Consider the following 256,497-nt stretch of genomic DNA (forward strand, 5'->3'; position numbering starts at 1 on the left):
AATCAAATTTGAATAAATTCTCAATGATAAGTAGCAATTAGTGTCTTATTAAGTGACTGAGTGATTACGGCCAACCGACATTTTGTTGTAGAATTCATTCGAATGGCGAACAGTAGTGCAATTACAAACTAACAGGGGAGCGTTATAGGGCTTCAGGTGGTCTAAGAGCGGAAAAAGGTTAAGTATAATTGGTTTCTGTTTCTTTTACATTAGTAGTAATTTGTTCTTTATGCTTTTGAGCCGGTTTTGATCGCGGGAGTTCAAGTTGGTGTGTGTTTGTGTGGGCAAGACTAGTGTGTGTGTATGAGTGTGATACTGATATCCTTCTGTTTTGGTAGTCACATAATCTGCATAAACCGTGAAGTAGTGTGATTTGAAAATTGCCAGAAGCAATAAAGTGAATACACACGCCTTCATCAGTAGCCTACTCTCATCATCTTATTTCTTCTCCTTTTTCTATCTTCCCTTCTTCTTCCTCTTCTTCTTCTTCTTATCTTCTTCTTCTTCTTCTTCTTCTTCTTCTTCTTCTTCTTCTTCTCTTCTTCTTCTTCTCCTCCTCCTCCTCCTCCTCCTCCTCTTTTCACACTCCACTAACCATATCAACTCCTCTTGCTCCTGTTCAGTTCTAATTTTATTTTCCTTTTTCTTTTTGTCCTTTTGTCTATTCTTCTACATCTTCAATAATCATTTACTTCTCTTTGGCTCCTCCTTTTCCATCACTATTCAATTTATCTACTTTTTTTTCGTTTATCTCAGTTTCACTCTGCTTCACTTCTTTTTCTCCCTCCTACTTTATCCCTCATTCTCAATTCTCTTCAGATTCCTCCTCCTCCTTCTGTTTTTTCCTTATGCTCTTCTTCAAATTTCTATCTTGGATCTATCATCTTCTTTTTCTCCTTCCTCCTCTTTTTTCACCTTGTCTTCTTCTACTACAATCACTTCCTACAACACCAATTTTAACAAAAATATTTATTTATTTATTTATACATTGTTAGATACAATATCAATCTCAACTATGAATGATTGGGAATGGAACAACAGGCTTAAAGCTCAAAACTGTTCCTTCCCCAAATTTGGATAGAAATTTCCCAAAAATAGGTTATGTTTACCTCTTCATAACTTTTGTCCAATTTTGAGTCCAAACTACATAGGAATTTAGAATTTAGATCAGTTGAAAACCAAATTGAATAACTAATCACGTCAGTTTTCTTCTATTCCTTCAACTTCTTTTTTTTCTCTTTCTTCTTTTTCAGTTACTCGTCTTTCGACTTTCAATCTCCTTCTCATTCCCATTCTTCTTGATCTCATTTTCTGTCTCTCACCGTTTCTTCTTTTTCTCTTTCCCTTCCCCATCTCATTCACTCACACCCCTTTCATTCATCCTCAATCCTCATCCTCCCTTTCCTTTCCTAACAGCTACTCCACATCCTCCTGTTCCTCCTTATGCTCTTTATCTTCCTCATACTCTCCCTCATCACCCTCCTCCCAACCACTCCATCTTACCCCATCATTTTGCTAATCATTATCGTCCTCTCCCTTCTAGTCTCATTCTCATTCTTCTCCTACCACACCTCTTCTTCCCTTCTACTATTTCCCTCTCTCTATTCTCTTCCTTCTCTTCTACTATTTATTCTCTCTACTCTCCTTCTAGTCTCTTCTTCTACTATTTCCTTTTTTCTCTACTAGAACCTGCCGATGTGGATCCACTACCAGCTACTACTACGCCGCGCCGACAATGCTTGTTACAGAACCAGTTCTCTACTTTTTAGCAGTGTGTCAAGCTTCAGATTCAGATGTTTGTCATGTTGTAGAATATTTTTAATAGCCACTCGCCATTTCTCAGAAGCCATGTCCTCACCAAACTAGATTTATTTTATAGGGTCGGCGGCTCCCCGGGTGATCTCTCTTCTCAAAATTATTATTTTTCACTAGAATATTCAACTTGGCACCTTGTACTGCGCAGTAGCTTTTATCAACTGTCAAGTGAGCTTTCACTTGATATTGATTCACTTATATTCATTTATTTATTTATTTATATTTTTTTACAGAGAAGCACTGATTGGAGAGAAAAACTAAGGATACTCCTTGTACTATTTCTTTCCCAAATTTAGATAACACTTTTAAAGTCCAAAATAGGGTTATTATTTCACTTTACTAAAATTAAGTCCATTTTCACTCAAAAAACAACGAAAACTAAGATTTTAAATTTTGACGGTTGAAAAACCAAAAACTCAAAAATACTCAAATCACCATTAATTGGGAAATTTTTGAGTAATTTTATAAAATTTAAAGCCAGAAAAAACACAACTCACTATTCAGCACAGCTGATTATATTGAGTATATTATACTCATTGTATTGGTACAACGTATATTATATATCCGTTGAGCGTCACCTTGATTCAAGATCTTCTTTCATTCATGGTTTAAGCATTAATTGGTTCATTCCTTGGATAATTCGATTCTCAAAAACTCTCATGACGTGAACAAGTTTTAGCGATCTCTCACTTTTGACTTACTGAAGGCCAAAGTCGTTGTCCGTCTGTTTGTATGTTTTACAATAACTTAAGAAAGAATTGATCAGATTATTTATCAGCTGAATTGATAAATCAGCTGATATTTATCAGCTTATTTGATTATTATCATTTTATTTTCATTTATAAGCTTAATTGATCAGCTCATTTATCAGCTTCAAATGCTGAACACGTATACTTCGTACCCTTTTAAAGGTCAAGTTTGTTGGACAACGAAATTGACTCACTCTTTCTTTCTTTTTAAGGATGTAAAAATAACATTGAAAGTGCATGAGAGAAAAATTTGATGCGATTTAGTCAGCTGAAGAACTCATTGCATGCAATATTACTACATTTTTTTCATTAATTCATTCATAACATAAGCTGAGGCTATTTGGGAGCTATCACAGATTTCATGCGAAATCATTAATCACATTACATGACCACTTTCTCATTTCGAATAATGAATTTGGATTCATATGAGAGTCACAGAGTACTTTTTTATTCCAAATAGGATCCTCAATGAAACCTAATGTCAAATTATTCTTCTTAGAGAAATATTTACCTATTTCCATGATTCTCATCAACTCTGTATAATTAAAAGTTTCTGGTTTCAAAGATCACAATGCAGCAGTTCTTGAGCGAGTTCTTCAACCCAGGGGTCATTAGTTGTATTGGATCATGCATGGTGTTTATCATACACAAATCATGCTAATAAAGGATCAGGTAACTAAGATAGTCGAATATCCTAATGTTGCGTTTGTTGTGTAGATTAATAGCTAAAATTCTTATGTGATTTAAGCACCACAACACTGTAGAAGTACAATAATTCTCTCATTTTTTTACTTTCCTTGCCCTATTACCATAGGTAAGGGAAGTATTGCTTTCCGAAAAAATTAAGGTACCCCAATTTCTAAATTTCTATAAGTTTCAAGGTCCCCTGAGTCCAAAAAAGTGGTTTTTGGGTATTGGTCTGCATGTGTGTGTGCGTGTGTGTGTGTGTGTGTGTGTGTGTGTGTGGTGTGTGTGTGTGTGTGTGTGTGTGTGGTGTTGTGTGTGTGTGTGTGTGGTGTGTGTGTGTGTGTGTGTGGTGTGTGTGTGTGTGTGTGTGTGTGTGTGTGTGTGTGTGTGTGTGTGGTGTGTGTGTGTGTGTGTATGAGTGTATGAGTGTATGTGCGTCTGTGTACACGATATCTCATCTCCCAATTAACGGAATGACTTGAAATTTGGAACTTAAGGTCCCTACACTATATGGATCCGACACGAACAATTTCGATCAAATGCTATTCAAGATGGCGGCTAAAATGGCGAAAATGCTGTCAAAAACAGGGTTTTTAGCGATTTTCTCGAAAATGGCTGCAACGATTTTGATCAGATTCATACCTAAAATAGCCATTGATAAGCTATATCAACTGCCACTAGTTCCATATCTGTAAAAATTTCAGAAGCTCCGCTCCATCTATGTCAAGTTTGATTTTAGATTTCCAATTATCAGGTCTCAGATATAATTTAAACGAAAAATTTCGAGTGGAAAAGATTGAGCATGAAAATCTCTTCAATTAATGTCTAGTAACATTTTCACCAAAAATTGAAAATAAGTTTGAAATTTGAGAAAATGTGATTGCAAACTGTTGGCAACTGTTGATTCTATTAAATCATTCACTATGAAGAGATAGCAGATCTCGTGTGTCTCCAGCGTTATTGTCCTGTCACCAGCTGGCTCAAATCTTTGTTTATAAGTAGACTTGAGATGCGCGGTAACACTAGCGTCAGGTGATCAATTTTCATAACGGCAAGGAAAGTTGTGTGAGTGCGCCACACCAGATTTTTTATACTGTCCACTCTGGATTAGTGAGTGCAGTGAGCTCGTTCAATTCGCCTCCATTGTATTTGAGTGGTCAGACTCATGAAGCGTTAACATGGCGGCAATAATCTATTTAGACACGGCTGAAGCCTGTATACGTGTAGACATGTTTCCTGATCATGATACATCTCATGTTAACATTTATGAGGAAGGTTGTATAAGAAGGAAACCTTGTAAGACCTTCGACGTCATAGAAATCATATTTTCTTTTTCCCAACAGAGATTTTCAACACTTTCTTGGACCTTGGACACTGTATTTTTTTCCTAAAATTCTTGGTTGTATGTTATCCTTTCACTTTATAGTGTTTAAAGACACCAGTAAGTGGAAATTATGTTCTGAAAAAAGTATCATAATATAGAAGAGAATAGAATACAATAGAATTTTATTGATACACAATGTAAGTATTTTATTGATACAGTATTTGTACACAATGTGATGAATAAATAAATAATTATTACAAGGCTATCGCCTATTATAAGAAAAAGCTTACAAACCATTTCTGATTTAAAGATTAAAATTAGAAAAATATATACAAACAGATCTATTAATTCACTAGTTAAACTAAATTATTAGATATTCAGGCATGAAAATAAGCATGTGAAAAAATGATACAAGTGAGATATATAACATAAATATGGTAGATGATAGTAGCAGAGAAAACTACCATATTGTCATGAACCATGGGCTCTGACAGCTCCTCAAGCACACAAAATTTAAATTTATTTTCCTTTTTAATTTTCAATAATAAAATCAGGATCACTAGGAAGCCAAATTGCGCTGACTGAATGAAAAATCGCAGAGCTTCAGAGTGGTGGAACTTTCCAGTCTCCCCAACAGCCGGCATTTTCATATTAGATTTTCTCACTTTTTCCTCTTTTCCGAGTCAGTCTCTTTTTGTGCGGCTTCTCGCGAACCTCCAAAGACTCTGATTAGCCAGGACCTGAACCTTCCTCTAGACCTCACCTTCCAGCCAAAGTTGACGAGATTGTCATCATAAAGGGGATTGGTATCGTACTCAATTAATTATTCATCATTCTATTAGTTATAATGTCATGTTGTTTTCCTTTCTTATAGGAATTTAAAAATAATGAATAAAATGTAGAGAACTCAAACCAAGAGGAAGAATCTCAAAATTTCAAATACGTAAATAGTTTTAAAAAAATAATCAAATTGAAATAAATAGAAACTCATTTTTATATTATATAAGATAATTAAGACTTGTTCGGTAATAATCTGTTTTCCTTTTCTTCATAGCCTAAATTATATAACTTTTAACTTATACATTTCAAATTATTTCTTTTTTAAAATATTGTAAACCAATAAATTTTGTATTTCCTAGAATGATTTCTTCTTTTTATTTTTTTAAAATATCTGCTCTACCATCTTCAGCTATGTATCTCCTTTGTATTTCTTCTTCCCATCTGGTAAATGGTGGACCCCCAAAATTTTTCAAAAAAATTACAACATTGGTTACAAATGGTGATACATATTAATTGTTTTCTTTTAACGTAATGAAAGTGTAAAAGCTTACTACTTCCCGATGCGTCACAATATTCTAACTAAACTACTGTATTCTGTGATAGTAGGTAATATGGTACTATATACTATTCTTGGGTAATATGGTAGATAAATGTCTATATTTGAACCTGTACTGATTAAAAATAATGAAATCCTCATCCTCGGCTAAAGAAAATTAGCCTATAATATCAATTCACAAACATAGGACTAAATAGATTACAGCTAAATTGATTATTTTCATCAAATCTACAGGAATATATACTACTTATTCTATATTATTAGTCACTGCTTGAAACATTGGTTTCATTCCTAGGATACCGGATTGATATTACCGCAACTCACATTAATTTAGTCCATTTCAGTGCCCATTATTTCATTTCTTTTGTATGCTCGGAATGAACAATACATTCTCTTTTGGGCTCTTGCCCTTAGTTTTTGATCAAACTAAATTCATTCTTACTATTGTATTTTCATAACTTTATAACGTTATCAAAATACAATATTAGTGAAAACAAGATGGATAACCAAAAACGAATAAATCCATTTCTCCATATACAAATATTACAGATGGAATTAAATAGAGAATGCATTTATTTAAATGCTAATTGATATATAATTATTATTTAACGAAAATCCTAAATAAATGCTTTAAATCACCCCGAAGACTTCTGCTACTGCAGCTTGTCAAGCTGTTAACCCTGTTGTCAATGTCTGCAGTAGCAGAAGTCTTCGGGGTGATTTATAGCATATATTTAGGATTCTCGTTAAATAATAATTATATACAAATATTATTCTTTACTTGGTCACTCGTAAACTATTTCCCCCTGGTTTTCTTGTATTCAGTGCAAAAATAGTGTAGCTTTATCTATATAATTCCTGTAATAAAAGAGAAACACTTGATTTAGAATTAAATAAGAACCAAAATCTATCAATTTTCCGTAATCAATTTTCACATAGTCAATTTTTGATTATCGAATCCACACCTACTTATTTTCTCTACTCATTCTCCTTCGATTTTCCATTTAATTTTGTCTTTTTACCCAGCAATATCATATTCGACTGAAATGTTGCAGTGTTTGCGTTGTGGCTACTGTTATCCAACCATTGGAAAGCACCGCATGTCAAATGGTGGTTGGTGTGAATTGTGCCTGTGGTGTTTGTGGTGGAATGCATATGCATGTCAACTTGCATTCATCCATCACATCTCCTAGGATCGATTTACATCCATTCTGCGGTTTGCCTCGCCGTATTCATTACATTCGCGTTGCTGCAATCGTTTTATTCTGTATCATATCGCGATACATATTGTATCATATCGCGATACATATTGTATCATATCGCGTGCTCAGGTTTGCCATTGCAGACTTCTGGAATTTTCTGGCTTGTTTGTTTTCTGTTTTTAAATTGATCTTTAAACTGTCTGACTGTACGGGAGGATAGGAGATATAGGTTTACTATAGTCAGATTCAAGAATAGTATATACATAGAGAAAGGATAAGCGTACTACTTGTCTATGGTAGCTATATACTATCCTTGAGTCAGATTCAGATTATAAAGTTAGCATCTGATAGAGATTGGTTTGCAGTCCTTGTCTGTCGAAGAAGATAGTTCTATCCTTTCAGGTTATAAAGTCAGTATCTGATTAAGACTGGTTTGCAGTCCTTGTCTGTTATTGGCCGAAGCAGATAGTTCTATCCTTTTCCAACGCCGGACCGTTGCCGAATTGTTGTGTAGTCTATGTAGAAATATGGTGAATTTCAAAATATTTCATCTCAATCAAGGAAATTTATGATTGAGTCATGAAAAATATATTTTATTCGAATAAAATATATTATTCGAGGTAGAAATGATTATTAGTAAAAATAATCGATTATTAATATGAGATGAGATTCACTGAGATAACTTAAATCATAGTCATCTACTATAGAAGAAAGCGGTTGATAAGGAAAAGTGGCAATAATGCCTTCCTATCATGTTCACTGACCTTTAAAACGTTAAACTCAGCATTTCATTGGAAATGAGTAATATACGTGGATCCTTATGAGTATCAAGCAAATTATCAGTTTAGACCATAATAATTAGTCATGGCTAGCTCTCGAATAAAACTAATTCAAACAGTCTCAAGATAACATACAAAGGATTAGCGAAATGAAAGTCATTACAACAGAGCTAATAGAAGTTGCGAAGGAGAGAATTCAACTAATCTCAAGCCAACCAATAGCAGAGCAACGATTGGAAGCAACACCTAATGATAGTCAAGTAGAGGGGAGAAATTGAACCGATCACAAGCTGACCAATAAGAGTTGGTAGGGGAGAACTCAACCAATCGGAAACCAACCAATGACAGAGCAGTAATTTCTTCGTTATGACAACAGCCAATTTGATTACGGGAATATTCTAACACGATTCAACCAATGAACGTGTAGCAATTTAATGATCACAATTCAAATACAGATCAAAAACATTCCAATGTACTTGAACAATTATCATCAGTTTAATAGTTGCATTGAGCTCATAATTCATGGAAAATGTTATGTATTTAATGTGAATATGTGATCTTTAATGTGAATATATAGTGTACAAAGTACGTAAGAGTTTTGATTCAAGTAAACAAGAATATTTGCAAGATCCCAAATTAGTGATGATCAAACCAGCACCATCTCACCCAATTACTGCCAACACATTTTACTCCCTCTACTAATAATTGTGGTAATGAAATTTGGCAAAAATTCAGTTTGGCTGCAATTTCTTCCGGCGAATTTGAGATTTGCAATCATGTTATTCTCTGCAATTCTTGTTGATTCCGTGAGTGTTGAGCGGCATGCTTTGAGATCAGCATGTGTGTGTGTTTGTGATGCTATTTGTGATGTTAATTCAAACTGGGTCGAGCCATTTTCTCTCTCTTTCTTTCCCCATCTCTCTGTGGAGATTGACTCGCGTTCCGCTCTCGTAAAAGGCGGCAATGTTTATTTACAAAAATGAAAATAGCACACGGGGTTAGTCCCTGCGCTTCATTTTTTCCTGCTTCTAAAAACACAAACGCTCCATTTTTCCTTTCTTTCTTTCTCTCTCTCTGTTGCTCCGCTGGCGGCAGATGTGTGGCCGGTTGTTTTTGTCTCGCTTGCTCCCCTTGCTGCAGATGTGTTGTAAAGTCAAAGTTTATCACCGGAAAAGGCATTCTATGTTTCACCCTTTCCGAGACCAATCTCAGAGTTAGTTTGTTATGCATTATTATTTTTTCGCTTCTTTTCAATGTGTTCCTTCCTTGGAGTTTCATGTAGTTTTTAGTAGTTAGACGTTGGAAGACTCGTTGAATAATCAATTATTTGTTTTCCATGTTCATTATATTGTAAATGTTCTTAAATTTATTAAATTTATAACTAGGCAAAGTTTTTCTGAATGATGTTAATGGAGCTTTTCACTTGTTGGTGGGTGATATGGGTGATATGATTTGATATTAGAGGGTATGAGATTGTAATGACACTGAAGATAGAACAAATATTATTCCTTATTTATTTATTCCTTCTTATTTCTGTGGTTATGATGACATGAACTATGCGCTTCGTGGAATTTGATTTCCTCTCTTTCTTAATTTCAGGCCATCAAAGTACAATAAAATAGAAGGATATAAGAAATTGTATTATTAATTTCAATTATCTATTTCTTTGGTTCTATTCATCTATTCTCATAAATTATGTTATATAAGGCGATTTTCAAAATAATGGCAATTGAAATTGAAATTATCTTCATTCTTCTTCTCCTGTATGTATATACAATATACTTATACAAAACTTTAAGAAAGTTCCTCACATGGGCAAAGCCTGTGAGCGAGGAACGAGTTCTCTACAATTCCATATACTTAGATATACAATGATAGATATGACAATGATACAATACAATATTGAAGAAACAAAACAATTTCAACAAATAATAAGCACCAAACCATAACATATTATCAAAATAAAAGAAACAGAGCACTAATTATTGTTAATTACAAGATATATTACTAACAAACGTGAAATGATAATGGTATTAGGATACAACAAGAAATTAAACCTAAAAGAGACATTCCTAACACACTCAAAATCCCTCAACACACCGCACACATCAAGTTTCGTATAAATTCATTGGAACTACCCTATTTATATGTTTTATTTTTATTCATATTCATTATTAATTTTAATATTATTTTATATTTGTGATCTTATCACTCTACTCGACCACTATCGATCAGAATAAATTGATACTATATAATTTTCCATTTCCTCACGATTCACACTAAGTATCCATTTTTTGACTAATTGCTTGAAATGGCTTATTTCATTATTTCCGGGATTCTTTATAAATTCTGGTAGCTTAGGGGAAAACATATTGATTTTATAATGCGAGGATGTAGTTGTGAATGTTTTAAGCAGTCTAGGACTACCTATACTTGTGTTCAGAGCAGTTCTTGTTTGGTAATTGTGGCGGATATTAGTGAATAAAGAATCAATTAATCTATTGTTCTCCATGTTCATTTTTGATGTGTTGTTCAATTGTATGAAATGTTCTTATTATTATTAATATCAGTTCAATTGTCGTATGATAATAATTTTAATATTTCTTTTTTCCAGGTGAGTTTACCCTAGAACAGTTTAAGGCTAGGGAATAACTGATATTGGTAAGTAAAACTACTGATTCAATACATTGAAATGTGGCTTTACCTGATTCCTTCACCAAAATGATGTAGACGGACACATTTTCAAATCGGATTTGGCCAATAGGTATTTTTCATCTTATACATTAATTAATTTCAATCAAAAGTAGGATACCCATCTAGACATTCCACTCCAATCAGATTAAAAAAGCAGAATTCAGAAATTAAATAAAATATACAATTTCAATAATAGATGTATGATAACACACGTGAAATACGGTATAATAATCAACCAGGGATTCTCTCAAGTTATAAGTTTGGAGATTCTTCAACTGTGATGCCAGCAGGATGTAAGTTACAGCAAACACAAAACAAAAATAACGTTACGGAAACTATTAACGGAAATTACGCACGTAATTAACTGAAATTATTAACGGCTCATTTCCAATAATAATTCTACGTGTCTCGAGAAGTTTAATCTCCCCCTAGCATTATGGAGCTTTTTCCAACTTTCATAACAGCGACGTTGAAAGTGGTGGGATATTTTTTATCACAAAATACAGTCTTCAAGATTCTCTCGTAAGCGGTTGTGACATGCTGGATTCCCGACATACCTCCTCTTTTATATTAGGCGTGTAATCTACGGAACACGTGAGATATTACCAGATAGGAAAAAATTAATGTTGCCGGTTGCCGCACACACCTTTTTACGTGTACTGCGCATCCATCTCATTCAAATTTCTTCTTGTCTTGTTTCCGACGATTTTTTGCCCAGATAAACGCCCGTCGGACCTCGCATCTCGGATTTCTCTGCTTTTTTGGATGTCTTGATTTATCTCTCGGACACTATTCAACTGCATTCTTGTCTCTTCTTCTTCCTACATTTTATCTAATCTTCTCTCCCGTTTTTCAACACTCCTCACATGTGATTAAGTCGGTTTCTTATAACTCTTTCATTCTGCAGATATGTTATTTTGCTAAACTGACACTCGCAGAACTGATGTACCAGCTACTTAATGGTCTTCTGTAATTGAATATGACCAAAAACAATAGTAGCTTATTTTGTGCATAGGTAACACTTGTATAGTATCTGTAATTTCAAAATGATATTTCACTAAGGTACGTACAGTTTATGATTTACTGTGTAACTCATTATTAGTTCTTTGTGCACCCAATCACGTAAATAACTCATGCAAACGATATAAAATCGCCATAAGAAAACGTTTTTATGCTACAATACAAACTCAACTAAATAAACGGTATTCTTGTCCTAGGTATGAAAGCGATAATTGAACTTTCATAAACAAACTGTATTGGTGAATACTTGGTGATTCATTTCAAACATTAGTATTTGTTCCGGCGGCTGAAGAATTTTGATTTCAGGTGATTCTAAACTCTTGAAGTCTTCTGAGTAATAGACTAATATTGTAGTTTTTCTTCGAAGACGATGCAACAAGCTTTGATAAATTGTGAACCAGTGAGATTGATAATCTCCATTCGTTTGATTGCAACTAGAGAATATTTAACCATAGCCTAGCTTGAAATACTTCAAGGAAGTCTTCCGGAATACGTCGTCGTATTCATTATGTAGAATCTACGCTTAGCCGATTTGAAATGAACAGATAGTTTAATAAATAAATTAATAAATGTTTATTTCCCAAGAAAAAACTAAAACTACAACATCAATTACACAAAATATTAGATAAATTACAATTACATACAGTAGTTGGTTACAAAAATTCTTATAATGTGTCCTCTACTTGTTTAGTTTTTTCTGTGTGGAAATTGACCTACTCCACTATGGCAAACCATGTTCTAGAGTAGAATTCGTTTGTTTTTTTGTGCGTATAATTAATATTAGGAGATTCGTCAGCTACGTCTTTCAAATTACGTATTTCTAGCTACGCTACGGCGGTGTGAAATCAGCAATAATTTTATTTGTTCTATAGAAATTGATTCATACCCTACCTTGTTAATCTAGGCTATTACAGCTAAGATTCAAAATGCTTTAAATACTGCTTGTTCTTCTCACAACAAACTGAACAGAAATTTCTGAAGTCATAAAATATTTGAATTCAATGAGTTAATGCTTTGAAAACTATTACTATAAGTCCCACTACTTACTTGGGTTAGTTTCTTTCTACTTTTTGACTCAACTGCTTCAAATTGCCTACTTCTTCCACAAAACACCAAACTGCTCATTAAGTATTAGAAGCCTAGCTAAGAGGAAGTAGTTTGGGAAACAGGCTTGAAACAATGGCAAGCTCTCAACAAACACAGCTTCCATTATCTAGAGTTGCAGCCTATATCGAATCTGTTCAGCTACTACCCATAGATGGCAGTGAGTGTGGCAAACATCAACTGGTAGGAGCATGTGTAGTTGATATATATGGTTGCAAATATAGTTATAGTGGGTGGTGCTTTCACCCGGTTCTATTATCGAGCAACTTTCCTTCTATTTGCTTGCTTTGGAGTTGACTGCATGTGCGCCTTGTGCAGGATTGGAGGAATTTGTGTGTAGGTATTTGTACGATCGATTTTTTTACAAAGCCTGCAGCGAGAGGCCGGCTATAGTTCACCAAATCTGAGCTGAACTCTCACATAACTTATATCAGAGTGAGTGTCCGATCCTGGTTAGTCTTATGAGTGCTAGTAATCTTGAGCGGGAATACCTTGCCGTGAGCATGCAAGTATGCAGTGGAAAAATATTTTCACTGAATCAAACATGGACTTTGATACTGATATGAGAATCCAGCTTTTAACTTGGAATTTAAAAATATAATATTATGTCCAGTTGCACTAAACTATTAGTATGTATATAAGTATGTATTTAACTTTGAATGTTGACTCGAGTCATGACTCGATATAGGACTCTAGAAGACAGTATGGTTTTAGTAAACTCCGAACTCGACTGAATCTGCGACAAACCCCTCCCCACTCCCCGTCCACCCGACAACCGCGGGACCAACCTTTTCACGTCGAAGGCAAAGTCGTACGCTAGTTAATTAGTCACGCTCCTGCCGAGTTGGGTCACGACCGATTTCGAAACGTGGAATTCAATGTTGGTAGATCACGCGGTATATGCAGTGCAGTACGGTGCACATTCAGCCTCTCTGGCACTGAGATTCTGCAGTATCCAGTGATGGTTGGGGGGGGGGTTTAGGGGGTTTAGTGCGGCAACGAGGAAATTAGGAAGTGGAGGAGGAAGAGGAAAGGTTGCCGCTGTTCTCATTTGTTTCCCATTCGGGTTGTTGATAACGTGTTCATTGAATATAACGATTGTTTCAATTTAGTTTGGGATGATTTGGTGCGGGCTAATTTCTAAATGAATTACAAGATAAGAGTGTGAGAAAGGCAGGAAGGCACCGAGCAGATGATAATAATTGGGTTGATTCGGTATTGCGAGAGTTAATTGGAAAACGATAATACTCATTGGAAATCAAATTTAACACAATTGCTGAAGAGGTGATGCCCGCACATACGCTCGAGACTTATGCATGATTATTGGGAAGGTGCTGAGAAATTGAGAGGACCTACAGTTTTGAGTGAATTTTGAACTACAGGGAAGCGATGTTTTACTTTATATTCATTCTCGTATTATTTAAATTATATTCTTATGATATTGACTTATTTATTGAATATTTGTAACATAATATCATGATATGGGGAAGTTTTAAACAGTTCTACAAACAAAATAGTTAAAATTCATTTAAATTGATTAGAATTATTTGAATTAGAATGAGAAAAAGAATCAATCTTCTGCTGTCTGCTATAAATGAAAAAACGGAAACAACATCTAAAAATTTATTCAGATCTTCCACGACTCAATTTAGCTAAAATCGTAGTCGAGGCTGGAGTTTACGTCAATAACAACAAATGCGGTCCAGTTCTACTTCTTAACAGGACTGCATTGCAGGAATAATAATGAAATTTCGCTCGCTAGAATTCGCTGAACCTGACCTAGATAGTTGTATTTATTTTAATATTGACAAGATTAGAAACTCAAGGCTGCTGCTCTACTTGGAGACAGTGCCATTCCATCTCCTAAAATGAAAATCTTCAATAAAGTTTTCAACTTTACTGCGAGGATATACATAAAGTTCATTTGGAATTACAGTAACCTATTTGAGTGGAATGACTAAATCGCATGTAGAAATGAAGAAGTTTTTGCAATTATCCAGTCTAGAATGTTGATTCTCCAGCTTATTCTTGAAGTTTCATCTCAATATTAGTCTGAATAGTCTCATTTAGTAGTACCATAGAGAAAATATAGTCTACCGTTAGGTTCAAACAAACATTATAGGTATATGGTGGTACTCATAGTGGTCTTTATCGTATTTTTCTTTAGGGCTACTTTTGATATGAATAAAAATATAAATCTCAGTACCCTTTCAAATTATTATTATTATTTTTTAATAATTTAAAAGGGTACTGAGATTTATATTTTTATTTGGTCGTATTTAGTTGATATTACAAGCTGTAACCCTTTAATAATATTGTGTAATATTTTTCTCGACCGATATATTCGATGTACGTAGAACATCATCGAAGAAAAATAGAAAACCATAGGTACAAATAGAATACAGAATACACTATTATAATAAAAAAACTGTCTTGTAAAAGTAAGCCACTTATTCTTCTAAAGCTACTTGAATATGGTATGAAACTCTACTTCTAAAGTCGAACTTCAAGTCAAGATGGCTCAAACTATTTTTCATGAGAATGATAATTTTTCCAGTTTTTTTATCTTCAATTTATTGGATTTGGTTAGAAGAATAGATTATAGTAAGACCAATATGGGAAGAGACGTGGACAGGAACTATAAAAAATAGTAAAATGACTAAATGAAATGCAAAAGGAAGAAACTATGAATAATAGGAAAGAAAATAGGTACTTGAACGTTCAATGATCCATTCTACAACTGAACTATAAACTCCGAATTGTCTTTTTAACCTATTCATGAGCTTTTGTCATTTGTCAATCAATAGGAACCAGCAAGTTCTAAAACGGAAGACACCGCACTCGTCAGCTCATCAATATTGATGAGACGTCTTCTTCTTTGCCTACTGTTTCTCTGTTCGTACTTCGCTTTTGGTGTCAATTGCTTTTTGCATACGATTATCGGATAGCTTCTGGTCTTATCTCTCATGTCCTACCATTGGCATGTTGTGTTTTCAAGTCGAATCAATAAGTCGATGTATTGCTGGAAAGAACATCCACGTCTAGTCTATCCAATTCGTTTGTCACTGTGTTGTTGAATGATTTTCACATAAAATCTGTTCAACAAGTAGCTTACAAACTAATAAAATGTGATTATCTTTTGGAAATTATATGTAATTGTTATATGATTTTAATAGATCTATACAATATTTATCATTTTACAAATAAAAATAAAATGTTAACAAATAATAATACATTCAAATTAATCTGACTTTACCTTTCCAATGATCTATCTGATGATGTTTATTATACTCAATTTATAATACTCGAAGAAGCCTTATTATAAAGTTTTGTTGAAATATTCGCATTATCATTTTACCATTCACCTCCGGTAAATTTAGTGAGTGTACTGACAGCCTTCAACCAATTACAGGTCTGAGGTTTGCAAACCCTGCTGGTCTATCGAATTTGAATTTCTTTAAAAAAAAAATGGGGGTATTCATAATCCATTGTACAGTAAAGATTTCTTCCTATTAATTTCTGATAATCTCGAACATTCATTATAATTATTTGGAGGTAAACTCTCAAAGTTTTCTTTGAAACTTTGGAAAGTTCAATTTCAATAAATCTTAGCGTTTTGGAAGACTTTGAAGGTACCTAACTATGTTGTCCTGATACTGATTGCAGTATCCTGTTTATTCTGGTGATTTTATGCTTAGAAGCAGTACATTATCCAAGCTTCACAGGTAGCTAATTTCAAAGAATTTCCACTGCACCAACTTGAACCAATATTTAATACATACTTCAATATAATATAATATTAATTTGATACATAGGCCTATCTTTTAAAATACTTTAATATCAATACAATATCTTATGAAAACTTCAAAAGAAATCAAGCACAGTGAAAAGATTGGGAACATGACTGTCTTCCAAGATCCTATAATAAATTACAAAGAATTGACTTTGAAGTCCATCCGGCTCTAATCTGATACCTCCAACCGTCCATATTGAAAGACCGCTTGAGGGCAACAATCACTTGAACGAATTGTTGTTTCGCGCGGTATTGAGTCCGTTAATTTGGCAACACTGTCTCTAGCTGTAGGTGGCTCTGTTCGAACCGAATCCAGAGTCTCTCTCACTTTTTTCTCTCTCTCACTCGCGTTCAACAGATTGCTCTTTCTCTCTCTCCAAGTGACGACCTTCCGGAATCTGCCGCACGGTCGCGCGGCGGTGATCTTCTCTCTGTCAGTCAGTCAGTCATCCACGCGACTCCGAGCGCGCAACAAATTTTAGGTTATGTTTGTCCGTTGGTACCTAACTGGTTTTTGTTTTTAAAGCAGTCACACATCTCCATATCCAACGCAATAAATTCAACACAATCATGTTGTGCATTGGCTAAATAACCTGTGTTAACAAGTGTGTATGTGTTGTAGTTGTAGTTCTCTCAATTATTTCTTTGTCGAGATAAGCGCAATGTGATAAGTACGTGTGACAATGGATGAAGAATACTACAACAGCCTTGTCCAGGTAAATAATAGTTGGATGTAGCTACGTTAGTTGATGATTTACATGCAAATCGTGCAGTGCTCTACGTTTTCAAGCAAAGATAGCGCAGATAACGTCATTTGCAAGGTTTGAAGTATGGTACGGTTCAAGAGTTTGAAGATGTAGTTGCCTTATTAGTGTTTTGAACGACTCTCTTCGAATTACCGGTTCTTCGGATTGATAAATTTAACATTAAAATATCAATTTGAATGGAAGTAGAATAATCACAATTCTGCTCTTCTGATGTATCATATTCAAACGTTTCAAATATTGGTTTGAGATAGCTTAGATTCACACGACTGTAATGTAGTACCTAGCTACATTGAGGTTTCAATATTGGATGGAATTCTCAGATCATCATACAATAATTATGCCATTATATCATTAGACATACTATCCCAACGAAATTTGTGATAATATTAATTTCAGATCGAAACAAATTTATATGTTAGATGGTTTAACTCTTTTCTTGAACATTCAAGCACAAATCCCAAATAATTTATCGGAGGAAATACAGAAGCAACCCTGTTCACACATAATTGAAATCTTCATTGAACTATTAAAGCAAATTTTGGCGACAATATTTCGATTGCAATCTTCTTTTAGGAAAGAGTTTCTTTTAGAAGGCCTACGCCTATCTATTGGGTATCTTTAATATCTGAAAAGTTGGTTTTGTTACGTATATAGTGGGTATTGATTGAATGGAAGTTACTTATTCTATCAACATACATAGAAATCCCAATTCCCAACAACGTTCGAGAAGCTCTCAAGTCTCAAGAGTGATCATGTAATATTGATTTATTTGTTGAATCTGTTCTCCCTCATAAAAATAACTCAGAGTTCTGTGAATATCATTTCATAAATATCATGATAAGTTTTAAGGATCTAGCTATTGCAAGATCCTCTATTAATAGCATCCATGCAAGCTCCTAATGGCTTTGAAGGTCATCGATTGCATAAAAACGCTCTCTTCAATTAGCATCTCTTGTTTACAGTTCATAGAGCTCTCCACTCAACTGTCCTTCCATTAATTCATGTCAAGCTATTAGCAAATTTGTATGGACACCATTATGAACAATGATATCAAACATGTGATCACCAATAACTATTCTTGAAGCAGCCAATTGCTTTCAATTTTTTAATAATTTGCATAATTGTTGGTTGCTGGGACGGATCACTAATTACTGCTGTTGTGTTGATGAATGGGTACCCAGTAATTTTAGTCTTGTTTGGTTCCATGGAAGTCCATTGAAGTTGGGAGGAACTAAATGAAGATTGTATCATGTTATGGTTGGATCTGAGATGGAAAGTAGAGCATATTCCATATTAGCATTGTAGAGAGGAAATACAATTAGCCTATTGATAAAATATTGTTGATACTTTTAAGCTGCGTTTACACCAAAGTTAATAACAAAATGTTAATCCTTGATCCTTAAATGTTAAACTTAATCCTTATAGATTATATTAGATTGAACATATCTTATCATATACATGATGAACATATATGTTTGTCAAGTCTGGTTCAATCTAATAGAATCTATACGGATTAAGTTATTAACATTTTGCTAAAAACTTTGGTGTGAACCCAGCTTTAGTGATATTCTCTTCACCTTCAATTAATTTCGCATATTTCACTCACCTTTTCTAGTAGAGAATTTAATTTCATGAATTAATAACACAAAACTAACACCTATCCCCATCATCCAATGTAGTATATCTTGAAAAGATGTTCCCCTTGAGATTTGGAACATTGTTCAGTTGGCGTTGGTTGCATGTGGATGCTGGAATAATTTACGGATGAATGATGCAGAACAATAAATAATTTATCGATGATGTACCTGAGTTCCATCTCAAGTGGTTGCTTCATTCTATTATCTTGGCTAATATTCCAATCCTATCACAGACATCAGACACGCATAAAATTGTAATGATCATCTTGAGGTTGAACAATACATAGTTTCGATCATTGTTAGAAGATGACAACTCTTCCTAGTGAGATTTAAATTCATTCATGTTTCAATATTTTAAGTACGTTTCTGATAAATTCAAATCAAATCTAATAATTTATTTGCCATACAATAAATACATATTCAGAACATAATAGAAGAAAATACATGATTTTATAATCAAAAGTATGAAATAATAATAATAAATATAAATTCTATCTACATTTTCCAATTCGTCCTGAATTTATTTGAAAGGATTATTTTTCCTCAGACTTTAGAACTCCGTTACAGGAGTCTGTTTGATTTGATTACATGGGCCTAATTCTATTCTTGGCTACTGAAAATCTATTAATCGAAAGATACGTCTATTTTACCGCAAAAAAGACGAGAACCTCAGTGTAGGCCTAATAATCTGCGTTATTCTATAGGAATTGGTTTCAACCACTATCATTCAATATTCAGTTATCGGGACTATGAAAGCGGTTATCATATTGTGGCTAAGATTCCTTTTTTGTAACAAAATATCATGATATAGCTTGAATTTGCTACTGTTTGTCACTGTAAATTCGTTATCCTCTTCACACAAGTTCACGGAAAGTTCACAATATCACGGAATAACAAAATTATCACGGAAAGTGTAACTAATTTTCCAATTTGACACTCCCATCAAAATATTCAACTGAACTTTTAATTTTTTTCAGAATTTCCCAAACACAAAATTGCCCCTGAATAATTCCATAGTAATTATTCGAAACAGGAATATAGGCTAAATCAGTAGATGATGTTATTCAAAACAAGCAAATCAGTATGCCTACTTGAGCGAAAAAGCATATCAATTCAAATTAGTAATTGGGAAACATTTTGACTATCATTCCCTGCATAAAAAATGAGACAGTAACTCTATAGATTGGTAGGTTATTCATTGTCTTAGTTTAACCGAGATGTGATGAGAAATTACTCATAATCTAATTGAAGGGGCTGTTATGCAACCAGTCATACACTCAATTAACGTTCATTTTTATTTTCTCTTGCTACCTTTGTTACTTTGACATTCGCATTTTTCATGAAAGCTGATCACTGATAGCACGGATAGTTCGTTCCTTTATCATTTTTCTTCTGGTAAATTCAATTGATTTAAATTGAACACTCGTTAATTTTGCCTTTTAAAAAAGAATGAGATTCTCATTCGTAGTTCTAGATTTTTATTTCTGTCAATGCCCAATATTTCACGAATTATTTCCTTTCGAAGTACTGTATATGGATTCCAAACCAATTTTCAACACAGTTCTATATTGAGTTGAACACTACGTCCCTCATAAAATGTGGATCAGTAGACTGGGACTGGAACGCTTCATATTTTGTTACATAAATAGACCGGCATTATTGACATATGCTCCTTGAAAGGTCTTGAAGCATATCTGGGTGCTATGTTTGGACTGAACATTCGGTTTCCTTTTCAAGTTCTTTCTTCTTCATATCGGTCTTCCTGCACCCCCACCCCCCAACCTTCCTGTTAATATCCTGACCACCTTGATTCCTTTACCACCCCAGTCTTCACTCCAACACCCTCTGCTAGTATTGCCTTCTCTATACCGATAAAGACGGCAATATTCTTTCTAGTAGTGGGTGTAGGGTTGTTTTTGTTGCACTCTCACACGCACACACATGCACTTTAGGCGCCAACTGTTGATAGGACTTGCCTGTGGACATCTCTGGGGCATCCAAGTCGAGCATCCCACATGAATCAATGTAGATTCTGGTGTTCAAGTGGTTTGTACAGGTTTGAAGATGCTTTCACGTGTATTCCGCCCACGAGAGATTGGACCACACTAGGCTGTCTCTAGTCAGATTGAGATTCACTAAAAACTGTCAGCATTTCTTAGGAATAACATCGACACTTCTCATTCGATAATGCTGAAAATTGTAAGTGAAATTTACTAAATGATGTGTGTGCTCTAGTATACTCGGGTTCCTTTTCTCTCGTCCGAAACCTCTCTCACTTTCTCTCGACTATTGACTATTTTTTGTCTTTATAACACTCTTTTCTCGTTATTCTTTTATTTCTTCAAGGATGTCTTTCCAGTGTATCTCTATAAAAGTATGCAAGGTATTAGGTTAGGTCTCCAACCTTCTATAGTATGGAAGGCTACTTCCACATTTCTCTACACTTTTCCGTTCTAATTCGTGTACATATTTTTTATAGTTATTTATCTCAATCATTCAACAAAAATTTACTAATAATCTTTCTCACTCAATTATTCCATACTTTGTAACATCTTAAATCTGGGTAGATGAAAAGCCCTAACAGAAATAATAATAGGTCTAAAAATAAAGTAATTGGCTAATATCGCCAAGCAGATAATAATCAAGATAAGATAGCATCAGCTTGTTCTGGCTAAATGGTACAAGAACTTAAAAAGGATTTGAAGAAAGTTTACTACTCATAAATATATTATTTATAAAATATTTGAAGATTGAGGTTAGATAGATGTATTCACAGATCGGTGACCTAGAGATCGATCAAACCGAAGAACGTAGAATCTGACCACAACCCCTTGGCAGAGCTTTATTGCAATCAGACGGTGTGCAATGTGAGAAAACACCCGTCCACGTGGCTAATTATTAAGTAGCATGGAATTAATATTAATATATAAAATATTAACTAGCATGCAAAGGGCATAAATAAAAAACCAAATAAAAATAATTTAATGTATTCAGGAAATAAGAGTTACCAGGCGCATGAATACCTAATAAAATTTGCATGCACCAATAGTAAAACGGCAGTTAATAGGCGGCAACTGTAGGCCAATTCAAAAATATTTATATATATTTATATAATTGTAGTAGATTTCGTGTAAAAATTTGTGTAATCTACGTTATCAATATGGCTCGAATGCAAAGAAATTGTTAATCATATAATCTAAGCAATATTTTGGCATTCTTTGTAAGATCTATTTGAATTAAATGGCGGAGGATTGAGATATTTAAATTTTATGCTAATTTGAAAGTCGGAAAGAGGATCTGTAAAACTTGAGAAGGAAGAACCAGCACTCGCCAGCCAGATGCCACCATAAGAGGACCCCAAATATTTTAGAGCGAAGTACCTTATTAATAATTTTGTAAAAATTTAAAGTTAAAGTAAATTATTAAATTTCTTAAAAGACTTCGTGATGCTATTGTGAAGCAGAAGTCATTTTCATTTTGAATTAAATTTATAACCCCTTGGAGGAGACGATTCCGGCTACCATATTCCCGGACCACATGGAGTTGGATCGACATCGGCGGCTTACAAGAAGATTTTCGACACGTGAGTGATTAAAATTTGAATTTAGTGATGGGCGCCCTAGTGCTTCGAAATAATCTGATGATCAAAGCTAGCTCGCCGAAAGGGTTATTATAAATTAAGAAATTAATAAGAGTAATACTTGCGCAAGTAAAAATTAGTATTAAAGGTATCTAATTGAAAGAAAAATATATAGATCAATATTTTAGAAATTTCTGTTTAATCAAAGAAGTACGAAATCTAGGCTATTAAAACATATGCATCAATATTCAATTTTTTGCAATACAATTTGCGATAATTTATCATAGTTCTAATTCACTAGATGAATGGCTCTACCTATTCCGTCAGGTGCCGAATCTTGCACCCTGAGATAAAAGTATATATTCGATACAAATAAATCTACTAAATACTAGAGATTTTAATATATAGATATATTTGGATTATTAGTGGCTAATTTATCAAGCTGATCTTAGAGCACATATTTATGATTGAATTATCCAAGCAGACAAGTATTAGCAAGTACATGTCACAGCTACATGCCAAAGAATGCATATGATTTCAAGATAAAGGCACATGGTAATGATTCGTGCCATAAATCTAGAATATAAAGTTAGCCTGTGATATTTTTATTGATTTCAAATATTGTTCTATTTTTTATATTATATTTTTTTTTATCGCTCTATATATATTTTTTGCCTCGACTGATCTTTGCATTATTTATGTAATATATGTGTAAAATTTTCATGGTGTGCAATTTATTTTATATTCCTCATCTCTATAGTATAAGTATCATTTATATATATATTTATTATTATTGAATTACAAGAGTTATTGGAGAAGCCCATATCTAGGCCTATCAAGATCTTTTAAGACGGAATACTATTAGAAAACCACGCCCTAATTATATAAAATCTCATGCTTTACCGACTGATGCCAAGCAGGAGGCTAATCGTTATTTTTATATAAAGAATAACGTGACAGAAAGACATGTCGCCCAACGTGATAGGCCACGGATACGGCAGAAAGACATGTCGTGCCAACGTGGGACTGATGATGAGAGCCAAGCTCATTGAATAATTACTTGAAATTAGGTCAATAACCATAGTGAAAATTATAGATAACTTATACGAGTTGTGAGGAAAACTGGCGAAGGAATATTTGTATTACTTTTTGGGGAAACCAGAGCTTTAAGTAGAGAGAAATTATATGTTTTAAAGAAAATTTTATATTATTAGTACTGTAGAAAATATATTTTATAGAGAGAGCTATTATATTTTATGGGCCTAAACTGCTAGTCAGAAATCAATGAATAGTATTATTATATTGTAAGAGCTTAAGTAATAAATAGGTTACCTGGCTTGTAATGTCCATAGGCCTATCCTCATTTGTGTCCTTATTAATGCCTTGTTGGCCAAAACTTTCACTTTTTTAACAAACACTTGACACTTAATCCATTTTTTAAATATGAGTCTCTTTTCGTCCACGCAAAGTAAGGTAGCAGACACACTGCAGACGGCGATAGTAGCGGAGATCGACGCTGAGGGGGGCGCGATGGAGTCCAACGCCCAGATATCTTCAATCACCGCCAAGAATCCTGTGAACAGTAATAAACCGTTAAATGTCTCCCAAGAAGCAATAAGGAGGGTTATAGTAGAGGGGATGATCAAGTCATTTTCTAATAGTTTAGAAAAACAATGACCATGGTAATGAAGGACTTGAAGGCGGAAATGAAGGAAATGCGGGAATCATTGAAGGATATATCGGTAAGAACGGGTAAGGAAACTGCGGACACAATATCAGCATCTACCGCTGAAAATCAAGAACTAATTACAACCGATTTAACAGCAAAAATAGATACTGTCACTTGTGAGTTAAACGAAAGAATAGATAACCTACCAGCACAAAACACTTCGCAAATTCATGAAATAGCTCACCAAATTCTGATATAAATCAAAACATAATACAACTTAATTCATTGGAGACAGCCGTTGGAGAACAGCAATTATTTTCATCTGAATTAAATGCCGAAGTAGTAGATAATGAAACAGAAGCTTCTAGTCATTGGAAACAGGCCCAAGAGAAGTTGGTACAACTTGAAAGTCAAATACATCAATTTCCGCACGAGAATATAGAGCCTATTCCCATAGCAACGTTTGATTCACTACACAGTTTCAATGAATTAGGCCGTTTTGACAATACAGACCGCTATCTCCAACCTAAAGAATTTATAGATCAGATAAAACTAGTTCAATCATTAACACCCACCTCTTGGAATTTTTGGCGTCTTCGTTTGACTAGTTTATTGATTGGCGAACCCCTGATGTTCTTTCGGAGTAGAGTCCATGAATTTACATCATTGGATGAGTTTGTAGCTGTCTTCCTGGAACAGTATTGGAGCAGAAGTAAACAGTTGGACGTGCTAGCGGACATTATATCATGCGATTTCAACCTAACTTAGACGGTGCATGTACCACTTTCGTCACTGCCCTACAGTTTAAAAATTCTCAATTGAGCGAGCCCATTAATGAATCGGCATTAGCAAGTATTATTTTAAAGAAGCTACCGTATCAAGTTAGAATGGCACTCGCCACACAACCCATTACTGATTGTAAGCAGCTGATAAATCATTTATATGGCATACAGTCTGCAATGGCAATATCAAACCACCGTTCAGACCAGAGATACGCACCAAATCAACATAACTCAAAATTTAATCAGTATAACAGCCAAAAATATGAATCAGTACCATATGATTGCTCACGATCTACCCCTCAATTTAAACGCCGCTATAATCATAATCAAAATAACAGCTGGAATAATAGAAGTTTTCAGAATCGTCAAACAAACCATTATCCACAGCAAACCTATGAAAGAAATTATTATTATGGCCGTGATCGATTAAACTCACATAATAATCACACACAAAACAATTACAACCGAAATTATAAACCGCCACCTCAACAAATAAGTACAAACTACACATTAGAGCATGCGTCCAGATCAAATCACCAAAAAACACAGAACCCAACACCCAACAACCCGCCACCAGATACACAGAAAGCTACAGCTAATAAACCAGGACTATATGATACCCCCGATATAACACCTACAAGCTCCAATGAAACAAACAAAGAAAATCCAGATATTTTAACATCATACACCACCTTTAGAAATGATCCACCGAAAATATTATTAGGAGAACAAAAGCCAACACCAGATAAACCACCACCAAAAACCGCCGCCTACATGCAATTAAAACCAGCCGCAAGCAACAACCCATTTTAAGTATATTGTTTCCCGCCGAAGACCCATCACCGCAGGAAGAGCAGCCCGCACATCAAGGGACACCACCGAAACAGACAGAGGACCCCAAGATAGAGGACGACACCAGGGAGGACGGACTACCGGATAAGAGGAGCGATCACCGTAAGGCCCGGAGACGGAGGCGCCCGAGGACACCCGACCGGCATCAGGACGAGGAGAACGGACTACATGACCGTAAGAACATGCATCGTAAGGCCCGTAGGCGGAAGAAGCGACGAAGGAGGAACCGCGCGCGCGCATACCGGCCGCATGCACGCTTCAAGAGGCAAAGGAGGATACCGGACCGGGACCAGGTTGGAGAACAAACCACCGACGTCATGCATCCGCGGCACATACGCTTTAAAGGCTACAATCAGCGATGTGACCGGCAAAATGGATCGAATGAATGGGATAAAAACGGAGCTACTACTATGACTACTACTGATTCATGCCTGGATAAAAATAAAGTGGACTATTTATGGAGGTTGATAAAGGATAGAAAGCTAATGAGATTGGAAGAATTAAAAAATAACATTAATAAAATGGAAGTACCTGGGTATTATGCTATTGAAAAGATGATAAATGTTTGGATATGGTGTTTAATGTTTGTTATGATTGCTGTGATATGGATAAAAGACTGTGTTGTGGATAAGACGAAAAATATTGTATTGTTGTTGTTAAATGGATTTATTATTGATGATTGGAAATTTAATATTATAAAAATGTTTATTGTTGTAAGCCTAATGAGTTATAATGAGCCGAAATCAAGGATATTAGATGAAAATAAGAGGAAAGGTGAATTAAAATTACAGGATGAATCGGAAAAGAATGGATTAAAAGAAACTAGTATAAATGAAGCTAGGAATTGTTTTAAAAGATACACCAGATACAAGGGCTTTAAATTTGAGAAAGATAAATTAATAACAGGACAGCCTCAACAATCAACAGCAGATAACCGAACGGCCTACAGCAGTATAGCCTAGCTACAAGCAAAAAGCCAAGATACGGGAAAACCACAACAATTCTACATGAAATATCATCGAATTTAAAATAAATATGATAAGAAGTCAAAGGAAAACAACACTATCAAGCCAATTACTAACCTTCCTTAATAAATTTAAAATTGGTATAGGACCTCGTGGCAACAATCCAATGTTTTAATTCCTTCCAGCCGTTAGAAGCCTGCAATAAGGAAAAGAACAATTTTTAAATATGTAATTAAATTATATACATCAGATAAAAAAGGACACAAGCGGGGATAATAAAATTAAAATTTGTTAATTACCTTTTTAAGAGAAAAAATTGAGCAGTTAGGTTAGTTATGAAAGTCGATAGCAAATTCTGCTGTAACATGTAACACTATGAATTGTAGAACAGCGAACAGCTGACCAAAGCCACCCAAATCAAATGAATGTAATATCTGTTGAACATATGTTTATAAAAAGAAGTACTGTACCCAAAGAGTTATTTATTATTGTTATTTATTATATTTATTAATGTCGATATATTTATTTATATGTTTTTATATTTATTACTTTTAATTATGCCACGTTTGTTACCTGAAAAGATTTAAAGTGAATACCAGTTACCAAAACCAAAGAGCCATTAGCAAAAGAAAGTATTGTACCTGATGTATAGAAAATTATTTATATTAAGACCTAAGAAATACTATAAGATATAAGCCCAGAAGTTTATGAATCGAAATTATTGTCTAAAAGGAATCATTTATGAGAATTATGAAATGTGTGTAGTTAAGTTGGCAGCCCTGCAAGCGGCGAATTCAAAATTACTGTGTTGTAAATGGTGTCAGGAGGAGTACGTTTAGAAGTTTATATTTATGATATTTTTATGTGTGTTGAAGAGGAGAATTTGTTATTGTTTTTGATAAAGGTATAAAGGAGATGCAGCAAATATGTCTGCGAAATGTGATAGAAGTAGGAGAGTATAATTTATAAATAAAGTATAGTGTATATCAATGTATTTGAAGGGTGGGTTTTCATTAAAAACATTGTGATTCTCAAATATTTTGAATTCAAACCCAGGGGCGTGTGTAACATCTTAAATCTGGGTAGATGAAAAGCCCTAACAGAAATAGTAATAGGTCTAAAAATAAAGTAATTGGCTAATATCGCCAAGCAGATAATAATCAAGATAAGATAGCATCAGCTTGTTCTGGCTAAATGGTACAAGAACTTAAAAAGGATTTGAAGAAAGTTTACTACTCATAAATATATTATTTATAAAATATTTGAAGATTGAGGTTAGATAGATGTATTCACAGATCGGTGACCTAGAGATCGATCAAACCGAAGAACGTAGAATCTGACCAAAACCCCTTGGCAGAGCTTTATTGCAATCAGACGGTGTGCAATGTGAAAAACACCCGTCCACGTGGCTAATTATTAAGTAGCATGGAATTAATATTAATATATAAAATATTAACTAGCATGCAAAGGGCATAAATAAAAAACCAAATAAAAATAATTTAATGTATTCAGGAAATAAGAGTTACCAGGCGCATGAATACCTAATAAAATTTGCATGCACCAATAGTAAAACGGCAGTTAATAGGCGGCAACTGTAGGCCAATTCAAAAATATTTATATATATTTATATAATTGTAGTAGATTTCGTGTAAAAATTTGTGTAATCTATGTTATCAATATGGCTCGAATGCAAAGAAATTGTTAATCATATAATCTAAGCAATATTTTGGCATTCTTTGTAAGATCTATTTGAATTAAATGGCGGAGGATTGAGATATTTAAATTTTATGCTAATTTGAAAGTCGGAAAGAGGATCTGTAAAACTTGAGAAGGAAGAACCAGCACTCGCCAGCCAGATGCCACCATAAGAGGACCCCAAATATTTTAGAGCGAAGTACCTTATTAATAATTTTGTAAAAATTTAAAGTTAAAGTAAATTATTAAATTTCTTAAAAGACTTCGTGATGCTATTGTGAAGCAGAAGTCATTTTCATTTTGAATTAAATTTATAACCCCTTGGAGGAGACGATTCCGGCTACCATATTCCCGGACCACATGGAGTTGGATCGACATCGGCGGCTTACAAGAAGATTTTCGACACGTGAGTGATTAAAATTTGAATTTAGTGATGGGCGCCCTAGTGCTTCGAATAATCTGATGATCAAAGCTAGCTCGCCGAAAGGGTTATTATAAATTAAGAAATTAATAAGAGTAATACTTGCGCAAGTAAAAATTAGTATTAAAGGTATCTAATTGAAAGAAAAATATATAGATCAATATTTTAGAAATTTCTGTTTAATCAAAGAAGTACGAAATCTAGGCTATTAAAACATATGCATCAATATTCAATTTTTTGCAATACAATTTGCGATAATTTATCATAGTTCTAATTCACTAGATGAATGGCTCTACCTATTCCGTCAGGTGCCGAATCTTGCACCCTGAGATGAAAATATATATTCGATACAAATAAATCTACTAAATACTAGAGATTTTAATATATAGATATATTTGGATTATTAGTGGCTAATTTATCAAGCTGATCTTAGAGCACATATTTATGATTGAATTATCCAAGCAGACAAGTATTAGCAAGTACATGTCACAGCTACATGCCAAAGAATGCATATGATTTCAAGATAAAGGCACATGGTAATGATTCGTGCCATAAATAGACCGGCATTATTGACATATGCTCCTTGAAAGGTCTTGAAGCATATCTGGGTGCTATGTTTGGACTGAGCATTCGGTTTCCTTTTCGAGTTCTTTCTTCTTCATATCGGTCTTCCTGCACCCCCACCCCCCAACCTTCCTGTTAATATCCTGACCACCTTGATTCCTTACCACCCCAGTCTTCACTCCAACACCCTCTGCTAGTATTGCCTTCTCTATACCGATATAGACGGCAATATTCTTTCTAGTAGTGGGTGTAGGGTTGTTTTTGTTGCACTCTCACACGCACACACATGCACTTTAGGCGCCAACTGTTGATAGGACTTGCCTGTGGACATCTCTGGGGCATCCAAGTCGAGCATCCCACATGAATCAATGTAGATTCTGGTGTTCAAGTGGTTTGTACAGGTTTGAAGATGCGACGATGCTTTCACGTGTATTCCGCCCACCAGAGATTGGACCACACTAGGCTGTCTCTAGTGAGATTGAGATTCACTTAAAACTGTCAGCATTCCATACGAATGTCATAGACGCTTCTCATTCGATAATACTGACAATTGTGAGTGAATTTTACTAAATGATGTGTGTGCTCTAGTATACTCGGGTTCCTTTTCTCTCGTCCCAAACCTCTCTCACTTTCTCTCGACTATTGACTATTTTTTTGTCTTTATAACACTCTTTTCTCGTTATTCTTTTATTTCTTCAAGGATGTCTTTCCAGTGTATCTCTATAAAATTATGCAAGGTATTAGGTTAGGTCTCCAACCTTCTATAGTATGGAGGTTTACTTCCACATTTCTCTACACATTTCCGTTCTCTTTCGTGTACATATCTTATAGTTATTTCTCTCACTCATTTAAAAAAATCACTACTAATCTTTCCCACTCAATTATTCCATACTTATTTCCTATACTGATTCGACACTCATAATATTATTCATAAATTTTTCTTCTCTTGTGACACTTATCACTCTTCTATATTTCTCTCTTTCTCTCCCTTTATATTTTTTAATAGTTATTTATCTCAATCATTCAACAAAAATTTACTACTAATCTTTCCTACTCACTTATTCGATTCTAATTTCCTTTACTGATTCGACACTCATAATTATTCATAAATTTTTCTTCTCTTGTGACACATATCACTCTTCTAAATTTCTCTCTTTCTCCCATTGTGGTCTTATGCAGGTCTATCGATGGAAATAAATTAGAAATTTCATTTGCTCAAATGCTAATAAATGAATAATTATTATTAAACGAGAATTATTTGCAACATTTCATTGGGATTTTCGTTTAATATTATTCTTATGTAGGCTCTCAATCTTCTCGTTTCATCATCAATTATTCTCTCTTCTCTCTTCTCTATTGAGAATTGTTAATTTTATACTATAAATTGTTATATTTGAATGTATTCCAGTCCAAAATAAGGTTTGAATTCACACTGTATTATTTACATTCTCATCTTCTATTACCCCTTTTCTCTTTATATCCTCTCTTGATATGACCGTCTCCTTCAACCTACTCTCTTCAATTTTATCTGATAATTTATCCTTAGCTCTTTACTTTTCGAATTCTCAATTTTTTGCATTTTCACCTACATCTTCCTTCTCCTCTCCGGTTCTTCATCCCTTCATCTTCGTTACCCGTTTCTCAATTATTTTCTCTCTTACTCACTCCTTTGCAAATTAGACTTTCTCACATTTGCGGTAATATTTTTCAACTATTTTTTACATCTCGTTTTTCTGTTATCTAGTCCATCATTCATCCTCTATGAGCAAAATGCTCTTATCTCAATCTATTCACTTTCCTTCTCTTCAATTATCCACCAAACTTCTCACTACCTTCCCTCTTCCTCTGTTTCTCTTTCCTTTTCCTCTGTTTTTTCTGCTCCCCCACTCTCTTTCTTGCACTCTCTCTATCTCTTTGTAGTTCGTTCCCTTTCCTCCTTTCATTTCTTGCTCTTCATCTCACATTCTCTCTCTCATTTCTTCTCAGTCACTTCTCATTTCTTCCTCCGACTCACTCTCTCCCTCTACCTCCAACTATAATCATTCCTTCTCCTAAGGACTTGGTCGTGTTTTATATTCAAATACCTGAATAATGAGAAGTGCTTGAACGAGCCCATTCATAATGGGGTCTACTCGAACTGAGCTGGCCGACCGTCTTGTTCCTCTCTATTATCTAATGGATGTGAGTTATTGTTTTTCGAAGCGAGGGTGATCTATGAATGTGTTTTGTTCCATTGCCCTATGCACAGAAGCTGTTCGATTGGTTTTGTATGGAATTTATCTTGGAGATATCATAGTTTGTCATTATTGGCTTGTCGTGTCATTATTCAATGTCATCAATACTCAAGCTCAACATGTCCCTGTTGCACCAATCTATTTTAGATGCTCTTGTTTAGGGTTAGGTCAAGGGTTTTTGAACTCTAGAATTGAAGGATTTCAAAACATGTTTTGTGAAGGATAACATGTCGTATATATCATTGTAAAATATGTGTTTGATGTTGAAAAAATCTTCTGTGATTAAATCGATGTGGGTCGACTTTATTATAAACGTTAAATCGTAAAATGTATAATCAAAATATTAAATATTGAAATTTTCAAATCGATTCACGCTTCGGTTGCCTATTCAACAGCAGAACAACAGCAAAAAAAATGAAACCAAACTCATCGAATATATGAGCAAAATTCCAGGATTTGATTGATTGTTTCAGAATTGTTAGTTCTGATTGGAGGTTTTAACTAGGAAAAGTCTTAAACTATCATAAATACAATTCTAAATGTGAATAAAATTCACATTGGGATATTTTAAAGAATATTAGTTTCCAATCAAATGAGGAATATTCGTTTCTTGGAAGTAGTTTATTTGTACTCTTGACATACTAATAATATTATTTGGCATGCAAATAATATTTCCAGTTTTATTTAATTGCAGTTTTGTTTGAAAGCTTCTCAACTCTCAAACTAGTTGATATGAATTGTGTTGAGCGATTCCACGTGTTCAGTAGCTTTCGTTTAATTTTCAAATACATTTGCCTATCTTATCTGCTTAATGGTACACTTTGCTAATAACCTACTAATCTAGAAGGTGAAGTATTGTTCTCGACATTGAAAGCGACAACTTAACGTGAATTTGCGTTCAACTTAGCATAGATTCAATTTCCATTCTTTTGTTCGTGAGCCATCTCTCAAGTATTCAGTTATTTGTTGGAAATGATATAAAATTCATGCTGTACTTCGATTCCAAATCCTATTTCCATTGAAAGATGAAATATCTCAAATACTTCAAAAATAAAAACTTCTATAATAATAATTTCCTTGAGACCGTTATAGATGAATAAATTCATGAAAAGGGTGACTTGAGAGGATAAGAAATAAATATTTGAGCAATAATAAAAACTTCCTTGAGACTTTGGTAGATGAATAAATTCATAAAAAAGTTTGAGTTGAGTGGAGTTTCCCTTTTCTACTTTATTCAAAATCATTGGGGAAATCTTCTGCGTTTAACATATAAATAGTTGAGTTTCCTAGAAACTTAACAAAATTTATTGACTCGTAATAGATCAATTAAAATCGATGTTATTAGATGGATTCCATACATTGAAGATTCGTTTGTAAATTGTGCAAAGAAAATGTCTCTGCTTTAATTAATTAGATCAAATCAAATAAAATAATTCAGTGACCAAAATCAAAAAATGTTACATAACCTACAATATTCATCCGAAAATTCCGGTTAACAATTACATATTGAAAAAAATAGTGTAGCCTTTAAAACTAATGGACATTAGAAGATAATTCAGTTTCTGATGCAATATCAAGGGTTCAATTACTACTTGCTAATAATCCTGAATATTCTTCATTTGATACTGATGATAGAATGCATATATTATGCATTCTAATAATCTATAATAATATTCTAACATTCTAATTATGCATTCTTTAGAATGCATATATTATGCATTCTACTGATGTATCATCTGAATTTCATAAGATAACATATTTATCTATTTTCATTTGCATAACTCAGTTTATTAAAATATTTTTGATCTGATAATATTGTTTATTTTAATTCATTTTAGCACTATCATTTCCATATCAATTTGTAACAATGAGATAACTAGAACAAATTTTTATAGTTTTCATCCTTTTCAAATTTCACATCAGCATAAACTACGACATTAACCTAGTTACTTCACCCTATCAAACTGACTGATATGTGATAAGGTGCTACTTTTTATAGCGTAGATAAAAGTTTATAGTTACCATACATTTGATCAGGTCATAAATTCAATTAAGTCACGTTGGAAGAGTCTTGAAGTTGGCAATGTCTTATCGTACCTTCCCGGAAATAATGTAACTTGTTTCGAAAGAAAACTTGGAGCACTGCATGATTTACGTAATTATTATGTTTCTAAATTATCCTCCGTTACATAGAATTAACTACAAAAGATAAGAATATAAAAAGTCAAATTGCATTGTACTCTCATAAATTAGAGGTTGAGTTTTAAATTGATAATTGTATTTTTCACATGATTCCTCTACTCTGCATTATCTAAAATCATCCTGGTTTCTTGGAATTCGTTTCCTTGAATGTAATTTATTTGTTATTTATAAATTTATGTTAATTTTTTTATTTTTGGTTTTGAATCAAAGTTTTGAGTCGATTATTTTGAACCTTCTGCTTCTTTTCACGAGATTTTCTGATAGCATCACAACCTCTTCATTAGTTATTGAAATTCAGTTATTGTTGACTATATACAATGCTAGACAAAAGGTTTGTCACAAATTATTTGAATAATAATAGGTCGATAACGATTTGACATTATAATAAGTAATGTATCTGATGATAAAGTATTTCAATAGGACTACTAGAAATTGTTAATTGATTGTTTTTCGGAAAAAAACTATGCTTGAAAGCTGAAACTAGTTGTTGTGTTCTGTATAAGTGTTTAAAGTTTTGGTAAAAACAGGGTACTATGAAATTATTTCTTTATTGATTAATATATCTGATATTTGAATAATCTCAGACAAATTCAATAGCTGGAATCATCACAAATAATATTGAAGCTTAGCTGATCATCACTGTATTATGATTATCGTATCTCTACTCTTAGAAAGAATCTATTTTAGCCAAACCCAAAGATTAGGTCATGCATGAAGCGGAACTCCTCCCTAAACGGGATTCGAATCTGATACTTGTATGTTTGTCAAGTGGTGGCGAAAGGGGCGTGATTCGCGAACACAATCGAATATTAATTTTGTTCCGTTTGCAAAACAGTAATCGTGGCGTTTTTAGCCGGCAATTTGCACTGGGATCACGGACTAGAATAGAGTTCCTTCTCTGAAATATTACGTCACAACCTGAAGAAAGTCTGGCATCATTTGAATGCGGGTGTTGTACGCCTCATTGGCATGAGGGAGAGGAAGATTATTGGAAAGAGATGGTGTATGCGAGTAGTGAGGTTAGAAGAGGAGAGTTTGGGAGTAAAGAAAATTGATTGGAGAAACAGTGAGAGAGAGAGAGAGATATTGAGTGAGTGTGAGGCAGGGTTTACGAAGCTATGAGAGAGACATAATCATACAATGACGTCATTATGGAATTGAAATAATAATTGCGTCGTAATATCGTAATGCCTAGTTGTGTGTAAATTATAATCTGAGTGGTTAAAGCGTTTTATTCAGTTTGAACTGGCATCTAAGGATTTGAGTGAATTTCAAATTTTGTATTTTATTTGCCGTAGACAACGAAGAGTGATACTAATCACCGACTAACATAGAATATGAATAATTGAATGTATTACAGGAAATATGACTGAAAATGATACATTTTCAGCCCTCTCATCACAAGGTGCCACAACTCTATCGAGAAATACTTGAAAACCAGCCAGAAAAATGTCCAGATCTTTCAGAAATAATATTTTCTAAATCTCCTTTGATCGATGAGCCGAATCAGCCAATTACCTGAAAAGGTATGTTTATGTGGGAGTAATACTGTTATTGAAGTGGTTAATTGAGAGAGTGTGAGAGGGTAAGAGTGGATAGGGAAGGAGAGTGTGTGAGAGAAGGAGAGAATCCAAATAACCTGTCCATCGCCGCGGCCTCCTTGATTGAGCCGATTATTGCTGAGTGCTTGTTTCCTTGGAATTATTAATGCTGATCCCTCAGCCTAATCACTGCAGCCTTCTCAAGAATGCCGCCAAATTATTTCAATTTTTTTCTAGCGGCCGTAATCTGCGTAACTTGATTTTTTTATTCTATTTATTTTGATTAAACGAGTACGTTCCAAACTGGTTTCAAGTTCAAGAGTATTTAACAACTGATTAATATCCATGTCAAGCCCCTGGCTTATCAATGAAGCCATCGTTGAAATATTTCATATCAAGTTTTTCTGAGTTACTTCTACTCACAAGTTACAGCCGGTTTGGTTTATGCTTCACAATCTGTTTGGAAACATTATCCAAGCATCTTCAAATCGATTAGGTGTGGTTTTGATGAGCTTGATTTGTTTCGTTGGATTACTACTGTTTTCTCTCAACAGAACGGAATATGTGTTTTTGTAGGTTAAAATGAGTGATAGTATTGAGGAGGAGAATTGCTCGGTTTGTTTGTCCATAAATTTTCAAAAATGAAATTTACATTGTAGTCATCGTAACTGTTTGCAAGATAGTGATGCATCTCGAAGCTACAGCTCTTTGAAATATTCAAATATTTAAAAATATACTTTTGGGTATCTCTACAATATTTTGAATTTGTTTGTAACAGGATTTTGCGTGTTTCTCTGTTGGTAATCCTTAATAATTGTATTAATCACTTTTAGTTTTGAAAATTGTTACTTTGTTGCCGGTTTGTAACTGATCGGGTTGAAATGACTGAAGCATTGAAAGTATTCAGCAATTTCTATGTTATATATAACACAGATAACGTTTAGTAGGCTAATCAATGTTATTATTCACCATAATAAATTACTGATTCATCTCTTTCCTGTATAGGGCTACTTGTAATATAAATATAAAGAAAATAAATAAAAATCTCAGTACCCTTTTTTTAAAATATTTTATCACGACATGTTTCGGTCATTTATGCCATTTTCAAGTGATATGAATTCAAAAAAGGGTACTGAGATTTTTATTTATTTTCTTTATATTTATATTACTGATTCATTTTATCATTCTTTATTCTAGTCTTCAGCCTAACACATCTTGCATTCGGTTATTCCGCAAATATCAAAATTCATTGGAATTTCATCTACTCTATGAGAACGAGAACACTTTCTACAAAAATTCCAAATCAAATGACACTTCCGTTGGAAATGTAAAATTTCATCTACTATATTATGAGAACGGGAACTCTTACTTCAAAATTTCAAGAATTACATTTGTAAAATTTGAATGTTTCCTGATAACAAGCGTAGCTTTTCACATTTCTGAAAGTTTTTTCACATTACTGCGGAACTACGAGTAGTTAATAGTTTCAAATTCTGTCTGTAATCACGCAATGAGTTTAGTAGCTGTCAAAATTAGATTTAACGTCTGGCAGACATATTGTGCAATTGAATAGGGGCTTGAAAAGCATTCAAGGAAAGTTTGGTAACTGTTTGGCGGACTGCAGATGACAGCTTGCTGACAGCTGCTACATCATGACGAACAAATTGAGAAGAGAGAGAAAGTGAAAAATCCATTGGTTCAAACCTTTCTTGGAATTGGAAAATTATTTGAATAACACCAAAAAAAAGGTCAAGTCATTTGAATTCGCACTTCGATTGTTTTCTTTCAGGAAAACGAATTTTGGAGACAAAGTTCTCAATAGTGTACCAGAAAATGGGTGCTGAGAAGTTAGCTTTCAAATACTGTGTAACATCTTTGATCGACCATGTTTCTTCTACATTCAGTTCAATATTCCACCAATAACTGATTTTTAACTATTCTCAAGTTTTGAAAATACTATAGATTTTTCAAAAAATTTAGTCATCTGTCGACTCATTAACAGTGGAAATAATTATTCTAAAATTGAAGAGTGAATGTGCAAAGTTCAAGAAACACGATATTGGATTTAGCAATTCATCTAATTATTATTCCTCCTAGTGAAATTTTGGATACTCGCTTGCAAATTTATCAGTGACTAAATAGAACATCAATTAACAAGCCGACATTTCTATTTTCAAGAATCAATAATAATTATTAGATAATGATTTATGTTTTCAATCACAGCAATAATTCAATTCGCAGTAAATGATAATTGTGATAAATCTAATAAGGCAATGATAGGGCTGTAAGCGATTGATCATTATTATCGGTTTCGAATTGAATGAAAAATATGGACCATACAATTTGATTTAATAGTTTCTTGGAAACGTTTGTTTCCTAACTAATAACTCTTTCATTTTAATCAATGTTATTGTTTTTCTTTTCAATTTGTATGGATTCAATGTTTTCAATTATGATTAAATTCTTGGAAGGGTATGGAAATAAGAATGTGCTCGGCTATAAAAGTGGGGCACACTATATTACCATTGTTAGGCGAAGAGAAATGATAAAGTATAGATGAGTATAGTAAGAATATGAACTTCGTCTTGATAAGTAGGCTATACTATGAACATAATTCAAATTAAAGATTGTGAAAAACTACGAAATTCAATACGAAAAACTCTATATATGCAATAAACTATATTGGAAAGCTTCAAACTGGTCTAACATGAACTGGAGAAGAAGAATACATGAATAAATCATACTAACTAAATTAAAATATGGAGGTTAAGTTATGTAAAAATATTGTAAAATTCTTACTAGCAGTCTATCAGATTCATTGCTCTATTATAAAGCATTGGTTAAGTTGGAATCATTAGTGTGATCATTTTTCATGTTTGAGCTTCGGTTGAAGGTGCGATTTTGAATTTGGATTGCTGTTAAAACTATGTTTGAAATGAAAAATGAAATGGAAAAAATCTATACCAGGCGGAGTTAGAACTATTTTTACTTTCCTTGTCCTATTACCATTGTGTGTGTGTGTGTGTGTGTGTGTGTGGTGTGTGTGTGTGTGTGTGTGTGTGTGTGTGTGTGTGTCTGTGTACACGATATCTCATCTCCCAATCAACGGAATGACTTGAAATTTGGAACTTAAAGTCCTCACACTATAAGGATCCGACACGAACAATTTCGATCAAATGCAATCCAAGATGGCGGCTAAAATGGCGAAAATGTTGTAAAAAACAGGGTTTTTCGCGATTTTCTCAAAAACGGCTCCAACGATTTTGATCAAATTCATACCTAAAAAAGTCATTGATAAGCTCTATTGACTGCCACAAGTCCCATATCTGTAAAAATTTCAGGAGCACCGCCCCACCTATGCAAAGTTTGATTTTAGATTCTCAATTATCAGGCTTCAGATACAATTTAAACAAAAAAATTTCAGTGGAAAAGATTCAGCATGAATATCTCTACAATTCATGTTCAGTAACATTTTCACCTAAAATTGAAAATAAGCTCGAAATGCGAGAAAATTAGATGATTTAATTGCAAACTGTTGGCAATACTGTTGATTCTATTAAAATCATTCACTATGAAGAGATAGCAGACTCCGTGTGTCTGGAGCGCTATTGTCCTGTCACGAGCTGTCTCAGATCTTAGAATAGTAGATTTGATATGCGCAGGAACACTAGCGTCAGTTGATCAATTTTCATAACGGCAAGGAAAATTGTGTGAGTGCGCCACACCAGATTTTTAATATTTAGATGAAAGAGAGTCATTCTAAACCGGGATGATTGAGAGTTTTAGAATAGGTCGGATGGTGATGATGAGTATGATGAGTTAATGGAATCATCAATTTTTGTAATACGATTCAATTTTATTCAATTCAAGAGACATATACAATTAAATTAATACAAAACAATACAATCAAAATGCAAATTTCAAAAATACAAAAAACTTTCTCCAAAATTTTTCTCTGGATTGAAAACATTTGGGTTTGCTGTGCCCTAGTGAGTAGATTAAAGAGAAGCAAAAAGAAAAGACCCGATTGAAGAATGAAGAATGACAAGAGCAAAAATAACTCGATGGATGAAGATGGAGAATGAGTGAAAGGGAACCAATTGAGAGTTGTAGATTATTATCGTTTGCATGTGGAAACGTTTTACAGCGTTCTGCCAAAACAATGGCTGTAATCTAGATGGTCGAAACCAGCCAAAACTATTCCTAGTTTTGCTGGTGAACAATGTTGCGTACCACACTTGCTGACCCACATTTCACAGCTGAAACATTACGATAATTATTATTCCCACTGCAAATGTTGAACAATTTAAATGCAATGTTGACAATACTTGGTACAGGCGCTCCTCTTTTGGCTGGCTCTGCTCTCTAGTGTGTGTGGTCACTTCTATTTCCAGAAATACATTTGTGAACAGAATTTATTGAGATCATTTCTTATTCTGGCTTTAATTTTGAGAAATTCGTTTGTTGAAATTTACTTGAGATAGTTTCTCATTGAGAGTTTATCGATTTTGAACTTGCTCCAAGTACTGACCTCAATTACAACAATGTTTCTCGAACTAATTGTTACTTATGAAACTCTTAACTTATTTCCAAGATTGAAAGATGGAAGAATAATGTTGCTGTTAGAATATGTAAGAATATTGGGCTAGCAGTTTGCTCACAAGAATAATGGCATGGCTGTTCCAATTGCGTTAACAAAATGGCTTCCATAACACTACCGTCTCGCATCAACCAATGGAAATGCTTTGTGGGAGTTGACTGCGAAGCGAGTGAACGCATCTCATTGGTTGACGAAAATGACTTTCGATTCGGCTCTACCAATAGGAGTAGAGGGGCGTTCCGTATCTTGTAACATGGTGTTTGCTTCTTCCTGATTACTATTACTATACTAACTAAGTCCTGATTTCTTCCTCACTCTATTTTCATGTCTGTCTCCATGTAGTTTCATAAATCATTAAAATAGTGTTAATACATCGCAGTTCGGAATGTATCAAGAAATCATTCTTTTCTGTTATTGAATTTACTAAAGTTGGAGCTTTTCACAGAAGTAATTTTTTTCAGTAATCTTTTCTACTCGACAACATTTTGAATTCCGAATCAACTAGTTAAACCCAGATGGTATATAAGGTATGAAAGATACTTTCAGAGAGTATAAGGTTATAAAGGGTTAAAAGTTGCCGTCAAAACTCTCTGGTCCAACATTGTCCACTTTGATATCATTTTTCCTGAAATGTCAAACGGACAGCTATTTTTGTTATTTGATATTTCAAATTATATGTCTATTCATCGTAATTACATTACTCTTTCAACAGAGATATCTCTCTTTTCTAGCTACTGATGTAACTTACTGCCACTTGATCACCAGTACGTTCTTGGTATATGCGTGGGTTGAAGGGATGATAATTATACTCGTACAATGTATTCCAGATATTTATTTTTGAAGTGAAAATTGTTGTGAGGTGAACTCAACCCTACTTTGAACATTTTATTGGACAAAATTTAGGAACAGAAAAAGTTTTGGGCTAGCGCCTGTTTTTTCATTTAAATATTGTAAGTTTCATCCAATAAATAAATATATGAGAGAGAAATATTGACCTACGGACGTAGGTGGTATTGAACCCCTGGGAAGCAATTTGAAAATTTATAGCTCTCTCTTATCAGAGCTGATCTTCCCTGAACCAAGAGAACAACCGTCAATCATTTGATTCATTGAAACTGTCAAAATTCTTGTGAATATAAACTTTCAAATTACTTCTGTACATCATCACACTTTGCCTCTTTGAATTATAATAATATCTATTTTAGTTGATGAATTCTTGTGCATTTGCTAGCTCGTGGGCTCACATACATCCCACACTGAGAAATAAATAAAAGTCACCTCTGAACAGTGTTTGGAAAGCACCTTTACTTCCATCTCAAGCGCCCAGTGATCAAGCTAACCCACATTCTATAGTCACATTCACCTCATTCTGTCAGCATTTCTCGTATTATAACATCATTACTTCCCATTCGAGCAACGCTGTCAGTGTCAAGTGATTCTCACTCTAGTTCTCGGATTGTAAACGAATTGCAAGTTTCCAAACGTGTCGTTGATCGTCTCCTTACATGGGTGCATCACCATTAACAAGTCCTCTTTCTCTGCTCAAAGCTATATCCGAAAATTATTGATGTGTCCGCGGCTCGATGAGTTGAGTTATGCTGTGCAGTGCATATTATAATGGCTCCCGACTTACCTGATTTGGATGTTGGCGTATGGTTTGGTGATATGTAAACATTGTAATGGTGTAACCAGGCTACTGGGTCTTTATGGGAGCTGGTTTGTGTTTTACGCGAGAGCAGACAGAGCAAGGTACATGAAATACAGGCTACAGAGCAATAAATTCTATTGTTTTTATAATATGCGAAATGAATAAGTGTTAACTTCGAGGCTTTTGAATATTATAAATAGTGGATATATGCATTCCATGAATGTATTATTGTTGTATGCAACTTGGTTCTTTTCATGAATGTTTTTTGTTGTATGCAACAAGATTGATTCTTGGAATATTCCAGTATATTCCATTTTATGTTGTGGAATTGTTGAAGCAGCCTGGCATAACAATTCTAGTATCGCCTTTAGTTTATAATGAATATGTAAAACTAAAAAAAGATAAAATAAAGAATAAAGAAAGCTCGTAAAGGCCTAGGGCTGGTGCAATCCATTTACAATAAAAAAATGCTTGTCTCTTCACACTAAAATTAGACATTATAATACAGTAATAAAGCCATCAATGCTATATGCCAGTGAGACCCTAAATCTCAACAGGAAAGCTGATCTAGAAAATTTGAAGAAAGAAGAAAGGAAAATAATTAGAAGAATTCTAGGTCCGAGATTAACTGAGAATGGTTATAGATTACAGAAAAATAGCAGAGTTGAGCAACATTCAAATATTGTAACAGACATGAAAAAAAGGCGTCTATAATTCTATGGTCATATCATGAGGCTCCCTGACCATAGAATCACAAAAAAATAGTAAAATATGTAGCTTCGCTTGCCTATGGAGGAGAATGGATTAGGAATGTTGAGAAAGATCTAGTTTTGGCAGGAATTACTGATGATGAAATTAAAAATAGAAATAATTTCAAAACAAAAGTGAACAAATGGGAAATTATTCCAGAGATAAAAGCACCAAGAGTTGGCACAAGATGGAGTGAAGAAAGAAAAGCTGCATTTTCTCAGAGAATGAAAAGCTGGTGAGCGAACAAGAAAACCGTCAAGTCTAATAAAAATCGATGATCATGATTTTACTCAGCGTCTTCCACTTCGGGAGCTCTACGACTAATAATAATAATATGTAAAACTGATAATGGTGTTGTGGAACCTCTTCTTGATTAGAATCATTTGGAAGTTATCGAATTTGCTAAGCTTATCAATCCATTTCAATGATGTAGACTACGAGTACGTGCTATTAAAATTTTGGTTAGAACTTATTAATTTTGTGTCATTTATGAGGATTCATGACTTCGTGTTATTCAATGATTTTTTTAATTACTAAGTTATGATATTTTTTGAATTTTCTCAATTTAGATACTTGGAGACAATCGATCCTATTTAGATTTATGATTCAGAACCTTCTTTGTTTCTTAGCAGTATCATTTGTTTCTTAACGATATTTCTCTGAAAATACAGTATAAATCTGACAACAGAACAGTTAATGAAAATGTATACAAGAACAAGTTTATATAATGTCAAAAAACTCAAATTTCTACCCAAGAAAAACAGATTTTCTCAAGAGATTAAGCGGAAGCTGTAGGAGCCAACTTACTTCTCATTTCCGCTCTCTGGTAGATTTTGTAACAATCAGCATACAGTAGTATAGCAGAGGTTCTCAAGTGTATTGACTTCATCCACAGCCTCCAACTCAGAAATCATCTCTTTTGACTGTAATCACTATATTTCTCAAAAGTACTTCAAACCGAGCAAAATAAAGTCTCTCGCGATATCTTCCAGGGATTTGATTCTCCATCATTCTTGTTCATCACAGAACAGCTTCAATATGAGATCATGATAATTATTTATAAAGGAAGTCATTGTTTGGATGCTCTGAATGCGCTTCTTCCCCCTCATACAAGAATAAAAATTAATCCCTGTTATGCAATAAGACAAATGGAGGTAATGTTTGTGAGTGGAGAGACCTGCTCGAGATTAAATACGAAATTATTCATTTGAAAGTACTCGAGTGGAAGTGAAATGTGGCCGGCTACCGCATGTAGGTTTGGCTTTGACGGTTTCTGCCTGGCCGCCCTACAACCTGGTCAGAATATTCATCTCAGATGCTCTCTTTTTCAGCCGCTGAGTAGGTAGATTAACCGGGCTTCATTAAAATATAATTTCCGGCGTCTGTCAAGGTGTATGAGTGTGTACTTTCTGGTTCAACCAGTTGATGCTTTTGCGTAGGAGTGCTGGATGCTGGATGGTATCCAAATTTAATTTCTCGCCTCTTATTCTCCGCTGCTTCTTGTTGTTTGGAATGTTCCAAAATGGCTTTGATACTGTTTACAGTACAATAAAGCAGTGCCATTAACCTAGATTTAATAGATAGACATGTTCAGTTTACATTCATTCCGGATGGTTTTCTATCATCATATCATAAACTAACTGGACCCTGGCGGTGTATAAGTTGATTTGAAAGTGTTGTGTCTGGTAAAGCACTGGGTGACTTTGAATGAAACCTTTTTAGCAAGTGTAAACTTGGCACTTTTTGAATTAAACTTTTGAGAATCGTCCTCTCGATCTTTTGAAAATCCCCCCTCTCGTTTGAGCTCGTCAGTTGATTAATTGTTGAGCAGGAAGTACAGAAAAAAATCAGAATAATGAATAACTTCTTGTTAATGACAATCCTTGTAAGAAATAAGTTTATGAAGATGACACACATGTGGAACTAGCACTGATACTCGAAGATATTTGTGCATACCAGTTTTGATCTGAATTTGTGTCAGTGTATTAAGTTGGGATGAAATAGTTGAATCTGTATTGAAATTATTCGAAATTGCTTCTCATTCAAATATCAAGTTCATCTATCTCGAATTGAAATTATTGAAAAGTTATGTTTTTCGCTTGAAACCAATTCAAATAAAGTGTGAAAAGTGATTTGAAAACCTTGATTCTTACTTGAAAAAATTGGAGTAATGCAGGTTTGAGTGAAGAGAGTTTAACCACTGGTTGAACGTTGAAAATAACTAACTCATTTGATCTCATTCAAACTTTTTTATAAAACAAACTTATTTTCAAACTTTTTCAAAACTTATCCAGTCGATGTTCTTAACTGCCTCATTCAAGTTCCATTCTGAAGTATGGATTACTTTTCATCTGTTGTTGGTTGGTGTGAAGTAAGAGCTTTCCGGAGAGAGGGATTATTCACTTTCTAGAGCGTGGATAAATCTTCACTAGGATCGAGATGACCTCTTCCAATCAAGCCTCCTATCTGTCTCTCTCTTTCATTGTAATTGCTTATCTGACACCTTATATGGATTGTAGATGGGTAATATAACAGCTTTTCGAGTTGCTATCGATAAGAATTTTAATGCTCACTCTAATGCTAGAACACTGGTCCTTAATGATGTACCACTTATTTTGTTGAACATCCATTTTGAGATTTGTGTAACCAGAGGCTATTATTGCTTTCTCTGTTGAGCTCCTGTGGGTGTTACAACTTTTTTGAATACAAACGTGGGTTGTATCTTTTGAAGAAGACCCATTGTTTTTTCTGTTATGGTGAGAAAACGAATCATGCTTATTCCCATGTTCTTTTATTGAGGAGTGGTATCAGTGCTTTGTATGTGGTTTCATGAAATACTCTTCTCAAGTACCGCTATTATATACTTTCAATATTTGTTGTTATATCGCGAATCATGAATCTAGCGTGAAAGTAAAAGTTGAAAGTGAACTATAGTTATTATGCTATCCATATTGTTAACATCACCCGGAATATAGGACAAAATACTACGTACTTTTCTATCTTTCCAATATTCTAAAATTGATCAATGTTATAAGTGATAGATTTCTTTCAATATCATGCAAATAACATAGTACAGAACATAACCTGGATTTGGAAAATTGTATGGATTAGAATGGGAACACTTTGGGCTTGAGCCTGTGATGCTATTTCAAAAATTTAAGCAGTACAACTAATATGAAATAAATGAATAAATTATATTGCTACAAATAAGTTTACTAGTTCTCTCATGAAATTTATTCATACATAGACATTATAAAGGCATCCTCTTCCCCTTCTAAATCCTGCTTGGGTTTCAGGTATGAGGTTGAGGCTCTCTGCCCACAATTCAATTCTACTTGATAATGTCATTGTACCATTATACCATTGATGTGTTCTATCACAGATGACTCCTTTTATTTCATTATGGGTATGATTATTCACTTCCTCACATTTTGTGAAGTGCCCCTGGAATTTATTCAACTGCTAAGGAGCCAAATATATAATAATATATAAGCGTATGGTGTCGCAGTGGTTAGGGCAACAAAAGTCAAGTGTAAAAAAAAAATAGAGCCTACCAATTTGGATTTGTCATAATATAAAATATGAATTAATATACATGAAACTTACAACTAACAATCAGTTTTTTTCGGATTAACATCAAATACCGGTTCAACTCCCTCCAGAAGCCATATAATTGGATGGGATTGTCTAATGAATAGATTGTTCAAATTCATCTATTAGAATGTGGAGGAATTCAGTTTTTCTTTTAGAGGAGTTTCAGCTTTAGATGATGAACTCATGGAACTGCCTCCTAACAACTTCACAAAAACTTGTGCTGGTGAAAAAATTATATCCACAGTGAGTCGCAAAATATTTTTGTAATAAGGATTTCCTATGAAATTATTGATTAATGAATATTGCAGTAGAAGTTGATAATAAAATAAAACTCCAACAAGTTCCCAGTTATGAAGATGGATAATCATTACGAACTTGTCGAAACCCTCTTCTATTAAACGTGCTTTAAGTTCTACATGAACGTTGTATGAATAAACTTATCAAGTTGTCTTACTGGAAACATTTGTCACACAGTTCACTCGATAGTTGGGATATCCAATGAATGTCACATATGACCTACCATTCAAGGTAGATGAGAAATCGGCATAATGAGTTGCATTACCATTATTATATGCAGGTGTGTCCATTGTATGATGCAAATCATAATGATTGGTACACGAACTATAAAACACATACATTCCTATTAGTATGCAAATGCAAACACATTAGTTAAACACAATTTCAGAAAGGATTTATGGACTTGTTGTGTGGTTAATGAAAAGCTTGAAAAAATCCTGTGATAGCTACATTACACAAGGATTTAGCACTCTATCACACCCGTATTTTTAATGCGGTAAGGGACAAAATTATATTTTTTTATATGCTGGTACACAGTAGATGTAGCTATTAAATTGTGGTGGTAGAGTAATAAAAAACACGTTATTCTCTTGTAATAGGAAAAAACAGCGAAGAATGAAGACTTGAAACTGATAGAACAATAAAAAACCGTGGTCCACCTTACTTTGACTGAAGAGGTGCTATTAAAAACGCGTGTCTGTCGCTATAAAAATGAGAATAAATGATGCGGAGAGAATGAATAGGTAGGAGAGAGAGGTAGTTGACAAGAATGGGTGGAAGAAGGACAGGTGATGGGAGAGTGCACCGGCATTATATCATACGAATACTGACTGTCCGTCTCTCAAATTTATAACGAACGAGAGTTGGTTTAGAAAAAATAAACGAGTCAAACCTTCGAAGATTTTCTTCGACACGCGTGTAACAAATCAGATACAGAAACTTATGAAGAGTGCCGACCCGGCGGTCCCATAAAATAGTCTGTAAAACGTGCGACGAAATTCTGGAAAGAGTGGAAATCCAAGAGGTGTTGGAACGAATCTTCCAAGTTGCCTTCTGTGCTTCTATTTGTGTGATGGTGAATTGTGTGTGGGAAACAAAATTCGAGAGATTGGAAACAAAGAACAGAGATTGACAAGATATGTAGTTTATAAGGATTTAGACTATAAAAACCACATTTCGTTGGATACAATGATTCTGAGGAGGCGCAGCTTCAATATTTTATTCGAAATCTGGTAAACTAATTATATAGAAATGATTGATACAACCAGAACTATCACAGAGTGCTATCGCAAATGTCTTGTTATGAATTTATAGAGATTCAAAATTACCACAATAAAAATAACTACAAATCAAATAGTATTAAGTGAATTAATTCATAATATAAGTTGCAATTAAAAAAAAAATAATCATTTTTTTCAATATTGAAAGACCCGGTTAGGATCCGGATAGTATAACGTGGTTGGGAGAAGAAGTGTGGGCAGACCCCGCAAAAGATGGATGTGATTGGCAATTTGAAGTCGGAACAGGCAAATAGCCCAACCCTTGTAGGAAGACGACGACGAATATTGATAGACAATATCAACGAAATAATAATCTTGAGTCTAGATATATTCTGAATGGTGACATTCCTGTGTTATCACGTCAATGAGGAAGAATAACTCAACAATTATTACAAATTGGCTATTAGTCAACTGAAATTTGTTGAGTAATTTTGGTGAGGAAGAAAAAAACGATACTCCTAAAACAACGCTGGTGTAAAAATATCATTTGATTGACAGTGGAAGATAGCGGTTAGAGCACGCCCTAATAATTTTTTCAATATCTGTGAATCAGCAGCTGTCACTTTGCTGTTGAATTATTAATAATGGAAACTGATGAAGCCTCCCACTAAAATATCTCACTTCATTATTTAAATTGAACAGGAAATCAACCTTTAAATTTAATGGAGAAATATAGAAAATCCAAGTATAATAATAATATCGAGTGACCTGGCTGGCTCAGGTCTGGTGTCAGAGTTTTCTGGTCGCAACTGATCAATTTCAGGGCCTCTGACATGACTCAACGACTGATTTTTAGGCAGCCGGGACCGAAGAATTCAACGAGTCCATCGGAAACACTAAGTACTGTAGTATTGGAAGTGATAATATTGTGATCGATTGTACTGAATTCAAGTATTTATAATTTCAAGTATTTTTTTGCTATATTTATAACTTCAAGCTGTTGCAAATACTTTTTTCATTGAAAACTCGGAATGCTAGTTTTGGTAGTTACGGCATTATCAATCTCAGTGAAACTACACTGTAGTTTACAATAATGTAATGATATTCTTCATGTGAGAAATTGGAGGGCGGAGGCAAGGGATCGATATAGTTGGAGAGGCAAGATTGAGGAGGCCAGGGCTCGATTTGGGCTGTAGGGCAATCGAAGAAGAAGAAGTTTACAATAATGTAAGTTAGTTTCACCAGATACAAATCATAAAAGTATCTTTAAACGGTATCTTTACTCTATGGCTTTACTGAGATCGAGAATGATTACGATTATTCATTTAAAACCTCGATTTTTCAAGTAAGTAGTTTTGACTTGATATGATTTATGAAAATTAATTTTCAAAGTGTCAGTAATACAAATTAAACCCGCATTGAAACGCTAAACCGGAAAAAACTTCCATACTTAAGATTATCTATTCTGAGGGTGAACTTAATTCCTATCTCTGAGGTTCTCTGGAACCAGGAAACTTCTACTCAATTTTTCTTCCATAGCATTCACACCACAACCATTGGCTCAATCTCCTTCATGGTTAATTCATTATGCACTGCTCTAAGTTCACACGTGCTTGATGGGACTTGGGTGCTAAGTACTCAGTGCTTGATCGATGATTGTGCAATGAGGTGGCTCCATTTTATTGAAGCGGCAGAATGGAAGCAGCAGCATCATTAATCGGGTACTCAACCCTAAAACCCGGGAGTGTTTAGTCTGGGCGGGACTCGAACCCCGGACCGCCAGCCACAGCTACTGCAATTTTGCACGGCCAAGGTCAAGGCTAGAACTGTTTAATATAGGTATAATGAAACCTCTCTAAAATACAGGTATAGTGTAATACCGTCTATAGATCGATACGTGCTTACGTTCGTGGCATGGATTTTATTTTTGCGACAGTCTGCTGTGGAATCCATTCTTTTCACTCGTAAATAAATTTATATTTCGTTTTCTTTCTTCTGGAGAGATTTTTACGATTTCAAGGTTTTCGACTTGACAAGGTTTTATAGATCCCCGCTATTGTTTCCTTGATTTTTTCCTGCTTTGAATTTCGTGGCTGAGCGTCTGAGGTTATCGGGAATATGAGGAAAATTGTTGAGGAATGATCAGACAATATTTTTTGATAGTTACTTTGGTGTTATAAGCACTATGTAATTTCGTTATTATACGTAAATTGTTTGCTCTATCCAATTGATGAATGAATAAAGGAGGAAGCAGGGAGTTACTTATGATCAGAACTAGAAGCCTGAAGAAAATCAAGAAGCAATTACGAGCTACCCTTCCATCCATTTCTCCATGCAATAATTATTATAGTTTTTGGTTAAAGAGAAGTAAGCACTGGGTCATGTTTCTTGTTTATTACATGAACTTTTTTGTAGTATTTCCACATCTGAATAATTCTTGTCATCCGCCGTATTATGCAATTATTATTGATTGGAAAATTGTTTGGTTATCTCAGGGATTCTAGTGCATTTTATGAATTCTCTTGATAGCATTAATTAAGGTTGTATATCATATACTAGATCACAATACTATTGTTCCAAATCATTGGAAAGATTATAATGTCTTCTCTTTTAATTCTCAAATTAGTATATCAGCTAAATGTTGTAACTGGATATTCCAATGTAAATCCTTCCAATAGTTGATATACCTGCAAACCCCAATTTTATTAAAAGCACGACTACAAAGCAATCTATATCTAATATCTAAGGCAAATTAACTAGAATAATTCAATTATTTGGTAATCACATAGGTGACCGTTAACACAAAAATGTATGAATTGGTAGGCTATAGGAGTTTGATGGAACTCTTCCCTCCCAAGTATAAAGCATACATTTTGCAACCTCCCAACTTTTAAAAAAGCACTTTTTAACAACAAATGATCCAAACTCGCGTTAAAAGAAGCAAGAGGTTCAATTTCGGCAGCAAAGAGCTGTGTTTAAAGTGAAGTGTATCTATTGAAATACAGGATGTGGCCACAAGGTACCACGACACCAGTGTGATCATTCACAAGCAGTTGAAGTCTCAGATCAAGGGCCAAAACTCGTTAACAGTTGATCGACGCAGTGTCTCCAGAGATGACTCGATTTCACCCTCCCATTATTCCTCGTTGGTCAATTATACGGTAAGATTTCACCTCATTAATTTATGGCTCACTAAACGCTTCAACTCACTGCGATTCTCCAAAAAATCATTAATAATGTTAATAAATTATTATACGTTTTTCTAAACATTTATTAATCCGTTTTCAAGTTTTTGTACTTATTCGAAATTTTAGAGCCCATCGATAACCACCAATAACAGACAGTTCATATTAAATGAGAATGATTATGTTGGTTTTCAAACATGTGACAGCAACCCAGGAAAGTAATTGAACTGGCAATTAATCTGGTGATAGTTATGTGATGAATCTAAAAAGAATGATTTTGATAGAATGAGGAAGAGTCAAGGAATATTGAGGGATCCTGACCTACATCTACAAAGGAACCTATCACCAGAGAAAACTACTTTAATGGCTGTCTTCTGTGCTGAATCTATAGAGTTGAAATATTCGCTGACTTCCTAAAAGTATAGAATGTAACATAGACAACATGTAAAGCATAGACATGTAAATAAAAATAAAATTCCAAGTATCCTTTTCAAAATTGTTTACTTTCAAGAGTACCCTCGAAAAAAAGACAACATAGACATGTAAAATAATATAGACATAAATGTTACATTTATTCATATAGAATGTTACATTCAGCATACAGCATAGACATGTAAATAAAAGTAAAATTCAATTCTATGTTTAAAAACATAGAAGACATGTAATTAAAAATGAAATTCCAAGTATCCTTTTCAAAATTGTTTACTTTCAAGAGTACCCACGAAGAAAAGACAACATAGACATAAATGTTACATTTATTCATATAGAATGTTACATTCAGCATACAGCATAGACATGTAAATAAAAGTAAAATTCAATTCTATGTTTAAAAACATAGAAGACATGTAAATAGAAATAAAATTCCAAGTATCCTTTTCAAAATTGTTTACTTTCAAGAGTACCCACGAAAAAAAGACAACATAGACATGTAATATAATATAGACATAAATGTTACATTTATTCATATAGAATGTTACATTCAGCATACAGCATAGACATGTAAATAAAAGTAAAATTCAATTCTATGTTTAAAAACATAGACAGTAATATAATATAGACATAAATGTCACATTTATTCATATAGAATGTTACATTCAACATACAGCATAGACATGCAAATAAAAATAAAATTCCAAGTACCCTTTTTAAAATTGTTTACTTTCAAGAGTAACCTAACGAAAAAAAAGACAACATAGACATGGAATATAATATAGACATGAATGTTACATATTCATATAGAATGTTACATTCTATGCTTTGTTTACTTTGAGGTGATTGCTTCTAAATTTAAGAACAATAAGGTTATCGAATCCTCATTATAACGAAACTTCAAATGTACTAAAATTACTCTCATATTAAGCCGATTTGGGAATATCCTATTCTTTTCTTGAAACAATGTCTGTTCATGAAATTCCATTATTGAGGCACTATGTATGAATTTTGGTATGATTTATCACAGTTGCAGTGAAAACCTTAGATTACAGTCAGTGAGTATAGAACTAAATATTATTCTTTGTATTAGTCTTATTCTATACTCACTGATTACAGTATCCATCATTTCAACAACTCAATTTATTTGTTGCTGACCTTTCACTTTCAAACTTAACAGTGTTTACATTCCAGCGCTAACAAATAGCTACCAAACCCACACATTTATTTTTCTCTAACAGAACAACTATATAGCATTACTTTTTGGCAGTAATTCTCATTCTCGTATGCAAATTGTACAAATTATGTGGGCAATGGCATTAGTAACGTTAGTTGCACCTCTAATAAATAACCTGCATTCTATTCCTGCTCCCAGGGTTTAGACAGATGACCTTGAGCGCCCTCCCACTTGCACTTTGCAAATCACTGTCTCACTTATTTGTCTGTGGGCGGTGCATCAAGGTGTTTGCCACTTTACTCCTATATTTATGCACATTTCATTCTATAAATTTGATAGATGAAATCTGATACGTGTAACGGAAATTGCGTAAGAATTTGTTTTATGTTAAAATTTGTTATTTCTCATTAAAATGGGATTCATTTCTAGATATTGTCGAAAGTGGCACTGGGAGTATTGGTGAGAGTGACATAAGGAGAATCTCAATATTACAGCACATTTAACATGAACCGCATATTACTGAGAGTGGCACAGTTGGTATTGAGAATCTCTTGCCACATTTGAAAACTTCAATAGAATCTCTAGAATGATTTTCAATTACACATATTCTCATGATTTGAGAAGAAAAAAAAAATTTTTTTTGTATCTCTCCAGGCCCCGGGCTTAGGTGAGTGGCGCCCTGGGCAAATGTTCTACTGGCGCCCCCTTATAACTATAATGTAAAAGCAAATAATCTATGTCACTTATATCTTATGAAGTGAATAACAAGAGATAACAAGATCACGTCTTTCAAACACAAAACTGTGGGCCTCTTGACATTCTTCAGGCGATTCAAAGCGGAAAATCTTCTCTCTGCAGAACAGTTGGTGACCGCTCTGCTTAGAAAAAGATTCTAACAGCTACTCCAAGATTTCTCTGCTTAGAAAAAGATTCTAACAGCTACTTCAAGATTTGAGAAAGTGAATAAATAAATAGATTTTATTGTCCTAGACCAATAAGAAGTAAACTTCAATTCATGTTCTATAATTTATTCAAACACCTCATGGATACCATCAAGTTCTTCCTGTTCTTCATACATTTTGAAGTGCAGACTTCCATTTTCAAATTCATTTCTTATGTGATTAGGGTAGGAGGCATAAAATTTGTTCGTAGCTTGTGGTGTGGCCTCTTTCTGTAATTCTTATTGAACAAGAGCAGAGAGTATCGTATACTATTAAACGAGAAATTTCTGTTTATATGTTTAGATGTTTAGATGTTCAGATGTTTAGATGTTCGGATGTTTAGATGTTTATATGTTTGTATTTCACCGGATATCGAAAACGGCTCTAACGATTCTCACGAAATTCAGAACATAGTAGGTTCATAATATAAAGATTCGATTGCACTAGGTCTCATCCCTGAGAAAACTCGCTGAAGGACATTAAAAGGATAACTATTATTCTTCCTTGGAAAAACAGCTGATAATAATTATTTCGTCGTCTGTTGATGATGGAAGTGAGTGAGCGAGTTCATGTGTGTGGGACTGTGTCAAAATTTTGACTCAGCTCTTGAACTTTTGTAATTTTCAATCCTGATAAATTCCAGTAGATCCATCTTTTTGAAATGGTCTTCTCTGATTTGGTTCACGTGAAATTAATCAGGATTAAAATTTAACCGGATTTTGTGCAACCGGGCCCTTGTGAGGGAAATTTTTGCATTCCTCTGGGAATTAATCTCAATTTACTGTGATTAGATAGAACATTTCTTTATGAACTATGAATGTTATTATAATTTATTCTTTCGAAATACGGTAAATGTTTTATGCTTTTGTACTGCTTCAGTACAAAAGAAGCAGTATTAACTTCAAAGCAATAAGTTTTATGCTTTTTTGTGCTTCAGAGCAAAGCACGGTCCCGATATTGGTATTTAAATCTTATCAGATGAATTTTCAAAATAGATATCAGCTTATATTATTCTCATGTTTCATATTTACATTTTACATTTCCGGTATCCTGTATTATATTCACATGTTCTGTTCTATGTATTTTTGAAAATCTTGTGTCAGATATTTCCAGTGGATATTTCGATTCTCTAAATTACTTTCATCATCTCTTATTAGCACCCTCAAAAATTTGGCGCCCTGGCCAAATGCCCAGTCTGCTCATTTATAGCCCGACTGAGGCCCTGTGAGGCCCTCACTCTTTTCTCTCCTGGAACATTGTCTGCCTAGAAATTTTTTTTTCTAAATTTTTGCCAAACAAAATTTTAATTTTAAGTCATCACATGAAACTAATTTTTCTTTCTTTTCATTCCAGGTGAGTGCAGCAAGTTGCAGATATGGTTTGGTGAGCCAATCAACTTCATTACTTTTCTGTTATTGTAAATATTTCCCAGTAAATTCAAGGATATCAGTAGGGTACATTCAACCAATATAGTATCAAGTAGTGTTAGCCTACTGATTTGTCAAATTATTATTATTACTAGAGTATGGCTTTCAATGTTGGGAAGACCCAAGGGTAGTTCCATTTCGCCGTATATAGTCCAAAATTCCCTAATGGGAAACATTTGGAAACCGGACACTAAGGCTATAGTGAGCACAATACTTCAAATTCACGCTTTTCACTTCAAAATAAAGCTATTTTTGATATTAAAAAGTACAAACATATACAAAACAAACACAAAACCACTCAGTCAAATTTAGAAAATATTAAATTTAGACAATAAATTTAGGGCTGAAAATTAATAACACTTAACAATTTTGCAACCATGTTTAATATATTGAAGAGGATACCTCTTTTCAGCTGTAGCCTAAATAACAAATGAATAGTAAGTAGGTTTTTGATTTTGTATTAAATTTTTTCAAATAAGTGCAATATTTCTAAAGTTTTTAATTTATTGTGATACATTCTGTGATTCATTTAGATTATAAAATCAACTTTCAAAATTCAAAATTTTAAATCATCATTCCTGGACCGAAAATCAAGTAACGAAGCAGTGTGTGATTACATAACCTTATCTTTTGGACAACATTAATATTTTATCAAAATTTTTGGAGAGAAATAGTACTGGCTCAGCTTAGTTTTTCCTCGAATGTCATAATTGTATTATGATTATGGTATTTTATACAATAAATGAATTATATTAATTATAATTAATAATACAAATTATATAATCAGATATTGAATATACTATACAGTATTCAATTGGTATGAATACAGTATATATTCAATTTAAAGTACATAAATCGAAGTGATTGGTGATAATATCGATAGTGAACCTTGTGAATGTAATTTCCTATTTTTACGGAGTTATTCCTGCATTCCACTATCTCACTATATTGGGGCATGAAGATTGAAATCCAAGTACTGTACAGTGAGTGGAGAGTACACCAGCAGAGCTCTAGCACTCGCACAGAGAGTTTATCGCACCGCGGCGTACAGCAATGTCTGTTCTCTGTCAGTGAGTGCCATATGCCATATGCCCCAGCCAGATCTGCTAACTGATTAAATACAAACACTGCAGCCTCCATGGATAAGAACGCCTAAAAAACGCCTGATGAGCATTCACGAGGTAGCTTCCCAGCTTATTTTTGTACATTGTATAAAGATGAGTTTGAAGGATACAAGTATTCAATGTAATGTATACAAGTAGTTTCAAGTCTTTTTGAGGCACGTTTGGTGTCCTCTCTCAAGAGAATCTTCTTTACCAGAGAAACGTATTTGAGAATCTCCAGGGGAAACAGGAAATTATTTTCTCTATAGTTTTCTCACGCTGTGTTACCAGATATCCAGATAGCAGATATGTCAGCGATCACGGAACATACAAGGGTGTACATAGTAAACATGTAGTACTAGTGGTTATACTGTACTCTTGAATTCCTCACGCATGTCCTGTATAAAATGATGGCGAATCCAACTTCCTATTTCAAAATGCTTTCAAAGCTCTGTGAGCTTTGAATTAGTGAGGTTACATTGTAATTTTCTATCAATCTATGATGATGTTAATTCCTCATTCATTGTTTCGTAATAGTAGAAGGATGTAATAATATAACGTTAATAAATACACCGTGATTCAAAAAGAATACTACAACTTTGAAAATTGATAACTCTGCAAAGGATAAACGGAGAGTAGAGCACTACCAGTCATCGATTAGAGGAATCTCTGAAGCTTTCTCAGTTCCTTATTAAGTCCCATTGGCACTCATCTGTCCGTGCCTATTTATTTATTATTATTAGTTCTTACAAAAAGTACATATCCAAAATTATAGGGAGAGAAAAGAATAAGGTATCCTTGTGCTATTCCTCCCCCAAATTTAGATAAGGTTACACATAGTCTAAAATAGGTTAAGTCTTGTAGGTAGTTGTTCACTTCACAAAATTTTCAGTCTTTAATTATTTTCACAATGTAGATTTTTAAATTTAGATGTTTCAAAACCAAACATAGGAAGATATTTCACATTATTATCACTCAATATATACCATCATCATCATAATTGAAGTTCATCTCAGCAACACATGTATACTATAAAAGAAATCATTATTCTCCAATATCATGGAGCTTAAGTTCAAGAAAAATAATTTTGAAAGATGAAAGAAATTTGGATGAAAACTATCCGATGCAATAGATCGGCTGCTAAGCAGCTCGAGACAGAGCACTTCATCACTGGCCTCCAAGAAGCCCTGAGCTCACCCCCTCCGATTTTCTTTTGTGGGGGTACGTTAAAGATATAGTGTATCGACCTCCTCTACCAGCTAACATTGAGGAGCTCAAACAAGAAATAACAGCAGCTATACAAACTGTTACGCCCGATATGCTACTGAGATTGTGGAACGAGTTCAAGTATCATTTTGATATCACTCGAGTTTCTGGAGGGGTTTTACATTGAACGTTTGTGAACTTGTTTTCTAGTGGGGAAAAACGTATTTTAATACTCTTCATTCTGATTTATAACCCAAGTTTCTATTATGTTTCCTTGATTAAATACAGATTTTCAAAGTTGTGGTATTCTTTTTGAATCACGGTGTATAACGATAAAAACGATGCGATACTCGATTGATCATTGATAGAAATAATACTTTTTTGGATAATATTACAGTGAATTATTATAGAGAACTATAAACAATGACATAAAATGTGAAATCCAATGAAATCACATTGTTCATTGACTGACAATATTTTAGATTTCAATGTGAAGTGATATTAAGGTACTGTATGCGATAACTAGTGGTCACTTTCGTATGAAATAAATGTCAAGTACCATACATTTTACATTTCTTAAGAGCTTCCAATCAACTTTGAGAAGTTTTTTAAAAAGTTTTTCCTAATTAATTATTGGTAGGAACAGTGTAATTGGTAAGGCATGTAGAGTTGATTATTAGGTGCTATTCATGTTTCATGTGGACTAAACTGTAGTTGAATTCAATATTCATTTCTCAGAAATGAATTTAGTAATCTCTCCCTTGTTGAAAACAATTCTTAGTTGGAGCTTCTGTGACTCTCTATTTTAGTTGCCTTATATTGTTTTTTAATGTCTATGTACCCAGCTGTGTGGTGAATAATACTGTAAATTTGTTTTGCATGCTCATTCATTTGCTTTCAATGAGCTTTAATGAACCATCATCATTAGCAAGTGTCTTCATCTTCTACTTGGGATCATTACCCTATGTGGACCTTCACTATCTTTTGAGTTGGTCACACTCATTTATATTAATATTCATGCAGCAGCGAATTGAGATCTTCGATTTTTGTGTGCCTCTTCACTGCACTTCACCACAGCAAATGCCTCAACTTTTGCTGAGAATAATGGAATATTATGTAAATGAGAATACGTACTTGTTGCCCTGTAGGTTGTGGGTTGTCTATAGAATGATAGAACATAGAAGGTGTATGAGCTAAAGCTGATTTCCTTTTAAAATGTTAGATGGAAATACCCTCTTAGAGTAGGTACTTCTCATTTTCAATCAAAAATGCAGGCACTTCTAAACATAATATGTTCATATTTTCAGTGTCGATATTTTCTCCTACAATAGTCTTTCCAATTTTTTTTTCAATATATGCAATTCCAATTGCGATCCTTCCATTGGGGGAGCTATAAAAGTATCTTGTAATCTTTGATTGCTTGCTAGAGAAATGTAGTATTTCCATTCATTAGTAATAGTTATTCAGTAGTTTATTGTGTGTTGTATGGAATTAAATTTTATTGTGATAGCATGTAAGTGTATTATATGATAGTCTTGTTTCATTGAAACCTATTCAATATGTTGTCACTATAAAATCTTGTTAATGGTTCTGTAGCAGACGTAACTCAAATACATTATTCCAATCATTGAGTCGTACGGTATTCATATTTCCTTTCATCCGTCCAACAAACATGAAAATAAAATGTCTTTCAATTTATTGATTATTTTTGAGAGAGAGTACCGGATCCTCACATATCAGTATAAAGCTCGGGACACATATAACCGCACCAAGCCCGTGCCGAGGTATGGCCGAGCTACGTCCGTGACACGGTGATGATGGTAGGAGAACACACATATCCGTGCGACAGCCGAGACGGCAGCAGTGTCTCAGTTCTGTAGTGCTACTGTGATCTGATTTCTGAATGTGTTAAAATATTGTTAATAATATAACACTATTAAAGCTTGTTACATCCGATATAAATTTATATTTTTCAATCTTTAACAAATTACCGGTAGATGATGAGAATCATAGTGCTGGTATATATAGTATCAGCTGTGCTAATAGTGAAGTTGTGTTTCTTTTCTGGCTCAAAATTTTGCAAAATTACTCAAAAATTTCTAATTTGTAAAGATTTGAGTGAAATATTTTTGTTTTTAATCAGTTTTTAAACATCAAAATTCAAAATTTTTAGTTTAGTCATTAGTTTTGAAGTGGAAATTGGACTTTTTAAAGTAAAAGTGAAATCTTAACCTTATTCTTTTTTGAAACTTTTATTTGTAAAAATTTGGGAGAAGACAGTTTTGGGCTATGCCTGTTGTCTTCTCCCAATCATATTATTATATGTATTATAATTATGATCTGTAATTGCCAATGAAATAAATAAATAAATATATTTCGGTGCATAACAATACCACAATCAGTCATGTATCGGAAATATATATCAGCAATAAAATTGTTATCTTCTGCCTAATGTATCTAAACGTAATTAGTTTTAAATTTAGAATTTAAGACAGTCACGGGTTCCTTCTTTTATAATTTCTGTTAAGTATACTTAACTTTTTTTACTTAATTCCTTATCTCATCAATAAGTTTTTCTATCATACTTTGGCTTGATTATTTGGTTATACTTTTACTTTTGGTTTAACTTATTTTCCGTTCAACCATATTTCTCATCACTGTGATCTTATGAAACTGGAAAATTCCGTATCTCATCAATAAGTTTTTCACTCTCTATGTTAAACTAGCCCGCACCGTCTCCGTCAAAAAGTAAACTGAACTAGTCGGTGACGGCGCGGGCACGGCTCGGGCAACAAACACGGTGACGGTGCTGTAGTATGTGTCCCTACACGTTTGAAAGCATTTGTTTTCTCACTCGCCGTAGTACGTCCGTCACACTGCCGTGCCGCGGCGCGGGCTCGGTGCGGATATGTGTGTCCCGGCCATAAGTGTCCGCGTCTGGTTCAATGCAAATATTTCTTCCATCAGTTATAATTCGACTATTCTTACTCAGCTCGACCGAGCAAATATGAAAAATCCCATTTGAACTTATGGGAGGAATATTTCAGTTGATCCGGACACGGAGTCATACTGATACTGATATGTATACGGACTTATACTGACTGCTATATGGAAATCCATTTTCAGTAAATTCCTAGTAAATTCTATATCTGGAATAATTAGATATTCTATATCTCACATTCATCATGGTCTGTTGCTTATACTACAATAATTATAATAGAGTGGGAAATCAAAATTTAGAATTAAAAAAAAGTATTTATTGTGTGCAACAAAGTATTCCATATTCATCGACTGAACTTATTACTAAGAGCGTGCTTTCAGTTATGTGTGTGTTTTGTTTTTTATTGCAATAGAAAATGCTATTTATTTATCGCAGTTGAGCAATCTGCACGCATGGGCACGAGCAGGCACTCCCTTGCCTTCAGGCTCAAAATATGACCATATCAGCATAACTCATCCAATGTGAGCAAAATATCGAGACGCTGATTGAGAATTATTGCTTGGAAGTTGATTTCTTCCTAGAAAATCAAGTTCTGTTCGCGAGAGAATTTGAGACCTTGGGTCGTCACTATTCTTGATGCTGACGAATCTCTCCACAGGCACGAACTTGACTGCAAATTCATGTTAATTGACATTTGTTAATTTTGTAGCAACTAGCTGTATTTTGATTCAATGAGTTTCAACTCTGAAGAGTTCCATCTTTGTACTTAATGGTTAGATAATTGGCAACACTATAAAAAAGATAAATAATTTTTGTTCCAGACTCCCTCATTTTTCATTCAACACTTCAGTCTTCAATATTTTTTTTATAAAAATGTAATTGGAATGCTTAGTTTAATATTGTTCCTTTCATTTGATAGTTCGATTGAGTCATTTCAATTTCTAGATAATAGTAAAATAAATCATCCTTCACTCTATTTTCTGCCAGTGGTATATAATCGCTTCACAATTTATTGTCCTACATTTTGGCCTACATTAATTATTTTTATAGAATTTAACTCAGTGATTTGACAATCAGTAAATTTCTGTAGTATATTTGGTTTTCTATCCATTGGGTTCTATGTGATGAATTTATTCTAAACAACAAGAGGAGTCTCCAAAAACATACCAATGAACCTGAAAAACAAAATGGGAATAAGCTAAGTAAAGAACAAGCGTATCAAGATTCTTCCTGGAGTCTTTAAGCAAGAGCTGCCATCTGTCGTGATTTTGAGAAACTAGATGAGTTGCGCGCCAACTTACTCCAGACTTTGAGAAGAAGAAACCACTAAATTTCTGCATTTATCAGAACAGATTCTTTTTCACTAGAATTTAGGTGTCTTCTAAGCTGTCCGCTGTCTACACAAATTACATTCTCGAGAAAGGTCATCCCTTCCCACCCTCTCCACAAACTACATCCCTTATAAATAATTTTCAATTTAGCTTTCTCCCTTGACGGCGTCTGTAGAACACACCAGGTAGCCGCTATGATGGTGAAGGGGGGTGGTGAGAGGGATGACGTTTGTCCCCTTAATTTGAATTTATTGCCCCTATGTGCCTCTACGCTCAGATTTCTTGGCTGGGACCTGGAAATGTATTCTCCTTTGTATGGAGCATAATAGTGGCGCTCTTTCTCACACACACTTCTGGGCCATTCTGATTTGTTGTACATACAGTTTCTTTATTGTTGTGTCAGGGGAAATAGAATGTTTGTTGTGTGTTGCTTGCCATAATTCAAAGCAAGACAGAGAGCTACTAATATTGGATGAAGGCGCTGACTGTGAACAATAATGATGTTTTTGAATATAGAATAGATAGGTATTGAGGATATAGGGAATGGATCTGTAATAGGATCGATTTTATGTGGTATACATAGTCCAAACAGATGAATATGGGATGTCATCTAAATGGATGAAACGTACATTATTCAATCAATTTGATTTCCTGGTTGAGAATCACACTTCTACAAGAAATTGCAAGGAAATTTACAAAAAAATTGAAATGGGAATTGGATAGAAGGTGAAACGAGGATAAAGTTATTCAATAGAATAAAGTTTGGAGAATTTTCGCAATACTGAAGAATGACAGCTGATGAAATAGATAGAGTATTGGAGTATATCTATATAAATTTATCCATCTCATTCTTTAGTTCTTTCCTTTTTCGGTCTATTATCCTTACACATGAGACTTATGAGTCTCATAAAATGAAATATGATAACATAACAATAGATAAAATATGACAACTTCAAGCATGCTTAAAAAACTCAGAGACTGTTTAGATTGGATGAGGCATGATCAATAACTTGTTCTCTAGTTGGTGTTGAATGAGGTATACAATTAATATAATTTCTTGAATCTCTATACTCATCTATTGAAAATCAACTGATCACTATTTAATCTATCTGATCTCTCGAATTGGAAAACTCCAACCAGCTAGAATCTGTCAATTTTGAATAATTGAACAATATCATTGTTCATCTCTCTTCAATAACTGCTTTACGACAAAAATAAGAATTTGATTTGTATGAATGGGCGCTTAGTAATCATTTTCTGGCTGCAGTGAAATCATCGACCGAAATAATCGGTCTGTCATGTACTTCGAGAATGAAGTTCACGGGTGACCGGATTACATGTTTCGGATCACTGAGATTTCATTTAATCGAATTTTCTGTTGTGAAACACGTGCGCATAGGTTCGATTGTGTGGGCCCTGTTTCCAAGAATGCATGTTAATTGGAATTTCTATGACATAATACACGACTTTTTATATCTAAATTGAATTTTGTTTATGGAAGCTCAATGGATGCACTTGAAATCTGGAAAGTTATTTTGAAATTGTTGATAAGGTGGTTTATAATATCTAATTTTATAGTTTTTTGTGATCTCCTAATGAGGGGGATTACTAGATAAGTTCTAGAGTTTAGTGTGGTAGTAAAGGGTAGTTTCAAGTTGTGATAAAATAATTCAAAAGGCTACTGAGATTTATATTTGTATTTTATTTCTTGTGGATTTCTCGATCTGTATATCAAGAAGTTAGTGTGTTCTAATACTAGACTATTTAGTAAGTGATAGTAGTAAGGTAGGCCTAGCATGAGGATGAGAGATGAATGTACACTCCCAGGTTTCTGAAACGATATTACTGAATTAGTTGCTTGACAAACTCAATCGATTGATTGATTCATACAATAAGTGCATCATCAAAATGATAGGGAGAGAAAAAATAAGGTAACCTTGTGCTATTCCTCTCCCAAATTTATATAAGGTTATACATAGTCCGAAATAGGTTAAGTCTTGTTCAAAAAATTTTCAGTCCTCAATCATCACACATGTGGTCCAAATACCACACTATTTTTTGTGATTAGAACTATACGAAATAGTGAACCAAATTCATTAGTTTATTTCATCCATCTACAATTCTAACCTCTAACTCTGGAAGGGTTTGTTTGGGATCAGTGTGAATTGGTGGTTAATCATGCTGTTTATAGATTTTTAGATATAAAGTGGAACCACAGTAATAACACAACACCTAACATGAAGAGACTTCTTTTAAGAATCAGTGCAAATTTTCGAGTTATTATTATTCGTTCATAGTGTTATTTAGCTACTATCATAAATTATATATGACTATGATATTACTTTTTGTGTAGTTGAGAAGTTGATATTGTGGTAATTATTCATATTGAATGAAAAAGACTAAGAAATTGTCAAAAATTCACTGATTTATTTATAATTAGAAAGACCGGTTTCGGTTATTACACCATTGTCAATCTCTGATAAACTCTGACAATGGTGTAATAACCGAAACTGGTCTTTCTAATTATCAATAAATCAGTGGTTTTTTTGACAATTTCTTAGTCTTTTTCATGCACTATGATATTACATTCTTTTGTTAGTATTCGTGTGATACATTTTGATACACACTCACAGCAAATAATTTTATTGATTTGTCTGGCTGAATTTCATCTGGTCTATTCATCTATTTTTCTATCCATGACGCACTGCGAGTTAATAATTAGTTTTTTTTTTAACGAACTTTATTGAGTTCTTTGTCCAGTTAAACTGGAGTTGTAGCTTATTATCTTTGAGCTCATTATAGAATATAATAGTACTAATATTTTCTATTGGCTGAATAGAAGAACGAATGAAGCAGCACTGCATGAAACATCTTATACAAAGCAGATTAGAAGGGGTTTGAATTATTCCTTAATCTTGTGTTTATTTAGGTTCTCAGAGTTCATATTAGAATGTGGGATTGCACATTTTACTAGACTTATGTCACATTGGAATGATATGATTAATTTTGGACCATGGTTTTACAGTTTTATGTAATGTGATTATAAATCATCCTATAATTCGAAGATGGGGATCCTATAACGTCTTAGCAAAATTGAATTTTCAAGTCTTTCTTGTATAATTTTCACTTCAAACTGAGTAACGTTGTATCTTGTCATATCATACTGTTGTACAATATAAAAAATTTTTCATCTTTTTCATGATGTCCCATTACTTATGTTGAGAAGCTCTTCCAAGTCCCGAGCGTCTTTTGTCAATTCTTCCATCGGTGCTTCTGGAAACCGAAGTATACTGGTGTTATCACGAAATTTCCAAAGATTGAATCACTCATTCCCCTCCTGATCAAATTCTCTAGAGGTCAAATCCCATTTAAAAAGAAGAATTAGTAATTTATTAAGAACTCTAAAGGTGCGTACAGATATACGCGCCGCGAACATGAGCAATTCACTTTTAATCAGCTGACTATATCTGTATTTTTACAGAAACGGTAAACGATACAGATATAAAAAGCTTGGCATCAGCTGATTAAAAGTGAATTGCTCATGTTCGCGGCGCGTATATCTGTACGCACCTTTAGATTCCATTTGTGTACTCTGAAGCTGAGTCGAACAACGTTGAAATTGTTCATCATTCTTTCGATAGATTTGATTCAAAGATGGGAAACCAGCTGGCAGATGAAAATTTGAAATACTAATTTTAGAAGAGTTATTATTTGGTCTTTTGCTGTCTTGAATGGAAGAAAAATGAAATTATTTTCTTTGAAGTCAATAATTTTCAAGGTTGAGTGGTAGAAAAAACTTTTAAGAAGAAGAGACTAAAACTTCTAGTCTAGTAGAAGACTAGAGAAGAGTTTTAACTTAGCCTAATGAAGTGTATGTTCGTTTTCATTTTCATTTATAATGATAATATAGGTCTTCTTTCTTAATATCTTCTCTTTGATTTCCAAAGAGTAATTTTTGGAAGTAGTTATTATCATAAAGAAAGAGCATAAGCAATATTTTCTCTATGTTATTGTTTTAGCCGGCCGGCGAGTCATTTGCCTATGTAGTTGGGTTTCCGCACGCTTACGTAGCTCGTAGCTGCTACTGACGCATTAGACCGCGTGTTCATGGTGCAGTAGTGGCACTAGTATCGACCCCATACAATGGGCGGGGTCGTCGGGCCCCCTTTACCCCCCAAATGCCCCTCAAACCCAAATTCGAAACTCTGCTGTAGCTGACCGCTACTGCTTGTATTCTACGTGTGGAAACACCAATGTAGCCGGTTGTAAAACAGTAATGTACTGCAATGGTTTCAAATTTGTCACCCCACTAAAGTTTATATGAGTATTTTATTTTGTACCCCATTAATTTTTGTATGAGTATTTTCAATGTTTTGTTACAAGTTTTGACTGGGTCACGCGACGTTTTTGATATGTTTCTAAATGTTAGAAATGTTTCATGTGGACTTCTAATTAGTAGCCAAAGGGCTTGTAATTATCTCCATGTTCCCATGATCTCTAAATTTTCACATTCCTTGCCCTTCTCTCATATAATTTTAAAAATTTCAACTCACCCTACCAGCATCTGAATGCGTGTTATAAGTCAGACTGTCCATTAGAGAGGCCTAATTATCTTCTTTTCCCCAAGTTTCACTTCTTTTGTCCTACTACCGAACAATTTCTACAACATGATTAAGAGCATTCTTTTGATTTCTATTCGTTTCAAGGCTCTAAAAAGTTTTTTTATGTATTTGACTCATTACTTGCTAATGGTAATGATTACTTACTAATAATAATCCTTGTCTTCAAAATTTTGAAACTACTCCAGGAATCTAACTTGAATTAATGCCCGTTGAATAATTTTGATATTGAAGCTGTAGTTTCTCATACAATATTAAATCTATTTGCTATTCTGTTGTCTCCAATCATCTTAATATTTTCATTTTCCTCTTTGTCATTTCCTTTTTTTTCGTTGAAAAGTATAAGTGATCATCGTCATGAGTCTAGCATGATCAGGCTAATTGCATCAAATTCGTAACATATATTAGCTGAATGATTAGTGATTTTTGTCATCCATGTCACTTTATTTTCACCGATTCAATCTTTCATTCTTCCTGAATCTTTTTTCCGACTTGGCTCTATTTTCCACCGAATAGAATTTTTATAAGTGGACTCTTGAATCAGGGAATACACTCGAGACTAATTTCTTTATTGTTCTTTTGATTTGATACACTTTAGTCCAACAGATTGACCGAAATGTTGCTGTATGGTATATCAATGACTCAGTGAGCAGTATGATAATATGCGACGTTTATAGATTGAGTTGCCAAAGTGGAAATGTGTGTTCGTGCTTTATTGCGATCAATAAACAGAGTCATATCTGCACTGAATTGATGGACTTTTGGTGTAGTCCAAAAGAGTAGCATAAAGAAGTTCTCTACATGAATACCAAATCATAAAATATTATTGCACTTTTTCATCTCAGTATCAGAGAGTCATAAAGTTGAGAAATCTTCATGATACCTCGGATTTGAATCTGCTGAGTATTAGATAATATACCATGGAGAAACTAAGCTCGAAGATAGAAGCTACAGTCCTACTGTATATACGGTACTCGGAATATCTATTCTTTTTCATCTCAGTATCAGAGTCACAAGTTGAGAAATCTTCATAATACCTTGGATTTGAATCTGCTGAGTAGATAATATACCATAGAGAAACTATACTCCAAGATAGAAGCTACAGTCCTATTTTATATACGGAATAGTTCTTCTTTTTTTTCTTTTCTATGGTATAATATTAGCGGAATAGTTATTTTATGGTAATACGAAATGAAAAACATATAGGCATCTCTATTCTTCTTCTATGGCAATACTACGATAATGTAGTAATCTATGTAATTTATTGTAAAGTTGATCAATTCATCCATGACATCAATAGATCAGTAACACTTTGGCACAAACTGAAAAAATATAGCCTACTTTGCAGTGTCCAAACATTGAAAATTTACCACTGTACTTGGAAAATATCAAGCCTTCTTTTCGTGTTTCATTGATGAAAATATAAAAAATGCACTGAATAGTGAACTCATATTAAACTGTGGTGTCATCATCCCTTATAATTCAATTAAACTTCCCATCAAACCAGTGCAGGAAGATTAAAGTGAATCTCAGTATAGTGTAGTATAGTAGAGTATTTGGCATCTATAGGATATTTACATTTAGCGCAGGCAGTTGGTCCTATATTGTATAGTATATTTCGTTATGAAGTATATAGTATCATAGAGAAACAATAGCGTAAGTAGATATCCCATGGTATAGGGAATTTATGTCGCAACTTTTGTTGTTATCTCAAGCCGATTACTGTCGATTATTGTCAGTTTTTACTGTTTTGTTGGGGTGAGAGTGTAGGAACGACACAATTTGAGAGACTACCAGCGTCACACAGCTGCATGGGAAGAATTACGTGAACTATCAGTTTGGGATAACAGTAAAAGTCGCGACATAAACGCCTTATACCATGGGATATCTACTTACGCTATTGTTTCTCTATGATAGTATCTTCTCAGAATGTATGAATTCAAGGCTACTTTCTTTCATCTATAAAATAGAATACAGTACCCTTTGAAATTAATATTATAATAGGTTAAGAATACAAATTATAATAACTACTTTCAGTGTGATTAAACACCATCGTCAGGTTAAAAAAATAAATTAGTATATAAAATAAGTTTATATAGTGAGGTCCACGTTATAATGGCAGTGGAGAAAGATAAGAGAACAACGTTGCCGAACCTCTGTCTTGTCAATACCTTCTATAGACGGTAGCTGATATAGGTTTATTGATGTAATATCAACTGTTCATTCTCGTTTAAAATGATCAATTATCCTATTATAATTAAGCGAGTAATCTTTGTATATCTGTTTATATTTTTATATATGGTTATTTTCATATTTTTATAAGTATCTGGTTATCTGGTTATTTGTTTTCAACGGATCTCGAAAACGGTTCTAACGATTTTCACGAAATTTGGAACATAGTAGGTTTATGATAAAAAATTCGATTGCACTAGGTCTCATCCTTGGGGAAACACTCTGAACGACATTAAAAGGATAATTCATCTCGGCTTAAACAGCTGAGACTTTCGTCGTCTGTGGATAGTAAAAAATGAGCGAGTGATACTGTGGAAAATCAAAATATCGCATCCCCGAAATTCATAAGCTGACGTATAGCCAGCTGTGAAATATAAACACGATCATTTGAGAGAATTGTGTTCTGTCATGGCTTACTCTATCTATAGTAGGCTTCGGTTCTGTTTATCAATAAATAAAAACAACGAGCGAAGCTTGTTGCCCCGATATTAAGCAAGGAATTATATTTTTAATAATTTCATAATCAAGATGAAATATTTACTTAATTAATTATCAATTCTACATTTTTAAAAGACGATCTGGCAACAGAGCAAAGCGATAAAGAGATAGCGCTATCCGCTTTGTTGAATGATATACAAGGATAGCAATACCATTATAACGTGGACCCCACTATAGTAATAGCACTCGAATTTTAATGGATCAGTTCTGTTCTTCAAGTACTCTCTAAACCTTTTACTATATAGGTGTTCTATAGAATGGGATAAAGAAGTGCTCTTATCAACCTTTTACTATATAGATGTTCAATAGAATGGAATAAAGAAGTGCTCTTATCAATATCACAAAATAAATCTATCATTTAGTGTAGCTACATTAATAGGAAAATGTAATGGAGTAATCTGATGACGACCTTGACTAAATTCGCGAGGTGGACGCTGAGTTATAGCAGTGGCGCTTCAATTGGAATTGGAGCAGGGATGCCGTTATCGACCAGTGATAACTCTGTGTGACCGTGAACTTGTCCGCTGTTTCACTGTCACTACGCCCCTTACTCCCCCACTTCACTCAACCCGTCAGCATTGTTATTCAAGCGTCGTTGTCCTACCGATTTCATCAACCGACTCGTTTCTCGAAATTCTTTGAATAGTGTTGCTGAAGTAGTATTTTCATTTACTTGGATTTTCAATTTTGTAAAGAGTATCTGATTTCATATTTGATTTTACTTTCACTCTCAGCCGTCCACCTCTTTTCTTATTCAAACTCCATTGTCGTACCGATTTCATGAACCAATTTCGTTTCTTCAAATTCTTTCTATGATGTTGCTTTTAATTTCAAAAGATTTTCAACTTCGAAGAAAGCACAATTGATTTGATATTATATTTTGAATTTCGTTTTCACGTTTTCCTCTACTTTACTTCTCCACCATTTTCCATCGTTCTTATTCAATCTACGTATCGATTTCATGAACTGATTCGTTGAAAATCCTTCGGAAAAGTTCCTTGAAAGTATTTTGATTGTGTTGCTGGAATTTTATTTTCATTAGCATCTTCGATTTCTCACTTCGGAGAGAAAACATAAGATTTTATATTAATGGTATATTTTGTTTCATCCTAATTAAAACGTGGTAGATTGGTTCAGATATTTCAGCTCCTACTCAATTTCCCACAATTCCTCTAATTTACAAGCATTTCTTCATTTATTATGTTGTCTTTTCTCGTTAAGTACAATAAATTACATAAGTATTGATAATGGAAGTTGGGAAGGATGAACTTCACCAAAAAACCAGTCATTCTACAGATGGGAATAAATGAGAAATTGCAGTTGTTCAAATAATAAAGAATAGAAATTATTAAACGAAAGTTCTTTGCTGTTCACCCTTTTGTAATATTTGCAGTAACAGAGGTCTTCGGGGGTGGTTTTCAGCATTTAATCGGATTCTCGTTTAATAATTATTTAACCATCCATTCTTTGGGATAATTCTGATAGTAATATTGTACTGTAATCAACATATTATGTGACTTAAGCTATGTGTTTTTGATTTTTTCCTAGATATCTTCTCCAGAACTGCAATATCCTATGAGTTAGCTTTTCATTAGGAACTTCAGTTCTCGTATTGGCTGAAATTTGTTTTCCCTCACTAGTTTATCTTTGTTGAAAATTTCAGTAGTTCACTAATATCGTACTAACTAATATACAGCTTACTTTTTTCAATATTATTCTCCACCACCTAGTAGTCTATATTCAGGACATATTGTCAGGGTTCTGCTTCTGACTAAGAGTTGAATTCCTGATATCCATCCCAATAATAGAACCCTCCATGAAGTTCTGGTACACTTGTCCTTGTCTACACGGTTCGACATTATTACTTTTATCTCACTCTCATTCCCCTCATTTTGCTGCATTCTCACTTCTATTATTCGCTATTCGCTTCCCCATCTCCTACTTTTGTCTTAGAAATTACCCCTATTGAACTTTAGTGCCTCAATCTCCCCCAAAATATATAATTGTGTGTTCCAAGTGGGTGGGGAACCTATTGAGTGTTGACAGTGAAGCTATTCCTTTTCATACATATTTATGGAAGGGTCGCATCATATTGAAAGCTACTTACTTATTCACCCTTCCAACTTGAGTTGATCTTTTGGTAACCAATCCCCTATATCATTATCATATATATGATGGAATTTCGAATTTGCTGATCCGTGGATGACGTTTAGTAATAAAAAAAAACTTGACTATTCGATAATATACAGTCCACCTGTCTGATCTTGAAAAAAAATTGCCGAATCAGGAATCTGGTGAATAATATTATTATTAATCTTCGTTCTATAGTTCTATTGCACTTTTATCTTTATTCTTTGACCTTTATTCTCTATTCTTTATTCTTCATTGATTTATCAGAATGATAGGGAGAGAAAAAATTATACAAAATTATGCTATTCCTCTACCAAATTTAGATAAGGTTACACATAGACCGAAATAGGTTGAGTCTTGTATTTGTTCACTTCAATTCACTTATTATCTTCGTAGTTCTAAGTTCGAGAGCCCTACGATTCCCAGAGAAGGAAAAGGTTATTCTATCTGAGCACGAATTCAATTAGGCCTAGTTATCAGTTCTATGAGGATTTTCAAATGTGAGGAGGAAGATTGCTCTAAATTGGTAATAGAATTCAATTTTATCATTTTATCACTATTATTTTTCTTTCACTTCCACTTATTATTTGATTAAGGAATCCTTCTGTTTGTGAAATGGGTTTCAAAATAACTTTTGATGAACATTAGTTATTATTACAATATGACGTATTTTTCAGATTGTTGTTGGTTCGCCTGCTGTCAAACAATCTTGAAATGTGTTAAAAAAATGTATACATGATAAAAACCATCACACTTATCTACTAACTGGAATTATATTATTCAAATTGATCTTAGGTAGACTTTCAACTGATGAACTCAAAACATTCAACGGTTATTTAAAGACAATCAATCGAATTGTGCCTAGTGACAGAATTGGTGGAGAGTGTAAATAAAATGCTGATAGAAGGACCCTCATTATAGATTGATCTTTCTTCGACTGTTTGAATTATGAAGTAACACTTCAACGCTAATACTAAACATTTATATGATAAACTAGTCTATTTGCAAAAATAAATCATATTCTAAATATTGGTGTTTCTCCTGGAACCTCCAATCTTTGTACTCGTGTGATAAGTAGATACGATCGTAGAATCATTACTATCATAAATACCACGCAAGGAAAGTGTAATTTTTCAAAAATAAATACGATCACTACTACTACGACCATTATATACAACGCAGAGGGAGAGTGACGAACATATAATTAACTAGAAAACTAATAAACGTTACTTGAAAACTACTCAACTACTTAGAAAGTACTAAACTACTAGAAAACATATATATTATTCACACTATACTTTATAATTCAAACTATATAACTCAAACTCTCTGAAAACGTATTATCATCCGACGTGTGAGTGCGCGTATTATTTCACCTTATACCTCCTATATGATCGGAGCTTTTGTGATCATTATCACCCAACGAGTGAGTAAGACATGCATAGTAACGTGAGTTCAACTCTCTGAAAAACCTATCATCTGTGCGCGCAGTTTACTTTATACTCAAACTGTGATCAGAAGAGTGTAGTTTTAGGACAATTATTATTATCACCCAACGAGTTTATTAGACATGGGTACATAAGTACAATTCTCTGAAAAACCTATTATCTGTGCGGACAGTTTGCATTATTCTCAAACTGTAATCGGAAGAGTGAAACTTCTGGGATAATTATCATGGGTACCGACAACAACCAACGTCTGTCACGTATGGTGAGCAGTCAGCAGCAATCAGTGGGCAGCTGCGGCTGCAGCGAGGAAGGCTCACCTGGTGCAGCTCCTGTCATCCCCATCTTCCTCGACGAGGTCATCCTGCATCTGCACAGGATTGCATTCACCGTCTGGCACACGGCGCTGCATCTCCAACAGGAGCACGCCAGGCAGACGGCATGCGTTGACTACTGCGACGGATATCGATATGTTAGTAGCTCACTGAATAGTAATTAATAGGTTGATTTACTGGTTACTTGTTTAAGCTACTAGGGGAAGTTAGTAGCTCAAATTACTAGAAGCACTACTTGTACTAGGACTAGTAGCGATTCCACTATTAGTAGCCTTAAAAAGTATTCTCTTGGAAAGCGTTTTGAAATTGTATTCATCATCTTATGCATTATGAATACCCCTTTTGTGAAAAGCTGTATTTCTGAAACCACGAATCGTAGAATCCTGCCACTCAATGTATTGAAAGCTTTATTATCTTCAACCTGAAGAGCGTGTGACCAAAAAATGCCTATTTGAGAGTTGTCTATGAACAGGTGAAATAAATTTTTATCCAAATACATTCACATCACATATTTCCATATTGAGAAAGCATATTAAGAGAAGATTATACTAATCAATTCTTTTCATCATCTTATGCATTATGAAATCCCCTTTTGTGAAAATCTGTGTCTGAAACCATAAATCGTGAAATCCTGCCAATCAATATATTGATTATTTCATTTTATCCAATCTGAAGAGATTGTGACCAAAAAATGTCAATTCGAGGGTTTAGTCTATTAACAGGTCAAATTAACTTTTATCTAGAAACATTTAAATTTCATATTTTCATATTGAGTAAGCATATCAAAAGAAGATTATAATAATCAATTGAAACTTAATGACGTTGATCAAGAATAAGAAAACATTTGACGATTTCTAAAGTTTACTGAATATTGAATTCAACAAGGCAATCTACAGTTGCAAAATGAACGAATTTAATATCACCTACTACATCACTTATAGGCAACTATCACATGTTTTGAAAAGAGGGTTTCAACTGCGCTGTGCCGTGAATATCGCAATATTATTTAATAACAGTGCATATCTTCTATGAAAAATGTCAAGGTTTTGAAAAAATGTTCACTGCAAACGCAAACCCAGCCCCAAAAGCGATTATTTGTGAACAGGGAGGTATTGGATTTTTATTTCCAGAACAGTTGAGTAATTGGCTTAATCGGTAACCCTTGAAAGAACACTATCTAGATGTTGATATTTGCATCAATCGAATTTTCCAGTCGATTTCCAAACATATATTTTCCAGCAGTTTAGTTTGATGGTAAAAGTAATAATGTATTTTTCTCGATTTGTTACAGCATGCGAACGATACTCCGAGCCGAACCCCCGTGAAGCAAAGATCGGTAAGTCTGCCTTTGGTTATTGAGTAATTTAGATCTTTATTGACGTATATTTATCATATTTGCGTTAGTTCAACCTTGAAACAACGTTCGTATCGTATAATTTCGTATGCAAATTGTAATAAATTGCAACCATTGATAACATACAGGGAACTTGCAGAATTGCCCTTGAAAAATCTAACTTATTCAGAACGAGAAATTTCTAAGCCTAGTTCATGAAGTTGTAAAATTTATCGCAAAATCTTGTACTCAGGTTCTGCTAAAATAATGATCACAAGTCAGTAAATTATCACAAGGTACAAGTAAATAATAAATGGAAAAAATTGAATTAGATTTATAATATGATTTATAATATTATTTATGAAAAATTCAATTCGATATATTGGTAATATGATTGGGAATAATCAATTTGTTGATTTCTTACCCTATTACCATTAGCTGGATAAATTTCTTATTTTTTAGATAATTGCTGAATTTAGAGGTTTTTCAAGGCTCAAAACTTATACACTCCTGCACTCATAACATAACATTTTCTTCCAATCTCACATATCATGTTACACCTCATTCAAAGACAAATAGCCCATCTTACATGACCTTGACCTTGATATCAGCTGTTTTAACGGAAGTTACATTATGATTCAATAATAGATGCACCAACTGACCTCCTGACCCTCTCTCATAACGCTACTCCTTCCATTGTTAACTCAATTTAACTTTGGTGAACGCTTAAAATCATATTGATGCATTACTATTCTGATTTAATACGATTGTGTATTGCACATCCGAAATGATATATAGTTACCGAAATCAATATTTAAGCTGAACTCTGTTGAGTATTTGGATAAGTTGGTTGTTCTCATAACTTACTCTGCCCTCTATCATCATTGGGTTTAGCTCAAGTTCTTAAATTGAGTGAAGTCACATTCGGATTAATAAAACTTTTGTTTTGAAATTGCATACTAGACTAAAACTTCTTGAACGGTTTCTTTAGTTCCATTATTCCGAGACCAATATTGAGAAACACCACTAATTTGATTGTAAATTTTCTCAATTATTGGGGAGCCCGATCTCACTAGGCGTCAAATCTGCAAAAACGTAGAAACCAATACGAGAAAACAAAACAATTTCAACTTACAGGATAAATAAATAACTTAGGTTCCAGAATAATTGAGGAATTTATTATCTGCATCTTACTGGTATTTGTGGTACAGTGTGAAACGTGCTATATTAATCAAGACTTTTTGATTCTGGGAACAATTTGTATTTTTAATTCTGGGATCAATTTGTAATTTTTGATTCTGGGATCAATTTGTATTTTTGATTCTGGGATCAATTTGTAATTTTTGATTCTGGGATCAATTTGTATTTTTGAATCTGGGATCAATTTGTACTTTTGATTCCGGGATCAATTTGTATTTTTGATTCTGGGATCGATTTGTATTTACAACAGTAATACTCAGAATAGATTGAAGCATGGAGCTGATAGATTACGTGACTCGCAGAACCTATCACAATAAACCAAACCCTAGGAATGTGGAAACCAATACTGAAGTGCTATTGAAATGTCGTTATAGGTCTTCTTCTATCGTATTAATCGACCTTCAGAGTATGTCCAATCATTTGCTGCCATGAAAAGCTTTTCTCTCCATTTCTTGAAGATTAAATCGATCCCTGCTCAAAGTTATTGTGTATTTCTCATCAAATGATGGATTCAATAAAGGCCAATGTTCCTCTTTCCTACAACATCCTCCATCTCTTCTTTTCTGCTCATCATCAGAGAGAAACTATGGCAGAGTCGTTCTGATCTTGGAAAACAATTGAAGCCAAAGGTTAATCATTTTGTATGCGCGAGGCATGACCACGTTTGGTCCGTGACAAAGGTTCATTGTGCGATTTGATCTCCAATCACGAGATAATCCCGGTTTATGTTGTAGGAGAGGCTGGCTTATTCCACGTAACGATGGAATTACTGTTACTTTAATTATCGAGAGGATTAATAGTCCGAGCTTACATGATACCTTACCTGATTCAGTAGCAAAAACTAATAATGGTAATGGAGTTTATTACCGTCAGGCTACAATGTAGCAGAAGGAATTGTCTGATATTCTGATTCTAAAAAAGTAGGGTTCAATGTTGAAATGAAACATTTCATATTATGAGTATCATAAGCCATACATTCGGACATTGAACTATTCATGCTATCTTTCTCTTCATTGAGCTATGTAACATAATGTTTTCGCCACACTTGGATGTAATGAGCTGGTTTACGTGCGTCATATGGAGGCCGAAAGTGATTGTTTTCCGACCAGGCCGGTAAAACTTTACGGCCCTAGGGCTGTAAAATGACCTTGAATAACAGCTGATCGTGTCCGATCTCACAAAAATCATAGAGAGATAATCTCATAATGACTGTAATAATCTATATAATTATGTATCGTGAATCGCGGTATTATGTCTATAATAATATATTTTATAATTACTGTTTCATAATTTAATATTTATTATTGTGTTTTTGATATCAAACAATAGAATACGATGATATATCTCCATAGCCTCAACAATATAATGTTGGCTACATTGTCCATTGTCAGAAAGGTACGTATCGCAAGTATTTAAAAGTGAAGAATCGAATTTGAATTCAAAGTACAATAATTGTATCAATATTTAAAAGTGAGGTAGAGTACCTAATAATTGTTTCTTTTTTATTATCGAATTCCACTTCTTAATGCAATACAATCAACAATAATAATAAGCAAATACAGCACAGATCTGAAGTTTAAGGTAAGCCTACTGGTAAAACTCAGCCTTGACTGAAAAATTCCTAGTAATTTTTCCGTAATTCATTATTAAAACTTTTAGATAATTTTTCTTCAATATTAACCATATAGAGAAAACATTAGGCCCACTCAAGATTGAATCTTCGAATGTTTTCTCTATGATTTACCTAACTATTTTCAGAGCAATATTTTGTTGTGAAAATGCCAGCAAACCGGCTTCAAATTTGCGCTATACTCTATTATTATAGTAGCCTACATAGCCTACGTTATCTGACTTAATTAAGAGTGGAAATTTTATTGTGAGACAGATAATAATATTAATTTTAATAATATAAGTCATGAGCCAAAGTCTGTTGTACGGTACGCTTTTTAGAAGTGAAGTAAACTTTTTTAGAAGTCTAGTATTACAGTATTACGTGTATGCTAAGGGTTATCAGTCAGGCAACAACGTTCAACAGTACGGAATGGCCGAGAGCATAAAGGCGTAACACATCAGTCAGAACTCAAATCTCAGTGAATAACAAACATTGATCTAGGTTCGAATCTCGGTCAATGACTTTTTTTTTGTCGATGAATTTCGACTTTTATTACCTATTTTTTATATTAGTTACCGTAATTTAAATTTCAATCAATTTTTTAGATATATTTTGAGACAAACTGTGAAATATGCAATTATATTAATTTTTTCATCACATTATTTCAAAATAGTAATGAAAATTCTATTCATCCATCTATCCATGATATTGCACCGGGCGCAAAGCTCGCGCCTAATATTAATAGTATAAAAATATGGTCATTATTGTAAATTATTTATTAGTAATATTGAAATTAATTGACAGTAAAAGTTGTCATAACCAAGATTCAAACTATCAAAATAGGCTGTTTGAATTTTATTTATTTTTTAATTTCTTATATATTGGGAAGTTTTTTTTGGGTGTGGCGAAAAATAGCGTTCGCACCATGGGCAAAAATGTATTTCCGGCTCTCAATCTTTTCTAGTCCTCGGCCTACGGCCTCGGACTTAAAAACCGATTTCGAGCCGGAAATATCTCATTTTCGGCCCTAGGTGCGAAATATACTATTACAGGATGGCGAAGAATAATATTCAAATCATGAATGAATAAAATGACCTTATTCTCTGTTAACTTCAAGCTATTCAACAATACCCAAGCACGAGGTTATTTTCTTGTGATTGTTTTGTAATTATAAAATTGAAGTAGCTTAATCCATCAATCGAACTTCCAGTATTGAATTGGAATTTTTGTTGTAATATACGATAGTAATAATTCAACCTATTAGTAAACAACCCAATTAGTAAGCACCTTTTTATAGATTTTAATTAAATTTATGATGTGTCGAAATCTTCTATAATTGCCTAAATATTTTAATAAGGAGTAAATATTCTACTAATAATTTTCATCTGAGTTTTCGTATGAGAACACTTATATTGGAACACCTAATAATATTCAACTAATGTCATTTACTATATCGTCATATTCATGATTCGTCAATAAGTTGAAAAATATATGAATATAATACATAAAATTTGAGGTAAATTGTAGGTTAGATTTCGTTAGAGATCTAGCTCTTCCACAAATAATCATCCACAAATTAAAAACTATCGAGATGCAAAGAATTTTGCACATTGCTGACAGCTTTTTCGCATTCTCCTTCAATTTAAATGTTCCCAATCAAAAACGTTCCTATGAAATAATATATATGATAGGGGGATTCGAATTCTGGGTGTCTTATAGCTTTACATTAGACTTCCCACTGTATATTTTTGGAGGATCTTCGCATGTAAATCTGATAAAGATTGATTTTTGATACTGCCAGCTTTATTTGAAAGATATAAGTTGCACCAGTAAAACATGGAGACTATTGAATTTGAGCTTATGTCCTCTACGTTTCAACAAAAGGAGTAAATAAGCAGCCAAATCGACCAGTTATTTGCAACTCACCCCTACTGAAGCAACAGATTACCTCACTGTGGGCGTTCCAAGTTTAACTGTTGTATACCGGTAACCGGAAATCTTTAGGTTGCTTGTCATCAGCTGTACACTGTACTACCTCCCTCGTTTATATTTATTGAATTCTGTGATGGTGCAACATGCACCGTGCTTGGCTAGGTCCTGCTTGCTATCTTCTTCAATCTGCCCAACTCATTCCAGACATGTGTTCAGTAATTCAGCAGTCTCTAAACATTCTCGTGAACGTCAGAGGAGTGCTTGGCTGGTAGGGTGTGTTGTTTACTTCACCTGACACAACAGGAGCGATCTAATGAAGTTTCCTTCACAAAAATGTGTTTCTTCTCAACTCAGTAGCTTGAATGCTTGCTCAAACCAATACAGAGCTAGTCGAGAATGTTGATATTGATTTGTTGGTGATGGTGGAGCTTAACCGCAGCACTGAGTTCTATTTATTTACTCGAAAATATTTGTTGTAAATCAATAGTCTGAGGCTTTGGACAGCTATTACTAGACCGACTTCTGAATTGGAATATATTGTATTCCCTACTTTATAAGTGTCCACCAAACAGGAAGTTACATCAAATGAAGTGAAATAGTTTTTGAAAACATATAGTAAAGAAAACTAGAATCGATTTACAGTTGTATTTTCTTGTATTTGTCAGTTGTATTCTTGACTTGTATAGTCAAGTTATGTGGATAAATTGATATCCTACAACTTTTATATAACTTGGACTACTGATTTCTCTTATTAATCGACAATTGGATTTTACAGTATCTTTCAAATTTTCATTGACAATGGTAATAAATCAGATTTAAGTAGCGTACGTTCTAGGAAATATTGGTTCGATTATAATTACTAATTATATTAACAAAAATAACCAGCAGTGTAAAGAGATATTAAGCAGTATAGGATGTAGAGCCAATCCTTATCTAAGACATATTTCTCATTATAGGTACTTGGTTGAATAGGTAATAGGTTACAGGTTAATAATAACTTTTGACAACCGTAGGCCTATTGGATTCTCGTTATCCTATTAGCCTTGAGGGTCAGTTTCACTATTAAACTGATATCCATCTCACATATCCTAGAATTTACTTCTTCCCGCTCCTTCTTATATTGGTACCGGTACTTTAGGAACATACGAGGAAAGATTTGCAGCATATATTTACTCATAGCTTTTCTCCTATATTGGTACTATTTTGTAATAGCACAGATAAAACAAGAGTTTGGCTAGTTTATGGTAATAGTAAGGCTAGATAAGGATCATAGCGCCCATAATTTGGCTTCAATAAATATGTTATTCAGGATTGGGAGTGTATGATACCCTGAGCAATATTCGATATTATCATTTGTAGCCCATATTTTAAGCTTATTTAGGCAGGACACCCGCATATAAACAAACAAATCGGTACCTATCGACTTTCACCCGGTATAAAAGTTCTTATCTCAGTAGTAATAATTCAATTGGGAAAGGTAACAGTTGCTGTAATAATAGAGACATTAATTCAGGCGCATGTAAATTGTTAGCGCTACCTTCCTGACAGATTAATAACGGCCTGTTGAATTGCGTGCCACCAATGCTGAATGAAGGAAGGAGTGTTTTGTTTGGAATTATGTACACTGATGAGGGCCCGCACTACACTCAAGCACTAAACAAGCATTGTGGCCGCCGCTCTGTCATTATGGCTACACATCAACGTGAAGATCCTTCAATGGTCATTCACCATTCATAGGCTGTCCACTTGAGTAAAAGTATTCGAAACATGTCAAATCATAAATGAAAAAAGAAGAATTGATAACTAGGAGCTTTCTAAAATTTCCCATAGTGAAGCCTTCACGAATACCGTATTTGTTGAAGAATTATCAAATTGGGAAATTCAAAATTGTTAAAAGATCTGCTGGTTTACAACATGCACACGCCTTCTTTATGCAGACGTACAGTCTCTATCACTACACCAGGTGTGCCCACATGCCTACGGGGGGAGGCTTTGGACGCGGATTGCGTATTTTAAATTCCTGTGGTGGGGGGGGGGAGGGGGCTCAGAATCAAATTCTCTTGGGGGGTCCCATCAAAAAGTCAGCAGTGTTAGAATGACTACTGACGATTTTTTTGTATTGAGGGGGGCTGAATTTTTTCTAAATTGAGCTCATGGACGCAGGTGTGTGGAGGGGTATGCTTCCCTGACTACATCTTTTCATTCAACGTATCATTTGTTATTCAACAAAAATGTTGTTTTGTTCCTTGATATAGTGTCATCTCATTGTACTTGTTTTCTGTTTTATAAATTTCGAATACTCTACAAATTATCTTGTACATTGTGTTATTATAATTTCTCTCAATATCATTTTTTAAGAATACAATTAATACAGCGAAACTTCATCTGGTTTTTCAAAGAAAATTATATTTATCCTTCAAAATGAACAAACACTAAAACTCTTATGTTAAAAAACTGTATCCTTACAAACTCTTGTGAATCACTTGCAATTTCCGTGTGAAAGCCGCTCATCATTTTCATGTTACACAAAATAGTCGTCCACAATTACATGACTCACACGGTGTCTGCTCTACCGAACTGGTCAACTACCAGGGCAATTATTCTAGCTGAATTGATTATTTCCGAGCTGGTTGCTCCTGGTCTGTCATTGACATGCCACCAGGTAAAATACTCGCGAGATGACACAAAAGTTATTACTGTTGAGCCGCCGGGGCCCCAGTTTCCATCGCATGTCCCCTGATGAACAGTTTCAATTCATTCATTCCGTTGATTGCGTAATGGCTTTAATTATTATCGTTGTTGTCTCTCTGTCCTGCCGTCGGATACAGTTTAATTGGAATATGACAGATGACCTAATGCAACAGCCAACAATAATTAAAGTGCTTCCGCTAGGTTCTTTATCTTCCATTTTATGATGTGCTTACATAAACCTTGATACGGATATGTTGACCTTCATATGTTGACAATATTTGAGAATGATTTTCATTAAAGTTTTGTTCTGGTTAGTCTTCAGTATAATATTTGTAAGCTTGATTAGAGCTGGAATACATTGAGGTGTCAACGAATCTTTCTTACAATTAAATTATCCAACTTACTTTCATATACTTTCGGGCCAATCTTGTGCTTCGGATGTTCAGTGACACGTTGAAACCTCGGTCCTGACTTCCTGAGAAAAAGTCGTTAAGTCACGTTACGACTTTTGAAGCCTCAAAATCGATGATGTGTTCCATGAAACCTATGACACTAGACCTCATATTATAATTTTTTCATCAATGATATGATCTTCACTATTATATTACTTTCATAGAATTAACCGTTTACTCATTTGATTGTTTTGCTCTTTTCTTTGAAACTGTTGGTCGTTTTTTAACTTCCTTTTGCAGTACTAATCAATATTGTTTTTCATTCACTAGATTTTCTCAGTTTAAATAAGGTAGATGGTAAGCTTACCACTGGGTTTTACATAACATGTTCCAGAATTCAAACTGAAATAATGCTTCCCAGTACAGAGCCTACTCCGTCATAAAATACTAATTACTACCATATTGTAATTTCTCTAATATTTTTTCGACATCTACAGTACTTATCAATTTGACAGTTTATTACAGTACTCCTTTGCAAATTGATCAGCACTCAAGTTGAGCTGATCTTTGCCAAAAAGAATTACTGTATTTATCAATGTATAAATAAATAAAGCTGAATTAATCTTTTCAGATTGAAACATTCTATGAATTCTGGACTCATGAATTTATGGATTCAATTTCTATCTACTGTTCTTTCATTATTATTATCAAGTGGTGTACGTATTATCGATATTGTAATTATCATATTTATAGCTATCCATTACTTTAATCAATATCTAATGTTGGTTGAATAATTTTATTGATTGATTGTTGATTGATTGTGGTGTTGATTGCAGAGTCCTGGCAGCGTGTGTTCGTCGCGACGCAGCCGGTCGCGGGACTCAGGCGGCATGGACCTGAGCTATGTGACAGAGCGCATCATCGCCCTCTGGTTCCCACCCGACCTCAGCGCCAATGCATTCAGGCAAGGTCAACAGCAGGCCGCTCACATGCTGCATAGCAAGCATGCCAACAGTTACATGGTTAGTGCTAGCATAGATAAATAGAAACTTGAGAAAATTGAGTATTAATTTATTATCCTCTTTGGTGGTAGCCTACTAGCTAATAGTAAGATATAGTAGGCTGATAAGTCATCGGTATTGACTTTACTAGTGTATATATTATTTTATTTTCATTGTTGTATATTGTATATTACCAACGTTAGGTGATATTTTTTTATTGAAAAAATCAATCGGCATCAAAAAATGTTCAAGCAACGTAACATCTTTGCTCCAATTCAATAACGTTCAAAGTGTAGTACTATACAGATAGTATATAAAATTCATTGAATCAAATGCTTCCTCAGTAACATGAGAATAATAATGGCACATATCAATTATGTCATAAATAAAAATTAGAAATCCAAGTACCCTTTTTGAAATTGTTTAACCACAATGTGATTTCACCAATTTCAACAATGTTTTAAAGGGTAAGTCACTTAGATCTCTAAATTTATTTATTTTCAAGAGTAACCCTAAAAAAACGTTATTTCAATTTAACAACAATATATTTCAACGACGATTTGATAAAGATTAGTTTTTCAAACAATTTCCTTCATATTTGCAAAGTCTTGATTTAGATACAAGATTTATCTCCTGTATCAAATTCTCCAAATAACATATTTTTCTATCTGAATTCAGGATTGACCATTTCTTTACTGCCGCAAACATTCATATTGCATTACAAATACAGGATAAGCATCCTTATCCTTATGTGAATTATTTGTAATAATAATGTAGGCTATACAGCAGTTGATAAATGTTCAATCTTGAATTTGGATCAAAGTGATATGTAATTATTTGGAAATGTGATAGTGTTGAATTCTTGAATCTAGTCTAAAATGAAGGTGAGTTTATTTCTTCTGTTTGTTTTAACAATTAAAACATTATTGAAATTTCTCTTGATCAATGAATACTCACTTTATTCATTTCTATCCTTATTGCAGATTTGACTACTAAGAATCCTTAAAATACTTTCTGTGTTATTGTGAAGATGAATTGGTAGTAAAACTGTGCATTTCGAATAGAAAATACTTGATATTGTCAAACAAAACCAATGATCTTTTAAAACAACTACTAGTATTTCAAAAACTGTTCAGATAAAAACATCAGGTTTTGACAATATCACGTCGTTTTTATTCAAGCCTTCAAGAATTGATAAATTCAATTAATTAATAAATTCAAGTAATCAATAAATTCAAGCCTAAGAGATATCAGGCGAATGGATGGTTATCATCTCAAAATGTATGAATTCTGGGGTACTTTCTTGTATTTATAAAATAAAAATAATGTTTTTTATTTTTATTCTATTATTCTATTATTTTCGAAGGATGGTTATCAATTTGTACTCGATACTAAGTCTATCTTAGACTAGGTACTAACTCTATCCAATCTTACATTGATCCTGTATGACCAATTCCATTCCATACCTTTTACTCAAATAATAATGTTTTTGCAGGTGTTCAACTTGTCGGAACCGCGACGCGCGACACGGAGCCAGCACGAGCGCGTGCGTGAGTTGGGGTGGCCGGCCGACTTGGCTCCTCCCCTCGAGCGACTCTGCAGCGTCTGCAAGGAGATAGATGATTGGCTCAGTGGCGACAAGCAGCGAATCGCTGTGCTACATGCTAGGTAAAACACTAATTCATTACAATAACAATAAAAAATTGAATTATTTTCAATACTTTATAACGACATAGCAGTCTGAATTTTGGGTAAATAATAGTGAAAACCACCACTGACCATGTGGAGCGTTTTCGAACGTGAAATCTAATCTTCAATACTATATATTACAGCAAACGTTTCCAAAGTGACTCATTAACTATAGTCCTTGCAAACCTTAGTTTGCAGCACGGGACTTTATGGCCAATGTTATTCCAATATAACATAGGATATAATACTCGTATAATACAATACAAAAAAGTACACTGGTGCTATTTTCATGCTTATACTATCGAAAAGTCCTACGATTTCTTTTCTCGCTCTTCCTCTCACTCAATTACATGCTCTCTGAATTTTGTGAAATCTGGCAGCACTGTACTCAGGGGTGCCCATCCCCCCATGGTTCATGTCGCAAAATCCCCCCCCCAAATTTGGCATTCATTTAGGTTCTTAAATTCCTGGGAAGTCAGTGGAAAACTGTTTATTGAGAAAGTCCCCCCCAGTTTTCCTATTTTTTCTATAAAAATCCCCCCAAAATTCAGCCTCATGTCGCAACTTGCGACATCAAAACATGCTGTGGGCACCCCTGACTGTACTTCATAAGAGAAATGCTGCAAGGTTTCAACATTGCTCGTAGTGGAGAGTGATGTAATTGAAGAATATATCTCCAATCATTGAATTAGTGGAATACTTTCAATTATATTATAATATTTATAGTTAGGCTTCCTCATTTTATTTATTGACAATATACTTAATATACACCTTTATAGTAGTGTAGTCTGAATGTTTAGTGAGTAATGGTTAGAACCACCAGTCACCATGTGGAGCGTTGATTCACTTTCAACTGTTAGCATTGGGTGAATGGGTAGAATTTATAATGTTTCTATAAGGTATGTTGATAGTAGTTGAGAGTGAATCTCTCTGTAACAGTCATTGACTTCTAAAGAAGAATTGAAATTTTCAAAGCTACTCTCGTATTTTACGTTACTTGAAGTAACTATGATTAACCTATCTCCTATCAATTCGTGTCTCTAATATAAGCTTTATTTCCTTAATTTCTTAGAATTATAAAATTTGGAAGTGTTGAACTTTAATAATTGTAATCTCATCAAACATAGGAAATTTGAAACAAGGGCACAAATCCTTGAAAGAATCAATTCTCCATCATCCCAGTGTTTGTCAAAACATTTATTCGAATATCATAGCATCTATCTCTCTCTGATCCTATAATTCCCATCTAACAGAATCTAACTCGAATAGGATTCTGGAGCCCAATTTTTCAGACCCTTTTTCTTCCTAAAAAAAGCACAGCAGTGGAGAAAAATGGACGTGTCAAATGATTTGTTTGGCCCAAAAAGCATTTATACAGTCGTGGAGCAGTAATGCACCAATAGACACACACTCACACTCATGCGTGCTTTATCCTTTTCTGATCCTTGCTCGGGTCCCTCTGACGCCTTTGTACTGTTATTAATGGTTGCTACCCGAAAACACTTCCATTATTCCTTATCTCTCTCTCCAGTCTTCCACTATTTATTGTCCGTGCAACAATTTATCATTTTGTGTCTTGTTGAATGAATGCAAGATGAGTTTACATTTCTTCATATTTTCAGAGAAAGACACTTAGTCGGGAGTATTAGTAAGTTAGAGAATGAACTGGGGTTCAGCAATGTTTTTTCACTAACAAATGTATTCGTCCAGCTATGAGTTGGAATGATATTGTTACATTGAAAGAACTTAAAAAATAAACTATTCAACCTGAATATAATCAGGATAGAATCAAACCGTTAACTGCATGTACAAAAACTTGATGGAATAATATCAAATCTTACAAATATGAGAACATTTCTAAACAGTTTTGTGTTCTTGGTTGTTGAAAAACGTTTAACTTGTATGTAATAGGTTAATACTGATTTAATTATCATTGAAACGTTTTTTAATGTGATTAAGATTCAATGATTCAATCATGCTTTATTGACACTTCCGGATGTATAATATTGCATTTACTTGTCTGTCTTATTGTTATTCAGAAGAAATAGCATGACTAACGATTGTCAGCTCTGAATGAGTATTCATTTGAATGGTGAAGATCAATTATTTCTTCAACTTCTCATACATGTTTCTATCTGATCACGGCTTGAAAGGATAGATATAAAAATTTGATGGATTCGTGTACGGTACTTGAGGAGTTATAAATTTTGCAATATAAATAATATTCCAGTCACTTGTGAAATGACTATACTTTATACTGATTTTAAATTATTATTCTCCACAACTCCTCAATAATATCTGATGTTTACAAAATGATTATGGTACCAAGTCATCAAACTAGGAAGATTCTTAAGAACTTGTAGAGAGACTCTCATAGTCCTGAATATGGATGAGGAAATATCTCTAAACCAAACATGTTACCTGTTGATCTTATTGAATTTCATTTCGTCATACATTCTCAATTTTTATCAGCATATGCAATAGTATAGTATAATAATTATGTAATTAATATAGGAAAATTTCTCTCTGCGAGATTGTAAAGCTCATATCATTATGAAGATGTCTGAATTCATCAGCTCATAGAAATTCAACTGAATTTAATTTATTTGGTGTTTTTGCAGGGGCCAGAAAGAACGTATTGGAGTGGTGGTGGCTGCCTACATGCATTACTCGAACATCTGTGGCAGTGCCGACCAGGCTCTCGATCGATTCGCCATGAAACGATTCCTCGATGACAAAATTGGAGATTTCGAGCAGCCATCACACCGAAGGTATCATATGGCTCTGATTCATGAATTACAGAGATAGGGTTAATTTATTTTCTAAAAATACTGATCTTGGTCAAGGGAATGCTGAAAAGATTGAGGATTGAGGAACATCTCAAACAACAATAATAATTGATAATTGATTGTTGAGAAACCATCGAACGATTGTTAGCAGCATATGTTAGGGGCTAGAAGAACATTACTGAATATTATTCCAGCCTCCAAACCTTTAGATTTAGAAAACGTAGTCCTAGTTTCTAGTTTAGGCCATAATCAACATTGATTTGGAACTAGTAAACTAAATAACTCTTCCAGTTTAAAGAACTCTAGTCTTGCTTTCCAATAAATTTATGCTTCGTTCAGCTAAAAGAAAATGTAGTCTTTCTAGCCAATGACTAAATAGAACAATAACATAGAGTTATAAAAATGAATATTATGGGGAATAGTACCATTAGAACTTATGCTAATAATCTCACTATACCATACACTCACAATAGTTAAATATGTAAGTACTAATATTAAAGTGTTAGTACTATTAGTTAAATATGTGAGTTAAATATGTGATACTGGAAATCCGGGATCCGCCTTAATACGCCCCACCTGGTAGAACCTGTCAATCAAATAGAAACTGAAAAAGTATAATTTGTGTATTATGTTCAATTTCCCACATTAGAGTTCACAATAGAGGTGAACAATATAGATGGTACTCATATAAGTATCATTGCTTAAGCCATGTCCACACTGAACAAATGTTCGACATACATGTTCGGCACACATGTTTGTTGAGGAGCTCTGGGACAAACATTTTGAAAATTTTGGACAATCATTGTTTTTCAAACAAAAAATTACTGTTTTTCCAAACATTTTCATTTTTGACAGCTGTAAAAAATAAAACCTGTTCTCCCCCGTCCACACTGGCCACGGGCAAACATTGTTTGTCAAACATAATAAAATTTGCCCAAAACTGTACCAACAAACATGTTTGTCGAACATTTGTTCAGTGTGAACACGGCTTTAGAGTAACTATTCGAACAACTATTTAATAAAACAAGTATTCCAATGGAAATGGTTATTTCTTGTACCGGTATTTCATTATAATTATCCTAGTTCAGTCACAACAGCTAAGGTAAGGTGTATTAGGGAAGGCAGCTGAGAGTATTCAAGAGATGCATGTATTCAAATGTCTTCGCTTCCTTCCACCACGGAGTGAAATACAATATTACTTGTTCTGTGCTACACTCTACACTCTACTTCCGTCGCTCCAATATATGTTCTGACACATTTGAATACATGCGTTATTCTTAACACTCTCAGCTACCTTCTCTGATACTGTCTACCTTCGCCGCCCCTCTATATTTGACCCTAAGGTTCCACTCGTACTCTTCAAAACCTCCACTTTCGCCTTTACAACTAACTATGTTTTGACCCTATTCTTGCAGTCATACTTTTCAACATCCTACTCACTTTCCTGATTGATGTTTGCAGATACATAGACTACTTCTCGGGCCTGCTGTCGGGCAACATCCGGATCAACTCGGCGCCTCTCTATCTGACACACGTGACGGTGCTGGGGGCGCCGGCCTTCGATGGGGGTGGTGGCTCAGCGGGTGGATGCCGCGCCTTTGTCAAGGTGTACGAGGGGCTGGTGCCTGTCTACACGTCAGGCGTCCACTCGGTGTCCGGCGACACGCGTCAGTTCACCGTCAACGTGGCCGGTGAACGGCGGCGCGGTCTCCAGCTCAGAGGCGACATTCTACTCAAGTGTTACCATAGGTCAGTTCACAGGGAAAGTGAGGGCCATAACACTACGTTCACTTGTAGAAACGAGTCTCTCCTTTCCTGTTAACCCTCACTTTTTACTTTGATATCCCCTCATCACCAAGCCACACTCTGTCACTATTTCAACTCCACCATGTTGCATTTATCATAATGTGTTTAATCTGAATCTTAGTTTTGTAATTTTAATCACACATATTGTAATTTATAGGTAGTAAATAAAACTACCGAATAATACTGCTTGCAGGAACTGTCCCCCAATCTCAGACGCATAGTCTTACTGGGGGAATTCTACTCAATCAATATATCCTTTCTACTGTTTTTTTGTGAAAATGTGATTCTTATTTTGTTAAATATCAAATATAAATATGTACATGTATTGTATGCCAAGTGGAAATAAACGAATTGAATAGGATTGAATAATGGGTTTAAACAAACAGCTGACATTTCTCCGTTAAACCGAGTATTTGTATTCAGGCTTTAGTTATCAATTAATTCAGAAGAAGTGAAAACAAATAATTACCCTAGCGGTTGATTGTTACCATAGGCATAGAGGAGAGATAGCATAAGAAGATATCCTATAGTATAGGTAGTATACCGATATTTGGTTGAATCGAGCCGACTACTGTCGACTCTTGTCCATTATTACTGCTTTGGCCGGGTGAGATTGTAAGAACGACACAGTATGAGAGACTGCCAGTGTATCATAGTTTCTCGAAAAAGTGTAGTAGTAGTAGTCCCAGACTACTGGGACTATCGGCTTGCGTTAGCATGGACATTTGTAACATAAACGCCCTACACCATGAGACATCCCGTATGTTATATTTTCTTCATGCCATAGGTGAGTTCACAGGCCAAGTAAGTAGGTGTAAATCGATTTATTCAGAAGAAGGGAAAACAAGTTCTGAACCTGATGGGCAATTGTTACCGTAGGTCAGCTATAGGATAAGTAAATAAGTAAGTAGGTTTCAATCGATTAAATCAGAAGGAATAGAAAATTGGTTGATAGCCTGACGATCAAAGTGTTACCATAAAATAAATAAATAAATGTTTTATTGTAGCAGCAAAAGAGAACATCAAATGCATTACAACGTCAAATGGTAACAAAAGTAGACACATAAAAAATAAATAGAACTATTAAATAATATAAGTCACAATCGCACACAGGTAAATCATTATAACCAATTCTACACCAAGAAATTTTTCTCTGATCTCAATGTAACAATCAAGTAATAAGGCTATTCCACTTCAAGATTTATTTCGAAAAATTCATCTATTTTATAAATACAATTTTCTGACAAAATTGCTTTCAATTTGTTTTTAAATTTTTCAATCTCTAGGTTCCTGATTGAAGGAGGTAAAAAATTATACAATTTTATCGCTGTATAGATGAATGTTTTTTGAGTCCTGGTGTAATTGAACCTGATTAAACTCAAAGTAGCCCTATTCCTTGTTCCATATGAGTGATATGAACCCAAAGCATCATATAAATGGATATTTTCTTTTATATATAGTAGGCTTTGAAAGATAAACAGTGCAGGAACCGTCATCACACCAAGACGAACAAACCCCTCTCTACAATGAGCTCGGGAAGGGAGTCCACAAATTAGTCTAATGCATGTTTTTTGCATCCTCAGTAGCCTTACACTAGAAAATTTATGACCCCAGAGTAAGGTACCTCGACTCAAATGACTTTGGATGAATGCAAAATAGACCGTTCTCAGTACCTTAGAACTTACACACAGTCTCAATCTGCGTATCAGGAATATGCCTTTACTGATTTTCGACTCAATATTCATAATGTTTTTCTCCCAATCCAGATTCTCATCAATCATAAATCCTAGAAAATTCACAGAATGACTTACAGCTTCTGTGGTATTTCTTGTCATATAATCTAATTCTAAATCTTGTATTTTGCCTTCATTAATGCATAAACTATTAGCAGTACACCAATCTTGTATAGTTTCTGAAATATTTTTTAATTTTTTTCTCAATACTTCATGTGAATTAGACCTGAGACAGATATTAATGTCATCAGCAAAGAGAAAGCTCTGTACTGATGGATTCGATAAAACATTAGGCAGATCATTCATGTAAATGATGAACAGTATTGGACCAAGAATTGATCCCTGAGGAACACCATGCTTCACAGGTAGATATCCTGACTCTTTTCCATCACAAAAAACCTTTTGAAATCGACCACATAAATACGACTTCATTATAGTGACACAGCCTCCTCCTTGAATCCATAAAACTGTAACTTTTTCAATAGAAGAGCATGAGAGACAGTATCGAATGCTTTTGATAAATCATATAGTCTCACATTGACACATGCTTTATTATCTAGACCAAAAATACAATTACTGATAAAAGAAACAGCATAGGCTAGTTCACAGGATAAGTAGGTTTCAATCGATTAACTTGAAAGAAGGAGAAAACAAGTTATCAGCCTTGTTGTCAAGTATTACCGTAGGTAAGTTCACAGGATAAATAAGTTCTAATCAATCAATTGAGAGGAAATGGAAACAAGTTAGTAGTCTAACGGTCAAGTGTTACCATAGGTCAGTTCACAGACTAAGTACGTAGGTTTGATTCGATTGATTTAGAAGAAATGGGAAATAAGTTACTAGCCTGGCGGTCAATTGTTACCATAGGTGAGCTCACAGGCTAAGTTTCAAGCTGGATTCCCACATAATTATCAGTATCAGTGTTAGAATCTGGTACAGTGAAAATATTTCCGTGTGTTGAAATCAGGGGAATAAAAATATTTTCACTGTTCCGGAAACGTATCTTGGGACTGATATGTGGGAATCCAGCTTAAATCAATTGATTTAGAAGGAATGGTTAAAATTAAGCTATTAGCCTGCTGGTAGAGTGTTGTAATAGGTGAGTGATGATGGTGGCTATAATGAGTGAGATTCATTTAAAACTTGAAACGGAATTGTCTGAATGAGAAGCATTGATGTTATTTTCATGAAATGCTCTTAGTTTGGAATGAATATCTCTATAGTTTGAAGAAGAAGCTTTGGTCTGAAGCAGTTTGTGGTTTCTCAATATTTGCATTTAAAAGATAACACGAATGGAATCGAATTCATTCAGGCAATTTATTCAAGTTCTCTGAAACAATTGCATACATGGAATCATGCAAGTTCCTTACAATCATATAATAGAATGAATATTCAATACGGATTATAATATCCCTCGATTTATAAACATTGTAAAGTACAGATTATGACAATATCTCTCAATGAACTTGAACGTGATTAAGATGATCTGATGATGAAAACTTGATATTAAATAGAACAATATATATATATATATACCCAATGAGAAAGTCCATGAGAAAATTAATAAATCCAATCATTAGTCCTTGATAATGAATTAAAAATTTCATGTGGAGTTACTAGAAAATTATTTATTGGCAGACTCTGTGAATCATATCTCATTTTATTAATGTATTTGTTCATTTTGAATGACTTTTTGTCATTATAATGATAATGTTACGTGTTGCAGGCATTATTTTAGAGACTCGGACATATGTGACAGCCCCAGTCGAAGCATAACACCTCAGAGTAGTGCTTTCAGCGACTGTCAACTGCCACAGAGGGAACTGATATTCGCCTGTCAGTTTCATACCTGTGCTGTTGCTGACTACACGCTCAGTTTCACTCGACAGGAATTGGACGCTGCATGTAATGGTGCGTATTTATTATACGTTTGTTTGAATACAAATAGAACCAAAATGAAGGAAGTGATTTCATAAAATTTCTTGTTTTTGGATGATTTTAATCTAGGAGCCATCACTAGTATAGGCTGCTATAGTGAGGTCCACGTTATAATGGCAGTGATTGAAGATAGGAGAACAGCGTTGCCGATTCTCTGGCTTAATTAAGTATATTTCTGCATTGTTACAAACGGATCTGATAACGTTGTGGAGCTAGAAAAGGATAGCGCTATGAGCTTTGTCGAATGATAGACAAGGATTGCAATACAATTGCTAATCATACACTGCCATTATTACGTGGACCTCACTATTGTTATAATAACATAATTCTCACAAAAACATTTTTTTGAGTCGAATAAAATGTCACCTTATGCCTCGGAACCTCTATCATTGTGCCTTCAATGTATATGAAGGTTTCATCAAATCCTGTAACTGATAAAGTAAATTCGTATGGCTTTTGTTGGTGGGGAGTCCCTTGCGGGAAGGTCCCACCGCCTGAATATATAATTTAAGCCGTCAATGGGCCTTACGACTGTCATACTTCAGCCGGGACCGACAGTTAACGTGCCCATCCGATAACACGGGAGTGATCTGGTTAAAAAACTTTTGGTATTGAGAGGGTTTGAACCCGGGATCTCTGTGCTGCTACGCAAGCACTCTATCCACTAGACCACGGATCACTCCCCTGTAACTGATAATCTATGAGAAGAATAATATCGGTCAGTAAATTCTTGTTTATTGAATGAATGTGAACTTTTTCAATGATGTAAAAGTCTAATTTCATGTAAATAATAACATTGTCACATGGTTGAGCCGTGGAGCGCTTTCGAATGCTATGTCCTTCTATCTTTCACAGTGATTCTACCTATCGATAGTTAAACCTAGGGTCAAAACATAATGGAACGAAATGAAGCAATGAAGGTAGCTTCAAGCTTGAGATTTTTGAATATAATGTATTGAATGTAATGTAATGAATTTTGAATGTAATGTATTCAAATGATGGCGTACATAGTTGAGCGCCACCATTGAATAGACGCGTTTCATGTTCTGGCCCATTTGAATACATGCATCACATTCAACACTCTCAAGCGTCAGTTACCTTCGCTGTTTTACTATTTTTCACCCTTAGTTTTAGTATTGTTGTTAGTTTAATAGACTATATAGTGTATAATCTACTTAACAGACATGTCGTTGAAAAAGTGTTAGAATTGATTCTACTTACAGAAAGATGTCTTTATTCTGTTGGAGAATTTTTTGAATAGCTTCAGTGTTCATCTGTTTAACTGTAACAGCTTTGTTGTGACTTGTGTTGGATCCCGTTTTAATACCTGCTATTTATCAATTGCTGCTGTTTATTACTATTTGCCAATTTTGTTGTAAATTTTTTTACAAAAATACTACTTTGACTATATTATTATTATTTTAAAAATATTTTGACTGTTTTTAATCTTATTGTATTTTGACGTTTGTTACAACACTTTGTGTTTTATGACAATAAAGGATTATTATTCATTTGCCTCTTTTCAAATAATATGAATAATGATTCATTATGAAGAAAAAACAAAATACTTTGATTTGAAATTGAAAGAAGTAGAGTGAAGGTTTTTATGTATAAATGTATATAACAATACTTAAATTCACCACGAGCTCCCATGAACTGACTGACGTACCGGTAATAAGAAAAAACCTTGTATCTAATAATAAAATTATTCAATTCAGTATCCCCATTGAGATGATGTCTCAAACTTCTTTATTATATCATTTATATACCATAATTATTCTTCATCCAACCACAAATTACTCACTTCATTCTTCAATCATGTTGACAAACTATCCACTTATGACAAATTATTGAATTTGGACCAGTTTTCATTTTTTAACATTTTTTCTTACCAACTGGAAGATTATTTCCTAGAGGCTATTCCTTACACAGGCATTTTAAACATTTTCATGCCGATAATCTATAATTATGAATTACAATATAGCTGTCAGGGATGATTTATTCTTGAATTTACTATCTTGAACTAGTATGATTGATGGCTTCTAGATACTAGAATATATTATTGCTAGCAACCGTCTGCAAAAGGCCAGAGGCATTTTCCACGGTATGGCTTATCCACTTATCTCGGGTTTCAAATTAAATTGTTTCAATAACTTATTCTTGTTGTCTTATCTTTTTTTTAGTGTTATAAATCATTGCAGCACTAGTTTGACATTTCAATTTTCCCTCAGTAAATGGCATACGGTATATCCTTCTTTGTAGTATAACCCATCAACATTTTTGTGTAGGTTTTTCAAATTTTCTATTTTCAATTGCTTCAAGGAAATGAACAATACGTTAATGTCAACTGTTCCAACATTTTAAAAATTATCAGTCTCCTGGCTCAATTTTTCAATTTTAGCCTCACTTATTGGAACCCTACATGGCTAATGACTGTTAATGCAATACCCAATCGCATTTCATGATTCCTTCAAAAGTTACCTATCAGCAATGCGATTCATCAGCTAAATGCAATTTACTCAGATAAAAGTATTCTACAAAATGATCATGTTGACTTCATACTTCCCAATTTTGTATTTTATTTTACGAAAAAATACAATATGGAATAAACACATTCAAATAGTACAGAACTTCTTCTATTCCTGGGTGTAGTCACATTCAAATAAACTTGACATTCAAGTTTCATATTCAAATTCCTGTTCATACAGGAATTCCTGTTCAAATAGTAGTAGCCTAAGTTATCGATTTTAAATTGATGAAGGGTAATTTTTATTTTTAACTTTGACTATTGTAGGAACAATTAATACAGTATATGAATCTATGAAAGTGTTGAATATTGGAAAACTTCTCTTTTCCAAATCAATATTTTCTGAAATCTTCTCTGGTATTTGCTTGACCTTCTTTATGTCAGCCTTCAAAATTTTAACTGTACTCAGTTGTTGGTTCATGGAGTAGAGTCATCGTTAATGGTCATAACCCCAATTTACCCTAGAAACAGATCTGAAACTTGAGAACTGTGAGTGCTTGCATTGGTATGCATGAATTCTGTAATACTTCCCCTGACTTCTACTTCTATTTCTGTGATACTAATCAATAATGTTTATCTGCTTGTAATTGGTATGAATAAATTCAATTAATGGGAAGCTGTATAAATATAATCTGTGATACTTCTGAATTATCTATACTTCTACTTCATATGTGATACTTTATTATCAATAATGTTTATGTGCTTGCAATTATTGGTATGAGACTTAATTCAATCTATGAATAGATGGATGACTATAATATGTGATACTTCTGACTTCTACTTCATCCGTGATACTTCTTGCTTCTACATCTATTTCTGTGATACTTATTATTAATGTTTATGTAGATGCCAGCTTACATACAATGCTTTCCATATAACGTTCATGATGAGGCATTGATTTCATTTTTGTACTTCAGACCTACGCTTCCCGCTGGACGGCGCAGTCGAGCTGCACTTCTCGCCAACCCCGGAGGGAGTGAGACAGCCGACACCCGCCCCCACCCCTGCCGTGCCCGTCGACCTCACCTGCGACCCCGTCACCCGCTGGGACAGCTACGAGAACCTTCTCCAAGACACTGACACCGAGGATACCAATGGTATGTTTCCATTCATGTCGATAGCTCTCTTTTTAATAATTATTAACAACGTAAACTAGGTTATAGCTTAGAGTAACAATAGCATAAAAAGATATCCCATGGTATAGGGCGTTTGTGTCGCAACTTTTACTGTTATCTCAAGCCGATAGTCCACGTAGTTCTTTCCCGTGAAGATATGTGACGCTGGTAGTCTCTCATATAGTTGCATAATTCTGAATGATTGAATAAATAAATATTGTGCCGTTCATACACTCTCACCCGGCCAAAACAGTAGAAATCGACAATAATCGATAGTAATCGACAATAATCGGCTTGAGATAACAGTAAAAGTTGCGACATAACCGCCCTATACCATGGGATATCTACTTACGCTATTGTTTCTATATGGTTATAGTGGGGTCCACGTTGTAAAGGGAGTGGAGAAAGATAGGAGAAAAGCGTTGCCGATTTTCTGCCTTACCACTGCCATCGATAGCTGATTCTGGTGTATCTGATGTGATATGAACTGTTCTTTCTTGTTAAAATAAATTGATCAATTATATTTTATTCTTCAAGAAAATATATATTTTTAAATGAGTTGATAATAAATTTTCATAATCGAGATTAAATTTTCTGTTAGTTATACTACAACATTGTGAAAAACTGATCAGGCAATGTTGCGGAGCTAGAAAAGGATAGCGCCATCTACTTTGTTGAATTATAGACAAGGATAGCAACACCAATGATAATCAAATACTGTCATTATAACATGGACTTCACTATAGTAGTTGCACACACATCGATGTTTGGGGGTAAGATTTTTTGCTGTCCTCATAGTCTAATAAATTCTATAAAATAATAAATAAATATGGCCTTATAAATTCTATTAGATTGAACATGATTTTTCAATCAGATGATGTGTTTGCAACGTTCCATTTAATCCGGTAGATTTCATAAGGACGGGAAAAAATCGAACGTACAAAAAAATATGTGAGTGTAACTGGTTGTAATATAATTAGGTCCACGTTATAATGGCAGTGTTTGATTAGAATTGGTGTATCCATTGTATTAGCAAGGTATTGCTATCCTTGTCTATCATTCAAAAAGCGGATAGCGCTATCTCTTTCTCGGTTTGCTCTGTTGAAAGATAGTCTTTTAACAATGTAGAAATAATAATTAACAAAATATATCATCTTAATTATGAAATTATTAAAAAATATAACTCCTTGCTCAATAGAATATAATTGATTATTTTAAACAAGAATGAACAGTTAATATTACATCAATAAACCTGTATCAGCTACAGTCTATAGAAGGCATTGACAAGACAGAGGATCGGCAACGTTGATCTCATATCTTTCTCCACTACCATTATAACGTGGACCTCACTGAAGAGTGGTCCACTAATTTGTTATTTTAATCGAGAGTTGAATAAGGCTTTATAATAATTAAATTCTGTGTTTTAATATGTATTTGCATCATCCACCAATTGATTCAAATTTATAGATAAGAGATTCAAATTCAGCATAAATTATCGACACTTTACTCAGACCTTAGCAACATAAATAATGCTCTTTCTTGCAATAATAATGTATGACTTACCTGCAATAACAATTAATTCAGAACTAGAGTCGACTATTTCAAAACTCTAGGAAGGAAGAGAACAGGAACTACAGAAGGAAGTAACAATCTTCTCAGTTTATTTTTGAAACGGACCTACAAATCTCTCATCATTCGCAATATGTCTCTGTTGGTCCCTAATGATGGGAGAGGTAAATTCAACAACAAGTCTGAAAGATTTACGAATTGCTAGACCCTTTGGTCAAGACACCAGTTTTAGTGATTCTTCATTCTATAGCTTCCATCTCACAAGATTTCATTCTAGACTATTCTCTATGTGAACTTATTGTGTTTTTTATATTCATAAACTATTAACTTACACAATATAATATTATTGCTTGAACCAGTAATCATAAAATTTTCAGTACATCTTATTGAAAAAGTATTCATTGATTTGAATAATCTTTGTCATTTATCAAAAAAAGACTTTGGGGTTAATAGGTAATAGTGGAATGGTGCTATTACTACGCCAATAAATAAACATTTCAAAATTGGGAGAAGAAATGGAAAATTGATATAAATTATTTGGAAAAAATTAATGTAAAATAACAAATCAAAAACACAAATTAAAATAACTACTAGTTTCAATTTTTTACATCATCTTCAGATTTTAAAAATAAATTTTAAATAAACGTTTATTTGAAATTTATTTTTAAACCCTTAAGATGACGTGAAACATTGAATCTTGTTGTTTCAATTTGTGTTTTTAATCTGTTATTTTATATAAAAACTTTTCAAAAAAGGGTACTATGATGTTATTTTATAAATAAAAATAAGTGGCCCTGAATACTTACATTTTAATTATCAATAATAGGCCTATATTGCAACATTCCAACATTGATCAAAAGAACTTAGTTTTCTAAATTCCAACTGTAGCTTGGATAATGGAAGAATATTTAGAAGAAAAATTGAATAGTTGGTTGAAAAGGAAGTAGGGTCGCCAGCTTTAGGTAGGGTAGATTTTTGCAACTTCCGTCACTAATCATTCACGTCCTTCCACCCTTCTCTTCTTCCTTCTCCTTCTTCACCCTATCCTCCTCCTCCTCTTTCACCCCACCTTCTCCTCCCACCCACACGTGTCGCCACTTTCGTGGGCCACGTGGTGTTGGGCCAAATTTAGAACGGGTGACTGGCGAGACATCTCAACTACAGACAACATGATACTGAGCGGGTAAAGACCGGCTTCTATTAGTGTCCTCTGCTCTGCTCTGCTCTGCTCTGCCACACTCATTTGTGGAGATTCCCCTCGATTATGTATTGAGACGTGGACAGCGATGACACTTCTCACATAAACATCGCTGGCCATTTCATTGATACAAATTTATTATCCTGTTCACATTCTTGCTGTGGGTGCTTGAAATTTACTATCATGAGTTGAAAACTGTTTTATGTTTCATATTGCGTTCATTGTTGGCAGTATATTCAGTTGAACGGCTTATCAGTCAATATTAATCAATTTTAAATACAATTGATTTGTATTTGAATACATATTTATGTTTCATATTGCGTTCATTGTTGGCAGTATATTCAGTTGAACGGCTTATCAGTCAATATTAGTCAATTTTAAATACAATTGATTTGTATTTAAATAAATATTTATGTTTCATATTGCGTTCATTGTTGGCAGTATATTCAGTTGAACGGCTTATCAGTCAATATTAGTCAATTATAAATACAATTAATTTGTTGAACATGTTTCTTGATTGAATTGGCAAATTATGCAAATGATTGATAAGCTTTTACAAAAATTATTATGCAAAAGAATGATAATAGTCACATTTTTGACAGGTTATTTCCAATAATAAATCTATAATTTGACAGGTTTTGCCGAGGTTATTCAATGCCACAATGCTAGTTTACTATCAATCTGATGGTAAGCATTTTAATTTTTCCAAAGAGTTTTCTAGAATTGGAAAATTGTATCCTTTATCAACAGTAGCAGCCTTTATACTCTATAGCCTGTATATCATAATCCAAAAGTTTTTTAGCGTAACAGATATACCTTGTTTACTTTAAAAGTATGATCTTTTGTCAGTTTTCCAAATCAAAATCATATTGAACTTGAATAAGTGGAAGCGAAATAACACTATTCACAGTATTATTATTTCTCATGGAATGGAAGAAGTTATCTAAGGTAGATGAAATTGATGTATGAATTGTAATAATAAATTTTTGTGTAGTTGAGAAGTTGATATTGTGGTAATTATTCATATTGAATGAAAAAGACTAAGAAATTGTCAAAAAACCACTGATTTGTTGATAATATTAGAAAGACCGGTTTCGGTTATTACACCATTGTCAATCTCTGATAAACAGAGTGTTATTATCTCTGAGTTTATCAGAGATTGACAATGGTGTAATAACCGAGACCGGTCTTTCTAATTATCAATAAATCAGTGGTTTTTTGACAATTTCTTAGTCTTTTTCATTCAAGTAATAATAAATTTTATTCAATTGCTATGGTAGTCGATTGAATTGTAACTTATACTCAAGTCTTGAAAAAGAATGCTAAAAATCATATATATCACAAGATTTGATAAATATTGAATAGATAGACCCCAAACTGTTCCAGTATCTTCATAGCATTCACCAATAAAACAATATTGGGTGTAAACATATTAGTTGAGGCATAGAGAGCCACAACCACTTGCAACTGCATGACTGCAGCCATGAATTCGGCCGGTTCTACTAAAGTTATCCAGCTATTTTATAGTTTAGCAAGACTACCAGTTGGAAAAACAATATGTAGTTGTATATCATTATTCTAACATCATAAGTCATCAATAATATAAAATACCTATTGTGAATATTCTCCAGTACAAAATTGAATCACCAGTTCAATAGGGTAGTCTTTGAATCGAATCGCCTCTACTCTGATATTTTCAAACCCCAGTCATGCAGCCATCCTCAATGAGCCAATGCCGATCAATCATCCCAGACTGAAGTGTGTTAAAAACTGTTGAAACATAATCTAGGCTGGCGCTATTTTCGTGGACGATTTTTGGTATTGGCAAATCTCCTGTAGGCCTAAATTAACTTGTTTTCAGAGATGTTACAACCTACACACAATAAATATCCCAAGAATAGAGGACGGTTCTAATTTTGTTGATGTCAGGTTTTGATAATATTGCTCTAAACGCCATTCTTCGTGGGCTGTTTATTTTTCCGCCTCTTTTATTATCTTTTTGAAAAGCTGAAAGTTTTGAGCTGAAAGGATCCCACGTTGGTTTTTTCAAATAGGCTAATCAAGTGTCACAAATTTTGTCTGCAAGGCTTTTATGGTTGGCTGTTATGAAGTCTTTCAGCCGCTTCATAATATATGGGGTGATACCAGTACTTGGCATAATTTCATCATTAATTTTAATATCTCAAATAATATTTAAGGGCAATAATAGCAGTGATTTATTGATAAATGATTGGGATGAAGTTTGATGAAGTTCTCATAAATATTTGCTGTATACCTCCTGTGTTGAATTTGAATGAAGTTGATTATAATTTTAGTTGAAGTTGAAAATTACAAGTTATTCAATTATTGAGTTAAAATTATAAGTTGAGTATAAGTTGACCTCATTGAATTTTCTACTTGAATAATTGTCTTCACCAAATATCAATAGATATGACTCTCTCTACCAATAGAAATAAGGCTCTCTTGTGGCACTATGATCAATTCAAATACATGCAGTGATGGAATATATTGGAGTATATGGAATATTATATTAACAGAAAATCAAATGCATTTTCAGATTAATGACATTAAAGAAATAAACTGAGATCTCTTCTGATGAAGAGTAGTCTATTGTTTCTAATAATATACAATCTTCAACAGCAACACATATAAATGTATGTATGGAACACTATGATTAGTGTGTGAATAAATTCACTCCCTCAAATTAGTTTCTTATATGGTTAGATTATCAACTGACTTTCAACTTTTTTTATAGCCTACTCATGAGAACACTCCCAATTTTCTGAATTTCTGTACATCACTAATTAGAAACATAAAGCTATTTGCATACTTTATTCACATTTTATGACTCTCCAAACATTCGACAATACAAGAGAAGTACTTTGTGCTGTTCACTGTATGATGTTAATTCTCGTATTTATGACCGATCATAAAAATGTGGCCTACCACTAGCAGTGCTTTTTATTTGAGCTGCATTTGCTGGTTTTCGCCTGAGGAGAATCAATATTAACACAGAAATAACGTCTAGATTTCTCCTCTTTCTTTTTCGGTTTGTGTTCGTTTTACACGCTAATATTGTTTTCATTTCTAACTTTGTGAATGAGGCCAATTTTCTTTCTGGACCGTCTCCAGTCGTCTACCGAGTCTCAGTATTTTATGATTGATGGTAATGTGCGTGAAAAGCCTAACACCTTGTGATTTGAAATTTAGTCTCAGATCTTCCAAATGGTTTGTCGAAACAAAATTTTTCGCTTCTTTTGTTAATTAATTTTATTGAAACATTATAAGGCAAGGGTTACTCGATATAGTACCTGATAAGGACAAATAATATTATTAAATAAAACATCAATCATATAAATTATTCGTCTAGGTCGAATTAAAGCAAAATCGTTGGTATAAGTTTTGCTGTGACATCATTTGTTCAGAATTTACATTCGAAAATTGCACTTAGAAATAATCATTCTGAATCTTTATGTAAATTTGTAAGAACTGGAAAGATTAACTCATTTGAAGTAATAATTTGATTGCATGGGATGAAATGTTGTAGTGATTCTCCATAGTTGAAAGAATAAGACGTTGCATAGTGTTAAATGGATTCTATTGCATAGTGGTATTGACAACATCAACGTTTTATTCTGTCATTTGAACTATATTACTTTTATTAGCCTAATTTTAGAAAATTGGAAGTGAAACAGTTCTTAGTTGAGCCTATAATGATTCGTTTAATATTGACTTGATTCTAGTACGCATCAATGGATGGAATAGAATAAATGGGATGGAATAAATTGAATACATTACACGCATTAATTTGTCTGTACTTCCTTGGATTTGAAAGTAGAATGAGGGAAATATTAAAAAAAATGAAGATGGATCTTGAATGCTTACTTTCGCATTATCTACAATCTTAGGGTATTTTATCTAACTAATAAAATCCTTATAGTCTTCTGTTGATTTTTGTCAGATAGGTGTTCAGCTAAAATGCAAGAAAGTAAACATAGCCAGTATTACTCAGGATCTTGTCTGTTGTTTTCAAAGTTTGCTAATAAAAGATTTGAGATGAATTCCCTATTTTCTATGAACATTTATACTGGAGAGTAAGCAATTACTGGGGAAAATTTAGAGTGATAAATTTACGATGGAAATATATTGCCCTTTTTATATACTGTTGAATTTAACATATTAGTTATTATCAAAATGGAATCTGATGATCGCATATTTATAATTTGTCATAGATTCCCAATTTTTTTAGATTAATTAGATTAAAGAAATAAACTGAGATCTCTTCTGATGAAGAGTAGTCTATTGTTTCTAATAATATACAATCTTCAACAGCAACACATATAAATGTATGTATGGAACACTATGATTAGTGTGTGAATAAATTCACTCCCTCAAATTAGTTTCTTATATGGTTAGATTATCAACTGACTTTCAACTTTTTTTATAGCCTACTCATGAGAACACTCCCAATTTTCTGAATTTCTGTACATCACTAATTAGAAACATAAAGCTATTTGCATACTTTATTCACATTTTATGACTCTCCAAACATTCGACAATACAAGAGAAGTACTTTGTGCTGTTCACTGTATGATGTTAATTCTCGTATTTATGACCGATCATAAAAATGTGGCCTACCATACCACTAGCAGTGCTTTTTATTTGAGCTGCATTTGCTGGGTTTCGCCTGAGGAGAATCAATATTAACACAGAAATAACGTCTAGATTTCTCCTCTTTCTTTTTCGGTTTGTGTTCGTTTTACACGCTAATATTGTTTTCATTTCTAACTTTGTGAATGAGGCCAATTTTCTTTCTGGACCGTCTCCAGTCGTCTACCGAGTCTCAGTATTTTATGATTGATGGTAATGTGTGTGAAAAGCCTAACACCTTGTGATTTGAAATTTAGTCTCAGATCTTTCAAATGGTTTTTCGAAACAAAATTTTTCGCTTCTTTTGTTAATTAATTTTATTGAAACATTATAAGACAAGGGTTACTCGATATAGTACCTGATAAGGACAAATAATTATTAAATAAAAGATCAATCATATAAATTATTCGTCTAGGTCGAATTAAAGCAGCATTGTCAAAATCGTTGGTATAAGTTTTGCTGTGACATCATTTGTTCAGAATTTACATTCGAAAATTGCACTTAGAAATAATCATTCTGAATCTTTATGTAAATTTGTAAGAACTGGAAAGATTAACTCATTTGAAGTAATAATTTGATTGCATGGGATGAAATGTTGTAGTGATTCTCCATAGTTGAAAGAATAAGACGTTGCATAGTGTTAAATTGATTCTATTGCATAGTGGTATTGACAACATCAACGTTTTATTCTGTCATTTGAACTATATTACTTTTATTAGCCTAATTTTAGAAAATTGGAAGTGAAACAGTTCTTAGTTGAGCCTATAATGATTCGTTTAATATTGACTTGATTCTAGTACGCATCAATGGATGGAATAGAATAAATGGGATGGAATAAATTGAATACATTACACGCATTAATTTGTCTGTACTTCCTTGGATTTGAAAGTAGAATGAGGGAAATATTAAAAAAAATGAAGATGGATCTTGAATGCTTACTTTCGCATTATTTACAATCTTAGGGTATTTTATCTAACTAATAAAATCCTTATAGTCTTCTGTTGATTTTTGTCAGATAGGTGTTCAGCTAAAATGCAAGAAAGTAAACATAGCCAGTATTACTCAGGATCTTGTCTGTTGTTTTCAAAGTTTGCTAATAAAAGATTTGAGATGAATTCCCTATTTTCTATGAACATTTATACTGGAGAGTAAGCAATTACTGGGGAAAATTTAGAGTGATAAATTTACGATGGAAATATATTGCCCTTTTTATATACTGTTGAATTTAACATATTAGTTATTATCAAAATGGAATCTGATGATCGCATATTTATAATTTGTCATAGATTCCCAATTTTTTTAGATTAATTAGATTAGTCTAAATATTATTATTCGTTTTGTTTTATTCTAAATTGTTTTGATTACTAGGTTAATATAACATAAGAGAAATAATTTTGATGATGATACAAGTTATGTTTTTGAACAAGTGATATGTCAGAATTAATGTTCCCTAACGATAGTTTGCAGTTTGTTGGTACTGTAGATTATCTACTGTTACTGATCCTTGTTTCTTTTACTTTCATGAAAAAAACTGTTGAATATCTTTCCCTTATGAACTCTAGGTTCATTTGGGTTCAGATTTTTTTATCATCACCTTTTCCATCAGAATTCACTGTATCAAGTTTTATTACTGACCTTTCGATAACAGCTTGTAATTTCAGTTAGTTATAACAAGCATGTTTGTTCTCAGCTTAGCAAAAACAATATCAGATTTCTTATCATGGAATTAATTATCTTTTGATCATGGGTGGCTACTTATTCAGTTTCCTCTTGCCAAAAAACTCCAATTAATTTCTCAGTTCCACAGTTCCAGATAGTTGAAATTTGTTTTATCAATGATTTATGTTGCATTCAAAATACCAAAAATGTTTCAGTGTTGAGATTTCTAATCTCTTAATTGATATATTGAGATGATCACCTAGGTAGCTAATTTCCAAAACAATCTTCTAAATGTTATCTCACTCAAGAGTAATAAAATACCTGTATAAGATACCTGTATCAACATCCTTATAAAGTTTTAAAAAGTAATTAAATATTTTCTGGAAAAAAAGTATCGTGGAATGACATTATATAGCTTCTCTCATTGGTAAGATAGGAAGTCAATTCCTCCCAAATTAAACTTCGAAATCGATTCCTAGTTTTTCATTCTTTTTCAATAGCTCTTCAGTTTGATTAGGCCACATAGCCAAGTTGACTAAGGCGTTGCACTCTTCAGTCTGCTAGTGCTACCTGGTCGTGGGTTCGAATCCCGCCGAATCCCATCGTTTAGGCATGGACGTTTGATCATCTCATAAATCACCCTTGCACTTCTCATTACCCACGCACAAGTAAAACGCTCATGTGGGCATCATCCGCAATAAATAAATAAATATAATTTATTCAATAAATAGTTACCGTATCTATTATCATCAGTTATTATGAATCAGTGTTTAAAACAGTACCTATTTTTTTAATTAGAATAAAGAAATATTATCCAATCGAATCTAATCAGCGATGGGGCATACCATCATTCCAATCATTCTCGAACAAGCCTAGAGTTCAGTTTGTGCTACAGCAAAACAAAAACAAAAAAAAACTCCGATTCTTCATTCATGTCATATTTTGAAGAATCAATAGATTCTTTCGTAAATTCTGTAGGATTGGTAGGTATATCGGGAAAATAGATCTTTGAAGAATTTTGATAACCTATGAATAGATTCTTCTTTCTCACCAATATAATCACGAATTCAAATGCTGATATGAGTTGTTAGTCATTAAATAGCCTACGATAAATGTTAATAGTGTTGGTAGTAAATCACTCATGTCAATATCAACAGTTTGATCGGCTTTTCCACTATGAAAGTTCCGGTTCTAGAGCATGCAGCATGGCGCCTTTTCCGAAAATGATTAATGTTTTCTATCTGTGGCGTTGAATTATTGATTATTTCAGTTGTATTGATGCCAATTCGTATGATAGAGGTTGTTTGGTGTGGTGGTGGGGCAATTTAATGCAGGTTGAATGCGTTTGGAATAAAGTTTGGCCGTCACTCGGTTCCAGCCGGCAAAGTTCATTGAAGTTGGGCGTGAGCCAATTGCATACAACATCGTGTTTAAATTTAATGCCGTCTCAATAGGTACTTAGGGTATTACAAAGCGTTTTGTGTAGGTTGATCGTCAAATCTGGCTTTTGGGAAAGAATTTGTACGATATGTTCAATGCTGTATCAAAAAGAGAGAAGAGACTTTCTGCATTATATTTATATGGTTCATAAAACAAAATAAATCTATAGCATCCTTTATTCTTTAAAAAACATTAAAATAGTTGAACAACTAGTTTCGGTTTACACCATCTTCAGTTTCTAACCAAAACTAGTTGTTTAACTATTTTAATGTTTTTTAAAGAATGAAGGGTGCTATAAGATTTATTTTGTTTTATTAATTTAAAAGCAGCCATGTCAACAAGTGTTTTATATGGTTTATTATGGGTCCATATATGGTTCAAAATGGGTCTGTTTACATGCACGAAGCGACTTTTCATCCAAATGTGTCGATTCTGTGACAGTAATTTTTCCATAGCAATCAATCAAATGTCTCAATAATATCAATATATCGTACTCATCAATAAAAGAGACGATAATCTTTCAATAGCATTCAAATAAATGGATCAATAATATCGAAAATATTGTACTTTTTAAAATCCTATGCTGCTTGGAAAAAAGCTTGAGAGACTGAAAAAATTTTTCAAATAAATTCTTATCAAATTCTGCAACATTCGACAAGTATTATCAGTGTATATTAATACATGTTAATAATATGCTGTGATGAAAAAATACAGTCTAATTACTAAGCTTGAGCTAAGCTAGTACATTACTTAGATTTTTTTCCTTTTTACATAAACACGCTTTACCAAGAAAGTTAATGTTATTTAGTATATTTTTCAATTTTAACATTCTTTATACATTTCAGAAAGGAAAAATACTAATAATTTGTTCCCAAGTTCTTCACGAATTGAATTTGTGTAGCCTGATTGATGAAAAAAGACGATCTCACCAATGTCACTGTGTCCAATCGGTTCGAAATAAAATGCTATAAACTTATCACTGACCGTGAACAGAATGATGTTTGATACTATTTGGATTCAACCTATTTTTGAATCGAGGTGGCAGGTACCTATTCCTGATTTAACCTCTGCCATTGGTCCAAATCTTCAACCTCCAGCTTCGGACCCAATACAAATCTCGCTTGCAAAATACATCCCAGCGACTACAGCTTAGTAAAAGCTTGATTTTATTTCTGTTTAATTTTCTTCTCTCGACTTTCGACTTGTTTACACATACTTACAAAATTCGTGTTTAAACAGTTTGTAGCTGTCAGACAGAGTATGCTTTCGATTGAAAAACGCTAAAAATAGGGCTTTGTTTACTCTGGTCAGTTTTACTCGACTGCATGCGAGTTGTTAGATCTTTAAACATTCAAATTTGCTGAATCGTTGCGTGTGGAGATTTAGGAAACGTTTTACGATTTCATGTTCTCTGACTTGTTCATGAGTCATGAATATTTTTGATTGCTCGCTTGTATAATGCCCATTTATAGCGCCTCTATAAAAGTTCTGCTCCTATCATTCACTGAAATGAATAATTATAAGAATTAGCATACAACAGAATACACAAACTTCACATATATGCATCATTATATCGAGATTCTTGGTAACTGATTGTTTACTTTTGTTTATTGTCAAATATTCAATGATTATCGTTTTTTTCGAAATAGTAACGTAAATAATGATGTGTATAATTCATTAACTCAATCACCTATCATAATATCGTAATTAACTATCTATATCTAATTCACCTTTTCTGAACTTTTCATTTTAGATGTATCCAATTATTGAATGTAGTTAAACATACAATATGTATGTTTTTTCGATAATTTAACATAATTAGGGTACACTTCCAATTTGAATTCCTTTCTGATCCATACTATTGTTCACAATCTAGACATAATTATTGATATTCGTAATCTCTGTTTTTCACAACCTAATCAAAATGAACATTTCTCAGATGCAGTTTATAAACAGCAGCAATTCAGAAATGGATTTTTATAAACTTGAACATAAACAGTAGTTGCCAAAAAATGTTATAGTTTACGATTTTCAATTATTCAGGTGATGATTCGGAGTGCGAATTTCATTGTAGTCATCATCATAGTCAACATAGTGTTGACCTTGAACATGATGAAGCTCAAGAGAACTGTGCCAGCTGAAATTTGGAGTTCTTTCTACGTCGGCGTAAAGGTGCTTTTCTTGAATAATGAAGAGGCTTCTCAAAGCACCAAGCTTTTTTCATCACTATACAGTATTACTTCTATCGGATTGATTACTGATTGGAAAGTTCAGTCATAAAATGCAAAATATCAATAAATGTTGATTGCTTCTCAACATGTGCACGCTTCAATATTGGGCATAATACTTGGCAGAAAATTAAAAACATTTCTAGCTTTGTTTGAAGACTTTTTAGGCTCACCATCAAGCGAAAATAAAATTAATATTTCAATTTATTTCGCAGCAGTAAATTGAAGCTTAGAAAAATGATTCTTGAATTTTTCCGCTTCAGCACGTATTGAATCTACAGAACAAACATTTTTCTACTTTTGTGTATGGCGCTTACACATTCAGATGTCGTGCACGAGCATTTAAACGTATTTTTGACACACTGATGGTAGTTTGGATTTATAGGACTACAACCAATTGATCTATAAAAATGTATTCAATTTATTAAATGTATTTAGAGACAATTTTAAATTCTTGTTAAGAACATGTTAAGCACCATTTTCGACAAAAAGGTTCAATTCTGTATTTTCTGTTCCATGTGTGATTGAAATTTTTAGATTTTCACAATCTGAGATTAACGTTGTTCTGTAATTTATATTAAAATTTACGTTGTTATATTAAACATATCATTATATTAAAATAACGTTGTTCTGTATTCATTGAGAAAATTTATACTCAATGAACGGATATTTCCAATCTCGTTTTTTAACATTTTCTAATCTTATATACATTTTCTATGATTCCCAAGTGAAGGAAGAAACTTACTCAAGAGACTTGCTCATGTTTCCCCAAAGAAGAAGAAACTTGCTCATTTAAAAAATATATATACTAGTGACCGTTGTGACCCGCCTCATTAGTCCATGAATCTGGAGAAACAGATCTAATGAGCTCATAATATTCCTCTGGAACATGGAAAACTCATAAAACCTGGTGCAATATCACCAAACTAATTTGTGATAGTAGTAATTGATATATGTTGGACGTATTAGGCCCTTCAGCTCTGGTAAGCGCATTTTCACGCACTCGCCTTGAAAGACTTTACTAAGAAAGTTCAGTGCTTTTCTGGCCTATCTAAAGTTTTCTCTGACAGTTGTTGCTTTCCGATTCCGGTTTTTTAATTCCATCTGCCATTTCTGTCTCTGTCTGTAATACAGTTGTTGACTTTGAGTAGAGAGCAAAAATTAAAATCTAATCAAATCTCTAGAATGAACTTGCCTCGCTGTATTCCGCCCCACAACAGGTGTACCGTTATTATTCCAATGCGAATTTGTTATGATGCGCGTTCTGATGGAATTTGAAGTGATTACTGGTTTGATATTCCCGTTTAATCGTGATGTTTTCAAAGCTTGCGACCAGCTAATTATCACAGAACGCAGCTTAATTTCAAGTAGAGTTTTGCTTTTTAAGTTACATTCCTCGAAAAAATCCAGCGGATAGTAGACTTGTCAATGTCACTTTATTACTTCTTGACAAGTTGAATTGACTGACATTGGTCAAGTGGATTCAACCGAGGACAAGTGGAATCGAAATTGGCAATAATATTCAGGTTTATGATAACTAACTCAGCCACTGGTGCAAAATTAAAGAAAAGTCCAGCTCTGTAGTTTATAGTATCTTTTAACTAAATTCATCATTATACAGTTTGATATAAATTCTTAATCGAATCACTCCTCACTTGAATGAATGCCACTTAAACATCTAATATGTAATGCATGGTTTGCTGAATGTATCATTACCTCAATACTGAAATATTTAAATTTGTGCCAATTGAACGCAAATTAGGGTCAATTTGTGTTGAAAATGATAGAGAATTTGAATAATTTCTGCGTGAAATTCCATTTCAATATATGTTCAGTTCTTTCTCTCAAAAAGTGATTCACTCGTTAAAGCTTGCATTCGTTTTATAATAGTTGATTATTTTGTATTCTATTAATTTATTTCAAATTTGTTTCTCTGATTGTTCCAGGTGAGTGTTACTTGATCAACAAATTTCTACCAAGAACTCATCAAACAGGTCAGGTCTTTTTAATACTTTACTATTTTTTGATCTAGTTTATTGTATCATGTTCATGTAACCGCCAATAAACATCCAGATAAGATAATGATAACTTCGTGTAGAATAGAACGAATATCAAACTATTGCATGTCGAGATAGAAACTGGAAAACTTTTTCTCTTCTATTTTGATACTAGTTCATCTATGATTTGAGAAGTACCTCTCTATTATTATTATTAGGTATTGCATGTTACACTTCTTAGGTGTGGCTAAGACAGGAAAAAATTATCTTAAAACGTGAAATTACTAGTGATGTTTTCCTGCTACAGGTACAATAGACACAGTAGATGAGTAGATTTAGAAGGGTGCTCAAGAACATATGATACATTTTTTTATTCCTGTATAATATGTAGAAATCTATCCATTCTTAAACAATGCACGAGAACTTCGGACATAGGTATCATTCCTTCCAGTTTATGCTGCTGTCTCAGAAGCAGCATGAAAGATCCACTCATTTCAGACGATTTAAGAAAAATCAGGAACAGAAACAAGTATTCTGGAACCAAATACTCAATTCAAATGTTAATTCTTGATCTTTCATAAAATACTATTCGAGAGCACAAATCCATGTAGATAATGAATACCTCCTTCTCATTCGTATTGATTTATTACTTATTTTATCTTTACAAAATATTATTAAAAATATTTTTATTTTCAATCAAGTGGTAGTTTGTGATCCAACAACTGCTGCCCTCTAATGGCAGAATGAAGAGTTACATCTTTCTTTAAATGTCGACCAATCAGGAGAAAGCAGAGTCGAGTCTAGAGAAAATTTACCATCCTACAAGTGCAGCCACCTATAGTGGCAGAATTCCAAGTTAGATACATTCAAGCTATCGACCAATCAGGAGAGAGAGTAGGCGGAGTCTAGAGGTGTGACAATTTCTAATGTCAGTCTCTAGTCTTAAACTCGCTTTCATTGGATTATTCTTCCTTCCATCGAAATTGATGCTTTTAAAGAAGAAGAAGAAGAAGAAGAAGAAGAAGAGAAGAAGAAGAAGAAGAAGAAGAAGAAAACTTTTAAATACTCCATTAAAACTAGATAGGCTTAGAATACCGTAGCTATTCAATGATTTATTTCAATTTATCAGTGATGAAATCCTATATCCATAAAAATTCTTCATGATTGTTGTAATCTGGAGTTATGTTCTATTTCTCCATTTTTAACTTACTGATGAACACATAATTAACATTGAAACTAGAATCAGGAAATAAATACGTTGAAATAGCCACACTTTGGCAACAGAAATCGGTATGAGATAAACATTTGAATGAGATTAGTCAACAGTAAGTAGATGCTATTAGCTGGCCCTTGGCAGATACCAGATAGTGTCACTCAGTCTTCTTTGAAGAGAAGCCAAGAAGAAAATTTAATAGTTATTGTTGTTTTCAGTCCTAGCTTTTTATTTCATTTTCCTCCTCTTACTCTCATAAAAATCATTATGCTGATGGAAATCACCAATTTGAAAGCAATCGGAATTGATACTTTTCAGTTTTTTTTATACAAACATCATCATTCTAATGGAAATTGGCAATTTGAGAGCAATCTGGTTGATGGAAATTCACATTTTTGATTAGTTATCCATTAATGAAATTTCTCATGGTCATCTAGGACAGCCGTAGGTGTGTTCCAAATGTGATTTTATGTTTCAGAATGAATAAAGATTGAATGATTGGTCATGAGGATTTCTTCAACACTATTCTTATTATTGGCTCATAAACCTTGAATCTTGAGTGAAACTCTGTCTAAGTTAGACCTACAGGTCTCCTTAATTTTCAGTAATCGACCTTATCAATTCTTTTTAATTTTTTTTTGTTTTTTCATCACATAGATATATCATATTTCGGGCAAGATCTCGAGCCACTCCCGTGTTTCGGATGGACACGATAAGCCGTCGGTCCCGGCTGCCTAAAAAGCAGTCGTTAGGTCATGTCAGAGGCCCTGAAATTGATCAGTTGCGACCTGAAAACTCTGACACCAGACCTGAGCCAGCCAGGTCACTCGATATTATTATTATTATTATCATATTTTAATTATTGCTATAGCTTTTCTTGTTGAAAAAAAATAATTTCGAATGTTGCAAATCATGCTCGAAACTTTGACACATTTTCAAATGTCAAACAAGCGAGTGTTTTTCTCGTCTATTTTGGTATAGTAATTCAAAATGATTTATAAACCAATGATTTAAACTGATTATGCACACTTTATGCCTCAAATTGCACCTCCAAAAATACGAATATTTCCGATTTTGGCAGAGATATCATTCTGTATCACTCCTAAGATCAACTTTACTGTTAAAATGACAAGTTTTTTTTTAAATTCTCCAATTTTATCACCAGTTTTCCAACTTGATTTCAATCATACCCAACCAAACATCACATTTGGATAATTGCTGAACCATAAAAACAGTTTCTCAATCTGTCACAAGATTAAGGGAAATTAATTCAGAAACATCTACCTAACCATTGCTCTTACCCTCAGAGCATGCTGAGGGTATCACTCCAAAGCCTTCAAAGCATCACTCCAAAGCCTTCCTCAGATTTCCTGGGAAGGTGTCGATAGCTGATCTTTATCAATCCTTCTACAAAGAACATTGTTCATATTCAAAATTATTTGTTTTGTTCTAATATCAGTCAATAGTGACAAGTGCTAATTATTACAAGGGTTTGACATCTGACATGTGGGCTGATAATTAATTCACATTAATTACATTGTCGTCGGCACCTTCTCACTTGGAAACAGGTGAGGAAGCGGGAGAGTGAATCGAGAATGATGGAGAAAAAACAAGAGCTTTTATCTTGTATCGCCACTATTATAGATTGGTCCATTGTCAGAACAGAATCCATTTTATTGTTATTGGTTCTTCTATTGGCACCTGTGCTCCAATCTCGTTGATTGCTGTTTTGAATCAAAACCGGATACGTGTATACATCAGTACTTAGTACTTTAACATAACTATATATACCAAATACATTGAACGGACACAAACAGATTGACTGTGAAGCATAATTACTACGCTTCAGAATTTTCGAACATCAGTGATTTGTTGCACAAATTTTTTTACGCTCTTGGACCTTATCATGGACATCTAAGTACATATTATAAATAATAAAATCACGCACGCAAAAGCGCGTGGAAATTGGGTCATGTATCTCGCAATGAATTCTGATGCTAACTTCTTTATTACGCAGGTTGTTACAATTTCACGGTTTTATGGGCCCATTAATGAACTTCCGCATTGCACGCAAGGTCGAAGATATTAACTGAGATAAAAACTTTATTGCTTTATGTTTTGTTGTGGTATTGAAATCTATTGTTGTTGCTTTCCAAATCATGGAAGCAGGGTAACCATTTTTGTGAGATTTTTGAAAAATGATACACTAATGATTAATATATTATCATCAAGAAATTAGTATTTGTTGTATGTTCATGAGCTCAGAGACGCCTACCCAAACAACTTAATAGTTTAATTCTCTTATGTTTCCTTCCATTAGTGCTCAGAAATGATGGTTGGTTAGAGGTGTGAGAATTCCACCTCATCGGATATTTATCACCTTTTTTTTATGACACCCATTCCGAGTTCCACCCCTGGATCAGTTCTCGTAGGTGTTTAGTTGCTTGGGAAAAAGTCGAACCTTATGTTCCGACCTCCCTGATAGCCCTAACTAAGCACTGAGGTTGTGACGAAAAATTACACCTACTATTGTTTTCCGATGATATAATTAAGATACGGACTTCAAAGGGAGCTGGCATCGCCGCCCGTGGTTCATTACGTGATGGGCGTGTCCGCAGACTGTACGCAGACCTGTCTGTGATGAGTGCTATTTGCTGTATGGAAATGTGGAGAAATCAGCTGATCACTGGAGCGTAACAGGAGCTTAACACACCCAATCTCTTGTCTGGTAATCGCTCTTTCAATAATGATAAACAACGTTTATCCTCTCTGTGTTTGAGGACGTTCTCTAGGAACTAGGAAGTAATAATTGATTTATCATCAGAATTCGATTATCTATGATGAGTAATGAGGATACAGGAGAGGTAAACTTTGAAGGATATTATCGAAATTTAGAAATTTCGCTGGCAGTACCTCCCCCCCTCACCACTAATATTATCTAAGAAAGGAACTGATGCATTTACCTGAATGATGGGGAACGAGCATCAAATCAAGAATTTATTCTCATTTGATAATATTCTCTCCCCAAGGAGAATCAAATTACAACTGTGATCTATCGTGTAAGCTCAAATTCATCATCTTCTTGATAGTGGATTTTATTCAGATTAACATCAGTTTGAAGGATATTCATTTCTTTGTTGTATGAAAATGAGAAGGTTTGTTCTGTTATATTGAGAGATTTCGAAATATTCTTCATTTTTTCTCTATCTCTCCCCAGCGTACTACTGAAGCTACCAGTAAATAGATATTTTTCAACAAGTGATAACAGAAAAAAACAATGGAAGTTGGATCTCAATATTTGAAAGCTTTTATTTTCAGAGATTATTAAAGCTCAGTTCATTGACACCTTGATTTCCACAGGACTTTAGCTTGTAATGGAAATGCGAATCTTAATGGAGGATCATCATGTTTTAAAAATTGTTTATTGATGTCTTGGAAATGGCAGCGAAATTCGTTTATTGGTGTCTTGGTTGATTTGCTTTTAGCGCTGAAATCAGTCTTGGAAATTGCCGGAAAATAAGCCAAAGGAGGTCAATTTTTATTGTCTTTCAGTTGATTATTATTGCTGGTCCCGTATATCAACCCAAAATCTTGGCATGATAACACTACAATAAAAACATCGTCCTTTGGATTTTTTTAAGTCCTGATTTGGATTAGTAACAATGTCTCACCGAGAAAACACAGCTGAATTTAACCCCTGTAATAATTTGAAGAAGGTTTCAACAGAAACCTTTTTCCGCTATTAGATCTCATTTTGAAATAACCAATGAAACAAAAACACTTGAATATAAAAATGTCTAAATCGATTATCAGTTTGATTCTAGCATACAAATTATCGACACGTGACCAAACCCATAGGACCCATTCCTAAAACCATTCTTAACATTATGATTTGAAAAATAATTTCAAAAATCAATTCTGAAAGTCGCAAGTCTTTAAGCTCTACAATTGTTTTCAATCTGGAATCATTATGATTGGTGTAGAATCTATACTATTAGCATGTAAAATTAATAAAAAGTACCCACTTAGAACGGCACAGTATGAGGAGACTACCAGTGTCATATAGCTTCACGAAAAACAACTGCTTGGACTATCAGCTTAAGTTGAAAGTTGTTAGAGCCAACATGTAACGTCTGGCGTGAACAACAGTGAAATTCGCAACATAAACGCCCTATACCATGGGATATCTTCTTGGGCTATTTTTTCTATGCTATTATATTGGAGATTTCAAGTTTTCGAAAACAATAATTCATTATTGATTCCTATCAAACCATTTCAAATAGATGTACAAATAAATTTGTGATGACTGATAAATTTATGTCTTAATTCTCTATCTAGTTTCATTGCTGTAATCTACAACTGCTGTGACTTAAACTGTCTATATTCTTGCCTAGAGTCTAGTCTACGAGTCTGTTTATTCACTACGGCTCCTAGATACTACTTTCATTATTATAAAAAAAGTAGGAATTCAAAGAATCAGTGTGACAAAATCGTAATGCAAGCATACTTCTATTTATGTTGACCGTTATTCCATCGACTTTCCCTCGCTCTGATCCAGATCTGTCAACGAAATACTGTTGTGACGTCTGTAACCGAAAACGGAATGAACTAAAACATGTTCCAACCGATTTCATGTTATTTTACTGGATTTCGCTTTTTAATAATTCCTCAGACTGAAATGCTCTGTGTTCTCTTGCACGCGAAGGCCTATATTTTACGGCTTATTCCAAAAATGAGCCTGTTCTAGTCGTCTATCATTACCTAACAAATTACGAATTACTCCATTGGCGTATAAAAATAGAGAATCTTGCACCATTTGTAATAGGCCTAATACCACTATCACTTTCTAATCAAATGCTGTTGATGATCACTTTAATCAGGACTTCCTATATAGGTAGTATAGGAGGTCCTGCTTTAATCTATACATCTCAATAGTATTCCAAAACACTGTGTATCTCGATTCATTCTAAATTATTTCTATGATTCACCTCAATTTGTATTTTTACTTTGAATGTAGTTTTGTTGTTCCTGTCTTTATTGATATACCAATAAAAGTTGAATTTATTTCTATCACAATGAACTCCCAATTGGAACCATTGGGGAGATTTTCTGAGGATTTGAAACTGTCTACTGTCGCCGCTTTATAGTTCCCATTAATTGATTACCCATTCACTGAGAGTACCAAACGCCTGTCATAAGTGTGATTGGAAACCATGCCAATCGCCGGACAAATCATTTTAATCTTCTTTATAATTTTTATCAATTATTCGGCTATTCCTGCTTCTCTTTCTTCTGTCACCAGTCCCCTTCACTTTTACTTATCTCTTTCTCTTCTTCTTTTTGATTTTCTCATATTTTCTTCTCTTCTTCTCCTTTTTCTTCTTCTTCTTCTTCTTCTTCTTATTATTATTATTATTATTATTATTTCTTCTCCTTTTCTCTTTCTTTTTGAACCTTACCCTGTTTCCTCTAATCGTTCTCTCCCTCAGAACTCAGTTATGCCCTTCGTCATGTTTCTATGTCTCTTCCCTCTCTGTTTTCTTCTTCTTCCTCTACCTCTTCCACTATAAATCTTCTCCCTACTCTTTTTATTTTTCTTCCTTTACCTCTTCCTCTCTATTTTCTCCTTACTGGAAGTACATTCTATTCCTCCCTGACCTTCAAAGCCCTTTCGCGCCACAACCCAATGTCCAACTGATCCAAATAGCTGCGCCATCAAATAAACTCAACCCAAAAAGACGAACTCATATTTGCATAGAACAATCATTTCGCTGTAGTGAACAGGACCTGTACCTTTTTCTACCTGCGCTCGTCCTATACCTTATCAGCGGTCGGTCGGTCCATATAGTGCCCCAACCAGAATAAAGAGCAGTGGAGGGGGAAGAGGTAGCCCTTCCCCTCCTTCAGTCTCCGCTATTTTGGTCCGGCAGCTGTGAGCTGCACGAGGAGGGCGGGGAGGGGTGAGTTGCTCAGCTTCAGAGTCCTTGCTTCAGTCAGTGTTGGCCAGTGATTGTGAGTGAGTGCGCGGTCTCGTGGGTGTTATGTGTGGTTGGTGTACCCTGTACCTGTACCGGTCCGCCCAACAGAAAAGCGGACTGCTAACTGAGATATGAGCTGCTGCTTCTGTCCAAACAGCTCAACAGGATGAATAATCGGGCATGACCACTACCTGTTAGCCGATCCAAGTTTGCGTAGGTGAGCCAATTTTCGCCAGCATCTAAATTTCAGCCGCATCGTCGTCTACTACCTTGCAATTCTGTTTTTTGTTTGTTTTCGTTTCGTTTTTGGATTCTGATCTCGTTCTGGTTGATTTTCTTCGTCAGGTGTTGCACTCGGATACTTTTCCTCAATGTATCAATCTTGTGTTTTTAGCTTTATGTATTTCTCTGGCATCTCTCTCAGATTATCTCCATGTTTGGCAAATAATCAAATGAAAATACTGTTACCAAATTGCTTCACAAATTATTCCCATATTTGGTGAATAATCATTTCCCATGCTACTGTTCCCCATTCCTTTCTGTATGATTTATGGTTGACAAATCATGTCCTGTTTCACTTTGGATGTTTGCTAATGCTGCTTCCTCAAAAAAATAGGATTGCAGAAATTTTCTATTCTTCATTCAATCACCCAATTTTTAGTTTTTTCTTCATTTTTTTCACTCTAATATCAGTCTTTCCTTATTATCCTGGTTCTACATTCCTCCAACAACCAGTCTCATCTTCACTACCACAATATCAAATTAGTAATCGGGTCAGATCCTCTTATCTGATACAGGATAACTCATATTCTAACGATCACCGTTGAAATCAACTTGAATTTCAATTTTCTATTAAAAATCTATTACTCACCATATTTCTACCAATCTTTTCTCTCGTGCGGTATCCAAATCAGTGATCAACGTCATCTCTTCACTTCTTCCTCCATATTTTATCAGATCTTTGTTGTTACCTTATCCTTCATTTTCCCCCATTTCGTTCCTTCCTCCTTCTTCATCTCTGTTCTTTTCATTCAACTTAATTCTCTCCCACGTTTCCCGAACTCCACTTTTGTTTGCCTCCCCGTAGTTCGACTATCTTCAACGTCCATTCTTTCCTTGAATTTCTGTTACTTTCTCTCTCCTTTCTCCTTCATTATGAATTCTCTCTCTCCTTATTTTTCCTTTTTTTGCTTCATAATGATCTTCCACTCCTTCTTCTTCCTCCAACTTCTTTCTGAAGCATATATTTCACCTGTCCACTTATTATATTATTGAATCCCACGTAGGAGGTGATATCCAACAACCTGAGATCATGTCTTGTCTGTCTACTGTATGTGGGAGTTGCGCTTTCAACTCGGCTGCTCTGCAGACTGTACGCAGACGTCTGCAACAGCCGCCGGTCTCGGAATTCCGTCGTAAATCATGCGGCGGCCGCGTATTATTTTCAAATAATGAAATTGAGATGGCGTCTCAGCTCGCTCCACCCTTCCCACACGTGTGTGCGGAAATTAGCCAATTTTACGAGCGAAATAAATCAGTTGTTTCCGGTGATGAATATTGCAGAGTCAGTCTTGCGGGTCTCACTGTATTTGCGTTAGTGGTAGTCTAATTATTTTTGTCTACAAATTCCATCTACGTGTCCAATTCTATGAATATCCAGGATTTGCCTCGAATGAGGAAATATGTTAGATATTGAATAAATAATACTCTTCATATCAAACAACCATCTTTATTTTAATACATTCAAGACTAGACTGTTATTAACGTTCTGGTAACTAATGTATTGAAATCATATGATAATAATAAATATCATCTATATGCAATCAAGTGAAATGTAGTGAACAGATGTTTGGCCTAGTTCTTGAAATCAATGGATTGTTCTAAGCTGGATAAATTTTAATTCCGGATCAGGGATCAGTAAAATGAGAAGTTGGTATTTTTTAGAGAAATTCATTCTTGTAGAAATTTCACTCTGATTCTGGGTTGTAGCAACAGAACGGCACAGTATGATAGACTACCAGTGCTACATACCTACTACGCATCACGAAAAATAACTACTAGGACTATAATAGGCTTGAGTTAACAGCGAAATTTTGAACATAAACGCCCTATACCATGGGATATCTTCTTATAGCCTACTATTTTTTCTCTGTGATAATATAGTAGGTGCTCCGCGCTCCACAAACGGTTTGTGAAGTACCTACACAGAAAGAGATGACAGATGGAAATGAAAAATAAGAAATTATCCTCCATTTGTTAAAATGCAAATGAATATTCAATCATTCCAATATATTGACAGCATTATTTGATTTGAATTTTCGTTTCATAAAAATTATTACGAATAGATGATGACAACATCAATCTCTAGAATGAGTGTAACTTTTCAGCTCCTTCAGATACTCCAAACTCTCTGGTCTCATCAGCTATTAAGGATAAACTGAAATAATTTAAGTTTTTCATGGAACAAGCCACATGGCCTCATGCCACATGGCTGCTCATTCATGTAACCATGTAGATCACGTAATAAGTTGAATGTTTATCTCAACATTATTATCACATCTTGCAAATTACCCACAGAACATAGTCGATACAAGCCTGATAGACCTACTTACATAGATTAGGAAAGATAATGTTTGGATCGAGTACCAAGTACTTGTAATTAATGCTTGAACAGCCTCAAAATGAAACTGAAAACCACGTTGAATTCCGCTAGGCGCCAAAGATTTTTTATTTGTAACACTGATCGTGGTGTCAACGAAAGGGATCATTTACACTTTCGATTAGAATACTTCTCACTTTCATTCTCGATAGAATCTTGAATAGATTACTGCAGTAATATTTTCTCAGTTACGTGAGTTGGAACCAAGTTTACAGATCAGTGCTATAACCCACTTTCCGGGTTGAAAAATGATAGGTTAGAGTCCTTGGAGCCGCCGCAACTGAGTGTAATAATAGCAATTGAATTGGATGCATTTTAATTGCAGCGAGGACTAGACAGGGCAGTTGTTGTTTGTGCCAAGTGTAGGAAATGGCCGTTTTCAGTTGGATTTCCTGTCAGATTCGCCCAGGGCGCGGTTGGTGCTTCACTAATTGTTTAATGATCAAGTCCTCACTGAACTTTGCGCCAATTGTAATGGATTCGCGTGACGTGTCATGTGATGTTGAATCATGGATGGTCTTTGTAGTTTTGACACGAAATGTGAGCTAGATGAGAGAGCAAATTTGTTACTAACTGATTTATTTGGAACAGTCGAGCTCCCAATGTGCAAATGTCCACACTCTTGTATGGTAAATTGATGTTATAATAATAGTAATTCTCTATTCTCCTATTGCATGTCTCCATCTTCGATTGAGAAGCGGTTAATCTATGCTTTATTTATGATACAAATGACACTGATTTATAATGTTTGTTTATAATAACATTGGCAGATCCTCGTGCTATTTTCTTTCAAAAATTTAGGTAATGCCACAGTCCAAAATAAGTTTAGTTTTTCACGTACAATTCCTATACAATTTCAGTACAAAATAAACATGGAAACTACAAGTTTATATACTTGAGAGAGAATGAAATACAGTATTTAAATATTTTGAATAAGTTGAAAATTTCGGGAAAGAGTTTTCGTCCCTTAATGGGTGGAATGGGTGGAACTGATCACATCTGACGACTGATTACACTCACAAAGAAATTGGAGAACTAGTACTGATTGATGATTCAGTTGAGTAATAAAGTTCTAGAATGTATAGAATGTAAGAATGTATAGATCGATCATAAATATGGATTTAATAGAATAATCTATTTAATAGGTGTAAAATGTCGATTAACCTTGTGTGATAGTAAGAGAGGAAGAATGAGAGTTTGTCTCGATCTCAGACTTTGGAGAATGTTTTAGTGAAGGGTAATGAGTGTGATTAGTCGAGTCATAATCAGCAGGTAAAGTAGTAGTTGCTCATATTTCTCAAGTTACCTGCTTATCCAAATACGTTGTTTACCCTGTAGGCACAAAAACCCATTCACTTTAACGGTCAAACATGAAAATAAACTTTTCCCCTTATTATTTGAGCTGAAATTTATTCAAATTCTTTCCTTCAGCCTCCAGCTCAGCATCTTCACAGACGTTTACAATACCGTGATCATATTTTAGAAAAGATTATTCATTATCATCCTGTTCTGATGCTGGAAGTGTGGATTCCCCAATCAATGATGACATTGTTTCGACATTATAAAAAATATCTGAATACATTCTCCGACCTTTGACTTGCCATATTGGTGCAAACGGCTCGTGAATCACTTTTCAATCGGTTTGTTCCTTTTGGGTGAGATCGCGTGAAAGCAGGTGTGACTAGATTACCTTGACACATTTGAGTCTCCCATTTCCTTATTATTTCATTCCTCTCTAATAAATTTTCATTTTTCCCTTTTTTTAATTAATTCTGTATCAAAATCTGATGTATATTTCTTATTTTATTTTTTCATTTTGTTTTCTTTCAATTTTTACTTAAAATCTTTGAAGTGTAATATTTATTTTGTCTAAGTTTATTTATCTTTTGTAACTCATTTTTTTCCTGTAACTGGGCACCCGCCGAAAAACCTTTGGGTTTGGCAGGACCCTCAACTGTTTGTATGGTGAATAAAAATTTTGATTTGATTTGATTTGATTTGAACAGTCGAGCTCCCAATGTTCAAATGTCCACACTCTTGTATGGAAAATTGATATTATAATAATAGTAATTATTCTCTATTCTCCTATTGCATGTCTCCATCTTCGATTGAGAAGCGGTTAATCTATGCTTTATTTATTTATGATACAAATGACACTGATTTATAATGTTTGTTTATAATAACATTGGCAGATAAAATAATAAGGCAATCCTCGTGCTATTTTCTTTCAAAAATTTAGGTAATGCCACAGTCAAAATTAAGATTAGTTTTTACGTTCAATTCCTATACAATATCAGTACAAAATAAACATGGAAACTACAAGTTTATATACTTGAGAGAGAATGAAATACAGTATTTAGAATATTTTGAATAAGTTGAAAATTTCGGGAAAGAGTTTTACTGACTCTACTCGATATGATAGGCTATCGTTGGCCTAGAAGGGCATGAATGGTATTTAGTTATAAAATATAATGGATGAGTGAGTGTTCAGGAACTCTTTTCAAATTTGTTTGTGATTATCCAAATTTCCATGAATGCTGGGTTCCATTTGATTATTTTCATCCTTTATCATTGATTCCCGCAAGGGACACCCCACCAACAAAAGCCATACGAATTTACTTTTATCATTGATATTTGCATCAGTGATGAGCTTGATTATAAGTCAATCAATATTAACTGGTTTTGAAAATCATGTACCGGTATAGTTATCGTCCCTTAATGGGTGGAATGGGTGGAACTGATCACATCTGACGACTGATTACACTCACAAAGAAATTGGAGAACTAGTACTGATGATTCAGTTGAGTAATAAAGTTCTAGAATGTATAGAATGCAAGAATGTATAGATCGATCATAAATATGGATTTAATAGAATAATCTATTCAATAGGTGTAAAATGTCGATTAACCTTGTGTGATAGTAAGAGAGGAAGAATGAGAGTTTGTCTCGATCTCAGACTTTGGAGAATGTTTTAGTGAAGGGTAATGAGTGTGATTAGTCAAGTCATAATCAGCAGGTAAAGTAGTAGTTGCTCATATTTCTCAAGTTACCTGCTTATCCAAATACGTTGTTTACCCTGTAGGCACAAAAACCCATTCACTTTAACGGTCAAACATGAAAATAAACTTTTCCCCTTATTATTTGAGCTGAAATTTATTCAAATTCTTTCCTTCAGCCTCCAGCTTAGCATCTTCACAGACGTTCACAATACCGTGATCATATTTTAGAAAAGATTATTCATTATCATCCTGTTCTGATGCTGGAAGTGTGGATTCCCCAATCAATGATGACATTGTTTCGACATGATAAGAAAAATCTGAATACATTCTCCGACCTTTGACTTGCCATATTGGTGCAAACGGCTCGTGAATCACTTTTCAATCGGTTTGTTCCTTTTGGGTGAGATCGCGTGAAAGCAGGTGTGACTAGATTACCTTGACACATTTGAGTCTCCCATTTTGATCTTCATGTTTCCATGAGATGGAAATATTCGGGCACGAAATCATCCTTTACTAGAATATAGTTCTATCTCTGATTTGTACGATGTTTTTTCCTATCTTTGATTCTGAGCGAGATTAGAGACACGCTTGAGTAAACTGGCTTGTTGGGAATCGAAGTAGTTTTTTCTCAACAAGGAAACTAAAGAAAGGGAGAGGGAGAAATAGAGTTTGATTGTGAGAGAGAGCAGGGAAATAGAAGAGTGTGAGAACACTTAAGTGATGGAAAGAGGAAAAAGAAAAGAAAAAAATTGAGGAAAAGCGTTTCAGATAGAAAGATTTGAAAACAGATTGAGAAATTCCACTGATTCTATTTCTTTTAATTTAGTTTATGGTGGTCAAGTTCAGTCATGCATTTGATAGCATAGGACTTTGAACTCTTGTTCATTTCTTTGAAATTTTCTGATGAAAGGATTTTACTATGTTCCAACGTTCACTCGCCGTCTGCCATCCCGACAAAAATTAATTTTGGCAAATAAATCTCCTTCCTTCTTGCTCTTATTGTTTTCAATAGAGCAGAAGTCTTTAGGGTAGTTGTCAGAAATTAATTCGGATTTCAGTTCAAGAATCATAATTTATATGTTTATAATAACATTTGTACAATTACAAAATGTAATGGTCGAGTAGGTGAAAGAATTGTGACGGTGAAAAAATTGAAGATGACTTCATATTTATATGCATCTACAATTGAATTACATCAAGAATCGTATCAACGTTCTCTAAAGTAGTTCAAAACTGTACTTCATTTTTCAAACTGATTCATCAATTTCAATCCAAAGAATTATCTTTGGAATAACCTCATTCTTTTTAAACGATGTATTGGGATCCAAATCGAGCTCTTACATAGCTTATCCAAGATTGATCCTTGATTGTTGATTCGCTTCAGTTCTCGAAACAGCCTATCAAACTCCCACACAAAAATACTACATTATTTATCATAAGTTCTCAGAACTGTTTGCTCGTGTAGCTAGTATCCAAATAAATTCACGACTTCAAAAACCCTGTGAATACAAATTAGTTCACGTTTTTCATTGTAGGAGCTGGTTTCAATTTAGTGACATCACTTTCGTGTGAAATTCTAAAACAGTGATTCATGTGCCAAAATTTCGAGTGATTTCCGAGTCTGGTAGAGAACTCACTGCTTCTTGGAAGTTGTACCTACACCTGGTCAGTATGTTTAAGTTCCACTCAACTTAAAAAACGGTTACAACTTGACAATTTAGCTTTGCCATCTTTATTGAAAGTTCAAATCACTTATATCACTAAGGGCTGTTTGCACAGTCAAAGCTTAAACTGAATTTGATCAGTTGGTGACTTGAACTCAAAATGAACCACATTATAACGAACAAGAAAGGCTTGATATGAATTCAATCTAGTTCAAAATGAAATTTAGTTTAAACTGAAATCATGCAAATGGCACCAAGCATCAGTAGATTATCAGTAAGCGTGACCGGCTTAGTGAAAAAAATATAATTTTTATCATGAGTTCTACTTAATTGGACTATTCCTATTCAGCGTGTATGTATAGTCCCATTAGAACTTATTATGGAATAATATTCTCACTGTACGGAACACGTTCAATGATACTGATACTGGGAATATACAGCATAAAACTGTTTTACAGTCTTAATCGTTTAACTCAGATTATCAGTTTATAATACATACTTGATAAATCATGATTATACTCTCATTCATCGAAGTCTTCATTGATAAGAGTGTTTATTTCAAATGTTGTATGAAGACAGTTTAAGGAGAATCTCTGCTACTCAGTAGGCCTACTGGAGTTTCATTGCCACTTATGATACCATTCATGACATAAATAATTAATGACTAATAACGTAGAAAGTTGAATGAGAATGCATGTAGTAAGACTGCAAAGTTCAATGCAGACGGGCACATTGAACATTTTTAACAAGACAAATTAAGCCAATAAAATTTTTATTTTGCATTGATAAATCGTCCTAACGGTCTCTAAAATCGATTATGTACTTGTATCTAAGCTGACAAACACTGAAGATGTTACCGTACTTGTTACTGATGTTGATTGTAACTCTAGAATTATGTGGTGTCTCCAAAACAAAATGTTATCCGTAGACAACACATCATCTAGACCGTGAAAACTATCAGGTGTACGATACGTTTCAGCCAAATCTGCGATGCATGTAATATCTTTCAGTTCTAAGGAGAGAGAAGGCAGGGAGGCTGTAAAGCACAACAGAAACTGCATAGTAAAGTGTTGTACTACAGTTTCACGGAGGTAGGCACCACACTTTCCGCATGGCGATTCCTTATTTGGCGATGTGTGACGTCACTACTGGAAGTCCGCGCGCTTGTGTGTGTGTGGGGTGACCTTGCTGGACCGGAGCTGGGCTGTTCCCTCTGGAGAAGAAGAGGAAGAAGATGATGAAGAAGAAGAAGAAGAAGAAGAAGGAGGAGGAGAAGAAGAACGAGGAGGAGGAGATAGGTATAAAGGCAGGTTAAGGTACTCAGCACTGCACGGATCACACACGGGCAGACTTTGTTGGTACTAGGTCAGCGAAGTGTCCTCGTCTTTCCATATCAGTCGCAATTTCTCTCGGCCGTCGATTTGCAATCTGGGAAATGCCTTCTGTATCGCAGCACTGCGCGGTGATTGTTATACATTTCGATTTGCAGCCGGAACCGAATGTTTTGTTCAGCAATCTGGCTCGAATGTGGAGAAATCTGAAGGTTGAGATCGGTGGGATGAGTCAGTCGAGATTTATGTAGAAAATTACATATGATATTATATGAATTATATAAAATACAATTAGAAAAAAAGTATTATTTATTTATTCAAGAGAAACAAAAACACATAATCATAAAATGATTGAAAATGAAAAAATAGGCTTATAGACCTCACTATTCCATTCCAGAATTTTGATTGAAAATTTGTTCAAAAGAGGTTATATTGCAATAATACAATAATTATGAAATCACTATATGAAATAGCAATTGAATACGTTTAAACGATTTAGAAATGGAGAGCGATTATTAATGGTTATCCAATCAGATTCAAATTGATTGTTTTTATGATGAAATGTTCAAGTACTGTAATGTGGAATTTCTCCTTTGATCTTTTTTCTCGTTTCCCGAAAAACAACTTTAAAGGCTTGGTTTAAATGAGCGCTGAACGGCTCATATGCTTAGTTCATATGAACAAATTGTGTTCCATAAAAAAACGCTAGAAATTTCATAGATGATTTCATATTTCGGAAGTCTACGTATTGAAAATACTTCTGATCCAACTTTCATAGAAGTACAAAGTAATATTTGACATTCAATCATTACGAGATAAACTTACGATTATTCTGTTCCTTGAGCAATAACATACTCCTACCCAATGCATATGCTCATTTATTCTTTTCAAATTTTACTTAAATTCTACCTCAAATGGACATTCGATATTATCACAATTATTAGCTTCATGAAATACTAGATATGGCTTTTTTAAATAATGTGAGATCATGCTGCTTTGTTTTTCACATTCACGCCATGTTGCATATTCAACGCCGTTTTCAAGCTTTTCCGAAAAACTACCTCAAACCTGCTTATAAAATACGGTTAAAATATTATATGAAGCTACTAAGGTCCTTATTACGCTCAGTGTCAAAAATTCAAAATTAAGATAATTCAATGATTTTGAAAAGTTTTGTAGGCTTTTTGAGATTCAACTTTGAAATGAATCATTTAGAGCTAAGGTTTTGATCGTGAATTTGATTATGTTTCTTTCCCCTCTTGTTATTTATTATTTTACAATGGCGACTTTCTAGAAGTATTTTAAGCCTAGGAGATGATTATGGGATGAATGAAAATACAATGAAGGTAGAGTTATGAATGAATAAAAATTATAGGTTATGCTATCCAATTGAATTGATTTGAGTCCACTTTCCAGTCCAGAAATAAGTAAACTATAAATTGAACTGTTGAACTGTTGAATCATTAGAATTTGACGAAGCAACCTCCATTAAAATTTGTTTTCTTATTTCTGATTTTCTGAAATTTCTTAATTTTTGATTTCACTGAATAACTGTTAGAAACAGTTACATCCAAAGAAATCACTCTTGATGTTAAGATGCTTATAATGGATTTTGTTTCTTGTTGGACCTTGATGTGGACATTCATTTGGATTGTGAGTTGTTAGGAAGACATATTCATTGAAATGAGTTCTGATTTCACCTTCTTGTACCGGGAACTTCTTTATGAAATCATGAAGGTGAATCAACCTTCAGATTGGCAAGTTGCTGGTATCAAATGGATTAGTGCTTCTGCGACATCATTAACAATGCAAAATATTGACAGTGAACCATGACCTGAAAACGGGTTCCAGTGAAGTTCAATGCAACACCTTCATATGGGAGTGGAATATTCTTGAGAGGAATAAGTCAACGATTCATAGTTTATATGTGGGGCGAAATAATACCGCTGGATGTCGTCTAACTTCAATCATCTAATCAGCAATTTGTTCATGAAAATAAATGCTATGATTATCTTCAGATTCAGATTCCTCTATTCATATGTGTTTAACAAAACAAAATTTTTTGTTTCAACTTAGGTTCGTTCAACTAACCATTTACTTTGAACTTATCATTTACTATCACTTGCTTTGTCATTCAACTTACGTTCTAGCGTGGAAAATAATTTCCAGTAAGATTAAAATAACATGATGAGTCATATACAGACTAAAGATTTTTACAATAATATTGAACAAAGAAATATTATAAAATATGCGAATATTGAGGTATTACTGTGATGTTTTCACATGGAACGGTGAAATTTGGACCTTTAGATGTCCATTCTCAGAAAGGGTATCGAGGATACCCTTCCCTTCAGGACTTGATCATTAGAGATCGAAAGAGAACAAAATTGATGAACTGAATAGATTTCTCAATATAGACTATGTTACAATCATATTCCTTATCTCTGCCTCAAAGTATTCGGAAGTGAACAACAACAACATGAAATTATGTTTCATTTGATGTTTTCTTATTCGAGTCCTACAGTGTTTCTTTATAATGATAGACAAATTTTATTCATAATTTTGTGAACTTTTCTTAGTTGTTTGTGTATAGTATTTTTGGGCAGAGCGATTTGTGGTTTGCTGGTCTATGTGAGAATTCACATATTCTACCAAACAAATATAATCAATGTTATCGACTATTAAAACTTGCCACACTGACTATACTATAATAGTTTTACTATACTATTAATAGCATGGACTATCCTTCAAATAGTGAGTTATTCATCAATGAAATGAACATAGAATGATTGGAAATGGAAAACAGACAGGCTATCTCTTATTCCTCACTATATAAGCCAGTAAAAATGAAACGGAAGAAATGTGTCTTGTCCTACATTTAATGACACAAGATTTAAACTGCTGACTACTCCCTGTCGAACCAATTCCATTTGTAATTTGAATGTAAATTTGGTGAATACATTACTCCCTCATCTTAAACGACTGTTTGTTCCACTTCATCAACAATCGGAATAGTCATTCAAATTTTGGACGCTTGTTGTAGGAATTGAACGAGCAAATTCATTTTCTCATAGTCTGACAGTCAGAATCCGAATGAGAAGTGAGTTTTCTGTGCTGATGTAGTGGAGAGTAATTTAAATATTAGATTTTTTCTTCCTGGGAATTTTACTGAAGAAATTCTTTATTGAACCTGAAGGAGCTTTGCGTGTTCTACAATGAAACAATATCGTCCAGCGTTATTCTATGTCAAACATTTATTAAAATTATTGATAATTTGAATTGGCAATTATATTATTAATAAAATGTTCTATTCTCATCTCATCTTGGAGTCGAAGACAAAATGTGGGATTGTATTCAGATTATCGAGGCTTTTGTTTGTTACACTGGTTTTTTAACGGGTAAAACCACTGATTTTCGATCAAAATTTGAAACCAGCAACAAATCAATTTTCAATGTTTATCATTCAACCATTAACGTGCCAAAATTCCGAAGATGTATTGGTGATGCCAGGCTCTGACAGTATAGTTATGCATGTATAGAGTTTAGTAAAGTAAAGAATACAGTATAGTATTCTGAAAGTACTGGAAGGTGTGTATAGCCTTACTATATAGTAATGTAAACTGGGGAATATTGCTCAAAGCGAAAACAGTGAAAATGCAAATTATTCTGGAACCGTTTCATCATTTATAATCTATTTCTCATCCTCTCTGCCAAACTTGGAGTAATGAATATTTTTTAATCCAGTGTGCTGTATTTGCTAGTCGGTATTTTCACATTAAGTTCCAGAAACTCTTGGTTACTTTGATGTTTACTCTCTGTATAGATTTTCCAGTACTCTTTGATATAATACATCAATACTGTGCTCTCTTATTCATGTTATTCGCTCATTTGAATAACACGCAACCAATTCCCTTGGCATGTGAATGTGTGGATCAGAATCTTTTGAAGTTACATTGTCTCTTGAATGGAGCATATCATTATCAAAATATATCGTGCTTTGATCCTCCACCTCTCTCCTTCTCCTCATCTCGATAGGAACCGATCCAGTTGATAATTTGAATCCCAATTTCGTTGGCTCGTGGCTACAAAATGTTCTTACACGTCTCTCAAGAGTTGAGAGTCATTCTTGATTGATATTCGTGTGATCGTAGACCACGATACCATTGTTTGCAAATCGATTAGATGCACATCTTTGTTATTTGAATCAAGCTGTAAATGGATTAGATGGTCCAAACAAAATGGTGGCTGTCTTGTTATACCTGACACAAGTCACTACTGTTTGTATTGTCCAATTGTATTCTGTTTTGTTTTCTTTCTGCATCAAGTTATTAGCTCTTGAAGTACAAGATTTAAAGCAATTCTACAGATTTGGGGCTACTCCATGTTACTAATCCGCATTACCACGTATCAGTATACAAAATTACAGAAAAAAGTTGTATTCTTTTCGACCAAATATATTATTGAACTTGTTCTTATGAGATGTATGCAGAGATACAGATACCAGATAACTGAATATCCAAAGATAATAGTATATGAGAGATATCGAATACCAAATCTCTGAGAGCAGAAATTATTGTAGGCCCTATCACAGACCAATACCTGTTTACTACTCAACACTGTTGTCTTTGTGCTTATAATTAGTGATAACCGTCGATTCTATTTGATAATATGGATTCATGTGAAATTCTCAGAGTCAACAATAATATACAATCACAAACAACACATTATCAACAATCAAAATACAATTCAAGTTAAAATTACAATAGAAATGTATTCAGTCACATGGTCACATCATAGAAGCACCCTATTTATTACTCATGGATTTATACACTCTATATTGCCGTTTGCACTTTGCTAGTTCTTACGGGATCCCAGTTAAAACTTAATGAATGTGTTTAGTCTTTACTGGATGATTGTATTTAGTTTGTACTGGACCAATGTATTTTAAATCCATATATAGAGTCTCCTTTGTTATAATGTGGCTCATTCGAGTTTGAGACACCAGCTGATCCATTTTATTCAATTCATTTTCAGCATTCACTGTGCAATCGCCCTACGTGTTTCCTCGGCGCTCGTCCTAATATACAATATAGACCTATACTCTGATATAACAATGTTTCGCTGTACCCTTGAGATATCGTTGTTCAGTTGTATTAGTTCATAAATAATTAAAAAATTCAGAATCAGAACATCCACATCGTCTTCCTGTAATCTAGCTACTATTTCCATTGTGGATGACATCTATTGCTGTTCTGCTGAACTGCAACATCCTAATGAAGAATTCGACTATTTGCTGACTAAAATTGTCACTCTATTAATAAAAAGTTACCATATTCATTGTTGATGACATCTAATGCTGTTCTTGAAGAACATGACTGTAATAATGAATTCTACAAAATAATATTATGTTATTCTCATTCATATTTGTTTGAATCGTATTACTGATGGCGTGATTTGTTTTATTTGTTTCAGACGGGGAAGGCGTATCGCACACGTACGGGCCGCTGGACGGCTCGCTCTACGCGACGGTCAGCAAGAAGCAGCTGGAGGCGGCAGTAGCTGCGGCCGGGGGTGGTGGGGGCCGTGCCCAGGTGGGGCGGGGGCCGTAATGAGCAGTGTGCACACAGTGTCAATGGACTCGGGCATCTCGAGTGCAGGCAATGGGTTGTTACATCACAATCAGCAGTCGCAATCAGCTGATCACCACCGCGCCCTTGATGAACTACTGAACGACATGTTGTTGACTGTGGAGAACATCCCCGATCTGAAGCAGGTGGGTGGCCTTGAAGAGGAGGTCCCCCACCAGGAGGATATTCCCTACCACGCGCGCACAGACTCCCAACCCTTCACCTATGGCAGTGTGCCCGCCAGTCTCACAAACGGAGTCAATAGTGGCGGTATCACCAACGGAGGAGCAGTCAATAGTAATAGTGGAGCAGGCAACAGCAGCATGATTGCTCTGTCCAGTCCCAGTTTGGTGCGCAAGGCCTCCTTCGGCAAGGGTAGCAGCAACAACCACCCCCTCCCCCATTCACCCGCCACCAATGGACACCGCAACTACCACCACAACACCCTCCCCACGGCCAGGTCGCCCGACTTCCATGAGGGGTAAGTGGCAATTAATCATTCATATTTCTCTTGAGGAAATTTGCTTCGTTATCATTGATTCATATTGTTTATATGGAAAATGTATTTGTAAATTAATGAGAAACTGCATTTATTTGAATGCTAATCAATGAATAATTATTATTAATCGAAAATCCAATTATTAATAATTATTCGTTGATGAGCATTCAAATAAATGCAATTTCCAAGTACATTTTCCATACAAACAATATGAATGAATGATAACGAATCAAATGCTAGCTGCCAACCATGCTGAATTTCCATCTAGCTGTTAACCCTGTTGTCAATATTTGCAGTAGCAGAAGTCTTCAGAGTGATTTACAGCATTTAGTTTGAATTTTCGTTCAATAATAATTAGTAATATATTCATATCGTTTATAGGATGGAAGATTGATCCATAACTACATTCCTTCTGTCACATCTCGCTCCTAACTGTTTATTGTTGGTTTTCGGCACACTGACGCTTGAATGTCAAGTTTTACTGACAAGTGTGACTGACACTTCTGTCAATGGTCAAATTTTTCTTTTAGTTTACACTTTGATTAGTTCACTTATCTTTTGCGAAATTCGACACCTTCAAAGTAGTGTCACAGATCTCACCTAATTCAGTTAGTCCATGGTAGATATCAATTCATTATCATACATTCATATGTTTTCTATATGAAAAATGTATTTTTGTTCATTTATAAGGAGGTTTGATTCATTGACTGCTACATTGACATTGGTTCATATCTTTCATTCATAACAACTAGTGTGTTTGAATCAATATGGCAAATTGATTAATTGGTTGATATACAAACACGGTCCCTATACGTTGTTATCAGAAGGACTGGTTGTTCAGTTCATTCATTCATTCTTTTAATTTGCAAAGTCTTGAAAACCCGATCACTTTCTATAGAATATAAAATATTATGTCAATAATCTTTAAATTTTTAAAAACTTGAAAAACTCATCAAAGCGATTTCCTTTTCTTCAAAAAACAATAAGTAATATTGTAAATTACATAAGAGTTACACGCAGAGAGTATAGAATGTTACATTCCATCCTCACTGGTTACAAGTCATAGTTTTCCTCGCTTCAGGTCTTTTTCTCAAAAATAAAGGTCTGATTTTCCTCGATTAGTATTGGAAAAATGTGATTACTAGAGTACAATATAAGAGAATGAAATGAATTTTCGAGTGACGTGGAATAGAGAATGAAAATTGTTACGCTATAGGCTAAAGCAATGACGATGTGTACGGATTTTATTGACTGTTTATCATCTGGGAACCATTTCAAATAGTTAAAAATTGTATTATAACTTATGTTGACATTGGAATGGAAACAATCATGTTCAAGATAGTAGTGTGAGATATCTAGAAACATAACAAAGCTCAAATAATAGAGTTATATGATCGGTATCATGGAAAACCGATGAATAAAGAATTTCTTATTCTCGTGTAGATAAAGGATCAGTAGTAGTAACAGTAGAACAGTAATAGTAAGAGACAGTAAAAGTAGGAAAGTACAAACTTGCTGCAGAGATTGAATCTCTATCCACTCTCATAATGGATGAATCTTGAATTTTTATCACACTGCTTCATATCAGACGTAGTAATCGTTTAAAATTTGAATGGATGTATGGAACCTGTCTCTTGGCGGGAGAATTATGAGCGAAAGAAAATATTTAGATATTCGGTTGACGCACATTGAAATATACATCGTATCAAATTTGTTTACTTTTGATTTTTTTCGGTGAGAACTAAGTTTTCTGGCAATGCTTGAATCTGGTGGGCTAAAATTAATTCTCCACAAAAAATTGAAAACTAAATTTAGTTTAGGCGAAGGACTTCACTTTCTGCTTCAGTCGTTCTCGTGGACTTGCCGTGTGTACAGGTTGCTTGTGAAAATCGCGAAGTTGCAGATTTTATTTTCTGTTCGGTGTTTTTACATAGGATAAAGTGTTCAGTGTTCAGCATTATAGCCAGGTAATATCGTTATCCTCAAATGTGATCAATACTATTTGCTACATAAGTAGAGTAATACTATATAATTATGCTTGAATCTGGTGAGATAAAATTAATTTGCCACACTAAATTTAGTTTACGCATTGGATATTGCTTTATTATATTCACAAATTGAAAAAAATACAATATTTGGTACAAAATGTGTGTGTACTTAGTGTACTTGTGACAAAATAATAAATTCCATTTTCAGTTAGATAATCTTAACTAACCCATCCAAATCACATTTTGTCTTCCTGACAGTTTCGTATCAACCGATACAATGAAATGAAAGTGTACGACGGCTACTGAGCTACTTGTCTGTGATTGGTTAGAATATTGTTGCGTCATTCAAAATGGCGGCTTACTTAGTTTGGTGATTGGTATCCATCTCCACCAATGGAAAGAGAAAGGAGTTTTCAATGACGTCCACTCGTTCCTTATTGGCTGATTGGTTAACCGACTTGAAAAGCTTCTAAAAGTGTAACCCTCATCAGAAGTTCTTGTAAAAATCCATTGCTTTTTTGGGTGGTATTTATTTATGTTGAACTTAGTACAATGGATGATTGTATTTCAGCTGTATTGTCTTCGGTTGTACAACACTCGTATATGAGCATTCCTAGTAGACATAGGAAATAATATTTCAGTTTTGTTGTAGTGGGGTAGAGCCAGATATGATTTCAGTTGCATGATGAAAAATATGTGAACACTACTTACCAATAATCAATGAAACTTTAAAGTTTGTTAGTTGAATCAATTCGTGCACAGTATGAAATATATTCTATCTCTTATGGTTAAATACAACCATACACTACTCCTTCGTGTTTTTTGCTGAACTCTTTCTTCCTCTAATATGACTGTCACGTTTTTCCAGTTCATGACTATATAAAATTATTGCTTCAAATATAATCAAGATTGATTGAATCGGAACAGCTCAAACCCTGATTCTAAATTGGTCGGCAATAATGATAGTGTCATGATGAGTTGTGATAGGATATGTTCAAATTTTATTACTGCTTGCTTCATTGATCAGACAGTAACGTTTATTATGTTTTCCCATCAAATAAGTCTGCAGCTTCTTTTACTACCAAGTTTTGATTGACAAAATTGCCTGATCTCAATTTGCCTCTTATTTCAGTTTATTGATCACAATAAGCCTCTTTGAAAATTGAAGTCAATAGTTATCGATGGAGATAATAGTTTTTGATGTTGCAATCGAATTGCTTCCAAGAATTACTTGGAAACTGAGAGTATTAATTTCTGATTGAGTTGCAAGGTCTTCAATTTTCAGGATAATTATTGGGTCTTCAATTATTAGGATAATCATTAGGTCTTCAAATATAGGATAACCGTGAGGTATATGGTTTATCCATATAGGATGAATCCGCGTAGGTAACTTATATCCATATTCAGTTTACCATATCCATATGGTAACTTATATCCATATGAATGGATGATATCTAGAATATTTATGCCATATCTTGTGATAAATTGAAGGTGCTTTGTTATGTATTTTATATACTTCTGTGTTGTGTCATTCCACAATCCTTCTTTTTTGGTTTGATTGGTAGTGCTACAGCTCAGCTACAACAGCTTATTTAATAAACCTCTAACCGTGTTTCCATAAAAGTACATTTTAAATACTGGATAATAGCACTGATGCTTGATAACAAGAAGTGATGTAAGTTTGAGTTGTGTGAGAGCAGTCGAGCTGTCAATAAATGGAACACTATTAACATGTTTTTGTCTGTTTGTTTGCTGTCATATTTCTTTGAAGTGTCTTGTCAATTATTTCCTTGATTAAAGGATAAATAAGAAAATAAGACAGAATATCTCTGGTCCCTAAATATGCTCATAACATATAAAATATCACTGTCTACGATAAAATTCAATTCAATTATCCAAGTTCATGTCATTTATAGATACAGTAGTGGAATGAAATGAGAATTCTCATTAAAAATACTAAAACTGAAATGGAATGAGTATTCTCATTAAAAATACTAAAATTAATACTTGAATAATTATACAAAATACTAGAATAAATAATGAAAATATTAGGTGGAATTATGACTTTTTAGTCCTCTCTACCACTCAATCTTTCAGTATTAGTACAGTTCACTTTATAATTTTTAAAGCTCATAAATAACCTCACAATAGGTTGGAATTTGATATTCTGTTCGATATGATTTACAGTTTTGGATAAAATAACTCCAAATTGTGACAAGAATAATTGAATACAAATGAGTATGATCGACAGCTTTCATTTTGATCATAAAATTCCATCATCGAGCATGACTACAATGACAAAATAAGCTACTCAATACGTTTGAGTGTAATCCATTATCCATCAATAAAAAATGCGTGAATGGAGAACATCAATCAATTGAACAGCTATTGTCCGCCAATCTTGAATGAAAGCTGAGTGGGCGTGAGGTGAGAAAGAGTAGATGATAATTATTACTAATTTAGTTGAAAGTGTTCGGCCGCCGTGAAGATTCGAAGCGCGGAATCCGAACTGACAACATGAATGACCACGTTCTTTCTCTACCCTCTCACTCACTCTATCAATCTTCCTCGTCGTATTCCTCTTCTCACTCACTCTTCTGCCGACACAGTCGGTCTGTTTCAGTGGAATAATTCACGGCGCGACCTTGAATTGCTTTTTTCTTGAGCATTGCGACGCTGCGACGAGGGGGGCATTATTGCGGGCACCATATGCTCAGCATTCCGGTGCCTGGGGGCGTGAAAGGGGGGCCCACGGGTTAGGGGTTCTCCAAAAACCACCCCCCAACCGGGAACACATGCGATAGTTGGGTTATTACATTCAGGAAACGACCTATAACCCGTAATAAGGGAGGTGACCAACCAGCTGTGATATAACCTACATTCCAGGTCTTCCCCTCAGGACTTACCGTTGCCCTCCTCCTCTCTCTCCTCCTCCTTCTTCTTTTTCTTCTTCTTTGTCCTTCCCGACACCGTTGTGTGCCACTGCAGAGATGAGCATGATGTGATGAACGTTCGATTAGGGCAATTATGACATGTATTGTCGTTACCACAGACACTCAGTAGTCGTTCTATTATTTCTAGTGCCTAGTCATTGTGCTCTTTTCCATTTTCTCCTCCCTTGTTCCAAATTATCATACTAATCATGAGTGATCTTGTGCATTTCTTCATCCGTTCTCTCTACAAATGATATTTAATGAATTATCATCAAGCTCTACTCATCAGTTCTCTCGTCTCTCTTCCGAAACTATTCAATTTCTAATGGTAAATCGTTAGTCTTGTTTTTCAATCAATCATGATTCATTTTCAGTAGTGACCACAAACTTTCAGAAGAAATACAATCACTCAATCTTATTTGTATAATTCTGATGATAATTAGTATATTGATATTTTCGATAGTTTGCTCAATTAATTAACTTGTTAGTTTTAAACATTGGTTAGAACTAATAATTCAATACCATCCTATTTCAATTTGAAATGATTATCTTGTTGAGAATTTAAACGTTTCATGGAGACCAGTTAGTTCGTAAAATAGAGTTTTGGAACCATTTTGTCACAAAGAAAGTGTTTCTATTGGAATTTGAAGAGTACAACACTTGTTATCTCGAGTTCCCCAGTATGAACTTGGATATATAAAAACTTATTATTCATATTAAATCTGGCATCAAGTGTAAATATTCATTTATTCGTAAATTTTACAAAGGAGCACTGATCGGGAGAGAAAAACTAAAGATACCCCTTATACCATAAAAGTGATTTAACTGATAAAATTGAATAAAATCAGTATATAGTATCAATTTTAAACTAAATATAAACAGGAACATTACTGCAAGATACACGAACTGTATTAACTAAAAAAAAGCTTATGTACTCATTTGTTTAGTTCTTCAATCAACAAAGCAAGTAGAAAACTCTCACCAAATGAGTATTCTTCATCCAAAACCTCATGGATTTTGTAACTGGTCTTCGACCCTTCAACTACGGTAAATTACACACCTCCAACTATACTACTTCACACCTGGTCTGACAGCTTCTCCTCTCATTTATCTATTATTATTTTCATAATTATAATTCTGTCTCGCCTTTCCATTCTTTTCTCCCCATATTCGCCTCCTTCTTCACACATCCTTCCCATCCAGTTGCCACTCACTTTTTAAGATGTGTGCATTCTTTTCATCAGTGAAAGGTGACATCTAACAACGGTACGTTACTAGGGAATTAGTCCGCCTACTAGAGTTTTTTCAGGTTTTGACAGCTCCTCTCATAATCCTTTCTTTCATTTTTCTTACAAAATTGAAGTTTCCGGAAGTTGTTCAAATAACGGACATCTGTGTTAAGTTATTCCCATTCGCATGAATCAAACTTGGGTATGTTGATAATATGAATTCTCCAAGTGTCCAAGTAAACCACGCAAATCCGATGTTAGAAAATTTTCGTGTAATCAGAAATAAAATTCAAATCAACAGAACAATTGATTTCTTTGAGAACCAGATAACTCCCTGAGATGAGCCTGAACTTGACCTGATATGAGAAAAATTCCACCATAGTGAGGTCCACGTTATAATGACAGTATTTGATCAACTTTGGTTTTGCTACACTTGTCTATCATTCGACAAAGCCGGTGGTACTGTCCTTTTCTAGGTTCACAACGATGCCAATTATGTTTTTGACAGTGTAGAAATATAATTAATTGATGCAGAGAATCGGTATCGCTATTCTCCTATCTTTATCTACTGCTATTATAGAGTGGACCTCACTATATAGCATAGTGAATCTATATAGAGCATCACCGCTTGTTTCTTTCATATGAAAGAGCAAATAAATTATTATCATGTCCGAGTATGACGATCTCCAGTCATAGATTGGCATATTTTATTGGCATGAAACGCTCAGATTATAAATTCAAATAATATAATCAAATAATTTGATTCGAAATTATAACTTCTAGTTTTCACGACAATGACTGATCTTATTGGGAACAGACCGGATAGCTGAATCAATGAATAAAAAACAAAATAAAGAAATTCATTGTATTACAATAAAAATAAATAACGTAATTGAAGAAATCGAAGTCTTTTCCAGCTCAATCTCTGATTAGTTTGTTTTCTTAATCCTGTAATCTTTGTTGTACAGTGTTTTAGTTTCACTTAGAATTGTTTTGGAGGGTTAAGTGTAAGAGAGGGCTGGCTGCGCCCTAGCTTCGCCCTCCTAGGTTTTTAATAAAGGCAACTAATCAATCAATCTTATAGTGATAAGTATTCACCTAATAATCAACAAAGATTATTCGAATATTTTGATCATATTTCTTCAGAACCAGACATGAGTTGCCTAAGCTATTGAGCGACATGAGTCGCCCATTGTTCTTGTTATGCCCAATGGTAAACCTTGGTATGCCCTAATTATTATTATTAAACGAAAATTCAAATGAAATGCTGTAATTCACCCCGAAGACTTCTGCTACTGCAAATATTGACAACAGGGTAAACAGCTAGATGGAAATTCGATGAAAGCTACTATTCGAAACCAACCCTGTTGTCAATATTCACAGTAGCAGAAGTCTTCGGGGTGAATTACAGAATTTAATTTGGATTTTCGTTTAATAATAATAATTATTAATTCATTAGCATTTGAATGATTGCAATATCTCAGTAATTTCCAACTTGGTATGCCCAATGGTCAATCCTTCCTGGTATGCAGTAGCATAACTGCCGTAATATCCCAACACGATTTATAAAGTCAGCTAGCTACGGCTGGAGCTCCCGCTACCACTCAGGTAGATCTATATTTATCAGCATCCTCCAGTCAGGCTGCTGACTCAGACAGGTTCATTATGGATACTTAACTTATCCATCCAAGCGACAGACAACTCATCAAAACTCATCATAAACAGCAAAAGAATGTGTAATAAAGATGATTCGCAACTTTCTCTCGGCAGCAAACCACAGGCTTTAAAAAGTTGCCTTCACGTTCCCCTACAAACTACAAACATTAGTGTTTATTATTGAATTTAGGCTTATTGGCGTTTTTTCCTCGGCATTCTTCTGTAGACTGATAACTACTGCTCCTGCAGTGGATTCACTTCAAATTTTCAGTACTCCTTCTAAATAACAACAATGACTCCAATTCAACTAATTCTGACAGTTTGAAGTGTATCCCACTAGGCTTGTGCTAATTTGCTATCTTTCTCTTCAATTTTCACCTGGAGAATTATGGTCTTATGTTTGTATAACGGTAGCTCCACTTCACGGGGAGTTATCATCCTTGATAAATCCAGCAGCGAAGGCTGAAAATCGTGTTTTTGTGGTTGAAGGAGTATGTGGTTAAAGTTTTCTTTACTTTCTCAAATGTTATTATTTTATTTTCTACAAAAATAGTTATGTAGGTATTTCTCGTATACTAGAAGTATTAGTTGTGTACTTCTCGTATTGGTCTCCAGTGATACTGGTGGCTTCTACTGAAGCTAGTGATTCATTCTTGATTCACTTATTAGCGTTCTTCTATTAATTTATACTGTAGTAACATTTCAGTAGTTCTAGGTTTTCTTGTAATAATTTACTTCTCGTATTGTTCTTCAGTGATAAAAGTGATTTCTTCTGAACCTTGTGATTTATCCTTCATTCACTTATTATCGTCTTCTATTTATATTGTAGTAAAATTCCTGTAGTCCCAATTCCCCTTGTAATTATTAACTTGATAATTTATTTTACTGAAACTAAAGCGTTGCGAGATCGGAACCTTCAGTGCCATTTTTGTTGTGATCATAATGATACTTCATAAGAGAATTGGAAATCGTATAGTATTTATAATTTTTTTGTAAGGCAATATCATTACCATTAACTGCATGGACTTTTATAATGAGAAGGATGCTGAGGGTGACAAATAACACTTTAAAGCCTTTTTTCTTTTATCTCTTTCTTTTTTGAATCATTGTCATATCCCCGCATTTCCACGTATCGCTTTCCCCCTTAGCTTTCTGAATCCCCCTTTAAACATCTCTTTCAGTTCTTTTTTCTTATTTTCAATTTCACATTCAAAAATTTTATTTCATATACTTCTAAAGGCTATTGTACTGCAAATTTGGTTTATTAAATGCTCCAAAGCTTCTAATGGTCCAGGTTAAAGACTTTTCACAACAAAAGTATGCACAAATCTTGTGAAATCCTGAAGTTAATTCTTATTAAGCCCATCACCAATAATAATAATCCTTTCTAATTTTTATCAAAGGTACTTGGGCCACACCCCCAATATCTGTGACCCACAGGTCAAGTTTCACATAGTAATTTGCGGAATCTTTTATTTTTCCGTGGGAATCAGCTTCAGTCACCATAATCTTGGACTGCAATTTACTGATTTGAATACAAAGTGTCTTCAAAGCTGTTTGTAATGAATCTTCCCATTGTACAGTACTATCATTACATCCAGCACTAAATCTTTCCTTATTCCATACTTGGTGTTTGATTGAACCAGGATCTCTAGTAGAAACAATAATGCTGTCAATTCTCAAGATTTTCAGAATTCCTTGATGACTTGTAGTGTTTGAAGATTGATGTTATCATTCATTGCTAACAAAATATCGAAAAGCTGTGTAAGCTACACCTTAAGGCTGTGCAAAGGCTAAATATAAACTTTAAACTCGTGATATTTTTCCAAGTTTTCCGATTTGTATATCATCAAAATGAAGAGGTTTTCTAGGGAAACATTTTTTTCCGATCATTACTTTTTGATATATGAGCGCCTAAAGATTAAATTTTTGGGACAGAACATTTCAAATTCGGTAAGAGATGAATCCATGAGATTTAGAGGATAGATTCTTAATGGTATTGTTGATCTAGTAAAACAACAATTCTCTGAAAATATCAATTCTTGCAAAAATTATTCAAATGACCAAAAATAACTCAACTAAAAGTTATTTTTGGTTATTTTTAGTAAATTGAATAACTATCATTAAAATTGATATTTTCAGAAGATTGTTGTTTTACTAGATCAACAATACCATTAAGAATCTATCCTCTAAATCTCATGGATTCATCTCTTACCGAATTTGAAATGTTCTGCCCCAAAAATTTAATCTTTAGGCGCTCATATCTCAAAAAGTAATGATCGGAAAAAAATTTTCTTGAGAAAACTTTTTCATTTTGATAGCTTGATGATATAAAATAGAAAAACTTTGAAAATATCACGAGTAGAAAGTTTATTTTTAGCCTTTGCGCAGCCTTAAGGTGCATTTTCGTTTGTGCGTAAATTTCCGCAGTCGACGACGACAAGCATTGTTGACATTCATATTGTCCAAATTTCAAGTGTGCTAAAACAGCTGATCAAATAACTTTTCAGTATTTGTGTTTATTATTAAAGAATCAAACATTTCTAATAATATCAACATGTTGACATTTAAAAGTATAAAAAGTATAAACTCAACCTCTTCCATTAGAACATAATTGAACATAATATTTTAGATTATTTAGACAAATTGAAATCTACCCAATCTGAGATTCTCTCCCTGTCGTGGTAGACGACGGCATTTACTCACAAACGAAAACCCAGCTTAAGGTATAATAAATAACTCAGGTTATTATCAAAACTTGTGATAATTTATCATTACACTACAGTTAATAAATTCCCACTCATTTCATGTGTTGTGTTAAAGAAAGAAAAACGTGATCTGTGCAACAAAATAAGAGAATTAGGTATTATAAGATGAAGATTTGGATCGGTTCCTACGATTGAAGAAGCAATAAAGCCGGATGCAAAGGAACTTTGGTGAGGTACCATTGAATTGATTTTGGAATCCAGCTGTAGAACTGTGCGATAGAAATAGCGTACTTCATTTCCGTCCTTCTAAAATAGTGAGCTTATAAAAATAACCGGCATTCTCCCATTTCCACTTCTAGATTGAATTCAAAGTGAGACACACACCCAACCACGATACGCCTTGACACTTCCGCACGGCACTGTTTTTTCATGTTTTTCTTTGAAGTTTATTATTTCATTTACAGTTTCAAATTTGTATCTAGAATGAACCTTCTTCCTCCTCCTGATGAAATTTTCGTCAAATGATCGTCAATTTTCATAAAGAAGATTTCATTTTCGGGGTGTCTCTCTACTTTGTAAGGTCCAAATTCAACAAACTGTATCGAATAGTTAGTTCATAGTTAAATAAAATCAACGAAAAGGAGACAGGAGACTAATGCTGGTGTCACTTATGATAGTGAATCTTGAATTAAATTTTTCAAGCAGCTATTATCTCGATATTGAATATTATGATACATTTTATTCCTGGAATATCTCATGAGATTTTGAGTTTATTCCAAGCTTGTAATAAAAATTGTACTTTCAATTTTCACCAAGGTGAAAATTTCGGTATCTTTGATAAATTTTGTATCTTTGGTAACTTGGTACCTTTCACCAAGAGATATTTTAAACTGATTCGGCAGATTTCAGCTAACTTGAGTTTCAAACCTTCTTGTCCATTGTCTGGCAAATTAAACTGAATTAATTGAAATCTATTAAGAATAAGACTGATGAAATAGTGTGATTTGAATAATTTATATTTTTGTGAATTGATGAAACTTTTTCATTTGAAAGTCTTTGAAAATTCCGAATTCTCTTTGTCGTTTTCGATCGTATTATAAAAAAATTAAATTGATATTGAATATGAAATAGTAATATTGGTTTCAATAATAGGCCTAGGTACGGGTAATCCTTCTTCCTTCCTTATCCTGTGAATCATTTTTTTTTTGTGAGCGTGAACGTCATTTGAAGCGGAAGCTGAAATTTTGAAATTCAGTGATAGAGCCCATTCCTCGTGTTTCTATTATTCTGCTCGTGTGACAGGAGCTGTTACATTTTGTCTCGTCATATCAGATTCTGTTTTTACCTAGTGCTGTGAGTATCTTTTGGCTTCAGTTCTGTGTTATATTTCTGGCAGTAGTCGATTGTCTTTGCTGTTATTTTGGCAACGCCGAAAGCCGAGTCATAATAACATTGTCTTAGCATTTCTAGAAGCTATCGCGAGATTTTTCGACAGACGCCGCTGGCAGTTTTCGGTGTGAGTCTGTCACAGACCAACCTACCAACAGTGGAAACGTTTGAAAATTTCAGAAAAGTAGGCTATAAAACGTACGTTTGAATCGTTCTACGTAGGCTACAAACGTTGGATAGACTTCCGGGGTTGAAGGGCTTTTAGGAATATTGGTGAGTTTTATAAAGTAGGCTCTCTACTTTAAATTTTTGTATTATCATGTTTCATATTATTTTTAGAAAATTCACTTGTTCAATATTAAAATTTGTAGACTAATATAAAAATTTTTCATCAATTACTCTATATAACAAAATTAGCTTATTACTTTCCTTGCCCTATTACCATAGGTAAGGAAAGTATTGCTTTCCGAAAAAAATTAAGGTACCCCAAATTCTAAATTTCTATTTGTTTCAAGGTCCCCTGAGTCCAAAAAAGTTGTTATTGGGTATTGGTCTGTATGTATGTATGTATGTGTGTGTGTGTGTGTGTGTGTGTGTGTGTGTGTGTGTGTGTGTGTGTGTGTGTGTGTGTGTGTGTGTGTATGAGTGTATGTGCGTCTGTGTACACAATATCTCATCCCCTAATCAACGGAATGACTTGAAATTTGGAACTTAAGGTTCTTACAATATAAGGATCCGACACGAACAATTTCGATCAAATTCAATTCAAGATGGCGGCTAAAATGCAGAAAATGTTGTCAAAAACAGGGTTTTGCGCGATTTTCTCGAAAACGGATCCAACGATTTCGATTAAATTTATACCTTGAATAGTCATCGATAAGCTCTATCAACTGCCACAAGTCCTATATATGTAAAAATTTCAGGAGCTCCGCCCCATCTATGCAAAGTTTGATTTTAGATTCCCAATTATCATGCTTCAGATTCAATTTAAACAAAAAAAAAATCGAGTGGAAACGATTGAGCATGAAAATCTCTACAATTAATGTTCAGTAACATTGTCACCTGAAATTGAAAATAAGCTCGAAATTCAAGAAAATGTGATTATCCAATTGCAAACTGTTGGCAACTGTTGATCCTATTAAATGATTCACTATGAAGAGATAGCAGACCTCGTATGTCTCCAGCGTTATTGTACTGCCACCAGCTGGCTTAGATATTTGCATAGTAGACTTGAGATGCGCGGGAACACTAGCGTCAGGTGATCAATTTTCATAACGGCAAGGAAAGTTGTGTGAGTGCGCCACACCAGATTTTTCTTCATACTATTCTGGGGGGAAATCAGCTCCCTACTAATTACTCCATAATAATTATCCATTCTCAAATTTTAATCCGTTGCTCTTATGTTTTCAAGAGCATAACTACCATGCATGCATTCAATCGCCTTCTCAAATTAATCCCTTGATCTGCACATTGATCGTCCCACTTTTAATCATCTTGAAAATTTATTCAATGCAAATGACGTTATCCAATGTGGGCTGTTCTTCGACCTACTCCACAAGTTTTTTATACTTAATTTCAAAGTTGGAGTATCAATTCAATGTCAATAACAATTCGTATTCTAATACAAATCGACAAATTTTCCCACGTTACTGGAAGCGTGGGGGTCTCAGTTTTCTTAAACAAAATACAGTACAATATTTCCTTGAAATAATTCCAATATTCCCTGATTTGCTTTAGTTTCTCTTCACCTATACGTTTGTATCACTATTATAGATTTATCTATCTTTTTCCACCTATACGGCGGATATTCGTTTGTCTTTGCCTATACTTACAACACTTTGAAACCCACAATATTCTCAATTTTTGCAATTTCTTCTAAACGAAATTTTCAACGCGAATTGATAGTTGAAATATGAAAGCATCATTGATCAGTCTTGTAATAAATTATTGATTTCAATAATCTTCACAATAAAATTACTCTACTTACAATATGATCGGCAGTACAGTCGAACAACTAGTGAAATAAATTCCTCCCTGTTTTATCACATGAATGTGAATCTACATACCGTAACCATTTGAACCCCGATAATCCTATTCAATTTAATATTTTTTCAAAGTAACTGAACTGGTATTTTTAATACACCTAAAAAATGTATGAGAGATTTTAAAAGAGTGAAATCCATGCACTCCTTGCAAACGTTCTCTGATTGGAAGGCCGGAGAGATTTTTTTATCACCAGCCATAAATATCTTCTAAGAAACTGTGTGCTTAGTTTTTCGAACAATAAAAATACCAGAGAATGATGAAATCTTGTTTATCTGTGTTGAAGCACACACGGAGATGCTTTGACTACCAAAGAACGAGTTATTAGTTGAACATACATAACGTTCATATAACTAACATTAGTTGGTTAGTTCAATAGAGGTAAACAAAAACATATATTGTAGTAGCATACCTTCCTTGCGTATCTTCTTGAAGGTCATCTACAATTGCATTTTTACAGTTTGTTTTGTGATTTGCTCATGCGATACGATTGATTGGAACTTTGAGCTCTGTTTGATTCTATACTTCATAGTTCTATAGTTGATTTAGTCATTAGTCTCTGAGAACTTGAACAATAAATTCCATGAATGGTGCATGAACCTCGTTCTCTTGAATTCTGCCTTTGCCTGATTTTCATAATGATCAAATATCAAAAGGAAGTTATTCCCCAAATTTCTATCTGAGGCCAGAGAGATTATTCAGTCATAAATATATTCTAAGAAACTGTGGACTTGGATTCTTATTAATAAAAATACCACAGTAAAAAAGATTGATGAAATCTTGTGTGAATAGCTTTGAACATGCGTTTCTATTTTTTAATTCATTCATTTTCGTTTGATAAACATTCTAAATTTTTGTCAAAACTGGAACATATTGAAACTTCTTACTTGTATCATTTAGATGTAGCTGCATCATTCAATTTTTTTTCCCCCCAGTAATTAATTTGTGTTTAATTTTTTTGTTTTAGGTGAGTAGTTCTACCTACAGATCCGGTTGGTGAGAATTTTATTGTTTCATATTCACATTAAACATCTCAATGTTTACATAAGCAGGATATTAATTAAGTTCCTCCACTTTTGAATTTTTATAATTCATTCATTTTTTCAAATTGGAATATCTTTTGGAAATTACTTTTTCGGGGAGGCTAATATCTTACCTCTCAGCACGAAATAAGTTATGGAAAGAGATTGTGGTATTCCTCAATTCATGCCAATCTTGAAGAGAATTTCAAGGAATAATTTGATAATTCATCAATCATATTAGGCCTACATTAATATTGTTCTTGGATACAATTTTAACATTGCTGTTGCTTTAATACGATATAGGATGAAATTATTATTGAATAATCATCTCTCCATTCAATGAATTCGATTGATTTCATATCAACCCTTGACTCTTCACGACCTTCCAAACTAAAACACCTTTCATTAGCATAAAAATGAATTTAACAGCCCCTTTCTCTAAATCTAACTACTTGTAATGGATAATTGAACAACATAATATAGAATTGATTTTGAAACACCAATAAAAAGATATTTTCGATCATTCGATATTTCAGAACATTAATTCACCACAGAAGAAGGGAAGAATTAGTCCTTTTATTTATTCGTGATTTTACTTTCGTCTACTCTCTAACTCTGATTCTCATAGCACTTCAATAATATTCGGTACATTCTCCAATCATTGTGAATGTTAATAGTTCACCAAACCTAGTTACTAGTTTCATTTGGCAATATCTGAAATTCAGAATAATCAATTTATTCTTTTATTCGTTATAATTAACTTATTCGGTCTTATTCGTTGAGGCACTTTATTCAGAGCCCTTGTGTGTGGCTGTCAGTCCAACTTCAGTAGGGTGGTCAAATTAGTACATCCATCACATGCATGAAAGACATTAATTTCTCTGAATACAGTCCACATTTCTGTGGTCGAGCAGTCATCAATCTTGATAATAAATAATAAAATCGTGTGTTCTGCAGAAGAAGTTCAGTAGCCGAACGTGGTTGGTAGTCTTTTTGGTAGTGATGGCTATTTGATGAAAAATACTGTAATTATAATTTGCGGACAGCTTCAAGTCTTGAGTTAGCCTCCAGCCTTCCAAGAAGATTGCTTGCTGATGGATGAGTCTTTTGACCTGAGTTATGACTAGCAGTTTTGCAGCTGATATCTTCTTTTTTTAATCTGCATGTTGCTTCTGATTTCCTTGCTTTTATTTTCTTTGGTTTAGGATTGGGTTAAAGCAGGGGCGTGTTGATTTTGTCTGGAGGAACAAGTTGATGTTTAAAAGTTTGAGGAGGAGTAAGGTGAGATTGCAGTTTTAGTGTTTTTATTCAAACTGGTTTCAATAACTTCCATAAGTCTTGAAGATAAAGGGAGACTATATAGGCAGTTTCTATGAATCACATCATACCAACTTCAAACAATTTCAACATAATCTCGCTAAAGATGTAAGAAACTGAAAATGTCATGAATTTGATGAGTAACATCAGTTACTGTTACTATACTACAACAGTTCCTGTTATACTAATCTGAAAGATGAATAAATAGATAATAAAAAACATATATTGAGAAAAAAACATTCAAAGTTATCCAGCTTACGTATGTTCATGGAACATATTATGGTTATTATCAATAGAATTCTCATTGAAATGGAATTTGGTATTTTTAACATAATGTTGGGGATTGATGAAACTTTGAAATGAAGTTTTGAAATGCTTCGTAGCAATAATAATTATGATTTCCTCCCACTAGGCTTACTGTATGAATTCAACGAAACTTGGGTTTCAAGAAATATATTAGGATAGAATAAAGTTAATATTTATATATGTTTATGTTCTATTGTTTTTATTTCAAATTAATTTATTGTGATGCGCTGCAGGCTAAATTATATTATTAATTGCACACTGGCCACACTTTTAGGAAAGCCTTTGAAGAACTAGCTATTCCAATCACTCAGTTTTGGATGATCTAATGAGGGTTTGCTCTAAAGCATGATCGGTTGTCACATTTATTAAATTTTCAAGGTTTCATTTGACAGAGAGTCAATGTATTGACTGTATAGAGTTAATGTTTTCTTATTGAAAATTATTTTTCACTTCTATGGTATTTTTTATATTTTCTAGATATGACACAGACTTTATAACATAGTTTGTGTGATTGAATGAAAAAATTATGGGATCTTTTCTCGAACAGTTTCTATGTGCAATACCAGAGTCCATCCTTATGAGCATGAATACAATTTAAGATAATTTAAACTATGTTAAATAATCAGTCATAAATATTTCAAGTAGTCATTGAATTTGATTCTAAAAAAACTCTACAAATAGCTCCTGACTTCTTTCAAATATACTTTGACAATCTCTCATATTTGAACCGTTCATGAGTCCTTGTAGTTGTTTCATTGAATTGATTGCTTGCTCTCACACCTTAATTATACTGATCTCCCCTCAATAGATTTCCAACAGTATTCTCTCCAAATATTTCAAATTCAACAAAGATATCTCTCATTCCACTTTCATTCAAGTACCACCCCAAGACAATCAGTCAAACTCAGTCAGATGAGTAGATATAAGTTACAGAAATCAGTTGATAAAGCTGCGTTTACACGTAACAAAGTGTTAATAACTTAATCTTTATAGATTCTATTAGATTGAACGGAACTTGGCAAACACATATGTCTATCATATGTATGATAAGTTATGTTCAATCTAATAGAATCTATAAAGATTAAGTTATATTAACATCTCCTTAATAACTTTGGTGTAAACTCAGCTTTAGAGTTGTATTTCCTTTGTAATCAAATATTTAGTCATATAACATGGGAGTAATTGGCATTATTTGTGTTTCAACTGTCAATTTATATTAAGAAAATATTTTACTCCTGTTACACGGTGCTCTATATGGGGTAGCCTATATTATTTGTTTAACTTACTCCATTACTTGACTTTCGCAATTCCAAAGTGATCATTGAACTAAATCGAATAATTATTCTCTCTTAATGGAATATCAGTTTTTTATCGATTGAGAAACACATATAGGACTCCTAACAGGATGGTTTATCATTACAATGTAATCATAAATAATGATAATGAGATGAAGTTTGTAATTTTGACCATAATTAGTATATTATGATGAGAATTATCAATTATTAAGGCTTGAGAGTTGAAAAATCGTGTTCAGCGACCGAAAATACATAAGATAGCGTTCCTGAAATACATAATTTGAATGCATAGACTAGTAGGAGCGATGCGATAGACAGGCCATTACGCACATTAATCATGGGGAGGACCGCGCCGCAGCGTAACAGTGCTACTTATCCCCCTCCCACCGCCGCATCTATGATCGTAACCCCCAAACTATATATATCATTGGATTCAGCAAGAAACGGCCTACAACGTTTATTGGGAGCCTTTTCCTCTAAGTCGGCTAATTACTTGAATATTCGAGAAATAACAAAAAGTCCATAATAAAAAAATACATTTTTCGAGATATTTTATTTTTTTACGGAAAAACTATGCGGTTTATCGCAAAAAGTATAGGACCACATTGAAAGCCAGTTATGTGTACATAATATTGAGAAAAAATTAAAAGCTGTACTATGAATAGTAACTGCAGGACAGGCGATTTTATAAACGCGCGTTTTTACAACTTACCCCCCTCCCCCCCAAGCTGTCGACCACCCTGGGACGTGACGACATCGAGTTTCATATACACTAAAGACCCCCTAACAATAATCCGAAGTCAAATTCTCTGCCTCTCTCATGTATGCTCAATGTAAGCCAGCGCCTGGACTATATAAATATATTGTAGTAGCATACCTTCCTTGCCTATCTTCTTGAAGGTCATCTACCATTGCATTTTTACAGTTTGTCTTGTGATTTGCTCATGCGATACGATTGATTGGAACTTTGAGCTCTGTTTGATTCTATACTTCATAGTTCTATAGTTGATTTAGTCATCAGTCTCTGGGAACTTTAACAATAAATTCCATGAATGGTGCATAAACCTCGTTCTCTTGAATTCTGCCTTTGTCTGATTTTCATAATGATCAAATATCAAAAGGAAGTAATTATTCCCCAAATTTCTATCTGAGGCCAGAGAAATTATTCAGTCATAAATATATTCTAAGAAACTGTGGACTTGGATTCTTATCAATAAAAATACCACAGTAAAAAGGATTCATGAAATCTTGTGTGAATGGCTATTTTTCTTGTGTGAATTTCTATTTTTCAATCCATTCATTTTCTGTTGATAAACATTCTAAATTTTCGTCAAAACTGGAACATATTGTAACTTCTTACTTGTATCATCTAGATGTAGCTGCATGATTCAATTTTTTCCTCAGTTATTAATTTGTATTTTTTTCTGTTTTAGGTGAGTATCTACCTACAGATCCGGTTGGTGAGAATTTTATTGTTTCATATTCACATTAAACATCTCAATGTTTACATACGCAGGATATTAATTTAGTTCCTCCACTTTTGAATTTTCATAATTCATTCATTCTTTCAAATAAGAATATCTTGAAAACATCATTTGGAAATTACTTTTTCGTAATCTTGCAGAAAATTTCAAGGAATAATTTGATGATTCATCAATCCTATTAAATTATTATTGTTCTTGTATACAATTTTATCATTGCTGTTGCTTCAATACGATATAGGATAGAATGATTATTGAATAACCGTCTCTCGATTCAATGAATTAGATTGATTTCATATCAATCCTTGACTCTTTACGACTTTATAAACTGAAACACCATTCATTAGTTCAACAGCCTCTAGTTCCAAATCTTGCTACTTGAAATGGATAATTGAACAACATAACATAGAATTGATTTTGAAACACCAATAAAAATATAATATATATTCAATCGAAATACTAAATGAAGATTATTTCACCACAGAAGAAGGAAAGACTTGGTCTTTCTATCCGTGATTTTACTTTCATCTACTCTTTAACTCTGATTCTCATAGCATTTCAATAATATTCGGTACATTCTCCAATCATTGTGAATGTTACTATAGTGAGGTCCACGTTATAATGGCAGTGGATAAAGATAGAAGAATAGCGATGCCGATTCTCTGCATTAATTAATTATATCTCTCTACACTGTAAAAAACATAATTGACATCGTAGTGGACCTAGAAAAGGATAGTACCACCGGCTTTGTCGAATAATAGACAAGGATAGCAAAACCAAAGTTGATCAAATACTGTCATTATAACGTGGACCTCACTATAGTTCACCAAACCTAGTTACTAGTTGTAACTTGTTAATACCTCCAATTTATAATAATCAATTTATTCGTTTAATCGTTATGATTAACTAATTCGGTCTTATTCTTTGAGGAACTTTATTCAGAGCCCTTGTGTGTGGCTGTCAGTCCAACTTCAGTAGGGTGGTCAAATTAGTACATCCATCACATGCATGAAAGACATTAATTTCTCTGAATACAGTCCACATTTCTGTGGTCGAGCAGTCATCAATCTTGATAATAAATAATAAAATCGTGTGTTCTGCAGAAGAAGTTCAGTAGCCGAACGTGGTTGGTAGTCTTTTTGGTAGTGATGGCTATTTGATGAAAAATACTGTAATTATAATTTGCGGACAGCTTCAAGTCTTGAGTTAGCCTCCAGCCTTCCAAGAATATTGCTTGCTGATGGATGAGTCTTTTGACCTGAGTTATGACTAGCAGTTTTGCAGCTGATATCTTCTTTTTCTAATCTGCATGTAGCTTCTGATTTCCTTGCTTTTATTTTCTTCGGTTTAACATTGGGTTAAAGCAGGGGCGTGTTGATTTTGTCTGGGAGCAAGTTGATGTTTAAAAGTTTGAGAAGGAGTAAGGTGAGATTGCATTTTTAGTGTTTTTATTCAAACTGGTTCCAATAACTTCCATAAGTCTCAAAGATAAAGGGAAGACTATATAGGCAGTTTCTATGAATCACATCATACCAACTTCAAACAATTTCAACATAGTCTCGCTAAAGATGTAAGGAACTGAAAATGTCATGAATTTGATGAGTAACAACAGTTACTGTTACTACACTAAAACAGTTCCTGTTATACTAATCTGAAAGATGAATAAATAAATAATAAAAACATGTATTGAGAAAAAACCATTCAAAGTTATCCAGCTTACGTATGTTCATGGAACATATTATGGTTATTATCAATAGAATTCTCATTGAAATGGAATTTGGTATTTCTAACATAATGTTGGGGACTGATGAAACTTTAAAATGAAGTTTTGAAATGCTGCGTATAATGATGATTATGATTTCCCTCTGCTAGGCTTACTGTATGAATTCAACAAATTTTTAGTATGAAAAGTACAATATAATACGGGTATGTTTTATCTTTAAAGAGTTCATGACATGATACAGCTTGACAATTTAAAACTTTGCCTTAGTAGTATTTGTTTGTTGTCTCGTTCATTATTTTCCCTCTTTCATCAACAACCCGTCAGACTAAAATCCGTATTGCCTTATTCTTCCTCAATGTTCAGTATTTTTATCTTGGTATAGAGAGGGAACACATCTGTGATTCCAATGATGAATCCAGATCTTACTTGAAATTTCACAATATACAATAACGAAGTAGCAGTTGAACTTGAAATCCATCCCATTGCTGCAGTCTGCAATGTGTAGAAAAATGCAAGAGTGTAGCAAATTCACAATTCACCGGTTCTTCGCAAGTTTATCTGGTTCTTTTCTTTGAAGCAAGTTTAATGATTTCTGAAATCCGACAACAATAAACACCGGCCACACTGATAATTGATAGAGTTGTTCAAAATTCTGAAGAAACTGAGACTACTCACAATCTCGGTGACCTTGAATTTGATTATACGATCGTGCTTTTCTCAGTTGTTTCGTTGTTTCTAAATTTAGAATCCATCTCACTGGTCCATCAGAGAACAAGGCGTGTAGAGTCTATTCAACTTAATTAGTGTATCCACATGTCGAATAAAAGAATTAAATGAACACATAAGCATTTATTAACACATAAACATTTATGGAACATGAATGATGCAACATAAATACAATGAGTACATAGATTCACAATTGAAATGTTTATTTTTATATTTCTCATTGCATTTTCCTTCTCATTCTGTTAATGAGAAGTATAATATATTTCTAAGGAAGGAAGTAGAAATAGATGTAGTAGATTAGATACTGTTGTACTATTATACTGTTGTGATTCGGAACAGGTAAGAGCCTTAAAACCTTGAATGAAAAAAGAAGAAGAAGGAAGACATTTTTTCCTGCTCTTCTTGCTTATTACTCTCCCTCAGTTTTTCATCTTCCACTTTCCATTTCTTGAACCGTTATCCCTTTTAATTGTTTTAATATAAATTTTTTATTATCATCAAAATTTCTACCCTCCTTGTAAAAATGTCTTCCCCTTTCGACAATTCTCAAGAATATCTGAACTTGGGCTACATATTACACTCTATATTTCTTCCTTTCAACCTGTTTATTTTTCTATAAGTTATATGTTCATTCCTATCTTTTTCTTTTATCTTTCAACATGTAGTTTGCTCTTCATTTTATTTTCTTCATCATGTCATTTTTCGGTTCTTTCCTCTTATTTTTTACTATTCTGATCCCTAGTCATTTTTAGATTTCATAGTATTTTTATAATAACCCTTATTTTTATAATAACCACTCCAAAATATTTCATATTATTATTCAGATCTCCTAGTCATTTCTAGTCATTTCTCATCCCTAGTCATTTTTAGATTTCATAGTATTTTTATAATAACCCTTATTTTTATAATAATCACTCCAAAATATTTCATATTATTATGTAGATTTCCTAGTCATTTTTAGATTTCTAGTATTTCCCCAATTTTACTCTACACTAAGCAGCAATCTCGTTTTCCTCAAGATAAAATGTTCTTTTACCACTCAGAACATTTACTTCTGAAGTCCAACTTCTCTTGATGCACTGTTCCACTAACGTTCGATGAGAAGGAAAACTAATCTCTGAAATATGAACAACTCATTAATCTAGCAATTATCTTGGTCCAGAATGGTTTAGCTTGTTATTCCACTCAGCCTCACAACTCACCGACAGTTAACACTATCAACGTAAAAAAAATTTGCCAATGATTTCCAACGACCTGACACAATGGAAGCACTCCCTTTTCCATCGGCAATGATGTGTGGAAATTTGCATTGATGACGTTGAATAAACAGTTATTAGCTGCATTCAGCGGCTACCAATTTCAGCGGCGTGTCGAATTTTCAGCAACATCATCGTTCCGTATATAGCAAAGATTCGCTGAGGAATGTTGAGTATGAGGTGACTCTCATACCGACGCACTTCAATGTCCATCAGGTGTATCACGTGTACTATACCTATATAATGAGCTTCAATATACAAACATAAACGCCATAATACCTATATATTCATGTACTTATAATACTGTAGTTGGAGTTTCTATATAGCAAGTCACTTACCACACCTACCATCATCTGAGCTTTGCAAACTAAACATCTACTTCAACGAGTCCCCTCAATGGCTCCTCCTCTGAATAGGTGATTTAACTCCAAGTGGTGGTGTGTCACATAGTACCTTTTCACAAGAAAGCTTATTGTTGTCGCGTGGTTTTGTATGTGAAAATATGCTGTTCCAATCCACACCTCAATTTTATCACTGGAGAAACGTGACTGCTCATCTATTGTTGTAGCTCTTAAAGAGAATATTAGTTATGTTAGTGATTAGGTGGTTTTTTCTTATATTCATTTTCATTGGGAGAGGTTGAGATTTGATTATTTTTTCATTGGGGAAGGTTGAGATTAAAATATTTTTCGCCACACTGCACAGAAAGCAGCTGTTTTCCAGTCCCTACGTAGATCTGAAAGACCTTGTTTGCAGACTACGTCAGAAAAGGGTTTCTTTTCCGGTCTAGCCCAGAAAGTTGTCTCTTTCCAGCCGCTCATGGAAGTAGTTAATATGTCATCCGCTAGATCGGGCGAGTGTCCACTTTCATCATCAGTGCTGAAGTCGCCATGATTTCAGTTCCAGTTTCGATTCAAACTAATTCGCTTCGCAACCAGTTTTATTCAATTATTTATTGTTGATTAGTGCATTCCGAATTTTCAAAAATGCTTGAAGATGACTGTGGTATTCCAAGTGAAATTTTAAAAGAATCTGAAATCCTGACTGCAAATCGTCTACCACTAAAATCAAGAGATAGGTACGATAGCTTAACGAGTATTCTTTATTTTGTATTATTTATTTATTTTGTCAGCAATACCTGTAGTGTGGCGAAAAATATCGTTCGCACCACGGGCAAAAATGTTTTCCAGCTCTCAATCTTTTCTAGTCCTCGGCCTACGGCCTCGGACTTGAAAACCGATTTCGAGCTGGAAAAATCTCATTTTCTGCTCTAGGTGCGAAATATACTATTGTCTTGATACGAAAGGAGTTTTGGCTGGAAGAGGCTCCATGGAAATTTTCTCAAACTAATTCTACCAAGCATACAGTACGTGTAATAAAAGGGTTACAAGCGCCAGAACACCAAAGACTAGATGCCCTGGATAGATCTAATGTGTGGGAAAGTATCTGTTGGATTTGATCATGTTAATGTTATGGTATTGGTAATTGGACGTCTTCATCATCATCATCATCATCATCTTAAGCATCATTACATTGGAACCCTGCTGTGAAGTGTCTATAACTTGAATTCTTTTGCCTTGAATCAACTACCAAATCAACTCCAAAAGGTTATAACGACATCATTTAGTGTGAACCATAGATATACAATCAATTTCCATTATTTGTACGAGGTTGATGTATACACCACTTTCAGTGTCCTTAAAGGGGTGAGAATGTTTACATTATTCGGCTTGTTTCTTTCCCGTTTGTTTAGCGTTTGCTATCCAAGTGAATACTTTCAGATAATGTATGGCTGTTGATTCATACATGTGTTTTGATGCTGTTTAGGTTCTGTAGCCAATTACTTGGAATGTGATAGGCGTCTTTGAAATTTATTGAGTGCCAATATCTGGGAAATAGCAGCGAAGTCTTTGAAATACCGACGCGATGATCGCATTCTCCTCATAGCTCCATTTGAATGCTCTGAATAGCTTCAGAGTATCTTCTTAGTCGAAATTCCTGTACAAATCTTATCATTAATGACGAATTTTGCAACGGATTATGTAAAAATTTTATTGAATAGTGTAGAGAATATGAATCTTTGAATGTATATGATCAATTTCTGAATCTGAAAGTATCTGCTTTTACGACCTGTGTTCTCTCAGTTCACTTCAGTTTCAAATCGATGCTATACACAATTATAACCTTATTATTATCATCGTGTGTACACTCTTATTGAATTTTCAACAATTGGACTGTTTGATAGTTTTGAACAAATCACTGTATCAAAAATAATATCGGGGACCGAGCTTCGCTCTGGAGTACAAAAGCATAAAACATTTATTACGAAAGAAGAAATTATAATAACATTCATAGTTCATACAGAAATGTTCTATCTAATTACAGTAAATTGAGATTAATTCCCAGAGGAATGCAAAAATTTCCCTCACAAAGGCCCGGTTGCACAAAAACCGGTTAAATTTTAATCCTGATTTATTTCACGTGAACCAAATCAGAGAAGACCATTTCAAAAAGATGGATCTGCTGGAATTAATCAGGATTGAAAATAACCCGGCTTTTCGCAACCGGCACTAAATACCTGATTGAATGATTACAAAAGTTCAACAGCTGAATCATAATTTTGACACAGTCCCACACACATGAACTCGTTCACTCACACTTCCATCATCAACAGACGACGAAATTATTATTATCTGCTGTTTTTTCAAGTATGAATAATAAGTATCCTTTTAATGTCCTTCAGCGAGTTTTCCCAGGGATGAGACCTAGTGCAATTGAATTGTTTTATTATAAACCTACTATGTTCTGATTTTCGTGAGAGTCGTTAGTGCCGTTATCGAGATCCGGTGAAATACAAACATACAAACATATAAATATCTAAACAACATCTAATCATCTAAACATATAAACAGAATTTGCTCTTTTAATAGTATAGGATATTGGGAATTTCTCTTTGCATTGAGCAAATCAATATTAATAATCTTCCATGAGAATTTCCATATTTTTCATCAGTTATTGACATTTAAGTGCTTTCTCCAAGCTTTCTTAAAATTTCACAGAGCGTCTGTGGTAACCTCACTCATTGGGTTGATAGCGGCTGAAATGAATATCACAGAATTCCGCTACACATTTCGATATTGTCCTTTCTACCGATATTGTAAATCATGTTAGTATATATAGATGGATTCAAAACATATCCATTTGCCAGGAATTTTGGTGAGAGTAAAGTTTTTCACCTCTCACCTTGTTGAAGAATTAGGGTCGCTCTGTTTTCCGGTGGAATATAGCAGTGAAATGAGCGACTATAGGAGTGACCTTTTGAAGGTGATGCAGATGTGGCACTTCACCTTTGTTGGAGATTTCGGCAAATGTCAACGAAATGTGAAAGGGAGCAACACATTATCGGAAAAGGATCGCTTTATGTCACCTTTTCGTGTTTTAATGATTGGAGCTGGAAATCCTATCAAAGGACTCTGAAAAACTGTGAGTTATTGATGTTTTACAAAAGTGGAAATTGAATTTCTTGATGGTTTCAGAAATAATGTGTAGTCTCCAAGATTGTATTTAAGATGAAGCTCTTCTTGATTCACAACCCAAACATTAGGCAAACAAGAAACGTCGTAATTTTGGAATTTGTTGTGAAAATTTAATTAATAAACTTATTGTTATTAAATATAATTTATTCAACACAGTAGTAGAACTATCATCTACTGATTCCCCATAAATGAGAGTTTCCTAATCACTTCGGAGCTTTCTTTAATGAATTTGCCACTGTCACCTTTCGTATATGGCATACTACATTATTAAGCAAAACGCTGTTTTTATAGTTATGTGATATTATAAGAAACGCATAATACGATACGATAAGCAATCTGATCCAGATATAACACAGTTACCCACAACATCGCAAACTCAATCAAAGCAACTAATATAGTCCATAGTAGCCAGAAAGTATAGAATGTAACATACAATATAGAATGTATACTCTCTGATAGTGGCACGATCGCGATACATTTGTTGAAAACGTTTCTACATTTCTATTCCGCCTTGCTTATTTTATCACATCAGTGGGAACCGAACCTTATTCATTCAAATGTTTTATTTAATTCTATACACGGCATGACCAATAATATCAAAATGGCTTATCAATGTGAAACCTGCTTCAAACTAGAATCTCACATCAAGTCGTTCTTATAGAAAGTCCAGTTTTAGCTAACGATGAGTCATAAAATGTTGATAATATTTTATGATTATTAGAAGATGGGTAATTTGTGACATCTGATATTTTATGACAATCAGTCGGACAGTCATAAACCCTATCCCCAGCTTCCAAACCACACCATACTTTTCCAACAATTCCAGTTTTCATAATGGATTTTGCAATTTAATCGCATGAAACCAGCAATTTTTATTATTCGTCTTAATTTTATAGCGCATCATAGAAGTATTAGAGTGCATTTCATTGAGTTGGTTGGTTTCAATGGATATGATGGGCGTGAATGGGATTGGTGTGGGATGGAAATATTTTCACGGAGGTGAGCAGTGAATTGAAGAGAATTGAGCTGATCTGTTGTCCGTGTGGGAGGTTTGCAAGGTGGTTTTTTAACACCCACTTTGATATTGTCGTGTAGGACAGCTTACAAGATACTAAAGATTGAGGAGGTGGTTGCTAGCTCTATCACTCTCTCCCTCTCTCCCTCACTCACTCTCAGTTGGAGGAGTTCTCTTGAAAAAGTTCGATTCCTTCTCATCATCATCTGTTGGCGATACAGCCTCCGCAAGAACTCAGGTTTTGAACAAGTTACCAATATCGGTTCAAAAATCGGCAAGACTCAGACTCAGAGCCCCATAAAGTCATTCACGAGTCTATATAGAGGCAGCGTGATAGAATCTTTAGCACAGCACGCTGAGTATTTGCATAAGTCGTGCTGAGTTGAGAAATAAATTAGTTTTTGACAGTTTGAAACCGAGGAGTACTTAGGAAAACAATATGTTGTCTGCAGTAATGAGATGACGACTGGTCAAACTCTTGTTACGGCTTTCAAGTTTTATTACACCTGACAGACAAATTATCAAGTGTATAACATTATAATGAGCGTGATCTCAGATTCTATTGTGGTAATAATATATAACGCCTAATAGAATGGTATTGTTTTTCATTCCACCTTACAGATACCTTCAAGTTTGATTTGAATATTTATTTATTCAAAGCAGTTCTGTAATTGTTTACTTTGAAAGGTTGGATAATACCAAGATTGGATTAGATTAGTAGTGAGAAGGAGACTTGTAAATCAATATAATAATAATAATAAATTCATTTATTCTTCCAATTTATACATTACACATAATCAGAAATTATGAATAGTACAGTAGATATATAACAACAACAATCTTGCAAATTATAAAAAATAAAGATAATAAAAATAATACGATTACACGTTCTACAAAGAAATCACAATAATTCATTTACATCAAAAGAAGAATAAATCATTTCAAGTACCCCGAGGACTAAAAGTCCTGTTTGGGGCACCATCATATTTTTAATTAAGAAAGAAAAAAGCAATGAATTATTTTGCCGATTCGGAACTTGCATAATATGACAGGGTGAGGAATTTTAGTTTAGAAAATACATGTATATTAAATTTTTATCTACTTTCCCTTCATTTGAAAAGAATAACTAACAATCAATGCACATTCCAGGCAATTAGCAGACTAATAAATTTCATTTTATAAATTTCTGTCCATAATTATCCACATTATAGGAAAATTACTCATGTAGCTTGAATAATAATATCATCTTCACACAATTTCCAAGGGAGAGAGAGAAGACATTCATCCAATGAAACCCGTATATTTATAAATAGCTAACACACTTTTTCACTTTATCTCCAACTAATAATGTACTTATCAATTTAGTATCACAACTTTCAGGGCTCGACAAATGAATGCAAAAACAAACATTTCCATTTGGTTTTTGTTTAAATCTCTCTGATGAGCTTTAATCTTGGGAAACTTTTTCCCAAGGAAACTTGGGAAACTGATAGCAATAGGAAAATAAACTTGAGAAAGTAGTTACTGTAGAAAGGTTTAATCTTGAAATGGATTTTTGTTAGGAATCGATTGAAATCACCCTGTAACTCGAAGTATCCTCGAAAATCAATCAAGATCTATATAACAGAGGTTCAGCTTAATTCGAGAAATTTATACGAAAAGAGAGTAACGAACGAAAACAACGTGATTTGGAAAGAGTTTGTTGCTAGAATTTTACTGAGTAAACCAGAAAATTAAGAAAATTCGACTTTCAAATGAAAGCTTCAATAAAGTACTTCCTTGAATAGAAATTGGGTGCACATCATCACAAATTGGTAGCAAGAAAATAAGAAAAAAATTCAACTTGAAGAGTTTATTGTTTGGAACCTACTTAACAACTCTGTAACTTGGGAATATATTCTTGAGAAATACTGTATATCAAAAAGTGCTCTGCCTTCTTATGCGACTATCTCACAACTCATTGTCGCGATGAAGTGCATTGTCTAGTAGCCAGTTGAATGGGGACTGTCATCAGGTCACTGACTGTTCCAAATTCGCTTCTCGACAAAGTGCAAGATGGCCGACGGTTCCTGGAAGGCGCGAGAGCGACCACTAGGACGACCCGGAGGTCGTCCATGCCTTATCCGAACAGCAGCCCGCTCGTCCGGCCTCTTTCCCTCTTGGATGGTTCTGACCACACATATTCAGACCAGCACTAAGCACTCCACGCTTATCTAGCGCGTCTCCACACACTCTCCTTCTCTCTTTTACTCTCTCTATCTCTCTTTCGCCATCTATTTCTTACTCCCCGTTATTAACTTATATCCCATTCTTACTCTTTCTCTCTCTCTCTCTCTTGATCGGGATGCTTTCATTGTGTCCAGCTTGTCCATTTGACCGTTGTCTTTGTTCAAGGAATTCCGCTGGAATTCAGAGATAAGAGCAACATTGTATCGGAGGAGATGTGTAATTGAATGGCATTTTTGGAGGGGGAATAATCAAAATGATGAGGAATCTAAGGAATGTTTGGAATAAGCTCGCTTCTTGTTCACAACCGATAATAGAATAGTGAGGATGTTTGTTAGAATTTAGTAATAAAATATATGTTTTTATCCAATCCACCGGTGAGAATAGCTCTCAAGGGTAACATTTATGAGAAGATACAGTAGAGGGAAAATTAAAACACTGAAAAACATTTAGCTCCTTGGAAACAGTCCCGATTGTGTAGTAGCCACAGAGGAGAACAAAGAGTTCCTTCTACTTTGCGTAGTAGCATAGCGTAAAGATACCGTTTAAGTATATCATTTGTATAATAGTATCTGGTAGATACTATGGTAGCTATTTGTCTCTGGTAGTAGTGTATCGAGTAAAGCTATAGAGTGGAAAAGATAAGTTATCGGTACTCCATTCACATTAGTGTAAATTCACAATAGGTAAAATAAACTTAATTCATACAATTTGATACCATAATAAAATAATATTTATTGTTTTTCAACTGAGGCTGTTGCAAGAACTCAATTACTATAATAAATTAAATTTATTAATTTACTCAATGGTATAACAAACTTAATTCATACAATTTGATACCATAATAAAATAATATTTATTGTTTTTCAACTGAGGCTGTTGCAAGAACTCAATTACTATAATAAATTAAATTTATTAATTTACTCAATGGTATAACAAACTTAATTCATACAATTTGATACCATAATAAAATAATATTTATTGTTTTTCAACTGAGGCTGTTGCAAGAACTCAATTACTATAATAAATTAAATTTATTAATTTACTCAATGGTATAACAAACTTAATTCATACAATTTGATACCATAATAAAATAATATTTATTGTTTTTCAACTGAGGCTGTTGCAAGAACTCAATTACTATAATAAATTAAATTTATTAATTTACTCAATGGTATAACAAACTTAATTCATACAATTTGATACCATAATAAAATAATATTTATTGTTTTTCAACTGAGGCTGTTGCAAGAACTCAATTACTATAATAAATTAAATTTATTAATTTACTCAATGGTATAACAAACTTAATTCATACAATTTGATACCATAATAAAATAATATTTATTGTTTTTCAACTGAGGCTGTTGCAAGAACTCAATTACTATAATAAATTAAATTTATTAATTTACTCAATGGTATAACAAACTTAATTCATACAATTTGATACCATAATAAAATAATATTTATTGTTTTTCAACTGAGGCTGTTGCAAGAACTCAATTACTATAATAAATTAAATTTATTAATTTACTCAATGGTATAACAAACTTAATTCATACAATTTGATACCATAATAAAATAATATTTATTGTTTTTCAACTGAGGCTGTTGCAAGAACTCAATTACTATAATAAATTAAATTTATTAATTTACTCAATGGTATAACAAACTTAATTCATACAATTTGATACCATAATAAAATAATATTTATTGTTTTTCAACTGAGGCTGTTGCAAGAACTCAATTACTATAATAAATTAAATTTATTAATTTACTCAATGGTATAACAAACTTAATTCATACAATTTGATACCATAATAAAATAATATTTATTGTTTTTCAACTGAGGCTGTTGCAAGAACTCAATTACTATAATAAATTAAATTTATTAATTTACTCAATGGTATAACAAACTTAATTCATACAATTTGATACCATAATAAAATAATATTTATTGTTTTTCAACTGAGGCTGTTGCAAGAACTCAATTACTATAATAAATTAAATTTATTAATTTACTCAATGGTATAACAAACTTAATTCATACAATTTGATACCATAATAAAATCAATATGTTTTGATTTTCGTTCTTTCAATCGAACCAATCTACAAGGTACTTACAGTTACTTACAGTACCTAGCTTAACCCCAAAAGTCATTGTAGATCAAGTAAATCTCTCTCCAGGCTTATCAAGCGCGTCTCCACACACTCACCTACTCTCTTTTACTCTCTATCACACACACTCACTCTCTGTTATTCTCTCTTTTTCCCTCTGTTTCTCCCTATCCCTCTCTCTTTGTTGTACAGTGTTCTATTTTACTTAGAATTGTATTGGAGGGTTAAGTGTAAGAGAGGGCCGGCTGTGCCCTAACTTCGCCCTCAAAGGTTTTTAATAAAGGCAGCTAATCAATCAATCAATCAATCAATCTTCTCCTCACTATATCTCTCTCATTCCCTACCTCACAAACTCTCTCTATCTCTCTTTCGCCATCTATTTCTTACTCCCCGTTATTAACTTATATCCCATTCTTACTCTTTCTCTCTCTCTCTCTCTCTCTCTCTCTCTCTCTCTCGATCGGGATGCTTTCATTGTGTCCAGCTTGTCCATTTGACCGTTGTCTTTGTTCAAGGAATTCCGCTGGAATTCAGAGATAAGAGCAACATTGTATCGGAGGAGATGTGTAATTGAATGGCATTTTTGGAGGGCGAATAATTAAAATGATGAGGAATCTAAGGAATGTTTGGAATAAGCTCGCTTCTTGTTCACAACCGATAATAGAATAGTGAGGATGTTGGTTTGAATTCAGTGATAAAATGTATGTTTCTATCCAATCCACCGGTGAGAATAGCTCTCAAGGGTAACATTTATGAGAAGATACAGTAGAGGGAAAATTAAAACACTGAAAAACATTTAGCTCCTTGGAAACAGTCCCGATTGTGTAGTAGCCACAGAGGAGAACAAAGAGTTCCTTCTACTTTGCGTAGTAGCATAGCGTAAAGATACCGTTTAAGTACGGTATATCATTTGTATAATAGTATCTGGTAGATACCATGGTAGCTATTTGTCTCTGGTAGTAGTGTGTCGAGTAAAGCTATAGAGTGGAAAAGATAAGTTATCGGTACTCCATTCACATTAGTGTAAATTCACAATAGGTAAAATAAACTTAATTCATACAATTTGATACCATAATAAAATAATATTTATTGTTTTTCAACTGAGGCTGTTGCAAGAACTCAATTACTATAATAAATTAAATTTATTAATTTACTCAATGGTATAACAAACTTAATTCATACAATTTGATACCATATAAAATAATATATATTGTTTTTTCAACTGAAGCTGTTGCAAGAACTTAATTACTAGAATAAATTTATTCATTTACTCAATGATACACAAAACACAATTCATTGAATGATTGGGGAAGGACCAACAGGCACCGCCCAAAACTGTTCCTTCCCCGAATTTTGATTATACATTATGTCCAAAAAGTAGGTTATGTTTCATTTATAATGGAGAAATACAGCATATAGCATGCATCTATTGAATTTACTTAGTTGCAGGTTGGCTAGAAACCATTGTAGATGTGTACTGTATATTGTGTTTACTGTGTAATTTTTATTAGTAATGAAATTCTGGTTGTTCATACACTGGTGACATTCACTGGCGTTAGTAACCAGTTTCTGATAATTCCATGTTTATTGGATGAAGCAAACGAATACAATATTTGGAAAAGAAGTAACAAGCCGGGGCAATTCTTCCAATTGCACTCAAATTCTTCTATTTCTTGATAATTGCGCCTCATGAATAGTTCAGTAATAGTAATGTTTAGGTTATGTATGAATTTATATCCAAACTCATCTGTCATTCAGCTTTTGAATGATTTATTTTGTTGTTCCGATGGTAGGCTCAGTTCCAGATAAGCCTTTTCAATAGTAATCATGATTGAATACCTCCAATGCCTTCTTTTCAAAAAGTCTTCTCTGATTGCCTCTCTTGTCATTCAATCATGATTGAAAATCAACATACTTTTGTGCAACTGGGTTATAGACTATTAACAATATATTCTTTTTTAAATTTTTCAAATTGGTATTCCTCCCTCTCATTTCAAATTGTTTGTCTCTCGAATACCTTGATGGTTGCTCAAATACTTTCCAATATGATCATTGCTAATAATCTGATTTTGTATTTGGTTTTAGGTCGATAGTGAGCGGCAGCATGAGCCATCACAGCAGCAACAACCTGACATGGCTGCAGCGCCAGCAGGCGAAGCTGCGTGAGCGACGCGAGGTTGCGCTGCGAACGGAGCGACTGCCGACCGAGACGCGTCTCTTCTCCGAGCTGCGATCGGTGCTGCGACCGACGCCCAGTCAGCGATTCGACGCCGGCTACACCAGCGACACGACGCTCTTCGCCGACGAAGACGAGGAGGACTTCTCTGTCCCTCTGCACATCAACACAAACGGCAAGTTCGCCGCCTCCAAGGCGACTAACGGAGGCGGCAGTTCTGCCCCCACCTCGCCCCTGCTGCCCCATCGGACCTCGTCGCAGCGCCGTGGCCGCACGGAGCGCCCCTTCGTCGCCGTCAAGAGAGCTCACGAGCAGAGTCGAAAGTACAGTGAGAATTCGGTGAGCAACTCGAAATAGTTTAGGTTTTCTGGTGGTGTTCAATGCTTACTTACTGTAAAAACGGGGTGACATTCCTTCGACTGACTCAATACATTCAAACCAAAATAAACTAAATTCAACCTTATTAAGTTTATATTGTTCCATATTGGAAAGACATATGGAGGTTCGTACAGACTTCTGCTACATAAACACGTGCATTTCACTCTTTATCAGCACATGCTATTCTTATTATAACTGTATTGTGTGTCAGAAACAATAAGGTACAGATATAATAAGCATAGCATCAGCTGATGATGAGGACCGTGTTCGTGACGCAGAAGTCTGTACGCACTTTAATATGAAATCTCGTTATAGGAAGAAATAACAATGATTCAATTTCAATATATACCTAACTAATAGATAATTATAGTGGGTTGTGACTCTCCAAATTTGTAAATTATTATGAATGCGACACTTTGTGGTTCAATTCCGCATTTAAGTGATACTTGAAACCAATGCACATATTTATGTCAATAACTCACTTGAGCTGAGAAAATCTCATGTAGCGTTGGCTGATGATATGCGTTAGAATAGTACTTCAAATTTATTCAGTTTAGTCACCATAGTCATCACATCATGAGTTGCACTTTGAATTTAATGCTTTTCCATGAATATTTTCAAGATCACTAAATATGCACAGATAATTTAAAAGTAGTTTATATTGCTGCTTTACGCATTATTATCATATTATATTCATGAGTGCATTAATAAATTCCTGATTTGATTTTCTGCTTTAGACTAGTGGCAAAGTTTCATTCCTTACTGACTTTTTCGTAAATCCATGGCTCAAATGAAAACTTGGAGATAAACCAGAACAAATTCAAACTATAGCCCAACTATCAGACTAAAGCCCCCTGAATGAAAGAGAGACATTACTATGCAATAAAAAACTCAATCAACTATTATTTTTATACAAAACGTAGTCCTCACGCATTCAAGTTATCAGATGTGAAATATAATAATTAATAAATACACTCCATAAAGGTAAAGGTAGCCACATGTTCATGGTACAGCAGCATGTATCCTCGGGTGAAGGATAGAATATTATTTTATTTGAATATAATGTATGAGTGTACATATAAATATTCCAATCTAAACTATATATTGATCATATAAACTATTATTAACATTTCTTTTCAATTAACATAATTGCTGTGGATCAAATCAAATTTATTTTTATCGAGCTCATACATGCAATTGTTGAGCAAGTCAATAACCAATAACTTGACACAACATAATGCATTTCCACATGAGATATATTCAATTTCATAAGAAAAACTCATCATAACATAACAATTTTCAATGTAAAATAGATCCCTTGTATGTGGTAAAGACTCTTTGGAGGTATTTTCCCAAGTTTTCATATGACCCACCAATAATAGTGGATTTTGTTGTGGTTTTGATTTGAATAACAATTGACTAACTGTGCCCCATTTGTCACCCATCACCCATTGCACCACACAGAGCCCAGAATCGTACGGTCTGGGACTACCCCTCTCACGGTCGTTGGGTCACGATGCGGACGGACTGCTCTCGGTGTTCGAGAACGACCGAACAGCTGACGATGACGAGAGCGTGACCTTGAACGGCGCCGCAATGACCTTGAACGGAGAACGCATGCGCCAGAGCGACTCGCTCAGCTGTTTGATTGCTAACTTGGCAGTTTCTGCAGCGTCAGCATCAGCGTCGGCCTCCACTACGGCACCGTCCTCTTGTTATGGCACTAACTGCACTGCATGGTCACCATCTCACCTCACAACGCAGGTCAGAGCACCCTCAACCTCATTCAGCCCCTGCTGGTTGCATTAACGTCTATCACAGCTTGATCAATGATCAGAGAACATCGATCAGAGATCTCTAGCTTTTCAGCAAGAACAGTTCTTGTTTTGAACCGTCCCTAGATTCTGATTTTTTTCAATGTTCGAAATTGATACATTGTTCAATGATAGCAGTTTTGCCCATTTTGTAAGTAGGTATGGCTCTGATCCAACTTGACCATTGATCAGAGATAAAATCCAAATCATCCTCATTCATCATCCGAACAAGAATGCCGATTTTGAGAATTGATTGTAGTTCAATCACATTTTTCATTCAGGGCCTTGCTGCAAACTATTACATATACTGTGCCTGTCAGATATGACCAAAAGACACTTGTCTGTGTTAGCTAATGTATAATGTATACTAAACTTCTAAATTTGTAGAAAAACAGGCACTTGAATTGAAAATTTGATTGGACTGAATATATAAGCAGTTCTCAGAAGCATCATTGTTGTTCAGAGCTTGAACTTGGATCAAAATTCAAGGTCAGAACGGATGATTAAAATAATAATTGTTAGCGAGTGGATTAGAAAAATAAAAATTTGCCCTCGGATTTGTTATCGGTGAGAAGAATTTTTATCTTTGATTGATTGATGATCAAGATTTGGTATACGATCATGCAACCAGCCGACCCACTCTGCAGTGAATAGCACCTCATATATTAATGCTTATAATACACTCACTATTTCACCTTTTTTCATAATACTATTGTTATTAGAATGCTTAAACAGTTTGTAATGCCTGGACAACACTCTTGCCGGGTGTGGGTCACTTGCAGCAAGAACGCAATGGTTGACGAGAGTGTGATATTGGTGGCCACTCGCCTTCTCTTGTCTGGTCTTCGCTTGTCTTGTCCCGACAAGAATCGGAGCAAAGGCAAGTGAAGGCGAGCGCTGGCATAGTAGCCATCCATTCTGTCGCGCTCAGCAAGAGTTTAGCGCTGCTATTACACAGGACCATAATGCAACATTGTAAAGAGTGTTTGTATTTCAATTGCTTTTCTCAGAATGGATTTTCCCGTGTAAGGTTGTGTTAATTCAACATAAATATATTAATTACTTACTAAGAGAGCTGAGAGAGTATTCAAGTGACTCTCATGTAGGTACTTTGATATGATTTATCTTTGGTGTAATAAACTTGTACTGTACCATTAAAAGAAAAAAAGTGAGTTGCTTCACAAGAAGTGTACTCCCTCCAGGTGGTCCAGGGTACTCCCTCCCACGGTTTATAGAAGAAGACGGTAGGTGTCACGCGCATGTTTGTGCTAAATTTCCGGTGTAGCTGACGTCATTTTATATCAAATCATATGTTTTTAACGAATAAGTTTCATAATTTCATAAATTGCCAATAGGTGTTGAAAACCTCGGTTGGTGGCGATGACGCAATCTAGCTTGCTGGCCACTGCGCACACATTTCGTGGCCCCTACCGTTTTCATCTAAATACCGTGCTCCCTCCTACACCACAGGTAATGAATTTGCGACCTGGTTGGTCTAGTGGTAAGGAGCTTTACAAACTTCGGTCTGCTAGCACCGCCTGGTTCGTGGGTTCGAATCCCACCGATGGCATGGATGTCTCATCAATCCACCAACGCTTTTTATCACCCACGCACAAGCGAAAAGCTCATGTGGCAATCATTCGCAATAAAAAAAGAAAATTCAATGAAAGGATTATTTAAATGATCAAATGTTTAATTTTGCTTGTGTTGCAGTCACGTGACGACAGCTACTCGTCATGGCGAACGACGTCGACGTCGGGACGCAGCGAGGAGAGGGGCGGAGGTGCCGTTTCGCCGCCCCTGTCCAGCAGTCCCCGCCCCCAGACTCCCGCCTTCCCCGTGCACCCGCGCACCCCCTACGCCTCCACCCCCACTCATCACTTCGACGGCCTCCCACCCAAAAGTCCTACCGCATCTAGGTGAGAATTACTATAATCAGAGATAATAGAATTAGTCAGAACTTATGCAGAGAATTGCGAAAATAGGGTTCGTCACAATTAAGAACTTTGTTAGAACTTCCTCATATAATTTATAGACAAATTTTTCACAAACAGACTCATCAAATGCTGGAATTAATAAATCTCATCATAAACCATTCGAAAGCTCAGTATTTCAAGTTGCCATTTAAATAAATTATTATCATTTATTATAAATAAATTAATATTATTTAAGATTATTGATTATTGTCCATTCCATTTTTTTGTAGAATTCTAATGGAATGGATATTTTCACTGAGAATGAATGCTGGTTATACTGTATGAGCTAACTCTATTATTATGGACATTATATAATCCTTCATAGTTAGGCTATCTGTTCGAACCATTGCGACCTGTGACTATATATTAATACAGTATTATTAAGCCAGCCAATGTTAGCAGCCATAAGCTAGCTTAGGCCTATATCATGATCTCCATAAATAAAGAAATGCCATCTTATCTTAATGACAATGTACATTATTGAGAAAATTATTGCATTTGAAATTCCATTGAACAAATTAAGTAATAACATATGAGCAAAACATTTTTTCTTGTACTTCATGTGGTAGAAATTGCCTGGAGTGATATCCTTTTCTTTCACACTTTGGAGTCACACTATTGAATCACTATTCCTATTAGAGAGGTGGCTACATTAGACACAAATAGGTGATTTAAAGGCAGGGAGAATAGTTTTATTCATACTCTTAACCTCAATTTTACAATTTTTCGGAGCTCCCTTCATTAGAGTTCTCAAAGCTCAGCATAGGATGAAAAGTATGTGAATTCCGTCCTGTTTTAATCAATTACTATTGTTACAACTCTTCTCTTCGCCACTACCATTTTTATTTTTCCTTTCCTAAATCTCAGAATTTTTATCATTAAACTTAATTCTCGTTTAGAACTCTGAAAAGCCTAAGCACTCAACATCAGACAAACTAAGAAAATATCCCTTTCTAGGTGTTCGAAACGCTCACAGCCGTCCATCTTTCTCCAAATTCCTGCTCAGGTCTGCGCGAGAAACGTTCTAGTTTACTTCCGTCTGTCTGCTGATGTGTGCGCCCGCCTTAATTATTACTCTTGTGAACTTGTTCAAAATATTGTTAATTAAAAATGTTGTCAAGTCTCTAATTGTATTGATTGTGTGATGCTGCAGAAAGGATTGGTCCCCGCTAGCAGAAACGTTACAGCGCGAGTTGTCATCGACGAGTACGCTGAGAGGTGGCTACGACAGCTCGTCGGACCAACACAGCCCAAAGAGTCCGCTGTTCCACGCGAACGGCAGTCTGAGCAACGGCGGCGGTCAGTCGTCGCCCAGCGTCTACTATGGCCACTCGCGACGCTCCTCTGTGCATAGCAACAACGAGCCACCGCATGAGGTCTCCCCGGCCCATGTCAAGTTTGTGCGCGACACATCCAAGTTCTGGTACAAGCCTACCATATCCAGGGAGGAAGGTAATTAGAATGAGACACTGCAATGTTGTCTAGATATATCACTATAATATAGAAATATCTCTCCAACAACAGTATCTGAAGGTATTATAATTGACTATTTTGATGTTGTTTGTAGAATTGTACAATGAGGTGAATGAATAAGTAAAGTAATGACACTTTCAGAACTGATGTTGATGTGGAACCTCACCCTGAATTTAGGTTGAGATAAATTGATTCAATTTTTGAAAGCTTTTACATTAAATGTGCTAGAGATAAGTTCCCTTCCATAATATTGAGATAAATTTATTATATTGTCGCAAATCCCCCATATTGAACACTTTCAGATTTAGGACGAAGGTTTCATGTTTAAACTAAGACTGGCCACTAACGGTAGAACATGCATGTTTATGATGCGTGCACACACACACACACACACACACACACACACACACACACACACACACACACACACACACACACACACACACACACACACACAACACACACACACACACACAAACACACACATGTTTATCATGCATGTGCTTTCGTTAGTGTCAAATCACATAATGATATATTATAATATATTGGTAGTAGTGGATTCCCAGATGCTTATCTTTGGTATTTACTTGATAACAGCCAAAGTTTTCTTGTAAATCACCAGAGCTCTATTGCTACAGCTACCAGCGCTATATTACCATAGAGAAAATATAGCCTGAGAAGATATTCCATGGTATAGAACATTTATGTCTCAAATTCCACTGTTAACTCAGATCGATAGTCCTAGTAGCTATTCTTCGTGAAGCTATGTGACGTTTGTAGTATCTCAAACTGTGCCGTTATACCATATATGGGATATATTCTTATGCTGTCTTTTCGCTTTGATATTACATAGATAAATCAAATGATATAGGTAACAATAATGGGAAGTACTTGATAGAAATCTTAGTAGTCAATAGATCTCAGGATATTTGTTGTAATAATACAATTATTGACGGTTGGTGTTTTTTGTGTGGTTACAGCGATAGCAATGTTGCGCGACCGGCCAGCTGGCACATTTGTGGTACGCGACTCGAACTCGTTCCCGGGCGCATTCGGTCTGGCGCTCAAGGTGGCCTTGCCACCCCTCAACAGCGCGAAGATGGCCGCCGACCCCTCCAGCGAGCTGGTGCGTCACTTCCTCATCGAACCCACGTCGCGCGGCGTCCGGCTCAAGGGCTGTCCCAACGAGCCTGTTTTCAGTGAGTCAATTCAACCTTCTGTATCCATATAAAGATTTAAACACAGTAAAATAATATCATGTATCCTTTCATTTCAATTCAACACAACTAGTTTCAACTATTTAAGAGCCATTTTCAAGTCTGAAACTAGTTGTGTGTGTGATGAAAAAAAGGGTATATTTTGTTATGTTTCAATAATTTCAGTAGCCCCATAATTAAAAGTGAGTATATGAAATGCCTTATTCAGATGTTTTGTGGTTGTAAATAAAATGGATAAGCAACGAATATTCTACTATTTTTCATGAGAAATGAATTGAAATGAGATTCCCTCTTCCTTGTATACTATATTTTATTGATAATCAGTCAGGTTTTGGTTGCTCATAAGAAATTGATAATCTTTAAACAATTGAGAAATTGAAATTAAAAACGAATTTTCATGACAGATATCTCTTGTGAGCTAGATTCAAATGAGGGACTTTGTACGTATTATTCTGTAATGTGCCTCCCTCTTGTTCTTGGGTTTATTTGTACTATCTACAGTCTTATCTAAAGCATCATCAATTTACTATATGTGTCAAGTACCTATCATAAATAATCTATAATAGTTCAGTTTAAGAACAAAAGGTTTTACAAGTTATTCTAGGTTGAATTATTTATCTATCATTCTGTATAGCTTTTCATTCAACAATGAAAATGAACCAAATAAAGATATTCTCTTACAATATTTTGATGCTTTCAAATTGAGTTACTATTAGACAATGCTTGAAACAAACTTTTAAAAAATGAGAGGCTTTTGCAAAATATAAATGTACATATCCCTCTACAATATTCAGATATCTGTATGTTGAGCCCAATTGTGTAGCCTATGTGTATGTTATGTATACTGCTTTAATTCTACAAAAAAAACTTCATAAATAATCAGTTGCTTTCACTTGGTGCTGATATCTGTAATATCTATGATGATTCTTCAAAAAACTTCATTCTACATCACCGTGGATTATATCTGATGCTTAAATGAAGCATAATGTAATCCGAATGTAACTTATTCTCATGGTGTTCTTCCAAATATTGCACCAATACTTGTGGTCATTGAATATGAACTATCTTATGCTTCAAACAACCATATAAATACACATAACATAAATGTATTCTATAATTTTCTTGGCATTCTTCCTAAAATTCTTGATAACCGTGATACAAGAAGAACTAGCCTATCGTTCTTATGCTTATAACAATCTTATTCATAAACATTTCAAAAATTTTTTTTATTATTTTTTGGTTTATTCTTCTAAACATTCATCAGTATGCCTGTGATTCAATATAAACAATGTGATGCTTGAAATCAACTCTCTGTACAATATGTGTGGTTGTATTCTAACTATTATCTTATTGATATTCTTGTAAACATTCATTCCGATACCTGTGATTCAATCTGATCTATGTGGAGTTCTGTACAGTATGTGGCTTATTGTGGTTGTGCTTTGTGCTTGTGACCAGGCTCGCTTTCAGCGCTGGTGTACCAGCACTCGCTGATGGCTCTCGCCCTCCCTTGCCAGCTGCTGCTGCCTGAGACAGAGTCCAGCCGTCTGCCCGCCGACTCGCCCACCATCAGCACCGCCCAAATGCTGCTTGCACAAGGAGCCGGTATGTGCTTACTCCTTAGCTCTTACTGCTCTTACACTCTGTTTTCAACTCTCTATTGACTATTTTTAGTATACGAAAATTCAACTCTATGTCCCAAAAGACATTTCACACAAGTTTTGTTGGACAAAAGCCTGTAAAATTTTAACTGTGATTAAATGCCACGAGAACCAATTAGTGTAAACTTCTCTCAAAAAGCCTTCTCTGATTGGCATTAAATTGTTTAAAATTTAACAGGCTTTTGTGTAATAGGGCTTATGTGAAATATATTATAAAAATAGAATGTGAACTAGTAAACACTGACAAGCATAATTTGGATCACTTATTGGGATCAAGACATAATACCATAATCCATAAATTATGTTATTGTGCATATACCGAATTATCCTTTGGAATATTGATTGTTGATTGAAAACCGTTTCGATCGTCATGTATGTCTACTGTGAATCTACTTGCAGTTAATAAGTTGGAATCATGAAGGATTAAAAATCTTCCGTCAGTGTATTCTGCTACCAATTCTTAAGGATTATCTATCAAATTATTGTTGAACTGACAATTATCATGAGTCCTAGCCTAATATTGATATATTTCAGTTTACATTTTAATGTTCTCCATCTGGTTCTGTTCAAGATTGCTTACTTTTCATGAAGTCTCTGATGTGTGTTTGAAATTCTCTATATGTTTGTTACATTCGCCATCTCGTTGCCTTCTCGCAGAATTGTCAATTTCTGATGTCTCGCTCATGTAAAAATTTCTAATAATCAGAATCCTTACAAACAGCTAAAACACTATTACCTGATTTTACAGCTTTTTCACATTGCTTCTGACTACCTCTAAGCTCTCAGTTCCTAATGTTCTAGATTTCTACAATTTTGCTGAACAATCTGTTTTTTAAAGTTCAGAATAGACTGTGATTATTGATTGATATGTGATATAACATAATTTGTAATGTTTTATCTATGCAATAGCTTCTATGGAAAACCTTCACCAATAATTTCCGAGTTGATGCTGCATACATTAACAAGTCAGGCAAGTTGAATCGTAATAGTCCATCATATTTGGAACTAGACAGTATACGGCCCATCGATTGTAGCATTTTCAATGGGTGTGTATTATAGGATGGCTAATAGTAGGCCTATGGTCTTAAATTGTGCTTATTTTGAGGTGATGTCCACATGAGCTCTAGGCTTGTGCGTTTGATTGCACATTTTTCAATGTCTCTGTTCTATGTCATTCCTTACTTTTATACCCTCTACCTGCCTATTACATGGGAAACCATAGTTGGCTAGGTATTTTTCCTCCTTTCTTTCTTTTCAGCACACCCCACCATGAAGCCTGTTTTTGTATTTTATTAGAAATTTATTTTTGATTGTGATTTTTTGAATTTTGATTTCTTTTGTATATTGTGTTGAATTGAAAAAAATTGATTGGTTGATTGATGTAATTTGAGGATGTGTGGCGTGTTTGCATTTTTCGACCGTTCTATGTCATTTGACCGTGTGTTTGCAGCGTGCAACGTTCTGTACCTGTTGACGGTGGAGACAGAATCGCTGACGGGGCCGCAGGCGATAGTGCGCGCTGTTGCCGAACTGTTCGGCGGTGCGACGTTGCCAACAGCAGCCGTCGTCCACTTCAAGGTCAGTGGCCAGGGCATCACGCTCACCGACAACAAGCGTCAGCTGTTCTTCCGCCGCCATTACCCCGTCACCACCATCTCGTTCTGCGGCTTGGACCCTGACGACCACCACTGGAATCAGCGCAGTGAACTCACCGGCATGCCTGTCAGCTCAAAGTAAGTACCCATTTTTCTTCAACAGATTAGATTAAGGGGAGGGACACTACTTCTCCATAATGGTTCACCAAGGGGTAAGGATGCAGATCATCTGTAATCTAGATAGAGTTTATACCATGACAAGACTGAGGTAGTTTCTCTAGGTGAGAATGCCAGTCTTACCACAGATATATATCTAACAGGAAGAAAACTCGACCAGAATCCTGTTGCCATTCCGCCATATTGAAGGGAATTGTATTTACACCATATTCCTGACACACCAACTTCCTGAAAATGATCTTAGATCCTGCGCCGTTGGAACCCCACATTGAAAGTTGGTGAAAATCTAATTTCTTTAAAAAAAGGCCTCTTGATGCACTGTAAATTACATTGGTTGATGAGAAGTTTCCCTTCTGTAAGATATTCTGTACTCTTGGGACTGAACGCTAGGAAGTTGCATCCAGTGTTGAGAGTGTATAGCTATGTCAGGGACGCACGACAATGTCAGCCCCTACGTGGCTGGGCTATCATCACAGGGAGAGACATATGGTGAGCTTATCTAATCTCATATCTGTGGCGTAAATGGATTCTGTAGTCCTCTATGGAGAGAAGAATTGGATTAAGATTTGAATCAAACATATCACTGTATATCGTATATAAAATAATGTTCTTTTTTTATAGGATCAGCTTAAAAACAGTAAAGACATGCTTGCATTCTGAAAAGTGATAGCTGCATTGGCCGGCTGGCTCGCATGATTTTACAGCCGCAGTGGAGATTTTACCCCCCTGTGGATTATCTCAAGACTTTGGTTTACAATGATCGCCACAAAACCCTTTCTGAATTGGAAAGAAACATTAATTTTTCTACCCTGTTGCTGCAGAGATATGCTTCAGAAAAGTTCCAAAGCAAGTAAACTTTCAATATCTACGTTTTCCATGAAGGACGGCAGAGTGCATTCACTCACAGATATGAGTCCAGTAAGCTATAAGCATATCTTGTGTGGGACTATCCATCCCTTAGTTTAGAGCCAAAATCTACTTAAACTATGTACATATTGAAACAACAGACAGCATTAGCCAAATAAATTTACAATTAATTTTTAAACTATATACCGTACTAATTCCTCTACTCCAATCTGTATCATCATGCGGATTATACTCACATGAAGGTTTTGCTTGTGCGTGGGTGAATGGTGAATTGATGGGATGATCAAAAATGCTTGAATTAATGATGGTCCATGCCATCGGCGGGATTCGAACCCACTAACCAGGCAGAGTTTTTCCTCCAATGTCATAACTATACAGTATTATGATTATAGTACCTTGTACAATAAATAAATGAATGAATAACTGCTAGCAGACCGAAGTTTGTAACGCTTCTTACCACTAGACTATCCCGGCCGAATATTTTTCCAATTTCTGCATTCTCAGTTTGATCAATGATATGACTAAATAATAAATTACCAATCAATAACTGTGTTTGAGGAAACGTTAGCATCAGTTTTATGTTTGTTTCTGTTGCAGCCGTGTGTTTGGATTCGTGGCGCGCAAACCAGCGAGCAACACCGACAACCAGTGCCACATTTTCGCCGAACTCGACCCCGAACAGCCGGCCACCGCCATTGTCAACTTTGTCTCCAAAGTCATGATGAACAGTGTACAGGGTAAACACAACATCGTCTGAACTGAATACAACTTGCTCCAAACAAAGCCATCTATTTTTGTAGAAGATATTACATTTGTCGCCCACCCATATTCTCACAAGAATAAATTGTGCTCAGTTAGTGACGGTGATTGATAGATGAAATACTGTACTCGAATTATTTATCTATTCAATGATATTGAATGAAAAAGACTAAGAAATTGTCAAAAAACCACTGATACATACTCATTGAAATTGAAATTATCTTTATTCTTCTTCTTTGAAAGTACAAACAATAAGTTATACAATATATATAATACAAAACTTGCGAGGAAAATCATTAAAATGATTAGGGGAGGAACAGCAGGCACATCTCATAACTATAAATATTATTATACAATGCTTGAGTTGATAAGTGATTATTATCGATCAATTCATTATTAAATCAGGAGTGTGAATAGAAACAGCAGTGAATAGCTCTCTAATCATGATGTCCAGTAATTCAAATGAAATATTGGACAATTTGTTTACAATCTGAAACAAAAATTATTACTCTACTACTATTTCAAACACTTATTTTCCAACTATTTCTATTGATAATTCCGTTGCCAGTAGACGCCAAATCTGAAAAATCAGTGGAAATAAATTTGATAGAACAATTGTTGCATCAAGGACAATTGAAATTCCAATTATTTCATTGAAACTAAGGTCTTTGTTAAGTCTTTCTCCTCTACAAGTCTGTTCCAAGAAGATAATTGTGTCTAGTATTCTTTATGAAGTATGTATATATTTATTTATATAATTTTCTCACACTCAAAATCGAAGGAGAAGAGAACAATAAAATTTACAGCCAAACCATCTCCCTTACCAAAATTTAAAAATAGATCCTGAATCTGAAGACGTTCACAGTTCACTTCATATTGTTTTGCTAGAACATCTTCTGCTAAGAGTAAAAGTAATCATAGTAATGTCTCAACTTAATTTCTCCATCTCACTTTTATAACAGTTTATTTCATACTCTCTATCGCCGTCACTCTTCCAATAGTTGCCTAATTACATCGTAGCAGCCTTCACTGTAAGGAAAATTGTATTATCTTGCATTACTTATCAAAAGAATAATTCTATGATCCTATACTTGAATCAGCTCATAGTATTTCAATGTACATGTACGTTCCAATTTACATTTTTAGTTACAATTTAACAATGATATCCATTTCATTGAGGAGTTGATTCTCATTCGTTAACCAGATTTTTGACGAAATAATAATTATGTAAATAAATCTCCTAGTCTGACTGTTCGACGGTTCTAAGAAAGATTTGAATAAAAAGGATTGCTCATTCCCGTATAGTATCACAATTACTAAATTCTAAACATTAATAAGCACACAATCCCTGTAAATTAGAAGTCATACCGCTCAAAATCTATCACATAACAAACAATTTAATTCAAATGCCAATGATGTAGTCTAGTTTATAACCACTATATTATTGATCCTCAACTCTTGATCCATACCGAGTACTGTGATAGCAGATACAGTACGTACACTAAAAAATAATTAGATTGAATATTCAAACAGCAATCAAATGTAGGCCTACATTTTTACTGTATTTATCAACTAATACAATGTAATCATGAGTTCAAATTGTATTATTCCCTACTAAGTTATTGGAGCAATTTAATTTGAAAAATATTCAGAATCTATATTAATTTATAGATTTTCTGTTCACGATTATTATTTTACTTCATAATCGGCTTACTTTCAATAATACTCAAACCCTACCATAAGTACAACGTTTTAGTCCTTGTATAACTTTTGTTTATATTGTACATATATCTATTGTAATGATTTTAATAATATTAAGATTAATTAAACAACTATGTATGGTACATCACAGTAATGACGCAGTCATTTAAAATTATTTTATTTTGTAAATTGTTGTAACATTGCCAATGTATTATTACTCTAAAAATAAAAGTCTATTCTAATTTATTAGAGAACACGAAATATCTAAACATAAATATTTTATTAGAATTTATCTGAATTGTTGTAAATTTTGAACAGATAGATGAAGATAATTATTATTTATAACTATCTAATCATTGGAATCCTATACGTTTGTAACATATTAACATAGATTAGAATATGACTATATTATTGTACCAAAATAAATGAAATATATATTATAGTGACATTAAATTGGTATTTCGTTTTTATTGCCTGAAATTAGCTCAATTGACTGATAGAGAAATTTTCATTAGAATCAAGTGAAGCTATTTTTCATGAGATGAGTGAGGCCATTTTTCATGGTGCAAAGCACAGATGGGGAAGGAAATCTAAGGTTACTACGTATACAATTCTTTTCCAATTCTATTGTAATCTACGTAAATAAATAAATCTTATCTCATTTATTACAAAGTGGAGATTCTCGTTTTCATTCAATGATAAATTTTTAATGAAAATCTCCAAATTTGATAAAAAAAACTATTGAGTTTTACATTCACTAGGCCTATTTTGTAATATTTCCATCAACGTGATTTTCTATTCAAATATAGTCTCATAAATTTACTTTTGGAAATATTCTAGTCAATAAATCATTATGATTTTTATTTTAGATCACTTTTGCTATTAAAAAGAACGACTAGCAGTCAGAAGTTTTTACAATAAATGAATTAATCACTCACTGTGACAACGATATCTTTCTTTTTGATACATCTTCCTGGTTGTACTCATAGACTTGTCTATGGCCTGCCGAAAGATCCCGTTGTCACAGTGAGTGATTAATTCATTTATTGTAAAAATTTCTGACTGCTAGTCGTTCTTTTTAATAGCAAAAAGTGATTTAATAATAAGCAGTTCGTGATGAAAAACAACATTGAAGAATATCACTTTTTGTGTAGTTGAGTAGTTGATATTGTGGTAATTATTCATATTGAATGAAAAAGACTAAGAAATTGTCAAAAAAAAAACACTGATTTATTGATAATTAGAAAGACCGGTTTCGGTTATTACACCATTGTCAATCTCTGATAAACTCAGTTTATCAGTGGTTTTTTGACAATTTCTTAGTCTTTTTCATTCAATTGAAGAATATTATTTTTGTATTATTGTTCTATTAGTAATACCCTATAGGCTGAAAATATGCTGCCAAAAAATGAGTGAAATTGAGTACTGTAGGCTATCTAGAAAGAAAAACACCGTATAATTATCTTTAATAGTTTTATTTTCTTGTCATTATTTACTATAATTTGGTAGCTTTCCATTGACATTTGAATACAGTCTCCAACGGTTCCTCGGCTTTCCCTCCACATCGATGCGGCAATTCCTTGTGTTTGACAGGGCTGCACACTATGGTCACAGGAGGCATCAAATCCGGATTTTCAGTTTCTTCTACAATTTTTACAGTTGTCGTTTCCATTATGCACTCTGTAGGTTCAGGATTGACAACTGAAATATCAAAACACTTGTCTCCTTCCTGCACTCGTCTGTAGATCAGTGCAACAAAGTTTTGAAGTACTTCGTCGGGTAACTCCAGGTCTCCAACATTCAGCACATAGTTGAATCGGCCCAGGGTACACACTATCCGCCCTTGGCGCACATAGCAGGTGGGCTTTACATAGGTCAGGTCACTGTCTTCTTCTTGACCATCACTGATTGTAGTTTCTTCTGACGAAGGCCATGCTTCATTCTTCAAATCATATACATTTTTAGCTGATACGTCACCCAAATCTTTGATCAAATGGTGGCATTTGGTGCCTCTACTGCAAGGGGATCCATCCTCGTTTTTAGAATCATCTTCTAAGCCAATTAAGTTTTTATCTCTATTGCCCAAGTTAAGACTCACGTAGAACTCATGATTAGGTAATCCATAACATCCAATTTCCAATTGTGTAAAACCTGAAAATTTATTTGAAATTTTTAATTTGATTCAAAGTTATAATCACATTTAAAATCCATTTTACACCAGCATAGCTTAGGTTTAACATTGGTTAATATGATGTATTTTAAAAACGTTTCTTCTAGCTACGCTACGCTTGGTGTGTAGTGGTCTCAAGGTTTGAAAAAATTGGAGCGGTGAGGCTAGAGAGTATCTTAGAAGGTGAGTTTTTATGTGAGTTATATTTGCATGTGTAAGAGCATAAGTAGTGGAGCAACAAAGTTTGGGTAGAGAATTAATAGAAGGAAGCAGAGACTTTCATTTTATACATCCATTATTTTCAACACTTTCAGCTTCAATCACAGTCTCATCAGTTAATCCTTGGGCCGATTTAACCCTTCTACAGCATCAAGACGCTAGGTACTATATTTAGTAATAACATTTGATCAACCAGACGAGTTGTTAGCCTGCTATATGAGTCAACCAGCCTAGCATACCGTCATTTTATAATTAGTACCGTATTACAGCAATCACAGCCAGATGCTGTGAGATGTGCATCTCGCTTATTCGAACTTGAGCCCGCCACCGCACCGGAGAGCTATAGGGATCTTCTTATAAGACTACATCTATACCTTCTCTAAAAACACTATGACTTCGACATTTTACCTTCGCCGCTCTACTAGGTTCTAACAAGACTATATAAGAAAAAACTTTTGAGAAAAATGTTGTTCATAACTTTAGAGGGGTGTTTTCTTAGCTGCAGTGTGTCAGGATCAATCAAAAGCGTCTTACGGTAGCTTTTTTTAACTACACGAATCATGAGATAAATGCAACTTGAGTGAGAAAATACTATCATTTCATAGAAATCAGTAAGATTTTAAATGAAAACGCAAAAATCAACATTTGTCAACCTTTTTTCATAAAATCACTTTATAAAAAGTGGTTGATAATTTCTATTTGCGTTTTCATAATGGAAAAACCACATAATATCACGCACATACAACTGCTATAAAATCAGTGAGAGTTTGATATTTTAATATGTTTTTAATCAACTCACATTTATCGATTAAATTGAGAAATAGATGGAGTTTTAGACAATTTATTTAGATTTTCCTTTTTCAAATGCATTTCAAATTACAAATAATATAGTCTACTTGTATAAGATTTGTGTTGGGAGTTTCTCTAATATGAGCTGCGGGGTTGAAGAAATGAGACGGGGCCGCCGAAAACAATGGATGGACAGGTAGAAGTTCTAGTGACCCTTCAGTGGTCGCCGATTGTTATTGGATTTCGACATTTTCGTGGTCTATTGTTAAGGTTTCCATTCCGAGCAATATATTGGTGGACCAGTGTGATTACTTAAAAGCACTTTCAGCTGTAAACCAGTGGTAGCATACAGTGATTGGATAAACACACACATTACTTTCGATGATAAGTACAAATTTAGTCAAACGTACGTGGTGTGTAAGTAAAGCCCACATTGATTTATGGGCGTACATTTGTTTGCCGTCCTTATAAATTCTACTATACTGAATGGGACTTGACAAACACATAATACACGTATACATAGGCCTATGTTTGTCAAGTTGTGTTCAATTCAATCTAATAGAATTTGAAAGGACGCAAAAAAATCGATTGTGAGCAAGTTGATTTTCATCAAATGAACCATTGGGAATATTAAAATAATATACAAGTACTTGATCACTGATTCACATTTAATAACTGCAGAAAATACAAGTAGGTAACAGATGTAAGTAAGGTGCAAAGTAATAATAAGTTGGTGCTACCAGCTAGAATTGCCTTCAAGAAAGCACACGGGGCCACTAATGGCCACTATAAGGGTAATGAAGCAGAATCAGAGGACAATAAAGTATGCTAGTCGAGAGTTAGAGGACCTTCAGTGGTCGCCGATTGTTATTGGATTTCGACATTTTCGTGGTCTATTGTTAAGGTTTCCATTCCGAGCAATATATTGGTGGACCAGTGTGATTACTTAAAAGCACTTTCAGCTGTAAACCAGTGGTAGCATACAGTGATTGGATAAACACACACATTACTTTCGATGATAAGTACAAATTTAGTCAAACGTACGTGGTGTGTAAGTAAAGCCCACATTGATTTATGGGCGTACATTTGTTTGCCGTCCTTATAAATTCTACTATACTGAATGGGACTTGACAAACACATAATACACGTATACATAGGCCTATGTTTGTCAAGTTGTGTTCAATTCAATCTAATAGAATTTGAAAGGACGCAAAAAAATCGATTGTGAGCAAGTTGATTTTCATCAAATGAACCATTGGGAATATTAAAATAATATACAAGTACTTGATCACTGATTCACATTTAATAACTGCAGAAAATACAAGTAGGTAACAGATGTAAGTAAGGTGCAAAGTAATAAATAAGTTGGTGCTACCAGCTAGAATTGCCTTCAAGAAAGCACACGGGGCCACTAATGGCCACTATAAGGGTAATGAAGCAGAATCAGAGGACAATAAAGTATGCTAGTCGAGAGTTAGAGGATGCACCTTTTTGGAACAATAGCCCAGTGCACAGGTAGCGCGTCCCCATCTCCTTTCTTTTACCCTGAGCTGGCGTTTACACCAGAGTTATTAACAAAATGTTTTTGAACGGAACTAATAATGTTCATCATGTGTATGATAAGTTATGTTCAATTTTCCGTCTTTATAGATTCTATTAGAACGGAACTAATAATGTTCATCATGTGTATGATAAGTTATGTTCAATCTAATAGAATCTATAAGGACGAAAAAGTAAACATTTTGTTAATAAATTTGGTGTAAAAGCAGCTATAGCCTAGATGGCAATGAATCAGAATAATATTACTAGTGCACATAATTCAATGCTCACAAAAACGACAAATGAATCAAGTCTAATAAAAAAAAGATCGATTAAGCTATAAATAGATAAATAGAAAATATGATAGGTAACGATTAAGTTATTAATAGCTAGCTATTTTATTTATTAGATAATACAAACAATAATACAATATTCAGAGAAAAACAAGTCATAAACTATAATTTTTGCCGTTTGAATAAATAAATTCAAGTAAATAATGTAAATATCCACTTAAACTAGATAGATTGTTTATAAAATGAAATTAATTGCCATAAACTAATTTTACAAAAAAAAAAAAATTATAAAACAATAATTATGTTTATATAAAACTGACTTACAGAATACGAGAATTTTCAAGATGTAGGCAGTACTCGGGTGATATCTAACCAAAGTTTTTATGAAATTCATAATCAAAGAAACAAAATAAACTAGATTTTAAAATTTATTTAAATGCATGCATAATAATAATATTTTAGTTAACTAGATGGTCAACTTCTCAGCTGTATTATGGAGAAAGAACATTAGAGCTCAAAGCACAAATAGAAGGGCGCGCCTCCCAAATTAAAAATCATCTGATTGAAAACTACAGCATCTAAGTATGGAAGGTCTAAGCCACACAAAGCGTTCTATAAGGAGCTTTCAGACGAGTCGGCAGCGCAGAAAGCTCTCCGATTGGCTGATTGTGTTGGCGTTTGGGAATCAGCACAGCTTAGAATGCGCACACTGGAAGCGCGCTCCTCCTTAATGCCAATTTTAAACAAATAAAATTATAAATCTGAGTACCTTTTCTTAAATTATTTCGTCACGATATGTTTAGGCTACTAATGCCATTTTCAAGTGATTGAAATAGTTATTTGTGCAACTAGTTTGCTGCACCGAAAGAAAAGTTTACGCACGAGCCGTAGGCGAGCGCGGAATAGTTTCTTGAGTGCAGCAGAGGAACTTTGCGCATGTATTTCACATTACATTTTTCCTACAGTTACCATTGAATATGGAAAGTGGTTGATTATGGGTAAAATCCATCGAATGTTTGTCTGTATAATTTTGTTATTAATAGCAACTTTAATTTATTTTAAACTTGATAATCCAATTGAAAATTAATAATCGATAATTTATTAAAATTAAACATTAAATTAATCCAATTAATTTGAAAATTTGAATAATTTCGAATAAATCTTAATCTCTAAATAATTTTTCAATCAATCAATTTATGAATAAAAAAAAATTATTTGAAATAATGAATAATTTTATAATATTCAAAATGTATAATTTAATGAGTTATTCTCATTCATTTGAAAATCAGAAAAAATATAGATAGAACAAATTCGCATTCAAAATACATGCCAACAATGTCAACAGCTGATTGGGATGGCTGCAAGATAATACACAAAGTATTCAAATTCAAATGATCTTTATTCACAAAAAAGTAATACAGCAGCAGAAACATTAGATAAATGAGAATCTTAATTCCAAAAGGTACTAAATCCATTTTTTCTCAAATTCACTTTTTGGCCATTCTAAATACTTTATTATCGTTTCCATCGATTTCTGCAGTTTGTTTTGTGCCAAAACGTACTTTAACACATAAAAATTGATGTTGAAAATTCAGTTTCATGGCATAATGTACTGATTAGTTACAAAAGGTACTATAATACTATATCCTTCATAGTTTCAAAAGATACTATATCCAATGCTTCTTGTTTACCAGCTGTATGGATTCATTCCAAAACGTACTATATCCCATCTGTTCATGTTTTGATATCAACAGACCATCCTTGAGAAAATAAGAATTCATTATTTAATATTAATCAATAATGCATCATAAATTTATTATAATAAACTTTGTTTCATTTTAATTTAACATTGTCAATAATAATAATATTTTTCAAACTCATTCTGGTCTACAATGGATTGGCAACACTGACTTTGAAGTTGGAATCATTATTCATGACTTGGAGGCATCACTAAAAAAAGAAAATGTTCATTTCTATAGTTGGTTGGAGAGTGAATATGGGAGAGGTAGTAATCAGATAGTCTCCTGTCTATCTCATTTTTTGAATAGGGTTTTACCCATCATTGTTGAAGCACCTCTCAATAGACAAATTAAGACTTTGCGTGTGTTTTGTGACTCTTGCACAGGCCAAAATAAAAACTATGCTATGCTTTTCATGCTTACAAAATATTGTTCAAAGCAAGGAATCAACTTGGAGTGGGTGTTTCCAGTACGAGGCCATTCCTATTTACCCGCTGATAGAGCATTTGGGTTGGTTGAGAAACAACTGAGGAAGAAACTACAAATCATTGACCCTGAAGACTACAATGAAATACTATCATCAGTGGGAACTCTGCATGCATCAAATACAGTATTAATTCAAAATTGGAATGAAGCTGTCAAACCATTCCTGAAGGTTAATAAGGGTTTCAATATCACTGATGCTAAAGTGATTACATTTGACCATACTACTCCAAGATTGATTACAGTGCTGCAGTTTTACATGGAAGGAACAGGTACTCAACACAATATTCTCAAAAAGAATAGAAATGTTTCAAACATTGTGCTACCATTACGACAAGTCAAGAAAGCCAATCACATGGCACCTCCAAAAAAGAAGATGTGCGAAACCTTTTACAGAAGATTGGAATCAACTGGGAAGAGCATCCATTCTACAAAGAGTGTTTAAGTGAAGAAGCTGTAACTGTAAATGAAGACAATGAAACAATGATTTCTACAATGAAGACCTATCTAATAGTATAATATTAATATTTATTATAGGCTTATTATTCAAACATGAATTTTCATTAAGATTTAAGACTTTTGCACTTCTCAGATAGGTACAGCAGCTGTTTTCAAGTACTTATTCAGAAATATATTGAACTTTATTAATTAATCTTAACATTTTAGAACTACTTTAGACTTTTGAATGTCATGACTTTCAATAAAACAAGAATACTTTATTTGCTCTCATATCATTCTACAATTCCATAACATACTATATCCAATCCATTCATACCCAAAATGTACTATATCCATAAATTGAGGCAAAATGTACTATATCCATGACTCCTTTAATTTTTGAAATATTTTGGGAAAAGTTGCAATAATTGGATCAACATAAATTTATTACCAAAAAAATACTGATTGCATTGAAATTGGAAATAAATCGGATGATACGTGAAATAATAAATGAGATGTTTTTCTCTGTTTGTGGAAAATTTTCCAAAGTGGATATAGTACCTTTTGGAATTAGGCTTCTCTAGTGAATATTCCCCACAAAGACAACAAGTCTGGGTGTGGGGAATGAGTACCGTGAACTGCATTACAACAACCTGACAGTTAAAGATTTACAATAAAAAAAAACAAAAACAATAGAATAAGTAAAGTAGAGTAAATAAATTAGGTAGAGTAAATAAGTACTAAGAGTACGCAAAGTAATACTTTGCGCACTAGTGTAGAAAATTGATTCTTTGCGTCCTGTAATCAGTGCAGGAATGGTCACTTTTCAAGGTAACTGTAGGAAAAATCTTTCTTTCTTTCTTTATTCAAAAAAATAATTAAACAATCAAATGCATTCCAAAAATCAAATACAATATTATTTCCTAATTTCTAATATGTGTTCCCTATAGGCTACCCTGTGTGAGGACACTTGAATATATATAATAAAATATTTATATACAAATTTAAATATTATATCATGAAGAACATAATAATTGAATATGGTATTATATTGAAATAAATCAATATGTCAATATTTATAATCATTCTTGCACACATACATACATACACACATTCGCATATGCGCACACATCATACGCATACACATTCACACATGCGCACAAACACACACACACACCACACACACACACACACACACACACACACACACACACTTACACAAAACTTGAAACTATGTACGGAGTGGTTGCTGTTTTTTTTCATATTAAGTTCAATTTTATTCATAGTTAACGTTTCGTTTTTTTTTCAAAGTGCTGATGTAATTAGACCATAAATGAATGCGTTTAGAAGAAAGAGACAGTGATTGAAATTTGATACTGTCTTACTGTTTACGCATACGGACGGGATTTGTGAGTTCAATGATCTTTGATTGTTGCAGTGTTCATGTCGTGTAATGTGTAAATTATACTAAATTTAGACCTATATTAATTTAGTAAAAAAATCATTCGGGTTGTCTAGTTGTAAAATGAATTTCTTGATTTCTTTTCTAAATAACTGACGTGACGTTATTTTCCTTGTTGTTACTGGAAGTGAATTGAATATTTTATAGCTATGTATTTGAAGTGTCGTCTGGAATGTTCTGAACTTGGTTTTGGGAGGTTAATGTCCTGTGAATTCCTGAGGCTTATTCTTTCTCTCATCTGTTGAATATCGAAATTATTTTCAGCTAAATCCAGCAATGCTTTGAATAGAAAAGAATGTCTCACTGATAATATTGATAGTTCTCTGAAGAGCATCATTGAACTATATTGTTTAGGTTTATTACAAATTATTTTTAATATATGTTTCTGACCAGTAATCACAGGTTTAATATGAACATTGTATGCACTCCCATAGCATATTATTCCATAATTTATTCTAGAACCAATAATTGCATGGTATAATTGTAACAATACTTCTTTTGGACATAACTGTCTGAGGTAATAGAACTTCCTTATGTATACAAATAACTCATTTTTTATCTTCTGTACATGATCTGACCAAGTGAGCCTACTATCCAATATGAGGCCCAGATATTTAACTGTACGTGCTTGTTTCATAGTTTCACAGTTACACAATATATTATTCACCTGTTGCGCACAATCTAATTTATGGAAGTAAATACTAGTTAACTCCTGATCCGTGTTTTGAAGATTAAATTGTATTATATTAGATTTGTCTGTGTTGATAGTTAATTTATTTTCGCAAAACCACCACCTAAGGTGCTTAAGATCCATTTCTAATTTATTTTTAAGTTCTTGATTTGTTTTGGCCGAATAAAATATAACTGTATCGTCTGCAAAAGATGTAATCTTTCCCTGTAAGTCACCATCCGTCAAATCGTTAATAAAGACCAGGAATAAAGTACTTGATAACACTGATCCTTGAGGAATACCTATGGTAATGTCCCGGGTTCACTCAACGTATCGTTAATTCTGACCCTTTGACTCCTATTAGATAGGTAGCATCTTAACCAATCATTGGCAATTCCTCTTACTCCTGATAAATCAAGTTTTTTAGAAGCATGTTTTTATCAATTGCATCATATGCTTTAGATATATCAAGAAACAGAGCTGCACACTTATTATTAACACTAAAACTGTCATTTATTTTTGAAATGAGATTTTTAATTGCCGCTTCTGTACTTCTTCCTTCACGGAAACCATATTGGTTATCACTAAAAAAGTTATTATTTTTATAAAAGTTTTCAAGTCTAATCTTGAATATTTTTTCTAAAATCTTGGAAAAAACCGGTAAAAGTGAAATTGGGCGGAACTGATCTATGTTTTTACAATTTGGCTTTTCAGGAATAGGTATAACTACGCTGTGTTTGAACATGCTTGGGAATTTTCCTTTTGCAATACTCAGGTTAATTAGATCGGTTAATTTGTTCAAATAATTCATGTAAGTTTTTTTAATCATGCTTGTGCTTATCCCATCTACACCTGGCGAAGATTTATTTTTCAATTTTCTTATTATACTTGCTACTTCCTCCGGATTTGTAGGGTGGAGAAAAATTGAATTTGTTGGAGAGTTGTATGGAAACCTTATTTTTGATATTCTAGCAGACTCTTCCCTGGTTTGCAATGTGGTTTGTTCTATCTAATTCATCATTCATTTTATTCACAACATTTAGAAAATAAGAATTAAACGAATTAGAAATTTTATTACTATCATGTATGCTATTTCCCTGCTCATCAACAATCAGTTTTAGTGGTTCTTTATTTTTTTCAATCCTATTAACGCGTCAATTGTTTTCCACGTCTTTCTAATGTTTCCCTGGCTTTCTCTAAACAGTTTTGAATAATAATATTGTTTTCTTTCTCTCAGTTCATTACGTAAGTTATTTTTGAATGTATTGTATATTTGTTTTAAGTCGTCATTATTAGGTTGTTTGATAACATTCTTGTATAACTCATTTCTTAAGTTTATTTGCTTGATCAGATAACTATTTATCCATGGCGACCTATATTTCTGTGTCAAGTTATTTTTTAAAAGAAGATTTTCTTGTGAATCTTTGATAGCGCTTTTTAAAATGTCAATGAATTTTCCCATCCTCATCAACTGATACTGCTGGTATTTCTCTATCCCAATCAATCGATGATAAAATATTATTCAACTTCCAGTAATTGATTAGGCATATTTTTTTATAATTGTATCTGCTTCTTCGTTGGATCTCTTCAATCCTTCAACTTTAAGTATGATTGTACTGTGATCAGTTATATCTAAATGTAGTATTTCTGGAATTAGATTAATTTTATTCAGTTTTGTTCTATTTTTGCCGGATTTTAAGTAAAGATGATCTATTGAAGAGTTGGAAAATCGGGACCTATGAGTGTAATCAGTATTGAGTGATTCAAATCCAAAACTATTCATTAAATATTTGTAATCGTCAATAATTCTGGTGTTCTGAAAAAGATCTATATTTATATCTCCCGTGAAAAAGAAAGGGACCTCATTGTTTTCGTTAATATTAAATATTTCTTCCAAGTACAAGGTTAATTCGTTAAGAAATATTTTGGGTGAGTTTGATTGCAACCTGTAAGCAGCCAACAACTGAAATTCAAAATTATTATATAAACAAGATATATGTACACAGTCCGCTGAAATAAAAACTATTGACTTTGTTTTGAACGTTATCTCACTGCTTATATAAACCAAAGTTCCTCCTGCTCTGTAGTTATGATTAAAATTACCATGTACGGAATAGCCCTCTATATGATATAAGTCTATTTCATTCTCTAGTATCCATATTTCTGTCAAGACTATTATTAGCGGGTTGTTTTCTAATTTCCTCATTTGCACTAAGAATAAATCGAAATTACTTCGCAGACTGCGTATATTTTGATGAATAATTAGTGTTTCTCTGTTACTTATCTCTGATGACATTTTTATTTATGGTACTGACACTGTTATTTTCTTGGTTACCTGGCTGCTTTGATGCACTTATCACGCTCAACTTTTTCACTGTTCTTGAGTTCAATAACTGGTGTTCCATCTTCTTTCCTAGCTAGAATCTTCCCTTCCTTGATCCATAGGTATTTGATGTCGCCCCTTTTGAAGATCTCTCTCGCCATGGTGAATATCCTTCTTCGCGTAGGTGTGTTGAATTTCACATCCAATTCAATGATTGAAATCATTAGTTCCTTCTTTACCGCCTGGAGCGCTCATTTCTTCTGCTCACATTTCGTCTTCTCTCCAGCAGCTGCTGCGCTCTGGTGACTGCTTTTCAAAGCTGGACACAGCTATGACTTGCGTTTTTTGATGGCGTCTTCTCTTCAATCTTCATGTTGAAGTCGTGCTTCGTTTAATCTCTTCAAGTTTTTCAAGTGAAAACTTTGTTCAGTGTAATGGGATAATCCTATTTCTTCATTCTTGTGACTTGGTGACGCGTGCGTGTAACAAATTAATTTAATATCAATTTCATTTTCTTTTGGATGAATCCATAACAACATCTACTTTTGACTGTAACTTGGCGTGCCTTGTTAACATTTTGTGAATCTACTTCAACTCTATCATCTACTTTCAACTTGGATTGACGTGCCTTGTTGCTGTTATTGAATCTGTTTCAATATCATATTGAATCTTCTTTTAAACTTGATTTCGAACTGTAACTTACTAATGTTTGGTAATGCCCTGCCTTTACTTGACTGTTGTGTTCAAACTGGTAGCCACACACTTGCTTAGGCTTACCTCAGTTTCCATATGAACTGGACAATTCAACTAAAGTTAGCTCTTCAAATATTGAACAGTGATTAATATTTTCTTGGAAGATCTTTCAATGTTTCCAAATGAACTGGGAGTTATCCATGTGCTGTAACCAATCGTCTTATCCATACAAGTGTATTTCATTCTCTAGTATCCATATTTCTGTCAAGACTATTATTAGCGGGTTGTTTTCTAATTTCCTCATTTGCACTAAGAATAAATCGAAATTACTTCGCAGACTGCGTATATTTTGATGAATAATTAGTGTTTCTCTGTTACTTATCTCTGATGACATTTTTATTTACGGTACTGACACTGTTATTTTCTTGGTTACCTGGCTGCTTTGATGCACTTATCACGCTCAACTTTTTCACTTGTTCACTGTTCTTGAGTTCAATAACTGGTGTTCCATCTTCTTTCCTAGCTAGAATCTTCCCTTCCTTGATCCATAGGTATTTGATGTCGCCCCTTTTGAAGATCTCTCTCGCCATGGTGAATATCCTTCTTCGCGTAGGTGCTAGACTTTCATTCACATAGACTGGATGGTCCGCTGTTTCTCCCATCTGCTTTGTAGAAAACTGCCTCGTAACTTTCCTTTTATTCAATATTACTTGTTTGTCTGTTCTACGAACGAACTTGACAACGATTGGTGGAGGTAGGTTTTCATTTCGTTGTTTAAGTCTGTGACAAATGTCGATTGCATCTGCTTTTATTTTGTGTCCTAATGCTTCGCTCATTCTACAAATGATTTCTGTTTTTTTCTTCATCCTGTTTTTTGGGTATACCATTTATTTCCAGCATGTTCGATCTTGAGTATTGTTCCATATCCTCGACGCGTTCCTTCAGTTCTGCATTTTCTTTCTTTCCTGAGGCTAGCTACTTCTGTTGAAAGCTTATCGATGTTGATGAGGCATGTGCTAATTTGCTTGTTTTGTTCATCAAACTTCTTATTAATGTCGTTAATCGCCTGATGACATGATTCAATTGATTTCCCAAGCTCCAACTCCATTTTCTTAATATTCTCCTTCATCGACGTCTGATTTCCTGCAATTACCTCAAGAACTCCTGCGAGTTCTTGGAGAGTCACGTCCTTGTTTCCTGTTGTCGGTTCACTCACCATACTTTTGCGACGTGTAGAGGAACAGCTGCTACATCTCAAAATTTGTTTGTTTCTCTTTATGTAGTCCGCATCGTCCTTGGTCATTTTCACACATCCTATATGAAAATTCGCTTCACAGTCAACACATGAAATCAGCTCACCTGAATTCCGAACGGATTTAGAGCAAATAAAACAAGACATTTTTAAATCTTCAAATAAAATATTCACTACAGCACGGTTCACTAGCACGAAATATTTTGTTACGGAACGTTTAAACTTTGCACAGCTGACTCAGCAACCACTCCGATACGACCGCTCTCGTCGAGCTCTCAATCATTACTGAAATAAATAAATACCTACTATTGCAAGATTCTTTTCCAATCACTTGCCAATCAAATGGCATTAGTAGCCAAAACATGTCGTGACGAAATAATCTAAAAAAGGGTACTCAGATTTATATTTTTATTTTTATTCAATAGTAGCCCTAAGAAAAAGAGAATCAAAATTCTCCATTTACACATTTCTACACAAGTTAATTGTATCAAACATGTATTAACTTGAGAATTGGGGCCGACGCGCCCCCTATGTGCTTTGTACTTTGGATAAGAATGAGCCCGAGGTAGGTAGATAAGTAGATGTGAGTGAACCCTTCTACATGAAATAATAATAATAAGCCTACATTACTTTGTTAAGAACAATGGATGTGGAAGACACGAAAATTTTGTTGAAGATCTGTTGAAAGATTATTTTAATATCTCAAACATCAGGTACAACCTTTACACGGTAGTTCATTCATTCAAAAATTGTTATTGGACCAGCAACCACATTGAATTTTGGAGCCAAAGAAAAGTAGTTAATTTGAATAGCATTATAACTAATCAAAACTGTTGTCAAGTTATCCTAGTAACAGAAATATTAAGCTTGAGCTGTTTCCATAATTTTAGATAATATTAATTGATTAAATTATAGTTCATTTCAACTAAGTTATATATGGAAGATGTTGAATGTGTGATCGATAAAAAGACAGTCATTTTGAGTGGTACAAATTTTGTCATCAAATTATAAAACTCAATTTTTTATTTAATTCTATTTCCAGCGAGGTCCTCTGTGATCCCTGTACCGATTAGAAGCACCATGTTCTTCCTGAGCTGCCAAATTCCTCATCTAACAGTAGTTCGAAGTTCCCCAGATTTTCTGGACTGGGAATTTTGTTCCATCGTATACTAGAAAAAAGTCAAACCATCATACTCTGTTCCAGAATGAGTTGAGAATATTGATTGACAATAAGCTGAGGAATTCACTTACAGTGTAGTTTCTGCAAGTTATCAAAATTATTTGCAATTCAAACAGTTCAAAACGATTGACAATAAGGTAAGGGTGACTGAATTATTGCATTGAGGCATTATGTTATTTATAAAGAGTGTGGAAAGTATTGGAATCAATAATCTATACTATAATAAAGGAAACAACTGGTTCATACACGTACGGGATAGGGAAATTATATGTTTGACGCATCATCACGTCTAAACTACTAGACTGATTAACTTGAAATTTTCATATAGATTCTTAATTAACCGAAGATGATTATAGAACTATTCCAAACTCTTCAAGATTCCACTTGGTCAAGTTTCGAGTTTGTCAAGTTTTAGAATAGACCATTTCCGAGCACGGGTTACCTGCTAGTTTTAAAATAATCTTTTATTGAAATTAGTAGCATATCTTTGATACAGTTACAGATTATTATATAGTTTCAACACTAGGGATACAGTAGGTACCTAAGCAGAGTAATTGCTGTAATTGGTCAATGATAGCCTACTCCTTATAAATCCTAGTTCACACCTGTCATGCAGCGTTCTGATTCGACTCATGTCGTGTGATCTGTCCCACCATCAGCTCTCCACCCCACAAAAATATCGGAAATGAGTGGAATCGGAACGGTGCATGACAGGTGTGGCCCAGCCTTAATACTTCCCATGAAGTAGGCCTAAATTTGATATACCACTTTGGTGAAACTACAAAATCGCCAACACCTTGGCACTTCTTTAAAATCTACAATAAAATATGATTAATATAAATCAAAGTTAGATCTTTAAAATTTTATTCTAACAAGTGTCAAGTTATAATGTGAAACGTTTCAAGGCGAGTTATTCACTGAAACATGAAATCATTCAAGAACTATCATTCTAAGAGTTTGAGCGATTTTAATTTTTGACCATTTTTGCAAAAATCCATGATGTTCATTTCATGGATTTCATGAAAAATTCTCCCCATTCACCCCAAAAATCACAATATCGTGAATTTCAGGGTGAAATGGCTAGCATCAAATGGCTAGGGGACGTGGCTAGCATCAGAATCGATGGAGTGGAGGAAGCTTCAAATCGGCCACCTGTTGAATGCCTGAGCTTTGTCGGTTCCAAAGTCCAAACAAGTGTACAAAATTATGAGGTCATTCACCTAAAAATCACATAATCGTGAATTTCAAGGTCAAATACTGATTTTGAAAGTGAAAATTGGAGCAATTTATAGATTAACTGGTCATTGACCCCATGTGTGATCGAAGGTAAAAACACAAAGGAGAGGTGCCACGGACAAAGTTTGATTTTTGACAAAGACACCTGTAAAAAATGACTGGGATGATTTTGGGGCATAGAAGGAGCAAGAGGTGCTTCAAGTATGACAACCCTCGAAAATGAAAAACCTCTTGGGGAGCAGAGTCAGAGGCAAAAAACTGTTAAAAAAACCCACCTGTTGCATGTGCATGAATGGGTGATGGGTCGTCCAGACCCCACTTTATAAAATTTATAAAGTGCTGACTGGGCTATAGCCTAGCTGGGGTGCCAAATATTTAAAGGCGCAAAGCTGTGAGTAGCCCAGGGCGCTATTCACCCTAAGTCCGGGCCTACCGTACTTATATTAATATGAACAATATTAATTAGGTAGAACCTGACGATTGAAAAAATTGTCAAATACTACTCGTATTAATCTTCTGATTTATATAAAATAGAAAAAAGAGTATTTGTCTACCTTCTCATAAGTATGAACTATTTATACTTACCTTATCATAAATATAAACTATTCATAATAAATAGATCTAGTATCGATTCAATGTCATTTGTATCTTGAATAAATAAATAAGATAAATTCAATTATTTATACAAAATGACATCAGTCTATCCACTTACTCAGGTATGCCATCCGGTGGAAGTACAATGTTCAAGATGTTGTCAATGAGTTTGTATTTCAGAATCCGATCATTGACTGTTGTCGATGTCAATGAAGGAGCTGCGTTAACCTGAAAAGATGTACGCTAATGATTAAAAATGCCATTACTATTACAAATTCATGAGACCAAGGACGCAGCCCCCCCTCCCCTTAATTTAGAGAGATCCTTCTACCCTCCTCTATGCAATTTATTTCGTCAGTAGACATTTTAACACTGCTGACCTTTGTACCCCCCAAAGATTGGGCCTGATTTTGTGATTGATTTTGAGCCCCAAGAATCTCAAGGACGAAGTCAGCTTTGTGGGCACCCCTGACAAATTACAAAGAATGGATTAATAAACCTTCGATATCGATTTTATGAGTTGTGAATTACAACTCATATTACAATTTTTCAGTTCAAAAATGGTTTGATACTTTTGTGACAGTAGATTGAGTAATGTGATTATATCAAAGTAAATTGAATATATCAAAATAATTTGATTATATCACGATAAAATATCTGTCGGCGACACCGAAAGCTGTTCCATTTGACACCATGTTATTTCACCGACACCGGTCTAAGTCGTTATAAGTGTGAAAACGGCCACTATCGGCCGACATATATCATGAAATTGACAGGATCACTCCCACTCGTGTCGTGTCGGAGGACATCTGATGGTATGAAGAGTTATATATGATCATGATTTTGCCAGTTTGAGGTGAGGTATTGCAATACTATTTTTATTCCAGTAGGAAGCTACAAGTTTCAAGATCTGAACCAACATCAAGGTCCCGACTGACTAATAACAGTCGTTATGTCATGTCAGAGGGCCTGAAAATGATCAGTTTTTTACCTGAAAACACCGACAGCTGACCTGAGCCAGCCAGGTCACTCGATATTATCATTATTAATTGGTCTGGATAGAATTTCAATTGTTAAAAATAAGATACACTTAAAAATACACTTTATGTTAAATAATTTGAGTGATTTTGAATGATCCTTTTTTTCAACTACTTTTTCTCTTGTGTATTATTATTTGCGATAAGCAACAACTGAAATCCCATTGTTTTATTATACTCATTGCTACACAATACAATTATAAATGAATTTTATCAATAAATTATTTTTCTACTTGAGATTTACAACTATTTTTCTTTTGATCTTATTTGAATAAAAATTATTATTTTGAGATCACAGATTGATTATATCAATGTACTATTTCTATGTTTTTTTTCTTGTAAAAATATAATGTAAAACTTGACTCCTCCAATCAAACCTTCTTTAGAAAGTTTTGGAGAATTTAAATTTAGTCTGGTATATAATTTTTTGAAATTTTCCACTGAAAAGGAAATTGCTCTGTTTATTATTCTTCACTTTTTGTTTGTAAGATTCCTCTTTATAAGCGTATCTTTCATTTTTGTTTGTTATATTTTCTGTAATAAACTCCCTTCTTCTGGGGGTACCAGGACGAAGGAAAAAGGAAAGGAAATTATTATATTATTATTATCATCAAGGTTCCAGCTTCAACTCGTATAGTCTGACTAGAGCAATTCATATAAAATTGTATTCAATTTTTAAATAGGCTTAATGAGAAATGAGTAACTTTTTATGAAGTCGTTACTTACTTCAACCAACCATGGCTTCAATTGATTATCAATAATGATATCGTATCCATAACACTCGAAGCAGTGTCTGTCATTGGCCATAATATAGCTGACTGCTTTCAAAGAATGAACAATTAGCCACGAAATGTTTGTGAAAAGACTTTCAGTGACCGCCTTTCCCCTCGTACTTTCAAGGTACAGACGCAGGTTCTGTACACTCAATTTTCCTCCATGCATGCTGTTGTATTCGCCCTGAAAATCAAGATATACAATTATTGTAATAAGTAAAAGCTGAGACCAATAAATGTAATTCAGTTGAAGATTATTGTTGGCTGTACTGCCGGCTAGTGCAAAACAGTAGATTGTGAGTGGAACAGAGCGCATGCGGAGTAGCCTAATCTATTCCCCCCCCCCACGTTGCTGCAATTTGAACCCTGTTCTCGTGAATATTACCATTCATCTTATTAGGGTGATGTCATAGCAGGCTATAAAATGAACAAGGCATATATAAAAAATGTCTGGATGCGTCTGGTGTAACAAGGTCTCACCTACCCCAATAATGCTAAAGCTTTCCCACTCGGGGTGGGAGCGGTCATTTTGTCTGTTCGTGTCTGGCTTCGAGTGACATCACCCTTTATACATTGAATACTTATTTATTATTATACATGTGGGGATAAGAAATAAAGTAACACTTTACTAATACAAAACTCTACGCGTTTACGGGTGACGCGTCATATCACTTCTGAACTACCTGAACTACTTCTGAACAGATTATCTTGAAATTTTGCATTACGATTCTGAATTTGCCAAGACTGAAAAATGCAATGGCCTACGAGGCCTAAGAGAAATGTATTTGCCAAAAATAATGTCTTTGATTTTTTCTTCTAATTTCTGCATACTCGTCAGTTGCTGTATGGGATCGCCTTTTAATTGGTATGAAGAGTCAAATCAAATTTTTTGTCATAAACATTGATTGCATCGACAGAAGTCATTTGAACATAATTATTCATATAAAACATTCATACATGAATTTACATAGTCACATAATCTAAGAACAGACTAGAATTAAAGCAGATTAGAAACAATAATATTATGAATAGGCCTCTAGAAATGATCGAGGTCGTTTGAAAAAGCGGCATGCATGTTTCGGAAAAAGACTCAGAAAGGCAATTACTTAATATTTTACTTAAATACAATTTATACTTTACTTAAATACAATTACAATTTACTTAATATTTTCAATTAATGTAAATTAAGATGGAAGTTTTATATTCTCACCCCATGCTTCTGAACAGATACGTTTGTGAGATGAACAAACATGTTGTCGAGTTCCTGTATGCTGGTGTCGTACTTGACTGTGCAGAATCGACAAAAGCCCAACTTGAACAAGTAGGCTTTCAACGGTCTAAACGACGTCACAAGCACGTATAAACGAAGATCGAACTTCTTGCCACCGATTAGCAGAGGGTTATCGATGTACCTGCAACTCATGAAAAAGAAAATTAATACTAGATAGAAACAGATTACAGTAGTAGCTCAATACAAAAAGTGTCATACAATAGAAAAGGGGATAAGAAGAACGTAGTGGTATTTTCGTTTTATCCCAGAAAATATTCCGATTTCAAAAATCAACGATAAATGAGTGAGAAGAGAAGGAAGAAGATCATAGAGATGATAGCTATAAGAAGGAAGTAGTAGAATAAGGAGCAGGAATACAAAAAGGGATAAGAAGAAAAGGGAAGTAAAGAGAATATATAGGAGACTGGGCTAAAGAGATATTCCAGTTCTATCTCAAGAAATATTTAGATTCTAAATCAACAAGAAGAGAAGGAAGAATGGAAGAAGAAGATAGAATCAGAGGGAGAAGGAGAACAAGAAGAAGTACAGAAAATGTGGGGAAAGTAAGAGAAGAAGATAATGGGGAAGTAGGTTAAAGGGATAATTCATTTTTTATACATAAAAATATATTTTATAATAGGTAGGTACCATATTTTATACCAATTAGCTTACTTTACATAGCCAACTTTACTAGGGTCAACACTGTGACTCAATTAATAGACACTTATATAATCAATTCAAGTCAACAAGGCGAAGGCATGATATACAATTCAATACGAATCTTATCTAGTCAATGACCATTGACTATGGAATGGACGTTACATACGTTGTGTCAAATTTGATAGTGCTGTTTCAAGAATCTTGCTTTGCTTTTAATTTTTCTTCATTATGTAGTATTGTTGTGCTGTGTGTTGTATTGTAGTACTGTATATTCTGTGTGATGGTTCGGTTTTGTTGTAAAATATTAAAAAATGTTTGTTGTGTTGATTTCTATTGTATTAGTTGTTTCAGCCAAGTTTTTCTGTATTGAGGTGTTGTGTTGAATTGCATTAACATAATGTTTTGTTGAAATGGTTCCAAAGCATAGAATAAAGTTCTGATTTTATCAGGTTTCTCTTCTAAGTTCTGGTGATATCCAGTCTTTTATTTTTTCTAATGAATATGAATTTTAAAATGTTGATAAAATATATATGGGCGCTCAATTCACTCACCTTGATATCACATAGGATTCCTTGACTAGTGATGGATTGAATGGTGTTTTACTCTCCCGTGACCAACGCTTCAATTTTGATAATTTATTTATAAGAAAGATTCCAGCTCCTTGAGATTTGCCACACGGTTTCATTATCCAAGTGCTCTGCGGACTTTTGCGATACTCTTCCACAAACATATTGTAATCTGCAAAAATGAGAAATTATGCTTTGGAAAGCTCAAAAATATTTACAGAGGATGAGAAAATGAACTTTAGTCTTCAAATAAATACTATATTGAAGCCAAAGCCTACCATAGACCAGTAAATTTACAGATCACAGTCAAGAATGTATTTAGCATGAATTTTCTAAAATAATTCAACTTTTTTGAAAATAATTTAAACAACTTGATGGTTTTACCTGCTGGTAGAACAAACGTGACTGGGATAAAGTCCAAGTAGAGATATCTGCCGTGAGTGTCTCCTTTCTCAGCGAGAGGATTCCCCTCTCTCTCCAACTCCTTGCGATAGCGTTTGATATTTTTCACAAGCAAATCCTTACGACTCAGCTCATAGTGATTGGGAAAGTGATTGATCATCCTGAAATTGTTGAAAATAATTTTTAAATATATATTGGTGATATTGGAAGTGATGTAAATTTAAAATGCTTCTCGAATAAAAGTGAGCTATATGATTTGATATATTGCGAATTCATTGATAATTTTCATTATTGAAGTATTTTTCCTTGAAGGTATAGACTTAAGTTTGATGGTTACAAAACACTTCATCCTCTTGAAATGTTTGAATCCATGGCTACTTATTTTTATTGTTAAAATAGAATTATAGTACTCTTTTTTGATATTAATAGAATAATAGATGAAAAATACAAATCATAACAACTAGTTTCAGTGATCCACACCATCTTCAGGTTTAAAAATATCTTTATTCACTTTGTATCCATTGATCTTTTAATATAATAATGTATATGCATGAATTGGAAAGATAAAAAATTTACTCACTGATTTTCGTTCATCCTATATCCACTGTCAACGCTGAATAAGTTCCTACATGTGTGAATACCAGCCCTGCAACATTGATTTTCTCTTAATTTAGCCTGCAAGGTTTAATGGATATTTTGTTTAATTACTCTAACATTTTTCTAATTGTTTGGATCGAATAGTTGATCTGCTAACAGACAAGGATGAGATGAGTCAAGATACAAGAGTAAACATTGGTAAAGAAATTCATCACATTGAATCATCTAAATAAAAATACTGAATCGGCAAATAATGTGTGCCCTAAAACTACAATATACGACCTCGTAAGAAAATATGTCAGATTATGTTAGCCGTTTAATATGAAACATAAAGTATTGAAGAGATATTCAATTATAGATCAATCTTTATAATTCAATCATTGTATGGAACAATTCTACCACCTTTTTTCGAAATAAGAAGTTCAAATTCAATTTCAATTTCAGAAATAATATCTACTCTAATATCATTAGAACATTATTGTTCTCATTAGTCTATTATGATCAAATTTTTCATCTGTCAACCTTTAAAGTTGTAAACTCTACTTGATATAAAGTGCTTGTTTATTTATATTAAAATTTTATTAAAATACCAATAAAAGTTCCAATCATCATCGGGGCCGACGTGTTGCCAGCCTCTTTTCTCAAAATTCGTTATCAGAACTGATTTGTCCAGATCTGTACAGTAGGAGACGGTCTGCTTTTCTCCCATCGTACTCCCAACACTGCTCAAAACAAGCAAAATACATTATAGACACTTCATAATTCATTAGTCTTAATGGGTTTTTATTAAATAGCATGAATTTATAATTTTGTTTAAAACAAACAAAATGCATTAGACACTTTATTATTGACCGAACGTAGTGAGGTCTATGTTTAAACTCGGATTTTCTTTTGTCTCTCTGCATGTAACGCGATTACGGCCAAACACGTTGATAGAATTCGATGAGATTTGGCAGGAATATTTCTTTTTCAACTGCGCGTCGATGTATATACAAGGTTTTTTGAAATTTTGCATTTTAAGGATAATATGAAAAGAAAAGTAATTCCTCCTTACTCTGATATCACTATAATATGTATCATCTACTCTGAAGATAGAATTAATCAGATTATAGAATTATTCATAATCAATCAGCTCATCACAGATGTTCTGGAGAAGCCGTGTCTATTTCTATAAGGTCTATAGTTTCAATCAAGGTACCTATAGAATCGATTAGAATGTATTCTAAGTACATTGGTTTCAATCAAAGAGTTATGCATCATTAAGGTCTTTGGTTTCAATATTTTGTTTTGCAGTCATGGTATTATGCAGGCCCATCAGTATCAATATTCTCACATTTGAAAAAAAAAAACAAATTGATAGGTGATTAATCATAATCAAATGAACTAAATAATGCTGAAGAAATTATGATATTTTTTCTGTAAAAAAATAATTTTCATCAGATGGAAAGATTATCACGGAACTGGATGAATTATATCATATATTATGGAATACAAATTCGAACGTGAACTGAGTTTGTTAACATTTCAAACAGGTTACATAAGATACTTGTGGATGAGAAAACTGCGTGAGGTCTACTGTTCACAGAGCTCCTAGTAATATTAGTCTTAATAGGATTTCATTGAATAACATAAATTTTCAATCTGCCTACATGATTATGTCCTATTACTTTCGAATGCAATAAAATTATATTAAATCAGTAATGTATAAATGAAATGAAATGAGTAAAATATCATCCTGCATCATGCGGTTACTTGACAGTTCCCGGTAGATGATACCCCATTATTAATGACATACGTAGTCTATCATAGAACTCATAGACCACGGACGATTAAAACTTATAAATACGGTACGGTAACGTACTATAAAAATGTATTTCTATCACAGTAAAGTTAGTTACAGTATTCAACTATAGAAAAGTAAAATTGTCATTGATCAGTAATAGAACATATATTACTGAAATTAACATATTATATTATCAAAATCAACATGTATTGATTAATACTAAAAATAATCTACGATAATCAAATATATTTATAATAACTGGAATGACACTTACCGTCCATACATTAATCCATTATGCGCTATGGCTGCTTTATGCTTTTCCATTATGCTGACAGTTTGATGATAATTATTCAGTGATAAAAAGGTCTGTTAGTTGAAAGCTAGATGATGGATCAAACAATGCTGTGGTAACCATGACAACGGCAGACAACAATGCTATTGGCAATAATATTATTGGAGGGAGACCTTTGAGCTATATTGATTACGATCATTGGTAGATATGTAATAAACATACCAACATACCATACGTTTATTGGTATATACCTTAATAAACGTAGCTTATATAATGTATACTTTTCTACAAAACTATTTTTAATCTTTTCTATCTAAAGAAATCTAACCTCCTTGACACAATTAATAATGTGCCACATTTGCTTTATTTACAAAATTATATTTGCAATATTAATTATTACAAATTAACAGCTCTGAGTTATAATGATACAGAATATATTATTTATATTCAGAATGATAATATTTAATGATATGGAACCAACATTTGTTTTTATTAATTTTTGATAATGAATACCGTAGCCTTCATAGGAGATATTCCGAATTCATTATTTTTCAATAGAATGTGATGTATTATCTCTGCTAACTGCTACCTTTAGTGTCCGTTATCACAGCTTTTGTCTTATGTAGGGTGCCAATTTTGATAAATTCAAATTTGAATAAAAAACATGTCTTTTATTCTCAAATGATAATACAATAATAAACAACATGACAATTCTATATTGTTCATTCACTAGAAAAAGTTCACTCAAGCTACTGTACTTAAAGATAGAATGTTAATGTAATACTGTAAATCATGTTAATTTTTGCTCTTGAAAGGCAGTTATGGTAACTTCAGAGGCGCCATCTCCAAATGATAGCTGAGTTGATGCAAATAGAATTTAAGGATACCTCCAAGATGTATGGCAGTTTCGCACCTGGAAAAATAAAAAATGGCAGATATAGATGAAGAAGAAATTCACTCAGAAATAATTTGATGCAAAGGAAGTAGCATATTGAAGTGATAAATATGAATAGAAATGGATGGACATAAAAATAAGGCAAAGAAACAATAATGAATTTGTAGGAATCAAATGAAAGTAGAAGTAGTATAGAAAGAAGTAGAAGTAAAAGTCGTAGCAAATTGATATAAGAATTAATAAAAAAATATAGGCTTCTATAAATGGGTACAATATAGTGAGCGTTATAGAAATATTTATAAAATGCAAATACAATAAGCTCACTTGAAGTTAATTATGTTTCCATTTCTTTGATGTAAAGTCATATTTTTTCAATATTTTTCATCTTTTAAATCAATATCTTTTTTTTGTAATGTGCAATTCTCACATTGAAAGAATTGAGTTTATTTTGGAAGCAGACACACTCATTATTAAGAATAACATGAAAGAAAATTCAACAGGCTTCTTGAATCTATAGCACAATGGAAGATATCAGTCATCACATATCAAAATCAATAATAATCTCATCTGGAGCAGACGGGCGAAAAGCGTTTGAGAGATAAAACATCATTATAATAAAATAGGAAGCTATACATAATGTTATAATTCTCTAGGTTCAATAATAAACTATCCAAAATTCAAAAGAAGGCGATTGATTAAAATTTATATTCAGCAACTGAAAATGAAAATTCGTTCCTAACATACTGGAAAAATATTCTTATTATACTTACTATAAATCGAATCATGAGTCTGCAATCAGCTACTCATGTTACTGATGGCCGCTAATGGCGTTTGTGGTCTCGGACTCTCAAAAGGAGGACTGAAAGGGAAAAAATAAAATTAAAACTTCAATTTTTCAACCCATACAATAGCGAAAATGCAGTCATTTTTGGTTTACTAATAAGATTTTCATTGGTTATGCCAATCTTCAATGTTATTATTTTCAATCGTAAACGATATACGTTCATCAACGATATCAACTTGTACTAAATACAATGGATATTCTTGAGAAGGCTCAATATCAAACTTTAAAGATATAATAACATGGTCGTGTGTTGAGAAAAATCTATCAGTTATTACATTCCATGTATGTTTTACATGTTTTACGTAGATTTTGTAATTTACTATAAAAATATTCTTTGGGTAAAACTGCACTCTTTTCTTCTAATTTAGAGAAGCTACAAGAGAAGAAAAATTTCAAGTTTTCTTCCCTCGTTCCACCTATCAGAATATATTTCTTCGAAATCCTAGCTCATATTGTCAATCTCCTTCTTCGAAACTGAAGCAAAATGGGTAGTTGCATTTTGTAGAAACAGTAGGTTCTTTGTTGAAACTGTTTCTACAAAATGCAACTAAATAAATAAATGAATAAAGTTATAGGCCTATTTATTTATTTAGTTGCATTTTTTAGAAACAGTAGGTCCTTTGTTGAAACTGTTTCTACAAAATGCAACTAAATAAATAAATATAATTTAGTAGGTTAAAACTAAATATTATTTTGTATTAATTTATAGGTTCTTTGTTGAAACTGTTTACCGGCCAACACCACTTTACACAATCTTACAATAGACAAAAAGTGTGATTAGAAGAAAACATTGGTACACTCTTTTACCATTAAGTAGAATACTCTTACTCGTTTTTACATTTTTCAGAGTTTCTAGAACTTGAAAATAGGTATACAACGGCCCGGATTGTTGGGCACTTATCAAATATGATGGACCATCAAATTACAATATCTCGAATTAATCTTTCAATTTTATTTATGAAATTGCATTTTTTTAAATCTACAGATTGAGTCTAATTTGTTCAATTATTCTAATAAAGCCTACTACACACACATCGATTTTTGGTCGAACAATTTTTTGCCGTCCTTATAAATTCTATAAGTAAGATTGAACAGATCATTTCAAACAGATTGTCGAGTAACGTTTAATCTTGTAGTATTCATAAGGATGGCAAAAATTCGTTCTGCCAGGAATTGATGTGTGTATAACAGGCTAAAGTGTCCTAGAAATCAGGCCTGAGATATTTTACATTTAAGAATGCGTAGATGACTAGAAAGTGGAATATTACTGTTGGTACTGACTGCAATTTGTTAGAGTTGAGCTGATCGGCCCAGGTGATGTGTCGGTCGTCAGGCGGATGGAAGTCGCTCTGCAGACTGACCTGGTCGTTCTGTTTCTCCCTCCTGGCCAGTGCCACACAGCACACTATCAGCAACACAGTCTGGCCAACCACGATCGCCAGAGCCACCACTATTGCACTGCTGTAGCTCGCGCAGAATACACCAATGCCGTCCTCTGAAACAGTCACAATCAACATACTTCCCCATAAAAAACGTTTGTGGATGTGTGTAATGATGGCAAACTCAAATTCTAAACCACTTATGAAGTGAAAAAAGCACTTACCATTAGCAGTGACGATACTTTTGACCTGGTGTATGAGACACTATAGTCCAAGAGTTATTACTTTCAACAGGAAGAGAGTAGACCGATTTCTCCTTCTACAGTTCGTAGCATGGACAGAGTAGTAGGGAGAAGTAAGCATGATGTGCACAATTGGATGCTGAGTCAAAGGTAGGGAGAATCCTGTTGGGCAGTGGGAGTGATTAGTGAAGGAAAGAGCATCGGGCCCTCAGTCTTCGAGAGAGAGCCGTGTGAAAAGTAATATCTCTCGGACTATAGACACTAGGCTGATACTAGAGTTAGTTTCTTCAGTCTGATGATGACCAGGTCGAAACTATCGTCACTGCTAATAGTAATTGCATTGTTCACTTCATAAGTGTTTTAAAATTCAAGTTTAAAATTAATAGTGAAAAGTATGAATATGCAACACAGTATTGATGATATAGTTGGAAGAACAATTGGTACAATTGGACAATTTAAATGGGAGACATTTTTTGTAATATAGGCTAATGTTTATGTTTTTTAAGGGACGGATTCAGAGATCCAAAGGTTCACAGAATCTCACACGTCAAACGAAGCTTATTGTGTGTCCCAAAGTATGTTAGTTAGGCAAACCAACTCCCGTGTCCTTTACAAGGTCCAGGAGTTTTTTCCCTATACCAACATCCCATTCCTCACCTGGTTGCTCACAGCCAAACAGAGCCCTTCTTCTAGCTCCAAGTCTTTCACAATCCAGTATGATATGCTTGGCAGTCTCTACAGACTAATTACAAAGCCTACACGTCTGGCTTTCATTTCTGAGTCCAATTGTGTGGAGATGTTTCCTGAAGTGGCCATGTCCAGTTATAAGGGCAATAACCTGTTTGACCTGACTTCTACCCAGACTCACCAGCCAGCTGGTGAAGCGAGGGCTTGCGTCTGCCAGCAGCCTTTTGCCAAGTGCTTGACCAGGGTGACCCTGCCATTGCTGGTGATGTAAGTCCCTGGACCATTTACTTATTGTGTGGAAGGCAGTTGTTCTGCTTATGCCACAGCAAGGCTCTGGGCCAAAGAATGGCATACTGGAACCCCACTTAGCAAGCTCAAATATAGGCTAAAGAATGTATTATATGAAATTATTGTGGCAGATGAATCTCAACTTGTAATCTATGAATAACTGGTGAAAAGGAATGGGCCATGGGCCTATTGATAACATTACATTCTTGTAGTATTGAAATGGTGGAACTTATGCGAAAATGCTAAAAATTGGAGTTTTTGTTTGATTTTAGTTATTGTGATGTTGAATGAGAAATTGGTTTGGAAACCAATCAAGATTCAACCAATGACTTTAAAGTATGAGTAAAATTATTGACACGTCAATATTTACGGAGGATTTGAATAATATAATATTTACTTATTATAGGGTCGCTTTCTCCAAAGTCATCATCATCATTTAAATCAATGTATGGTCGCAGTTAGTATAATGTGTTTCAATTGAGTCAACTGATGGTTTAAACTAGATGTCAGTTCAATGTTTTTAGAGAAATTCAACCTAACACACGATTGTACAAAAGCCTGTTAACTTTAATCATGATTGAAACCAATCAGAGAAAGCGGTTTTGAAGAAAAGTCTTCTCTGATTGGTTCTCATTGCATTCAATCATATTAATATATTCAACAGTCTTTTGTGCAACCAGGACTAAATGTTCAAAATACTGAAACATACATTAGTTATGATACAATTTCTAATGTAATTCTGACCGTTGGATCTGGAGGCCTCTGGAATGACGGTGGCGTTTTCGGGGAGAGCGGTCGGCTCCCTGACTATGATGGCCAGCTGCAGAGGCATCTCAGATAATACGTCTGCGGCTCTCCGACGACGTCCGTATGACACCACACGGTTACCACACTCTGTCTGTGAAACAACAAGCAAGCAAAATCATTGCAAATTATTTGGATGACATTAAATCACTAAACGACATAGAGACATAAAACACTGTATATTGTCGTCCCCATCATTTCCAGTGACGGATCTCACTATCGAGTGATTTAATAAATGATTAACATCTACTTATTTTTATTTACAAAATATAATTATAGTACCCTTTTTTGGAATTAATAGAATAATATCGTCACTTAAGATGCAAACTCTCGTAAACCACAAGTATCATATTTTCCAGGAATCAAAAATAACTATACAATTCATTTACTTTTCATATTTTTTCAAAGTTTTTCCTTGTGTTTTACTATTTTCAAGTTTCTTAATAATTCAGGCAGTCATTTCATCTATAAAAGTAAATTTAAATTTTTTATGTGGGTTACATGAAACTGCTATTCAGGATTTGGCACTATAGTGTGGCTTACAATGTTTTGCAACCCTTTATTCTACTAGACTTGAAATCTTAATGGAATAACAATTCAGTTTTCAAGATAAATGAATACAAAAAATAATGTTTTAGAATACATTTAATTGAAAAGAACAAGCACATGTATTGATTTGATTGAAATAGAACTCAAATTCCCTAGTTCAAACTGAATGTAAAATACAAATTGAAATTCTTGAAGTTTAGAACACTAGAATGAGAAAACACTACAAGATAAGAGTAGAAATTCATATCCAAGAACATTATAAAAGAGCTTAATTGAATTTTTATGAATAAACAAAGAGAGAAACCAGTCTGAATAATTTCATCATTGGTTATAGCCTAGTATCTAATTACAATTTACTATTTTAAATTTGGTATTAAATTCCTATTGAATACTATTACATGACATACAAAATAAATGAATAACTTAGATTCTTAAGAAAATAAATAAATTTAAATTCTCGAAGTTTAGGACACTAAAATAAGAAAACACTGTAAGAAAAAAGTAGAAATTCATAATCAAGTACATTATAAAAAAGCTAGATTTAATTTTTGTGGATAAATGAGGGGAGAAACCAGTCTGAATAATTTCATTCATTGGTTATAGCCTAGTACCTACTGACAATTCACTATTTTTAATTTGGTATTCAATTCCTATCAAATACCATTATTACATGACATACGAAATAAATGAATAACTTAGAATTCCTTAGAATAAATTCTATTCATGTTCTAAAGAATCATAGTAACTGTGGCAATGTGATGGGATAACACTTTTCAGTTCTTGTAAATGCTTCCATTTTTGAAAACTGATTTTCCTTTTTTTATCATTTAATTGTGGCCATTCAAATGTAGGAGATTGTTTGATTTTTCTCTGAGGCAAGATTTTCCATTCTTCATCAAAATTTAGTTTGTAGAAAACATCATTTGTGGGAAGGTATCTGAGACCTCGTAAATCGGTGACCACATTAGAGCTCCCAGGGCGAATACTAGCAAAAACTTGGAGCTTTCTGTCAGCATAATTCTTGAATGAATCATACTCCATCCACACGACATTGTATGGAGAAGGAGAACGTCTAGCATCCTTAGTGACTGAGACATAGTCACTAGGTAAATAGATTTCTCTACTCAATTTCAATTTTCTTTCAATAGAGCTGTGCACAGAGTCACACTCCATCTGAGTGTGACCTTTTTCGAGATATTTTTGTTCTATTATTATCTTCTTTCTTACTGACAAGCTGAGAAGCGCGTTTGCCATAACAGCATTCCGATTTTGGTAAGTGCATCCATCGCTAAATACAATTACCTTCTCCTTTTCATTCTCACAATATTTGTCAATATAATCTGTGAGACAGCTCGCGAAAGAAGATGCTGTCAAGTCAGTGTCCACTTCACTAAACCAGTAGCACATCACATGCTTACTCACAACATTCATCACTGTGAAATTATGACAGCAGAGCTTTGTCCTATAATATACAGCACTGGCTTGAAGACTTGGGCACACCTTAACTGATTGTAAGTCCATCATAAGAAGTGTACATTTACCTTCTGACGCAGCTTTCTTGTCGGAAGTCTTCTCCTCTCTAGCTCTTTCCTTCTTTTCTCTATGCTCTTCGTATGCCCTTTCATCGAGATTTCCAACTTCAAATTTACAGCAAATATCACATTTATCTTTTTTAGGTGACATGATGGAAAGATTTTTCCCATGGAAGACGTCATCAAAGGTTCTTCTTGATAATGGTTGCTTGGTAACATTTTTGCATTTATCCACGTAAATGTTGTATAGATGTGTAATAGAAGGTATTGTTTGATCAAGATAGTGCTTATTTGAGTCTCTTCTGCAGTAGTGCGAAGGAAGTTTTGCTAAATCATCAAAGAATTTCAAGAGAAATGCCTTTTCCTGTAAAGGTTCTGACCTTTTGGGTCTAGTTTCATTCATAACATCCTTAGATGTTGGCATGCCAATAGTATTAGCCTTACACCATGATAATACCTGGAACTCTCCAAGTCCAAGAGTACTTAAGAAAAGTTTCTTACATATAGGTACTCTGGCATTGTCAACAACAATGTGATACAAGAAAGTGCACCCTCTCCTGGAATCTGTGGATTTAGTGTACCGTCTTTTTGGATCACAACGAATTACATTATTGGTGACAAAAACTTTTCGTTGATCCCAATTGAAATGTTTCCAGAATTTATTAAATAGAGTCTGTCGTACTTCTTCTGACACTTCATCACACTTTCTCAAACCACTTCTTTTACACATATTCGAATCACACCTTGGACCTAGTTTTCGTTCCTTCCGGGTGACATCTTGAATGATTTTTCCAGAATCCTTTTCTTTACGGAAACCTATGTACTCTTCTCCATGCATCCGCAATTTTTTATTTTTCTGTCTCTTCCAACTGTCAGGGCATGAATTCTTCTTCCTCTTTCGGCCCTCTTCCAAGTCTCCATATTCATCAGAACTGAAGTTTGCAGAATTTGTATCAACATTTTCGGTGTCTTCATTTGGAGAAGTATCACACTGCAATTCAGCTTCAACAGGCCTGCTTTCAAAATCTGAAAAGAATGAGTGATATTTATATGGTGGATATAATTTTTTTTTAACAGTACCATCAATACATTAGTACCTATATTTGAATACAAACAGGGCACTGTTGCATTGCAATGGGATAGATGAAATCCAGTTGATAATCTCATTGTGAAGGTAAAATCGTGGGTTCAATCAATTCCCTCCTCACCAACATTGATTTATTTTGAAATTTCATAATGTATAGACTTGCAATTCATTTAATAGATTCCAAGAAATTTAGATGAAAAAGGGAATAATGAAATAAAAAAATATGATTAGTATAGATTAGATAATCAGACAACAGTCTAATAAGTACAGTATAATGACTGTATTTGGTAGACTGTGATAGAACTCTACACAATCATCTTGATAGAAGCATTGATTAACTTACCATGTGCTTCCCTTGAACAGCCAACTTGTGTAGATGCAAGTTCAACATTCTGGCCATCTCTCAAATCTTCAAATTCATCACAGTTAAGAATTTCAACATTTTCATCCACATTTTCGGTGACTTCATTTGGAGAAGTATCACATTGAAATTCAGCTTCAACAGGTCTGCTTTCAAAATCTGAAAAGAATGAGTGATTATGTTATTATTTTTGAAACAATCCCATCAATAAATCGGTACCTCCATTTGAATACTGACAGGGTACCATTGCATTGCAATGGGGCAGATAAAATCCAGTTGATATTTGAGTCTTGTTTAGAAGGTAAAATCGTGGGTTCAATCAATTCCCTCCTCACCAACATTGATTTATTTTTAGATTCCATAATGTATAGACTTGTAATTCATTTCATGGATTCCAAGAAATTTAGATGAAATAGTGAATAATGAAAGAATAAATTATAATAAGTATAGATAATCAGACAACAGTCTAATAGATAATAAATGATGACTGTATTTAGTAGACTGTGATAGGACTCTACACTATCATCAATCATTATGATAGAAGCATTAAATAACTCACCATGTGTTTCCATTGAACAGTCAACTTGTGTAGATCCAAGTTCAACATTCTGGCCATCTCTCAAATCTTCAAATTCATCACAATTGAGAATTTCAACATTTTGATCCACATTTTGAATTATTTCATTCAGAAAAGTCTCATATGGAATATCTGCTTCACCCTCTCTGCTTTCAAAATCTGAAAAATGATGGAAAGGGATTAGGCCTATGCAAATTATATTTCATAGTGAAATAAAATCAGATATTCATGTATTAAAAGTACTTGAAAGAATCTTTATTGACTGAATAATTCTATCAAATGCTTCAAAATCTAAAAACAAAAATGGTTCAAGTAAGTGATAGTCTGATAATATTAATACAATAACAGATAAGTAATTATTGCTGCTTGCTATCTGACTGCAGTAACATCAACTTTTCAATGACTTCCCGACGGTTTGGAGCTTACCTAAAACTATAGGTAGGCTATACATTCATCACTCACCACCATCATCCCCCTTGACAAGTCTCAGACTCATACGGGAATCATCCTCAAAAAAAAATTATAAAAATAATTGTAATAATATCCCACTTGTAGACTCCCTTGGAAATCTGTGTTTGAGGGAATTGGTTAAGCAAATCCAAAAAGGAAAACAATAATTATAATCATTGCTTCAAACAGCATTTTTATAACTTTTACCTTCTGATTTCATCAAGTCCTCATGTTGAGTAGGCGCAAGTTGAATTACTGGCAGATCTACTTCAGCTTCAACTCCTTCATTCAAGGAAATGTTGCAATCACTTTCTAAGTCAATGTTCTCGCATTCTGAAAAACACACAGTAAGCAAAGTGTTGAATTTATAATGATTGATGTAAGTTCTTAAGTTATGCCTATCTAATTATTGAAAAACAAGAGATCACACACAAGAAATACAGAGCTTTATAATTATATCCAAAGAAACCTTTAATAAAAATATATAAAATAATTGTATTCTTGAAGAAAGCAAGGATAATCTTGCTTGTTAAGGTATATTAATCGATAATATTCAGCTCAACATGGAAAAGTGAGTCACGTTTAGGTTAAATCATTTGGTGGAGTATGATAATTATGTAGTATTATAACTCACCTTGTATTTGTTTAATATCTGGGACTGCCAGTTTCAACATTTTCCATCCTCTTCTTGACTTATCCATTTTTTAAAACAGTAAAGTACTGAAATACAATCATGTAACTGTCACAGCAAATAAACCTTAGACCTTATACCACCGTAAACATGGAACACGCTAACAAAACTGAATAAACTAACCTATAAAACACATCAGCTGTTGGTGGTTACGAGGTTTTGCACTCATGTGAAAAGATGTTAACCCACCATTCAATTCAGAAATGTGGGATACAAGTTTTCAATCAAGCCTTGCAAGACCATGTAAGCCACATAGGATGGCTTACAAGAAATTGCAATTTATTGAGTGGGATAGGTGATTTTGTTTTTGTTGAATAACTTATTTAATTTTGGGTTGTGGGATACAATATTTTGCAGGGAAGTGCGCAGATGGAAATCCAAGCTGTTGACAAAGTTTCTTGATTTTGGCAAAATAGTGGGATACGAGGCTTTGCATCTTAACTAACGATATATTAAAAATACAATTATATAAACATCTGATAACATAAATATTCCATTTACACTGATTAAAAAGGGATAATAACTAGTTTAAAATGATAATTATTAAAATAAAATTCAATTAAATGCTGCAAACCACCCCGAAGGTTTCTGCTTCTGCAAAATATTAACAACTATGATATAGGCCTACACGTTATAATGCCAATGGAAAAAAATAGGAAAACAGCGGTGCCAATTCTCTGCCTTACCACTTCCTTCTATAGAGTATAGCCATAGCCACCTCTAATACAAGGCCCCGGCCCACGATATAGCAACGTCGCAGTGTAGGCCTAGAATCTAATACATGATTGGTGAAAAAGATTTTGAAAAATACCAGCTGATCTTTTTCACCAATCATGTAATAGATTCTAGGCCTACGCTGCGACGTTGCTATATCGTAGGCCGGGGCCTTGTATTAGAGGTGGCTATGGTATAGCTTATACCAGTTATATGATGAAATATTATCCTGTTCATTGTTATTAGAATTGATCAATCATAGATTGACGGCGAACATTCGTCAAGAAAATATTTTTTTAATGATTCAATAATAAATGTTGTTATTGAATATTTCGTTAACTGATTATATTTCTACATTGTTCAAAAACGATCTGGAAATGTTGTCGAGGTATGAATGGTTAGCACTGTCTGCTTTGTCGAATGATAGACAAGGATAGCAACACCCAACTTTAGTAGACAGACTAACTGTCTACTAACTTTGAGCAACACCAATGTCAATCAAATGGTGCCATTATAACGTAGACCTCACTAAAGGAGAACAGTAGCTAGAGGTATTCGGGGTGGTTGACAGCGTTTAATTTGGAATTCCGTTTAATAATTTATTATTTCATATTCATAAGCATTTGAACAAATGCAATTTCTCAATTATTTCCATCTACATAATGAGTAATAGAATGGTACCATACCGGCTTATTTATGTCCATCGCTGTATAGCATGAGTAATAAGCATTTTATATCATACCGGTTGACAGACATTCTCGCAGAAGGTGAGCACGAGACTGAAGCGGAGGATGGGTGAGGCGGGGAAGCGGAAGGCGCGGAAAGTGGCGGCGAGGGCGTGGTCACCGGCGGGAACCAGCGCGGGAAACACGGACGTGTCTGGTGGACATCCCCGCCAGTCCAGCAGCAGAATGGAGTCCTGGCCGGTGCCTGAACTTGCCACCAGGTGGCCGGCGCGTATCATGGACACATCTATTAGCCAAAAAAGAAAAAATATTGCCATGAAAAAAGACAATTACAAAATCATGAATAGAAAAGAAGGTTGTCAATGTGTAGTGTTTCATTCCGTTTTTTAAAAATAAATATTCATTTATTGGTTTGATAAGCTTGCTGTTTAAATTCATGAACCATCAACTCTATACAATTTGGATGTCAAGCGAGGAGGAACCCCCTGTATTATTTTATTTATTCATAGACAATAGATACAATGCAGGTAAAAACAACAGGCATTCGCCCAAAACTGCTTTAAACCTTAATTTGGAATACACGGTCTAGTAGAGGTTATGTAAATAATAAGTTAATTCACATACTATTGTCCACTATTGTGCTTAATTTGGACTATGAGTCCAAAAAATGTATGTATTACAATAAATAATTTGGATTTATCAGATTAATTAATTTCAAAATACAAATCCAAACCAAAATCTTCCTTCACAATCACAAAAAATATTAAAAATTTCACTTAAATCCACAAATTATACTCATGTTAAAATTCTCAACATGTTAAAATTATTATTATTATCTTAAATGTAAATTGAAACCCTGCCAATTGAAACCATTAAAATTTTTCCATCTCATCTTTATCTTTTTTCCAATCTAAGGCTGGTTGTATTTGTTAATTCCAGACACGAAACCCAATCTTCTGCACATAGCACCTATAGTGAGGTCCACGTTATAATGGCAGTGGAGAAAGATAAGAGAACAACGTTGCTGATCCTCTGTCTTGTCAATGCCTTCTATAGACGGTAGATGATACAGGTTTAATGATGTAAATGTTTATTCTCGTTTAAAATAATCAATAATTTTATATTTTATCAAGCAAGAAATTATATTTTTTCAATAATTTAATAATGAATTTTCATAATAAAGATTAAATATTTTTTTGATTAATTATTAGCTCTACATTGTTAAAAGACGATCTGGCAACAGAGCAGAGCAAGAAAGAGATAGCGCTATCCGATTTGTTGAATGATAGACAAGGATAGCAATACCATTGCAAATCAAACACTGCCATTATAATGATGACCTCACTATAGTACCTTGGTACATATTCTTTCTTACTTTAATTCTTATTCATTGAAGACTCACTGTAATGCTTAGAGCACACTCTCACCAAGTAACTGGCCAAGTCGCCACATTGGTCTTGTCATTCACACTGTAATGTGACCATTTGTGGATGCTCGACTGATCACTCGCCTCCGGTTGGCTGGCCTTTGCTCGCCTGGTCACGTCAAAAATCGGAGTGAAGGCAAATGAAGGCGAGCGCTGGCAAAACAGCCATCCACACTCTGACGCTCATCGCCATTTGTGCGCACTTGGCGAGAGTGTGGATGCGGCACAAGAATCATAATAATTCTCATCAGATTCATCTGTAGAGAATACACATAATTGGCTCTCATAATTAAATTATGAAGGCATTACAACAGCGAGGAGGGAGCTCCACTTTTTGTCCAATTGTGATGATGAAAATATTCAAAAAATATTTGACTCACTGTAGGGCGGATCGATATCAATCCTGAACTGCAACTCATCACCCAGTTGGGTCTCCATGGCCGGCTGTCCACCCTTCGATATGTCCACTATCGATAGTCTGGCATTAGCCGGCTCCAAAATGTTGCTTCCATTTCCTGTTATCACATTTTGAACGCTGCAAAACAAAATCACACAATTAAAATAAAAATACAAGGCGTAATGCTTTTTTAATTGAAAGGCATTTTTTGACAACTGATCATTCAGCAGTGATAACTGAACATCATTAAATGCAATTCAAATTTCACTTAGTTTATGAAACAGGTACTCTGAATAAGCTATCGATTCTGTTTCAATATGAGTTAGTTAGTGAAGCTAATTCAAGCTTCTTCATTTCAATTATTTATAGTAATTGAATTTGTAGCTCATTGATAATAATATATATTTTTATAGGGATGAATTTATTGTACCCAATCTTGAATGAAATTCCACAACGTCATTACTTTTTAATATTTTATTGATTCACTCCAACTCAATTTATGTATTCTTATTTTATAATCAATCTTGTTTTTTGAGTGCGTGCTTCTAAGACAGAAGGGTCTCTTGAGCTCAAGCTTCTAGTGGATTAATAGTGAGTTCCAATAATGTTGAATGTGAATAAACGTGATGGTTTTAGAAGTGAAATATTTAAACGTGAACATAATTAGTTGGTAGATTAAAAAATAGTTCAAATTAATATAGTGAATATAGGAGTTATTCTGAAAATAGAATGTGACGACTTAAGTTATGGATGAATTAATCATTAATTCCAACCCAGAAAGGCTATTTAATGTGATTGCATGTGAGATTTAAATAAGTGCTTCTCTGAAGATGGTGAGTAGGCTTTATAATTAATAAATTTTTGAACTCACAATCAAATGAATTCGGTACGATTTCGTTCCTTGAAGAGAAGCATTTTATAGGCCTACATTATTGCTGTAGACCGTCGTAATCATAAAATAAGTCTTGAATGTTGTACATATCACAGAATTACCTATTTAAACCATGAAATACTAGTTTCGGTTGTTGCACCATTATAATAATAAATGATTTTTATTGCCAAAAAAATTCTATAATATTTCTAAGTTTATAATCTTTTGAGTTTTGGCGTGGCTGGAATAAAAGAAGCCATGCATTTCAGCCACGAGTTCTATGAGTCCAAAAGTTATCAATATTATCAAACACTAATAAACGTCCAGTTTCGACTGAATGTTATTAGGGAAGTATTGATTATGTTCTTCGGCTTATGGATTCAGATTGGAATACTTGAAGTTTTGAGAATAGCAATATGAAAATTCTATTTGTACTATTTATTTGAATAAATAAATAATTTTATTTCCATCATAAATTTCACTTGACATTCATTTTAAGTTTTGGAAATTATATGACCACTTTGACAAGTTGTGTGGTCATTGTTAGTAATGTATTCAATTGTAATTACTAAATTGTTAAGACATAGATTTTTTTTTTTGGAGTTCAGTTCATCACTTTACAGACATTTTAGCGCACGACGTCTGTAGCATCCTGTAAACTTTAAGAAAGAATATAAGTAGTAGTTTTGGACTTGATCTACTTCCTTACTGCAAACTGTGATGATTAATAATTGAATAGCATTATTTTTGTTTATATTATTTTATGGTTGTATACTTATCATTTGAGGATGCGCAGGAAATATTGTAAGTTATTGTATTATTTTTATGAATTGCAATGAAATTGATATGAATGAATAAATGAATGATAAACGACCAGAACTAGTTTCTCATTGTCTCTGTGATAGTGGCAGCATTCTAGATTTATTTCGCAGCAGGATTGGATATGAGATGAGGAAACTTACTACCTTGGCTCGCTGACTCCGAAGGAAGCATTGAGAGTGATGTTGTTGCTGAAGGACGAGTAGCCAGAGTTGGAGAGCACACAGCTCAGGCGCACGACTCGGTCGCTGATCGTCTGAATCACTTTGTGGTGTTGCACGACGATCACTGTTGACGCCTGGGTTCTGCAATTGGAAAAAAATGGTTGATTTATTAAAAAATTGGTTGATTTCATGAGAAATCGGTTGATTCCTTGAAGAACGATAATTTAGAAATGACAGGTCTGAACCCTGTCCGGCCAGTGTGAAGGCCGGATTAGATAAAAAGATGTGAACCGTACCACTATCTCCGTAAACAAAGCCGTAGTGCATTCGTGTGACGTCAGTACAGACAGGGCTCCTACACCAATAGAATTCGTTGATTTCAGCTGATCTATATCAGCTAGTGTTTTTATTGGTGTAGGAGCCCTACCTGTGCTGACGTCACACGAATGCACTACGGCTTTGTTTACGGAGGTAGTGACCGTACACGGATATCATGATTTTGGAAGAAACGAACATTTTTTAGGCAGCAGTCAGCCATATTGGATGATGTCGCATAAGTTCAATGTAAGAAAAATCATGCATTCATTTTGGAACACATCACAGCTACAGTATAGGCCTTCTCGGAAAAGAATTCATTGGATGCTGCAATCAGAAAGAATTCAATGTAGCATCAGGGCAATGGCGATCTCAAATTTCAAGCATTCCGTCCAAAAAACTTCAAAACAAGTTAGCCTATAAACTTGAAGTCTATTGTTGCATCAATTATGGAATTATAAAAAAATGAGAAGCAATTGCCCATTTTCTTTCTAATTCTCAACTAGCAAAAATAAATTGCTGAATTCTTCAATAGGACGTGAATTCCTGTCCTTGCATAAGGGCGTTAAGTGCTTGAGAATATCACATTGATCTTATGGGATACATAGTTGAATAAATGGCCGATTGCTACGTACCACTTTTAATGCAACTGCATGTCCAGCGAAGCATAATAAATTTTCCATAATAGTTTAGTAGAAAACAGCCAAATCAGCCAAAATTACTGAGAGAAATTCACATTGTTTTCATCCGAAGACCAATGATGTTTCTATAGTGATTTTGTTTGTGAATTCATAAAAAAACGCAAAACATCAACTTGTTTCTTTGTTATATCTACTCGAATCATGCATGTAACCTTAGCCAAATTAAAATTAGCTTTGAAGAGAATGGAATCACATAATCTCATTTAAGAACATTTTATACAGTATAAACAAATCTAGCGACGCTCATGGAGTGTCCAGTCATTTAATAGCTGATAACTAAAATAATTGCAATCTATATTAAACACCTTTAGTGAGATTCACTTCAAACTAGTTGAACAGGAATCGTTTATGTCAATTTTTAAAATTCTAATTTACTTTATTTATTCAATTTACGAGATCACAACATCAAATGAATGATTTAGAGACAATCAACAGGATGATCACAAAATTGTTTCTCTTCCTGATTTTGATTTTATTGTGCTATTATACATATACTTATAATTATAATACTTTTGTAACTACCGTATATTAAAATAGACAATAATTTCATTTAGACCTTGTTTCTTGGACACATATTAAACCTATATTAATTTAATAGGTTAAATTCTCCATTGAATCCAATAAGACGTGTCTTAGAAGCCAGGCATTGGTGTGAAATGTAATGTGAGCGAATGGTGACAGTTTGACGGTTTTACCTGTTGACAGCGCCGACACTCCTGACCACCTTGACGCCGCACCGATTGCGCTCCAACTGCGACTGGTCCCCAGCCGGCACGGGGATGACGAGCTGCGTGCTGTTGCCAGCTCCAGAGCCCTGCACCCCGCACACGTTGGCATGACCCAGTGCAAACAGCTGACCGGTGAAGCCAGGCCAGTTCAGTGTTGCCACCATTGTGTTCGCACCGCATTCCACTGACACTGAAATAAGATGTTTCATTTACTCATTTCTTTTAAGGGTTTCTCCACACTTAGCTACGCTACACTGAAAAAACGTCCTATCTCCCAATGTTAAATTTAAGCTACGAATGTGAACGAGACAGATTCTTAGCTTGGATTTGACATTGGGAGATAGAACATACCCTATTTTCTCTTTTTTCTCATCGCAGATTATGCCCAAATGAGCTTTCTGCTTGTGTGTGGTTAATCGGAAGTGCGAGGGTGAGTTATGAGATGATCAAACGTCCATGCCTAATCGATGGGATTCGACGGGATTCAAACCCGCGACCAGGTAGCAGACTGAAGGGTGCAACGCCTTAGTCAACTCGGCTATCTGTCCATAGCTAAGTGTGAATATACCATAACAGCGGCGAAATATACTTGATCAAAAGCGGAAACTCCTCAAAATTTTGTGGTCTCCAAAAGTTTGACACGTTTTAAAAAATATATAATCCAGTACTCGATGAAGGCTTTGTGCAAATGGTTTTGGAAAAATCTTAGGGTGATGACACATCAGGCCGGAGACGATACAATTGGACAAAAAATTCACTGCGAAAATTGAAATACAAAATGTCCAGATGCATCTGGTGTGCCATGGTATCACCTACCCCAATGCTGAAAAGTCTTCCCACTCGGTTGGAACGGTCATTTTGTCCGATCGTGTCCGGCTTGCTGTGCAAGAAAAGTAATTGGTTTGAAACAATTGATTGAATAATTAATTAGCTCACTCACAATCTAAGCACGTTATCATCTCCTTGTAGACAGAGCAAGGAGTAGAAACGAGGTATTCGGACGTCTCACCGACGGCATCGGAGTGAAGAGAGCACAAAGTTCCTCGCTGATAGGAGTCGGGTGGGCAGCGGAAAGAGAATGCTCGACATTTGAAGTTCGTTTCAGATTGGCATCTCCTTTCGCACTACAATAAATGAGAAAACCAACATCATTTTGTCGAATAGAAACCATGTTTGACAGATCTTTTCAGTGGAGTGTATTTCTAATCCAAATCTCAGATTTTAACAAAAATCTCAATTGAGTTCACTTTATCAAGTTTATTTATCATAGGTTTATTTCAAAGCTCTTCTGCTGCACTAGATAATCTCACAAAAAACAAATTGTTATAATGTATATCTTTGTAGCTTACTACAAAAAAAATTGAAAAATTTAATAGAGTTCTTGAAAAATTTCAATAGAGTTCACTACATCAAGTTTATTTATCATAGTTTTATTCCAAAGCTGTTCTGCTGCACTAGAAAATCTTACAAAAACACATTGTTATAATGTTTATCTTTGTTTTTCATTCAAATGAATAAATAAACTAATAAAAAATCTAGAAGGAGCCCCAATAGCTCACAGTTTAAGTCTTCTATATGTTGAGCCTTATTTCTATATAAGCCTATAGTCTCTCATCTTTCTGAGAGTTGTATACTACAAACAATTTAATAAAATTACAAATTCAATTTCTGACATTCGGAGGATATAAACGAAATTGAAACAAGATAACAGTTCAATTCCAATTACCTCCTCCTGCGTTCGCAAATTTTCAATTTGTAGGTCGGCCCTCAGTGATGAAACGTTGTAAACTGCATCCCGCCAACAGGTCCTTTCCTGATCTGCTTGTAAAACATGAACAATCATCAATTAGGCTATTCAATTCTATTTTTCTTAAAAATCTGATGTATAATATGAATAAAAGAATAAATATTCATTATATGATTGAAAGAATATACCCTTCAAATCCTAAAAGAAACCGTACATCAAATAAGAGAAAATACACTAGAATCCTAGAAGATAACGTACATCAAGTACGAGAATATAATTTGTGATGATTAAGCGGTGACAAAACAACACACAATTGGGCTAGACCATAACAAGATGGGTTTCTTCTATACGACTATCTGCTGCAAAAAGAGATATAGAATTCTGTCTCATGTAGATGTAGTAGTATCCAATCCATCAATTCATTGGTATCCCAATTCAATATCATCATAACTCGAAAGTCAAAATATAATTTTCCTGATAGTACTGATTATTCTTGTAAGGTGAGGAGATACCCACAACCATGTAGTGACTAAATAAGAGTGTTAGAGCCCACCTTTGATTAATATGGTACAAGTTCGCACACTGTACACTGCAACAGTATTGTACTGCAAGAATATATTCAAGTCTCTATTGTCTATTTCTATTCTATATTCCAAGTTCTAATTATATTTCTACTCCTTTTATTTTAAAAGATTATTTGTAACATGTATTTTTTGTGAAATAAAGGATTTGACTTTGATTTGATTTCTACATCTATTTTACTTATTTTACAATGAAAATAAGTAAATAGGCTACTTATTTTACAATGAAAATAAGTAAATAGGCTACTTATTTTACAATGAAAATAAGTAAATAGGTTACTTATTTTATTTTTTTAAAATAAGTAACCACTTCGTGGTTAAGTGGAAGAGTGGACATAACTGTCCAAACTTCGCCACGTCAACAAATAGAAAGTCATTCTATTCTATTCTATTTCTGTTTGTCTACTAATGTGCAGAACTGACCATGCAAGCACTGGTTCTCCATGTAGTCGCTGGAGTAGCGCGTGGAGACGGTGAAGGCGTCAGGCTGCGTGTGGCGACTGTGATGACTGAACGTGCAAGTCTTTGAGTTGGCATCGTATTGTGCCGACAGACATGGCAGACCATTCCCTCGCTCGTACTGGTCCAGGCACATTTGCGCACAACTCCACCTAAATCCAAATTTGTTCTAATTTCCATTTCTATAATTATTGCATCATTCATTGAACTCATATGGAAGGGGCATACAGATATGTTATAAAACCCAAGTTTCCAATAGCTTCTTGTAATGAGCTCTAAATTAATCCTAATGTGTTAATTTTTGGCCTAATCTCCTCATTCGTTGCCGATGATGAAAGATGTTTTGGTACCTACTTGAATACGGTACCTATACTTTTTCCAGCCAATCTCTCTATTTTATTATTGTCAATAATATGATTATTGTCAATTCAGCCATCTTTATTATTAACTTTTGCTAGTAATATTGTATAATTTTCCATTGAGTTTGATTTATTCAATTTAGTTAATTTGGCATTGCATTGGATATCGTTGAGAGCCTATATTTATCCACATTTTGTCATGTTATCAAATGAAAAATCATTATATGAATAAAATATCTCAGAAACTGGTAAAACAAATCACAATAAATGATGAAAAAATCAGATAATCGATGTCACAATAATTCATAATGAAGTAACGTACTTGCTGTTAACTCCTGGTACAACAGTGTGTTGATGGCCGACTAGTTCATGGCCAGGAATGTGTTCAATCGGCCAAACCTTATTCGTGCAATTCGCAGGTACTGAAAAAATTCAAGAAAAATGATTACTTTACAAGGATATTGGAGTATTCATCCAACTTGAAGCATGATGAACTTATTCTAGTTATGAGAATTAAAGTTATAAATTTTCATTTGAAATTTTATATATTTAGAACTTTTTATGAAAATCAAAATCAATATTGATTATTGACTTTGAATATTATTATTGTTAGACACATATTGAGTTTTCAGATTTCTTAAATTTTCCGATTTTCTCACTTCAGTTTCTACTTACGTGATGTGAATGGTCATTTCTGAGTTTAAAGAAAAATGGAATAAATACTATGAATAAAAATGTTTTTCTCATTCCAACCTTTTAATTTCAGGTACCATCAGGAAGAGTATACTACACAAATAAACATATGAATACATCATAGCATAACGTTATTGAAGATGGTGTGAGTGGAAAAAGAATATTACTTCAAGTATATTAATTATCTCCTTCTATACTATGAAATGAGATTTGGATGTAAGCGTAAGCATGCACGAAATATGAAATACATTATGATTGACCCATCATCACGTCTGAGCTACCAAACTAATAATTAAGTTTTGCACACAGTCTGAATTCACGGAGGGTGATCATATGCCTATTTTTATTAATTATTAATCCCAAATTTGAGTGATATTTTAATGATTGGAGTTTATTCCATTATCGGTGGATTGCAATTTGCAAACGCACAAACACAAGAGCAATAAAATCCTCCTACTAACAGCTTAGGATGGAAAGGTGAAGATAGCCAAGGTCGAAAGGTAGTCGGTTCGATCCCCGCCGAAGTGTAGATTTTTTGCTATGAATTTTAAAATTAAATAAATATTATCCATGCAACTTTGACAAAATAATTGAAAATAATTATTTTTATATATTTTTTATTGATAATTTTCCTATTGACATTTTTTGTAGATCTCAAAGTAAATAATTTGATAGCAAACTCTTTCAATTTTCAGCTTGGAATTATGGAACACTCATCCTAGAGGGCTAATAATTGACAGTCGCGGAGTTCGGGTTACACCTAACTCGTTTATAATTATTGAGTGTTGAGTCACTATCAATACTTAGACTAAGTGAATTTAATAAGATACACAAAAAGGACATAATAATATAGTAATGTGGATGATATGCCCAAGCTGGAAAGATTACTCGCCCATTAGTGGAAAATAATTCATAAATGGGTATTCGAAGTAAAACTGAATAGTGAACGCACCTTTCAGGCACACTTTCTCGAAGAAATTGGCATCTGGGTAGGGAACGAACTGTTCCACATTCAGCCTGGAGATGCTGACTCTGAAGCACGAGCCCTGCTTGTAGTCAACTATGAATCCTGAGCAATCACTCGACTGACTGCATCTGAAAAGTTATAGAAAAATTGTTATATTACCTGAAGTTTCCATTAAATATTATTAGAATGTATTGACAAGAATATAAAAAAATAGTTGAAATATCAAGCAATAATCACATAGATATTGATAAGATACAAACCCATACAATGATGAAAAAATCTAAAAATAGTTTCTAAAATTTGTAAAAGAATGAGCGATGAATGATTGAATAAGGACAGTGATATATGTAATTTGTACGTCTAAATGTATGTATGTAAATGTTTGTATGTCTAAACGTCTAAATGTTTGTATGTATGTAATCCAATGTAGTCCAACATACAGAGTGAGTCATATGTATGGGAACCCTTCAATAAATTGGAGACTGTTGTAGAAATAATACTGTAACTTTCAGGATAAGTTAATGGTCGACATACTCTACCTTTTGACGTACAACTGAATTTCAACCCCTCATAAGTAGGTGACTTAGGGGTTGTAACTCGAATATTTTAAATGTAAGCACCCATTGTGCGGTACATCATTTTTAAGGCATTTCAAAACAAGAAATTCAACATGAATTAAAATGTCCTATGATACTTGTATCCAAAATGCGGCTGATTAAAGTTTTAGTTTTTAAAGAAATAATTGGTAAAGCCGCCATTTTGAATAAAAGTATCAGGACATTTCTATTGATGTCATCCTTCTCGTTTTGAAAGGGCCTTTAAAGTGGGTGTTTACATTCAAAATATTCTAGTTACAACCCCTCATTTCTTCAAAAACTAAAACTTCAATCAGCCGCCATTTTGGATACAAGTATCGTAGAACATTTTAATTCATGTTAAATTTCTTGTTTTGAAATGCCTTAAAAATGATGTACCGCACAATGTTTACATTTAAAATATTCGAGTTACAACCCCTAAGTCGCCCCTTATGAGGGGTTGAAATTCAGCTGTACGTCAAGAGGAAGAGTATTTGACCATTAACTTATCCTGAAAGTGACAGTATTATATCTACAACAGTCTCCAACTTATTGAAGGGTTCCCATACATATGACTCACTCTGTAAATTGTACGTGAGTAAAATTAATTGTACAATTAATAGGCCTACTATTTCTATTCGTGCATGAGATTTAAAATAAGAAAATGATTTTAATCAACCAATATGGTGCTAGAAATGTGAAATAACACAATGTATGCGCTACATACCTGTGATAGCACTCAGCTGTTATAGCAACGCCTGGTCGATTGGCGTAGAGCAGAACTGGTTGTGTGGTCGTAGTAGGGGCTACATTCGGAATTTTCACTAGAGACAAATTCAATCCGGGAGGGCATAGCTGTCCTGTAAATTGAAAATAGAAAAATATTTATTTGTATAAAATTTACTAGAAAAAAGTAGTCTACCTATGTATTGATGATTTCAATCAACTGATAGTGCTCCATAATAATATCTATTCATCAATGTAAATAAAGTACTGTATTCCTATACTTTTTTGGATTAAATTTTATATTCAAGAATAATATGAAATGAATAATACTTAATATTCATAACATTCTTGAATCTAAAATTATTTTTTACTGAATATGAAAAAGTACCACGATACTGTTACATGCCTTCAATATTCGAATTCCGATATTGCACATGACCCTAATCTGTACTGACTGACGGCTCCAATAATCGACAATATGATAATAATAATAATAATAATAATAATAACGCCTTTATTGATTGCAATAGAAATACAGGAAATGCATGAAAAATAGATAACAATAAATAAATAACTTTTCATAGTCCTTCATTTTTCACTCTTTTTTTTTCGCTGGCTTATATCCCAGGTCAATTGTTGACATTTGGGTAATCGACAATATATTGCACAGCAATGGATGGCAGAGTATCAGATATGAATAATTCAATGGCTTTCCTGAGCTGCTTTATCAATTCACTAGAGGCCTCCAACTGTTTGAAAGTTGAGAGCATACAGTAGCTTTTTTTAGTCAATGAAAATAGCTAAAAGCCGAATGACACTAACTCATTAAATACTCAGCCAGTCCCTCATTCACTCCCTGACTCACCTATCAACATAACTAAGCATCTACTGGATCAAATATGTCAAAATTTGACTGGTAGGTGTTCTAGAGTCGTACTAGAAACATATTTTCATTAGAGTTCCTATATAAACATTTTTAGTTGAGTTCTGAATGTATTTCACTCCTGTTTGCAGACAAGAATTTTCTTAAGCAGTCAGTATTGTATTTAATGATCTTAGATATCATTTGTGTAACAGAATTTCTTATGTTATTAAATAAAACTTGATTCGATTTGATATTTGACAATTTTTTTAAAATCTGTGTTTTTCTGCGTTCCCTCAGCTTTATCAAGAAAACAAATGAACATTAAATGCTCAAATTTGGTATACAGGTTCAGCTAAGGTGAAAAGACCTTGTAATAGATGGACTTCAAAATTAAGCCAAAGATACGCCGGAGTCTGACAGATTTTCAACAGTTTTCCATAATTTTCCATCGATTTTATGCGTTTTCTCAGCTTTTACAAGAACAAATTGATAAGATTATAAGATTAGAACTACCTGAGTCATAAGATTTGGTACACAGGTTCAAATAAGTTGTGCAAAAGTTGGGTTCAGAGTGTTTTGTAAATGCTCCAAAGATACCCAACATCTCAAAATGTCTCTACTTGGGAAATGAACAGAGTTGATCGTTATTCAACGCAGCCTACATGAAACAAAGTCGATTAGCAAGATCGTTTGCACATATTCGAGAATTGGCCTGTAAAAACATCGTAGCCTATAAAAGTTGGTAGAAGAGTTGGAAATTCTATCACGGTACCATCAGCCTTGAATTGCGTCATCTTTGCCTACAAATGGGTGAGCTGTAGCTAGATATAGATATATGGTGTGAACAGGACTTTATATAGTGTATAGTTGTCGTAGCTAGATATAGATATATGGTGTGAACAAGAGTTTATATAGTGATAGTATAAGCTACTGCGATTGCATTCGACCGCATAAAGTTAGTGCATTTCTAGTTCACCTGTCACTATGATAATTTATTGACTTCTATGCCTCTGCTCTTCTATAGAGTCATTGTTTTCTTGAATGATGCGATTCCAAGTATCATCAACAGTAAAAAAATATAATACGGGTGTTTCAAAGAGGTCTTCATGGTTAAAATCCAAATGTCAATACAATATTTTTGGATATTACATAAATAATACTCGAATAATGCATATAAATAATATGATACTTATTTCATACCACTAATATTGTGTGGAATAATGAATATAAATAACTTAATATGATACCTATTCCATACAATTAATATTGTAAGCGAATATTATTTATTTAAAGATAAATAGAGAAGAATGGATAAATCAAAGTGAATGATATAATTTGTCGAATACACAAAATTAAAAATTCAATACATTAGGTATTACATTTTTGAGACTCAATAAATACTGTGTACTCGACAAATGATATCATTCACTTTGAGTTTTACTCTTATCTATTTATTATCTAGAAATAGATAGTATATTTGTATAGTATATTAATCGTATGAAATAGGTATAATATTAAGTTATTTATATTCATTATTCCACACAATATTAGTGGTATGAAATAAGTATCATTTTATTTAGGCTATATGCATTATTTGAGTATTATTTATGTAACATCCAAAAATATTGTATCGACATTTGGATTTTAACCATGAAGACCTTTTTGAAACATATATTGGTTATTAAACTTATACCAATATACAGTACTGCTAATGTGGCTTTCTCCACATTAGTCTTCATGAAATATGTGAAAATTTTCATAAATTATTCTGTTATCACATTTGTACAATTTTTTCACATTTTACTAAAAGTAATACTCATTATACACAAGAAATATTTCTATTAGAAATTGAAATATGAATTGCAACTTTTAGAAGTAACCGAATTTTCATAAAAACCTTCAAACCTGAAAAGTAATTCCTATTGGCTTATATGTATGGAAATCTCAACTTAATGTGACAATATATACTGTATTATGCTTGACTATATATAACGAGGATGAATATGGTGACCAATAAGTTACTATGTTCTCTTCCTGAGTATTGAATTACAATATTTCCATTGTTATTAGAAATATTATTTTAGAAATCATTCATTCTTTCATACACTATGAACAATGATACAATATTACGTACAAATGTCAATAGAATACATTCAATATACATACAATATGATAGCATAATAGATCTATGTAGTGTAAGGCATAAATTTGTAACAATGTATAAACATAATAAACCCAAAAAAGAAAGCATCAATTCAAGGTGATTTGGGAGAGAACCTTTTGTTAATAAGCATCATGAAATATGAGCTCAAGTAGTACCTTTATAGTAATTGGCAAAGTAGTGAGTAGGCTTTCATTCAAGCTCACTAGGCTTTATTACAGGTTGTAAGGACATGTGATTGATAGTCCAACAATGCTGAGAGCATCCTACAAATTGAAGTTTTCAAGGATATAGCTAGAAACCGCAAGGGTTATTGAAGAAAAATTGCAATAGAAAAACTACAACGTAATGTAGGCCTAATTAAAATTATAATTTCAAAAGTTTCAAGTTACCACAAAAAGCTGAGAGATGGTGACTCAGAAGTTTTCCTCTTAACCATTTTTGAGCCAATTAACGATTTTTTTTCAAAATAAAAATAAGTAATGCATAAAGGGCCGCTAATCTTTGTTTTGATCCAAACCGAATGTAATTCCATTCAATATAAAGTTTACAGCGACTTTCATTAATTTCACAAGTCTTTCAATATATAATTATAGGATGAGGATAGTAGGCTACACTGTAAGTCACGTTTTCTGAGTTTCAACGTCAATGATTAATCATTATACTATCATTATATTTCTCAAGTCGATCAGCTTATATTTTTAAAAGTGATGACTTTTTAGATTCATCCATCTATGAACTAAATTATTAACTGATGCTTCAATAATAAATTTAAGGCTACAAATAGGTATCCTTCTTCAATTTATCATTTCCTTCCATCGATAACTGAATACATATATGTCATGATCTATAGACCTACCATATCAATTTATAATTACATAGGCCCACATGAAGAATAAAAATCATTATTTATTATTCATAACGCTGGGTATTTTCAGAAGTCACATGCAGATGAACACGTGAGATAAACGTTTAAAACTCAGGCTTAACTATTTTCTAAACTGCCCAAGATAATGGCCACTAAATTACGGCTAACTTATTACGACCAAGCACTTGATAGTTGCCTACGACATTTTGTTTTAGCCTTCAAAGGTTTCAAGTTCATTACCGGTACAAAGTAAACATATTCCTGAAAACACATAAACTTCGTGTTACGTCACATCGTTACATATTTGAGGTTCACCATCAGAGGGAGTGACAGCTAATAAACATAGACTTTGTTTTTCTTAGTCATTGTCATTAGGAATCTTTTGAGAGACATATAGTTTTTTGACTTTGCATTGAATACTATGTACTGTAATGAACATTGTATAATTATTGACTGTTCAATACAATTTATTAGAATCCTTTTAGTGGCTGCTCTACAATTTCTTCAGCAATTCTACAACACATTTTTGCAGGGTTTTTCTATACTGCAGCTAAAGCTTGTGAATTTCTCAAAACATTTGTCTCCAGTACGAGTATTTCATTATAAATTATTGAATAGTTGCAAGTGATTTTACAGTGTTGAGATCTCTGGTAAGAGCCGTATAAATTCACAATCTAGGTAGCTGTTATAAACGTAATTTTTGAAGAAATGAATATATAGGTACCGGTAACCATTACCAGAATGCTCCCTTGACCTTGTAACATTTAATATTTTGATAACAACAGTAAATTGAACTTTTCTAAAATTTTATTCAAGTTTCTACCGCCTGGCTACATGAATATGAAATATCTAATATTTGAAAATTCCACTTAGTGAACTCACAAGAGATGGTGTAGCCGAAACTAGTGAGCATCGGATTTTAATAAATGAGTTGCATGTAATATGTAATAATCTATTATGTAAAATGTAATAGTTTCATTTGATTATCTACCATGATATCTCCTTAACACCTCCAACACAACACAGAAATATGATTATAGGGTTGAGCAAGGGGTCTTCACTCAGCTAAGCTATGAATTTAACTCAGTGGAACGTCCATCACTCTTCAGTGAAAGCGTTGAAGATGATAATAATAATTATAACATCTGAACTCTCAATCTCAAATAATAAAGAGTCAACTTTATAGAAAAAATGATTATGATGCAAAGCATATTATAAATTCATTTCAACTCACCATGAATTGTTGAACTGATCGATGCTAATAATACGAAGAGCGTCTCACTGAAAATAAGCTTTGAGTTTGGATTCATTTCGACTAGATTGATTTTCTCTCCTTTTCGTCCAGTTTTACTACGTCTACAACAAAAAATATGACACAATCGTATTATCTGTTCATAAATTAATCATAGAATAGTGCTTACATCATTATAGTCAATCATAGATGCGATTATTACGTGTTTTTTTGGGAGGCCTGTTGGATTGTTGAAAATATTTTAACATAATGAGACTTTTTTCGATACATCGCAAAATTTTACACATCAAATCGATTGTGATAGTTATTCACATCGAATAAAAAAGACTCGAACTAGTCGCAATCACAAATTCTTTGAAATAACGAGACACCAGTTTCATTTGTTACACCATAATTTATCTTTGATAATCCTCTTGATATTTTCAATGTGTGGTTGAGACAACTTCAAATATTTTCTCTAAATATATCATGCAGTTTTATATTATTTTGCTTGTTCATCTATGTTGCTTGCTAATCTATACGGTATACATACCAGAGAATAGCCAAAGCATAATATTTATCACTTGGACAAATGATTTGGATGATAATATGCCACTTCTGTTATCTTTGATAGAACCGAAATCAAATAAATGATTCTCCTACAGAATCTTACTTTGGGTGAAAATTGTGAGTCATAATGTTACCGTACTCATCTCAGAGTTTCAAGAGAAATAATCGAAGTAATATTGAGCAATAGATTATGATTGATTATGATTTATTAGTTGACACCCTTAGCTGATGAACGATTTTTAGACTTTCAAACTCATCAATTTGAACGGTCAGCAGTCAAATTACTGTATTCTAATTGTACCATAAATCTATGAGGATCCTCATTATTATGAAGTTATCTCTTTCAATATTATCAGTACAATATTTCAATGTACAGTACAGTACATTGGATGTATATGCTGTATCACTATTAATAGGGCAGTATTGAATTAGAAACCATAAACATATCCTATCATTTGTCAATGTCAAGTATAACAATCTCAGTCTTCATTGATCAGAGTGAAACCTCTTTGATGAAGAGGCAAAAGTTACACATTCAATGTTATAGACGATTTATATGAAAAGAATTTTGAATTGATTGAGAGTCAGTGACATTTCACTTCAGTATACTACTTTAACCTGATGTCCTTCCCAACTCGAACCTTTCCACAGTTTCATATTTATTTTGAAACAAGTTCTGTTCTGGCTTTACTTGAGTTCCTATGTTAAACACAGTTTTTTTTTGTCGACATGTATTGCCCAGAAAATCAATAACAATTTTCTCATAGTCTTCTTCAAATAATGAACAGGCTTCTAATATTTTTACATTTTTACAAACGGTTATTGATTGATTGATTATTTGCCTTTATTAGGGCGGAGTTAGGACTCTAGGCCCTCTCTGCCACATAACCCCAAACGTGACGTAGTTTAGAGTAATGGCTATAAATCGTATTCCTCAAATGAATAAATTCTCAAAATTATTGAATATCGCTTCAGAAAATCTTCCTTTATTCAAATAAATGAACAAATACATCAAAAAACATTCATATTTTCTTATAATTCCTTAATGAACATTATTTATGATTTGTTATTACGTTGGTTTTTCTCTTTATTGTAACTGAATAATATGAAAACTATCATAGTAAAGTTTCACATTTCTCTAGTCGAAGATTTAATTCTCATTAGGTCTGGCTCCTCTTGACTTTATAAATAATTTTCATCTAATTACCAAAGAAAACCCCATAAACTTAACCGGAAGAATATTACAAAAAAAAGAATAAACAAACAAATGAAATAACGTAGATATACAAATAACATATAATTTTTTCTTGTAAAAATTAGAATAATAAATAAATGAGTAAATGATATTTTGAATATTATATTCTACTCCTCTACAAATCTACGGTATGTAAGACTGTCGGAAAAGCAATTTTAGAATCTTTTCTGGTTTTACTGTCTTGAATTTCATTAGAAGTTTATTATAGAATTGTATTTTAGCATTTCCTGACTTCCTAGTCTATTATTCAATGTAGGATTTTATTTCATTCAACTTTTTGAATAAATTAATATTACTGCTTAAAAAAGTTACAAAATCAAAACAGACAGTTCGATGGAAAATGTATCAATTTGAAACCAATAGATTCAGTGTTCCAACTCACCTAAACTACAACAGCGGAAAACTTTGGCGCTGATTTTCCCGCAAAAATTGGCGCGAAACTGTAACAGCGCGCGCACGCACACACACACGTAACTAGCCAATCACACACCGCATATCTATAACCAAGCACTCTCACTACAGCACTGCACGCCGAGTCTAAACGAAACTGAAAGTAAAAACCCAACTATTCCGCGTACGCATTCAAAGCACTTTTCTAGCCTGAAGCCTGGAAAACAGGAGGGGGCGGTGCAGTGATGAGCTGCATATTAGGGGGGAATAGAAGGAAAAGAGAGCGGAACAGAAGGAGAAAGAGGAAGATAGGTGAAGGAAGAGGCGTGACCTTGACAACTTTACCTCCTCCTCCTCAACCTCCACTTCGCGACTAGGTCGTACTTTATTATCATAATTTGGACTTGAAGCAGGTTGAAACGGGACGAACGAACTTGAAACTGGAGGAGCTAGTTGATTCAACAAAACTAGTTGATCAAACGAGCCAGTTGAATGAACGTTTATTAGTAGGCCTAATCAACAACAATGCAGTTCATTTTCCAGTTAAAATCTGTTGGTCAGGTCTGTTTCATTATGAAGACTTCACAACCCCATTTTCTCAGTTGCAATAATAAAGTAGCCTGTAGAAGCAAAGGAGTATAGAATCTTAGAATGTAACATTTTATATTCTCTGAGTAGCATGTAAGCTCTTATCAATCAACACCCACTTTCAGGTTATTCGAACCAGTTGTCAATCTCAAGAAGGGAATTGATTGTCTCTTTCATACTCAAAGCTACTGTGTGTATAAATCAAATATCTAAATAGTGATGTGTCCAATGCAGAGTCTCTTAATTTTATGTGAACTGGGAGTCCATGGAGTCTTTGCATCAGAGAAGATTTATTGTACCATTAATTTAGGATATTTTAAATATTTATTTATTCATATCGTAGGCTAGGCACAACGGTGCCAAGGCAAGTCAATGGTCTTTTATGTTTTCATTTTTTATGTTTATTATTTAGACTATGGCAATATGCATCTACGCACTAGGCACGACATTCAGCATTTAATTATTATCTATTTATTCATTCATATACAAATACAATCCAGGTAAAAACGACAGGCATATTTACCAAAAACTGCTCTGAACCTTAATATTTGGAAAACACATAGTACAAAGCACTGTACGACATTCAAGTCAGCATTGACAATAGTTGTTATCATTTCGTCATTAAAACTAAACCATAAAATATAATCCAACTGTATACATACACAAAAACATATCCAGAATCATCAGGATGAGGGTGACGAAATATGAAATTCTCCCGAATTCGGGAAAGGGGAGACTGAGAGAATTGATTGAGAGATTGAAGCAGAAAATGAGAACCCGTCAAGTCAACATCAGTGGAAAAACTCCTCTACAAAAAAAACTGGACTCGGTGACAACTGAATTAAGGGAGGCACGTTCTCTAAATAAACGCTTTTTCGTGTAGAGGTTTTTCAACTAGTTTTCTCGTTTCGTCGATGTTTCAACAAGCGTCTACTACTTGTTACACGCGTCGCATACACACAAAAACGCTTGAAGCAAGCTAATCGCAGGCTGTTATGCAAACTGAGCCGCTGTGTTGCTGTGTGTAGCATCCAAGCGTTGGCCCACATACTATACACATTATTTGGAGACAATAGGACGACGAGACACTAGTGTTCAATTTGAAGGTTTTCCAGTAAAACTTGGAAAATATTCAACATAATTCAACGAGGACCTTTTTTCATACTGCCATTACTCTATAAACGTTTCTCATCTTCTTTCAAATATTATTTGAAGGTAATTTGAAGTCCTTAACACGTTTAACTGGATACAATATCTCTTAATTCCTCTATAGGTAAATAATTGTAGTGACAGCCTCAAGTCCTCTCAAGGCAGATTCCTATATAGATCAGTAGCAGTGAACGAGTTCGGTACAGTGCGAATATTATTCTCATAAGTTCTAATCGGACTTTTTATTCATTTTCATTTATTCATTCCTTGTACAAAACACTATAATCATAATATAGTATGACATTGGAGGGAAAACTAGACTGAGCCTGTACTATTCTTGATCGCTCGACCGGGAAGAGTAATAGTCCTATTATACACAAAGCAACCACGTTGTCATTCAGCAGGATTGATCTTTCGAGTTGAATTTGAATACTCTAGTAATTTCAAGTACAAAATTAGTTGACTTGAGAGTTTTCGAAAACTCTGTCCACAATAAAGTTTGGGTTGAATATAAACATGTGCTAAAGCTTAAGATAAAAGATTGGGTAAGCGACTAATCAAAGTACTTCTGAGAAGACAATGAACAGTAATAGAACAAAATCAAAGGAAAGAGGACCAGTTACATAGTTTGAAAAAGTCTCCCAGGAAAAAGCCGATAGTCATATTAGAACTCATGAAAATTAAATTTTCACTTCCTCTTATACTAATATTTGAGAATCCGCCTTCATAGCAATGTACGGGTTAAAAGAGGGTAGAAAGAGTTTGGTGTTTCGAATGTAATTTTTCAACCATTGAAAATGTTAGATAGGGTGGGAAATAGTTTAAAGCGTAATGTGGAATAGGATTTTATTTAGAGTGCGGCAAGTTAGAAGAGCGAAAGGGAGAAGGCTTCAGAAAAGTAGATAAGAAAGCAATGAAATTCTACGATTTCTTACAATTATCTCTTGTAAATTAGCTTTGCGTAATTGAAATTTACTTGGTGAATAAAATAAAGCGGCAAGTTATAAAATCGAGAGGGTTAGAAGGCTTCAGAATAGTAGATAAAAAAGCAATTAAATTCTACTATCACATAGTAATATCTACTATCTCTTGCAAATTAGCTCTGCGTAATTGAAATTCACTTAAATAAATAAAATGGGAAATTGAACAGGTATTCCTATGAACGATGAGGTACAGTTTCAGGTTCAGGTGATCCAAATGGGTTCGTCGCAGAATTAGTATTTATTTTCAGCGCATTCTACAATTAATGATTCAACATTGGCCAGGTAAACAATCATTTACATGTCTGCAATCAAATCGAAATACAATTCCACAGGGATTATCCATAAGGCCAAAGATCAGAAGTAGGATAAGAATTGATAACACGATTAGAAGTGGATAATATCTATACGTAAGCCTGATAATATAATGGAATCTATCACTATGAATTCTCTAGAGGTAGTAGGCCTACCGAGGTGCCTGGACTAATGACGGTTCTTTCGGTTGGACTTGGCGCTCTACCACTATGTTGTTCAATGAACTCAATACAGGTAATCATAGGCTCAAACATCCACTTGGAAAGACTTTCACTTCATTCATTATTCAGACAAATTTAAGGCTTTGAATTTGAATATGGAATATTTACCATTGTAAGGTCATTCTGATATTATACCTGTCAGGATAATGTTTGAGATAGGAGAATAGGACGAACTATTTTTAAAATGAGAAGATTCTTGATGAAATCATCAAAACTCATTGAAACAACAAAATATATTTAATTTTTAACATCATTATTAATTTGATATTAATTAATATTTAAACTCAGAATCAATTTTATCCACGAGTTTGAGGTTGAGATAACATAGTAACATTTTGTTACTAATCTATAATATAATGAAGGAAAGAATTGACTTATACAGGATAGGAAATTCTGAACTACTCAACTGATTAACTTGAAATTTTGCCCATAGATTCTCATTTTACCGAGGATGGTTATTGGCCTATTTTAAATTCTTCAAGATTTCAGTAGGTCTAGGTTTCAGTATGTCAGGTTTCTAATTAGACCCTTGCTGAGCACGGGTTACCTGCTTGTCAATGATAAAAACATTTTACCTTTTTCACAATAATTTGTATCACATTATTCAGTTATGATAGTCTAGAATGCTACAACCGTAATATATTTCGTCAATACAATTGAGAAATGTTACGTATTCTTTGTATTATTGAGACTTGTAAACGATATATTGCGGGTTTTTCAATTTTTATTCTATAGAAAACCAATTTCATCTTTCAATATCCCCCAAACCTGAATATTCCACTCACAGACCTCATAGATCAAAAATTTCCTGATGAAGAGAAATAATTATGTACTCTCATAAAAGCTCATCTGAAAATAAATTCCAAAAGACAAATGTTGAATTCAAAGGTTTCCCATATTCCCACATAATGACTGAAGAAGTGAAACAAATTTAATATAGAATGTCTTCAGTCGACATTAGCTGAAACAACAAGTAAAACATAACATTAAAGATAATCGTGGTTTGCATTAGTAGTTTCTCAGTTTCACGCTAACGTCGCAAGCATAATTATATATGCTACTAGAGCACAAAAACTAAGCATTTGATCACATGTAAAATGGCAAGCAAAAACGCTAGGTAGGCCTAGGTACTTGACTGACAACCTAACACTCTTGTAAAGTAAGAGACCTTGAACATTATTCATACTTTTTACACATTGAAAACCCAACAGAAAAACTATTTATAGAGGGGGAGGCACATTAAAATAACGATCCTCACTCGTAAAGTAGGTACCACAATAATTATCCAAACAAAAATAGAAGCACACGTTCAATATTTCATCTAAAGTTTCCACAGATTGGATTGAGTACAAGAGTCAGAGTTGTCGAGTAGAGATTTAAAGAGCAGCCATTGAAGGGTGCTAAACTTTCAACAAGGATATTATCCAAAAAATTACTTTTATTTTTCATAATTGTCAAATACTATATGTCTAAAAGCATGTTTAATAACCTCCTCAAAATTGAATATGCTAAGTTGGTCAGTACACTTTGATTCCTTTTAATGGCCGACCTTCAATTAGCGACATCTTCAAACTCTGTTAGCGACTCTGTTACTCTGTGGTTGAAGTGAGTCTGTAAGGTCGACGTTCAGATAAGCAGTACTTGATACGATTAAATCGCTCTTTAATGATATACCTTCACATCCCTCTTACGTGAGATCTCGCGTCTGATTCAACAGTGATTTCCTGAATAAAAACTATAAGATCTTCTCCTGGGAACTGTTAGCTAATGAATTTACCACACTGGCCTTATAAAAATTACACCTCTAGACGAAAATGAGTCAATTTTATCAAACTGTCTGATGTCTATGTGCTAACAATTTATTTCTCATTTTGTGCTCCTACAATTGACTTCAACTCTCCTTCTTTGTGTATGCTCATTTCTGAAATCGTCAATATTATATTCTTTTCTAATTCATTCGATCCTAAGCTCAAACAATATTCTCTCACAGAGGAATGATTTTCATTCATTCAAGTATATAGTTCAGAGTCCTTAACGAAGTACGAATCAGTACACAAATACGGACGAAAGGGAAAGAGTAAACAACTTTACGTATTTCAGCGTTTTATAATAGGCTATATATGACAAATCAATAAAATGGAAAAGATTACGCATACGGCATTGTTGAGAAAAATCTGGGAGAACAGTAGTACATAGTAGTAGAAAAGAGACATTGAAGACCGAGGAAGCGGTGGACACCGGAATAGGCTTTACAAGCCTAGTCCAAGATGGATGATGATGATGATGATGATGATGATAGTAGTAGTGGTCGTACCTTCGAATTTCTTTCCATTTCTAAACCTTATATGAGCCGTATGAGCCCATAAACGTAAAATCAAATCAAATTTATTTCCATTGAAAAACAGTTAACAAACATAAATATAAATTACATTTTATGGAAAGATTATCATTAAATTATCATTATAATTCTATTCTAAGAACAAAAACAAAAAAATACAATATTACAATAGTTCAAGAAACTTGAAAATTAGTGGAGGTCAGAATAATATCTATTCTCGCGGGATTTTGCGATTTCCAACGAAAATTCAGCTTGTTTAGGCTTGTGCAATGTGCATGAGTTACGGTAAGGATGATGACGATGATGATGATGTTGATGGATGAGTTGACCTTCGGTTTAGTTGGATTCCGAACCACAAGGAAGGGAATTTTTAAACATCGGAGTTGGCCACTCAAGTAGTCTCCCGTCCGTATTGGAACTCGTACGTTATATTATTTGAGATCAATTATGCTGGATCAGATTTGAAATATTAATTTCATCTTGAATTTCAAATCTAATGTGATTTTATGATTCTATTTCCTACTGTTCCATACTCAACTAATGATTCGACAAACCGTTCAATTTACAGTTAATAAATAGCTGGCAATACCTTATAATTCGGTAACAACCCATTTTACTATTGCATCAGGAACAGTTTGTTGTAATGTTGTGCCTAAATTCTTGCTGGTTTTATCTATGAAGAAGAGTTTGAGCTAACGTTTACCTGCATCATCAAAATCATTATGAGGCAATCGAATGGACATAATGGTTCTATATTGGTCAAAAAGTTGATCAGTTATAGCCCACATAACTCCTAGTTGCACATGAATAGATACTGCATATCATAAAGTATCATAGAGTAATGATATAAGGGAATGTTATTGCGTATGTCTATTTATCCATGCATGAGTTTAGTGAGCCTACCTTTATAGGCCTAATCAATGAATCATTCAAAATAACACAACTTCCAGAAAAGTGCCACGGGCCCATTCCAACAAGAACTGGATGTTCTACGTATTTCAAGTATACCCTATAATGCATTGTTATATTTTATAACAAGGTAGTAAGAAAAAGCAGGAAGAAAAGAAGGGAGAAGGAAAACATGAGAAAAAAAGAAGGAAGAAGGGAAACATGAGAAAAAGAAGAAGGAAAAGGAGGTTAAAAATGAAATGTAAAGAAAAGGAAAAACGAAGAATAAATAAGAAGAATCAGAAGGGAAATAATAAGAAGAAAGGGGAGGAAAGGAGAGATGAAGAACGAAACGGAGGAGAATTCGAAAGATGAAAAAGTACATGGTGGGAATAGAAGGTAACGAAAGACAAGAACGAGAATTGATGAGATAAGAAGCTGATGAGAACAAGAATGGAAAAGAGTTTAGAAAATGAAGAATAAGATGATAGAGAAATTAGATGAAGAATGAACATGATAGAAATATAAGGCAACGAAAGACAAGAACGAAGATGAAAGAGAAGAAAACCTGCTGAGAGCAGAAACAGGATGATGTGGGAAAGGGTGAGAGTGAGAGAGATGTATGACAGGAGGAGAGGAACAAGGAGGAGAACGATGAAACCACAAGATTAAGACAAAACTAAACAATTCATCAATCGTGAAATACTCAACAGATATTTTATTTTAAATGTATGTAAATAGGAGAGCCGGTAGCAGGATGAATAAAAATTGTTACATTTTATCGTGGGAAAGTTGAGTTTTTTATTTCATTTCTCGGCAGACTATTAGAATAGACTCATTCAAATTCAGTGTTAGCAACTCAAGAAGACCTGACAATAGTGAAGTAGGTTCTACTGAATAAACTGAAGTCTATAAATCTAAATTGACACAACTGACAGTAAAATCAGACCTTACGTCAGAAAATATTATCATCCGATGACACGCAGTCCAACTATAGCTGCACTCTAATAACTAGGCTAGGCCCAAGGATTTGCATGCAATTAACAGGAAAATAGGAAAACTAGTTTTCTATTGACGATCTTTATAAAGAAAATTCACGTTCGTTGAACATAAAAGATTAATAATCAAGTTTCTACACTGAGATTCAGTCCCAACTGTTAACATTGGTTGAATGAGAAGAATTATTGATGCTATTCTTTCAAGAGTGCCAACAATTTGAAGTGAATAAATTACTCTATAAGTACTTGATTCTATTACGTTCGTAGCTGGAATAAATTTTGATAGTTGTGAAATTGAATGATATGTCACATTTCCATTTGAAAAGTTTTACACTAATTGAATTAGCAACACAGGAATTATCACAACTTGATAGTTGTGATAATTTTGTGAAATTTTTTGCTGAGGATGATGCCAGATGAGTCCTCGACTTGTGCGGAAGTGATGAGAAACTGACAGTATGTTTCATGGTGAGGACCACAAATATTCAATAATTCACTTGATAGTTGTGATAATTTTGTGAAATTTTCTGCTGCCAGATGAGTCCTCGACTTGTGCGGAAGTGATGAGAAACTGACAGTATGTTTCATGGTGAGGACCACAAATATTCAATAATTCACATCTATACTATAATAAAGGAAAGAACTGGCTTATATACGTACGGGATAGGAAAATAATGTTTGACGCATCATCACGTCTGAACTACTGGACTGGTTAACTTGAAATTTTGCAAATAAATTCTTGATTAACCGAGGATTTTCAATTCTTCCAGATTTCACAACGTCAAGTTGACAAAGTTTAAAATAGACCCTGTCACGTTATTTTTTATATTTGAATAACGATTAGCCTCCTGCTTGGCATCAGTCGGTAGAGCATGAAATATTTTAATAATTATAAAAATTAGGTCGTGGTTTTTTATAGGATACAGTCTCATAAAAATCTTTATAGGCCCAGATATGAGCTTCCACTATAATTCTGATAATTCATTAAAAAAAAAATATATATATATATATATGGTACTTATCCTATAGTATGAGGAATAAAAAATAAATCGCACACCATAAACAATTTGATACATATATTAACAAATATTGCAAAAAATAAATCAGAGCAAAAAATATATAGAGCGATGAAAAATATAAAAAAAAAACAATAATCGATATCAATAAAATATCACAGGCTAAATACTATTCTCTAAATTCTACAGCACGAAACGTTACCATGTGCTTTCATTTTTATGATCATATGCATCCATTTGCATGTAGCTGCGATATCAGCTTGCCAATACTTGTCGACTTGGACAATTCTATTTAAATTAGATTCTAAAAAACAGCTTGATAAATTGACAACTAGTAATCCAAATATATATATTAAATTCTAGGGTATCTAATAGATTTCTTTGTAATGAATATATATTTTATCTCAGGGTACGAGATTCGGCACCTGACGGAATAAATAGAGCAATTCATCTAGTGAATCAGAGCTACAACAAACTATCGCAAATTATATTGCAGAAATTAATGATCATATGAATGTGTATTAACAGCCTAGATTTTATACTTCTTTGATTTATAGAACTTCTGATATGTAGATTGACTCGTTACTTTCCAATAAAATACCTTTAATACTACATTTACTTGCGCAAGTATTTTTTACCAAATTCTTAATTTATACTTCTTTGATTTATAGAACTTCTGATATGTAGATTGACTCGTTACTTTCCAATAAAATACCTTTAATACTACATTTACTTGCGCAAGTATTTTTTACCAAATTCTTAATTTATAAGAAAACCCTTTCGACGAGCTAGCTTTGATTCTTATTCAATTTCGAAGCACTGAGGGCGCCCTATCACTATTTCAATATTTTTCACTCACGTGTCGAAATTTTCTTATGAGCTGCTGATGTCGATCCAACTCCTGGTGGTCCTGGATTATTGTAACCGGAGTCGTCTCTTCCAAGGGGTTACAAAATTATTTAAAAATGAAAATAACTTTTTCCTCCACCTACTGGCTAAAGTACTTACTTTACTCCCTGAAACATAATACTAAAGTGTCACTTTTTCGCTCTCGGTAGTAAAAAACAGAAAAACTCCCTAGGGAGTAAAAGTGACTCCATTTAAATAACATGGGAAGCATCTCTATTTTAAAAACTTACATTATAATAGGTTAGAAGGTCTAAGCTCAGATGAGAAAGCATAAAGAGGTGTCTGTCATTGAGTCAACTGAATTCAATACCACAACCAGAAATTTGATCAACTCATGAAATATATGTTTGTATGATATTATATTCTTAATATTAGTAGACGATAAAAATTTATACAATTTTTAAAATATCTTATTCTATTCAAAATACCAGCCAACGAATATTTTTGATCTGCAATTCAAATCTGAACCGCGTGATCTGGAGTCAGCCATTTTTGGTAAACACCCAGCTGATATACTTGTTACAACTTTAGCTGATAGATAGCACAATTGGCAGTGTCAATCAGACGGCCGGTTTTAAAGTTTTAGATTTTAGGTTATGTTGTTAGGAAATATTGTCACCAATACGTAAGTTATTAAAATGATTTTATTTGCAGTTTCTATAAAAAAATGTAGATGGAGGAAAAATGTTGTGTACATCACGAGTGAAAAATACTTTTTCTCCCTCAGGAAAATTGTTGCCCTCGGCTTCGCCTCGGGCTTCAAACTTTTCCCTCAGGGAGAAAAAGTCGTACTTTTCACTCTAGATATACAAATAACTATTGCTTTATAAGAGCATCACAAAGTCTTATAAGAAATTTAGTAATTCAATTTAACTTTAAATTATTACAAGATATAGCAAGGTATTACGCTCTATAATTTTTAGTGACCTCTCATGGTGGCATTTGGCAGGCGAGTGTGGTTCTCGTTTCTCAATTTTACAATTCTCATTTCCGATTTTCAAATTTGCATAAAATTTGAATATTCTAGTCCTCCACCATTCAAGGCTCAAATAGACCGTGCCAAAATATTAAACTATTACTTATGTTACCTATATATATATAATAATTTCTTTGCCTTCGGGCCATATCCAAAACATAGACTATACAACAATTTTTTCATAAACTCTATTTATTTGTAGAAATATATACAAATATTTTTGAATCGGCTCACTATTGCCGCCTATCAATTGCCATTATGTGATTGGTGCATGCAAATTATTACAGTATTAATGCGCCTGGTAACCTCCTACTTCCTTAATACATTTAATTATTTTTATTGGGTTTTTAAATATGCTCTCTACATGCTAATTAATTTTTTATATGTTATTATCTGTTTCATACATCATAATAATTAGCCACGTGAGACCTTTAGTTCCTCAAATTGCATACCGTTTTGCCACAATAAATTTCTGCCAAGGTGTTTGGTCAGATTCTACGTTGTATGGCTCGGTCGATCGTTAGGTCGCCGATCACTAAATGTTTATGCCTAACCTCAATTTTCAATATTCTATATAATATTATATATTAGCAAAAAATTATTTCAATTCCTCTTAGGCTGTTGTACAGTTTAGCCAGGACGTCTGATATTATCTAATCTTTATGTTATCTCTTTGGCGATATTAGCCAATTACTTCACTTAGACCTATAAATATTTCAGCTAGGGATTTTTATTTATCTATCCAAATTACAATATGTTACAACCCTTGCGGAGCACGGGTCACCTGCTAGTCAATAATACAATAAAGTAAAGAAAGAATTGGCTTATATAGGGATAGGAAATTCACGAATGACGCATCATCTACTGGACTGGTTAACTTGAAATTTTGTATTGGATCCTTACTATAGGATGGCCTATTTAGATTTTATCAAGAATTCAGTTGGTCAAGTTCTCAATCAGATCCTTTCGGGGCACGGGTTATTCTGGTAGTCTTTAATAAAATTGGAACTATAGCCATTGTTTATTGTTTATTGTTTTTGAAGGGACGGATTCAAGGATCCAAAGGTTCACAGAACTCCACACGTCAACTGAAGCTTATTGTGTTCCCAAGTAGTATGTTAGTTAGGCAAACCAATACCTATGTCCTTCACAAGAACCAGGAGTTTTTCCCTAAACTAACGTTCCATTCATCACCCGGTTGCAATCCTTGCCATGGAGGCTATACGTGAATATTCAGGAATAAACAATAATAGATTGGTAATTCTATGATATAGACATAGACTACTGATGGTAGTTTTGTAAATAGTGGTAGGATCAATGACATTCAGTGTAAAACAATACAATCAAAAAAGCATTTTAGTTATTCTAACTTAAACTATCTTCTCTCCACTATCTTCTCTCCTAAGAAACGCTTCAGTTCAGATTCAAGGCCGAACCTTTGCTAAGTTTTGAAGATGAGTGGGCAGAGTGAGTTGAGTCATGCCTCTAAGTATAGGCTACTGGTAAATAAACAGATAACTATGTAGCCTTAGTAGGCTTTATAGTATCATTTAGCCTAATCTGATAGCATGGCTGTAGAGTTCATAGAGAAAATGAAATGAATTTGGAAACGATCATGACTCAACTAATCAGAAGCAAATCTCAAGGCAGTAAGAGTGAATTAAAATAATATTTTTGCAGCTTACTACATTATAATATTCATAATAGCTTAGTATTATAAGAGTAACGGTGAGTGAAAAGATGCCAACAAAGAATAAAACGCCAATAAAGAAGCATAAAACGCAAATTAGAATTTATCAATCCATATCTCTATACTCCGTACAAAATAACTTTTGACTTGAAAGAATATGGGCGCAGAGAAATGGAGGGAGATCAGCCAATTACTGTGATGGATAAAGTCATAGGTAGAAGCGCAGTTGCCAATTTGTCGATTAGAGTCAGTCGACGAAGGCTTTCAGAGAGGAAACTCACCACCGTTGTAACTTATCCCAACATCTGTATGCCTTCTCTGCTGTGCATGTCCCTTCCAAGTCAGAAGTAATTTTGTATGGAGTATAGGCATCATGGCAGAATCTCAAGATTAACGTTACTTTGAAAAATTATTATTGGAGAGTGGAAATCATATCATTTTTGGAGTTTATTTCTTCGGTTGAATTCGTCAACGACTTCTACAACACAATCCAAACATAAAATAATAATCGATGGAAGAAATTTGAATATTGAAATCGCTTGACGAAAAACAAAATAATAACAGATAAAACATTTTGGATAAATATAGCTTTTTCTGTGTAGAGGGTGTTGCCCATTATATAAAAGCTCAGACGTGTACATGGGTAACAAAAAGGATGATTATTATATAGTGAAACTACAGGTGGGTTCCGAACCATTTTTTTTCGAACCAATGTTTCAAGTGGTGAGGGTTGAATAATTCTTCACTGAAATGTTTCAGTTCATCAATTGTTATGTAATTCGAAAACAATAATAAATATTGTAGAAGCAGCTTTCGAAATGGAATAGGATTGTTTTGGAAATTCTTTTTGCGTCATCAGCTTTTCACATTTCAAGGTAGACCTTGAAGCACAGATAATGCGGGTGAGGTATTATTTCAGTTAATAATGATACTTGTGTGTCAGTTTTGGAAAATACGCGAAATCAGACAATCAAAGTTTGGGGATATGATTGTCCAACTAATAAGCTTAATATCCAATAGTTCAGATTAGTAAGTTTACGAGCTCTCAGTACTACCGTTGGGAAGGGTGACATTAGCGTTACTCCCTGTGCTATAACTATCATAGATATTCTGAGTGGAAGGACCGAGAAAATGATGATTATTATAAGCTTCATATAATATATTGGAATATTGAGATTCTAGTTCCCATTTTTACCACATAACAATACTCTAATTATCCTGGATTTCCTGGAGATCCAGGACTTCTACAGGTCCTACAGCAATATTTATTTATTTAATCATTCAGAATTATACAACTTACAGAAAAGTACCACAGGCTTATAAACCCAAAACGGTTCCAATCCTAATTTATACAACAGTCCAAATGTATCTAGGTTACGCTAAAAGATAATATCAGACTGACGTTGCGATAATGAATATCACTTACTTACTCCTCAGCTCTACAGGTCACTACAACCCTTTGTCTCCCTCAAAAAGAGTCTCCATCTTTCCCGATCCACTGCCGGCCTTTTCCAGTTGCAAACTCTAAGCGTTCTCAAATCCTGCTCTACATCATCTGTCCATGTATTCCTTGACCTTCCTTTTCTTCTTCTAGGTACTGTATATTCTTTTGGCAATCCTTTCGTCACCCATTCTCAGCGAGTGTCCCATCCACCTAATCCTGCCAGCTTTAATAAATCGGACGATGTTTTCACTCCCCAGGAAGTGCTCGATTTCGCTATTTTTTCTCCTTCTCCAAATTCCATTCTCGTGAACAGGGCCCACTATCCTTCTAATAACATTTTTTTCGAAAATACGAACCCTCTCTATGTCCCCAGCAGTGAAAACCCAAAATTAATATCAAGTCCACTGGATTACACCGTCTTCCCAAACCTCGATGAATTCACAAATCAGAACGAATTCGAGATATTTTTCATTCAACAGTTAACCATTTATTTGCCTAGCATTGATAGCGGTTTTGCAATAACGTTCTTTTCAAATGTGCGTCTGAGGTAACAAAAGCCGCGCCGTTTTCCTTTCAAATATAGCGCGAAATAATGTAAACAAAAGACTGCAGCCGTTACCGAACTTTCCTTTTGTAGCTTACGTAGTCGCATGCATATATATATATACAGGTAACTATCCACATATGATATGCTTAGGTATTAGGGTACCCTATATACAAATAGGTATCCTTTGTCACTTGTCGTGTAGGCTATACTATCTATGAATCCTTATTCTGTTGGGTAACAGGTCTGGGCGCGACTTGCGTTGATCTAATGTACTTTGCTTGTTTGAAACGTTTGAAGGATTTGCGCGCTGTGATTCACGTCAAGGTGACAATGTAAACACTAGTGGTAACTTATCTTCCAATTTATCAAGTTGAAGTAGTGAACTATGTGGCACTAGATAAGTGGGTACAGTATTAGGAAGCTAAGTGGAAACATCTGATAAGTATGAGGAGTTTCTTGAAAAGGGAATTTTTCTGTGCTGGTGCACTACCTCCGTAAACAAAGCCGTAGTACATTCGTGGGACGTCAGCATAGGTAGGGCTCCTACACCAATAAAAATTCGTTGATTTCAACTGATCTATATCAGCTAGTTTTTTGATTGGTGTAGGAGCCCTACCTGTACTGACGTCACACGAATGCACTACGGCTTTATTTACGGAGGTAGTGACTGGTGAGAATGAAATGATATGAGAAGTAACGTAGAAGTGTTATAATTTAGAATCGAAATGCTTTTATGTAAAAATAATGACGTTCACGTTTTTGTTATTGTGGCAACATATTTTGTGCTGGTATTGCACATTGTCAAGTCCAGAGACTCGAAAGGAAGACTCAAAGAGAAGTAATAATGTGTTGATTTCGTATTCGTATAGTTTCTCCATCCCTCTTTAAATCAAATTAAGAATGATTACTTAGTAAGAATACGAGTATTTTTCAATGAAATAAACTATTTTTAATATTTGAAAGGATTGATTATTTTAAGATACTTTTTCTATACGTCAGAGCAGGCCAGGTTAAGGATGTCTACTGCTCCTGTGAAAAATTAAATTCCAATAACAAAAGAATAGAGTAAATTCCTACAGTCTTATGATGACCAACGACAGGTCGAAACAATCGTGACTACCAATGTAAGTGCATTTTCACTCCATAAGTGTTTTTAAAATTCAAGTTTAATTTTAATCGTGAAAAAGTATGGATATGCAACAGAGAACTTTTAAGTATGATTAAAGAGAGAGAATTAAGTATGCCTAATCAAACAATCAAATATCGGTTCAGTTTCAATTTTATAATGAAATCATGAGCCATCATGTTTCAACTTTATGCTATTAAAGCTCTTCTAACTTCTCTAAACAAAAATGATAAAGTTCAGAGCTAACATTTCACTTATTCTATTGCTTCAAGCGGTACCAGTAATAAAGTAGTCCTATGAATAGTAGACCCGCATGGCCAATATCCAATCATTTATAGGTTATTGATAAGTAGAATACTAGTAGTTATATAAGTTCCACTGTTTCATCATTACTGGTGATGTTGCAAATCAATGCACAATTAGACGAAATATTTCAAAAAAGTATTTTGAAATGTCCTTACACAATACTAAATAAAACATCGTCCTGTGGCAGGATTGTTGAGGGCTAACCAGTAGACTCGCTTCACTCGCCTGTCTTGTCTAAAGAGTGGGTTCCGTCCCTTATCCTATCCAGGTGTGGAAGCCAACACCTGAGCATTCAATTCAACAGCTACATAGCAAAATGTATTTTTCAAGAAGGTCAAACCCATTGAGAAAACTGAGCGAATATTTTGAAAGTTTGTACAAAAGCTAAATATACACAAATCTAACAGTTCTGGCGAGCACACAAATGTAGGACTACCTATATCATTGTGCTGCGTTTAAAACAAAGTTATTAACAAAATGTTTATTTTTCCGTCCTGATAGATTCTATTAGATTGAACGGAACTTAACAAACACATGATACACATCATGAATGTGTATGCTAAGCTATGATCAACCTAATAGAATCTATCAGGACGGAAAAATAAACATTTTGTTAATAACTTTGGTGTAAACGCAGCTTTAGTCTGTCTATTAATTGAGACTCAGTCATTGAGAATCATTATTAATCATTAAATACGAATCTCGATAATATTTATTAATAGTCTCCTTCATCATATTATAATTTAAATTCTTCACACTGTTACCATAAAAATACAGGAAGAGAATACAAATTATCCTATGACCACAATTTTGTTTGTTTTGTTGCATTACTCATAACACAGGAAGAAGTCACTCCCGATTTTAGAGAGGAGTGAACAGACTGTACAAAATGATGATCTCACATTTGGGATGGCTATCATCAAGATCATAATAAGAGTGAATTGCAGAAGGCTATTATCAATAATTCATGTATGATTGAAAGGTGTGGGGCTCATATTCAAGGATGAAATTTCGACTAGCTCAGTTCCAATTACCTACAGAAATAAAATCAAAATGGTTCCACTTTGGAATTCCAAGAGATATACAAACAGATGAAGAAATATAGCCCAATGAATCTTATTATGTTGTCCTTGGGGAAAGATTCGTGAATAATCTCAAACTTACTAGAGATAAACCTCAATACTATATTAATTTATGATATGTTACATCTGCAACGATATTCATAGATCATAGAGTTTAACACTATGATCCAATCAACATGGATCATAGATTTAAACTCTGAGAGCCAATACAACAATTGAAAGGAAAGCTATAAACCTTCAAAGAACGTTAAAAAGTTTATTTTTCATATTCAATTTGAAGTAGAACATTAAACTAATTATGTTCTTCCAAGTTGTCTTCTCAACTTTATGAAGTATTGAAGTACTACTATAGTATAGTACTTAATATAGTATAATACTTTATTTAGTACAATACTTTATTAATAGTATTGGTTACACAAGTGCGTAGCCTCAGTAGAAGATCTCTTTCAAACATTATTTTCAACTTCAAAAGAGCTAAAGAGAAAATGTGAGCTACACTTTAACAACCTAATGTAGAACAAAAAAATAGCAAAGTAAAAGAAAAAATGAAAGACTAAACTTTGAGCACGTGTTGGTCCAGCCTCCAAGTTGAACTATTCTCATACTATTCGGTCTTCAACAATAACCTTGAACTTGCATTTCAGTTTGTCTATTCATAGACTAATAGTACATTAACTGAAGATGAGTGATTTCGAAGAACAAGACAGCCACTCCCACAGAAGAGCCCTTCTCTTCCCTATTACTCTTCTTCTTCTTCATCTTCTAGTACCTTTTTCCACCTTCTTTTCTTTGCAGTCGAATAATAGAGCCAGCTCCTCAGATATTTAGAGGTCACCACTGAGACTATGCAGATTTCTGTTTGAAAAGAGGTATGTTCAGCCTCATTTCAAGTACTTTGGGCTCTGTTCATTATGTCAGTGTCGTCATTCATTCGTTCATTCATCACAGAGATGCGCGACGACATGTTTCGAATAACTTTCGACAGACGACATTGAGCAGTTTTTATTATTCAACTGGATAATGCAGCCGACCGGCTCAGCCCTTTTGCCTTTGTTCATTTTCATTACTTTATGATTACTCGTTTTGTTTCTTCTGTTGGTAGCTTTCATTATTACCTATACAATGCATATATTACATTATTGCCTATGCAATGCAAAGCATAATGAGATAGATAAGAAATGAACGGCTTGAGACTAAGAAGGCTTGAGCATATTTTTCAAAAAATATCATATAAACAAGGAATTAAAAGATAAGAATCATGATATAATTATCAAGAAAATTAGATCACTTGATATTGCTTTCATGGATTCCAACGTAAAATAGAATAGAATAGAATATAGTGAGGTCCAAGTTATAATAGCAGTGTTTGATTAGCAATGATATTGCTATCCTTGTCTATTATTCAACAAAGCGGATAGCGCTATCTCTTTCACACTTTGCTCTGTTGCCAGATCCTCTTTCAACAATGTAGAATTAATAATTAATCAACAAAATATTTCATCTCAATTATTAAAATTCATTATTAAATCATTGGAAATATAATTTCTTGCATAAAATATAATATGTATTTCACTCCTGTTTGCAGACAGGATTTTTCTTAAGCGAACAGTATTGTATTCAATGATCTGTAATATCATTTGTATAATGGAATTTGTCATGTAAGTGATATAATTGAATAACTTGATTTGATTTGCTTGATAAAATATAATTGATTATTTTAAACGAGAATGAACAGTTAATATTACAATAATAAACCAGAATCAGCTACCGTGTATGGAAGGCATCGACAAGACAGAGGTTCGGCAACGTTCTTCTCCTATCTTTCTCCACTGCCATTATAACGTGGACCTCACTATAGCTGCCTTTATTTTGACCCAGGAGGACGGTACAGTATTGAAGAATAGAAAGTAGAAGACAAATCAACAAAGATCGAGTAAAAAATCAATATTATATGCAATAAATAATTCGACCTTGAATGGATAATAATGCAAATTTTAAATATTGTTTTTTTAAGAACTTGAAGAATTTCTGCTTGTACCTCGTTTATTCATGATATTAGGATTTTATGAATCCACGTCCAGGATGAGATGAAAAACAAACAAGATCATATTCTTGAAGTCGGTATGTGGACTATATTACAAAGAATGTTGTCTGCTTCACGAAATGCAGATAGGGCGGCAACACACCTTTAGACCAGTAATGTTGTAGCTGATTAGTTAATCATGAGTATTTTAGTGAGTCAAGTAAATCACATAAAATGAAAATGAATGTCTACATAATATATTGAATTATTTCAATTTGGACATGATTATACAGTATAAAGTATTTATCACACCGATGCGAGATGAGTGCTCTGTGGAGAGGGGGGCGCCACGTGCGGGACAATTTTAACCATTTGACCCACAACTCAAACGCATAAATACATAAATTTATGAACTCAAGAATTTGGTTTGAACATAGAGTAGGCCTATTGTCAATAAAAAATTAATTACATCTTGTTAGGCATAGAACAGTATCAATCAATTAATTATTTTCAGTATCAGTCCTTAGTTTTTGTTAACTTAATTTCAGTTCAGTCTTACAGTTTTAGGAACATCACATATTCCCCTCCCGTCGATGTCTCGCAATCAATCTGTTTCGATGTGCGCAAGACTCTACTCTTGACCATACGGGCTTTATGCTCTAAATTTGTTTTCGAATTTATTGAAGATTCTCAATCTTTCATAACTACTTAGAAACCAGTTCTGTAGATAAGACCTCGTTTTTTATTGTCCTGCAGCCTTATTGAAGTTTCAGCTACTTGTCATTTCCTTCATGATATTATAATGTTCAAGTTTCGCTTACAAGATGCCAGTATATAATTCTCAAAAATTGCTTGATAGCAATTTATATTGAGAAGTTGACACCTGCAAACGTAACAGGAAGTACAGAAGATAAGGTTTGTCACCAATATTTATACACAGAAATCAAAGAAATTTAATTTAATTTTCATGTACTAACATAACGTAATAGTAACAAAACCAAATCACAGTTAAAGCTTTATAAATATATAATCATTATATAATAGTTTTGCGTTCATGAGTATTGTATTACAATTCACCTTATACTATTAACTTACACTAGTGTGGAGAAATAATGGATATTATCATAGCCACTTCTAATACAAGGCCCGGGCCTACGATATTGCAACGTCGCAGTGTAGGCCTAGAATCTAATACATGATTGTTGAAAAAGATCAGCTGGTATTTTTTTATAAGTTTTCCGCCAATCATATATGCCTACACTGCGACGATGCAATATCGTAGGCCCGGGCCTTGTATTAGAGGTGGCTATGATATTATTGATATACATTATTGTGATCATCTTAATAGAGTTATTCTAAGTAGAAAGGACGATCTAACCGTTTTATATTTTAATTTACGTTTATTTGTCCATTATCCAAAAGCCTCAATATAATAATAGTCATAATATTGTAGTAGCACATTAACATAACATGAATAATGTAGACCTTGATTTCATTCCTATTCTCAAAAAAATAGAGATAAAGATTAAAGTCTAAATATAATTAAAAATATTGAGAAAGCTTTGAAAAATAAAAATTAGAAATTCAGAAAACAGAACATTATAAAATTGAGATGAATTATTTGATAAAATAAACATTATAAAATTGAGATGAATTATTTGATAGGCCTAAAATAAGAAGACGTAGTGAAGAAAATAAAAAATCATTATTTGAACCAATAGACTGGATAATCTATGTGAAGAAGAGTATCTTCGATAAACCAATAGCGTTGTTTATATAACTTATTCAATTTTAACTAAAGAAAAGAAAAATTTTAATTTTAATTTTAATAAAAAAATTGAAATGAACATTCAATAATTTTTACTGCTGAATTAAAGAACAGCAATTTGATATATATGAATGTCAAGATAGAATAGAATATTGCTATTATAGATGAGATCCATTTTATGGAGTAAGTTCATTTGATTCTAAAATAATGTAAGACTGTAGTGAGACAAATACAAGCAACTACTATTTTCAATATGATGTTCTAGCTTA

At 33.9% G+C, this 256,497-nt stretch overlaps 5 protein-coding genes across 7 annotated transcripts; 1 reads left to right on the forward strand and 4 right to left on the reverse strand.

Moving 5' to 3' along the window:
• The first annotated feature begins 72,399 nt into the window (after positions 1 to 72,399).
• On the forward strand, positions 72,400 to 181,203 carry LOC111048583 (tensin-1). Its single transcript, XM_039422969.1, has 19 exons — positions 72,400 to 72,657; positions 73,812 to 73,856; positions 82,517 to 82,702; positions 84,177 to 84,349; positions 86,992 to 87,141; positions 88,621 to 88,908; positions 92,425 to 92,609; positions 96,081 to 96,260; positions 132,336 to 132,405; positions 132,465 to 132,971; positions 134,810 to 134,956; positions 167,042 to 167,471; positions 168,975 to 169,274; positions 171,038 to 171,243; positions 172,454 to 172,752; positions 173,754 to 173,972; positions 175,449 to 175,595; positions 177,102 to 177,384; positions 178,888 to 181,203. The coding sequence occupies exons 1-19, from the start codon at positions 72,415 to 72,417 to the stop codon at positions 179,045 to 179,047; spliced, it is 4,218 nt and encodes a 1,405-aa protein (XP_039278903.1). The 5' UTR covers positions 72,400 to 72,414; the 3' UTR covers positions 179,048 to 181,203.
• A 1,008-nt stretch (positions 181,204 to 182,211) lies between these two features.
• LOC120350645 lies at positions 182,212 to 186,549 on the reverse strand. Its single transcript, XM_039425065.1, has 2 exons — positions 186,085 to 186,549; positions 182,212 to 182,901 (listed from the first exon to the last, which is right to left on the reverse strand). The coding sequence occupies exons 1-2, from the start codon at positions 186,152 to 186,154 to the stop codon at positions 182,246 to 182,248; spliced, it is 726 nt and encodes a 241-aa protein (XP_039280999.1). The 5' UTR covers positions 186,155 to 186,549; the 3' UTR covers positions 182,212 to 182,245.
• An 8,546-nt stretch (positions 186,550 to 195,095) lies between these two features.
• Positions 195,096 to 205,363, reverse strand: LOC111048516 (probable tubulin polyglutamylase TTLL1). Its single transcript, XM_039425066.1, is given in 10 exon segments — positions 195,096 to 195,909; positions 195,911 to 195,989; positions 197,949 to 198,058; positions 199,594 to 199,824; positions 200,851 to 201,052; positions 202,122 to 202,308; positions 202,521 to 202,699; positions 203,119 to 203,184; positions 203,726 to 203,857; positions 205,193 to 205,363. Coding segments are annotated over 10 exon segments (1,293 nt in total). The 5' UTR covers positions 205,243 to 205,363; the 3' UTR covers positions 195,096 to 195,852.
• Positions 205,364 to 205,866: 503 nt separating this feature from the next.
• Positions 205,867 to 236,071, reverse strand: LOC111048518. Of its 3 annotated transcripts, none has more exons than XM_039425074.1 (16): positions 235,857 to 236,071; positions 233,653 to 233,774; positions 228,526 to 228,658; positions 227,209 to 227,351; positions 225,886 to 225,985; positions 225,169 to 225,356; positions 224,144 to 224,235; positions 223,358 to 223,541; positions 222,385 to 222,607; positions 220,656 to 220,814; positions 218,803 to 218,957; positions 217,053 to 217,282; positions 210,290 to 210,443; positions 208,231 to 208,444; positions 206,876 to 206,964; positions 205,867 to 206,123 (listed from the first exon to the last, which is right to left on the reverse strand). In XM_039425074.1, exons 2-15 carry the CDS (start codon positions 233,726 to 233,728, stop codon positions 206,901 to 206,903), a joined length of 2,115 nt encoding a protein of 704 aa, XP_039281008.1. In that variant the 5' UTR covers positions 233,729 to 233,774; positions 235,857 to 236,071; the 3' UTR covers positions 205,867 to 206,123; positions 206,876 to 206,900. The 3 variants fall into 3 exon arrangements, with proteins under 3 accessions (XP_039281008.1, XP_039281006.1, XP_039281007.1); XM_039425072.1 differs by having other exon boundaries at positions 220,653 to 220,814; positions 235,857 to 236,038; XM_039425073.1 differs by having other exon boundaries at positions 220,653 to 220,814; positions 233,653 to 233,759; positions 235,857 to 236,036.
• Positions 210,653 to 216,047, reverse strand: LOC120350646. Its single transcript, XM_039425071.1, has 5 exons — positions 215,540 to 216,047; positions 215,113 to 215,238; positions 214,438 to 214,614; positions 213,861 to 214,037; positions 210,653 to 213,456 (listed from the first exon to the last, which is right to left on the reverse strand). The coding sequence occupies exons 1-5, from the start codon at positions 215,604 to 215,606 to the stop codon at positions 211,616 to 211,618; spliced, it is 2,388 nt and encodes a 795-aa protein (XP_039281005.1). The 5' UTR covers positions 215,607 to 216,047; the 3' UTR covers positions 210,653 to 211,615.
• Positions 236,072 to 256,497: the final 20,426 nt, after the last annotated feature.

This window comes from Nilaparvata lugens, chromosome 3, assembly GCF_014356525.2.
Source record: "Nilaparvata lugens isolate BPH chromosome 3, ASM1435652v1, whole genome shotgun sequence".
Lineage (NCBI taxonomy): Eukaryota > Metazoa > Arthropoda > Insecta > Hemiptera > Delphacidae > Nilaparvata > Nilaparvata lugens.

What these genes read in the sequence shown, in the direction of transcription:
- LOC111048583 (XM_039422969.1), top strand. Translation starts at nt 72,415, where the DNA reads ATGGGTACCGACAACAACCAACGTCTGTCACGTATGGTGAGCAGTCAG. An exon ending in GCGACGGTCAGCAAGAAGCA is followed by an intron (nt 132,406 to 132,464) that starts GCTGGAGGCGGC and finishes AGGTGGGGCGGG; the next exon opens with GGCCGTAATGAGCAGTGTGC. An exon ending in TACCATATCCAGGGAGGAAG is followed by an intron (nt 172,753 to 173,753) that starts GTAATTAGAATG and finishes GTGTGGTTACAG; the next exon opens with CGATAGCAATGTTGCGCGAC.
- LOC120350645 (XM_039425065.1), bottom strand. Translation starts at nt 186,154, where the DNA reads ATGAATTTCATAAAAACTTTGGTTAGATATCACCCGAGTACTGCCTAC. An exon ending in CTTGAAAATTCTCGTATTCT is followed by an intron (nt 182,902 to 186,084) that starts GTAAGTCAGTTT and finishes ATAAATTTTCAG; the next exon opens with GTTTTACACAATTGGAAATT.
- LOC120350646 (XM_039425071.1), bottom strand. Translation starts at nt 215,606, where the DNA reads ATGGATAAGTCAAGAAGAGGATGGAAAATGTTGAAACTGGCAGTCCCA. An exon ending in AGATATTAAACAAATACAAG is followed by an intron (nt 215,239 to 215,539) that starts GTGAGTTATAAT and finishes TGTGTTTTTCAG; the next exon opens with AATGCGAGAACATTGACTTA. An exon ending in CTGTTCAAGGGAAGCACATG is followed by an intron (nt 213,457 to 213,860) that starts GTAAGTTAATCA and finishes CATTCTTTTCAG; the next exon opens with ATTTTGAAAGCAGGCCTGTT.
- LOC111048518 (XM_039425072.1), bottom strand. Translation starts at nt 233,728, where the DNA reads ATGAATCCAAACTCAAAGCTTATTTTCAGTGAGACGCTCTTCGTATTA. An exon ending in GTACCAGGAGTTAACAGCAA is followed by an intron (nt 225,357 to 225,885) that starts GTACGTTACTTC and finishes ATTTGGATTTAG; the next exon opens with GTGGAGTTGTGCGCAAATGT. An exon ending in GGAGAACCAGTGCTTGCATG is followed by an intron (nt 224,236 to 225,168) that starts GTCAGTTCTGCA and finishes TTTTACAAGCAG; the next exon opens with ATCAGGAAAGGACCTGTTGG.